This window comes from Nothobranchius furzeri, chromosome 19 (assembly GCF_043380555.1).
Source record: "Nothobranchius furzeri strain GRZ-AD chromosome 19, NfurGRZ-RIMD1, whole genome shotgun sequence".
Lineage (NCBI taxonomy): Eukaryota > Metazoa > Chordata > Actinopteri > Cyprinodontiformes > Nothobranchiidae > Nothobranchius > Nothobranchius furzeri.
This window is the reverse complement of record NC_091759.1, coordinates 12,455,889-12,744,246: the sequence shown is the minus strand read 5'-3', so window position 1 is coordinate 12,744,246 and position 288,358 is coordinate 12,455,889. Positions and strand designations below refer to the sequence as shown.

Genomic DNA, 288,358 nt, shown 5'->3' with positions numbered 1-288,358 from the left:
TTACTTTTCTTTTTTGTTGGAAACAAAACAGGGCCAGATTTAGCCAGCCCTACAGAGGGGTGCAGGTAGAATATCGGGGGGGGGGGGGGGGGGGGGGGGTCCTGATGCTGCTATCATCATTACAGTTCTTCCATCCATATATCTATCTTTTCCTTTCATCCATTCCTTACACTACCTGCATTTACCCGGGCTTGGGACCAGCACAAATGGGACACTAGCTTGTTCCCTATTGGGGATGCATTAATCTTTTATCTATCTATCTATCTATCTATCTATCTATCTATCTAGCTAGCTAGCTAGCTAGCTATCCATCCATCCATCCATCCATCCATCCATCCATCCATCAGCTGCCGGGAGCTGCTCCAGGTGAGGTGGTCTGCCGCTGATGAGAGCTGGTTTCTTCGGAGGCTCCTGGACAACTTATGTAATCCGCTCTGAAGCGCTGTTGGAGTCCGAAGTTAAGAAGGAGGAAGAGGCTGAAGCTGCATCAGAGGCTACTGAGCCAACGAGGCAGCGTTTATCTTAACGTCTAGAACCTTCAGCCGGAGCTCCGCTGCTCTCCCGGCGAGGCGGAGAAGGAGCGGGTTCCGAACCGATCCACGACCCGGGAGGGGAGCTGGGGTCCAGCAAGGCGGACAGATAAGCCGTACACTCAGTTTAAATGTTCGCTGACTGAGTCACAAAATCACAGATAGGCTCCAACATCAGCTAGCAGGCCCGCCAGCAGGCCACAACCAGGCTCCAACAAGAGCTAGTGAAGCTACAGGAAAAGGCAGAGGTACAAGTATTTAGAAGATGCCGCCTAAAAGAAGTAATATCAATGAGGAAGAACTGGAGGACATAAAGAAATCTTTGAATTTTATGTCAGAAGAAATTACAACCATTGCAAAACAACAAAAATTGATAATCAATTTAATTGAGGATATCAAAGAATTAAGAAGGCAAAGTGAGGAAAATGACAAGAAGATTGCTATGTTGGAAATACGAGTGGCAGAATTGGAACAATATTCGAGAATATCAGATGTAATAGTAACGGGTCTGGAAACCAAGCACCAGACATATGCAAGAGCAGCAGCGGAAGAGAGAGGGGAACCGCCTGAGCAAGAGTTGCGCTCCCTGGAAGAACAGGAAATAGCCTTTTTTCAATAGTAAAGGTATTGAAATGGATAGTAAGGATATTGAGGGGTGCTGTACTCTTCCGAGGAAAAACAAGAATCAAAAACCTGCCATTATTATAAGATTTGTTAATAGGAAGCAGAAAAAATAGCTGCTGAAGAAAGTTGAAAGGAACGAATGTGTATGTTAATGAACATCTAACCAAGAAAAATGCAGATATTGCAAGACAAGCAAGATTATTAAGAAAACAGAAGAAAATACAGTCAACCTGGACATCAGATTGTAAGGTGTTCATTAAGTTAAATGGAACACCGGAGCAGGCAAAGGTCTTAGTCATTAAAGAGCTGAAGGACCTGGAAAAATACGGCTGATAAAATCTAAGGCAAAGCATGGGGATGGTCGATGGTACTTTTAATGAATTGTCAAATAGGATGGTACTTGGCCTAGACGAAGTACTGTTAGAGGTGATGGCATGTGGATAAGATATATGATAAAGTCAGATGGCTGACAGATTTCAAGTAACAAATCAAATGGATGTTGAAACTGGGACATTGGGGTATGATAGCAATATAGATCCTGACTGTAATTTTTTTACTAAAATGTTAAAGGACTGTAATTATTATACAATGGAACAATTTAAAAGGCACATAGAGTGGGGTGAGAATATAACTATGGTTCATGTCTATGGTAGAAGTCTATATGTGTCATGTTCTGTGTCCCTTTGTTCCCTAGCCCTCCAGTTCCCACTCCAGGTTCTCCTTTTGTGTTTCATGGCGCCCTCATGTGTCCTTTGTCTGCGTCTTTCCCCATGTGTCTCCTAATGTTTCTCCATCCCTCTCTGGATTCCCTTTTGTGTTCTCTTAGCGCCCTCGTGTGTCCTTTGTCTGCATCTCTGTTGTGTGTCTTAAGTTATAGCCACAGCCTCTTGTTCCCCAGTTCATAGTTTGTGTGTCTCAGTATGTGTATGTGTTTGTGTGAGTTCTTCCCTTAGTCTTTAGGTTTAGTTTTGTGTTTTACATAGTGTTAGGTTTATCTGCCCTCCACTGGTTCTCTTCCCCATCCAGATAATTGTTGTCACCTGCCTTCCCTCCAGCCTCACTCCACACACCTGCTTCCTGTTTCCCTAATTGCTCCTCCCTGTCTATATAAGCCCTCCTTGTCTCTGTGTTCTGGTCGGTCCATTAATGTTTGCTTGTTGTTCTTGTCAGCCTCGTCTCGTTCCTGTTCCCAGCTTCTAGTGATTCCAGTGTTTTCCAGTGTTTCTAGTTCCTTGAAGGTTTTTGATTACTCAGTTTAGATTTTTGGATTTTTTGGTTTGGGCTCCCTGCTTCTTGGACTACTCCTAATAAAGGATTTTATTTTCATCATCCACCTCCTGCCTCGTTCATCTGGTTTTCTGCATCTTGGGTCCTAACCTCCTGCTCCTAAATCGTGACAGAATGGACTGACCCACACAGGACCCAGCGGGAACTCCAGGTACACAGGAGATCTATTACGATGGTGATCCAGACCTTTGTGTGGAGTTCATTCGGAACTGTGCCCGTTGTTTGGACTTGAAATCCTCAGAGTTCGACAAGGTGTCGTATATGGTGCTTTGGTTGAGGGGTAAGGCCTTGCAGTGGGTTGCTGACCACTTTGACATAGAGGATCTTAGGGCGGTGTCGTTTTGGGACTTTGCTGCATTGCTCCTCCGCACTTTTGGCCGAGATCCTCCTCCACTAGTCGCTCATGCCACCTCAGCATCTCAGATGAGTTACACCGCCACACCCTCACCAGGTCCTGACAGCGCCACCACTTACTCTCCGGTGGGCTGTCATTCCTCCTCAATTCCTGCCAGTGTCCTCTCCATACCTCAGCTGAGCCAAGGAAAACCACGCCGACGACGCCGCAACCCTCCTGCTCCGGCGGTGGTCCCGGTGGACGCATCGCCTCCTGCTCCAGCGGTGGTCCCGGTGGACGCATCGCCTCCTGCTCCGGCGGTGGTCCCGGTGGACGCATCGCCTCCTGCTCCGGCGGTGGTCCCGGTGGACGCATCGCCCCCTGCTCCGGCGGTGGTCCCGAGGGTCGCATCGCCTCCTGCTCCAGCGGTGGTCCCGAGGGTCGCATCGCGTCCTGCTCCAGCGGTGGTCCCGAGGGTCGCATCGCGTCCTGCTCCAGCGGTGGTCCCGAGGGTCGCATCGCGTCCTGCTTTGACTGATGAGGTCCAAGAGGTCCCGGCCCAGCCTGTCCAAGAGGCTCCGGTCCAGCCCATCCATCTGGACCCGAAGTCGATGGTGGTCAACGGCTCTTCCTGTTCCGAAGTCGACGCCCCTTCCTGTTCCGAAGTCGTCGCCTCTGATGACGTCCCCTCTGACGACGTCGCCGCCGCCTCTGATGACGACATGTCCAAAGTCGTCGCCTCTGATGACGACATGTCCAAAGTCATCGCCTCTGATGACGTCCCCTCTGACGACGTCGCCGCCGCCTCTGATGACGACATGTCCAAAGTCGTCGCCTCTGATGACGACATGTCCAAAGTCATCGCCTCTGATGACGTCCCCTCTGACGACGTCGCCGCCGCCTCTGATGACGACATGTCCAAAGTCGTCGCCTCTGATGACGACATGTCCAAAGTCGTCGCCTCTGATGACGACATGTCCAAAGTCGTCGCCTCTGATGACGACATGTCCAAAGTCGTCGCCTCTGATGACGACATGTCCAAAGTCGTCGCCTCTGATGACGACATGTCCAAAGTCGTCGCCTCTGATGACGACATGTCCAAAGTCGTCGCCTCTGATGACGACATGTCCAAAGTTGTCGCCTCTGATGACGACATGTCCAAAGTCATCGCCTCTGATGACGTCCCCTCTGACGACGTCGCCGCCGCCTCTGATGACGTCCCCTCTGACGACGTCGCCGCCGCCTCTGATGACGTCCCCTCTGACGACGTCGCCGCCGCCTCTGATGACGTCCCCTCTGGCGACGTCGCCGCCGCCTCTGATGACGTCCCCTCTGGCGACGTCGCCGCCGCCCCTGATGACGTCGCCGCCCCTGATGACGTCGCCGCCCCTGATGACGTCGCCTCCCTTGATGACGTCGCCTCCCCTGATGACGTCGCCTCCCCTGATGACGTCGCCTCCCCTGATGACGGCTCTCCTGATGTCGGCTCTCCTGACGACGTCGCCTCCCCTGATGTCGGCTCGCCTGACGACGTCGCCTCCCCTGATGTCGGCTCGTCTGACGATGTCGCCTCCCCTGATGTCGGCTCGTCTGACGACGTCGCCTCCCCTGATGTCGGCTCGTCTGACGACGTCGCCTCTGGTCTGATGTCTCTTCTGTCTCTAGTTCCAGTGGTGATTCTGAAGGTCGCACCGGTCCAGCCTGTCCACGAGCCCCCCGTCCAGCCTGTCCACGAGCCCCCCGTCCAGCCTGTCCACGAGCCCCCCGTCCAGCCTGTCCACGAGCCCCCCGTCCAGCCTGTCCACGAGCCCCCCGTCCAGCCTGTCCACGAGCCCCCCGTCCAGCCTGTCCACGAGCCCCCCGTCCAGCCTGTCCACGAGCCCCCCGTCCAGTCCGTCCACGAGCCCCCAGTCCAGACGTCAATGCCTCCAGGCCGGAGGTTGACGCCTCCCGTCTCGGGACCCTGCTCTGAAGTGGACGTCTCGGGGCCCTGCTCTGAAGTGGACGTCTCGGGGCCCTGCTCTGAAGTGGACGTCTCGGGGCCCTGCTCTGAAGTGGACGTCTCGGGGCCCTGCTCTGAAGTGGACGTCTCGGGGCCCCTGCTCTGAAGTGGACGTCTCGGGGCCCCTGCTCTGAAGTGGACGTCTCGGGGCCCCTGCTCTGAAGTGGACGTCTCGGGGCCCCTGCTCTGAAGTGGACGTCTCGAGCCCCTGCTCTGAAGTGGACGTCTCGAGCCCCTGCTCTGAAGTGGACGTCTCGAGCCCCTGCTCTGAAGTGGGCGTCTCGAGCCCCTGCTCTGAAGTGGGCGTCTCGAGCCCCTGCTCTGAAGTGGGCGTCTCGAGCCCCGGCTCTGAAGTGGGCGTCTCGAGCCCCTGCTCTGAAGTGGACATCTCCATGTCCCCGTCTCAAGTCTCCCAAGTCTCAAGTGTCCCACTCTCCCCAAGTCTCAAGTGTCCCACTCTCCCCTGTCACAAGTCTTCCAGTCTCCCCAGTCTCAAGTGTCCCACTCTCCCCTGTCACAAGTCTTCCAGTCTCCCAACTCTCAGGTCTCCTAGTTCCAGTCTCCCAGATGCAAGTGTTCCAGTCACAATCCCCGTCTCCAGAGATCCTTCGCCGGCCCCCTAGACTTCTCAGGTCCCGCCTCCTGGTTCCCCGTCGCCGGCCCCCACGACTCCTCTGGTCCCGTCTCCTGGTTCCCCGTCGCCGGCCCCCTAGACTTCTCCGGTCCCATCTCCTGGTTCCCCGTTGCCGGCCCCCCAGAGTCCCCTGGTCCCTGGACCCTCCTCGCCCACCCTTGTGGGTTGTTTTTTGGTCCGGGCCCTCCTCTCCCGCCCTGTGGTCTCTCGTGTCCTGTTTTGTCTTTGTCTTTTGTTTCTGTTTTTGTCTTGTTCTGGTTTTGTGCGTCTGGTATCCGCCCTTGAGGGGGGGGTACTGTCATGTTCTGTGTCCCTTTGTTCCCTAGCCCTCCAGTTCCCACTCCAGGTTCTCCTTTTGTGTTTCATGGCTCCCTCATGTGTCCTTTGTCTGCGTCTTTCCCCATGTGTCTCCTAATGTTTCTCCATCCCTCTCTGGATTCCCTTTTGTGTTCTCTTAGCGCCCTCATGTGTCCTTTGTCTGCATCTCTGTTGTGTGTCTTAAGTTATAGCCACAGCCTCTTGTTCCCCAGTTCATAGTTTGTGTGTCTCAGTATGTGTATGTGTTTGTGTGAGTTCTTCCCTTAGTCTTTAGGTTTAGTTTTGTGTTTTACATAGTGTTAGGTATATCTGCCCTCCACTGGTTCTCTTCCCCATCCAGATAATTGTTGTCACCTGCCTTCCCTCCAGCCTCACTCCACACACCTGCTTCCTGTTTCCCTAATTGCTCCTCCCTGTCTATATAAGCCCTCCTTGTCTCTGTGTTCTGGTTGGTCCATTAATGTTTGCTTGTTGTTCTTGTCAGCCTTGTCTCGTTCCTGTTCCTAGCTTCTAGTGATTACAGTGTTTTCCAGTGTTTCTAGTTCCTTGAAGGTTTTTGATTACTCAGTTTAGATTTTTGGATTTTTTGGTTTGGGCTCCCTGCTTCTTGGACTACTCCTAATAAAGGATTTTATTTTCATCATCCACCTCCTGCCTCGTTCATCTGGTTTTCTGCATCTTGGGTCCTAACCTCCTGCTCCTAAATCGTGAGAATATGCAAACTTTCAATTTATTAAAGCATATATAGCACAGTTTAATCAACCATTTGATGTGATAGCAATATCAGAGACTTGGATAAACACTGGAAAAGAAGAGGATTTTGAGATGGAGGGATATGAGTTCCTCCATCTAGATAGGACAAATAAAAAAGGAGGTGGGGTGGCACTCTATGTTGATAAAAATTTAAGGTTTGAAAAAATGAGTAAAATGACGAGGGTGGTAGATGGAGTGATAGAATGTATAACAGTGGAATTATATATGAAAAAAAAGAAAAATATCATTGTTAGTTGCATATATAGAACACCAGGATCAAAGATTGAGACTTTTAAGGACATTATGGAGGACTTGTACACAAATCTGAATCAGAAAAGAATGTTTATTTGTAGAGACTTTAATATTGATTTTTTGAACCTGAATCATAATAAGAGTACTGAAGAATTTATTGAGTCAATGTATTGTATGGGAGTATTTCCCCTGATAACAAGACAGACGAGAATAACCACTCATGGTGCAACTCTATTAGATAATGTTTTTACAAATGTAATGGAAGAAACTATAAAAGGCGGGATATTGATAAATGATATAAGTGACCACTTACCAGTTTTTGTAACTTATGACTGTTGCTATAAAGTTCATAGAAATGTATGCAAGATGATATATAAATCAATTAGAACAGAAAAGACAATACAGTGTCTCAAAAATGAGTTAATAAAACAAGATTGGACTATTGTATATAAACACAAGGATGTCAATAAAGCCTATGAGGCATTCTTATGTATATTCAAGGCCTTATTAGAGAAAAATAGCCTACTTATTGAAGTCAACAGGAAAGACAAGTATACAGGAAGGCCATGGATGACGAAGGGAATGCGAAATGCCTGTAAAAAAAGAACACTTTATATAGAGAATTCATTAAAAAGAGAACTACGGAATCTGAAAAGAAATATAAAATGTATAAAAATTAATTAATTAACTTAATGAGAACTTGTAAAAAAGAATACTTCATCAAAAAGTTAGAAGAAAATAAAGATAGCATGAAAGGGATATGGAATGTATTAAATAGTTGTGACAGCAGTGTCTGTCACCTCAGGGACATGGTCTGCTGGTAGTGTTTGTTTTCTGTGTTCTGTCCAGGATGACTGGTTGATGTGCACACAATCAGTCTTCTGTTTATGAATACGTGTGTTAATTTTGTACTTCTATTTGAGGTACCAGTGACTTGGAGTTTCCCATGGAGTCTCACACCTGCAGCTCATCTCCTCAGGAAGCCTAATCAGCACTCCGGGGATCTACCAACTCCCAAGGGAGGGGAGATTCATGTTTTTGCTTGTGTTTAATTTAATGTAGATATTTTTCTGTTATGGATAGGGAGTTTGTAATTATGATTTAGTTATTTCAGTTACCTGAATTGATTAGACTGGTTAGTTTGTGTGTGAGGATGTGTGTGTTAATTGTATGTTAATTGTTCCCCTCTTGTATGTAGAGTGGTCTGATCAGCCACTATTTAAGTTGAACCTGGTGTGTCTGAATGTCTTTAGTTTTTCTGGATAGAGTGTCTTGTGCTGTGATTAGGTCAAAATTCCTGTTAACTTTGAAGCTGCTCCAAAATAAAATGGAGTTTTGAGTCTCATGAGCAGTGCCTCTCTGGCTGGTTTGTGCAAGTCCCTGACAATAGTATAATAAGAAATGCACCAAGGACTAATGACTATCCTGGGTATTTTATGGAAGGGACAAATACTATTAGCAAAATGAACGAAGTAGTAGATGAATTTAATGATTTTTTGTACATATAGGGCCAAAACTAGCTGCGGAAATAAAGGTTGATGTGATAGAAAGGGAGACTGGAGGAAACATTGAAAGGAATGCAAGTTCAATGTTTTTAAGAGCAGTGGAAGAGAAGGAGATATATGATATTGTCAGTGGACTTAAGAACAAAACAATTACTGACTTCCATGATGTTGATATGGTAACAGTAAAGAGAGTAATTGATGGTATTGTAAAACCGCTACAATATATTTTTAATTTGTCTTTCCAGGAAGGGTTTTTTCCACAAAAAATGAAAGTAGCAACACTTATCCCCATTTATAAATCAGGTGAAAAGCATTGTTTTACAAATTATAGACCAGTGTCGGTACTCTGCCAGTTTTCTAAGATACTGAAAAAACTATTTCTAAAAAGACTTGATAACTTTGTGGATAAACATGATCTGTTGGCAAATTGCCAGTATGGGGTTAGAAATAACAGATCAACAGTTTTCCAATCCAATCCAATCCAATTTTATTTATAAAGCGCATTCACAAGGCATTACAACCAAACAAGGCGCTGTACACTAAAAATGTTGGTTAATTAAACAGGCGTTATATAAACATGTCGAACACAGATAAAAGATAAAAAGGAAATACAACAAAATTCCCAAAAATAACAGCTAAAAATCATTAAGACACAGGGTGAAGTAAAAATAGGAAGAAAAAAAAACATTTTACAAAGAACCTCAATAATACGGAAGTCGATAATTGTGGAGTCAGTTTATAAACAGTGCAAATGTCAGTGAGGTCCATAATTATGTTGTATAAGCTAGGTTGAAGTAGTGAGTTTTCAGGCGTGATTTAAAAATGCTAGCTGTTGGTGCTAGCCTCACTAGCAGTGGTAATGCGTTCCACAGCTTCGGTGCACAGACAGAGAAAGCCCTTTCTCCACGTCTTTTTAAACGCGCATTGGGAACAGCTAGGAGGAGCTTATCTTCAGACCTGAGAGCACGCGGCGGGTTGTCGTAATGGACCAGTTCACACAGATATGGAGGAGCTTGATGGTTCAAGGATTTGTAAGTGAGAAGCATAATTTTGAAGTTTATCCTGAAGTGCACGGGCAACCAGTGGAGAGATTTCAGAATTGGAGAAATGTGTTGTCTTCTGTCAGCTCCAGTCAGCAACCTAGCTGCTGAATTCTGGACCAGCTGAAGTCTAGAGAGAGCTGCTTTACTGATGCCATATAAGCAGGAGTTGGAGTAATCCAGCCTTGAGGTGATAAAAGTGTGGACCACCGATTTCAGAAGACGTACACTCAGGATGTGCTTTAGTTTTGAGATGCGTCTTAGTTGGTAAAAACATGATTTAACTGTGTTATTGACCTGGGCAACCATCTTCAGAGCCTGGTCCATTTTTACTCCAAGGTTGGAGATTACAGAGGATACATTAGGTGAGAGATAGTTGAGGTCAGGTTGTTGAGTTGCCGTGATACTGTTAGGACTGAAAACGATTAAGTCAGTTTTGGAGTCATTGAGATGGAGGAAGTTGTCAGCTAGCCATTGCTTGACCTCAAAGATACAATCAGACAGAACTTACGTTGACTGAGTTGGCTTAAATGAAAAGTAGATTTGACAGTCGTCAGCGTAAAGATGGTATGAGACAGCGTGCTTTCTGAAAATGGCTCCTAAGGGCAGTATATAGAGGTTGAACAGTAACGGGCCGAGTATTGAACCTTGTGGGACACCCCAACGTAGAGGCTGTGACTCTGATGAACAGCCGTCCAACATGACCCTAGCAGACCTGTTACAAAAGTATGACCTAAACCAATCCAGGGCAGTGCCTGAAATGCCAGCCCAAGTGTGAAGTCTTGTGATCAAAATGTCATGATCGATCGTGTCGAATGCTGCAGATAGATCCAAAAGTACCAGAACCACATGGAAACCTGAATCTAAAGCCAGAAAAATGTCATTAAACACCCGAACGTGAGCAGTTTCAGTGCTGTGCTGTTGTCTAAAACCAGACTGACAGGTGTCCATTACCTGATATTAATTTAGATGGTTCACCAACTGTGCATAGACTACTTTCTCAAGGACCTTAGATAAAAACGGTAATTTGGAAATTGGTCGTAGATTAGAGTAATCGGTGGGATCGAGGCCGGGTTTTTTCAAGATTGGTTGTAGAACAGCGTGTTTAAAGGCACGAGGAACTTCAGCCAATGTCAAGCTACAATTTATAATGCGTAGCACGTTATTGCTAATTAAAGAAAACACCTCTTTCAGGAGTCGAGGTGGGATAACATCATCTGGGGAGCCAGAGGGTTTCATGGCTGCAACAGTTTTTTCTAGACAGGCCAAAGAGATGAGCTGAAAGCTTTGAAGTTGCCCGTGAGAGGGGATAAATGAATCTGGAACATGGTTGGTTTGGTGAATCTGAGCTCTGATTACACTAATCTTATTTAAGAAAAACTGCAGGATTTGGCTACACAAGTCAGCGGACACAGAGTAAAATAGATTTTGAACTGGGGAAAGCACTGCATTTATGGTGTTATATAACACACCTTGATTGTTTGAATTAGCCGTGACAATGCTGGCAAAAAATCGATTTCTCGCTCCTCTGACTACTTTTTGATACTGAGACCAAGCCTCTCTCATGGCCTCAAAGGATACAGTAAGCCTGTCTTTTATCCATTTACGTTCCAGTCTCCTGCAATTTCGTCTCATGGAACGAGTTTGTTCGTTCAGCCATGGGTCTGACTTGGATTTCTTTCGACTTGATTTTAATGGAGCGACAATATCCATAGCAGCCAGGCAGGATGAATCAAGCACATGAAGTGATCCCTCAACTACAGAAGACGCAATAGTAGAATCATATGGAGCTGCGTTAAGAGGAAGAACAGCAGCAAAATCTGCAGCAGTATTGGGTGTGATTACACGAGAGAAGCTGGGACGGAAATATTCAATACGAGGGGCATAGTCCAATTTCAAGTTAAACAAAACTGGTGAGCGATCAGAAAAAGTTGCAGGTAAAATGCCAAGATCACAAATTTCCAGCTCATGACAGAAAACCAGGTCAAGTGTGTGTGTATGACCATGTGTGGGGCCATTAACACGTTGGGAGAAGCTAAAAGAGTCAATGAGATCTAGGAAATCCCTTACCAAAGGTTTGTCAAGACAACAGATATGAATATTAAAATCACCAAGCAAGAGTATTTTTCCATATCTACAGGAGGCTTCAGCCAGAAAAGCTGCAAATTCATTTAGAAAATCCATATTGTAAGGTGGTGGGCGGTAAATGAGAGCACATAATAATGTAGGAGAACGACCCAATTCAAATAAGCTCAATTCAAAGGATAATGGAGTTGATTGAGGGGTAATCGGTGTGCAGATAAGATCTGATTTGAATATAGTCAATAGGCCACCGCCCCTGCGATGTGCTCTTGGAATGTTAATGAAGGAGCATCCAGGAGGTAACAGTTCGACTATTGAGGCTGAATCCCCAGGGGTGATCCATGATTCAGTGGTGCATAAAACATCCAGGCTATTGTCCTGGAAGAATTCCTTTAAAATAAAAGTTTTATTTACAACCGATCTGGCGTTGATCAGCGCAAAGCGAGTCGACTGAGTATCCGATTGTAGAGAAAGTCCGTTTCCATCAGATCTTGCGACATACCGCAGGTTGGCGGGATTTCTTCCCCGCTGAGTGAGCCGGCCAGAACGAGAGCAGCCGAAACGCGCGTGGGCACCCGGCCGGCGAATCATCCTCACATCCCACGCGCTCATGCAGCTCCCCGCTCCGAGAGCTCCCAGCCGGCAGGACATCCTCGTTTCAGACGCAACCATGGAACATTCAGTTCCATGTGCTCCCGGTAGCAGCGAGATCGGCCCAACGCAGTTGAGATGACGCTGGATCCGGCACATCACAGTCACGGAGCAGCGCTCCGATATGGCCTCGCCGCGCTGGATCCTTCGGAGCTGAACGAAGAAGCCGCCTCGCTTCCCCCGTTTCCTTCTCCACGGTCTCCGAGGCAGCGGCAAACCAACAGGCATCACAAGCCTGAAGGCTTGGCTAATATCAGACTCCAGCGGCGGTGGGAACGCATGGGGCCCTAAAGTTAGGTTAGCGTCAGTCTCCAGCGGCGGTGGAAAAGCGGGTCCCGCAGTAGAATACTGGAGGTTGTCCATTCCAGACCGGATCGAGAGCAGGAAGTCCCGATCATACACCAGCAGAGAATGAACACTATATATCGAGGAAACCATAAAATAGAAAAGAAAAACCATAGAATAGAAAAGAAAAACAAAAAAGGTCGGGAGCCGAGCAGACACGCAGCCGATCAAGGGCGCCATCTTGAGATCTCTGGCACTGATGGATTTAATGGAAGAAATAAAGGAATGTATGGATAACAAGAAGTATGCACTTGGAGTTTTTCTAGATCTAAAAAAGCATTTGATACCGTTGACCACAAAATTTTAATAATCAAACTGGAGAAATATGGGTTTAGGGGTGTGGTATTGGATTGGATAAAAAGCTATGCGATGAATCGACAGCAATATGTACAAATAAATGAGTTTAAATCTGAATTGAGTGTGGAGCAAGGGCGTCAGTTTGTTTTCAGAATTGCTGGGGACAATAACCATACACTTGAGTGGGGTTTAAAAATTGCTGGGGACAATAAAGTAGGCTAGCACAGGGGTCGGCGGCTCTGGAGCCGCATGCGGCTCTTCCATCCATCTGATGCGGCTCTCTGTGATTGTAAAATAATGAATGGATATTTAAATGAAAAGCTTTATATTTTACTGCATTAATTTTACTGCATTAATTTTACATCTGTATGCCAATTCTAAATGTAAAGATTGTCAGCGTAAACCTGAACAGGTCCAACCCGGTCTTACTGTGAGACCGGGTTGACGCGTCACGCTTGTGCGTAATCATATGCACTTCCTGAGCTGGAGGATGTCAGATTCTGGGCTTCTCCTCAGACAGGTTCCTGGATGCGTCGCCACATTGGAGACAGGAACAAGCACTATTCAGCCAAAGTTTCATAATCAGGTGTGGCAGTGTGAGTGTCCTGTCACAGTGTCTCGATAGATAATGCACCCTGGCTACTTGGCCAAGGGGTATTCCCTTTGGCTGACTGGTTAGAGCGTATGACTCTCACCCGGGAGTCTGGGGATCGAATGCCGCCCGGGCCTTCGTTTCTCCACCTTGCCACATATTGACGGATAAACTCAAGGATGCTGGTTGTTTTGAAAGAATTACCCCGACTCACACTGATGCGCATGGATGAGCTGACATTTTAATGGTTGCGCACATCGCAGAGGTAACTTGATTCCCATCAGAACATCAGAGCTTTATACTGGACACTGTTCAGCGCGGCTCGGAGTGCCCACGGTGGACAGTGGGCTGAAGATCTGAGGGGTTCGCAGCGCAGCGCAGAACCACGGTGCATGCCATAAGATTTCCTCCCACTGAAGCGGTCTGGAAACCCGGTCTCTCTGAGGGATGTGTCACTTGGAAAAATGTTCTTTTTATGAAATGATGAAACTTTGGCTGAACAGCGCTTGTTCCCGTCTCTAATATGGAGACGTATTACGCATCCAGTCTGAGGCAGAATAGCGTCTTCAGCTCATAAAGCACCTGTAGAGACATTTGATCACGCACAAAGTTTATGTGGAGCAGAAGCGGTCGGGCCACGGCAGGTGAAATGTTCCTAGCCTACATGAAGTGTAACATTAATATGTTACTGGACACGCTGGTCTGGTTGGTTAGACCAGTGTTTGAAGTGGAAAACACACACACACACATACACCAATTAAAATAATGCTGATAGCGTGGACTAGAAGCCAGGTGATGGTTTACGTATTTAAATGATGATCAGGCTGATGTAAAATGTAATCTCCATCCACATCCAGACACAATTATCCTCTATTCTTTCTCTAGTTGCTCTGCTCTTGTCTGGGCTGATGTCGCTGATGGTGCGCGGCGCGCCTAACTAGCAGCTGATGCACATTTTACGCATTTGGAGAGGTGGGCTGGAAGCTTTGCTTTTACTCAACGCACAGGTGTAGACTACATATTAATGACAAATGAATGAAAATTAAACTGGGAGTTTTTACTTCATATTTTAGAAATTAAAATGACGGGGGAACACATTTATGACGTCTTTTTAAACGAAATTTTCTAGCGCGACCTGCCTGCTTCACTAAGTCACTGCTTATTAAGGTCCATCCAAAATTACCATAGCCCACCCAAAAATGAAAACCTGGCGCCGCGCCTGTTATAAACCTCTGCAAATTATTGTTCTTCACTTGATCAAACTCAGACTTTGTACAGCTAATGTCAAGATGTAAAATTATGAATTCAGTCGAGCTCTTCCGTCCCTCCATCTCCTGATCTCCTTGAACCCGACATTGGCTGTCAGAAGTGGAGGTGAAGAAGGAGATGAGGCAAACAGAGTGAGTACGACATAAAGAAACCAGACTGGTGTGGAGGTGAGCAAAACAGAAGGAAAAGTGTGGGTGTTGAATCCCCCACGGATGTGACGCCCATGCGAGCGACCGGTACCGGCTGCTGTCACCTGGTTGTGAGCAGCTCTCTGCTGTCTGAGGGTAGGCCCCGCCCACAACGCTGCGTCTGCTGTGGCTCCCAGTGTTTTCTTTACTGTGGGAAACGTGTAATAATGGCTCTTTGATGGGAACAGGTTGCCGACCCCTGGTATAAGATCTGAGCTGGTAAAACAAAAATCCTCATCAGCAGGCTTTTTTTAAAGTGGGGGGGGGCACAGCTGCCAATCACAAATTTTGCCGGGGACATGTCCCCGGCGTCCCGGTTAAAATGACGCCTATGGTGTGGAGTACCTCAAGGATCAGTATTGGGACCAAAAATGTTTATAATGTATATAAATGATATTTGTAAAGTATCGAAGATACTAAAGTTTGTAATTTTTGCAGATGATACCAATATACTTTGTTCAAGTGGGGAGTTTCAACAGGTTGTGGTGGTGATCACGCAGGAGTTAAAGATATTAAAGACGTGGTTTGATAGAAACAAATTGTCCTTAAATTTAAATAAAACAAAATTTATGTTATTCGGAAACAATAAGGAAAACATTAACATTGAAATTTGTGTTAATGTATATCTAGAAAGGGTTAATACCATAAAATGTCTTGGGGTGATCATTGATCTTAAGGCCTGCTGGAAATCACACATCACTTATGTGAGGGGAAAGTTAGCACGGGGCATTGCTGTCTTGGGGAAAGTAAAACATTTTCTGGATAGGAAAACATTATATATGTTATATTGTGCTTTACTATTACCATACATGAGTTATTGTGTAGAGGTTTGGGGAAACACATATAAAAGTAATATTCAGACCATAATCATAATGCAGAAAAGGGCTATTAGACTATAGGGCTCATAAGGTATAGGGCTCATAAAAACGCACTCTATATTAAGATGCAAGCTTTAAAATTCCAGGACCTGGTCAAGTTTAAAATAATACAATTAATATATAAGGCAAGGAAGGGGATGCTCCCAATTGAAATAAGTGAACGTTTCTTAGAAAGAGAAGGGAGGTATAATTTTAGAGGGAAGTGGAATTTAAAAGTGCAAAGAGTAAGAACAACATTGAAAACGATGTCTATCTCTATAGCGGGCGTTAAATTCTGGAATGAGTTAACAGAAGAAATAAAGGTCAGTAGTGATATAAACCAGTTCAAAATAAAACTCATACAAGAAATGTTAAATAAGTAGAAGAACGAAGAAAATGCAAGTAACCCAGGACGACATGCAAACTGATGTTTGATCTCTTCTACAAATTAGCAAATCTAAAAATAGTTCTAGTTGAACATGAAAATTATTGTTCTTTTTGTTTGAAGGCATTGTAAATGTTTTGTTGTTCAAATTGAGATGAGGATGTAAACCTGAGGGGGGTAGGGCTAAATAAGTATATACTTCTGTCTACTCCTTTTCAAACAACTGCTTGGAAGGATTTTATGAAATGTTGGTGAATGTTTATGTTTGAAATAAAATGAACTGAACTGAAGGCTTGGAAATCCTCCTGATCAAAACCATGACTTTGATCTGCGTCCTCATCTGGACTCTCCTCTGCTGCTGCTTCACAGGTAAAGTCCAGAGAATCCAACTCCTCTCCTCTATGAACATCTGTCCCTCTGGAATGAAGCCCACAAAAGCATCAAGCTGCTTTCTGCTTTTGTCTCCTCAGAGTCCAGAGGTCAGGTCACAGTGACTCAGTCTGCAGCAGTGAGCTCTGCTGTGGGACGCTCCGTCTCCATCTCATGTAGGACCAGTCAGGATGTCTATGTTGATAACAGCAACAAACTTTTATCCTGGTACCAACAGAAAGATGGACAACCTCCTAAACTTCTCATTTATGACGCCACCAGCCGACAATCAGGAATCTCAGATCGTTTTTCAGGCAGTGGATCTGGATCTGACTTCACTCTGACCATCAGTGGAGTTCAGGCTGAAGATGCTGCAGTTTATTACTGTCAGAGTTTTCATTATATAAACAGCCAGCGTCTGTTCACACAGTGAAAACCCGTCGTACAAAAACCTCCCTCAGTCAGGCTGAACAGAAACTAACAGCTGCTCTAAAAACTGATCATTTTCTCTCTCGTGTTAAACTTTTAAAACTAACTCATTCAAAACAAACACCACAACCTTTATTCTAAAAAAAAATAGGCTTTCAATGTTTTTTTAAAATTAACACAAACCAACTTGGTTTTTATTCATACTTTTATCAAATTGATGAAAATGTTTGAAACGTTTCTGCAAATCCAATCAAGTGCTTCTTATAAAACAATACAGATTGTATTCAAATGTCTTTGAAAACTCAGGATTTATTCTTTTTTCCTTGAACTAAACACAAAGGCAAAAGTCACAAACGGAGTCTGATGAGGACGTTTTTGAACCATTTAATATTTAAATAACAGTTTGACTTGATTTTTGCTTTATTTCTACCCTTTCATCCTCATTTCAAAAGATGGAACACACTGAACTACTGTCATGGCCTGCGTCCTGCGTCTCCCTCATGTGCCTCCTTGTGATCTCCATCCTTCTGTAGGTTTCCCTTATGTGTTTCCTTGTCTGCATCCCACCTCATGTGCCTCCTCATGTTCACCAGGCCATTCTAGGTTTTTCCCCTTGGGTGTTCCACCCAGGTTTCAGCATCCCTGTGTGTCCCTACCCTCCCCCCCGCCCCGCCCCCCAGGCTCTGTAGGTTTCCCTTACATTTTTTCTTAGACACCTTTTATCATTAGTCTTCTGTTAAGTGTTTTATCTAGTCTGTTTTCTCCCTCTAGTTAATTTTGCTTCCTTCCCCGTTTTTAGGTCTGGTTTCCTCCCCTGCTCCGTTGTGCTCCTCCTCTGTTTATTGGTGTCACCTGTGCACAATTCCCTAATCACCCAGCCCTTGAGTACATAGCCCTGTCTGCGTTTCAATGTGGTTGTCGGCCCATTGTTTGTGTGTTTGTGCTTCATTGGCTGCCAGTCAACTTCAGGGTTCATTTGATGATCCTGGTTCTGGTCTATAGGGCCTTACATGGACAAGCACCATCTTACATTGGTGATCTTCTCAGTCCCTACACCCCCAGCAGGTCCCTGAGGTCCAGTGATCAAAGCCACTAACCTCCTCTTTTCCACCTTGCTCCTGTCTGTGATCTTCTTCAGTAGTGTCCCTGCTACCATCTCCTATGTTCACCAGACTCTTTTGTCGTTCCATTCGTTCACGATCGCCCAAGATGCACCGAGGACGTACCATCCTGTTTGTTTACCTGAGCGGCACACCGGCCCGGAACCAAACAATGATCCAGAGCTGCGCACCTCTAGCGATGTTTGTCTGGTCCCGGAAAAACGTCGGAGGAAAAGAGGTAAACGAGCAGGAATCCAGGTGAGAATGAGACTTCTCTTAAAGCGTGGTTTATCTGGTAAACATCGGCGCGATCTTCTAGCTTCTTGTCCTTTGTTTGGTGACCTGAGCGCCACTTCCGCATTCCCGCCAGGCCACGTTGGGACGCGTTTCATCCGTCCAAGTTTAAGGTCGGTTTATCCTCATTGCTCAGTGGTTTTTCCTCCTGTTCCCTCCATAAGTGGTTTTTATAAACACCGTGGATCTAACCCTGCCAGTTTACGTCCACTAACTCCAGCTGTTTCTGTAGTTTCTGATTGCTCCTCCTCACTCAGCATGGCTCTATTAAACACCCGCTCTGTTAACAATAAGTCCTTCCTGCTCAATGATCTAATTCTGTCTAAAAACCTGGATTTTCTGTTTCTGACTGAAGTTTGGCAGCAAACATCTGATTATTCTGCTCTGATTGAACTCTGCCCGAGTGGTTATTCTTTTCTTAGCCAGCCCCGGGGTTCTGGTCGTCGTGGAGGCCTAGCTGTTGTTTTCAGAGACCATCTTCCATGTAGCTCTACAACCTCTGGTCACTTTGCTTCCTTTGAACTGTAGCTGATTAAAGTTGGGCGTAAGGACCCGTTCTACTGTGCTGTGGTCTATCGTCCACCTGGTCCAAATAGTTCTTTCCTTCAGGAGTTTAGTGACTTTCTATCCTCCACTGTGAAGCAGACTGGTGATTGTTGGTGACTTTAACATCCACGTTGATGATCCCTCCGATCTCTTTGCCATGAATTTCTCCAGCCTTATGGACACCTTTGGCTTTACCCAGCATGTTTCTGGCCCCACACACACCAGGGGGCACACTCTAGACCTTGTTTTTACCCTGGGTTTAAATGCTGACAGTGTTTGTCCTGAGGACGTTTATATTTCAGATCACCATTGCATTTTCTTTAACTTGTCAGTTTCTGCGTCTTCACCTCCTGCTCACCGTATGGTTAGTTCTCGTTTTCTTAATGAGAGCACAGCTAGCAATTTTTCTGCTGCTTTTGATCCACCCTGTTCTTCTGATAACGACCCAGATTCCTTAACTTCTCAGTTTAACGAGCACTGCCTCTCCATTCTGGACAACATCTGTCCTGTCAGAACCAGATCAGTTCCTGCAGTGAACCCTACTCCCTGGTTTAATGACAGCCTTCGCAGCCTGAAGCGCCAATGCAGAAAAATTGAGCGTTTGTGTAAGAAAACCCATCTCCACGTCCATCTGCTGCACCTAAAGGATCTTCTGACATCCTTTAACTCTGCAGTCAGAGACGCTAGGGTTTCCTATTTCTCCAACCTGGTGTCCCAGAGCAAAGGGAACCCCAAGGTGCTGTTTAACACCACCAGCAGCATCGTCTCTCCTGCATCTCCTACAGCCTCCATCCACTCTGTTACAGAATGTGAGAACTTTCTGTCTTTGTTTGTGGATAAAGTCAATAAGGTTAGATCTAGCATCTCTCCTTCAGCCTTATCGCTGCCTCTCCCGACTCCAACCAGGCCCATCATCCTAGATAGCTTTGCTCCTGTTTCTTTGCCTGAGTTAACCAAACTAGTTAACTCTATGAAGACCTCTGCATGCCCCCTCCACATCTTACCCTCATCTTTGTTTAAAAGTGCTTTTCAGTCCATCGGTCCCAGCGTGCTCTCTATAATTAATGCTTCTCTGGTTTCTGGTCAGGTCCCTGCTTACTTTAAGAACGCTGTAATCCACCCACTTCTTAAAAAACCGAGTCTCAGACCCCTCTCTCCATAGCAGCTTCAGACCCATCTCTAAACTTCCGTTCATCTCCAAGCTTTTGGAAAAGGTTGTGGCTAAACAGCTCACAGCTGCTCTTGATGAACATAACATCTATGATAGCTTCCAGTCAGGTTTTCGTAGAGCTCATTCTACTGAAACAGCTCTTCTTAGGGTGTCTAATGACCTTCTGACTCACATGCAGGGGACTGTTCTGTTCTGGTCCTGCTGGACCTGACTGCAGCCTTTGACACTGTTGACCATCACCTGCTACTGGAGAGGCTGAGAGACTGGGTAGGCCTATCAGGATCTGCTCTGGAGTGGTTCTCCTCTTATCTCTCTGAGCACTCCTTTTCTGTGGCCGTCTCCAAGTTTAGGTCCTCCACCACCTCTCTTACCCATGGTGTCCCACAAGGTTCTGTGCTGGGGCCTCTGCTCTTCCTCCTCTATCTGCTTCCTCTTCAGCACATCCTGAGCTCCTTCAAAGGAATCTCCTACCATCTTTATGCAGATGACATCCAACTGTACATCTCTATTAAGCCCCATGAGATGTCTAAGCTGCAGCTGTTACGCACCTGCTTAGACTCTATCAAAACCTGGATGGCTGGGAGCTTTCTTCAGCTGAATGAAGATAAGACTGAGATCCTCATCTGTGCCCCAGACAAGCTGGTTCCCAAAGTCAGAGACTCTCTTGGTCAGCTTGCTTCCCACACCAAACCTTCTGTCAGTAATCTTGGCGTGACCTTTGACCCAGTTCTCACCCTGGATTCTCATGTCAGTTCTCTTGTTTGCGCTTCCTTCTTCCATCTCAGGAACATTGCTAAGCTGAGTCCCATTCTGTCCCGCTCTGAAATTGAGACAGTTCTCCACACCTTCATCTCCTCATGCTTAGACTACTGTAACTCTCTTTTCACGTGTCTGAGCAGAACCTCCCTGAACCGTCTACAGGTGGTTCAGAATGCCTGTGCTCGGCTTCTGACCAAGTCCTCCAAACACACCCACATCACCCCGCTTCTCCTCCAGCTTCACTGGCTGCCAGTCAACTTCAGGGTTCATTTCAAGATCCTGGTTCTGGTCTATAGGGTCTTACATGGACAAGCACCATCTTACATTGGTGATCTTCTTAGTCCCTACACCCCCAGCAGGTCCCTGAGGTCCAGCGATCAAAGCCTACTGGTTGTGCAGCACCAGGCTAAAGACCAAAGGTGACAGATAATTTGCTACTGTGGCCCCCAGACTCTGGACCTCTCTCCCCCTGAGCCTGAGATCAGTGGACTCAGTGGTCTCCTTCAAAAAGCAGCTGAAGACTCACTTGTTCAAGCTGGCTTTTGTTTGACCTTCTTCAACCACTCTCTTTATTCTGCTCTCCCCACCTAATCCTTCTTCCTCAGGATCCAATTATTTCCCTCTTTCCTATTCACTCTCTCTCTTTCTTAACATTTTTTCTTTTAAATCACAATAGCTTATTTTTGCTCATTTTAAATATATTTTTAAACATTCTCTAATGCTTTTTTATATTTTTACAATTTTTTATATTTTTTGTTTTTGTTTTTGTGAAGCGCCTCGTGATTTTTATCTTGAGAGGTGCTATAGAAATTATATTTTCGTCTTCTTCTTCTTCTTCTGGTTGTGCAGCACCAGGCTAAAGACCAAAGGTGACAGATCATTTGCTGCTGTGGCCCCCAGACTCTGGAACTCTCTCCCCCGAAACTGAGATCAGTGGACTCAGTGGTCTCCTTTAAAAAGCAGCTGAAGACTCACTTGTTCAAGCTGGCTTTTGTATGACCTTCTTCACCACTCTCTCTTTATTCTGCTCTCCCCACCTATTCCACCTTCCTCAGGATCCACTGATTTCCCTCTTTCCCAGTCACTCTCTCTCTTTCTTAACAATCACAATTGTCTATTCTTTTTGCTCATTTTAAATATATTTTAACCATTTTCTACATTTTTTATTATTTTTTTGTTTTTTTGTTTTTGTGAAGCACCTCGTGATTTTTATCTTGAGAGACGCTGTAGAAAGGAAATTTTCTTCTTCTTCTTCTTCTTCTTCTAATGATAACTCTGACAGTAATAAATGGCAGCATCTTCAGCCTGAACTCCACTGATGGTCAGAGTGAAGTCAGTATTTCCAGACTTTGTTCCACTGAATCGATCAGAAACTCCAGACTGGCGTGTGCTACTGCAGGTAATCAGGAGTTTAGGAGCTTGTCCTGGTTTCTGAAGGTACCAGTTGAAGCAGTAATCTGTAGCTGGAATGACTTTACATCTGATAGAAACAGTTTGTCCTGCAGCAACAGACTGAGCTCCTGGAGTCTGAGTTACTGTAACCTGCCCTGATGAACCTGGAGAGGAGAAAATGGGATTGATGAGCGATGAAGCAAAATTATAAAGATCTGAACAACAGAAGATCTAATCGTTCATTTTTTCTCCCAAAGAGACATTTTCATCAGAGTCTCACAAGGAGCCCCAGGGTGGTCAGCAGTAGAGTCAGTGACATCATCATTGTGCTGCCGGTGTGTCGGTGTCTCTGAAAGACCTGGACAGCCACTGATCAACACTGACCTCTTAACAGCTGGGAGCAGAGAGGCAGGACACATATGCAAACACACACAGTCAGTCGGCTGATCATCAGCTCTACATGTCATATTTCTACGTCTGTGACCTGCTTTTTGTCTGAAGGAGGTAAAAGAAATGGGATCAAATGAATTTCTGAAGAAAATTCTCATTGGAAAATTATCAAACACAACATTTTAGTCAGTCAGCTGATCACCAGCTGTCTCCATGTTTCCTCCTCTATGATGAGAATCTAGACTTTGATACTTGTTTATGAAAATTAATCAGTTTCTTTTTAAATAGTTTGTTATGCAGAGTTTTATTTGCACAAAAGAGTGAAATGATGTAAAACAGAACGTTATTCATGTCTCATCTGATTAGGATCAGATTCAGGATAAATCTTCAAATCTTTGCAATAATTTGTGACATTTTTTGAAAAAGTGACTGGATTTTATTCATTTTCTTCTAGTCTTCCTGAAACACAAATGGTTGAGTTTTTTATTTATGTCCACCAATTTCATGCTCTTCAGTTATTTATTCATACATTAATTTTTTCTCTGATTTAACAAAAAATCATAAACTCTTTAAAATCTAAAAGGTTTATTAAATTCAGCACATTTAATTATTTTTATATTAAGATAAAATATCATATTTAGTATTTTGAAGGATGAAAGTGTTGCTACACGTGTTTATGTCATCAGTGAACTGCTGAAGCTTCCAGCGTTAGTTTCTGTTCAGCCTGACTGAGGGAGGTTTTTGTACGATGGGTTTTCACTGTGTGAACAGACGCTGGCTGTTTATATAATGAAAACTCTGACAGTAATAAACTGCAGCATCTTCAGCCTGAACTCCACTGATGGTCAGAGTGAAGTCAGATCCAGATCCACTGCCTGAAAAACGATCTGAGATTCCTGATTGTCGGCGGGAAGCGCCATAAATGAGGAGTTTAGGAGGTTGTCCGTCTTTCTGTTGGTACCAGGCTAAACGGTTGTTGCTGTTATCAATATAGACACCCTGACTGGTCCTACATGAGATGGAGACGGAGCGTCCCACAGCAGAGCTCACTGCTGCAGACTGAGTCACTGTGACCTGACCTCTGGTCTCTGAGGAGACAAAAGGAGAAAGCAGCTTGATGCTTTTGTGGGCTTCATTCCAGAGGGACAGATGTTCATAGAGGAGAGGAGTTGGATTCTCTGGACTTTACCTGTGAAGCAGCAGCAGAGGAGAGTCCAGATGAGGACGCAGATCAAAGTCATGGTTTTGATCAGGAGGATTTCCAAGTCTTCTGTTGTGATGAAGGACAGCTGTCAGTCATCCAGTCTTCAACTCTCAGGACTATAAACTCTCCCAGAGCACTGGAGCATGGTGCTGCTGATGCAAAGTCATGCTCTATGGAAATATGCTGACTCATTCCAGATAGCACTTGGATCAAAATGACGTTGTCATGTAATAAATCTGCTTTTGGTTATTTCATGTTTATATGTGTTTTTTATTGTATGCTAGGAGGTTTGCTGTAACATAATTTTTCAGTGATGAAAATAATCATCAGTCAGCAAATTATATGATTAGAATAATGAAAGATTTGACATTTTAACCCTCTCAGGCTCAAAATAAGTTTTGATAAAAGGACCAACAACTAAGTTCTTCAGCGATACTTCTGAGTTAAAAATGCTCATGAAACACATATGTGGAGTAACCAGGTAGGTTTTAATGGTGCAAATCTGCAACGCCTGCCTCAAGAGGGTTAAGGGATTGTTATGTCTTCATCCAGATCTACTTTTCACATCTGAACAATTTTTCCTGTTTTACAATATTTATATTGAAAGAATGTGAAACTTATATTGATTATGTTGGTGGCTGCTCTGTGCTTCCATTAGGATGGAGTCCAATTTAAATTGTTTAATTTAAAAAAACATTATTGTGAAGCAACAGCTCATGTTTTGTTGTTAAGGTTTACTTTAAAGAGTTTATACTTAAGCACCAACAATTGTGCTGCTTTACAAATTTTAAAAGCTAAAACTGGAGCGTTTGTTTGTGTCAGACTCACAGAGCCGTGTCTCTCTGAGGTTTTTGTACGACGACTCGACCAGTTTGTATCACTGTGGTGGACGTTTGGTGGAGGAACCAGACTGGATGTTGGAAGTAAGTTTAAATTAATCCTCTTCTGACTTTAAAATATTGCATTTTCATTCTTTTATTTCTTCTTATAAAGTAATTCTATAACAAAAATATATTTTTAATTGCTTTAGAAAAATTATGATCCAAAATTATCATCATGGTTCTACACATAAAATTGTGTTTGATGTAACATGAATCGACTGTCTGAAGAAAAATGAACATAATTTATGTTTCAGGTGAAGTTTTATTTTGAAGGTTTGTAGTTTTAGTTCAGTGTAACAAACTCAGAGAGCCGTGACTCTCTACAGTCAGAGGTTTTTGTACGACGGCTCAGTTTGTGTCACTAGAACCAGAACCAGATTTCATGTTGGAGGTAAATTAAAATGATATTAGAAACATAAATATTTGTGCTTTTAAATAGTTTTGGTCTCTGATGAGAAGCTAAAGATTTTAGGCTGATAGTTCAGTAGAGTTTTATTAATACTAGCAAGAGTCTGTTTGTGTCGTCTTCTATTAAAATTTACTTACCTCATTTAATATTTATTCAGTTATTCTTAATTAGGATTAATATTTAGTTTTTAAATGGTAAAACAAACTCTGTTAAAATTACAACAACCTGTAAAAATATTTTATCCACGTGATTAAAAACTGATGATTCTCTTCTAGCTGATAAACTGACAGGTTTCTATAAAGGAAGTGAAACAAGGTGTGAGAGTCAGACTGGTGGAGCAGAAAAACATCTGCTAGAAACTTCCTGATGAGAAAAAGTCAAACTTCTTCTGATCTCTAACCTGATTGGTGTTTCCTAGGTGATACCCGTCCCATCCTGACGGTGCTGCCTCCCTCCAGTGAGGAGCTGCAGCAGGGGAAGGCCACGCTCATGTGTCTGGCCAACAAGGGCTTCCCCTCAGACTGGAGTCTGTCCTGGAAGGTGGACGGCAGCAGCAGCAGCTGGGAGGAGGACAGGAGCCCCGTGGTGATGAAGGACGGCCTCTACAGCTGGAGCAGCACCCTGAGGCTCACTGCAGACCAGTGGAGGAAGGTGGGCTCTGTGACCTGTGAGGCCACCCAGGTCTCCCAGTCTCCAGTCTCAGAGTCACTCAGGAGAGACCAGTGTTCCCAGCACTGATGGGACTCACTGTGATGCTGGTTTTACTTTGCTAATTCTCTCAGTTTGATTCATGTGGTTTTTCATCTGCTTAAATAAAGCTTGTTTTATAAGAATTAAACTCAAAATAAAGTCAGTCTCATTTGTTTGCTTTTCACGTGTTTAGTTTATAACAGAAACATCTATTAAAGACATCTAGAAGGTTGTAAAATGTAAAAATCTTCCGTACCAAGTGTTGATGTTTGTGCAGGGCTTACCCAAGAATTCAAGATTGCCTCTGAAAAAAATAACTATTGATCCAAAATGAAAAATCAAATAAAAGGTATTGAATTTTCAGTTCATCAACAATCCTCTAAAAATCAGCTTTATCTGGTGTGACATGAGTTTAGTTAATATTTCAACTCAAAACACAAAATAATACATAAATCAAACAGGGTGTGCAAGTTTCCAGAGTCACTTTATAGGTAAAAGTTTAGATATATAAAATAAAATCTAGATTCCTTTAAAATGCTGATCTGTTGCTGCACATCAAACTTTTTTCATTACTTTTCTTTTTTGCTGGAAACAAAATAAACTCCAGAAACATTTATTCTACAGGTTTATCTTCCTACAGCTTGTTCTACAGTAAATAACTGAGATTGTCTGATTAACTAAAATAAGTCTTTGTTATTAGCTAAATACGTTCTGTTGTCAGAGTCTGAAGATGTTTAAGCTTTTATGTTTAAAATCAGCAGAAACATTTATGTTTCATTTGAATAAAATATAAACAAAGTCAGGATTAGTAAACATGTAGATATTTAATCTGGCCGATCTGTTTATAATATGGTAATAACTTTAACACACAGCTTCTGCTAGAGGCTTCAGAGTTTGATCTTTTATGGCAGGGGGTTGTCAGCTAAATGTGTTTAAGGGCCGAAGTTTTATGCAGCAGACACCGTGAGGGCCAGATGATCTTCTAATATAAAGAACGGTTCTCTTTCTTAACATTCGTTTTGATGTCTCACTATGGGATATGCCCCTCCGCGGATTCCTCAGAAGCACTTATTTCAATACGCCAATCCTGATTGGCCAGTGACCGTGACGTACGCGTCCCCCTGCTACTATAAGTAGCAAGCGTCCCAACGTACACACTATTCAATCACCTCTTCTCGCTTCGGTGGTCGCTTATCTCTGAGGTAAGTTAGCTCAACTGTTCACAGACGGAGCCTTCTAATATTCTCTCCGTCGCCGAACGTTAACTTACCGTCCTTCTGTCCTGACCTTCACCATAGGTTCGGGGCATAACGAGCAGCTTCACACTCCAGTGCACCTGTTCTTTCTATGCTAACACACCAGTTAGCCAACATGGAAGCCGCTCCTCCCACCAGAGGAGTCGACGGCGCAGGAGCTTGCCTCTGTACCTGTGGGAACAAAATCTCAAGCAAAGACCCGCACAGGGTCTGCTCGAGCTGCCTCGGGCTGGAACACGCCCAGCTGGCATTGGAAGTCCCCGGGTCATGTGAGAGCTGCGCTTGCTTCACCCTGAAGAGCCTTCGCCGGCGGCTAGCGTGCCAAGCTAGCCTGTCGGGGAAGGACCCTTGCCTGCCGGCCCCTGGGCCACCGCCTGGGGACGCCAGTGAACATGTCCTCCCGGAGCCGGAACCGGGTGCCGAACTCAGCTGGGGCTCACAGCTCGAACTGGCCGGTCCGAGCCACCCCGCCGAGGACGTGTTGGAGTTGGACTACGGAGACAACGAGGACACCTCGGAACTCCTCATTTCAGAGGAGGACGAGGAGGACGACGTCTTTCTCCCCATCGCTCAGGCCTCCATGCCTAGCTTTCCGTCCTCTCCCAGGGATGGAGCGGCTTCTCCGGCCGCCCACCTGGACATGCAGTCAGTCTGCCGACGCGCTGCAACCAGGCTCAACATCCTTTGGCCCACCGTGGTCACTGAGGCTGTCAGATCCCGCTACGAGGGAAAGAAGCTGCCTCAGGCCACGAGGGCGGCAAAGCCCCTCCTTCCCGCCTTCCCGGAGCTACTCCAAGAAGTGAGGTCCTCCTGGGACAAACACCCGTTCAGCTCCAGGTCTCCTGTCCAAGGAGCCTCCTCGCTGGACTTCGAAGGGATGGAGAAGGCTGGCATGCTTCGCATGCCGCCGATGGAACCGCTGGTTGCAGCCCACCTGCACCCACGGCTCTCGGCGACTTCCTCCAGGCCTCCCGCTCTCCCTGCGAAGGCGGACCGCTTCCAGTCGGCGCTGAACGAGAGGGCGTACAAGGCTGCCGCCATTTTGGTCTGAGCTTTGAATATCTCCTCCATGCTCTCGGCGTACCAAGCCGAGCTCTGTGAGGACATGAATACGAAGCTGGACCCGGAGGTGTGGGAGGAAATCACCGTACTGACCGACATCTGCCTGCGAGTGCAGCACTGCACGGTCCATGCTACGGCTAAAGCTTTGGGCATGATGGTGCTTCAAGAACGTGCACGATGGCTGAACCTCACCAACCTCTCTGAGAGAGAGAAGGAGGACATTTTGGACATGCCAATCGTGCCTGAAGGCAGTTTTGGCTCTGCCCTGGCATCAATGCAGCAACGGTGTACGGCCAAAAAGAAAGAGGATGAAGCCCTTCATCTCTGCCTTCCCCGTAAACCCTCACCGGCGCTGCCGGCTCGGCCGAACCTGCCTCAGGCAGCTGCCCGAGCCCAGCCTCAGTTCCGGATCCCAAAGCGCCCGAAGCCTCAAGCTGTCCAACCAGCTCCTTCGGGCTCAGAGCCTCGACCAGTTTGGCCTCAGGGATCCGGCAACCAAGCTGCTCCGCCACCGGGACAATCCACCAGACACGGCGGTCAGCAGGTGAGGAGGAAGAAGTGGGCAGCCTGTCGGAGTTCTTCCCTCCCGACGCTGCAGCTGGCGGTTCCCCGTTCGCCAGCTCCTCCTGTTCGATGTTGCCATGGTGCTTTCTCCCCCCCTCACGGAACCCCTCCGGCAGAGTTCCCGTGCGGTCCAGGGTGGGGCCAGGACGTGCAGCCGGCGGTGCCGGCTCAAAACACACGTCACAAGCACTCACATTGTTTTTCACAAACATGTCACGCTCAAGGAGCATTAAAAGGTTCGCTGTCGCATCCAGACAAGATGTCAAGGGCGCAGCAAAAATCAATAAAAATGTCACCCATGAGCGGTTCAAGGCGGGGGCTGCGCCACGGGTCGTCCCTGTAAGCCTGGGCCGTCAAAGCACAAAGCCCCCGCGCATGCGTAGTGGCTGCCACGAGCACTGCTGCCCCACAACCTCTGGAGGGAGCTGGCGCTCCGTGTGTCACGGCTGCGTCACCGCTCTCCACTCACATGGAGGAATGGACAGCGGTTTCTGCTTCACGTTGGGTGCTGAGAACTATTTCGAGGGGTTACAGGCTCCAATTCGCTTCTGTTCCTCCTCGATTCTCCGGCGTAGTGTTCTCCCCCGCCCAGGGGTCGTCATCTCACATCCTTCAGGGAGAAATCTCCTCCCTGCTGGAGAAGGGAGTGATATGCATTGTGCCTCCCGATCGGTCTCAGAGCGGTTTCTATTCCAGGTACTTCCTGGTCCCGAAGCGGGGAGGGACCGGGATTCGCCCGATCCTAGCTCTGAGGGCCCTGAACCGATGCCTCAGAAAGTACAGATTCAAAATGCTCATGCTCTCATCCCTTTTGCGTCTGATTCACCAGAGCAACTGGTTCACCTCAATCGACCTGAGGGACGCATACTTTCATGTTCCCGTGTACCCTCCACACAGGAAATTTCTGAGGTTTGCCTTTCAGGGAGTGTGTTACGAATACACCGTGCTCCCATTCGGCCTCTCGCTGAGCCCGAGGGTGTTTGTCATGTGTACGTAGGCGGCGATCGCCCCTCTGAGAGGGAGGGGCATTCGGCTGGCCACGTATTTAGACGACTGGCTCCTGCTGGCACGGTCCAGAGAGGAGACAGCGTCAAACACGCTGGTTGTGATCCCTCACTTGTGTGGTCTGGGTTTCAGAATAAACTGGCAGAAAAGCGCTTTACTCCCCTCCCAGAAAATAACCTTTCTAGGTCTGAATCTGGACTCAGGGGCGTTCACGGCCCGTCTCTCGGCACCGCGCGTGAACGCGCTCTCGTTCTGCCTGGCGCGCTTCCGCCTACACAGTTCGGTGCGGTTTGCGTTATGCCTCAGGCTTTTGGGTCTCATGGCGTCGGCTATTTAAGTGGTACCACTCGGCGGTCTACACATGAGAGATTCTCAACGCTGGGTGGCTTCACTGGGCCTCTCTCCAGTGCGCCACAGAGCGCGCAGGGTGACGGTCTCTGCAGCGTGCGTTGCGGCGCTCCGCTGTTGGCGTCACCCCTCCCTCTTGGCACAGGGGGTGCCTTTGGGGCTGGTTCTCGTGAGGAAAGTGGTCACGACAGATGTGAGCCTGTCAGGTTGGGGGGGGGCTCCTGGAGGGTCGCTCTGTCAGGGGTGTGTGGAGCAGAGAGCACTGGGGGACACACATAAATTATCTGGAACTCCTCGCGGTCTTTCTAGCCCTGAGGCGCTTCCTGCCTTTTCTCTCCGGCCATCATGTCCTAGTGAGAACAGTCAACACCATGACTGTGGCTTATATAAACCACCAGGGGGGGCTGCGCTCCATGCGGTTACACACGCTGGCACGCAGACTGATCCTATGGTGCAGCAGGCATCTCCTCTCAATCAGAGCCACCCATGTCCCGGGTGTTCTGAATCGGGGGGCGTATCTGTTGTCCAGTGGGACACCCCTGTACGGGGATTGGAGCCTGCATCCAGCAGTGTTGGAACAGATTTGGATCCGGTTCGGCACAGCCGTAGTGGATCTTTTTGCCTCCAAGGAGAATGCTCACTGTCCTCTGCGCGACCGAGACGCTCCACTCGGCGTGGACGTGCTGGCGCACGACTGGCCACGGGGACTGCTTTACGCTTTTCCCCCAGTGGCCCTGATACCACCCACCTTGCTGAGGGTACGAACCCAGCTCCACACTCTCATTCTGGTGGCCCCATACTGGCCAGCCATGCATTGGGTGGCGGACATTTTCCAGCTCCTGGAGGGCCAACCTTGGAAACTTCCGCTTCGCAGGGACCTGGTGTCCCAAGCGGGAGGCTCGATCTTCCACCCTCATCCAGAACGGCTGGCCCTGTGGGCCTGGTCCCTGAGGGGTGCGGGCTAGTGTCAGCAGAGCTGCCCCAGGCAGTCATGCGAACCATTCAGAATGCTAGGGCCCCCTCCACTAGGTCCCTATATGACTGTAAATGGAGGGTGTTTGAAGCCTGGTGTCAGGGCAGGGAGGTCTCACCCTTCCAATGCCCAGTGAACGTCATTCTGTCTTTCCTGCAAGACTTGTTGGATGGGAAGAAGGCTTTCTCCACCATTAAAGTGTACCGAGCAGCCATTTCCGCCCGACACTTGGGTTTTGGGAAGAAATTGGCAGGTCAACACCCCCTGGTGTGTAGCTTCATGAGGGGCGCGCGCAGGCTTCTCCCTGTGTCTCGACCCCTGGTGCCCTCATGGGATCTGTCCTTGGTGCTGTCAGCCCTCTCCGGGCCTCCATTTGAACCTATGGACGGCCTGGACCTTAAGATCCTGTCTCTTAAGGTGGTGCTACTCCTGGCTTTGGTATCTGCAAAGTGAGTTAGTGACTTACAGGCTCTCTCTGTGCACCCATCCTGCACCCAGTTTGCACCCGGTTACATGAATGTGTCCCTGAAGCCCAACCCTGCCTTTGTGCCTAAGGTGGTGGGCTCCTTTTCTCCTATTATCCTCACAGCTTTCTACCCGCCACCCTTCTCCTCTGCTGAGGAGGAGCGGTGGCACAAGCTGTGTCCGATTCGCGCGCTCAATGAGTATGTGAATCGGACGGAGAACTTTCGCAGGGGGGACCAGCTTTTTGTGTCATGGGGTGGGCCTCGTAAGGGGAAACCCGTCACAAAGCAGAGGCTTTCCCACTGGATTTTGGAGGCTATTTCTATGGCTTACTCCTGTCAGGGCATTCAGGCTCCTGTTGGGCTCAGGGCCCATTCTACTAGGGGCTTGTCTGCTTCTTGGGCCCTTTTTCGGGGGCTGTCAATCCAGGAGATTTGTGCTGCAGCAAGTTGGGCTTCTCCACTTGCATTTGCACGCTTCTATAAGCTTGATGTTTCGGTCCCTGCAATGACTCACACGATTCTGAGTGTGGGGTCTTTGGCGGGCCAAGACGTATCCCTGTAGGTTGGTGATCGCTGAATAAGCTGTCTGGCAATACGGGAGTCTCCATATCCCATAGTGAGACATCGAAACGAATGTTAAGAAAGAGAACTTTAGGTTACTGTCGTAACCCCGGTTCTCTGAGTAACATGAGTGAGATGTCTCACCAGACAACCCTTCTTGCTGGGCGAAGCGAGAAGAGGTGTTTATCTTGAATAGTGTGTACGATGGGACGCTTGCTACTTATAGTAGCAGGGGGACGCGTACGTCACGGTCACTGGCCAATCAGGATTGGCGTATTGAGATAAGTGCTTCTGAGGAATCCGCGGAGTGGCGTATCCCATAGTGAGACATCTCACTCATGTTACTCAGAGAACCGGGGTTACGACAGTAACCTAAAGTTTTTGAGTTCTGTCATTAGTATTGTTTCCCTGGATGGTACAGAACTACAACTTGTGTGTTCCTATACGTATCTGGGTATCTGGCTGGACAGCACACTTTCATTTGACATTCACATTAATTCATTACTTTCTAAAGTCGTCAAGAATTGGGTTTCTATACCACATCAGATCATCCTTTACTCCTTCTGCAAAGCAAACCTTGGTCAAAACTTCCCATCTTGGTTTACAATGACATCATTTATAGAACTGCTTTCAAAAAACTTCTTCATAAACTCGATGTCATTTTAAGTTAAAAAAGTTAAAGTCCCATCAGTTGTCACACACACTGATGTGTGTGCGAAATTTGTTCTTCGCATTTGACCCATCCCCTGGGGGAGCGGTGAGCTGCAGACACAGCCGCGCTCGGGAACCATTTGGTGGTTTAACCCCCCAATCCACCCCGTAATTCTGAGTGTCAAGCAGGGAGGCATTGGGTCCCATTTTTTTCTAAGTCTTTGGTATGACCCGACCAGGAATTGAACCCTGATCTCCCCGTCTCAGGGCAGACACTGTACCACTAGGCCACTGAGCTGGTTTATCACTCAACAATGCGTTTTGTCACTGGTGCCCCTTCACTGCTCATTATTGTGATCTGTAATTACTCGTTAATTGGCTGTCATTCCTGCAGGTTGTTACATTTAATCAATTTTTATACAAAACAATCATCAGTAGAACCTCGTCATATCTTCACTCATTACTCATCACTTCCAACAATCAGTGCAATTTACATTCCAGTAACAAAGTCTCTTTCCGGAGTATTTCTCTTATCCGATGGCACCATCTAGTGGCTGACAAGCATATCACACAAAAAGTCTGTTGCTCTGTTTTTTTAAGATGGTGACTTCACATTTCTTGTTTATAAATGTGTTTCGGTAGCCGACAAACCGAGCTGAAACGCTGTTTTACGAGTATTCTCATGTCATGCTGCGCTTGCATGTATTTATATTTTAAAGACTTTCTTGTCCGTGAAAAGTCCGTCCACTCTGCATCAGCCGAGGTATTCCTTAAATTTGGAGCGTCTAAGCGGTAGTCTAATGTTATTGGTTAGTTGTGGTCGGCCCTCAGTTTCCTATTGCACTGAGCTCTGCGGGGCCAACACATTCTCACACCCAAGGCATCAAATAATGATGCATGTGACCGAGTGTCAAAATATGACGATTAGGAAGCCCCAGCGCGTCGGGAGAGGACGTGCTGTCCCAGTGCGTCGGATACCGACGCTCGTGGTGAGACGGACATTTGACCGTCTTGTGAACTTCTTAACCTTCCCTTCATCCCCATTCTAACTTTAACTAGGGTGCACATGCAAAGCTTAATTGGAAATTACTGAGTTAAGGTTAGGATGGGGTTGAGGGGAAGGTTAGATCGTTAGAGGTTCGAGGAATAATGTCCATGCCACCGCGGGCGTTGGATACTGACGCCCCCGGTGACACGTGTCCCATTGCGTCCTCTCCCGACGCGCTTGGGCTCCCTAATCATCATCTTTTGACGCCTGGTCACACGCATCATTATTTGATGCTTTGGGTGTGAGAATGTGTTGGCGGGGCAGGGGGCCTGTGTCACCGCGTGCCGGTGAATGAAGCAGAGGTGAGGCGAGGATCCAGATGCGGGGAGGAAGGCAGGCAGACAGGTAGGAACTCTTAAATCTGATTTATTGGGAGACACGCTGACTTATTGGGAGACACGCTGACAAAGAAACAATGATCCGACACAAGACACAGAACAGAAGGGGTTTAAAAGAAGAGGGCCAGGAGCTAGGGTGATTGGGAAACGAGAGGCAGGCGGGAGCAAATAACAGAGACACAAGGCTGAACCAAACGGGGAGACAGGACAGAGTGTGACAGTACCCCCCACCCCCCACCCCACCTCTCAAAGGGCGGATTCCAGATGCCCACAGAAACACAGAGCAGGGCGAAAGGAGGGGGACCCGGAGGGAGGGCCAAGAGGTACCGAGGGCCCGATAAAGAGGAGGCAGGGACCAGTAGAGTCCGGGGGCCTGCATCTGGGGCAGAGGAGGTGACAACGGGCTCTTGGGGGCCTGCGTCTGTAGCCGAGGAGGCGGCGATGACGGGCTCTTGGGGGCCTGCGTCTGTAGCCGAGGAGGCGACGATGGGATCTTGGGGGCCTGCGTCTGTGGCAGAGGAGGCGACGACGGTATCTTGGGGGCCTGCGTCTGTGGCAGAGGAGGCAGTGACGACGGGCTCTTGGGGGCCTGCGTCTGTGGCAGAGGAGGCGGTGACGACGGGCTCTTGGGGGCCTGCATCTGTGGCAGAGGAGGCGATGACGGGCTCTTGGGGTTCTGTGTCCGGGGCAGAGGAGGAGGCGACAACGAGCTCCAGGAGGCCTGCGTCTGGGACAGAGGAGGAGACGAGGATGGACGCTTGGGGGCCCGCGCCTGATGAGGGCAGGACCGGCGGTAACCGGAGGCAGAGACGCCGGAGGAGACGCCCTAGACTTCTGGACTGGAGGCGGCGGCGGCCTCTGGGCTGGAGGCGGCGGCGGCAGCCTCTGGGCTGGAGGTGGCATCGACCACTGGACCGGAGACGGCTGAGACGTTGGACTAGAGGGGACGTCAACCTCTGGACATGAGGAAGCGTCGACCTCTGGACATGAGAGAGCATCGACCTCTGGACTGGAGAGAGCGTCGACCTCTGGACTGGAGAGAGCGTCACCCTCTGGACTGGAGAGAGCGTCGACCTCTGGACTGGAGAGAGTGTCGACCTCTGGACTGGATAGAGCGTCGACCAAGTGTCGACCTCTGGACTGGAGAGAGCGTCGACCTCTGGAATGGAAAGAGTGTCGACCTCTGGACTGGAGAGAGCGTTGTCCTCTGGCCTGGAGAGAGCGTCGACCTCTGGAGTGGATGAGGCGTCGACCTCTGGAGTGGATGAGGCGTCGACCTCTGGAGTGGATGAGGCGTCGACCTCCGGAGTGGACGAGGCGTCGACCTCCGGAGTGGATGAGGCGTCGACCTCCGGAGTGGACGAGGCGTCGACCTCTGGAGTGGACGAGGCATCGACCTCTGGAGTGGACGAGGCATCGACCTCTGGAGTGGAAGAGGCGTCGACCTCTGGAGTGGATGAGGCGTCGACTTCAGAACACGAGGAGGCGTCGACTTCAGAACACGAGGAGGCGTCGACTTCAGAACACGAGGAGGTGTCGACTTCAGAACACGAGGAGGCGTCGACCACAGGACTGGAGGGGGCGTCAACCACAGGACTGGAGGAGGCGTCAACCACAAGACTGGCGGTGGCGTCGGCCACAGGACTGGAAGGGGCGTCGGCCTCCATCGACTTCTGGTCCGGGGATGTCGATTCCTTGTCCGGAGGTGTCGACTTCTGGTCCATCGACTTCTGAACCGTCGACTTCTGCACCCTTAGTTAAGATTTGAAAAATGCTATGCAAATGGTCGTTGCCAGGAGGCACGGAGTGGCATGGCCAAGGGTGGAGAAATTCCATCCTGGGAAGGAATGGTAGGAGACTGTACCAATGACATGAAATTGTACTGGCCTCAGCCAATCACAAATTTAAAATGCTGTAGCCACAGTTCAACCCACAGGGGGCAGCAGTGAGACAATTTTAGGCCTAGAATCTAGATTTAATGTGAGGTTCGAGACATGGGTGGAGACGTATTTTATCCACACTTCCTGTTAGGAAAACGCTTCTAAAAGAGGCATCGTCTGGCGGACCGAGAAAGCGGTACTGAGGCAGTGATACACTGCACCCCCCTCAACCCCAAAAAATGCACAGAAACAGAAAGATTGCATTTGTAAAGACCCATTTATACAGTTTATAAGCAAAACAAGTTATTTTGGGGTTCAGTTACTTTTTAAACATCAGAAAAAACAAAATCTACATAGACTTAAAAAATTTTATGTTTATTTTGTCACCTTTTAAACACAATTTAAAGGTACAGAAGCTGGTGAAACAGCATCAGCAGTACAACAAACTAGTCTTTGAACCCCCTTGGGTCAGTGAGTTCAGCTTTTATTCTTAAAGGAACCATTGCTTGGTTGGTAAAATGCAACAGATTTTATCCAGGTTGTTGGTTCTCAGCTTAAAAAAGAAGTCCAAATGGCCGGTCTGATACTTCGCTTAGCGTGTGGTGAACTCCAGTGAGATCTTGAGAACTGAGCTTAAGATGTTGGCAGATTTATAAACACCACAGAGACTATGCCACGCTTCAGAAAGGAAGGTTGTGATTGGATCAGTGACAGCAATGAGTCATGCGTTTACATTATGTGTAATCAGCATATCTAGTGCACTAGATTAAAGTCATATTACTTATTTAAGCATATTAATCATAACATTGTCATTTCACAGATTGGTCAACACAGTGATACCTGTGAAATGTTGTTTTGTTTTCTTTTGTGAAACATAATCAATGGGGATCCTTTAGGTACAAACAAATAAAACTGGACTTTGTTTCTTATTTGAGAAAAGAGAAAAATGAAGAGTTCCAAGTTTTCAGGCCAAAAGTGACAGAAACGTTGTGGATTATCAGTAATGAGAAATAATCTGGACAATAGGAATGAGAAAACTGATTGCATTATGTGTAAAAAAAATTCCTGGTTACGAATAAACAATTAATGTTTTTAAATAGTTGAGGAGTGTTTTAATAATCTCACTACTTATGATTTAAGGGAATGTGGTTCTTAATCCTGGTCCTTATTCATCAGAATCAGAATCAGAATCAGAAAGAATTTTATGGCCAGCGCTCCAGCGAACCAGAGCATAGGAACTTGACTCCACAGAACAGCCTGACCAAGGTTACACACACACACATATAGACAAAACAGATACAGGCAGACCACGAGAGCAGCCATAACGGCGCTCATTTCAATAGATGAAGAGGGGATTACATGAGGAGAAGTGGGGGAGGGAAAAAAAGTCCGAGCAGAGTTGCACCCGGCAGGGAGCAGCTCTACTATGCAAAAAAACACCTCAACATGTAAGCACGAACGTCACAGTTCACAATATGAGACCCGGTAGGAGGGGGGGTGGGCTGGGACCCTGGTTTCCTCAGCGGGAGTAGCCCTTGTGGCGCTCATCCAACTGACTCCACAGGTTGGTGGGAGGTCATGGGAAAGTACAGAGCACATTGAATGCCTCCATTTTGATGACCTCGCTGTAGAGACCACAATCTGGAGGCGGGGGGGGGGGGGGGGGGGGGGGTGTCACAGCATCTGTCTGCATTCCTTCCATTGTGGGCATTGTTGCACGCAACTCCAAGGCTGCTTATGGCGTCAGATTGGATAACAGGACTTTGGGTCAGGAAGAGATAATTTTCCTCTCTGCCTTAAAGTCTGTATTGATCATTCAAGTCCTCCATTGAAGCCAATTCGGGTGATTAAACATCTCCACACCCTCCGGTGACCCTCTCCGAGATGACATCCATTTTGCGCACTAACACCGGTAACGCAGCTAAGACATTGTCCAGCTTGCGATTCACCTCGAGTAACGTCCCAGTCTGTGAGGTCTCCACCCAGACAGTGCCGTCCATGGGTGCGGGTCGCCCTGCAATCGCTCCCGTCATCCCAATTTTTCGGAAAACCAGATATCCTCCCACTCCAATCAGGAGAAATCCAGTGATCATCAGGCCAAATATCCACATATCTTCGACGTCCTCAATGGACAGCTGAGAGAGACAGATGACATTCCACACCTTCCAGGAATCGAGCATATATCCCGCTGCGTGTGTCCCATGAGGGCACGTGGGAGCCCCCTCCTCCTTTCTCATCGTAGAAAAAAAACGTATCAATCGCGTTGAATGACCAATTAATTAAATCCATTTCTGAAAGTAGTGATTTCCAGAGGAAATGCAGAGAAGTGCTCTGTAGGCAGACAGGACAAAAAGAGCCTTGGGAAAAAAAAGATAAGGGAGCAAAGCAGAAGTGACTGTGCTCTATGAGTGCCAGGAAGGAATTAGGAGGAATTCATGACTTGTCCTTTGGTTATTTTCTTCTTGCACATAAATGCAAGAAGTCTCTTATCAAAAATTTGGGTTGAGCGTTCAAATCCCAACTTTTTGTTAGTGCCTGAAACCTGGTTATAAGTCAATGACCTGCCCTGAGGGGCATCTACCTGCTTAAGACCTGTTTAGACAGGGCATGTCTTCTGACAGACATGAGAAACCAAACTAGATAAATAGCTGATGCATCATTTAGAGGTTTTTTCAGAAGAGATCCAACATTACTGTAACAGAGTAGAACCATCACTGTTTAATTATTACCTGGGATGTTTTATTAAATCTTTAATTTTGTTTTAGTGTAATCATGTGCCCAACTGCAGTAGGAACGATATACTAGAAATCTAGACAAACAGTAGCAGAAGCAAAAAGATTTAGCTCTGCAGGTCGGTCTAGCCATGCTCCATAAGAACCTCAGCAGACCCTAACAGCTTTGTGTCTTGCCAACCACATCGCTTTGGCATTAACTTTGGACTTTTCAGATTTAGTCTGGTACTTAAGTTCTTTATTTAGAAAAAGGATGTTTTTGTGTCTTCTTCGACAGCGTATGGTGGACCGTCCCGTTGACTGACATCAGTAGCAGTGAGTATGTCATATTGTTTGTTGTCCAGTAGGGATGAGCCGGATAGTCGTTTCAGACAGGTATCCGGTACGGATAAACAGTGTTGGGAACCTTACTTTAAAAAGTTAATTAGTTATAGTTACTGAATACATTGTCAAAAAAGTAACTCAGTTACTAACTGAGTTACAAGATCATTAAGGCATGCAAGAATTACTACAATAGTGAAATATAAATGACTAATGACTGGAACATAATAAAATGTATGTTTAAATGTTTTTTATAAACCTGAATAATTTAAATAAATAAGCACTTAACAGGAGGAACTACTAACAGGAACAGTACACTAATCTAGACTATTAAAAGGTCACTGTGTGATATTTAACAAGACTCCAATCAGCTAAAATTTAAAATTGCAAATAGAAACACCTGTAAAGGTTCCCGAGCCTTTAAATGGTCTCTCAGTCTAGTTAAATAACAGAAATGAATGTAATTTTGCATAGCATTTTAATTTTTCCAGCTTCACATAATTGTGTGTTTTTAGCAGCATTTCTGTTGCTGCTAATCTAGTAACGGTTAAATAAATAAATAAAATCCTTTAAAATGACACTAGAAGAGGCACAAGCCTGATGGAGGACTTAAATGTACTAACTTGGGTCAGACCCAACCACAGAAGAGCTGAAGCTGGGTGGTAAACACACACAGGTAGTTCTAATAACACCTGAGCTCCATGACGTTTGAGACTGATGCATCAGTGTTACAGCGGGACTAAAGACATGATCAGAAACAGGTTACACAGTGGTTCCCAACCTTTTTCCCAAGGGACCCGTTTTTTACCAGTAAAATTTTTGATGACCCCCTCCCATTCTCTCTTCTAGTACAAACAGTATTAAGAAATGATAAAATTGTTCAAACACATTTTAATGAACATTCAACACCTGAGATGGTTCCGTTTGACAGCTACAGAGTTTGGCATTTAATGTGAGCTTTGGGCTTGTAACTCTTGGGCCAGTGATTGGATATCAGGCATGATGTTGGTGACAGCCAAACGAAAGTCACTGTGCACATCAAGCCTGTTGCGTGCTTTTGACTTGATGGTGACAAGAGCACTGAAAGCTGTCTCTGAGAGGTATGCTGCTGCGAACGGCAGGATGAATCTGGTCGTTGCGTGAAGCACGAGTCTCGGAGCAACTCCATGTCCTTTCACAAGCTAAAGCTGCATGTATCCATACTCCTCATAGAATGTCTTCAAGAGAGAATTTGACTTGATATCCATGAGCTCATCCTCAGCCTGAAGATATTCCACATCCTCTTCTTTTGCAAGAAACGGGTCCATCACCCATGTGTCTTTTGTGACATGTTCATTCATGTCTGAAAATCGGGATTTCATCTCTTCTTGCAGCTGCTCCATGTGCTGGGGGAACTGGTGGATCAAAGCATCAGATAACCCCCCCCCCCCCCCCCCCTGCTTGTTTACTTAAAGAGGGAAAGGGCTGTAGATCCCTCTTCATCAGTTTGTTCTTTCTGTACTCCACTTTACGCACAAATGCATCCACTGCTTCTTTGCACACCATTATAGTGGTCTGTGCACCCTGCATGTGTTTGTTTCATTATAGAGACTGAATATGTCTGCCAGGTATGATGCATTAATTAAAAATTCATCTGTCATTTCTTCCACTAGTTTCTGGTTGTGAAGGGTCAAAAAATCTCTATCTCTAACGGCTCCTCCTTGAACCGTCACCTTATCGTGGTGGAGGAGTTTGAGTGCCCTAATGATCCTAGGAGCTATGTTGTCTGGGGCACTTAGTGCCCCTGGTAGGGTCTCCCATGACAAATTGGTCTTAGGTGAAGGGTGAGACAAAGAACGGTTCGAAGGATCTTTCATGGCGGTTAAAACGAACAGTCGGAGTACCCGGCCCGGAGGGTTACCGGGGTCCCACCCTGGAGCCAGGCCTGGGGTTGGGGCCCGTGAGCGAGCGCCTGGTGGCCGGGCTTTCGCCCATGGGGCCCGGCCGGGCCCAGCCCGAACCGGATACATGGGCTCGTCCAACTGTGGACCCACCACCCACAGGAGGAACATGAAGGGTCCGGTGCAATGTGAATCGGGTGGCAGACCAAGGCGGGAGCCTTGGCGGTCTAATCCCCGGACAAGAAAACTAGTTTTTGGGACGTGGAACGTCACCTCGCTGGCGGGGAAGGAGCCGGAGCTTGTGGCAGAGGTTGAGCGGTACCGGCTAGATATAGTCGGACTCACCTCGACACATTGCATTGGCTCTGGAACCCGAGACCTGGAGAGGGGTTGGACACTCTACTTTGCTGGAGTTGCTCCGGGTGAGAGGCGGAGGGCTGGGGTTGGCTTTTTGTTAGCCCCAAGACACTCTGCCTGTGTGTTGGGGTTTACCCCGGGGGACAAGAGGGTAGCTTCCTTGCGCCTTCGGGTCGGGGAAGGGGTCCTGACTGTTGTTTGTGCTTATGGGCCAAATATCAGTTCAGAGTACCCACCCTTTTTGGAGTCCCTGGGACGAGTGCTAGATAGTGCTCCATCAGGGGACTCCATTGTCCTGCTGGGGGACTTCAATGCTCACGTGGGCAATGACAGCTTGACCTGGAGGGGTGTGATTGGGAGGAACGGCCCACCTAATCTGAACTCGAGCGGTGTTTTGTTATTGGACTTCTGTGCAAGCCGCAGTTTGGCCATAACGAACACCATGTTCGAACATAAGGATGCCCACCGGTACACTTGGTACCAGGGCAGCCTAGGTCACAGGTCGATGATAGATTTTGTAGTCGTATCATCTGACCTGCGGCCGTATGTTTTGGACACCCGAGTGAAGAGAGGGGCGGAGCTGTCAACTGATCACCACCTGGTGGTGAGTTGGATCAGATGGCAAGGGAACATGCCGCGTAGACCTGGCAGACCCAAACGCATAGTGAGGGTCTGCTGGGAACGCCTGGCAGAAGAACCTGTCAAGGCGGTCTTCAACTCCCACCTCCGGCAGAGCTTTGACCACGTCCCGAGAGCAGTGGGGGACATTGAGTCCGAGTGGGCCTTGTTCCACTCTGCGATTGTCGAGGCGGCTGTTGCTAGCTGTGGTCGTAAGGTGGCCGGTGCCAGTCGTGGTGGCAACCCCCGTATCCGCTGGTGGACACCAGAGGTTCGGGGAGCCGTCAAGCTGAAGAAGGAGGCCTACAGGGCGTGGCTGGTCAGTGGGTCTCCGGAGGCAGCAGACAGGTACCGGAAAGCCAAGCGGGGTGCAGCAGTGGCAGTTGCCGAGGCAAAATCTCGGGCGTGGGAGGAGTTTGGTGAGGCCATGGAGAAAGACTATCGATCGGCTCCAAAGAGGTTCTGGCAAACTGTCCGGTGCCTCAGGAGAGGAAGGCAGCAACTCGCTCACAGGGATGGGGAGCTGCTGACGTCAACTGAGGCTATAGTCGGACGGTGGAAGGAATACTTTGAGGAGCTCCTCAATCCCACCAATGCGCATTCCGAGGAGGAACCAGAGCTGGGAGGCCTGGGGATGGACTGTCCGATCTCGGGGGCAGAAGTTGCTGAGGTAGTCAAACAACTACACAGCGGCGGAGCCCCGGGGGCGGATGAGGTTCGTCCTGGGTATCTCAAGGCTATGGATGTTGTAGGGCTGTCATGGTTGACACGTCTCTACAACATTGCGTGGTCATCGGGGGCAGTTCCTAGGGAGTGGCAGACCGGGGTGGTGGTCCCCATCTTTAAGAAGGGTGACCTGAGGCTGTGTTCCAACTATAGGGGGATCACACTCCTCAGCCTCCCTGGAAAGGTCTACTCCAAGGTACTGGAGAGGAGGGTCCGATCGATAGTTGAATCTCAGATAGAGGAGGAGCAATGTGGTTTTCGTCCTGGCCGTGGAACTGTGGACCAGCTCTATACCCTTGCAAGGGTGATGGAGGGGGCATGGGAGTTTGCCCGACCAATCCACATGTGCTTTGTGGATTTGGAGAAGGCTTATGACCGTGTCCCCAGGGGCACCCTGTGGGGGACGCTCCAGGAGTATGGGGTGGGTGGCTTTCTGTTAAGGGCCATTCAGTCCCTTTACCAGAGGAGCGTGAGTTTGGTCCGCATAGCGGGTAGTAAGTCGGACCTGTTCCCAGTGAGGGTTGGACTCCGCCAGGGCTGCCCTTTGTCACCGGTTCTGTTCATCACTTTTATGGACAGAATTTCTAGACGCAGCCGTGGTGTGGAGTGTGTCGAGTTTGGTGGCAGGAGAATCTCGTCTCTGCTTTTTGCGGATGATGTGGTCCTCCTAGCTTCATCCAGCTCTGACCTTCAGCTCTTGCTGGGTAGGTTCGCGGCCGAATGTGAAGCGGCTGGGATGAGGATCAGCACCTCCAAATCTGAGACCATGGTTCTCGACCGGAAAAGGGTGGCTTGCCACCTCCGGGTCGGGGGAGAGGTCCTACCTCAAGTGGAGGAGTTTAAGTATCTCGGGGTCTTGTTCACGAGTGAGGGTAGGAGGGATCGGGAGATCGACAGGCGGATTGGTTCGGCGTCTGCAGTGATGCGGACGCTGAGCCGATCTGTCGTGGGGAAGAGGGAGCTGAGCCAGAAAGCCAGGCTCTCGATTTACCGGTCGATCTACGTCCCAATCCTCACCTATGGTCATGAGCTTTGGGTAATAACCGAAAGAACGAGATCGCGGATACAAGCAGCCGAAATGAGTTTCCTCCGTAGGGTGGCCGGGCTCAGCCTTAGAGATAGGGTGAGGAGCTCGGACATTCGGGAGGGACTCGGAGTAGAACCGCTGCTCCTCCAGATCGAAAGGAGCCAGTTGAGGTGGTTTGGGCATCTGGTCAGGATGCCTCCTGGACGCCTCCCCGGGGAGGTGTTTCGGGCATGTCCTGCCGGCAGAAGGCCCCCGGGTCGACCCAGGACACGTTGGAGAGGTTACATCTCCAATCTGGTCCGGGAACGCCTTGGGGTCCTGCCGGAGGAGCTGGTGGACAAGGCCGGGGAGAGGACGGCCTGGAGCTCCCTAGTTGGGATGCTGCCCCCGCGACCCGGACCCGGATAAGCGGAGGAAGACGAGACGAGACGAGGCTTTTGAAGTTCCATGAAACGTTCCAGCACTTTGCCCCGTGACAACCAGCGCACCTCAGTATGGAGGAGGAGCGTCTGGTGTGTCTCGTCCTCACACATCTGTGCAAAGATTTGTTTATTTACTGGACAAGCTTTAATAAAGTTAACAATTTTCACAACAGTCTTTAACATTTCATTTAGTTTCTCACAGAGATGTTTGCTGGCCAGGGCTTGTCTGTGTATCATGCAGTGAAACACCAGGCAGTGGGGTGCTTTCTCTCTCAAGCGGCTGTTGAAGCCTGTATTCTTTCCCATCATAGAAGCAGCTCCATCTGTGCAGCATGCCACTAAATTATTATAGGAAAGATGGTGTCTTGTGAAATATGTGTCAACAACACAAAAACTATCTTCTCCTCTGGTGGTGGTTGTTAGATTGACAGACATCAGAATGTCTTGTTTCAGTTCATTTTTGTCTATGTACTGCACACATACGATCAGTACCGCATCCTCTCCTACAGTGGTGATTTCATCAAGCTGGATGGAAAACGGACTAGCTTTGAGACTTTTTATTAGAGTGTTCTCAACATTTCCAGCAATTCTGTCAATTCTGTCTTTTACCGTGTTGTTAGACAGTGGCACTGTCTTGAATTTACTGGCAACCTGAGATCCACACATTACTTCTGCCATTTTAATGCATGCCGGTTTAATAAGTGTCTCTGCTATATTATGAGGCTTTTTAGCTTGTGCAACAAGGAGAGAGCACTCAAACGATGCAATAGTTCCTTGCTTTTGGTCACTTCCAGCTCTGGCTAAACTTTCCTTGATGTTCTGGGGTCTGTTTGCCATCAGTTTCTTTTTTGCGAGGGAAAAAATCCCTGGGTTTACCCACCGTATCTGGGTGTCTGGTTGTCTGATGTTGCTTCAGTTTGCAGAGTTTCATACTTTCATTAGCTAGTTTCTCACCACAAATTACACACTCAATTTTGACTTTGTCCATTGACTCAATAAAACCAAACTCCAGATAGCTGTCCTGATAAGTCCTTTTTTTCTTTCTGAGACAATCCATATTCTCTTCTCTTTCACGCTTGGCCATTTTCCCAACCTCTTTGGATAGCTTCCAAGCTAGCTCTGTTGTGCGACCGTTTTGTTACGCTAGTAGCATCATTGTCAATAAAGTGATTTCAGTTTTTTTATTAACTCAAGAGGGCGTGTGATCACACGTAATTGCGCATAGCATTCTGGGATGTGCGCAGACAAGTTGGAAGCTTGACGAGTGTAAACAAACCGTGAAACAAACGGTACTGTCGCAGAGAAGAAGCGGATTTGGGTGAAAGAAAGTGTTAAACAACATTATAAAATCCCAAAAAGGATGCGGATTATACAGGGATGCATTATGTAAAGACGTCGGGGTCCAGTATGAGGACAAAATCAGCGTTGTAAATGGTTTTGATCCACATGAAAGACCAAGACCGGAGCACTGATGACATATTGTTGCCACAGCTGTTCTGCATAACGGACATTTTCAGCTTTCTTGTTTGTGGTGTGAGCAGATGTAAACGTCCAGATGAGAGGTAAAACTTTTATTTGCTGGTATTCATAGAAAAACAATCAAAATCGTCATCTCAGCAGGAGAAGTTGTGTTGTGTGTCAGCGCACCGCATTAGTTCACCGGTACATGCGTGTAGCCTGTGTGTGTGGGGGGGTGTTTGTGTGTGTGTGTGTGTGTCTGTGTGTGTGTGTTTGTGTGTTTGTGTGTGTGTCGCGATTAAAAGGAAAGAAATGATGTATAAAAACGTACACCATCTGTAACTTACCAGAGTGAAAATCATCAAGAAGGTGATGTTTGGTGGTTTTACAGCTGCAATCCAAGTGAGCCGACGAGACAGGAAAACGGTGAAAAGTTAGTTTGTTTTCCTCCTTTATTCTCATGGCGATCACGTGTCAGCCCACAACACAGCACCGACTTACTATAGTTGTGAAATATAACCAATCAGATGAATAATAGATTAATTTAAGCCGCAAGAACGAGTGCGCTGTTTACAGTAGTAACAAGTAACAAGGGCGGCTGCATTGGTGATGACGTCACGATCACAGGCCCTATAAATATTACAAAACTGTAAAGATTTAGTATGTTACACAAACATTAATTAAATGCTTAGAAATTTTATTTAAGCTCCAATTTATTTAGTAAACATTAAATGAAAAAATAAAATAAATGAAGTTTTAACCCCTTAAAGTGGAGAGGTCCTGGCGACCCACTGAGAGGCTTTGGCGCCCCCTTGTGGGGGTCGGGACCCCCAGGTTAGGAACCACTGGTGATACCCGTCCCATCCTGACGGTGCTGCCTCCCTCCAGTGAGGAGCTGCAGCAGGGGAAGGCCACGCTCATGTGTCTGGCCAACAAGGGCTTCCCCTCAGACTGGAGTCTGTCCTGGAAGGTGGACGGCAGCAGCAGCAGCTGGGAGGAGGACAGGAGCCCCATGGTGATGAAGGACGGCCTCTACAGCTGGAGCAGCACCCTGAGGCTCACTGCAGACCAGTGGAGGAAGGTGGGCTCTGTGACCTGTGAGGCCACCCAGGGCTCCCAGTCTCAGAGTCACTCAGGAGAGACCAGTGTTCCCAGTACTGATGGGACTCACTATGACTATGATGCTTGTTTACATGTTTTACATCTGCTTAAAGAAATCATGTTTTATATGCAATAAACTCAGTCTCCTTTGTTTTCTTTTCACATATTTAGTTTAAAGCAGATACATTTATTAATGACATTTAGAAGGCTGAAAGAAAATATAAAAATCTTCTGTACCAAGGACTAATGTTTGTTTGTTTGGATCAAACCCAGGAATTGAACAGGTCCATTTTCATGTATCATCTCTGAAAAGAATAACTTTAAAAAATCATCAACTCTTTAAACTCTAAATGAGTTATAAAGGTTTATTAAATTCAGCACATGTAATTATTTTATTTTAAGATAAAATATCATATTTAGTGTTTTGAAGGATGAAAGTGTTGCTACACGTGTTTATGTCATCAGTGAACTGCTGAAGCTTCCAGCTGTTAGTTTCTGTTCGGCCTGACTGAGGGAGGTTTTTGTACGACGGGTTTTCACTGTGTGAACAGATGCTGGCTGTTTATATAATGTCGACTCTGACAGTAATAAACTGCAGCATCTTCAGCCTGAACTCCACTGATGGTCAGAGTGAAGTCAGATCCAAATCCACTGCCTGAAAAACGATCTGAGATTCCTGATTGTCGGCTGGTAGCACCATAAATGAGAAGTTTAGGAGGTTGTCCATCTTTCTGTTGGTACCAGTATAAATAGTCGTTGTTATAAACATCCTGACTGGTCCTACATGAGATGGAGACGGAGCGTCCCACAGCAGAGCTCACTGCTGCAGACTGAGTCACTGTGACCTGACCTCTGGACTCTGAGGAGACAAAAGCAGAAAGCAGCTTGATGCTTTTGTGGGCTTCATTCCAGAGGGACAGATGTTCATAGAGGAGAGGAGTTGGATTCTCTGGACTTTACCTGTGAAGCAGCAGCAGAGGAGAGTCCAGATGAGGACGCAGATCAAAGTCATGGTTTTGATCAGGAGGATTTCCAAGTCTTCTGTTGTGATGAAGGACAGCTGTCAGTCATCCAGTCTTCAACTCTCAGGACTATAAACTCTCCCAGAGCACTGGAGCATGGTGCTGCTGATGCAAAGTCATGCTCTATGGAAATCTGCTGACTCATTCCAACAGGACCATGGCTCAGGCTGATGATGGTTTTAAATCACCTACATTTTAATCACGATTTTGAATCATAATTTAAGTCTGAGATCTTCATAAAAGTATCTTTAACATTATTACTTTTAATGTATAAAAAGCTCAAAATGAAACCAATAACTTCCATTAAAACCAGTAACAACACTTTTGAGACTCTGTACATTTTTACAAATGTTTCATCTTTTCTACAATATTTTCTAGTCAGCTTGTTATTTATTCATCAGAACTGAAACAAAAATTCTCTCTACTCAATATTTACTTTTACATGATTTCACGTTTGAACACCTTTACAACCTTTCATCATGTTTAATCATTCAGGATAAATAGTATTACTGTGTTGTTGGGAATTCAAAACTAGCACAGTTAATTAAATTTAAGCTGACAAAAGTCTCATTTAGTATAAACTGGTGAGTTTGTTTGTGTCAGACTCACAGAGCCGTGTCTCTCAGAGGTTTTTGTACGACGACTCGACCAGTTTGTATCACTGTGGTACACGTTTGGTGGAGGAACCAGACTGGAGTTTGGAAGTAAGTTAAAACCTTCAAATTTAACATTTAAGTTGTTGTTATTGTCATTATTTAAAGAGATTTGTTGTCTTTTGAAGTAATTTTGTTATTTTTTAAAGGTTTTACAATTAATATGAATAACTAAACTGCAAAGTTTGCTTTGAAATTAAAATTTACAACATTAAAAAATGTATTAGGATTTTAAAATGAGGCCAAAAAAGAGAAAACATTTATTTATAATGATTTATTTTCTAATCATGATGATTAAAAACAGAAAGTCGTGTCTCTACAGTCAAACGGCTCTAAACAGCAGCTGAGTTAGTTTGTATAACTGTGGGTCACGTCTGGAGGAACCAGACTGGAGGTTAGAAGTTAGTTTAATATTTTTGGGTCTATTATAAAAACACATATATTTAAATACATTCCTCATTTCAGAATGCCCTCTGTACAGAGACCTTTTTTAAATGTTTAATCTTATTTCCTTTGTGATTTATTTTTTACTGTAACTCTGAAATGATTCAGATGTAAAAAGTTAAACTGCTGGATGATTTTCTCTGAGCTGATCTGCATCAGAGGTTTCTGTTAGGAAGTGAAACAAAGTGAGTGACTGTTGGAGCAGAAACACATCTGGTAGAAACTTCTTCACATACAGCATCACTTCTAGGAAGAGTTTCTGCTGTTTGACTGAAAGCTGTTTAGTTCCTGTCCTCTAACCTGATTGGTGTCTCCTAGGTGATACCCGTCCCATCCTGACGGTGCTGCCTCCCTCCAGTGAGGAGCTGCAGCAGGGGAAGGCCACGCTCATGTGTCTGGCCAACAAGGGCTTCCCCTCAGACTGGAGTCTGTCCTGGAAGGTGGACGGCAGCAGCAGCAGCTGGGAGGAGGACAGGAGCCCCGTGGTGATGAAGGACGGCCTCTACAGCTGGAGCAGCACCCTGAGGCTCACTGCAGACCAGTGGAGGAAGGTGGGCTCTGTGACCTGTGAGGCCACCCAGGGCTCCCAGTCTCCAGTCTCAGAGTCACTCAGGAGAGACCAGTGTTCCCAGTACTGATGGGACTCACTGTGATGCTGGTTTTACTTTGCTAATTCTTTCAGTTTGATTCATGTGGTTTTTCACCTGCTTAAATAAAGCTTGTTTTATAAGCATTAAAATCAAAATAAAATCAGTCTCATTTGTTTGCTTTTCACTTAGTTTATAACAGAAACATCTATTAAAGACATCTAGAAGGTTGTAAAATGTAAAAGTCTTCTGTACCTGTCATGTTGCGGGTGGAGTGGAGATGAAGGACCATGTGTGGTGGAGAGTTCAGGAGGCAGGAGAGCAGTCACGGATGACAAATAAAAATGGTTTTAATGGTGGAATGGGAACGACAGGAACAAAACAACGATGACTACAAACAACAATGATCTGACAAAGACTGGCACAAGGAGGGAGGTATAAATACACAGGGAAATCAGGAACACATGGGCAGGTTAACGAGGGGCAGGTTAACGAGGGGCAGGTGAGAACAATAAGGGCTAATCAGGGCAGGAGAGAGACACAGTCAGGAAGGCAGGGGCAGAACGTGACAGTACACTTCCCCCCACCCCCCTTAAGGGGCGGATACCAGACGCCCACAAGGCCACACAACACAGGAGACTTGGAACACTTGACTCGGGAGGACTGGACAGGAACACTTGACTGGACTGGACAGGAACACTTGACTGGACTGGACAGGAACACTTGACTGGACTGGACAGGAACACTTGACTGGACTGGACAGGAACACTTGACTGGACTGGACAGGAGCACTTGACTGGACTGGACAGGAACACTTGACTGGACAGGAACACTTGACTGGACTGGACAGGAACACTTGACTGGACTGGACAGGAACACTTGACTGGACAGGAACACTTGACTGGACTGGACAGGAACACTTGACTGGACTGGACAGGAACACTTGACTGGACTGGACAGGAGCACTTGACTGGACAGGAACACTTGACTGGACAGGAACACTTGACTGGACTGGACAGGAACACTTGACTGGACTGGACAGGAACACTTGACTGGACAGGAACACTTGACTGGACTGGACAGGAACACTTGACTGGACAGGAACACTTGACTGGACTGGACAGGAACACTTGACTGGACTGGACAGGAACACTTGACTGGACAGGAACACTTGACTGGACTGGACAGGAACACTTGACTGGACTGGACAGGAACACTTGACTGGACTGGACAGGAGCACTTGACTGGACAGGAACACTTGACTGGACAGGAACACTTGACTGGACTGGACAGGAACACTTGACTGGACTGGACAGGAACACTTGACTGGACAGGAACACTTGACTGGACTGGACAGGAACACTTGACTGGACTGGACAGGAACACTTGACTGGACAGGAACACTTGACTGGACAGGAACACTTGACTCGGGAGGACTGGACAGGAACACTTGACTGGACTGGACAGGAACACTTGACTGGACTGGACAGGAACACTTGACTGGACTGGACAGGAACACTTGACTGGACTGGACAGGAACACTTGACTGGACTGGACAGGAACACTTGACTGGACTGGACAGGAGCACTTGACTGGACAGGAACACTTGACTGGACTGGACAGGAACACTTGACTGGACTGGACAGGAACACTTGACTGGACAGGAACACTTGACTGGACTGGACAGGAACACTTGACTGGACAGGAACACTTGAACTGCGTGGGACCCAGCAGAGAACTGCAGCAGCAGGCGTGGGACCCAGCAGAGACTGCAGCATGAAGGACCTGCAGGCATAGACCCTGCAGGCGTGGACCAGGAAGTGGGACGAAACAGCAGAAGTGACGCGAGGAAACCCAGCTCGGCGGCAGGTACTCGACATACGGTCTGAGCAGGTGCACATCCCGATTCGCTGGGTCACAGGCAGAGGCTCGGGTGAAGGGAAGCAGAACATGGAGCAGGAAGACCAGCCCTACCACCCCGGAGAATGTTGGCGTGCGTAGGGGGTTTTACCTCCATCAAAACTCCAGGAAAAGCAGCTTCCGTGAAAATACAGGACGGGGCAGAACAGCAGGAGAGGAGAATGGGTTTGACCACCCCGGGAACAAATAGGATGCGCCGAAACCCCCTCAATGGGTCCGACCACCCCGGAAACAGGTAGGATGCGCCGAAAAAAAAACCTCAAGTCAGAATCTCCCTCAGCTGAAAGGGATAAAAGAAAAAAGAATCCTCCAGAAACAGATGTTAAGCTCACCACAGGTCCAGGTTGGTCAGATCATTCTGTCATGTTGCGGGTGGAGTGGAGATGAAGGACCATGTGTGGTGGAGAGTTCAGGAGGCAGGAGAGCAGGCACGGATGACAAATAAAAATAGTTTTAATGGTGGAATGGGAATGACAGGAACAAAACAACGATGACTACAAACAACAATGATCTGACAAAGACTGGCACAAGGAGGGAGGTATAAATACACAGGGAAATCAGGAACACGTGGGCAGGTTAATGAGGGGCAGGTGAGAACAATAAGGGCTAATCAGGGCAGGAGAGACACAGTCAGGAAGGCAGGGGCAGAACGTGACAGTACCAAGTGCTGATAAAAATGCTGATCTGTTCCTACACATCAAACTTTTTTCATTACTTTTCTTTTTTGTTGGAAACAACATAAACTCCAGAAATATTCATTCTACAGGTTTACCTTTCTACAACTTGAAATATGCACGAAGGTCAATTTTGTTTTCTTCCTATGTCCTAATTATTACTGGAGCTGATATTTTTTTTATTAAAGAGGGACTGCACACCATCAGAAAATGTAACTCCACCCTTAGTTAAGATTTGAAAAATGCTATGCAAATGGTCGTTGCCAGAAGGCACGGAGTGGCATGGCCAAGTGTGGGGAAATTCCATCCTGGGAGGGAGTGGGAGGAGACTGTACCAATGACATGAAATTGTACCGGCCTCAGCCAATAACAAATTTAAAATGCTGTAGCCACAGTTCAACCCACAGGGGGCAGCAGTGAGACATTATTAGACCTAGAATCTAGATTTAATGTTGGGGTCGAGGCATGGGTGGAGATGTATTTCATCCACACTTCCTGTTAGGAAAACACTTCTAAAAGAGGCGTTGTCTGGCGGACCGAGAAAGCGGTACTGAGGAAGTGATACACGGCACGCCCCTCAACCCCAAAAAAAGCACAGAAACAGAAAGATTGCATTTATAAAGAGCCATTTATACAGTTTATAAGCAAAACAAGTTATTTTGGGGTTTAGTTACTCTTTAAACATCAGAAAAAAACAAAATCTACATAAACTTAAACATTTTTATGTTTATTTTGTCACTTTTTTAACACAATTTTAAAAATTGGATTGAAAGTTTCAAAAGAACCAGATCGATAAATCTATCAGTTTAAACTTGTAATGTTTGCTTTAGTGTTTGATTTAATTCTGATTTTATTTGCAGAAACTTGTGTAAGAGAAGAAAGCCCTTCTGCAACATTTTATGAGCTTTATTAATAACATGAGAAAATCGAGTTTTATCAATATTGTCATGTATTAGAATAAAATAAATGTTCGATTGATTTGATGATTAAACACAAATAAAAGCCACATAATTAACAACACTTGTTTTTTTTTTTGTTGTTGTTGTTTTTTCAGTAAATCCTAGCTAAGAAGTTTAGTGTGAGAGAGCAGCTGTTAGTTTCTGTTCAGCCTGACTGAGGGAGGTTTTTGTACGACGGGTTTTCACTGTGTGAACAGACGCTGGCTGTTTATCAAATGAAAACTCTGACAGTAATAAACTGCAGCATCTTCAGCCTGAACTCCACTGATGGTCAGAGTGAAGTCAGATCCAGATCCACTGCCTGAAAAACGATCTGAGATTCCTGATTGTCGGCTGGTAGCGAAATAAACGAGGAGTTTAGGAGGTTGTCCATCTTTCTGTTGGTACCAGGATAAACAGTTGCCATTTACTCCCTGACTGGTCCTACATAAGATGGAGACGGAGCGTCCCACAGCAGAGCTCACTGCTGCAGACTGAGTCACTGAAGAAGAAGAAGAAGAAGAAGAAGAAGAAGAAGAAGAAGAAGAAGATGTCATTTCTATAGCGCCTCTCAAGATAAAAATCACGAGGCGCTTCACAAAAACAAAAACAAAAAATAAAAATGTAAAAATATAAAAAAGCATTTAGAAAATGTTTAAATATATATGTAAAATGAGCAAAAATAAGCAATTGCGATTTAAAAGAAAAAATGTTAAGAAGGAGAGAGAGTGAATAGGAAAGAGGGAAATCAGTGGATCCTGAGGAAGGTGGAATAGGTGGGGAGAGCAGAATAAAGAGAGAGTGGTGAAGAAGGTCATACAAAAGCCAGCTTGAACAAGTGAGTCTTCAGCTGCTTTTTGAAGGAGACCACTGAGTCCACTGATCTCAGGCTCAAGGGGAGAGAGTTCCAGAGTCTGGGGGCCACAGCAGCAAATGATCTGTCACCTTTGGTCGTTAGCCTGGTGCTGCACAACCAGTAGGCTTTGGTCACTGGAACTCAGGGACCTGCTGGGGGTGTAGGGACTAAGAAGATCACCAATGTAAGATGGTGCTTGTCCATGTAAGGCCCTATAGACCAGAACCAGGATCTTGAAATGAACCCTGAAGTTGACTGGCAGCCAGTGAAGCTGGAGGAGAAGCGGGGTGATGTGGGTGTGTTTGGAGGACTTGGTCAGAAGCTGAGCACAGGCATTCTGAACCACCTGTAGACGGTTCAGGGAGGTTCTGCTCAGACACGTGAAAAGAGAGTTACAGTAGTCTAAGCGTGAGGAGATGAAGGTGTGGAGAACTGTCTCAAGTTCAGAGTGGGACAGAATGGGACTCAGCTTAGCAATGTTCCTGAGATGGAAGAAGGAAGAGCGAACAAGAGAACTGACATGAGAATCCAGGGTGAGAGCTGGGTCAAAGGTCCCACCAAGAGTCCTGATGGAGGGTTTGGTAAAAGAAGCAAGCTGACCAAGAGAGTCTCTGACTTTGGGAACCAGCTTGTCTGGGGCACAGATGAGGATCTCAGTCTTATCTTCATTCAGCTGTAGAAAGCTCCCAGCCATCCAGGTTTTAATAGAGTCTAAGCAGGTGTGTAACAGCTGCAGCTTAGACATCTCATGGGGCTTAAAGGAGATGCACAGTTGGATGTCATCTGCATAAAGATGGTATGATATTCCTTTGAAGGAGCTCAGGATGTGCTGAAGAGGAAGCAGATAGAGGAGGAAGAGCAGAGGCCCCAGCACAGAATCTTGTGGGACACCATGGGTAAGAGAGGTGGTGGAGGACTGTGACCTGACCTCTGGACTCTGAGGAGACAAAAGCAGAAAGCAGCTTGATGCTTTTGTGGGCTTCATTCCAGAGGGACAGATGTTCATAGAGGAGAGGAGTTGGATTCTCTGGACTTTACCTGTGAAGCAGCAGCAGAGGAGAGTCCAGATGAGGACGCAGATCAAAGTCATGGTTTTGATCAGGAGGATTTCCAAGTCTTCTGTTGTGATGAAGGACAGCTGTCAGTCATCCAGTCTTCAACTCTCAGGACTATAAACTCTCCCAGAGCACTGGAGCATGGTGCTGCTGATGCAAAGTCATGCTCTATGGAAATATGCTGACTCACTCCAGCAAGATCCTTGTTGTTGTCATGACAACAACACACAAAAAAGGAAGTAGCACATGTTCAATCCATCTGAGGAACAACATAATAAGTGTGTACCAGGGCTGCTGTCTTGTGTACATTTCAAAAGCTTTTTAACAGTTTTAAGACAAAGTACAACCTTCTTGTCTGGTTTTGAATTAATCCATACAGCAGAATGTTAGAGCTATTAATACGTACAAAGTCCAAGTAAGTAAAGTTTTACGAGCAGTCGGTTTGCATGCTTTTTTTTTCAAGTAAGCAGAACTAATCAAAATCTTTCTATTCAATTATGTAAAGGTGCAACACCGTCATCTGCTGGCATGTAGGCAAACAACTGCTTGAACAACCAGCAGTTGTCAGCTGTCCACCAGGTAACAGGGTCCTCTCTCTCTCTGCTACAAACAAAAAGCAGGTGTCCTCCAGGTACACACACACACACACACACACACACACACACACACACACAAGTAAAAATTATATTTGACTGAGTCCAGATGAGCCAAGCAAGGTAACGCAAGGAAACGCCATCAGAGGAGCCGTCTGCCCCGGCAGCATCAGCTCTTCCACACTAAGTCAGGGCACTCAGCGGAGGGGGAGCATAGACCCCCACCTATAGAGCGCCCAGGAAGCTACAGTCGACCACCGCTCCCGCGACAGAGCGCTCCTACAGAGGAAACACTGGATTAAAATGAGTAAAAATATAATAAAGAGCTAATATAAATGACAAAAGTTAGAAAATAAGTAATAAATAAAATCATATAGACAGTAAAATAATAATATTAAATAATAAAACTGCGCTAAAATATAATCATATAAAACATGCAAAGCAAGTAATAAAATATAATCATGTAAAACGAGGAATAAAACTGTAGTAAATATTTAGATAAAAGCTAACCTAAAAAGATGGGTCTTGAGCCTGGACTTAAAAACATGAACGTTCTCTGCAGCCCCGAGGTCCTCTGGCAGCTCGTTCCAATACAGAGTCCCAATCTGAGGGAGAAGAGAACAGACCCAAGTGGTCCTCATGCTTTTTATTATTATTTAGGTATATTGTAACTGCAACATAGTCTCACACTGTGTTCCATGTTGCTGTTGAAGTTCTATTATGTGTAGTCTAACATGCCACCTCTAGAGGGTGCTATTGGCTAACGGATGAATAGATAAGCCAACAGAAGTCGGTTGCAAGCTCTACTGAGACTAGCTTGTGAGAAGTGTGGGTTTGTCGGTTGAAGGAAGAGCTGGAGGAAACTGTTACGAGTTTCACTTCGGGATTAACGGCAGATAATCAGAGGTGGGAAGAGTACTAAAATTTCCTACTTAAGTACAAGTACCAGTACTTTGATCATTTTTTACTCAAGTACAAGTAAAAGTACTTGCCTAAATTTTTACTCAAGTAAAAGTAAAAAGTATCGTAAATAAAATATACTCAAAGTAAAAGTTACTTAGTTACATTCTTGTCAGCGTAAAGATGGTTACATCAGTGTAAAAACCACAACACCGGTTCACAACACGCTCCTGTGCGCACGCACACACACACGGACACACACACAGTTTGATGGAAGGATTTCTATCCAATTGGTGAGAGCAGGACGTGCACACTGATTGGACGAGGTTTTTCTAGGATTGTACGTTTCAATTGTGATTAAAATTATTCTTTATTTTGAAAAAAAATGTTAATTTTTAGATGCCATCAGTGTGTGAGGTATCTCAATGCTCTCATGACAAAACTCTAACATGAGACTGTGCTCTAACCTGTCACATAACAAGCTAAATGAAAGTCAAACATTTCAGATGGACTGTATGACAGCTGCTAACGTTGGCCCTGCCCTACTTTACCTCTACATTACAGTTCCTTTATCCATGTCCATCCTAGAGCTCCTCTCTGACCTTCATGCTTATTTAGAGCAGCTGATTTTTAAAGTTAGCAGAGTTCATCCTTGGTGGTGGGTTCACTCACTCATTTAAAGATATCGGCCAGAGGCAAAATTCGCTTGAACAGCATGTGTAAATGTGTATTAAAACCTTAGATGAAAAAGGATTTTGGATTTTGACGTGTGGAATTGTAAGAAAATCTGATGTTTGTGACCGGCGCGGGAAAAACAGAAACTAACACTTTAAATTCATGCATTAATCTCCTCTGTAACACTTTAACATGTTTTAAAAGGCTTGTATCATGATAAGTTACACCTCCCAGACCAAAGATAGGTCCAATATAAGATAAAACATCATCATGAACACTGCAGAGACGTCATTATTTATGAAATATATGTTATTTTCCTTTTCCTGAGCCATTAATTCAGCCAAGATACAGGATACATAGATTTGATGAAACCATGCTGTCTCATGCAGTCCTATATGTGTAACACACACACACACACACACACACACACACACACTGCAGCATGTTAGAATCTTTTGAATGACTAATATTGAACTGCTTTTGTAATAATTTAATCTCTTATTCTGGAGTAAAATAAAGAAACAAGCTAAATCATCACATATGTGTGGCATCAAGAAGCATCTTCTGAGTTCAAACACAGGGATGGAGCACAATGTTTACACCTGAACAGTATCAGGATGTTTTAACTCACAGAGGCCTGCAGGTCTTCTGTTTTATGAGCAAAGCGCTGAGAATCTGCTTGTTATGAGCGCTAAATGTTATTTTGCCGCTGCCGTGCAGAGCGGTAGAGAAACACAATTCAAACATGGAACCGAGTCTGGTTACCGAACCGAGTGGAATTGTGATGACGTCACACCGGTGCTTGAAGGTGCGGGTTCCAACCATGGACGTAATTTTTTTGGGGGGACATGTCCCCCCCACTTTTTCCAAAGTCAAGTTTTGACCGCAGCACTTTTTACCATCCAAAAACAACATTACGCTATATTAAATTGTCACTGGTTGAGCTCTAGGACCAAGCGGAAAACAACTGTTTGTGCTGAAGCCTGTTTCCCATTAGAGCATACTGTAAGGATTCAACCCCCCCCCCCCCCCCCCCCCACCCCACCCATACCCCATCCCACCCCCACTGACACACACACACACTTCTAAAGTGAAAATTACGTCAAGGAGAGGAGGGAGAGAGGAGGTAAACGGCGAGTGGATCACAGGGACTGAACTGATGTTTTCGAGCAAAACTGCGGTAAAAATGGCTGTTTGCCCCCCCACCCCACCACCCCCCACCCCACCCCCCACCCGTTTAGATGCTGTGCTCATGCAGGTGTCTCTTTCTGTCCCGATGCTGCTACACATAATATTTTTAATTTATTAAGCCTACAATTTATTTTTACTCAGTAACAGATATGATTTAAAATGTAGCGAATTACAATTCTTTTTTAAAAACGTACTCAAGTAAAAGTAAAAGTACAGATTTTAAAAACGACTTAAAACATATAAATATACAAAAAAGCTACTCAATCACAGTAATGTGAGTAAATGTAATTCGTTACTTTCCACCTCTGCAGATAAGCATGGACACTGGTCGGTAGACGAGCCGGAAGAAGCGGAAAAGAAGAACATTGGTTTAATTCCTTTCGGCAGCACACAGCCAATGAGGTATATTTGTATGTTTTCTGACTGCGTGTTATTCTATGGGAACCACTTGAGATTAAAGCCACAATTTGTATTTTATTTCTTTAAGAGCTAACGCCTGTTTTGTCCATGTTTTCTGTAGTTTTCATGGTGGATAAAGGTGTGTGGAAGTTCATTAAATTCACCAGTTGGAGGAAACCACTTATGTCCGAACGTGCTTCAGGGGAATTACATATTTCTTTATTTTTAATATATATGTCATTCCCTTATTTCATCTGCAGACAAAAGCATCACTACTTCAGGAAGTACACTGGTTAAACCCTTACACTGGTAATAGCTTATAGCTGGTGCACTTGGTTTCTATTCAGTGATGTCAAATATATTTTTAAATATTAATATTTACATATTTGTTTTTGGTCTAATTTATCCAGCTCCAGCTTGTGCTTGTCACAAAAAAAATCCACACCATGTCTGTGGTTGCAAATAAATGTATATTTGTGCTTCTTTTACAGTTTTTATGTACATATTGTGAAATATCATTTTTTTTCCAAAGCCTTTTTCTTTTTTCATAACAACTGAAGCAAAGATGGAAGCAGGAGCACATCAGAAGTTTGCACACAAAAAAACACAAACATTTTAGTGAATTGTACATTCAAATAGCTGAGTTTTGAATTGTCTTTGTCACCATTTTTATGTTTAAAAGCAAAACACTTTTTTATTTTTGCAAGAAGTAAAATCTGTGAAGTGAAAAACTTTCAAAACTATATATAAAAACATTAAGTTATTCTTTAATATCAGTGTGTTTATCAGAAATGCCAGTGACTTTAGAAATATTTGACCGCAAATATTATTTGTAGGTCAAATATTTGCTTTTAAATGAAACTCTGCAGAAGACAGAATGTTTTAAATGACATTAAATCAAAACATTTAAAAACGATTTAAAGTTTATGGTTATGATTTTTCCTTTTTCCGGCTAATCAACACATTTCTCACATTTGTTACATAAAAATTTCAAATGTGGTTTAGCTTCTTTAAAAAACATGCGCAACAAGCGCCCTCTTGTGGCTAGATGAGTTATAACGTGTGATTTGAAAAACAATGAATTAAAGCAACAACTGTAAAAAAATGTATTGGTTTGTGACAGAGTTAATAAAGTTTTAATTCAAAGCATGACCAACATTTCTGTCACCGTGACCAGTTGCAGTTTTAGCTGTTTCCTCATCCTCAGAGCCACAACTCAGAAGAACAATGAAAAATTCTGAAATATTTAATTGAACCAAATTTTTGACTTCTTTAAAACAATATTCATAAAATGACTTTTTTATGATGCCGTGCAAATCTCGTGGCAGTCCGATGATTATTAGGTAAATCTTAAATTAAATTAAATGATCAATATTTTCTGTCATGGAAAGAAAAAAGGTTTCTAGTAGAGCCAAATAAAATAGTGAAAGAACATGTCTGCCAGTAAAAATTCTCTTTCTGAACAAGTTTTCATTTCCTGCTCATCCTCCCTCACTCCTCACTGCTCCCTCTTCTCCTCCTGCACATCTTTGTTGATGACGTTTCTGAAGAGTGTGAGCAGGGGCCTCTGACTGTGCTCGTCCCAGCTCTTCATGAAGCCCCCGTAGCGTTTGCTCACCATGGGACCGCCCCAGCGGAAGTGCTTCATCTTGTACGGCGTGTCTTTTTTATCATGGAGGTCGTTTGAAAGCTGCTCCATCTCCTCTTTTGCTGCCTTCTCCTCATCTTCAGCAGCTGTCATTTCCCCGGAGAGCTCCCTCCTTGTGTTTTCTCCAGGGAAAAGTTCAGCCGACTCTTCCTCCACTCCATTCCCGGTGTAGATTTTGATCGGGCGGCGCTTTCTCCCAAGGGGCTTTCCCCAGCGGAAATGCTCCATTGAGTAGGAGCGTTTGGATTGAGGTAAGGAGGAAAAAGCTAAAAGAGAAAGGGGATCTGATGAAGGAAAAGGTCGAAGATGGAGATTGCCAGGTATGAAGGTCATGTCCTGTGAGTCAGACTGACAGAGCTGGATGCACTCCTGCAAGACAGAGGAAAGAGAAAACTGAGTCAAAGTCAAACATTTGGGGTTTTTACTCATCCTTAAGATGTTGCACCCTGCTTTGTGCATCCACTGATGAAAAAGCAAGCTGCCTACCTAGAGAAGAGGACGTAGCATCAAACTGATGCAAAGTAAGGTTGGAAAATGTGAAAATGCTATTGTTAAAGCTGAAATGTGGTGTTTTTTTCTCATATGGCACCTCCTAGAGGTGCAAAAATGTATTGCACCTTAAGCCCCTCTCCCTACTTCTGTGATTATGACTGGAAGCAACTCCTCTCATTTGTGAGCACACGCCTCTAGCCAGCCAAGAGAGCTAAAACACACCGTTTCACATTTGATATTCTCACTTTTTGCTGTTTATTCATATATTGTTACAGCCCCCATAATTTCTCCTGAGATCAGCACCCTGGACAGCGCTGATGCACGCTGCCTCTCTGCTCTTTTTCCTGCTCTCCCTCTCAGCACCTTGGAGAGAGGCACATTGCTGTGCAGCACCAGCTGAAGCAAATCAGCAGTCAAACAGCTTAGACTTTAATTTAATTTAATTTAATTTAATTTAATTGGATGTCTGACGCTATTGGCTAATGCAAAGTTGTGTAAGGTTATGAAGTTCATGGTTTTCAACTCCATACAGCTGGCCCCTGGGCACAATAACACCGTGTAGAAAACCAAGGTCGGGTTGTTCCTCAGACTGTTTACATTCCAGGAGAAGAGTCCGAAGGAGAAGAAGAAGCTTTACCTAATCAAAGTACTTTATTTGTGATTAAAATTATTAAGCAAAACAGATGTTGATCAACAATAATCAAGTGAATGATCTGTGAAATAAATATGTCATGAATTATGTTTAATGAAACCAGGACTACGGTGCAGACATACTGATCCTCATCTCCATAGAAATGCATGACACATTGTTCCAACCAATCAGAGCTTTCGGCTGCCGCAGGAGAATCTGGTGTTGACTTCAAGTGTCCAATCTACTTTACTGAAACTTATCAACAATTCAGAGATATAAAACAAGGCAACGCCATTTTAAGAGTTCCATTTTGACTTCAGTTCTATTCACCATCATCCTAAAGACAAGCGCAGCCTGGCCGGATGCGTTTTCTTTAAACTAAGAACTGTGAAACGGGAGATTTTCGTCGTTTAACAACCAGACGACGTCCTTTCAAAATAAGATCAACTGCTGACGCTGCTGAATCGTACCGGGCCGACCCTCCAGACGGGTTTTGAAACGTTGTGACCGCTGCACCGACAGCTCCATCGTACATCCGAGGTTTCCAGACCTGGCAATTCCTGATCTACTTGGGAGACCCCACTGGGTACGTACACGGCAAAATAGCGGCTCATGTCATCACTTTATAAGCCTCGTGATATCTAGTCATAACAAAGACGACCAGATTCGATTACATCATCCTAGAGAATCTGAACCAGACCCACACACACACACACACGCACCAACACAACATCCGAATCCATTCTCATCCATCACAGAGTAGTCCTGGTAGATTGTTTAGAATTTATAATTCAGAAATTAAAGATTCTCAAACGATCCCATCTCTCTCTCTTTTATTGTCTCAAAGTCAATACAGAGTGTTTAATTAAACTCCCTGATGATAAAAACAGCCTATTCTTCTGTTTATAAAAGTGAACTACTAACAGTGTATTAAAATACAACTTTGGTTAGTTACATCACTTTGATTCCGTTACAGTTGTTTTCAATTCAAATTGCATGGGGCTCTATTGGACAGAGGTGGGCCTACCAAAAATAATCGACATATTGCCTAAATTATATCACAGAACATGGCAAGTCTATCACTTTTAAAGATTGCTTAAAAAAATCCTACATAAATCCTGAAAGGGGGAAAACTCTGGAATGCAGCTTTAAATGTGAACTCTAGATTCTAATTTCCCTGTTCATTGAATTGTGTTAAATAGTAATAATCATGACTGAAATATAACATAGTATTAAATATATAAAACTAAGCTGTCCAAAATGTAAAACACTGAATTGTTGAAGCAGTAGTGATGCCTTTTAAAGGATTAGTAGGCAATGTTGGCTTGAATTTAGCACCACCTGGTGTTCTGTTAAATAAAAGTGAAACTTATCTCTTTGCTGTGCCTTTGTTTTTTTTTAAACACCTTAATCTAAATCTGAAATGTCTCCTCAGCCTTCATTATTTTCTACAGAAACGATTTGTCACTAAATCAAACAAATTAGCTGTGTTCACAATCTAAAACATGCAGAAGACATGCTGGAAGCAGACTGAAACACGCGGCGCGTTAGCTCCGCTTGTGTTTTCCAACAGGGGCCGGACCAGCACTCTTAAGTTGCAATTGCAATATCCTTGCCTCATAGGTCAGCAGGGGTCTAAGTGACATATTATTAATCCTGTAATGGGTCATTTTAGCACATACTGGCTCAAGAAAATAGTTTACAATATGAAAATGTTGCATGCATAAACCCATATACCCACTTTGGTTCAGTCAAATTAGTTTAAATTAAAATCAGGTCAGTTTTTTTTAACATAACAAACTCGACATAATAAAATAGATGTTTTATTGATAGAATACCACATATTTTCTTTGAGTCAGAAACCTGGATTCTTTCTTTGTTGCTGTTAAATTTTTCTACATATGGTCAGTAAAGACTTTTGTTCTTACTGTACAAGCCACAAAGAAGCTTTGACGTTCAGCTCTACTTCAACTTCTTTAGCTTACCCCATAGAAGCAAAGATAAAGAAATGACAGTTGCAGTTACCCTAAAACATGAATTTTCTGAGATTGTTTGAGTGTCATGACCTATAAAAGACATATTATAATGATGTTACCACATCTGTATAGTGTCCCAGCTGGATCTGTGCCCAAATAAAAGAGGTGCAAATATAGTTGTCACATGAAAATTGCAACAATTTAACTCGGTGTGTGTGTGTGTGTGTGTGTGTGTGTGTGTGTGTGTGTGTGTGTGTGTGTGTGTGTGTGTGTGTGTGTGTGTGTGTGTGTGTGTGTGTGTGTGTGTGTGTGTGTGCGCAGGTTTACCATCATGCTGCTCTCAGAGTTGAGCTCCTGACAACTGGGAAGATCCCAGCAGTGGCCATGTGCTCCTCTGACCACGCCCACCACGGCTGAAGCCACCAATAGCAACACAGGATGCATCCTCCTGTGTTCTGCTGCATATTTAGAGAATAAAAGGCTATTGTTGCACAAACTTCAAGGATACATTTGTTGTTGGGTTTTTTTGGGGGGGGGGGGGGTATTTATAACTCTTAATTATGACCGTCTGATCAGTGATCACCTACTTTATATCATATTAGATTTAAGTGTGTACTGAGCTTAAGAAAAAGTCTAAACTAAAATCAATCTAAAAAAAATATGTTTGCATAAAAAATTATTATTATTATTGTTATTACCAAAAAATGCCAAATAATGAAATAAAAGTTTTCATTACTTTTTGCATAGTGTGTAAATTAAAGGGTTAGTTTATAGCATTGTTCCTATGGCAGAAAGACATTTCATAAAAACTGACAGTAAGATGACCCAATGGTGACGAAATACTTGTAATTTCAATTTTAAGCTATTTTAAAGCTTTAAAATCCTGATTAAAATAACAACCAATCCCATTAATTCCTGAAAGAAAGAAATATACATTTTCATATTTGAGCAAAATAGTTCATTAGCAGTGAAAAGAACCAAGATCATGAAAAAAGTTACTGTCAGCTGTTTTGATTTTTAAAATCATTTCTATCACAAATATCCTTAGAATGTTGTTTTTAAGCTTAAAGCATGACAATAATAATAATAATAATAATAATAACTCTAAATAAAAGAATTATGGCAATATTCACCTTCTGTTTTGCGTCCTTTTGTCCTCTTTTTCTTTTCGTTTTTTCTTCCAACAGATTCCTGTCGTCTCTCCTTCTGTCCCTCCAATCGATCTTCGACTTTATACCCTTTCAGCCAAGGACACACAAACCTTTGATGACATCACGGCCTCTCCCCGTCTTCTTCATTCATACCAATAAACATGAATGAGTTTCTTCTTAATGGACAATCAATTAAATGCTTCTGTTTGCTTTTTCCACCCATCGTCATCATCATCATCACCATGATCATTACCATCATCATCATCATCGTCATCATCATCACCAGTCATTCTAAACAAAAATAAACTTTCAGGGCCGGACATAATTCAGTTATGTAAAATAAATAAATCCTAGTGGTAAAACTTGCGCAAACTAGAACTTTTCATGTTAACGATGCTGTGACTTATTAAGAAGCTCAATTTAAGGTACAATTATTAATTAAATTAGTATTCAAGACCCACATAAAGGTACCAGTTATGACTTTTAACAAAATAATCACCTGTGCATCAGCAGTACTTATGTATGTTTTATTATGTTTTTGACTTTGGATTCATTGAGTCCAATGTTGACATATTTTAATTCATTTAATATAATTAGAACTAATTATGTTTATGTATTTAGCAGATGTTTTCTCCAAAACGACTTACGGGCGATGATAATCCAGCCTGCAGGTTGGCCTTGAGGCCAGGGGCACAGATAGGATTTTCAAACCGGGGGGACAAAGTTCCAATGTATCCTCCCCCAAACACACACACACACACACACACACACACACACACACACACACACACACACACACACACACACACACACACACTCACACACGTTAGAGCTGAGGAAAATAATCAAATAATCGATGCATCGGGATGCGGACATAAACGATTCTGCATCGTAGAAGAGTACGCCATAATCGATTAGAGTGGAATGTAGTTTTGTTTTTTAATGGCGGCACCGGCGCAGCATCCAAATCTGTCAGAGTGAGCGTCCTCCACATTTACCAAGTGGTTCTGCCTTAATGTGGTACTACAGGGCCGAGCGCTAGAGTTGTAACCTGAGACCGAACCGGAACCGAATAAGTCCGACCGCTTCTGTTGGATTTGGGCCGTGAATGAAGTTAATTGAGCGGGTTGTCGTGTGGCTCGCTCTCACAGTAACTGAGAGAGAGAGAAACATTGTCTGTTCACACACGAGAGAGGATCTGTGGACGCTCCTCCAAACATGCATTATTATTTTCTTTATTATTATTTCAACTCGAAGCGCTCAGTCAGACCGAGTGTTGTGATGTTGGGAGATCGGGTCTTGGGGAGGTGGCAGGGGAGAGTGACGGCGGCTGCAGCGTAATCATCTTTTATTTAGGGACACGGAGAAGTTAAAAGGAGAGAGAAATAGAAGATATAAGTTCTTGTTCCACGTTATTCTTTTGTTTCATGATGATAAACTGATGTTAAATTCAGCTTAAAGAAAAACTGGGAGGAAGCTTTGGTTCATTTTAAGTTACAGGAGACTTGTCTCCTATCTGCTCCTCCAGAGACAGCATGGACATGAGGGTCCCACAGGACAGGTTAGTGGAAAGGTTTGTAGTTAGCTGGTTAGTGAAGGAGATCCATCAGCTGGGTAATTTAATCCTAATCCAGCCCACAGCCTTCTGCTGGTGTTATTATCAGGAAGAATAAAACACACGTCTTAAATATTATTGGAAGTGTAGAATTTGGTTTATGTTATTTTATTTTCTGCATCAAACAGAACTTGATTCATTCTCCAACATTTCAGAAATGAACCACTGGGTTCAAATAAAATAACAAACTAAATCAAACATTTCATTTGGTGTTATTTCTGACACCCTTCAACTGTGGCATAAATATTTGACTCTAATGCTGCTCAGAGACATTAAACACTCCTATATGAACCCATTATATATTTTATTATTACATTATGTGTCCTGTAGGTTTTCAGTACTTTTTTAGATTTTGTGAGTTTTTGCAAAGCGTGTTTTTCTCAGCCTGAGGCGTGGTGTTGAACGAGGAAACAGATGTTTTACTTTGTTAAATCTTCTTAAAGTTTAAAATGTTTCATCCTTAACTGTTGTGGATGGAGAGATTTTGAGGGACGGCAGGTTGTGTCACTTACGGTTTTTGATCCAAATTAAAAATAAAAATAAAAAGCAATTATCTGACATCTTCTATTTATCGATGAAAACAAATCAATATGAAATAATCGGGATGCATCGGGATATCGAATCGAATTGAATTGTTTACCCAATAATCGTAATCGAATCGAATCGGGAGACAAATGAAGATTCACACCTCTATGTACACATTCACAAACCATTGCAAGAGCCTTAACTAGAGCACAGTGAGTTTGTGTAATTTCCTCCAATGGTTTATGAAAAAACTAACACTTTTATATACGTGTTTGAAGCCATTGTGCAATGGAACGCTGGCAACAAAGCTCTGCCTGATCAACAATATCCAAATCAGTCATTTGTTGTTCTCCCAATCGATTACTAACCAAAACCTCATGCTTTATGCATAACATTAAAGGATTTTCAGCATACCAATCTTTACAGAAAACATAAAAGCCCTAAAAAACTGCACATAAAATATATTTAATAAACAATATTCACTTATCACTTAGAGCAGTGGTTCCTAAACTTTTCAGCCTGACCAACAGATGTTCCTTCTTATTGTTACGTTAGTTAGAATTTTTCATTATATTTGGAAATTTTTTATTTATATTTAAATATATAAATCTCTTTTTAAATTTAATATTTTACTTTTTTTATGATTATGTGGCACACTTGACTTCAATACTTAACGCATCATCTGCCTCGTTTTTACGGCTTTTTTTTTTTACATTGTCTGTCACGTTAGCGGTGTTTTTACCATCATTTCTACATACATCACGTCCCAGAGAAGGTTAAACCAACACCAAACCCAACGTTTGGAGCTTGTAAACTCCACACACCTCTCGTGCAGCACCAGCTGTCTGATGCTGCAGCAGCGTCAATCTTCCCGGCTGGATGAGTGAATTTCTTCATCAGAGTCAATATTCTGCTTCATAATCAGAGTCAGTCATTACCAGACAAAGTGTTCAGTCAACAAAGACCAGACCTGCCGGCTATTATACGTTTTATCTAATATTTGCGTTCTTCATGCTGCGCGCATCTCCTCCTCTCCCCGACTGGGAGCCTCTCGGCGGGAGGCGATTTTCAAACTCTAAAAACTCCCAAACTTTGCTCAGCCTGAAGGTTACACATCTCCACTATCTTCTGGTGTAAAGTAGTAACTTCATGAGGGATCATATTTGTAGATGAGTACTTGTTAAAGTCAGCAATGAGGCGTTGGTGCTTATAACGAGTAAGTCCCAACACTGACAACAATGTACTGAATCTAGAACCAACATGCATAAACAGACAGATCGGTCCCGCCTACTTACACTATTGGTCTTTTTTAAATACGCAGTAATCGTTGCCTTTTTCGCTTCACCCTGCACCCTAGCAGCAACCACTTTGGCGCCTCTGGAGTCGGTGTTTGTTTATGTCATGCTGCATTCAGTGTAATTGGAAAAAGGAGCTTCAAGCGCTAAACCTCCGATTTTGTTTTCTTTCTGGCCTTAGTGCGGGGGCCGGATCGGGGTCGATCTGAATCTGGGGGGGACAGATCCCCCCCGTCCCCCACCCTATCTGCGCACCTGCTTGAGGCTAACAACACTATCCAGTCAATCCTATGTGGCAGTTAGGCAGCTTAATGAATAATTATAATAATAAATGAAAGAGGGAAGCAAACATGGAGTGTGCAGTAGAGTGTGTGTGTGTGTGTGGGGGGGGGGGGGTGCAGGGAGGGTCCTAGTTTATTTATTACTGGAAAAGGTTGTTACAGATCAGCTTACTACATTGAAGGCTGTATGTACAGTAGAAAAAACAGTGGATCCAGAACAGAGTCTTGGGGTACCCCACAAAACAGATCGGTAGAATCTGACATGATTTGGTTCAGACAGACACTAACTTCTGTTAAAAAGGTACAATCTAAACCAGTCTAGAACAGTTCCAGCGATCCCGACTGAGTCGCAACGTCTGTCAATTAAGGTGCTGTAATCAACAGTGTCAAAAGCTGCAGAAAGATCTAACGATACTAACAGTATGAATTCCTTATAGTCTGCAGCCATCATGATGTCACTGGAAACTTTAAGCAAAGCTGTTTCTGTTGAATGCTTCCTCCAAAAACCAGATTGGAATTTGTCAAAACTCTTTACAGTAAATACTTTTTAAAAACACTTAATCAGTAATATTTGTGAATTTTAATCCGTAAACCTTTGGCCATGGTCATATTTCAAATTTCCATTTGATGTTTTCTAAAGTTTCTAAAGTCAGTGCTGTCATTTATTTCAGTGGTAATTGAAAAGTTGGAGTTTTTCCTTTCTCTAATGGAACAACAAGAGCTGGTCCAGGTAAATATAAACCCATTAGTGAGCAGAGGGAAACCTTGAACTTCCATTCAGACCATTACTGAGACACAGCTCTTTAGTATAGCCAGGGAGGAAATAAGGAGATAATGGGGATCTGAAATAAAATGTTTGTTTGACTCAGATGAACTAATCAGGTGCAGTTTAAAAATATATAACAATAAATGTTTCATTCTGCTCAGATTTTTAATGATTTATTTCACTACAATGTTCAATATGCTCATTTGTACAAAATAAAATGAAATGTTTTTACTTTTAATGTAAGATGAAACACAGTAGTTTATGTCACAATTGCAATGACAATTACAGCTAATTATATATATTAACTAATCACATAAAAATATATTTTTACTAATAAGATAGATGAAAAAAAAGTAAAGCAACAAAAGAAATCTGCTCCAAAAAGTGATTTTTACATAATCACAGACAGTGTGTGTGTGTGTGTGAGTGTGTGTGTGTGTGTGTGTGTGTGTGTGTGTGTGTGTGTGTGTGTGTGTGTGTGTGTGTGTGTGTGTGTGTGTGTGTGTGTGTGTGTGTGTGTGTGTGTGTGTGTGTGTGTGTACATGCTGTTTTTATTGGCTTGTTTTTGGTAATGCAGTTCCTGTAACTAGTAATCAGATTACTGTGATGGTCATTGTGATTCACTACCTGCCAAGGCTGCCAATCTCTTTAGCAGATTATCTGGATAAGATGTCATACCCTGTGTTGAACCCACACACCCACACATCCACACCCACACCCACACTCACAGGTGGACAGACTTTTCCACTGAGGTGAGTTCATATCTGGAACATGGACACAGGTAGGATTTTGCTAATTTAATAGAGAAAATAATTAAGAAACAAATTAAACATCAAAATTCTTGCTTATTTCTAGTTTTAGGTTTCTGTTTTGCTCTGTAAAATCAGGATTAATATTATTTATTTTTGTCATTAACTTTTCTTTTCTTTTCTTTTTTATTTTTGATCATTTAAAACTGGATATCATGACCAAGTGGTGGATTTGACTGCGGAAGCTACAACTGCTTTTGGTGAAGGGTCAGCTCCAAAACACAACCTGCTTTGTTGTATATTTGACTGTAATTTGTAAAATTAATGACATGATCTGTGAAAGAAGACTTTAAAATAATCATTATTCCCACATTGTTATGACTGAAGAACCAAGACAAAAGCAGGCTGATACATGCCTTTGGATAGAAGACCACTCTGAAGCACGTGATTTGACAGATCATGTTGCTATGATGTTGCCCTCTAATGCTGATCCAGTTAAATCTGACTTGAATTTGTTGTGGATCATTACCAGCATCAGCACTGACCAGGGAGATAAACCTTCTACACTTTTAAGATGAAGTTGGAAACAGCGTTGCTAACATTTGCTTTACTCACTGGCTGGTCTTTCCAATTTGTCAGTGCCAATGTTCTGGGTTCAGGCAAAAACCATGACGTCCAGCAGGATGGTCGCACTGACACTCTTACAGAAAAACAAGAAGATGAACAAGACATGAAAACCCGTTCACGCAGGGATGCAGCAGATATGCAAATGGAATCCAACTGGAATGTGCCTGACATCGCCATGGGAACCTACGAGGATGCTGATTGGCATCCCTCTTCCTCAGTAATAGAGTCTTACTCGGACCTGACCCCTGACGCTCCAGTGGTGATTCGCAGTGACACCATTGGTATTGGTGATGTCACCAACCAGACTTTGAACCAAACCAGTGGCAATTCAGCACAATGTGGCGAGTACCGCAGCAAACTCATGCCCAATGGTCAGTGCCAACTGATGGCGAAGCTGCCTCCTGTAGGAACAACAGAACATCGTTGCCCGGATATGTTTCGCTGCAATGATGAGATCTCCTTTTGGCTTCACGAGAACCAGAACAGGAAAGATCAGCTGGAGGAGCTGAGGGAGACAATGTCCGAGCTGCAGGAGGAGCTACGGAATCATCGGCATCGGGTCAAGGTCTTGGAGATGCAGGTAGACTGGATGCAACATGGTGGTTTGTTTGTTTCATTCATTCATTCATCATTTTAAACTGCTTAATTCCTAGTAGCATTGCAGTGAATTGGGTCCTGTCTCCTGAAGTTATCTGACAAGAGGCAGGGGACATCATAGACAGTGTCACTAGTCCAAAACAAGACATTTCTTGGCAATAGTCCTTTGTTACCAAAGTCATCAGTGCACCAGCCTTTACACCTACATGAACTGTAATTGTGTTCTTTTCTTAAAGTGACAGTGTGTATTTTCCTTGGCGATAGGGGGCAGTAGATACCTAAATCATTGCAAGCAAGCATTATTTTTGTGTTCAAGTACAACCTTACCAACAGATGGCCATTAGGGTCAAAAATCCCTGGGAGTGCAACCTCCAGCTGAATAACAAGAACATCAGATTCTCTTTCATCACCGGCAACGAGTGAAGAGGTAAATGTGTAACAGAACAACGTTTATAAATACTGAAAGTTTTGTAACCATTTGTTACAAATCGGTAAATGCGTTCTGTCCACACGGGCTTCCGTAGAAGGAAACATGGCATCCAACATGGCGTTACCCAGAAACTTAGATCCGCTCCCATGTATTTTAGACCCAATTTTTATCATTACATATTATGAAACCACCAATATTTTTCAACAACTGGGTATATTTTAATTTATTTACAACAAAATTTCAGTGGATATTTCTAGAGATTAATTGTAAAAACTACACATTGTCACTTTAAGTCATAGGGTTTAACCCTTTGATGCATAATGGTCACTACAGTGGACAGGTACTCAAAATTGTTATTTCTTTATTTTTGCTATTAAGCACAGCTGTTGAAGACTTTATTGCATGTGAGCCCCTCCATTTGGATTTCAGTAAGTCAAGCCACCATATTTCATGTTCAGAATGCACGCTGCCCACTGAGATGGACATGTAATAAAGTATTTGTAAATTAACAAAATGGTACAAAAAATATTTGTTGAAATTTGTTTCATTCACACCTAAAGATGAATGAAAAAAATTGTTTAAAAAATCATGGTTCAAGATTTCATAATTCATGCATCAGAGGGTTAATATGGAGTTGGTTGACCATTTGCAGTTATACAGATTTAAATCTTCTAAGAAGGCTCTTCACGAGGTCTGTGTGTTCAGGGGACTCTTTGATCATTCTTCCAGGGGCACATTTTAACCCTCTCAGGCTCAAAATAAGTTTTGATAAAAGGACGAACAACTACGTCCTTCAGGGGTACTTCTGAGTTAAAAAATGCTCATGAAATACATATGTGGAGTAATCAGGTAGGTAGGTTTTAACTGTTGCAAATCTGCAACGCCTGCCTCCAGAGGGTTAAAGGTCAGCATAGACAAAGAGACCTGGTTCACATTCTCCACTCTAATTCATCCATAAGGTATTCTATAACAGCGATACCCAATCATGGTCCTAAGGGCCACTATCATGAGTGTTTTGGTTGTCTCCCTCTTTCAACACACCTGATGCAATGGTCCAATTACCTCTATACCATGATCTAATGCAAAAAGCTGGGAATTCTGCCATTGATTTAAATCAGGTGTGTTGGAGAAATGTTTAAAACATAGAGGGTAATGGAGGCATGGAGACTGGTGTTCTATCATGTTGAAGTCAGCAGGTCAGCCAAGTTTCTCCACATCAAACTTGCCCATGTATTAAACATGTTGATTAAGTGAGGAGTGTCCTGATTTTAGTGAGATAGTACATATTCAGATGTGATGGAGCTTCTTTTAATCAATGACACAGCTGACAACAACGATGGTGAAATGCTGGATGACAGCGATCTGTTAAGTGAGAGTAGTTCTATGGCCGTATTGTCCCATAATGTCTCATCTGATAGCTGGTAAACACACACCAGAGATATCACGGCACCTGACTGCTAACCAGAATGTAACTGTACAAAATAACTCAACTCAACATGAAAATAGCCTAAACTGCACAATGACCATGCTTTCAGAACTAATTCCCTCACTATGAACAAGTTGCCTCATGGCAAGAGATTTTAGGTTCGTTTCCCAGCTAGGACCTTTTATATTTGAGTTTGCATGTTCTCCTTGTGCTGGTGGTGGTTTCCTCTGGGTACTCTGGTTTCCTCCCCCAGTCTAAAAACATCCGTTATTGGTTAGATGACCCTAAATTGACCTGGTGTGAGCATAAATGATTAGTTGCTAGTATGCAACCCCTTTGATAGACTGGCAACCAGTCTAGGGTGTACCTAATGAGAGCCTGAGATAGAAACTAACTCCCCAAGGGTGATGAAAAATAAAGGTGTTCTCTAATTAAAAGCAGCAAATGTGTCAATAAGGGACAACTTTTATACTTGATGGGTTTTCAAATTCATTAAGTTGACATGTATTGTCTTTGTAGATGAGTCAAAAGGGTGTATTGATTTGTTTAAGGTTAAAAAAGACTTCTGGGCAAATCATCCACACCCTAACAATGAATTCTCATTATTTACTATGAGACATTTGCCTATAAATGCGTAGAATGAAATTTCAAGGGCCTATAATTCATATTTTGGATCTGTATGCAAAGTAAGAGGTTAAGTTGGCTCGCACACGTGCGCAAATACACACACAAACATCGTATCGTGTTTAGGACTTTAGGATTTTTCATTTAAGAAGAAATCAGAAACACAGAATTTTGTTCATTCTTCTTCGTTGCATTCATTCAAACGTGAGAAAAAAGACATCACAGAATTGCTCCTTTTGTTTGTCTCTCTTTGTTTACCTGCCTGTGTGTTTGCAAAGCTCTGTCTAACTTTATCTCCCCGTCTTGACACCCTTTAAGCCCTCCTTAACCCTGAATTTTAACAGGATTAGTTGAGGACCTTTTAGTCAGGGTACTTACATCCTTAAGTCTGCCTGACGCATGGAGGATACTTCCGGGCTTGTCTTGACTAAAATAAGTTAGAAGACTTCAATTGTTTTGTTTCATTAAATGTCTAACAATGTTAGATTTAATTAGAACAATCTAATTATGATTTTATTAGCATAAATTAGCCTATTTTGTGTTTATTACCTTACAATTGACACATAACAGCCCTTTTTGTCGCTGTATCATTGTGCAACATCAGTAGACCAGAACCACCTTACTGCTGCTTATGTTCCACAGGCTGAAGACAGTTTCAGATTAAACTCAACCCTCAGCCAGCGCTTGCATTTTCTGGAGCTGCGTCATGCTGAGGTGGACACGCTGCTCCACGTGCACGTAGCAGTGCTGTACGAACTGCAGTCGCAGCTCCGCAACCTGTCAGCTTCCATGCAGCACACGAACCGAAACACCGGCTGCACGATCAGTGTGATTGGAGCAGCACCCCCACTCAGCATGAGAGACACCTTGCCACCAGGTACACATGCACCAACCATCGTGGTGAGTTGTGGGTTTCATGGTGTGTGTTCATTTTAAGGGTTTCACAGACATGCTTTTTTAGAGTTTTGTTGGTAAAAGTCAGGCTGAGCAAAAGCAGCCAGTCAGCTAAAGGATTCAGATGAATTATGTTAAGAGTTTTTCTTTCTCTCTATGTACCGGTGTCCCTCAGGCGGACAGTACGTGTCTCACTGTCCATCAGATTGTGCGTCTTTGTATCACAACGGTGTCCGTCGCTCTGGGGTTTACACCATCGTCATGTCACCAAGCAACACTTTCCCAGTGTACTGTGACATGGAAACAGATGGTAAGAAGCACACAGTTCAGAATCACGGGAATGGGTTTAAATACTTTTCAGTTTTCAAGAAGATCTGATGAAGACTGGTTTTCGTTGCTTAAAGATTTATTTTTCTCTGCACATTAATGCAAAAGGGAACCTTTTAAAGTTTAGGCCCAGTTCACAAGGCAAAAACATGTTTTTTTTTACCCGATTCCCACTTTCAACAGTCTTAATGATGCGTCTGATTCTCCTCATGCTATAAAGAATAATTATATCAGATTTTCCTACTGTGTGTGGTGCAGTACGAGTGCTCTGGTCTGCTGAGATGGATGTCAGGACCACTCGAATTCTAAATATGGGCTATGAAGTGTGTTGCCTGCTGAGTATGGTGTGTGGCCAGTCTGAAAGCATGGTACCTTCTCCATGTTTGTTTACTTCATTATGTTTGATCTCGAGAGGTTTTGCCAGACTTCTTGCCTGACTGAGGAATGTTTGGGTTTGTGAAATTAGCATATGTGTGGTTTGTAAAAAGGTTGCTGTGTAACTAGGAAGTGTGCTGCCCCCTTGTGGTCTGGGGGACCCCAAATACACATACATGCACAAAAACAGTCAGAGCTTTAGCCCTTCTGCTCCATGGGAGGTTCCTGTCTGCCGTAGAGCTTGAAGTAGAACAGAAGAAAACAGATGAATGAATGGATTGTATTTTCCCAAAACACCGGACCAACCAACACTCACATGAGCCTGAATAAGTCCACTTTGATATGTTTAATCAAAGTAAAAACCTGATGAAATATATCCATTACGTGTTTGCACCAGGCGGAGGCTGGACGGTATTTCAGCGACGGCGAGACGGGTCGGTGAGCTTTAACCGCGCCTGGTTAGAATATCGGGATGGCTTCGGTGAACAACGAGGAGAACACTGGCTGGGTAACCAAAAGCTTCACCAGCTGTCCAACCAGGGTCACTACAGCCTTCGTGTAGATATGCAGGACTGGAGCCACGCCCACAGACACGCCCTGTATCAGTCCTTCAGGTAGAAACATCAACATGCTTAATAACTAATGACAATAACAAGACTGAGATAAGGATGTTGTCAAACCCTAACAAATCTGAAATGCCTCCTAGTGGCTGGCTGCAGAACAGATTTTAAGTTTTACATTGTACTTGAATTTAATTAAATAGAAATAGGAATGAAGCTATTGATTAGGATATCTTTGTCTCTACTCCAGGATAGACGGTGAAGAGAACCAGTATCGGCTCCATGTGGCTGGTTTTAGTGGGACAGTGGAGGATTCCTTCGGCTGGTATCATGACCAACACCGTTTCAGCACACCTGACACGGGAAACATCTGTGCTGAGATCAGCCACTCGGGCTGGTGGTTCCACCAGTGTTTCTATGCCAACCTTAATGGAGTCTACTACAAGGTAAACCTGACTGATCACCTGTGGGAGAATACTCTGTAAAGCTGTGTGGTGTTGATTGCACATTTTAATCAAGTTTTGCTATTTTAAATTAAAACATACCACAAGAAATGAAAGTGTGGAGAAGAAATATTGGAATAATGTACTAATTTCTTATTTTTATTGTATTTTGTTCAAGTAGTTACTTTGTTTTGTTCTAATTTTCTTTAAGATGTAAATAATTTAGATATAGCAACTTGTTTTAATGTACTGTAAGCAGGCTCAGGTGGATTAGATCATTCTAATTATGAACACAGAAACAATTAGAAAACAAAACATGAAATAATACTGAAATTGTGTCTCCATTAGGGTGGCCGCTACTCCCTGAAGGCTAACAACCTGCTGGGGCCAGATGGAATCGTCTGGTTTTCTTGGAAGGATTCTGACTTCTACTCTCTGAAGGCTGTTACCATGATGATTCGGCCACGCAACTTCAGACCACATCTGTCGCCATAGCGATGGAGCATTCGTCTAAAGCAAATTAGAAAATAACCTGCAGCTTTGAGAGCTGCAACTAAAACTGTACCATTTTCTAAAATTTTCCTAAAATTATGGACTTTCTCTACAACATGCACCAACCTTTTATTTAGAAAATTCTGCACCAATTGTTGGAAAGGACATCATCTGTGTTGCCTTAAGCAGGGTTGGTTTGGAAAGAAAGCTATGCAAAACACACACACACACACACACGTACAGTGGTGTGCAAAACTATTTGCCCCTTCCTCATTTATTCTTTTGCATGTTTGTTTTAAGATCGAAGCATTTTGTGTGACAAACATTTAACCATTAGTCAAAGATAACACAAGTAAACACAAAATGCAGTTTTGAAATGACGGTTTTTATTATTTAGGGAGAGAACAAAATCCAAGCCTACATTGCCCTGTGTGAAAAAGTAATTGCCCCCTGAACCTAATAACAGGTTGGGCCTCCCTTAGCAGCAATAACTGCAATCAAGCATTTGTGATAACTTGCTACGAGTCTTTTACAGCGCTCTGGAGGAATTTTGGCCCACTCATCTTTGCAGAATTGTTGTAATTCAGCTTTATTTGAGGGTTTTCCAGCATGAACCGCCTTTTTAAGGTCATGCCATTGCATCTCAATAGGATTCAGGTCAGGACGTTGACTAGGCCACTCCAAAGTCTTCATTTTGTTGTTCTTCAGCCATTCAGAGGTGGATTTGCTGGTGTGTTTTGGGTCACTGTCCTGCTGCAGCACCCAAGATGGCTTCAGCTTTAGTTGACGAACAGATGGCCGGACATTCTCCTTCAGGATGTTTGGGTAGACAGTGGAATTCATGGTTCCATTTATCACAGCAAGCCTTCCAGTTCCTGAAGCAGCAAAACAACCCCAGACCATCACACTACCACCACCATATTTTACTGTTGGTATGATGTTCTTTGTCTGAAATACTGTGGTACTTCTACGCCAGATGGAACGGGACATTTGCCTTCCAAAAAGTTCCACTTTTGTCTCATCAGTCCACAAGGTATTTTCCCAAAAGTCTTGGCAATCATTGAAATGTTTCTTAGCAAAATTGAGTCGAGCCCTAATGTTCTTTTTGCTTAAAAGTGGTTTGTGTCTTGGAAATCTGCCATGCAGGCCATTTTTGCCCAGTCTCTTTCTTACGGTGGAGTCGTGAACACTGACCTTAATTGAGGCAAGTGAGGCCTGCAGTTCTTTAGAAGTTGTCCTGGGGTCTTGTGTGACCTCTCGGATGAGCTGTCTCTGCGCTCTTGGGGTAATTTTGGTCGGCCACCCACTCCTGGGAAGGTTTCCCACTCTTCCATGTTGTTGCCATTTGTGGATAATGGCTCTCACTGTGGTTCGCTGGAGTCCCAAAGCTTTAGAAATGGCTTTATAACCTTTACCAGACTGATTTATAAATAAAGCTTTGATTGATTGATAGATCTCAATTACTTTTGTTCTCATTTGTTCTTGAATTTCTTTGGATCTTGGCATGATGTCTAGCTTTTGAGGTGCTTTTGGTCTACTTCTTCTTCTTTATCTTCTTCGTGTTTATTGGCGGGTGGCATCTAACTGCTAGGTGCATTTCCGCCACCTACTGTGCTGGAGTGTGAGTCAGAGTAAGAAAAACAAACAAACAAAAAAAAAACTAAATTCTATTCAACAAACCACTGTGTTTTAGATACTCAATAACCAACTTATATTTCCTTTCCTCACCATTTAACAAATTCTTTACATTTATCACTCCACCTCCTATGTTTTTTAATTCCTCCCTGAGTTGTCCTCTACTTTCCTCATATTTTACGCAGTCACATAAAACATGTTCCACTGTTTCTCCCCACATCCACACAAACCAGTGGGATGTTTCCCCATCAGGTGCATCGTATTATTAAGCCCAGTACGTCCCAATCTTAATCTTGATATTATCCTTTGATCTCTACTATTCATCCTTACATTTTCCTACTTTCCCTTGTATCTGAAATAAATGTCTTCCTTTCTCTCCCCTTTCCCACACACTTTGCCACTCGTCCATTATATGTGCTTTAATGATAGATTTAATTTCAGCGGCACTATATGCAATATTTATTATTTCTCTCTTTCTTATTGCCTTTTTTTGCAAGATAATCTGCCATTTCATTTCCGTCTACTCCTCTATGTGCCAGTACCCATAAAAATTTAACTTCCATACCCAATTTCCTTCATCTAAATATGGTCTCATACATTTCATATAATACATGTATTCGACTCTTGGTAGACATTAATTTAACTGACACTAATACAGATAACGAAATGGCTTTATAACCTTTACCAGACTGATTTATAAATAAAGCTTTGACTGACTGATAGATCTCAATTACTTTTGTTCTCATTTGTTCTTGAATATCTTTGGATCTTGGCGTGATGTCTAGCTTTTGAGGTGCTTTTGGTCTACTTCTCTGTGTCAGGCAGCTCATATTTAAGTGATTTCTTGACTGAAACAGGTGTGGCAGTAATCAGGCTTGGGGGTGGCTACAGAAATTGAACTCAGGTGTGAAACACCACAGTTGGGTTATTTTTTTTAACAAGGGGGGCAATTACTTTTTCACACAGGGCAATGTAGGTTTGGATTTTGTTCTCTCCCTAAATAATAAAAACCATCATTTCAAAACTGCATTTTGTGTTTACTTGTGTTAACTTTGACTAATGGTTAAATGTGTTTGATGTTCAGAAACATTTTATGTGACAAACGTGCAAAAGAATAAGAAATCAGGAAGGGGGCAAATAGTTTTTCACACCACTGTAGGTCTGAAGGATCTCATACACAAATGTTTATCTGGAATAAGTTAGACTTTATAACTAAAACAATGCTAACATTTAACCAGACAAACCTGTTTCCTGAAAACTGTTCCTTTTTAACAGCAGCCTGCAGATGAATAAACTAGACTGCACACCAGACTCATCTAAGATCCCGAAACCATTGTTTTCTATCACTGAACACTTCATATTTATTCATATTTAGCTGTAGTTTAGTATTCAACCTGTATTTTTCTTGATTTAACAGAATATTGTTAATCTCAAGCTTAATCAGTTCAATAAATGTATATTTTTATTCTTCCAGTAGTCATTTTGTCTTGCTTCACCTTTCAGTGACATCAATCACTTTTAAGGGAACGAGTCATTGAACTGAACACACACATCACTCATCATAAATGTATTTGTTAGAACAATTACAGGTATTTCTACAGAGTTTTCCAGAGTCATTAACCAACCTAAACCTTTTAACTTACTAGTCACTGAATTCAGGATTGCTGTGAAACGACAGACAGAAAAAAGCTCAGCCAGCCTCGATTTTGTTGGGTTTGGTGGTTCGTGTACCCGCCCACAATTAAAGACAGCGGGACTGATCCCAGGAGAGACGAGGTGTTTATGTTGGACGTTCCCTGGGACGGGTGACAAACTGCCACCACAGAGGGGGGAGGTCGCCCTCCTTACGAGCAGGAGGGAGGGCTTCGGTTCTGGGGCCTCCAGCTGAAGTCTCCGCCTCCAACTGAGCAACCTGGAAGCAGTCAGAAAATATACGAGCATTAATAATGACATCATACAAGTTTGAATGAACGATTTAAAAAGAATTTCACATTTCTAAACTTTTATTAAAAAAAAAAAGTTGTCGTCTTCCTCCGCTTATCCGGGTCCGGGTCGCGGGGGCAGCATCCCAACTAGGGAGCTCCAGGCCGTCCTCTCCCCGGCCTTGTCCACCAGCTCCTCCGGCAGGACCCCAAGGCGTTCCCGGACCAGATTGGAGATGTAACCTCTCCAACGTGTCCTGGGTCGACCTGGGGGCCTCCTGCCGGCAGGACATGCCCGAAACACCTCCCCAGGGAGGCGTCCAGGAGGCATTCTGACCAGATGCCCAAACCACCTCAACTGACTCATTTCGATCCGGAGGAGCAGCGGTTCTACTCCGAGTCCCTCCCGAATGTCCGAGTTCCTCACCCTATCTCTAAGGCTGAGCCCGGCCACCCTACGGAGGAAACTCATTTCGGCCGCTTGTATCCGCGATTTTGTTCTTTCGGTCATTACCCAAAGCTCATGACCATAGGTGAGGATTGGAACGTAGATCGACCGGTAAATCGAGAGCCTGGCTTTCTGGCTCAGCTCCCTCTTCCCCACGACAGATCGGCTCAGCGTCCGCATCACTGCAGACCCCGAACCAATCCACCTGTCGATCTCCCGATCCCTCCTACCCTCACTCGTGAACAAGACCCCGAGATACTTAAACTCCTCCACTTGAGGTAGGACCTCTCTCCCGACCCGGAGGGGGCAAGCCACCCTTTTCCGGTCGAGAACCATGGTCTCAGATTTGGAGGTGCTGATCCTCATCCCAGCCGCTTCACATTCGGCCGCGAACCTACCCAGCAAGAGCTGAAGGTCAGAGCTGGATGAAGCTAGGAGGACCACATCATCCGCAAAAAGCAGAGACGAGATTCTCCTGCCACCAAACTCGACACACTCCACACCACGGCTGTGCCTAGAAATTCTGTCCATAAAAGTGATGAACAGAACCGGTGACAAAGGGCAGCCCTGGCGGAGTCCAACCCTCACTGGGAACAGGTCCGACTTACTACCGGCTATGCGGACCAAACTCACGCTCCTCTGGTAAAGGGACTGAATGGCCCTTAACAGAAAGCCACCCACCCCATACTCCTGGAGCGTCCCCCACAGGGTGCCCCTGGGGACACGGTCATAAGCCTTCTCCAAATCCACAAAGCACATGTGGATTGGTTGGGCAAACTCCCATGCCCCCTCCATCACCCTTGCAAGGGTATAGAGCTGGTCCACAGTTCCACGGCCAGGACGAAAACCACATTGCTCCTCCTCTATCTGAGATTCAACTATCGATCGGACCCTCCTCTCCAGTACCTTGGAGTAGACCTTTCCAGGGAGGCTGAGGAGTGCAATCCCCCTATAGTTGGAACACACCCTCAGGTCACCCTTCTTAAAGATGGGGACCACCACCCCGGTCTGCCACTCCCTAGGAACTGCCCCCGATGACCACGCAATGTTGCAGAGACGTGTCAGCCATGACAGCGCTACAACATCCATAGCCTTGAGATACCCAGGACGAACCTCATCCGCCCCCGGGGGAAAAAATTCATAAACCTACAGCTTCAGAATAACACACAATCGCAGTAAAACTCATTTCAAAGTTCCCTTCTAATACAACTATAAAATAAATCATTCACGTTGTTGTAAAAACACAATAATATTCATCATTTATCAGTGAAGAACATTCTCTGAAGTGGCACGCCAACTCTAAAGATAAAACAAGGGTCGTGTGGCTCTAAACGTTAAACGCTGGCGCCATCTGCTGGATAATGTTGCCAAGTTCAGAAAAATTAAATTGTACACATTAGGCTGAGGGACTCAAGCATTTATTTCAAATATATTTAGTTAATTATAAACACAATAATCGTCTTACTTGGCAATTATCAAATCTCTGACCCTGTATTTTTATTTGTTTAGGTCTGCTCACCTCCTTTGCCCAGCTCTCCATTCTTAGTTTCTTCCACTGCTCCCTCTTAGAGAAGTAGTCAGGGTACATGGCCTTCTCTGAGGGATGCCAGCAGTCCAGCACCCACTCTGGGACCTACAAGGACAAAACAGAGCTCACATAATTCATCAGGGTTAAATAAGTTCTGTGGCGACATTTTAATGGATCTGATTTTCACAATCATGTGTAGCTCAGCCTCACCTTGTAGCACTCGTATCTTTCGTAGGAGGTCCCTCCGGGAGAGTCGGGGAAGATGTAGGGCTGAGGATGCTGGTTGGCCCAGAACTCCTCCTCTCCTGCCTTCAGCATCATCGTGGCCTTCACCAGATCTTTTTCATTCTTGTTCTCATCAAAACGAGCACGCAGCATGCAGGCGTAGAAACGGTATTTGTCTCTGCGATTCAAAAGGAAGTTTGAAACCTTATCAGCAATGTCACGTAAAACCAGAATGTTTCCTGGAAGTTTATGAAAAGAAAACAAGAAATCCATTAACCTTGACTATTTTACATAAACAGAAAACTATGAATGAATACAAATGTATCTGCACCTAGATAAATCAGAAAATAATAAAACATGCATCTGTATTTTCTTAGAACCGAGACAAATTAAAGAAACTAAACTAAATCTTAAACAATTAACAATAATGACAACATATAACTTATTTCACTAGGAAGCTCAGCCAATTCAAATTCAAACAGCTCATATTAAATATACTTATTTTATTTTCTTTCGCATGCAAAATGTGTATGCAACACTCCTGAGTAAAATCAAATCAGATCCAAATATCCTGAAGTTTTTTTATTTGCGACAATATTTCAGATTTGCTGCAAAACTGTAAATAAACTGCTTGTTAAAAAACAAATGCCCTATCTCACATTGAAGTATTTACTTCACCGGAAAGCTAAATTATGATCAAAAGGTGTCATCTGAGACTGTAGCAAAAATAATTGTTAATGGTTAATTTATTTTCTCACTCAGCAGTTTCATTCATCATTCATGCAAAATACAATCATCAACCGTCTCCTAAGTGAAAAAAAGGGGGAGGAAGAAGAAGTCTTGTATGACCTACCCCTTTCTACTTCATACAATATAATTTACAGAATGGCCTTATACACAAACCAAGTATAGAACTTCCTCATCTTTGTAAACAAAATCACAATAAAACTTATCAATATACTTATTCAATATTTACTTATCAATCATAGGATTCTATGATTTTTTTCTTTATATAGTCTGTTAAATTGATCGCTGGTTAAACATTTTTTTCAGGTCATAATCCAGATTATTCCATACTTTTACTCCATATACTGAAATACACATTTGCTTTAATGTTGTTCGTGCAAAAACTCTTTTAAACACAGGCTTCTTTCTAAGTTCTCCATCATTTAAAATACAACTGTAACTTCACTGGCAGTAACCTCTTTTAAGCCCTGAACATACCGTAAATCCTCTAATACAGGCCGGTATTCAATTAAAGGCCGGGTCTCCAATTCTGGCCGGTGTCGGAGTCAGCGGAGGAAAATAATGGCCGGTCTCTTATTGTGGCCGGATGGCATGTGGTAACAAGCAAGTACGAGCGTCCCAGCGGCAGGGTTATAGTCCCCAAATCAACCAGCAGGAGGAAGTAGAGGTTCACGCAGACCTTTATTAGGCCTTTTCTTCAACGCTTTGTAACGCTACAGACACGATCCTCTATCACGCTCCTACCACACAGAGTCACGGTGTCAGTTAACCATGCTAATTCAACCCGCTCCACAGAACACACATCACCTTCCCTGTGGCTTACATAACACTCACACAACACGCAAATCAGCACATAGGAACTAGCAGAACGATAGGAAACACATATAACACAATACCCAGAATGCACCTGGCTTACAACCCCAGCCAGGTCATTACACTATCAAGTTCAAAGAGAACGTGCTGATTATGCTGCAGAACACTCTGGAGAGCAGCAGTAGGGGGTGTATGAACTACAGTAATCCCTCGTTTATCGCGGTAGATGCGTTCCAGACCTGGCCGCGATAGGTGAAAATCCGCGAAGTAGGGACTCCCAGCATGCCCCTCGCGGGGATTCCCTTCACGTCGCACCTACGTCACAAACCGCGGCTATAAACGGAAGTCGCCTTTCCAGCTCAACACTCAGTCATCGTTTCTTCAGATTCACGATCAGAGTTTCCAACCTACCGATCAATCCAACGAACTATCAGCTCATAGTAAGTTATCTTACTTACTTCTGGAAAGCCCGGCATTTCCGTGTCACTTCGTTGACGCTCGAACGCTCGGGGGTTTCCTAGAGCACCGACGCTATCACTTCCGCGTCTGTGAAACCACGCTCCCTATTGAATTATCGTATGATCACATTCTCTTTTTGGGGGTAAAACTCAAGTGCCAGACTGTAGGTACTGACACGCGATCGTTCATGTCGGTTCATTTCCTTTAATGTTTTCTGTCTTTTATTTGCGCCTGATGTGTATTGCTGCTGTGGAGCGGGGCGCATCAACTTGTCCTCCGACGCACAGATCACAGCAGGGAGCGCTCAGCTGTTTTCGCAGTCGGTAGATCTGCCTCCTGAGCACGGCCACAGTAACAATCAGGTGTCGCCACCTCAAAAACTAATTTAACACGCGATCGTTCATGTCAGTTCATTTCCTTTAATGTTTTCTGTCTTTTATTTGCACCTGATGCGTTTCGCTGCATGCTGTGGAGCGGGACGCTGCGCGCATCACCTTGTCCTCCGACGCACTGATCACTGATACGGCCGCCAAACAGCAAGCGCTCCGCTGTTTTTGTGGTCGGTAGATCTTTTAGAACTGCAGTTCAAAGGTAACTCATGAGGTGAATATATATGAACCCAGGTAGCAGTTTTTCTTTAGGATTGAGAGGAGATGCAGGAAGATAATAAACAGGCAGGACAGAAAAATAGTCAAATAAAAACAAGTTAGTTTTTGTACCTGGTGGTTGCAACAAACAGACACCATTGAAGGTAATCAGAAGTGAGGAACAGAAAATGAAATAATTATTTTAATGTTTAGAGCAGCAGGAACTCCGAGAGGCTGCAGGCGCATCAGTGAGTTTGCGGCCGCTGCGCAGGGGGAGGGGGGAGAGGGCTGAAGCAGAAACTACCGTTGTTAAAAGAAATGTGTTTAACTTTGAAAATGTGGGCGCAATTTTAATTGTCAAAAACTCCAGCGAACCATTAGTTCATTTTGCTCAAATAGAAATAGAGGCCTGCCTCTAATACTGGCCCTCCTTCCAATAAAGGCCCGGAGCTTGATGAGCTTGAGTCAAATACAGGCCCGGGCCTGTATTAGAGGATTTACGGTAATTAGTAAAGTTTTCAAATTAACCAAATGCCTGAATTTCATAATTTTTGATTCAATAAAAAGTCTATTAGTATGTTCTCTAGCATCTACTTTATATATAATTCTCATAGCTTTCTTCTGTAATAAAAACAAAGGATTAGTGTTTGTTTTATATGTGTTGCCCCAAACCTCTATAAATAAGTGAAGTATGGAACAATAAATTAATAATATAATATATGAAGTGTTGATGACTCCAAAATATTTTTACTTTATTTAAAAGTCTAATACTTTTACACAGTTTCTGTTGTATATATTTTATTTGGGGTTTCCAATTAAGTTTATGATCCAAGATGACCCCAAAAAATCTTACTTCATTTACTCTTTCGAATGAAGTACCATCTATGGACTATTCTTCCTGTTACCAAAAATCATGAATTTCGTTTTATTCCAATTTATAAATAATTTATTGTCCATAAACCACTTCTTAAGTTTAGTCATCTCACAATCCATATTTTCCAAAATAATTTGTAAGTCATTCCCTGAACAAAATATATTTGTATCATCAGCAAACAAAATGAACTGTAATATTTTGGACACATTATTATATCAACCCATGAAATAGCATAAATAACGCAAATAAAGCTCGTAATGTGATGGTTTGGACAACATTTAACAAGAATTTAACAAGCTATTTTCATTTGTTGAACTTCAATTATGCTAAATTTAGTCATTTTCAATAACTAGCTTGTATCGTGCACATATCTCACATTTCCCAGTAAACTTTTAAAAACGGTCTTATTGCAACTTTACAAACTCATAGTTATAATACAGTTGAACTGATGTTGGAACAAACAGACCATTTTTATCGACACGGATTGACCTGCCACCGGCAGCTAGCAGTTTGCTTCACTGTTAGCTTAGCAACGGTGAATGTAAATCGCGTCGCAGATTATTCTGACTAGTAAACGAAGCTTTTGAACAAAAAACGCTTCTCTTACCTAAATATGCACCATGACTCGATGTGCCTCAGTGATTTTTTGTAAAGCCTCAACACTTTCTGCTGGTGAGTAAGATAAGCAGAGGCCATTATTGCCGTCCTCTGTCACCTTCTCACAGCGCGGAGGTTTCTGGGAGTTTGTGTTCTTTCACGGCAACACCGTAATTAATGCGCACAAACATTTGATATCTTGTTGGCCAAATTCTAATTTCAAGTTTAAGAACTGTAGAATTAAGGCAAAAGGCTGTATTACTCATATGCCTGTCTATATCGTATAAGTAGTTTGAAATAGCTTGTCAAAAACGTTTTTAGATATTGTAGTTTATTGTTTTACTGTTATTACGGTAAAGTAAAGCATCATGGGATTGATGAAAACTACATGTGTGATTTTCTTCAGAAGTATAAAAACCATGGCACAACTTAAATTCATTGGTGAGGCATTTGGTTTTAATGGATAAATTGAATATATTTGAATATTCAAATACATTTAGTCCTATATGTGTGAGCTGTAGAAGGCGTGGAAGTGGTTTGTTGGTGTTTTAGAGCAGGTACAGTATGGCTAGCATACTAAAGGAGTACACAACAATCCATGCAGCAATAAGAATATTTGTAATAGTTAGTTGCCACATTAAATCACAGTTTATTATTAAATTGCCTGTTAATCACTGACAACACATTTGTTAGATTCTGGTATATGCTTTTAATAGCTATATATGAATTATGAGTAATACTAAATTTGTAAATTATTTCAGTAGAAATCCAAATTCATAACAATTACGCCTCAAGTGTCTCTTGTTGACATATTTTTCATTTTTACAAATCTAAGTGTTGGTCCTTCTCAGATATCGGTGTGAACCTGACAGATCCCATGTTCAGAGGAGTCTACAGAGGGAAGCAGAAACATGATGGTGAGCCATTCAGTGTCAATATTCACATGTTCAAATTAGATGCAGCTGATTTCGGTGTTTTATTGTATTTTTAAATTTTGACAGATGATTTTGACCAGATCATTGACAGAGCTCTTAAAGCTGGAGTTGAAAAGGTACGTTTTACATCCCGCAGGTTGGTGTAAGTGAATGTGTTCTAGTTTTAGCTTTTTTGTCTGCTGGAGTATTTTTTTCATATATCACCTAGCATTTATTATAGCAGACTGAACTGCTTCTTTGTTTTTTAAATAATGGATGTTTTTATGCGCAAACATATTATCAGACTATTGTGTAAACTTTTGATCGATAATTCAGGCTAAAGGTTTTGTTGGATCTGAAGTTGCAAGGTGAAAAAAAACACCTATACTCTTAATGTTTTAAATCCACAAATGTATGTATAAAAATGACAGAATAAATAATAGTTTACTCTCTAAACAACATACAATTAGATCTATTGACTTACATAATTGCAGTTCAGTTCAATTCAATTCAGTTCAATTCAATTTTATTTATATAGCGCTAAATCACGACAAGAGTCATCTCAAGGCTTCGTCGTCGTCTTGCTCCGCTTATCCGGGTCCGGGTTGCGGGGGCAGCATCCCAACTAGGGAGCTCCAGACCGTCCTCTCCCCGGCCTTCTCCACCAGCTCCTCCGGCAGGACCCCAAGGCGTTCCCGGACCAGATTGGAGATGTAACCTTTCCAATGTGTCTTGGGTCGACCCGGGGGCCTTCTGCCGGCAGGACATGCCCGAAACACCTCCCCAGGGAGGCGTCCAAGAGGCATCCTGACCAGATGCCCAAACCACCTCAACTGACTCCTTTCGATCCGGAGGAGCAGCGGTTCTACTCCGAGTCCCTCCCGAATGTCCGAGCTCCTCACCCTATCTCTAAGGCTGAGCCCGGCCACACTACAGAGGAAACTCATTTCGGCCGCTTGTATCCGCGATCTCGTTCTTTCGGTCATTACCCTAAGCTTGTGACCATAGGTGAGGATTGGGACGTAGATCGACCGGTAAATCGAGAGCCTGGCTTTCTGGCTCAGCTCCCTCTTCACCACGACAGATCGGCTCAGCGTCCGCATCACTGCAGACGCCGAACCAATCCGCCTGTCGATCTCCCGATCCCTCCTACCCTCACTCGTGAACAAGACCCCAAGATATTTGAACTCCTCCACTTTAGGTAGGACCTCTCTCCCGACCCGGAGGTGGCAAGCCACCCTTTTCCGGTCGAGAACCATGGTCTCAGATTTGGAGGTGATGATCCTCATCCCAGCCGCTTCACATTCGGCCGCAAACCTACCCAGCAAGAGCTGACGGTCAGAGCTGGATGACGCTAGGAGGACCACATCATCCACAATTCAGAGACGAGATTCTCCTGCCACCAAACTCGACACATTCCACACCACGGCTGTGCCTAGAAATTCTGTCCATAAAGGTAATGAACAGAACCGGTGACAAAGGGCAGCCCTGGCGGAGTCCAACCCTCACCGGGAACCGGTCCGGCTTACTACCGGCTATGCGGACCAAACTCACGCTCCTCTGGTAAAGGGACTGAATGGCCCTTAACAAAAGGCCACCCACCCTATTCTCCTGGAGCGTGACACGGTCATAAGCCTTCTCCAAATCCACAAAACACATGTAGATTGGTTGGGCAAACTCCCATGCCCCCTCCATCACCCTTGCAAGGGTATAGAGCTGGTCCACAGTTCCACGGCCAGGACGAAAACCACATTGCTCCTCCTCAATCTGAGATTCAACTATCGATCGGACCCTCCTCTCCAGTACCTTGGAGTAGACCTTTCCAGGGAGGCTGAGGAGTGTGATCCCCCTATAGTTGGAACACACCCTCAGGTCACCCTTCTTAAAGATGGGGACCACCACCCCGGTCTGCCACTCCACAGGAACTGCCCCTGATGACCACGCAATGTTGCAGAGACGTGTCAACCATGACAGCGCTACAACATCCATAGCCTTGAGATACCCAGGACGAATCTCATCCGTCTCTGGTGCTAGTTGTTTGACTACCTCAGCAACTTCTGCCCCCGAGATTGGACAGTCCATCCCCAGGTCTCCCTGCTCTGGTTCCTCCTCGGAATGCGCGTAGGTGGGATTGGTGGTAGTATTCCTTCCACCGTCCGACTATAGCCCCAGTAGATGTCAGCAGCTCCCCATCCCCACTGTAAACAGTGTGAGCGAGTTGCTGTCTCCCTCTCCTGAGGCGCCGAACAGTTTGCCAGAACCTCTTTGGAGCCGATCGATAGTCTTTCTCCATGGCCTCACCAAACTCCTCCCACGCCTGAGATTTTGCTTCGGCAACTGCCACTGCTGCACCCCGCTTGGCTATCCGGTACCTGTCTGCTGCCTCCGGAGACCCACAGACCAGCCACGCCCTGTAGACCTCCTTCTTCAGCCTGACGGCTCCCCGAACCTCTGGTGTCCACCAGCGGGTATGGGGGTTGCCACCATGACTGGAACTGGCCGCCTCAACAATCGCAGAGTGGAACAAGGCCCACTCGGAGTCAATGTCCCCCACTGCTCTCGGGACGCGGTCAAAGCTCTGCCGGAGGTGGGAGTTGAAGACCGTCTTGACAGGTTCTTCTTCCAGGTGTTCCCAGCAGACCCTCACTATGCGTTTGGGTCTGCCAGGTCTACGCGGCATGTTCCCTTGCCATCTGATCCAACTCACCACCAGGTGGTGATCAGTTGACAGCTCCGCTCCTCTCTTCACTCGGGTGTCCAAAACATAAGGCCGCAGGTCAGGTGATACGACTACAAAATCTATCATCGACCTGTGACCTAGGCTGCCCTGGTACCAAGTGTACCGATGGGCATCCCTATGTTCGAACATGGTGTTCGTTATGGCCAAACTGCGGCTTGCACAGAAGTCCAATAACGAAACACCACTCGAGTTCAGATCAGGCGGGCCGTTCCTCCCAATCACACCCCTCCAGGTCATGCTGTCATTGCCCACGTGAGCATTGAAGTCCCCCAGCAGGACAATGGAGTCCCCTGATGGAGCGCTGATCTAGCACTCGTCCCAGGGACTCCAAAAAGGGTGGGTACTCTGAACTGATATTTGGCCCATAAGCACAAACAACAGTCAGGACCCATTCCCCGACCCGAAGGTGCAGGGAAGCTACCCTCTCGTCCCCCGAGGTAAACCCCCAACACACAGGCACAGAGTTTTGGGGCTAACAAAAAGCCTACCCCAGCCCTCCGCCTCTCACCCGGGGCAACTCCAGCAAAGGAGAGTGTCCACCCCCTCTCAAGGACTTGGGTTCCAGAGCCAATGCTATGTGTCGAGGTGAGTCCGACTATTTCTAGCTGGTACCGCTCAACCTCTGCCACAAGCTCCTGCTCCTTTCCCGCCAGCGATGTTACGTTCTATGTCCCAAAAATTCCAGTTTCCTTGTCCGGGGATCGGACCGCCAAGGCTCCCGCCTCGGTCTGCCACCCGATCCACACTGCACCGGACCCTTCATGTTCCTCCTGCGGGTGGTGGGTCCACAGTTGGATGAGCCCATGTATCCGGTTCAGGTTGGGCCCTGCCGGGCCCCATGGGCGAAAGCCCGGCCACCAGGCGCTCGCTCACGGGCCCCAACTCCAGGGCTGGCTCCAGGGTGGGACCCCGGTAACCCTCTGGGCCGGGTACTCCGACTCCTTGATAGTTCATCCACGAAAGATCCTCTGAACCGTTCTTTGTCTCACCCTTCACCTAAGACCAATTTGTCATGGGAGACCCTACCGGGGGCACAAAGTGCCCCAGACAACATAGCTCCTAGGATCATTAGGGCACTCAAACTCCTCCAGTGACAGTAAGGTGACGGTTCAAGGAGGAGTCATCTCAAGGCACTTCACATAATAAACATTCCAATCCAGGTCAGTTCATTAAGCCAATCAGAAATAATGTTTCCTATATAAGGAACCCAGCAATTTGCATCAAGTCACTGACTAGTGTCAGTGACTTTACAGCAATCCTCATACTAAGCAAGCATTTAGCGATAGTGGAGAGGAAAACTCCTGGCTCAGTATAAGCAGCCATCCTCCACGACTCACTGGGGATCGAGAAGACAGAACACACACACACACACACACACACACACACACACACACACACACACACACACACACACACACGAACACAAAGCAATGTGTCTATGGTTACATTGTGATTTCTTAGTAAATATTCTATTTGGCGAGAGACAAACTTTATTGTATTCATCCTAGTGGATCTATAATTAAACAGATAAACTAGTAGTAGCACATCCAACGTCAAGGAAAGCAAAAAGTTATTATCAGGAGAGGGAGAATGTTTAAGTGGTTAGCAGCAGTGTGCTAGACGATGGCCCCCTCCATGAGGCCACCACAGCTCAGCAGAACATCGTTGTTGCTTCTTCTGGGGAGAAAAACACTTAGAGAGAAAATAAAGTTAACAGCTGAAATTGCAGAACATAATACAGTTAAAGAGCAGATTGTAGAAGAAAGCAGTAGAGTGTGAAAAGTGGTCAGTGTGTCCTCCAGCAGTCTAAGCCTATAGCAGCATACCTACAGCGTTAACTCTGGATAATCTATCCTATTTAGATGGAGGCATGTTGGAGGCAGGGCAAGGGAGAGCCGTCTTTACCGACTGTATACTCCACCTCCCTCTACTCCCCCACTTGTCCAGATTTAGGCTAACATCAGATTTTAACCATAGGCCCTATCAAATACTGTAGGTGTTCTTGTTTGGAGTAATTTTCATTCTAGCTTGTGATATCATGAAAAAACAAAGAAACAAGAAAAGATTTGATTTAATCTTCTATCTGTTGGTTTGTTTCAGTTCATGATCACAGGAGGAAACCTTGAAGATAGCAAGGAAGCCGTCAAACTATCTGAGACCAGAGGTAATAATCAGTGCATGTGTGACATCTTTATATTAACACAGTTGTAAATAACTGATACTAAACATTTTTATGAGACAGAATAAGACACATTTTAGAGCTGAGGAAAATAATCAAATAATCAATGCATCAGGATGCAGACATAAACGATTCTGCATCGTAGAAGAGTACGCCATAATCGATTAGAGTGGAATGTAGTTTGGTTTTCTTAATGGCGGCACCGGCGCAGCATCCAAATCTGTCAGAGTGAGCGTCCTCCACATTTACCTCCGCCTTAATGTGGTACTGCAGGGCTGAGCGCTAGAGTTGTAACCTGAGAACGAACCGGAACCGAATCAGCCTGACCGGTTCTGTTGGATTTGGGCCGTGAATGAAGTTAATTGAGCGGGTTGTCGCGTTGCGCGCTCCGCTCGCTTGATCAGCGACTGAGAGAGAGAGACACTGTCTGCTCACACAAGAGAGGATCGGAGGACGCTCCTGCAAACACGCGTTATTATTTTCATAATTTAATTAATATTTCTCCTGGAAGCGCTCAGTCAGACTGCTTGTTGTAATGTAGGGAGATCCGGTCTTGGGGAGGGGGCGGGGTCGATGACGGCGGCTGCAGCGTGATCGTCTGTCTCTTTTATTTAGGGACACGGAGAAGTTAAAAGGAGAGAGAAATAGAAGATAGAAGTTCTTGTTCCACTTTATGCTTTTGTGTCATGATGATAAACTGATGTTAAATTCAGCTTAAAGAGAAACTGGGAGGAAGCTTTTGTTCATTTTAAGTTACAGGAGGTCTTGTTTCCTATCTGCTCCTCCAGAGACAGCATGGACATGAGGGTGACACAGGTCAGGTTAGTGGAAAGGTTTGTAGTTAGCTGGTTAGTGAAAGAGATCCATCAGCTGGGTAATTTAATCCTAATCCAGCCCACAGCCTTCTGCTGGTGTTATTATCAGGAAGAATAAAACACACGTCTTAAATATTAATGGAGTGTAGAATTTGTTTGATGTTATTTTATTTTCTGCATCAAACAGAACTTGATTCATTCTCCAACACTTAAGAAACGAACCACTGGGTTCAAATAAAATAACAAACTAAATCAAACATTTCATTTGGTGTTATTTCTGACACCCTTCAACTGTGGCATAAATATTTGACTCTAGAGCTGCTCAGAGACATTAAACACTCATATATGAACCCATTATGGATTTATTATTACATTATGTGTCCTGTAGGTTTTCAGTACTTTTTCAGATGTTGTGAGTTTTAGCAAAGCGTGTTTTTCTCAGCCTGAGGCGTGGTGTTGAACGAGGAAACAGATGTTTTACTTTGTTAAATCTTCTTAAATGTTTAAATGTTTTGTCCTAACCTGTCGTGAATGGAGAGCTTTTGAACGATGGCAGGTTGTGTCACTTACGGTTTTTGATAAAAAAATAAAAAGCAATTATCTGACATCTTCTATTTATCGATGAAAACAAATCAATATGAAATAATTGTGATGCATCGGGATATCGAATCGAATTGAATCGTTGACCCAATAATCGTAATCGAATCGAATCGGGAGACAAATGAAGATTCACACCTCTAACGCATTTGTGGAGAGAGTCCCTTATTTTCCTTAAACACACATCATTGTTTATTACAGAGGGATTTTACTGCACCGTCGGCTGCCACCCAACCCGCTGCAGTGAGTTTGAGCAGAAGGGAGAATCGGAGTACCTCTCAGGGCTGAAGGAGCTGGCGTTAGCTCACAGAGGAAAGGTGGTGGCTATTGGAGAGTGTGGACTTGGTGGGTTTAAATGTAACAAGTCATTTATAACAGACCCAGTTTAGTTTTTTTCTTTCACAAGTGCTGTTTTTCAAAATTAGGTTTTATTTTATTTTATTTTTTCGTTCCAGATTTTGACAGATTGGAGTTTTGCCCCAAAGAGACTCAGCTGAAGTAAGCCATCGTGTCTCTCCTGAGTGTTCCAACTTATTAATGAATGATTACTTCTATAGTAGCAGCTGACCGCGCCATTAAGATTAAGATTAAGCCACGTAGAATTTAGAACAACTGTTTTGCAAAATCTTCAGGATTAAATTTCAGAGAAATAAACTTACAGTAGCGCCATGTTGAAATCTCAGTTCTGCAAAAGCTTTCATTTGACGTTTCTATCCCCTGCCCTCCCTCCGCTCACCCCCTGTAGATACTTTGAGAAGCAGTTTGATCTGGCTGAGGAAACCAAGCTGCCCATGTTCCTGCACTGCAGAAACTCCCATCAGGAATTCATCGGTAGTTTCAGACCACAAGCATCTGCACGAAGAGGAGTTCTTAACAAAGCTCTTTACTGTTTTCATCCTTATTTCAACAGACATCATGAAGAGAAATCGAGACCGATGTGTTGGAGGAGTGGTGAGAATTTTTCTTTTATATTTTACTTTTTTTTAGAACCGGATCGAAAGGAGTCAGTTGAGGTGGTTTGGGCATCTGGTCAGGATGTCTCCTGGACGCCTCCCTGGGGAGGTGTTTCGGGCATGTCCTGCCAGCAGGAGGCCCCCGGGTCGACCCAGGACACGTTGGAGAGGTTACATCTCCAATCTGGTCTGGGAACGCCTTGGGGTCCTGCCGGAGGAGCTGGTGGAGGTGGCCGGGGAGAGGACGGTCTGGAGCTCCCTAGTTGGGATGCTGCCCCCGCGACCCGGACCCGGATAAGCGGAGCAAGACGACGACGACTTTTTTAAAGATTTAACTGAAAACTACTCTAAAAGTGTGTTTTCCTAGATTTGGAAAGCTTTAAAAATGATGGAAATGCTTTAAAAGTTAGGTGGCTGATGAGAAAATACTAGATCCCAATTCATCTGATTTACTGTCTCCGTCAGGTCCACTCATTCGATGGGACGGTAGAAGATGCTGCTGCACTCACTGACCTGGATCTGTACATTGGCATTAATGGATGGTAAGATGTTATTTTAACAAGATAATAAATTATGTTTAAACATTGAACTGTCCCCGCGACTCGACCCAGATAAACAGCCGAAAATGGATGGATGGGCAATAAATAGAAAAATGTAATAATCCCAGAGGGACATTATAATAATTAAAGCTATACTTCAGAGTTTTAACACTTTAAGCTATTGCTTTCAAACTGGTTTCAGTGGTTGTTGAGCCATGGACTTGAGCAAATTCACATGGAACAGCACTCTGCTGAACAGAAGTTGCACTAAACAACTTTGTGGCTTGGTTAGCTACAAGTGAGTGGTGGAGGAACGGTCGGGGTGAACGTTACTGTGCCAGTAACTCATATAAATTTAGCTTTTTCAGTTTGTGTACAATGTCTCTAATAATCAAGTGCAACTTTTCAGCTCCTTGAAGACAACAGCCAATATTGAAGCTATGAAGTCAATCCCCACAGAGAGACTCTTGATAGAAACTGGTGAGTTATGGGTTATTGATTTATTTGGTTTTTTTATTTATTTAGCCATTTGACAAAATGGACCAATGTCTTTGATGTGCTCTGATCTCCAAAACCTCCAAACTTTCTGTTGGTATAAGAAGTTTTTCTTCCATTTGTATTACTTGACCTTGTTGGGTAATGGAATTTCCACCCCGTGAGTACAAACTAGTGCGTTTTTTTGCATTTTGCCTTTTTCTCTTTCTCCAGATGCCCCATGGTGTGGTGTGAAGAACACTCATGTGGGCTCCAAATATGTTAAAACCACATTTCCAACAAAGAAGAAATGGGAGGCAGGGCATTGTTTGAAGGATAGAAATGAGCCCTGTCACATCGTGTGAGTACTGCTAGGGATTAGCAAAATTAAAAATAAAAATAAATCATTGTTCATGCATTTTAATTCCATCGTTCTCTTATTTTGTTTTTAATAGACAAGTTCTTGAGGTGATGGCAGGTACAAGAGATGAAGACCCACTTGAGCTGGCCAACACTATCTACAACAACACCATCAAAGTTTTCTTTAGCTCCAGCTGAAAACAGTTGATATTGTTATGGCATTATATTGTCTTATGAATGCTTGTTTGTTTGCACGTGCCTAAAGAAAAGGTTTATAGATTCAGTATGGTCATTTGCAAATATAAAGTATCTTCCAATGTATCCTATTTGTAATTTTTAAAGTTAATAGTAAAGAAAGTAAGATTTTTCCAGGAAATTTATCTAATTTTTTTCAGTTTTTCTCCTTTTTAAAAGGCCCAAAGAAGGATGCAGTCTGTTTACAATCCGTCCTGCCTCTATCCTTCCTGGTTCCAGATCCAATCATATGTGAGCTAGCAAAGTTGCCAAGTCTTCAAACAGTGAGCCCACATTTGTAGTTGCAGCACCAACTGGCAAAAAGCAGCAGTGTTGTGGAAATCATGTTAGCCAGTAAAAGGAGTGCCCCAGTAATTAGTTATAACCCTAAGAAGCCACAGCAACCTTTTTGTTTTACTCTAATATCGGGTAAAAAAAATAAATAAAAAAGGCTGGAGGCTAATGTTGAGCTAACTGCTAATGGTGCATTAGAAAATTATTATCTGTTCTGACCATCGACATATACATATAGGTCCTGACAATATCTTAAGCTGATTTTCAATTACTAACAACTCTGTATGACAGTGAAATGTATTTATAAGCTAATCATCTTACTGTGCATGACTTGCCATCTAGAATATTCCGTTGCTGATCAATAACTGGCAACCATCGTCCCTTTTTTTTTAGCTTTTTTGTGTTTTGTAAAAAAAAATACACTGAAACACATAAAAACATCTTTAATTTATTCATAGTAAGAGTTATTATTATACATTCATCCTGTTGTTCAGTAAAAAAAAAAAGAGGAAGCACGTGGGTCTCGTTGCGTCAGCCGTCACACCCACCGACGACGAGTTGTACGTCACGTTACGTCACATCTGAATCACCCAACAACTTTGTGTTCTTCGTAAAGCCAGAGCTATAGGAAATGAGTGTGTTGTCGTTGTTTCCATGTTTTTGGTGACATTAACCAGCGCAGGATCGGATGGAGCGTTTTGAATTTTAATGGCGAAATGACTCCGGATGTGAGCTGGAGCGTCACATTTAACAAACTGAAGAAGCAACAGGAGGGTTGAGCTGGAAGAATATGGCGAGCCGCGACAGGTCGCTAGCTGTTAAATAACCGTCAGGACCAAACAAAATAACACGACACTTGGTGGACTTGAACATGTGTTAAAGTGGCACGGATATCCGGGACTGACCAGGACTGTAAAACCTCAGCTGAAGCCGTATGGCGACCACCCAAGCCCGCATAGGCCAGCAGGCCTTAGCGCTGCTGGATGTGGCGCTGCGAGTTCCCTGTATCTTCATTATCGACGCTATGTTTAACTCTTACTACGACCCTGGATCGGGATGGGCAGGGGTGATGGGAAAGGTGTTGGTCAGAGTTATAGGTAAGTTGTTTTAGGCGCAGATTTCAAACCAAGAGCTTTCGGTTTGTCAACAAGCAAGTTGTTAAAGCTAAGCTAATGCTATCAGAGCTTTCCACCTGTCGGGAACTAAAGCCGATTTAATTATCAGCACGAACATACATTCAAGACACATTTTTCAAACAATTGTTACTGAGTTTGTTTTGCACTTTTTCTTGAGCTTTTTACACTTCAAACCCCCCGTTCAGGTTGTTTATCGCTAACGTTCATTAGCCGGTCACCGGTGTTGTGTCATGTTTTGCGTACCTGCTTGAAACTGGCGGAAAGTTCAAAAATGCCTGAAGGAAAATAGTTTTACTCTAGCTTTATTCAGACGTGTTTTGTAATATTAAAACTTAATGTGGGCGTTGTGAGTATGCATTAGTACAACATTTGTCTTTACGCTCTTTTTTTGGCGTTAGGAGGCAGATTATATAACTTTAGTAGTTTGTGGACTTTTGAACGGTTCATGACTTCTGCAGAGATCAAAGAGCTCTAGGTAAGAGATGCAAGCGATTATATATATATATATATATATATATATATATATATATATATATATATATATATATATAAACAAACTTAGCACCAAGTCAGATTAATCTAAATTGGAATTACAAACCTGCTTCAATGTGAAACTATAGATAATTGAAAAAAGTTTCAACAAGGTTTGACCCCTTTTAGTCACTGAAGTCGTTTTATCAGATTGTTGAATGACGCCATTGTTCTCGAATCTTATTGATTAAAACCAAACATGAAAGGACAAAGTTCAAAGATTAATGTAAGGGGAATCTGAAAGGAGTGGTGATTACATACATTAAATGTGGATATTTAGGTCAGAGTCATTTACTTCAAATGTAAAATCTACATAAAGCCCAATCAATTAAACATTTAACCAAATCAGTAAACTATTCAAACTTCGGCAACAGCACCAGACTGCCTGCAGATGTGCCTGACTTTAAATTGGTTTTACTAAAGAATTACCGTAAATCCTCTAATACAGGCCCGGGTCTGTATTTGACTCAAGCTCATCAAGCTCCAGGCCTTTATTGGAAGGAGGACCAGAATTAGAGGCAGGCCTCAATTTCTATTTGAGCAAAATGAACTAATGGTTCGCTGGAGTTTTTGACAATTAAAATTGCGCCCACATTTTCAAAGTTAAACACATTTCTTTTAACAACGGTAGTTTCTGCTTCAGCCCCCCCCCCCCCTGCACAGCTGCCGCAAACTCACTGATGCGCCTGCAGCCTCTCGGAGTTCCTGCTGCTCTAAACATTAAAATAATTATTTCATTTTCTGTTCCTCACTTCTGATTACCTTCAATGGTGTCTGTTTGTTGCAACCACCAGGTACAAAAACTAACTTGTTTTTATTTGACTATTTTTCTGTCCTGTCTGTTTATTATCTTCCTGCATCTCCTCTCAATCCTAAAGAGAAACTGCTACCTGGGTTCATATATATTCACCTTATGAGTTACCTTTGAACTGCAGTTCTAAAAGATCTACCGACCGCAAAAACAGCGGAGTGCTCGCTGGCCACATCAGTGAGGTGCGTCACCGAGGACAAAACAGGTGATGCGCCCCGATCCACAGCAGCGAAAGGCATCAGGCACAAATAAAAGCATAAAAGACAGAAAACATAAAAGGAAATGAGCCGACATGAACGATCGCGTGTTAAATTAGTTTTTGAGGTGGCGACACCTGATTTGATAATGTTACTGTGGCCGTGCTCAGGACGCAGATGTCTGGAGCGCGTCAACAATCAGAGCTTTGCATGCGCAAGCTGGTTAAGGTTAGGATGGGGGTGAGGGGAAGGTTAAATTGCAAGAGGGTAAAGGTCACAACTTGGTTAAATGTCCATTTTATGGCGGGTGTCAGTACCGACGCTCTGGCACAGCGCGTTGCCTCCCGATGCGCAGGAGCTTGTCACCTGCTGACAGCAGGCTGCTGTCTTTTCCGTGGACTGCATCTTGCCGGTCATTATCACGTGACAGCGACTAGTCGATGACAGGCATAAAAAGTCACTATAGAGCGGTGAAGTCGACTAGTGACTAGTTCATACAACCCCTGCTACTGCTCCCCAGAGTGTTCTGCAGCATAATCAGCACGTTCTCTTTGAACTTGATATCAAATTTTCGCCTCCTCTTCGTCTCCGCATGGTTAAATTTACCCTCGCAGTCTATCACTGGCAAATCAAAAGTGAGACGGATGACACAACCGCCTCCCGTACTTGCTTGTTACCACATTCCACCTGGCCACAATAAAAAACCGGCCATTATTCACCTCCGCTGACACCGGCCAAAATATGATAATTAAATACAGGCTAATATTAGAGGATTTACGGTATATTGGTTGACGACTAAATTTAAATAAAAAATGATAAATTTCAGCCTGAGTCATTGGTCTATTCCTAATTTTAGTTGTTTACTTAAACCAGAATTGACCTAAAACTGTATCAGCTAGCCAGATTCGTACAATGAAAGGAAATCCATGTCAGATCTCCAAATCAGAAAGTTTAACGTGCCACAAAATTTTGGAGCATTGCGTTTGTGCTACTTGTTCATTTGAGAGAATCAGACATTTTCTTGTACCAACCAGTAAATAAACATCTTCTTTTCACAAATACTGATTAATGCCAAATATATGGAGCATAATTTACATTTTTAATCATTTCTAATTGTGTGTTTGCTCTGTTCTGTGCTCCAGGTGTTCTCATCTCCACTGTGGTGCTGCTGCTTTCCCAGAAAGCCCTGTTCAAGTTCTACACCCTCCTGTTGGCCGTGCTCCTCGGCGTGGCGGCAGCCCTCATTAACTACCATGCCGCCTCACACATAGACTTCTACAGCGCGTACTACAAAGCGGCGCTGGGGTTCAGATTGTTGCCTAGAAACGGAATGACGTTGTGGCTTGGCATGGCTGCGGTGCAGCTCTCCTTTGGCATCGGCTACGTGTTCCTGCTCAACCTGCAGTCCGTGTTCGCCGCGCTGGTTGTCCTGGACATCATGATCCCTCTGTGGGGGATGATGATCGAGCTTCCCGCTGATGTCCGGCATCTGGTGGCCGTGTTCTCGGGCCTGGTGCTTGTGCTCAACACAGCCGTTTGCTTGGCCATGAGGCTCAAATGGTTCTACTACTCATGTCGGTATGTCTACCTGCTCGTGCGGCACATGTACAGGATCTATGGACTCCAGCTGCTGCTAGAGGACACGTGGAAGAGAATCCGGTTTCCGGACGTGCTGCGAGTATTCTGGCTGACCAGGATCACCGCTCAGGCACTCATACTGGTCTATGTGGTGCGGGCGGTGAGGAAGGAGAGCGGGGATGCCACAGGAGGCGCAACAGATGTGAGCTTTGATGCACAGGTTAGCTACATATGAGGATTTAAAATGCTTTTTATCTCTTTTTTAAGGTAATTTACACTAAAACTATGTGTTTTAGAGATAATGTCTCATTTTTGTGCGGTTGTTTCATTCTTAGGGCTACCTGTTGAGCTGGGACGTGTTCTGGGACTTGACGAGTAACCTGATCATTTCCGGCTGTGATTCCACGCTGACTGTGCTAGGCATGAGCGCCGTCATCTCCTCTGTGGCACACTACCTCGGCCTCAGCATCCTGGCTTTCATAGGTATTAGACACTTTCTTTTTTATTCACAGAGGTTTGCATATAGACTCTAGGGGTCAAATCTGAGCATTTTGCTTTGACATTTCAGGTTCGACAGAGGAAGAGGATAAGCGTTTGGGTTTTGTGGCTCCTGTTCTGTTCTTCATTCTGGCTCTGCAGACCGGCCTCAGCAGCCTGGATCCAGAGGAACGTTTGGTAAGCCTCTGCAGCTTGTTGCAGCCAACCTGGCTCTCCACCAGACAAGTCAGCGCCACGTAAAGTAAAAAAAACGCATCTTACTCGCAAGTTCGGCTCCACCGGGAGGATTTTGGTCGCGAAGCAGCAATGAAAGAATTTGCCGAAGTTGGTAATGCAAGGTCACGAAACCACAGGAGAATCGCAAGGTCACGCATTATTTTGGCAGTTTGTCTGATAAAAAGCGAGGAGGAAGACAGCCGTGTGTATCCAGAAAGGTCTGTGGTTTATTTTTAGCTCAGCTACGGAGGTTTCACAGGTATTGACACTCTTTTATTTACTAGTTACGCAACAGGAAATGTGCAACTGACTTTTATTTAGAACGTTTCTGGATTTTTTTTAGATTGTGTTCTGGAAACGGCGTGTAAAAAAATAAACTCGGAGTGTAATTTTAGAGGCGTGACACTTCGCGGCCAACGGAAATGCATCGACCCGCTATAACGGCGGCTAATTTCTGCGTATGTTGCGTCCCGTGGAAAGCAGAGGTCCTTCTGATTTGATGTATTTCACGTTAGCTGGGTAAACCTTGTGTCACTTTTATGACATTTGTGACTGAGAGGTCTCTGACCTGCAGGTGCGGCTGAGCCGAAACATGTGCCTTCTGCTGACGGCCATCTTGCACTTTATTCACGGCATGACGGACCCCGTTCTAATGTCTCTCAGCGCCTCCCACGTCTCCTCGTTTCGACGCCACTTCCCCGTCCTGCTGGTGTCTGTGGGGCTCTTTGTTCTCCCCGTGGTCCTCAGCCACGCCCTCTGGCATCACTACGAACTCAACACCTGGCTCTTCGCTGTCACTGCTTTCTGCGTGGAGCTCTGCCTCAAGGTGAGCGTGGAAGTAGATAAATCTTTGTGTGTGCATTTTGTAAATGTATATTTATACCATATTTGTTAAGTGTATATTAAAAAGTGCAAAACCAATGGGAGATGGTAATGAGTAGCACAAGAAACATGCATATTTGCAGATTTGGAAAGTTTTGCAGCTTTTTATGTTTGTGACAATCTTACACTTTCATTAACCAGGGTATCTGCAGGTCCTTAAAAAGTCTTAAAGAGTCTTAAAAAGTCTTAAATTAGCTTTTCCAAATTTAAGGCCTTAAAAATCCTTAAAAATGACTAATAATCCTTAAATACAGTTTTCAAAGGTCTTAAATTACCAGAGACCCAATAAACAAGATTCTTTTGTTTTTCTGAATGTCTAGTTAGTGTTCAGCATTTTTTTGTGTACGATGTTGCCGTGAGTGGAACCGTACACCTTCAGTTGGTTGTGAAAGGGGGCTATTTTTAGATGAGCACATTAGCTGGTTAAGCTAGTGGGAGCATGCGCCATGGGGAAGTGCAAGTTTGATGGTAGCTGGATGGTTAATCCCACGTTCACGACGTGGTTAGCACCAGTTCCAGGCAATAGCTGGAAATTATAGCTTAAATTAAATTTTAAAAATAGCTTAAATTTGGTCAAAGTGGCCTTAAAAAGGTCTTAAAAAGTCTTAAATTTGGCTCCCTTAAACCTGCAGATACCCTGATAACATCAGCTCAATTGCAGCTTTAAGAATTTCTCTCACTCAGCACAACAACTATGTTACACCGAGGTGAGCCTCAAAACCACCTCCTAAAAAGGAAAAGCCCTACTGGTGTCGGCACACGTTGTTATGTTTAGCAAATGTCTTTGTGTAATAAAACTACATTTTGTGGGAAATGTTTAAGAAGCCTACAATAAATGAATCAAATATAAAGAAATGTCAGATATTGAATACTTTATTAACATTTTTGAGTGCTATTGCACTCTGATTCATCAGGAAATCCAAACAACTTTAAGATTGGATTTCCATGGAATTAAAGACAACACAAGTGAAGCCTAAATTTTAACTGTGAAAGGTCCAAAAGATGTGATTAATAAAATATGAATGTTAAAGGCTTTTGCACCATTCCTCATAAATGAAGACCAAATCTAACTAGTGACGGGGTATCCGCGGGTCCTTAAAAAGTCTTAAATTTGCTTTTCCAAATTTAAGGCCTTAAAAATGACTAATAATCCTTAAATAGAGTTTCCGAAGGTCTTAAATTACCAGAGACCCAATAAACAAGATTCTTTTATGTCTATAAAAATTTCGTGAATGTCTAGTTAGTGTTCAGCATTTTTTGTGTGATATTGGCGTGAGCGGAACCGTACACCTTCAGTTGGTTGTGAAAGGGGGCTATTTTTAGATGAGCACATTAGCTGGTTAAGCTAGCGGGAGCTTGCGCCATGGGGAAGTGCAAGTTTAATGGTAGCTGGATGGCTAATCCCATGTTCGTGACGTGGTTGGCACCGGTTCCAGGCAATAGCTGGAAATTATAGCTTAGATTTAATTTAAAAAACTGCTTAAATTTGGTCAAAGTGGCCTTAAAAAAACATCTTAAAAGTCTTAAATTTGGCTCCCTTAAACCTGCAGATACCCTGAATGATAACCGGTCATTTATTCATGCACTGTAAAAATAATAACCTCACTTAAAAAAATTATGCCCCATTTTCACATCCAAACTATTTGAACCAACCTAAAGTATTTACATTTAACCAAATGAACATGACTTTAGGGATAGGCAATACATCAAAAATGTATCGTTTTCGAAATTTCTGACTCTTATCGAGATAATTTTTCCCATGTCAATAAATTTTATAATATAAAAGAAAAGATGTGTGTAGGTTGGCAACATTTATGCCCCTTTAAGAAGCCGTACCACCGTGAGTCATGTAAAAACGTTACTCAGTGTAATACATGCGACAGCCCCATCTAGTGGACAGCTTTTGTTTCTGCGCATACCCGTAGTTACCGTCCATTATCGTTAATGAGGTGAAACCCTCAGTATATCGTCATATTGATTTTAGGCTGTATCACCCAGCCCTACGTGACTTAATATGGTTGTGTTGACACTATTTACATATAATCAAACTATGTTTTCATAGCAGCAACGTTGACCAGTTCCAGCTAACTCGTGCCTCATACAGCTGCAAACTGCATGTGAGAGCGAAACACAACAAGCTGATTCCCGAGGTTTTAGTCCGACCTATCACTTTATACTGAACAGCAGAATTGGCACAGCCACCTCATTCCTCTGACTGACCTCCTCACTTACGGTGCTTCATGTCACTGATAGGACAGCCATCTTGAACAAAACAGTCTTTTTACATTTACGGTCCAATTGATGTGTTGGTCCTACGAGTCTTACGTCCACATTCTAACATAATGCACCGCTGAAAACGTTCAAAATATCCTTCGCATGCCTCTCTTTCTCTTCCTAATCTCTTTCAGCATTAGCTTCAAACGTCTGATCGACATCCCTCCTGATCCAAGAGCACCAGCCCCTGTCCTCAGCTGTGTGACTTGTACCAATTGCAACACATATTGTTGATTGACTCATCAAATAGCAAATGGAATTCTGAAAACCAAGAAATCTCACGTGGATCCTTTGTGATCTGCTTCCACAAACTGATGAATGATTGTGACTGATGGGTCGCTCCATGCCGTGTGCGTAGGGATGGGTACCTTTGACATTTGAATCGATCCGGTACTAATTCCCGGTACCTAGGAATCGACACCGGTACTTAACGGTACCAATTTTAGATACTTTTGAGTGTTTAATATTTTAATTCTCTTTTATAATTAAATATATATTTTTCTCAATTTATAACCATATTTGATAAATATCACGATAAATAACATACAACTGTTTGTATTTTAACATCGTCCTTGTAGTTTTATAAGCTGATAATTAAACTGAAGCAAACATCTTTACTGTGAACTAAATTTACTGTGTATCTTCATTCCTTTTGCCGTCCTTTTTCATTTGATTTTTCCTACTGGGAAGTTAGAATTTCCGAGGAGAAAGCGAACGCACCATTAGCTGATAACAATGGTGGCAATGGAAGCTAACATATCAAGCTAACGTTATCTTAAACGTGGGGCGACGGTGGCACAGGAGTTAAGTGCTCGCCCCGCAATCGGAAGGTTGCAGGTTCGAGCCCCGCTCAGTCTGTCGCTGTCGTTGTGTCCTTGGGCAAGACACTTAACCCACGTCTTCTGCTGGTGGTGGTCGGAGGGACCGGTGGCGCCAGTGCTCGGCAGCCTCGCCTCTGTCAGTGCGCCCCAGGGCAGCTGTGGCTACATTGTAGCTCATCCCCACCAGTGTGTGAATGTGTGTGTGAATGGGTGAATGACTGATTGTGTTGTAAAGTGCCTTGGGGGGTTCCAGGACTCTAGAAGGCGCTATATCGAATACAGGCCATTTAAACAGTTTATTTAGCTGCTGGAGCAGATTAAAACGATGATGCCTCCCACTTAGATCATTGTCGCTGGTTTCATCTTCACCCAATCACCCGTCGCATTTAGTAAAGTGAAGCCAAACTTTAGAGCGCGTTCATGTTCTTCTAGTCGAAATTTCAGAGTTCCGAGGAGAAAGCGAATGCACCATTAGCCAAACGGAAGCTAACAAATCAAGCTAACGTTATCTTAAACATTTTATTTACCTATCGGAGCAGATTAAGATGAGGATGTCTCACTTAGATCGTTGTCGCTGGTTTCATCATCACCCAGTTACCCATCACATTTAGTGAAGTGGACCCAAGCTTTAGCGTGCGTTCTTTCTACGATGCTGCTCTGTTTACAACTGGCTCGCAGTGACCGACGACATAACGCTCTTGTGCATGCGCAGCTGTCTAGGCAAGTTCTCGTTATGATGGACGGGTACCGAAACGAGGCACCGTTTGAAACGACGTGAATCGATGCTCGGTCGGTACCTTAAAAAGTACCGAATTCGGTACCCATCCCTACGTGTGCGTCAGACCCATAAAAAGTCCAAAAATCACCCATCATAAAAGATTTTTCTACATTGCCCAACTTTGGTGCTCATATCCTTTATTTCTGCAGACGTGCCATCGAATCTTAGTGACATCACGATGAGACGAGTGTTCAGCTTCGTGTGGAGGTTCCTGAGTTTGGTTCATTAATGCTTATTAGTTGTGCTCGTCTCTTTGTCCCCCCAGGTGGTGGTGTCCCTGACTGTCTACGGCCTCTTCATGGCTGATGGATTCTCCAACGTCCTGTGGGAAAAACTGGACGACTATGTCTACTACGTTCGCTCCACAGGCAACATCATTGAGTTCCTGTTTGGCGTCATCATGTTCGGCAACGGCGCCTACACGATGATGTTCGAGTCGGGCAGTAAGATCCGCGCCTGCATGATGTGCCTGCACGCGTACTTCAACATCTATCTGCAGGCCAAGAACGGTTGGAAGACCTTCATCAACCGCAGGACCGCGGTCAAGAAGATCAACTCTTTGCCAGAGTTGCGAGGGGACCAGCTGAGGGACATCGAGGACGTGTGCGCCATCTGTTACCAGGAGTTCTCCACCTCAGCTCGCCTCACGCCGTGCCACCATTACTTCCACGCCCTGTGCCTGAGGAAGTGGCTCTACATACAGGACACATGTCCCATGTGTCACCAGAGAGTCTACGTTGAGGACGAGGGTCAAGACAGGGACGCCTTTTCAAACAACAACGGGGGCTACGCAGCGCCGCCAGCTGCTGCGGGCCAACCTGCGGCAGGAGAAAACCAGCACGAACAGCCTGGCGCCGAGCTCATGGCGAATGGGGCGGCAGCCGGGGCGCACGCTGCAGCAGAAGCAGCCGGCCTCGACGAGCTGCTGGGGGACAACGACAGCATAGAGTATGACGAAGACGAGTGGGGGACACAGAACGGCAACACGCCAATAGAAGAAGACTATATCAATGATGACACAGACTCCACTGAGGACTGATTAGAAAATAATACACATATATGTTTATTATATTTAAGTTAAAGAAAAAAATGAAACTTTGAAACAACTCCAGCATCTTAATTTGTTCTTGGAAAAACAGTCAGGGATGTCATTCTCTCGTTTTCTTGAGTTTTACTCTAAAAGGGCTTCTGAGACGAGTAAAAGCTGCTCTCGTTCGGTGTGTGTGTGTGTGTGTGTGTGTGTGTGTGTGTGTGTGTGTGTGTGTGTGTGTGTGTGTGTGTGTGTGTGTGTGTGTGTGTGTGTGTGTGTGTGTGTGTGTGTGTGTGTGTGTGTGTGTGTGTGTGTGTGTGTGTGTGTGTGTCATGATTCTTTTTTAAAGTTTCATCATAACTAGACAAAAGTCCAGATGAAAGTCCTCATACATGGCCACGGCTGTCTCCGAACAAATGTACATTTCCAGATTGACTCAAACTTGATACACAAACCAGATGATCCAAACTGAGTTGGAAGTTGAGGAAGTTTTCCGTTCTCCTCTCTCAGGCCCAACATTAAAACGGTGTGTGTGCATGAGGATGCGTGTTTTTGTGTTTAGTGTCTTAATCATCGCAGTCGTGCTGGACTCAAATTAGTTCCTATTCAAATGAAAGTTATTACACTGGTTTTGAGTTCCTACTTTTATGTTTTTAAAAGATTATTCGTTTAATTAAAGAAGCCGAGGTAACAGTTAGCCAAGAAATTATCGGTCTTCAAGATTTGTTCATGAAACTGAGGTTTACAGTGACATTTTTAGCACTAAAACCATTTTGTGGACTCCAACCTTCACAACTGCATCACCGATCAGCCCTGATTTCTGTCACCTTCCAACTTTTTGATTGATTATGGCTCAGAAGTCAGTATTTGTTCCACTACTGCGTGGGTCTGATTGAAGATTGACTTGCTACTGTAATTGCAGATGTACCTCTCACTACTGGTCTGTTATGGGACCTCACTTATGCTTGTGTACGTTATTGTACATGTAAAGGCACACTTTCTCCTTCAGATTAGACGTGCAATTATATATTTATAAAAGTCTCTCATCCGTTCTCTTAAAAGAAATGATTTAATTAGATATGATGCTTAGAAAAAGCTGCTTTTGGAGATGCTCCAGACGCCACATTGGAGGATTTATTTCCCCTGATGAATAAAATATAAGTGAAAATTTTTTCTCAGTGCGGTTAGTATAAAATGAAGTGAAAAGTGCCAGCTGATGACAACAAAAGTATTATTTGATTTACATGTCAGGTAATTTAAAGAGATGATATTTTTGTTTGCAGATAGTCTCTCATGTTTTTACTTACTGTTACCAAAAAGTTTCTCATGCACCCCAAAAAAATAATGATAAATTCTGGCCTCAAAGAAACTTTTCTAATGCAAACACATTTCTATGATGTGACGTGTTGAAATTTTGAGCTACATGGAGGATTTTGCACACTTTCCCAGAATTACCTGTCCTACTGATCTAAAGTTTCGAGCTGCTGGTACAATAATTTTTTTCTCGGTTTTGACGGAAGAGTGCAGCCCGTCATTAGCATCTAGAATATCTCATTTTGAATTTCTAGATTTTTATTTGAATGTTTGCTGGCTCCACTCTGAATGTTGTTAAACTAACACAGTGGTAACGTTTTCAGGGTTTGACTACCTGCATATTCTCGTTGCTGTTATGATTACTGGTTGTTGGTGATTCGGAGAAAGCATTGGGGGAAAAGCTGTGCTTTTTTTTTTTTTAAATGGCTCAGAGCTATGAAGGATTTTGACTTTGTTTCTCAGAAAGTTGTTTGTTTTAGGGAAAAGCTGTTCCTTTTGCCTTTTTTGTTTGTTTAAAAGAGATTTATGTAAATAAAAGCATATTTGATATTGCATGCTGGCCTTTCTGTAACACCACCAACACTTTAATTACAATCTCAAGCACAAATAATCTAATAATTTATTATAAAATGTATTAAAGAACATAATTTTTATTTGTTAACGAATTTTACTCTTGACCAGCAGATGGAGGTGTTCTGTCATTTTTCTGAAGGACACATTCTTAGTTTGGCCACTTTCCATACTTTGGTCAAACTTTTGAATACAGTAATTGTAATTTACAGTCTACTTGGATAATTATATAGAAAATATATTTCTTAATTAAAAATATTCACAGAAATCAATATTCTTTTATTTTTTTCATGTTTACATATAAATTCTTTAAGGAATCCGATTGTTGTGAATGCTTTATTCCTTAGCAGTATAGATTTCTCACTTTTAATTTTTTATTAATAGTTTTTAATATCAATATTATGGAAGCCCATAACTGCCACTTTTATAAAAAAAAAATGTTATCTCATACGATTCTATTTCATCATTATGAGATAGCCACGTCAGCAATGAGATACAAGAATTTTTGTATCAGTGGCAGGAATGGGCTTCCATTTGTATTAAATTAAAGGGGCATTATGGAAGTTTGACAGCCAAAACATGTATAGAAATAATAAGTTTCTTCTTCATACATTCTCCTGCAATGCCCTGGTCCTGTAGAATGAGCCCTGGCATTTTTACTGTGATTGCCTGTTTTTCTGTAAAATCACAGAAAAAGAGAGATGCTCGGGTCGAGCAGGCTGCTTCACGCACGTTCACGCTCAGGCATAGCCCTCCGAACCGTTCTTTGAACGTTGTTTCAGCTGTCATCAACAATATAAATGTTACAGATACAGAAGATGTCACTGGTGGTTTAGCTCGTCTAATAAGACTGCGGGCTTTCGTGCAGAAGACCCAGGTTTGATTCTGGATGTGAACATAGTTTATTTAGAGATTATTTTTTACATTAATGATATGTTTTTTTACAGTAAGATGCCCACATTTTTATTTGAGACTCGCCGTACGGCATTGAATTCACAGGTAAAAAAGATGTGGGTTCAACTTTCATTTTGGAACAATTTTTCAACCAAGGGAAGGGAATGATCTGAGCATGCAGGAGGACTGACCCATCATAAACCTTTGTCGGCTGTGCTGAAGAGAAAGGTACAGAACCACATTATTTAATTATTTAGCTGTGTGTTCTCCTGTCCTCTGTCCTCTGGGCCACACACACACACACACACACACACACACACACACACACACAAGGGACTGTCTCAGCTGTTATTTTCGTTAAGGAGTGTGCATGTACAGCATGCACGCCTCGTGCACAAGCCTCCTCTTGAAGCTGCTGTTACGCATTTGGCCTGAGGGGGCAATCACGAGCATAAAAATTCAAAATTCCGTAAAGTCCATCGACATATATACAAAGTAAAGTCCCTTTAAAACGTTTGTTTAAAGGTTGATTGTGGAGCACAAACACCATAGCGACATCTAGTATGTGGAGGTTGTAGTTGCACCAATATGGTTTCCAGAAGGCCAAGATTGCTGCACATATGTGAAGTGACCAGCCAGCACCATGTCCAGTGACAAATCATACAGGGTAAGGGCTAATTTCTACTAATAAGTCTATTTTTACTACAGTATTTAATGTTTATTGACCGAAAGAACGAGGTCACGGATACAAGTGGCCGAAATGAGTTTTACTCCACAGGGTGGCTAGGCTCTCTCTTAGAGATAGGGTGAGAAGCTCGGTCATCCGGGAGGGGCTCGGAGTAGACCCGCTGCTGCTCCACGTCGAGAGGAGCCAGTTGTGGTGGCTCGAGCATCTGGTCAGGATGCCTTATGGACGCCTCCCCGGTGAGGTTTTCTGGGCACGTCCAATTGGGAGGACACCCAAGGGAAGACCCAGGACACGCTGGAGGGACTATGTCTCTCGGCTGGCCATGGAACGACTTGGGATTCCCTCGGAAGAGCTGGCCCAAGTAGCTGGGGAGAGAGAAGTCTGGGCGTCTCGGCTTAGGCTGCTGCCCCCACGAACCGACTCTGAATAAGAAGATGGATGGAGTATTTAATGTTAGAACATCTATTGGGCTCCGAATCAGCTGCTTGACTTACTGAATCTGCCATTTTCCAAAGTGCTAGCCTTGATGTGCCAAGCGGACTGTGTACTGTATTTGGCAACCCACACTGGTGCCCTCAATTGGCTGGTAGATGCTAACATAAACTCAATTTCATGCCTGTCAAAATAGGGCTTGTGTCATCATCACCCACGCGGCCGCCCTGTTGGCAGCCTATGGACCCTTGTTGCATTTTACTACTGTGAACAGTGCGCTTAATATCGTTCTTGCTGCTTAACTGAATCTATTATTCATATGATTGGCAATATTACGCAACCATGGTAAATAGTTGCTGTGTTGTGTAGTGCAACACATGATCGCGAGGGAAAACGGGCTAATTTTCCTGCTTGGAGGCTTGCTTGGATCACAGCTGTAAGGTGACCAAACATCACCTTCAGAGTATTTTCATTCTTGTAAGTTACAGATGGTGTACGTCGTTTTTTAAATACATCATTTCTTTCCTTCAACTGCGACACGCACACACAACACACGTAGGCTACACACACATACCGGTAAGCTAATTCGGGCGCACTGACACACAACACAACTTCTCCCGCTTCACTTCTATGGAATGACGATTTTGATTGTTTTACTAGAAAAACCAGCAAATGAAAAGTTTACCTCTCATCCAGACATTTACATCCGCTTGCACCAACAAAATAGCTGAAAATGTCCGTTATGCAGAACTGCGGTGGCAACAAGTTGTCGTCGGTGCTCCAGTCTTGGGTCTTTCATCTGGATCCAAACTTTTTATAGTGCTGATTCTGTTCATAAACTGGTCCCTGACGTATTTATTTAATGTATCCCTGTATATTCTGCATCCTTTTTGGGTTTTTAACATGTTGTTTAACACTTCCTTTCTCCCAATTTGGTTTCTTCTCGGCAACATATGGTTTCGTCTCTGCAACATTGTTTGTTTTCATGGTTTGTTTACACCAGTAAGACCATCAACATGTCTGTGCACATCCCAGAATGCAACACATAATCACGTGTGATTCTGATCCCAATAAAAATTTGATTTTTTATTTAAATGGAAATATAACTTTTAAATGAAATACTGTACCATCCTTCTACACACCTCTAAACGTCCCGTGGGGGTATATATATATATATATATAATGGAGCATTTTATGACATCATATTCAACCTTTAATACGAAAAGCGTGACCGGAAACAGCTAGGTTTATTTTGAAAGATGGGACCGACAGTTTCCGGTTTCTCTCGGCGGACTTGGTTGTTCAGCTGTGTTTGGTTGTAGCTTCAACTTCATGTGCCCAACTCCGGAGCGTCGAGTGTCAGAAGATCATGAGACCGTTTCGGACAGCACGAGAAGATAAGATGTTCGACTGCGTGGAGTTCGAGCCACGTTTTACATAGAGAGGCTTAGAAAGTCGTCAACTCATGCTTCATTGACGTCGAATTATAGTACTAGGACCGACCAGCGACCAACTTTCAGCCCGAGTGCCAGCCTCGTTGGAGCAGAGAGGCGGCGGCGCACCTCCGTTCGAAGGAGACTCAAGTAAACCAGGTTTTACATGTTATAAACGGACTTTATTATTTATTACGGCACGATGCTTAGGGCTTGCCTACAAAGAGCTCTCCGAGCCGGTGCGCAGAAGTTACCGTCGGGACCAAGGGAATCTCCGGTAACAACCCAGAGGCAGCCGGGGACAGGGCGACACGCGCCGGGTTGCTGGATGGGAACACATGCGAGGAACGAGCCCCTGGAGCCGCTAAACTCACCCACAAGGGCCAAAGAGTTTATTTATCGCCTTCACCCGAAGGAGAGGAAATGTTTACTCACGGAGCTGCAGAGTTTCGAGTCCAGAGCCATCGCTCAAGGTAAAAGAAACGAACAAGCACAGGTCAAAGGTGACGGCTCCTAACGAGCCTTGAAGTCGGTGTTCCAACATGCACTGTAAAATGCTCGCTGTATTATTAAACTACCTCAGATATTATATGGTAAGTGTTAAGGATTTAGCTAAAGTATTCATAAAGCCTAATGGCTCCAACTGAAGACAAAGAAGCCTAATTTTATTGTGGGACTCTCATGTACACGTGATTAACCTCATGTGTTTACATTTGGTGGTTGCTGTAGGAACCAAAGCAACATTGGAAAATGGTTTGTCACAATTTAAAATACTCACTGGTGTTTTGCTTCTGAACATAAGTGCAAACGGCGCCTCTTCCAGTTGATAAAAATGTTAAAATTCCAAGTTTTTTTGTTTTTATGCAAGCTGTAAGAAAAAAAAAGCTACAAGTCTCACATGTGATTCATGTACATGTTTAAAATGTCACTTCTGAATAAGTTTAGGGTTTCTAGTCTATTTAGGTTTTTCTTTATGAAGGATTTCAGCCAATCTGCTTCGCATCTTATTTGGAATCCGTGTGCAAATTACACAACATATTGGTGAAAGTAGCTGGTTGTGATCTCTGTGATTGGTTTTGGAACAAGAATGTGTTCATCAGGGTTAGGGGTTAGTGTGTGAGTGTGTACTCGGTCATTATATTTAAAGAGTGGTCAATAGAAATACAGAGAAGGTAGGTGGTTTGAGAGGGGAGTAAAGAAGCCATCCATGTCAAATGGTAGGTATTCCTGCTGTTGCTGGTCTCGGTTCAGTTTGCTGCACCATGTTCAGCCAGGCTCAGCGCCTTGATGTGAGGCTTATTGTGTTCTAACAACGAAATAACTAAGAATAAACACCTCCCAAGAAGTGCTCTTTGTTTACCACTTCATGTTTGAGCACCTTTCTTCTTCTGCGGTTGCCCACTAAACACAGTTTGATAGCAGTGCCCTCTAGTGGCACAAAAAAATTCCAAGCATGGCAGAAGGACTTGAAGCAGTTAACCGGGCAAAACTATTTTACCTGGTTACATTAACAACAATTACCTGGTTAACTATGTAGAGTGATAAATGTTGTTGCTTTTAAGCTTAATATATTACCTTTACTTATGACCAGTAAGCTGTGATAGTCTATATAAATGTAGAATATCAACCTGCTTGGTCTTTGGATGTTTAATCAGAAGATTCTAGGATTCTTTGCTTTTTCAGGGACCTACACACATCGTCTCAATTCAGACAGAGTCAGGTTTGTAAAAGATAAGAAATTTATTTTCTAAATAAATTAAAACAAGACAAGTTAATTAAGATGACTGCGCTGGATGAATCTTAAGAGGATGTGATGTGTGGTGATTTAATGGTGTGTGTTCATCAGAACCTTGTATCTAGAAGAACTGAGTTCTGGGTGAAAATCATTTGGTTTGCATTAAGCTATGAATTTGGTTCTTATCAAAACGGCATCAGACACAATCTGTGTGTCTACCTCACCCTTTCTTTGGAGACCCTCTTCACGGATCAGGAGGTCAGGGAGGTCGGATGACTGCTGGGCACCGAGGTTTGGCAGATTAATCGCAGCACCGACTCTCCAGTCCAGAGATGTTTCTGAGTCTCAACAGATAGATGAAATCGTTTGCGTCCAGAACAGCTGTTTCTGAGTAGCTGAAGGAATCGTTTTGCTGTGTTAGCTGTAGGCAGCTTTTAGCTTGTCGAAACTTTGGGTTAAAGAGGGTTTGCTACGGATGGCCTGTCCGTAGCTTTCTCTAGAACTGACTCACCGTCTAGTGAGCTCTTTTTTAATATTCTCATATTATGAATTCTTGGCCAACCGGGACATGCCATGTTAAGGGGTGTTCACAGGCAAACTTCAGAACGTCACGCCTTTTTCAGATACAGGATGTTCTGATTTGTGGCTAAGAAAATATCTACGTGTCATGATATTAGCTTAACCTTGTCATTGTCACATGTCTGTGTGTGAGCTGTCGGAAAATAGTGATTCACTTGTCATTTCAAACTTCAGTAATTCAAGCACAGATTAATCAACCTTATTAATTTAAACACTGATTAATCAAAACATTATTATTAATTCTTATAACATTTGTTAATTCATTTCACGATTGATTAACACATATGAGCTGAAAATAGTCACTTTATTCAGAGGCATGAGGAATCCTGCGGTGTTATCCGAAGACTGCTTTCTTTGGGAACACAGGCTGACATCGTGTTCCTCCTGAAATGTCAACAAGGTTTGCAGAACCTTGTTGCATGTTGGAAGGTAGAATGTGAAATCCACCTCAGAAAATGGAATTTATGTCTTCCGGTGACCGGTGGCATGCAGGTCAGTTTTTAGGTGATAACTGACCATTGCTGGACGTTACAACTACATACATCCCTAATCATGACCAAAACGTTGATTAAAAATCATGATTGTGGTTTAAACATACAAAGCTGAGCAGCCCTAAATCTACAACACTGACTAGTTCAAACACCGTCGTGATGCAATATAAAACACGCCTGCAGTGGTTCAGTCACAATAGTTGAAACAAGTTTTAAATTGAAACCAGGTCAAAGTCTTAAGGCATGCCCAATTTTTTTATTTAACTTTCAAAGGAAAATAAAACCCATGAAATCGTAGCTACAAGAATTTTCCAGGCTTCCTGAAATAACTGGTAATTTCTCTTTCTTCAGACAAAAGAATAATATTCTATTCAAACCAGAATCAAAATGACTCTTAAAACTACTTAAAAATCAGTTTCTACTTCAAGAATATAATCATAGAAAATAGGAGAATCATTTGTTCTTTGGTTGTAAACTTCAATAATCACATAAGTAAGTATATGTACTTGGTATTTATATGTGGTGTTTCAGATTATTAGTGTTGAGGAGAACCTTGACTGGCTCCTAGTAATCTGTTAGAGGTGAGGTGTAGCAGTGACTGTCTCTCTCATCTTTGCTAAGCCTGCCACCTGGCTGTTTCATAGAACTTTAAGATTATCTTAAAATTATGAAGCTTTGAAAAAAAAAAATTCAGTTTTGCCCACCAACTGAATATTTGCTCTTTGTTGTGCAAAATACTTCTCATTAGTACCGTGCACCCAAACTACATGTTATGCAAGGTAATGTAAGGTGGTTTTTATCCATGTGTCATTCGTGCAATGTAATGAATTCATTTCTACATGAAGCATGCATATATTGAAAATGAACGTCTGAGTCTTGTTTTATAAGGTTTTAGAGATTATTTTTAAGTACATGACCTAGTGTTTTGGCCAAATCTCAATATCCTGTTCAGAGTTATGTCACAGATGAACCTGGCTTACATGTCTGAGTTTGAGAAGAAACGGCAAGATACTGACAAAAAGTAATTTTCACTAGAACATGCTAAATCATATGCAAAGACCCCAGCTGAGGTTCACCACTACTCCAACTGGTCACTCATGTTCACACCCAGTTTTGTGCTAAATCGTCGTTGGAGAAATTGTAAATTTCAAAGAAAAAAAAAATTGTTTAACAGCTGGGACAGGAAAATAATCTAACAATCATATAGAGCAGGGGTGGACCTTTAAAGCGCCCGAGCGCCAATGGCGCTAAATTTTCTCGTCGGGCGGTAAATACTTGACGACTTACCGCCCGGGTGGCGCCCAAGCCTTATTTGTCATTTACACACCGGCTTTCACCTACATCATGGCCCCGCCCTGTAGGAAGCCGCAGTTTTTGTTTCGCGCGCGTGAACCTGCGCGCCTCTAGCCACGTACTGCACTTGTACGATTCGTGCACGTACTGCACGATTAGTTATAGTCACGTGAACTATAAGTTCACTATTAAAGACGAAGTGGAACCACGCTAGAAACACACAAGCACGCAGGAAGATCGCGCCACCACAGGGATGGGATTTCTTGATGAAATCTCTGGCAAAACGCTTTAAAACTGGTGAGGAGAAGCGAGACATTTAGAAACGGTAGGAAGCAGAGAAGCGTGTGCGTAGGTGGAATGATTCTTGGCGGTTTAAAGAAGACTGGAGGCGCAGAGAATGGCCGTTTTTGAGTTGAGCAGCGCCTCGCCTGGGAAGCAGACGAGAGCAGCAGGGGGAGTGGCTGAAAGCCGGCGTTTAACGCCGGGGACACACCGGCCGCGGAAGCGCCGAGAAGCGAATCGCTCACGGAATTCGGCCGCTGCTCGCCGCTCATCAGTTCAGATCAGACGCTCCCTATTCGAGGCGCGCCTCGGCTCAGCTGTAGTTTTTCTTTTAACTACTTGGTGTCCTCCACTTCCTCTGCCTTTTCTCAGCTCTTTTCCTCTACGTGTGTGTGTGTGTGTGAGAGAGAGAGAGAGAGAGAGAGAGAGAGAGAGAGAGAGAGAGAGAGAGAGAGAGAGAGAGAGAGAGAGAGAGAGAGAGAGAGAGAGAGAGAGAGAGAGAGAGAGAGAGAGAGAGAGAGAGAGAGAGAGAGAGAGAGAGAGAGAGAGAGAGAGAGAGAGAGAGAGAGAGAGAGAGAGAGAGAGAGAGAGAGAGAGAGAGAGAGAGAGAGAGAGAGAGAGAGAGAGAGAGAGAGAGAGAGAGAATAAATACATGTGACCGACTAACATTTCATGTTCTACCACCCGATGTTTGGATCAAAATATGAACCAATCAGATCTTAGATCAGGTGAGAGCCAGGCGTTTCCCATCATCCTCTAGGTTTTGCAGCCGGTGGAGAGCAACTGCAGCGCCTTGCTCCAAAATCTGCGGCCGCCTTGATCTCACAAGGTTATCGTTGCCTACGTATGCATGACGTCAGAGCAAGTCGGCGTCAAGTCGGACACGAATCTAACCGCATGCACTGCTCGCCGATCACCGCTGGTCTAATCTGCGCAGAACTGGCTCATCTCCAACACGGCCTATGGCTCGAGTACAGCAAAGCGGAGTTGGTGATGGGTAGTATGCCGGAAGTATGTGACGACAAAATCGAGTTTTGTTGAGGGAACAAACAAATTCAAACTTGAATACGTTATTATGTTTGTGAATGTGTACAAAATAAAGGTTATTACATTTAAAACTGTTCAGTTATTTTGACTCGTTTTGGCAGCTGACCAGCGGGGCCGGTAGATTCTTGGCGGGGCCGGTAAATATTCAGAGTTACCGGCCCGGCTGGCCGGTTGGTTTTGAAGTTAATGTCCACCCCTGATGAGTTAAAAATATATATCTTAAATTTTAAGTTTTACCTCAAACTGGAATACAGGTCCTTCTCAAAAACCAAGCATATTGTGATAAAGTTCATTGTTGTCTGTAATGTACTGATAAACATTAGACTTTCATATATATTGGATTCATTGCACACAACTGAAGTAGTTCAAGCCTTTTATTGTTTCTAATATTGATGATTTTGGCATACAGCTCATGAAAACCCCAAATTCCTATCTCAAAAAATTTGCATTTTTCATCCGACTAGGGCTGCACAATATATCGAAAAATTATCGGGGGGGGCTTGGGGAGAAATTATGACACGTCTCTAAATAAAGTCACATTTTCTAGCGCAGAGTGGAGCCAACCCATAGAAGCACTGATTTGATCTCATTTCAGAGAGATACACGTCATACACCGCTTCAGGTGTATGACCTCATCAACGACTAGTCGAAGTCGACTCGATTTTCATTACTTGACTGTCGACTTAAAAAAAAATTAAGTCATGCAACCCCTACTACAAATATGGCTAAAAAAAACATTATGCAGGATTTTCATCCATCCATCTAATTCAGTGTATTTGTATAGTGCCAAATCGCAACAGGTGTCATCTCACGGCACTTTACAAAGGAAACATTCCACTTGAGCGTACTTATCAGTGCCCTGAATTAAAGTCATTATTCCAATTAGTTAAAAGTTTCCTATGTAAGAACACCCAGCCGATTGCATTGAGTCACTGACTCGTTGTGTTAGACTTTACAGCAATCCCTCATACTAAGCAAGCATGTAGCGGCAGTGGAGAGGAAAACTCCCTATTAACAGGAAGAAACCTCCAACAGAACCTGACTGAGCAGCCACTTTTTTTACGACTCAAGCCTAATTTCTATTTCTCTGTCAGCTCCGTGAGGGTGAGGCGCACATGCATTGACGCAGATGTTTTGCCTTCAGACTTCGTCTGTTGGGGATTGTTGTAAAACAATTCTTTGCCAAGACAATAGAGGGTGTAGCGCTATTCTAAGGTGTCCTGCCACTATTATGCCACTTACACACTGTCATCGGGTCCACTCTACTCTGCCCCGCGCGTGCGTGTGTGTGTTCACAGCATCCAGAATGATAATGCATTGCACATGCGGGAAGCCCCACCAGCTGATTCTATCCACCAATCGGAGGCTCCCCTTTGTGGTAGGCTTGCTTTTGAGCCAACCAATCAGTCTGCAGTGTGTGTGTCGACCCTGTTCAGCTCCAGGCAGAGCTCCTTGAGAAGAGGGCTGGAAAGACGTCCGGTTGTGCTTGGGAGAATTCAAAGCTACCTACATGCGAAAACTCCCAACCCGGTCCAGGCGAAGTGGAGCTGATGCTAGTGTGTAAGAGTCATTACAGTCACACGATAGTGTATTTACTATTATGTTTACATTAGGGCCCGACCGATATGCTTTTTTGGGGGCCGATACCGATATAAAACTTTTAACAAAGGCCGATAGCCGATATAATGGCCGATAAATCTCCCTCACAAAAAAATAAATACAAATGTTCTTAAGATTAAACCCTTCATTGTCTGCCTTTTTGATGCTAACTTATTTCTCTATTACACACCAAAGAACTGTCTCAATAACTCAGTAGGGTTTCCAAGTAATGCAAAGATTTATTTTGCAATCTCAAAAACAACAGAACACACAAACTACTACTGAAGATGAGCAGATGCTGCAGATGACATCACCAGATGGATCTTTAGTGAAGTAGGCCCACACCTTACTACGACCCTCTTTTTCCATCTGTAATAAAATAATCAGCATAAAAGTACAGTTATGTATCTGTTGATACTAAGACAAAGTAAAATACATTAAATGTGGCATTTTTATACCTAAAGGTTTAAAAATTATCATGTAAATAAATGATATCAGACGTTGTGGCTCAAAACCAATGGCTCTGTTTTTGTTTGGTTCCCCAGCTGTTAAGGTTTTCTCATTTAGTATTCGTCTTCCGTTTGTTGTCAGGTTTTTTTTTCTAGTTATTCTTCTTTCCCTTTTAGAATTCTTTCTTCTTTAAAATTATTTTCATTTATAGTTGCTCCTATGTTCCCCTGCTGTCCTCTGCTCCCACTCATAGCTCCTCCTCATAACTAGTCCTCTGTCATCTCTCACTCCTCAGTGCATACGGTTCAGTTTCGGTCATACTCTGCTGGTTTCAGCATCCTAGCTACCTGATTTTTGGCAATAAAATACTTTTGCGTTTTACACTTTTGTGTTTTGATCCTTTCCAAAGCCGACAGTATTAGGAAAATAAAAATAAGGTACGTTAAATTAGTATGTGGCAATGTATAAGCCTTATGTAAAATATAAGGCTGAAAAATACAATAGATGTATTCTATTGCAGAGAGGAATGTTTATTTTCTCGTATTACCGCCCCTACTCCTCTCCCAGCTAGGGAGAGGAGGGGGACTCCCTGCTCAGCGTTTCATTGCTTTGTTGCCAACCCCCCCCTCGCCCGTCCTCAGCTGCGAGAACGGTCGTGTGCCGCCGAAGCGCCGCTAAACGGGGACTCCTTCATTCGTCGCCCTTGTTATCCTATTCTATAGGCCACATGGGCCGCCGAAGCGCTGCATGCTCCGCCCGCACCGTGCAGCGATAGTTTCGGCGTCTGCACTACTTTTTTTCGCAAGCCGCGGGTGAACCGCGTGAGTTTGAAAAGACTGCTGAAGAAGAGCGGAGGAAATTGTCTGAGAATATTCCAGAATGTCTACCAGAAAAAGGCCAATGTTACTTACTTACTGCCCTGCATGACTAAAGGGGAAGCAGCGTGAGCTCTGCATAGAGCTTAATGCTGCGGCAGTATTTATTTTATTTTTTCAGGTAACTTTTCAATACGAGGCCACGAGGCACACAATAAACTTAGGAGGCATGTTGAGGGGAAACATACTTTTGTCATTGCTTATTTTACCGTTCAACTTACCACTGACACAACAAATATGCTTAAAACTGAAGACTTACCTCCTACTTCCTCATTACCGTCGTCTCTGCTTATCCGCTGCTCCGCTGCATGTGTGCTGTGACGGTGGCTCCACCCCCCCGAGGAGTGGAGCCCACAACATGAGTTCATAAAGCTGGTGCCATCTGCTGGATAGGTAGCGCTATATCGGCCATATCGGCCGTCTTTTTGGCCGATAGCCGATAGAGTTAATGACCCCTATATCGGCCGATAATATCGGCCGGCCGATATATCGGTCGGGCCCTAGTTTACATTGTTCTAATGTGTCTCAGAGAACTTTTAACGCAAACACATTTGTCCCTCATTCCTCTCCAATTCTTCATGTGATCGGCACCTCTAAACTCACATTTCTCGTCTTTTCCATCTACTAATAAAATGCTTGTTGCATATTTTTCAGTCTTTTTGCACAATCATGCGTTCTTCAATCTGTTTTGTATCTGCTGCTAAATATATTTTTTTACTTTTTGAGGAGACAAAAACGGTGCCTTTGACAAATTTACAGGAAGCAGCGTCCTGACCAATCACAAGCTGGCATTCTCCGTCTCTTTTGACGGATAGTCAGGGGTGGACATTAACTTCAAAACCAACCGGCCAGCCGGGCCGGTAACTCTGAATATTTACCGGCCCCGCCAAGAAACTACCGGCCCCGCAGGTCAGCTGCCAAAACGAGTCAAAATAACAACTGAACCGTTTTAAATGTAATAAACCTTTATTTTGTACACATTCACAAACATAATAACGTATTCAAGTTTGAATTTGTTTGTTCCCTCAACAAAATTCGATTTTATCGTCGCATACTTCCGGCATACAACGCAGTACATCACCAACTCCGCTTTGCTGTATTCGAGCCATAGGCCGTGTTCGAGATGAGCCAGTTCTGTGCAGATTAGACCAGCGGTGATCGGCTAGCGGTGCATGCCGGTTAGATTCGTGTCTGAATTGACGCCGACTTGCTCTGACGTCATGCATACGTAGGCAACGATAACCTCGTGAGATCAAGGCGGCCGCAGATTTTGGAGCAAGGCGCTGCAGTTGCTCTCCCTCGGCTGCAAAACCTAGATGATGACGGGAAACGCCTGGCTCTCACCTGATCTAAGATCTGATTGGTTCATATTTTGATCCAAACATCCGGTGGTTGAACATGAAATGTTAGTTGGTCACATGTATTCTGTAAATCATGTTACGTTGATGATGACAACTATATAGGCCATAAAGAGAAATGTGTTTTGTTTTCTTTTGTCACGTTTCCTATGAGCACACTGAAGCTACAGCTGATAACCTTTACTTATTATTACAGTCATGTTTTCATATACAATATATGATATCCACAAGCACGTGAGGATGTGTTTCTGCTGCTAACAGGCACCAGAATTAAAATTGAAAATTGAACAAGTGTGAACGCTAACACAATATCTTCAGCCATCGTCACCCCCGAGCTACACATGCAGGAAAATCCAAGAGATTCAACTGGCAGAAACAACTGGTTCTCTCTCTCTCTCTCTCTCTCTCTCGCTCTCGCTCTCGCGCTCTCGCTCTCGCTCTCTCTCTCTCACACACACACGTAGAGGAAAAGAGCTGAGAAAACTACAGCTGAGCCGAGGCGCGCCTCGAATGGGGCGCGTCTGATCTGAACTGAGGAGCGGCCGGATTTCGTGAGCAATTCGCTTCTCGGCGCTTTGGGTGCTTCCGCGGCTGGTGTGTCCCGGGCGAAACGCCGGCTTTCAGCCACTCCCCCCGCTGCTTTGTCTTCTCTCGCCTGTTTTCCAGGCGAGGCGCTGCTCAACTCGAACACGGCCATTCTCTGCGCCTCCAGTCTTCTTTAAACCGCCAAGAATCATTCCACCTACGCACACGCTTCTCTGCTTCATACCGTTTCGAACTGTCTCGCTTCTCCTCACCAGTTTTAAAGCGTTTTGCCGGAGATTTCATCAAGAAATCCCATCCCTGTGGTGGCGCGATCTCCCTGCGTGCTTGTGTGTTTCTAGCGTGGTTCCACTTCGTCTTTAATAGTGAACTTATAGTTCACGTGACTATAACTAGAATGTGCAGTACGTGCACGAATCGTACAAGTGCAGTACGTGGCTAGAGGCGCGCAGGTTCACGCGCGCGAAACAAAAACGGCAGCTTCCTACAGGGCGGGGCCATGATGTAGGCGAAAGCCGGTGTGTAAATGACAAATAAGGCTTGGGCGCCACCCGGGCGGTAAGTCGTCAAGTATTTACCGTCCAACGAGAAAATTTAGCGCCATTGGCGCTCAGGCGCTTTAAAGGTCCACCCCTGATAGTTAAAAATTGGGGCATGTCTCCGTCTTCCTCTGAGGGCATGTTGGAGAACCCTTGCTTCGACACATAATGGCATTGCGTGTCTTCATCCTGATGCAGACAAAGATGTATAAATTAGGCTTCACTGGGCCTTTAAGAAGACCAAATACACACACCAGATGATCCATCCCCCCACCTGTCCTCCCTCTCAAACATTCTTCCTGTAGGGGAACTGGTGCTGATGTCCAACAGTCATTGGTCAAGAGATGGACTTACACCCTGGACAGGACCATCACACGGTCTGTACATATAGTCACACCTATACTCGTGCTTAGTGGCAGTTTAAACGTGCAAATTAACCCAAAATGCCTGGTTTGAATGCTAGGAGTAAATTGGAGTACCAGGAGAAAACCTATGTGTGAGGAGATCATGCTAACTATGCAAAGAAAGGCCACAGTTGGATGTTAACCTGCAACCTTTTTGCATGTGGTCAGAGTGCTACCAACTACTCCTACCCTGCAGCCCACAGTTTTCAACTTGAGAGAAATTTAAAACAATAAAATGTGTTAAATAATAACCAGGGAGGTTTATATTTGAGTAAATTGTTATGGAAGTATATTACATTTTCTATTGTTTTATGTATTTGAAGTTATTTCAGAAACTGTTATCTCCCAGGCTGTCGGCTCTGTATTGTGCAGATTTAGTCACTAATGCAATGCTTCTTCTGCACTCCTCTCTGTTAATTTAATTGGCTATTGCAGTAGACTATGTTTTGCTTTGGAAGTCCATGCTAATAGGCAACTACAAGCAACATCTCTTGTTAACTTTTAAAACTAATAAGCTAAATTCCATCAAGGAGCAATGAGAGGGTCAGACATCTGGCAAATTCCTGAACTCTGTAAACTTGTGTAACATAAAAAAGAGTAATCATAAACTTGTGTCACAGGAGATGTATTCAGATGGCAAACACAAAATAGCTTCAGATGGATGGGAATCTAACTAAATATGTCTGTTAAAATTAAATGCTAATTCACAGTTAGACATGATTTTCCTACATTAATACGACTCTGCAGCAAACCTTGAAGTATTCAGATGTTTTCTAAGTAATAATGGGTCTTCGACGAGGACTTTCAGTTACCTATTGTTGAAAATGATGCAACGTGATTCATATAAAGATCTCCTGTCACATTTTATACATGCATTATATGGATTATAGTACTGAAATAGATAGTTAAAATAATACCATATTCGAAAGTCACATTTTGCAATTCCTTTTACACTTAGATTAATTACACAAAATAAATCTGAGCTTGTGTTATTTAGAGTTGGATCAATGTAATTCCCTGAAGAAATGGTCCAAATAGCTAATATTTCTACTTGGCTGAATAAAGTTCCTTAAAAACGAGAAAGGAAAAATGTCATTAACTAAAAGTAAGTGCTAGTAGACCACTGGGACCTTTAAACAGCTCTCGTCTTTAAAACCAATTCCACTTGATTTTGATTTTCTCACGGTTGGAAAAGTGGTCGGTGATAATTCTAATAACAGCATTTGTTAGCGGGTTTGTTAAACTCGGCCTTGGATTTGGAACAAATTCACTACTGGTGCAAGGAGATGCGATTTGTCAGGTCATACGCTTGTTTCGATTCTCTGAGCAAGGTTAAAACCCAATCAGTATCTACTCCATTTAAAATTGTATATTTTGCAAGATGCATGATCTTTGAGTGTCACATAAGAGCAATTATGTTGCTATTGCAATGGCAAAATCTAGACTATCCTCTCTTATTACTCACTTTCTGTTTCGGTGATCGAAAATTGGACAACACAACTTTTGTGCCAAAGCATTTTGGACACGAGTTGTCTCTTCAAGAAAAACTATTGGAATACATAGCTTGAATAGCCTAGAAATCTAAACAAACCATAGCGGTAGCAAACAGTATCACTCTGCAGTTTGGCTTAGCTACGCTCCACTCCAGCCTCAACATCTCTACCATTGGACTTAATAATTCTGTAAAAGGGAATCGCAGCAGTCTATGTTTGTATAGAGATTTTGAACGTGCTTGGCTTCAGCGCTGTAATGGAGAAAAACTGCAAAGATGGCATTGGCTCAAAAACAGCGCCCATTTGAAACAGATTTAGCATCAACTTTGGACTATTTAGACGTGGGCATTTCTTTGACACATGAGCAGATAGAAGTACTTAAAGGTATTGTGGAGGATGTTTCTGAATTTCAGGAAAGAACCGCCCCGACCACGTTTGGAGAAAAATGCACGCTCTGTTTACAAGTAGCTGCCAGCCTTGCAGCAGTTCTAGCAGTAATTTGAATTTCTCCAAATAGCATGCCAAACTTTAGCTTACCTGTCGAGCAGAAAACTGGCAACACAAGCATATGTGGGGAGCCCAACCATTGCTTTCAGCGCATGCCATATTTGAAAAGAGTCTCCTAAAATAAACTCTGGTCTTATTTCTCACTTCAAAGGTCTTTCTAATGCAAGGAGATGTGATTGGTTAGGACTGGGAGATTGGAGTTCAGTCCTGGTCGGGTCATACCAAAAACTTTAAAAATGGGACCCAATGCCTCCCTGCTTAGCACTCAGCTTTAAGGGGTTGGATTGGGGGCTTAAACCACCAAATAGTTCCTGAGCGCAGCCACTGCTGCAGCTAATCGCTCCCCACAGGTATGGGTCAAATGTGGAGATGAATTTCACCAGTGTTTGATGACCGATCGGACTTTTACTTTCTCTTCTCATCGTAGACTTCGAAGACACCTTTCTGTTGCAACTCTCAGCCATTGTCAAAAAAACCCGGTGAGAACGGCGAGGAATGAAGGCGTATAGCTCTACATATAAACAGAATGCACAGGAAATTATAACTAATCCATGAATGAGCACGTACGACAACGGTCTTGAGTGAAAGCTACACCTGAACGATTGACAGTTATGCAGACCAGTGGTTCAGATGATCTATCCGGAGGAAAAAGATCCTCTGCTACACCTAAGTTATTTGTTTTCAAAAAGGATGTATTTCCATCTTATTTTTCTTCAAAGGTGCCGCCAGGCTTAACTCATTTTCTGGGGGAAACCCTGACGTTTGCTGGGCTAAAGGGTCTTAGCACTGTCTCAATTGGATACGGACAGTTGAAAAGACAACTGTAGATTCCGCCCCACAACTAGGTTCCTTCGGTCGTGACCAGACCACTGTATAAATATATATATATATATATATATATATATATATATATATATATATATATATATATATATATATATATGTATGTGTGTGTGTGTGTGTGTGTGTGTGTGTGTGTGTGTGTGTATACCGTAAAACCTCCAATACAGGCCGGTATTCAATTAAAGGCCGGGTCTCCATTTCTGGCCGGTGTCTGAGTCAGCGGAGGTAAATAATGGCCGGTCTCTTATTGTGGCCGGATGGAATGTGGTAACAAGCAAGTACGAGCGTCCTAGCGGCAGGGTTATAGTCCCCAAATCAACCAGCAGGAGGCAGTAGAAGTTCACGCAGGCCTTTTTTAGGCTTTTTCTTCAACGTTTAAAACGCTACAGACACGATCCTCTATCACGCTCCTACCACACAGAGTCACGGTGTCAGTTAACCATGCTAATTCAACCCGCTCCACAGAACACACATCACCTTCCCTGTGGCTTACATAACACTCACACAACACGCAAATCAGCACATAGGAACTAGCAGAACAATAGGAAACACATATAACACAATACCCAGAATGCACCTGGCTTACAACCCCAGCCAGGTCATTACACTATCAAGTTCAAAGAGAACGTGCTGATTATGCTGCAGAACACTCTGGAGAGCAGCAGTAGGGGGTGTATGAACTGCAGTAATCCCTCGTTTATCGCGGTAGATGCGTTCCAGACCTGGCCGCGATAGGTGATAATCCGCGAAGTAGGGACTCCCAGCATGCCCCTCGCGGGGATTCCCTTCACGTCGCACCTACGTCACAAACCGCGGCTATAAACGGAAGTCGCCTTTCCAGCTCAACACTCAGTCATCGTTTCTTCAGATTCACGATCAGAGTTTCCAACCTACCAATCAATCCAACGAACTATCAGCTCATAGTAAGTTATCTTACTTACTTCTGGAAAGCCCGGCATTTCCGTGTCACTTCGTTGACGCTCGAACGCTCGGGGGTTTCCTAGAGCAGCCGGCGTTTCACCGATGCTCTCACTTCCGCGTCTGTGAAACCACGCTCCCTATTGAATTATCGTATGATCACATTCTCTTTTTGGGGGTAAAACTCAAGTGCCAGACCGTAGGTACTGACACGCGATCGTTCATGTCGGTTCATTTCCTTTAATGTTTTCTGTCTTTTATTTGCGCCTGATGTGTATCGCTGCTGTGGAGCGGGGCACATCACCTTGTCCTCCGACGCACTGATCACTGATACAGCCGCCAAACAGCAAGCGCTCCGCTGTTTTTGCGGTCGGTAGATCTTTTAGAACTGCAGTTCAAAGGTAACTCATGAGGTGAATATATATGAACCCAGGTAGCAGTTTTTCTTTAGGATTGAGAGGAGATGCAGGAAGATAATAAACAGGCAGGACAGAAAAATAGTCAAATAAAAACAAGTTAGTTTTTGTACCTGGTGGTTGCAACAAACAGACACCATTGAAGGTAATCAGAAGTGAGGAACAGAAAATGAAATAATTATTTTAATGTTTAGAGCAGCAGGAACTCCGAGAGGCTGCAGGCGCATCAGTGAGTTTGCGGCGCTGCGCAGGGGGAGGGGGGAGAGGGCTGAAGCAGGAACTACCGTTGTTAAAAGAAATGTGTTTAACTTTGAAAATGTGGGCGCACTTTTAATTGTCAAAAACTCCAGCGAACCATTACTTCATTTTGCTCAAATAGAAATAGAGGCCTGTCTCTAATTCTGGTCCTTCTTCCAATAAAGGCCTGGAGCTTGATGAGCTTGAGTCAAATACAGGCCCGGGCCTGTATTAGAGGATTTACGGTATATATATATTACATGTGATGGCTTGGCAGACTAAAGCTGAATGGGCTGCACAAGAAACATAGTAGCCTTTGATTTTTTGCAATCCTAGCACATCTTTGCTAGTTTGACATCGCACGATTCTATACTGTCTGCAGCCCTCATTCCTGCTGTAAACATCAGCTTCTTCTGGTAAGGTTTAACATATTTACCAAAGTAAAACACCACACAGGGAATTGGACAGATGGTGAATTCCAGGTTTTATTGAACTTTGGGCTTTTACTGACACAGGATTATTTAGACTCATTCCAGGAACAACAAACTCCAAAAATAGTACTAAATGCTAAAACGAAGTAACTTGCATGTTATGTTCTCTCAGCTCTTTTATTTGTTGTGGGCGTTTTAGCCTCAAAGTGTACAGCTTCTTCTGGCCGTTTTAAGCTCGTGTTCTGAGGAGGGGAAAAAAAAACATCTTCCTTCCAAGTCTGCTGTAACAGTTGCAGCTTAAACAATTGAAAACATCTATTCTTGATTCCTACATGCTTTTATTCATGATTGGAATGTAACTGTGTTTCATGATTAGATGTTGAAAATGAGTAATAGTTTGTTATTTTCCAGAATTTAACGTCACTCATGTAAATGTTTTTGCAGCATTACAATATGATAAACCATAATAACAGTTAAAGTGACCCTCTACTTCCCACACATGGAAATAAATATCAAGTAAACCGTTCAAAGGCACTATCAGTGTTGTTTACCATTAGGTGCCTTTCCCTTTTCTTTTCCAGCTTGACGAGATTTCCCTCTGAGTCCAATTAAAAAGCCCCATGTCTGTGTGGTGGTACTTTTGCTCATGTGCTGCTTTGACATATGTGCAGCGACCGAAGTACAGAGCTGTAATGTAGATGATAATGATGAGTTCGAAAACTGCGGTGGGTGTCTTATAAACTGCTTTTAGATTAAGACACCTCAGACACTTTTCCCCAAAGGATATTCAGTTTGCAGTTAGGAGTGGTCCTCAATGGCAGTATACGTTCATATAGAAGGCCCATTTACAGTTTTCTGTTAAATAACTGCTTGCACAGCTCTTCATCCATGTTGTGATGGTAGGAATTCATCGAGTTCAGAGGCAGTGGAGACACATTTATGTCTTGTGTATTAGGGCTGTAAAAATATGTGAAATATCTATTTTATGTTATGATGCCGGATGTTAAAACACACACACACACACACACACACACACACATGTTAAAAGCAACGAATATGTAACACACGGAATGATGAAAACGTTTATTCCGGTTCCATAAGGGTTTATTTTCATCTGTAACACAGAACAGAGCTTTAAGTGAGCAGCAGTTCACTGTTGTGCATCTCCTGGCTGAGCTTCTCACCGGTAGCCTACTGGCGGCGCGTGCACACGCAGCGGCTTCTCTCTCTCTCCCAAACTTTTTTTTCCTTTTCCTCGTTTTTTTTTTTTTTCCGGTATGTCCATGTCACGCCTATCTGTCTGCAAGTGTGTATACGACCGAACATCTTTGCTCGACATCGGCAGGAACAATGTTTTTAAGTTAAACTCTGCGGACGCCGTAAAGCTGAGAAATCTGGGTCTTAGGGTTGTCACGGTATGAAAATTTAACCTCACGGTTATTGTGACCAAAATGATCACGGTTTTCGGTATTATCGCGGTATTTTTTAAACGGTGTTGCATATGTTCAGAAAGCATTGATAGTCCTGTTCTACACAAACTGAAAAGGTTTAACAGTGTTTATTAAACCTAAAATAACACAAAGTCTTAGCAAAAGTGCAACTTTTCACAAGTAAAGGAACAAATAGCTTCTTTTTCTGGAACATGTTACAGTAGTCAGTGCAGGTTTAAATTATACAAATCCAAACATTCAAAACATAAACAATATGTAAACAAATCAAAGAAACACCACTTGTTTTCTCATATACTTGTTTTCTTCATTATCAAAATGAAAATCTAAAACTCCAGTCCACACTTGACTTGAGCACTGTACAAGTCAACCTTAAAAAATATGTATTTAAAATAAATAGCCACTTTAAACAAATTACTAAAATAACTACTACACTGTGTAATCCAATCCAAATGTTCAAGTATAAATGGCATTGAGTAAGTAAACAAATCAATGACAAGGAACTAATTGTATATTTCTCTTCATCATCAACAAATAAGATGCTTCATCCAGCAACAGGGTGTCCGTGACACGGTTTAAATGCTGGCAGAGGGCGCTGCGGCTGCAGTATATAGTGACTCGTTGCATTCTCCCTCAGCCAAAAGTCCTCGCGTCATGCATTTAAGCTAAAATGCTAATGTTAACTTACCTTGCACTGGCTGTAGAGACGTGGGTGATGGTCACGCAGATGTGCCATTAGATTCGAAGTGTTGCTGCCTTTTGCAGACACTTGTTTCCTGCACGTTCTGCAAACGGGATAGCAGTCTTCTATTAACTGTCCCTCAGCATTTTTCAGAAATCCAAAATATGCCCATACTTCCGATTTAGTCTTCTTTGAGGGCTGATGGATGTCCTGGGCGCTGCCGTCTCCTCCTTCGGCCATTATTTCAGCTTCAAAGTTTTGGTGCCGTTGCAAACTAAAAAGTGCGTGTGCGCGCCGCGGGAACTTCAGCTGAAGCGACGGTGGCTGGTAAGGGTCACCGCGGCCACGGTAAACCCACCGAGATAATTTAGTTTTTTAAAAACTGGACGGTTATTTTTATTGTCAACTTTTTTACCGGGGTTTACCGCTATACCGGTTACCGTGACAACCCTACTGGGTCTGCTCCGGAGGACTATTCAATCACCGACTGCCACTCCTGCTCCTCGCCCACAAAGGAGGCGCCTCAAGCGACGTGAGAGGAAGCAGAAGAGGGGAAAGCGCGGCAGCATCCGAGCTAGGCTAGTAGCTAGCCCACATAAACCTGCTATCCCCTCCATCGTCCTGGCCAACGTACGCTCGCTAGGAAATAAACTGGACGACATTCGCTTACTACGTTCATCTCAGAGGAATGTAAAGGACTGTTGTGTTTTTATATTGACGGAAACATGGCTCAGTGACAGTGTCCCGGACCGTGCCATTCAGCTCGACCAGCTAACCTACTACCGTGCTGACCAAGATATTGTCGGGGGATGTAAGGCCCGCGGGGGTGGACTCTGTGTTTACATCAATGATGCCTGGTGTTACGATGCTGTCGCGGTCTGCAGACACTGCTCGCCTGTACTGGAGCTTATGGTTATTAAGTGTCGGCCATTCTATATACCGAGGGAATACTCAGCCATACTACTGTGTGCTGTGTACATCCCTCCCTCCTCTAATGACAACAGGAGTGAGGCACTGAATGGACTGTACCAGCACATCAGCGAGCAGCAGACAGCCCATCCTGATGCCTTTCTCATCTTGGCTGGGGATTTCACCCATGCAGACCTAAAGTGCATGTTTCCAAAAATACAGCAACACATTGACTTTCCAACAAGAGGAAATAACACACTGGACTGTGTTTACACCACCCAGAGAGGAGCTTACAACGCTTTCCCCCTCCCCCACCTTAGTGCCTCAGACCACATTACTGTCATGCTAATGCCTGCGTACAGACCGCTCGTTAAAGTCACCAAACTGGTTTGTAAGCAAATACAAGTGTCGCCAGAAGGGTCTTCAGAGGCTTTATGGGACTGTTTTAGCTCCATGGACTGGAACACGTTTAAGCAGGCTGCCACCTACAATAACACCACTGATCTCCAGGAGTATGCAGAGACTGTTACAACCTACATCAAGAAATGCATTGAGGATGTAACAATAACTAAAACCATAACTGTCCATGCAAATCAAAAACCATGGATGACAGGAGAGGTCCACAGGCTGCTGAAGGAGCGGGATATTGCGTTCAGGAAAGGAGACGAGATGAGACTGAGGACAGCTTGGGCCAACCTTTCCCGTGGTATCAGAGAGGCTAAGAGACAGTACTCCAGGAAAATATCCCGACACTTCAAAGACAGCAGAGACACACGAAGCTTGTGGCGGGGCATTCAGACCATCATAGATTACAAGCCCCCTCCACAGACCTGTGATAGCACGATCTCCCTGCTGAACGAGCTGAACACCTTTTTTGCTCGCTTTGAAGTACAAAACGGTACCACAGCACAGAAGATTCCACCGCCTCCTGGTGACCTGTTGGCGACTCTGTCCCCAGACAGCGTAAGGAGATCCCTTAGCAGGATCAATGCACATAAAGCTCCGGGTCCTGATAATATTCCTGGCCGGGCACTGAGAGACTGTGCAGTGGAACTAACTGATGTCTTCACAGACATCTTCAACACATCACTTATCCAGGCTGCCGTCCCCACGTGCTTTAAAGTCACATCAATTATTCCGGTCCCAAAAACATCATCTCCCTCCTGCTTTAATGACTACCGTCCTGTTGCACTTACTCCCATCCTTATGAAGTGCTTCGAACGGTTAGTCATGCAACACATCAAGTCTGTTCCGCCGCCCTGCCTGGACCCCTTCCAGTTTGCATACCGGCCAAACCGCTCGACCAATGACGCCATCTCCACTGCACTCCACTCAGCACTCACACATCTGGACACAAAAGACTCATATGTCCGAATGCTGTTCATAGACTTTAGTTCAGCATTCAACACCATCATCCCCCAACAGCTTACTCAAAAACTGGTCCAGCTGGGTCTTAACACCTCACTGTGTAACTGGCTGTTGGACTTCCTCACTGGAAGACCACAAGCAGTACGGGTCGGCAGAAACACATCCAGCACCATCAGTTTAAACACGGGGGCCCCCCAGGGATGTGTGCTGAGCCCCCTCCTCTTCACTCTGCTGACCCACAACTGTACACCATTACACAGCTCGAACCTATTCATCAAGTTTGCAGATGACACAACAGTGGTGGGTCTCATAAACCACGGGGATGAGACCGACTATAGGAACGAGGTGAGCCGCCTTACCACATGGTGTGCTGACAACAACCTCTCTCTAAATGTGGAGAAGACCAAGGAGATTGTTGTGGACTTCAGGAGAGCACACACTCAGCACGCTCCTCTGACCATCAACGGTGTGTCTGTGGAGAGAGTGAGCAGCACCAAGTTCCTGGGTGTGCACATTACAGAGGATCTCTCCTGGATGAACAACACCATAGCACTGGTGAGGAAATCACAGCAGCGTCTCTTCTTCCTCCGCAAACTAAGAAGAGCAAGAGCACCAGCCCCCATCCTGTACACTTTCTACAGAGGCACCATCGAGAGCATCCTGTCGTGCGGCATCACTGTGTGGTTCGGAGCCTGCAACGTTTCCTGCATTAAAACCCTCCAACATATAGTGAGAGCAGAGAGAAGGTCATTGGGGTCTCTCTCCCCTCCCTACCAGACATTTACAGCACCCGCCTCACAAAAAAGGCCCTTCGCATTGCGGCTGATCCCACTCACCCAATGCAAAGCCTCTTCGAGCTGCTGCCGTCAGGGAGGAGACTGCGGAGTCTCAAGGCCAGGACCAACAGACTGAAGGACAGCTTTATCCATCAGGCAGTTAGGAAGCTAAACTCCCTCCCGGCTCTCCCACCTCTCCTCTCTTTTCCCCCACAGTCTCTGTGAACTTGGTTACTGTTTTTATACTAAATGTTTATTTTCTATCTAGCGAGAGTTTGAGAGTAACGTAATTTCATTTCTCTGTATGTCCTGTACATGTGGCAGAAGTGACAATCAAACTGACTTTGACTTTGACTTTCTTCTGCTACAAGTTCCTTGAACTAAAGCTAAACTAACAATGTACATTTATACATACAACAGTTTGGAAACCACATACAAAGTGAGCAATGAGAAACTCAGTCATTTTGGTACCAAACATCATATTCTGTCCTTAACAATAAACGATATCGATCATAGAACCACGCCGTAACATACGGAAGGGACGTCACCGTCCTACTACCCCGAGTGGCAGCCACTTAGCTTCAGATGCTAACAGAGCTTCGCTAAGAAACTCCAACGATATGGCCACTTAGTTCCATCTATACACACTGAAACATGGCACCATGAAACCCTCTTGAACATATTACAGGGGTCTGTGTGTTTAACCTCACCTTTAGCATTAGCATAATAACCATATTTCATCCGACCAATAAAAGAAAAATGTTTTTAATACAAAAAAGTCAACCTTCAAATAATTATGTTCAGTTATGCACTCAATACTTGGTCGGGAATCCTTTTGCAGAAATGATTGCTTCAATGCGGTGTGGCATGGAAGCAACCAGCCTGTGGCACTGCTGAGGTGTTATGGAGGCCCAAGATGCTTCGATAGTGGCCTTAAGCTCATCCATCCATCATCCATCATGGTCTTGCGTCTCTCAACTTTCTCTTCACAATATCCCACATATTCTTTATGGGGTTTAGGTCAGGAGAGTTGGCAGGCCAATGGAGCACAGTAATACCATGGTCAGTACACCATTTTCCAGTGGTTTTGGCACTGAGAAAGTGCCAGGTCGTGCTGAAAAATGAAATCTTCATCTCCATAAAGCTTTTCAGCAGATGGAAGCACGATGTGCTCCAAAATCTCCTGATGGCTAGCTGCATTGACCCTGCCCTTGATAGAACACAGTGGACCAACACCAGCAGCTGACATGGCACCCCAGACCACTGACTGTGGGTACTTTACACTGGACTTCAGGCATTTTGGCATTTCCCTCTGCCCAGTCTTCCTCCAGACTCTGGCACCTTGATTTCTGAATAACATGCAAAATTTGTTTTCATCCGAAAAAAGTACTTTGGACCACTGAGCAACAGTCCAGTGCTGCTTCTCTGTAACCCAGGTCAGGCGCTTCTGCCACTGTTTCTGGTTCAAAAGTGGCTTGACCTGGGGATTTCGGCACCTGTAGCCCATTTCCTTTACACGCCTGTACACTGTGGCTCCGGATGTTTCTACTCCAGACTCAGTCCACTGCTTCCGCAGGTCCCCCATAGTCTGGAATCGGTCCATCTCCACAATCTTCCACAGGGTCTGGTCACCTCTTCTCGTTGTGCAGCGTTTTCTGCCACACTTTTTCCTTCCCACAGACTTCCCAATGAGGTGCCTTGATACAGCACTCTGGGAACAGCCTATTCGTTCAGAAATTTCTTTCTGTGTCTTACCCTCTTGCTTGAGGGTGCCAATGATGGCCTTATGGACAGCAGTCAAGTCGGCAGTCTTAGCCGTGATTGCAGTTTTGAGTAATGAACCAGGCTGGGAGTTTTTAAAGCCTCAGGAATCTTTTGCAGGTGTTTAGAGTTAATTAGTTGATAGGGTTGCAACAACGAATCGATAAAGTCGATGAAAATCGATTTTTAAAAACGTTGGCAATTTTTTTTGTGTTGCACAACTCTTCCAAAAGCCCCACCCCCACCCCCGCCCGCCTTTGCGTGAAGACCGGAGCAAGTCAGATCAGCGCGAGGGAGAGCCGTCAGGTGTTTGGAAGAGGAACATGGCAGAAGCAGCGAGACCCAAAAAAGTAAAAACTTCTGAAATTTGGGAGCATTTTCAGTTAAATCAGGCAAAGACATTCGTTACCTGCAACGTTTGTAGGCCAGACTTAGCATGGCACGGGAATACTACGGTGATGATGCAGCATCTTAAACACAAGCATGTCGGAATCATCAGTGAGGAGTGAGAGAGCTCAGTGTCCGGGTAAGTTAAAAACTTTTCAAAAGTGATTCACCCAAGCCCTGGATTATTACACAGGCTAGACATGCCCTAAGCTAGTAAAAAAAAAAGTCGATAAAATCGTAAGTGCGATTATTAGATAAACCGGGGGGGGGGGGGGGGGGGGCTTCCCGTAGACTCGCGCTGCTGCGAACCGGTTCCGCCATCGCATTCCCGCAGAAACTGGTTGATCACACCGGGGCAAGACTACTAACATGTCGCTTTACAACCACAGTGTCCTCGGAAGCTAAAACACTTTTGAAAGGGAGGGGGGTGTCCTAACTGTTGCTGTAGGCGTGTTGTTTGAGAGTGCAGTTATATACTGGTTAATGTATTTTTGGGTTCAGTTGCTTTCATGTGGCCTAATGTGAGTCCATTTAAAATTTTAAGTTGTTTGGTGATGTTTTGGAAATGGAATTTGGCATCATTGGAACGATCAGCAGCATTTCTTGATGTGACTTTATGGCGGTTTCCCAGGGCATCATCACAAGGAGGGCGGCATCCATTTTTTTTTGTTTGGTATTTTTTCAGTCATTTTTGGAAATAGTGATTAATTTTGATTAATTCACAGCCTATGTTTAATTACATTTAAAAATTAGTCGTTTGACATCCCCAATTATAATAAATGTACAGATGAGATCAAACAAGACAGATGGGAATTGCCTGAAGCTGTTTAACTTGGACCAAGCATTTTAGGTCACAGATAGGTGTATCTTAGGGTCTCTGTCTATACACCTTATCCTCCCTTGCTCATCCCCTTCCAAAGTATTCTGAAGGCTTAATTTCTGGTTATTCATTTTTTGAAAAATGAGGCAGAAAGGGGTGTTGTCTGGCGAACTGCATGGTACACATGGAAGGGGCTGGGTGGAGTCAACACTTTCTTACTTGCTATGCTAAAAGTTCATATTGTGTCATAATAGGCTGACTTTATTTTTTATGATCTCCAGGGCAAAACAACAAACACTGAGCAGCTTATTATTGTCAAGCAAATCATGCATACCTCAACAAGCAGCAGTCATCACAAAAAGCAGCTGTAAGACATTTTAGGTGATGGCATGTTGTTTTTCTGCTATTGAACTATTTTCTAATAACGTGTTTAGTAAAATGAAGGAAGGAGAGAAAAAATGTTTCCCTAGCAGTTTTTAAAAATTTCCCCATGTAATCCGATTAATCGATAAATCGTGTCGAGAACCCATCCGATTCATCGATTATCCAAATAATCGTTTGCTGCAGCCCTATTAGTTGATTCAGATGATTAGGTTAATAGCTCGTTTAGAGAACCTTTTCATGATATGTTAATTTTTTGGGATAGGAATTTTGGGTTTTCATGAGCTGCATGCCAAAATCATCAATATTAGAAACAATAAAAGGCTTGAACTACTTCAGTTGTGTGTAATGAATCTAATCAGGGTCCGAAATTAACACTCGCCACTCGCCAAATGCGAGTAAATTGCTCCATTTGGCGAGTAAATTTTTGAGCTCTACCTGCCACCTGGCGAGTAATTGTTTGCACCAAATTAGTTATGTTTATCAGTCATCTTCCACGGATTTCTGATACTCCTCCGGCCTGCATGCAACTTACACAAACGTACGCGAAACGTGAACGCCGCATCCAACGTCATTTCCCCCTATCCCATTCAATCAGTTTATCAAGTTAGCTGTTAGCTTCGTGTTAAAACTAGCGGTGAAATGTGGCGGTTTTTAACTGGAGTCAGTCAGCCTTCCAAAAGAAAACTCGTCGAACTGGAAGAAAAACCACCAGGACCAGTGGCAACCAGAAGATTTTGTGAAAAGTGGCGAACTGGAGACGGCGGAGTCGTGAGACAATGGCTACATTATGATGGCCACGTAGCGTTGCTGCCTTTCACAGACAACTGTCCCTCGGCATTCTTCAAATATCCAAAAAATGCCCATACTTCCGACTTTGTCTTCTTTGAGGGATAATAAATGTCCCAAGTGCTGCCGTCTCCTCCTGCCATTATTTCAGCTTTAGCTTAAAGAGCAAGTAACGTCTAAATTAACATTTTTTTGCTGATGAACTGTATAAATGAGTGTCTAATAGTGTTTTAAATGTGTGCATTCTTTATTTTAGCATTTTGGTGCATTTTCTTTAAAAATTAAAAATTCTGTCTAAAAACCACAGTAATGCGCCACCTTCAGCTGAAAACATAGAATTTGAGTCATTTTGAATACATTTTAGCCAATGGTTGAAGAGTAAAGTACTACGTAAACCAGTAGAGTACTACGTAGCAGCTCTGTGCCAAAGTTATAAAAGCAACGAGCGTCTCGGCCACGCCCTGTGGCGAGTTGGGAGTTGGATTTGCAAGCGAGCGTAGGAGGTCAGCGGTAGTTCAGCATTAGCATATAGCATTAGCATATCCTAGTCTTTAGCATATCTTTTAGTGTTATAAATACTTATTTAGTGTTAGCTTGGCTGTTGTATATTGTAGTTTAGTTAGTGTTTGGCTGTTAGTGTAATTGGGAAAGTATTTCGGGTTTAGTGTTCCATATCGTCTTAGTATTGGTGAGTAGGTGTAGTGTAGTATGGTTGCGGTGACTCTGTGGGCATTTTACCCGCGATTCTGCACGCCTCCGTTTGAAGAGGGAGGCTGTGCCCACCGTGGCTCTTCCGCGATTTAGATGCAGCCCACCGACTCTGCTCCCCCACCACGGCGGGCTCCAGTCTGAGGTGAGTAAGCTAAATAAACGTTTTAACATCTTCTAAAGACAATTCCCTACCTAAATGCAAAGTCTGAGAGACGTGGTTCACTTCCTTTAGCTAGTCAGTCGACAATTCTGCAACAGTGTCTCTAACTAACGCTGCACTAGTTGACTGCATTACAGCGTGAAATCCAGCTTGTGACCCGGTTCTGTGAGGAATTCTGTTCAGGAGGTCGCATTTCAGGCTCTCCACATCATATGTGACTGACTTTTACGTTATAACAACGATCACACACTAGGAATGTTATAAAGCGCCTATATAGGAGATTCTTTTGTATATTATCTGACTTTATAAACTCCCAACAACAATGTGCTTCTATTTTTTTTCAGGCGAAATCTACCCAAGACACTGGCTGTCATACTGATTTAGCTGCAAGAATGCACTTGTCCAGGCTGACGTGAAACCTTCCCTGTAGCAAAGGTGAATTATTTTTAATAATCTTCTATGTATAAATTTTATTATCACCTTCTAGTTTTAATTTGTTTTACAGATTATTTTTACACGTGATTTTATGCTCTTTTAAACATTTATAAATGTGCTGCTTCTTTGTTTTTACATAGCCAGCCAGAATGGAGTTCACAGCCGCAGTGTGTCTGGTGACCCACGGGGACCATGATGAAAATTCATCTTCCTGAAGGTCCCAGAGCGTCCTGCTCACCTGAAAAGACCAAGATGTAAGGTGTCTGCTGTTGATTCCAGCTTCCACCTCAGTGACAGTGCAAGCTCAGTGACCTGTTCAAGGTAAAAAAAAAAATTAAAACATTTCAGAATTTTTAAGATATTAACAATTAAATAAGTATGTGATTACATCAGGACGGAGGCTACTGATTCTGCCCCCGTGACACTTGGTGGTGACGTGTGAGCTGATTCTCCTGGAAAATAACTTTTACATTAAATATTTTGTTTTTGCTATCAAAAGTAAATTAACTAATAACCTGCATTATTGCAGGACACTCAGCAAAATATGGACTCTACACCATGAGGCATGCACACATTAATATTCTATAAGAGCACATAAGGTGAGCAACACCACATATTATTTTTATTACTGTACACTGTCCTGGATTTGTTTTCTTTCTGCATCTCATTAGCCTGGCTGATCACCTGATAACCCCTGTCATCTGGTTATGACAGCATGATGATGTCCTCACACACCTGTAACCTATCAGCTCATCTGGCAGAATAGAGAGAAGAGACAACACCACATCTCCTGTTCCTGGAAAGCCTTCAGCCATCCTTCGATGACTGAGAACCTCCATCAGCTCTGTCTCCTGTCTGCCTACAATTATTATAATAAATATTGTGTTTGACAAGTTTTTTGTGCTGCCAAATATCTCATTTAGATTCCAGTTTTGATATTTTAATGGATATTTATAAATTACATTGAATATCACATTTTTGTTGCGTGTTTAACTAGCTATTGTGATTAATTAAACTAGCACCTCACTGTTAAAAGCTCGTTCTAATTTCAAGCATGTTTAAGTATTTATGGACATGAACAAAAACAGGAAATATATAAATTGAGATGTATTTAATTAATATAACAAATAAGGGGGAAAGAGTCATTGAAAGGCACATTCTTCTGGAAGTTCCTGATCCTGAGGACACCAGCAGAGACCAGCTGCAGACACCAGAGGACCTAGAACCGAGAGAGCAGCTGTTATTAGTAAATAAATAAAAAAATCAGGGCAGTTTTAGTGAGCTGAACACATTACAGAATAATTTTCTCATGGGGTATTTTCATAACTTTATATGCAGCAGACTGTAACTTGAGCCCAGGGCTACCGGAGAGCTATCCAGCATGTTTCAGTGGATTTTCCTGCTTTAACAGGTTAGATTAGCTGTTAAGCAGCTCAGCTATTTGTTGCTGATTAAAACCAGGTGTGCTGAAGCAGATAAACCTCTAAAACATGCCGAATACTAGCTTTTTAGGGCCGTGGAGACAAACCCTGCAGCTAATCCAATGCTATGGCTAACGGCTACTTACCTTTCAGAGGTGATTCTGTTGGGTTGGTTCTGGGAGTTTCAGGCAACTCACAAGCTCAGAACAATAAGACTCAGGTCCGCTTGTCTCCTCCAAATAGACTTGGTCCCTTTCTTCTCGAGTGTCTGTGTAAGGAGGGGGAGAAACGTCCTCCACTTCTAATGACTGCTCAGAGTGAAGGGAGCTAGCTTCGTCTAGTTAGCCATCGTCTTCGTCACTGCCGCGGCTCCGCCCCCTCGGTTCTCCAGGCAACGCCTACTAATGTTGCATTTTTTAAAATTGATACGTGGGTGGAGAAGGACTCCGAGGCTCAATTGACCCGCTCTTTAAAGAAAGTTTTGGTCGTAAACAAAGTGCGCATGTGCCGCCGGCAACTTCAGATGATACGGTGGCTGGTAAGGGTCACCGCGCCTACACTGCAGCCACGGTAATCCACCGAGATAATATATATATATATATATATATATTTTAAACAAGACTGTTATTATTTATTGTCAACTTTTTTACCGGGGTTTACCGCTACACCGGTTACCGTGACAACCCTAGCCCTGACACACTTTCAGATATTCTCATGGTGCAGCTGTGTTCTCCAGAGATCAAGGACTAGGACCCAAATGATGCTGTAATGCTTTGGCACAAAGACGGTGTCAGAAGCAGGAGGCCAGACTTCATGGACAGAGAAAACAAGGAGTCTGACTAGATTTCAATGAAAGAGTTCATAAAAACATCTCTAAAAATAAATAAATAAATAGTAAAAATGACAAAAGAGTTGTTTTCCTTATTAATTGATGTTTTAATTATTTTGTCACTCTGTTTGGAATCAACATAATATAGAATTACATGCTTTAGGTGGATCTAAATCATTTAGAATTTTGGCCGGTAAAAAATATGCTTGGCCGGTAGATTTTCATCATCTACCGGCCAACTTGGCCGGTGAGTAAAAAATTTAATTTCGGGCCCTGAATCAAATATATATATATATGAAAGTCTAATATTTATCAGTACATTACAGACAATAAGGAACTTTATCACAATATGCTAATTTTTTGAGAAGGACCTGTATGTCTCACCTGGCCAGGGAACGCCTTGGGATTCACCCAGAGGAGCTGGCCCAAGTGGCTGGGAGAGGGATTTCTGGGCCTCTCGACTTTGGCTACTGCCCCCGTGACCCGACTCCAGATAAGCGGATGAAAATGGATGGATGGGTTTTCACTCACTTGATGGTTTTTACAAGCTCAATTGCTGCTCAATGTAGAACATCACATTAAGGACAATTATTGCCCACCACCTAGTTATTAAGGAATATTTTTTTGGCACAAACAACTTGGAACTACGGCCGCCTACTAGCTTGGCATGCTCTTAATGTGCTTCACAACACAATGGATTTGTTAGCTGAAAAACAAGGTTGCGTGGACCCAAGTTTTTATCCTAGATGGCCAGGGGAGGGGTATTCCTTTTACCAAAGACTCAGGTACATGTATACTTGGTCGCACACTGATAGCTGGCAGCAGATTTTAAAGTAACAATAAATAGTTTTTTTTAACTTTAAGCTAGAGCTTTAGCATTGATCTCAATAACTGTGGGGTGTAAAACTTGACCAGTTTCATATTTGATTCCACGTTGGATCCCTCTACTGGCCAAAAACCTCACTTTATAGTTTTGTGGAGTGGGTGGGTGTCCTGGGGCGCTCTTGACCTTCTTTAACGCTGTTAGCTGTAATGCTCGTGGTTAACATTTTCATTTCGCTGAATGTCATTACCAAGCACAAGAACAAGAAAAAGACGTTGAATGTGTGTGTGATCGGGGATGAACCGATTTTGTTGAGAAGCACCTTGGGCAGATGTAGAACCACACGGCCTACACTAGTTTGAGGGAGCTAGCAGTTAGCCTTTTCAGTTCACCGATCATTAAAAAACACAAGAAAAAAAAAGAAGAAATCAAATTTCCTTGCGGGACTTGTGATATTTTTTGACTAACAGTGTGGATCTTTTTAATTCATGGCTTTAGTATTAGTTGGCTCATGTTAGTATTAGATAGATAGATAGATGATAGATAGATAGATAGATAGATAGATAGATAGATAGATAGATAGATAGATAGATAAACTTTTATTGTCCACCTCTAACTGAGGCAGAAATTCGCCTTTGACATGGCTCACCTTACAATACAATCCATATCGCATTCACACAAATATATAAAAGACAATTAAAAGGTATTAAAATGTTATCATCGTTAAAAAAACACTTTAAGAATTTGAAATTGTAATTGCGGTGGGAACAAATGATTTCTTATAGACACCTTTCTTGGCCAATGGAACCCTGAACCTCCTTCCTGATGGAAGTAGCTGAAAATGTGCGTTTAGTGGATGGATTGAGTCTGCACTGATCAGGGTAGCCTTCCTGTGCACTGCTCGCTCATGAAGAACAGAAAGTGGGATCTGAGGTGAGCCTGTAATTTTGCTGCCAAATGTAACAATGTGAGAGAGTTGTGTTTTGTTTTTAACTGTTAAGAAAGTTATACCAAGCTGTAATATTGAAAGTTAGAATGGATTCAATCAGTGATTTATATACAATTGTTAGGATGTCCTTGTTCACATTGAGTGCTCTTAGCTTCCTTAGCAGGTGGAGTCTTTGCAGCGCTTTCTTGTAGACACCATTGCTGTGATTTGCAAAGGACAGGTGGTCATCAATTTCTGTTCCCAGATACCGGAATGACTGAACCTGCTCCACAGGCTGACCCTGTATGCTGAGGGGTTTGAACAGGGATGTGTCTGCCTCACTGACTGCCCCACAGCACATTTCTTTAGTTTTTGAGATATTCAGCCCCAGGTGAAAGTCTTCAAATGTCTGGACCAGATTGCTGACTGCCTGCTGATATTTAGACAGGTCCTCCGATGTCTTTACTGATGCCACCAGTGCCATGTCGTCTGCATACTTATACAGGGCCATTCTCTCACTATGGCACCGGATCTTGTTCGTGGTGACTGAGAAAAGCACTGGAGACAAAACACAGCCTTGTGGCAGTCCAATGCTAATGACACTTTTCGTGGATTTAAATCCTCTTTAAAACACTTGTTGTGGCCTGTCTTTCAAAAAGTTGTGGATCCATAAAAGCAGCATTGTGCGGAGATGGAGATCTGAAAGCTGTTCCAACAAAATGCTGGTGTCTACTGTATTAAATGCAGAAGAAAAATCCATGAATAAGATTCTTGTGTTTGGTTGTGTAGAGTCCATGTGTTTAGTGACAGCATTTAGAAGTGTGACTTGCATCCTCTACACCACGTCTTGCCTTGTAAGCAAATTGTAGGGGATCCAGCTGGTCCGAGATGAATTTTGTCAAATGTCCTCCTACTACCCTTTCCATGCACTTGCACAGAACTGATGTAAGGGCCACAGGTCTAAAATCCCCCAGTTCTTTTGCATGAGCTTTCTTGGGGATCGGAATTATCACAGATTCTTTCCATTGCTCTGGAACACAGCCAAAGTCCAGAAGGAGCTGGATGAGTCTGGTGAGTACCCCATCTAGCTGGGTGGAGCATTCTTTCAGAACCCTGCCACGGAGCCCATCAGGGCCAGAGCTCTGGTATGGGTTGATGCAGCGCAGGATGGTGGTGACCTCCTCCTCGCTGATTGTTAGCGCTGGTTCAGTGAGGCCCCTGGGGGGGGGGGGGGGGGGGGGGGGGGGGCTCGTAACTTGTAATCAGGAGCCAAGAAATGGCCACATACAGCGCGTTAGTTCCAAGCATCCTGTTAAGCGTACGTGGTCTAAAACAGGTGTACAAAAACATCAAACATCTTATCAAACAGAGGCAAACAAAGTCATTCACACCGAGCCGTGTCAGGAGTCGCTCACAGGGTAGCGCCTCCTCCCGCTCGTTATTAGCACTATCAACAGCGGGCTGCAGGAAAGTTGTTTACGACAGTTGTAATTCCACTTTCAAACAGTTTGTAGAGGAGCAAGAATGTGCTCTGCGTTAGTTTAATGCCTTTGTTCTGATTGAACAACGCAATTTCGCAATAACACTTGTCTTAGGAGTGTCTGGCCTGAGCCTGGGTTTTATTATTGCAATATATCTTATCATCTTTGGTGTGTTCTTGCTGTGTTTAGTTTCAAATTCCATCTTTCAGTTATTTTTAAAACACAGAAAAGGTTTAATTACCTGCAACGTTTTGTTTGCGGCTGCAAACATCATCAGGCTGACGCCGACGGTGGCGTCACTTCCTTCGTTTGCGGTCAGCAGAGGGCGACAACGTCCTCTGCTGACCGCGGATAAACGAAACTTCTGATCAGACTTAAAATAACGTATTGATGTAAACCACACCCACTTCCGGTTAAACTACACCCACTTCCGGGTTAGCCCACGCCCACTCCGAGTACAGATACAGATAATTTAGATGGTTGAACAGATACAGATACACTTAGTGGTGTACTCGCTCATCCCTATTATCGTCTCCCATGTATTTTGATCTATTGCCAGATTCTTACCAGCGCACACCTCTATTATGCATCAACCAACCAATCAACAGCTGTTGATAACGTTGCTTGTGACTTCTGTACAGATATTATCTTTTCTTCCTGAAGTAGTGAGAGCAATGGTAGTCATAAAGAAATGCAAGATGCTTGTGCTCGTAAGTCTTTTTGTTGTTGTTCATAAAACAAATTAAATGTGTTGCTTAGTATTTCTGGGTGGTCTTTCCAAACATTTATGTGGGAATGACTGGAATTGTTTGTGCACTGGGATCCTTGAGCTTGATTGCAGTTTGAACAGCATAAATATAAACAGGCATATTTCTGGTTGTCCCGGATATTTGATACATCACTAGTAGCAGCAGATAAGCTGACATAGTTATAATAGGCTGGTGGCATGCTTCTGCATGTTACATCAACTCTGTATCATGCTGGAACCTTAGTTTTGGAAATGTTCAAAAGTTGATTAAACCTCAAATGATTATTCTTCTGAAAATATTTGGATGCAATCTACATTTCCTCGTAAAATTCAGTAACCTGCTGTTGTTGTCACTTGTTATACAAACACTATTACTGATAATCAAGGTAAAGACCTTGGCTGCACTCTCAGAGGTGGTAAGAATATTTTTATACATTTTAAAAATCACAAACCTGATTGGTTTTGGTCTTTGCCACCTGAAATGTTTTACATTTTTAATTTAGCAGTGTGGGAAAAATAAGCCGGATTTGATTAGACGATCTGTCACAATTATATGTAATCACCAAGCTGAACTATAAGTAATGGGTTTGCAAATAGAAAAAGAAGCTTTCCAAAAGTAAGTTTTTATCTAAACTCAGGCACGGCCCCTCCACATCAATGGATCTGTGTGCAGCAGTTTGATGGATGGATGCAGCTCCAGTGTTGGACTGTTATTAAAGTCAGTAGTGTGTGCCACTGAACGTTGGCCAGGGATACTTTCAGAAAAAATGCTGGGTTACTGAAATTTAATATGAAGCCAAAGCTTTGAGATTAGGGCTAAAAGGATATTTTCAGCTCACAAAATGATACACGATATCTGGTTCATGAGAATGAGACAATTTTTTTTGCAACAGAATCCTTCAAAGGTAAAATTAATGTTCTGAAAAAGTATTTTAATAAAAGTCGGGGGTTTAACCACAAACTGATGCTTCTCTATTTTGTTGCATGACGATAAGTCAAATCAAACCGTAGAACAGTCCCAACTTCTCATTCAAGTTTTTTTTTCTTTCAGAAAACCAGTGGGATTAAAAAATACTTTTATTTAAATAAACACAACTGGTTTAATTAAAACAAATCAAAGTTATTTAATGTTTGGTTATTTAGTCGGTCTGGCTCAGATGAACATTTTTCTCACTGCGCATTTATATCTGTCCAGATGCTGTGGTTTAGATGGGAGAGAGAGCAGATTGAAACAAAAATCCAAATTCACACCACTTAGTGCCTCTTTAGTTCACAATCCTGGTCTCTTTAAATCTGGGAAAAGAAGTTATGTTAGCTAAACTGATCTCAGATCGCACTGTGAGGGCACTTCTAATTAAAGCATGCGGTAATTAACTTTTGCACTGGCACTGTGGATTAAATGAGCGTGTTTTTAAACCTGTCAGTGATAAACCCACACATGACACCTTACTGCTGAATATAATTTTGCATTTTTCAGCCTATTGTTGAGGTGTTTTTGGCCTGTTGGTGTCCTCTCATCATTATTGTTTCTGGAGCCTCAGGCTGTTTTTCCCACCTGTCAGAAAAGGCTGGAGGACTTACTGAAAAAAAAAAAACCCACTGAAAATCCTGACATTAATGTTCGAATATGCTCAAGAAAACCTGACATTATTTGGAGTAAAACTGATATTTATTTATTAAACACTGTACTACCGTGATTAATCTTAGTTCAGAAAGTCTTGTTTTACATTGTGTTGCCTCATTGTGAGTCTTTTGATGTAATTTGTAATTTTTACTACAGATTTTGTTGAAGGTTTTTCTATATATTAATATCCACGTGAAACACTTCAAACATATTTGCAACATCCCTTCTGCTTCGTGGTTGTAGTTATTTAAAATGATCCATGTAGACGTTACACCCAAGCCTGCTGTCGCTGCGGTACGCTTCCAGCCTTCCGCTCTCGACAGGCTGTGCCGAATGCCAACACTCCCTAACAAACTTGTCAATCTCGTCTCAAGCTGTGGAAGTGATTCTGACTAGTGGAACAATTTCCTCAGAGATTTGAGACGGCGGTTGGGAGTAGCACCTGGGTAGCTGGAGTAAGATGGAAGTAAAAGGTGGTGGTGATTGGCAGATAAATTAGGTCTCCACTTCAAAACTTTAGCTACTTTATGAAATCGTTTCCTCCAGCCTGCCAGGCCGACCGACTGTGATATCTCTTTGAAATGAGTGGAAAGTGCTGCCTCATGATGGATTTTTAAGAGATGCTCCACAAAGGTGACAAGTGCACAAACGTTCACAGAGAGAGAGGATAACAGGTGGAGCAATGTGGACCTTAAGGGAGAGGGTGCTGACTTAAAACAGAAAGTAAAAACTTTGATTAGATTTCAGTTTTCTTAGATTTCCAGATTAAGATTTTTTTCTAAGCATCAGTTTAAATTGTCTTGGATTCACCTGAACAGCACCAAATAGCTGCTTTGTTACGATCTCTAAACAAATTCTATGAAATAAAATGAAACACTGTACTACCGTGATTAATCTTAGTTCAGAAAGTCTTGTTTTACAACGTTTTGCCTCATTGTGTGTCTTTTGATTCACATAAATTACATAAGCAAAGTCTATTCACTTAAGGATCTGCAGAGCATTTTTGTTAGGGGTCTTTAATATAACTAATGACTTGTTACTTGTAACTTGTTTGAGAACAAATTTCTCTTCAGAATTTAGATCAACCTTTGTTCCCTTAAAAACCCTTTGAATAGTAACATAATAGATGTTCCTTGTAGATTTGTCTTCATGGGTTCTTCATAAGCTTGTTTTACATCGAGCCAGGAGTCAGGATGCACGATTGTATTTTAACAGTCTAGGACAGGGATTCCCAAAGTGTGGTGCTGCCGCTAGGCAGTGCGCGAGGTGAAAAGTGTAATGGCTGCGGAGCTCAGAGAAGTCTGTCATGTGTCACCATTAGCGTAGAAACTCATTTGTGGGTGGGCCTAAGAAAAAGTAAGTGGGCCCAATAAATGTAATTGAAAACAAGTATATTTTGCTTGTGTGTGTGTGTCCTCCACATGTGCCCTAGCTTCATAATAACAATGCGCCGAGCTTCAGCACTCTGGCCTGCGCACGCCGATATGTTCCGTATTTGATCATTTTTAACGATGTTGGAGAAATCTGAAGGTGGTGAGTCATTCTGGCAGATTGTAATTAACACCTGTCTCATGCAGGTGTTCTGACATTGCAAACCTCACACGCGCTGAAGATCTGAAGTTCAGAGTGCGTCTGTCAGAGGTCAGACGCGTTCCAGCGGAACCACGGCTCACGGGTGCACAAGTGAGCACATCTGGGCTGGACAGAAGTCATTTTACAACATTGGTTTAAATAGCGCCAAGAACGAGACGCGGTGACTTAGACGCTGCAAGTTGTGAAGCACGTACCATCCGCGAGCCGCATCACCAAGCGGAAAGTGAATGCGTCAAGCATACACCAAGCTTCATGGAGCTGTGCTGCGCGCGTGCACACACACACACACACACACACACACACACACACACACACACACACACACAGATTCAATAAGCGCGCACGCTGCGCAAACTGCGCTGTGCCGTCAGACTGAAGGCAGAAATGAGCTCTGCCTCCTCTGTGATAAAAACTTTTAAGAGGTTTTATGACAACATTTTTCATTCCAGGTCAAATTAAGATATTAGCTTCTATTTTGGGATGACGTATTAAAGTCGGGTCCGCTCCAGCCAGTGACTCCGAACCTGACCACAACTCATGTTACTGCAGCATTTGTTATTCCTGTCTGCATGGCAACGGATCGCAGATTCAGCCACACCATAAAACGGCAATAAGTCGGTCTGAGGCAAAAGTGAACCTCATGACTATAGCTTTTTCCTGATTACGGTGACCAGCTCAGGTTTACGCAGGAAGGAGAGCGCTCTGGCCGCACAGGTTAAACGTTCCTACTTAAGAAAACCGTTAAATTGCATTGTTTATGTGCTACCTGGGCACTCTAAATATTTATTTAAAATTAAATCAAAGGAAATTGTAATGGTATCGAATGTTTATTAATTACTATTTAAAAATGAAAGTGATGGGGAAAAAGGTCGATCATATTTTTTTAACCCTGTCTGTTTAGCTTGACGTCTGAATTATATATAGCCAGGGCATGGCTATATATATATATATATATATATATATATATATATATATAGCCATGCCCTGATGTGGGGGCTGGGGGGGGGGGGGGGGTGTCGACATGGTCGGGACATAGAAGGGGGTGCGCGGCTAAATAGGTTTGGGAACCACTGGTCTAGGATCGTGTGCACTGTCGGAAGTAATTTTACTGGACTTTTACGGCACACGCTTGTCTATTGTACCGGGCCATCCTGAAAAGACCTGTTTTTGGGCCATTTCAGGGGCCAACAAAGTACCTGAACTGGGGTTTGTATTCTGAATTGCCCCGCTAAAGACACTGGATGTGACTTGTGATTGGTTGTAACTCAATATCATCGCCAAACAATCAGCGTTTGTAAGATTGGAAAAGTTGCTGACAAAGCAGAATATAAGGAAAAGAAAATAATTAGCATTTAAGCTGCTTTAAAATAGCTGTTTTTAAGCTCCAAACACAGAAAAAGGCAGCAGAAATCCCTCCACAACGCCTAGAGCCTTCTGGTCATTAAACACCACTTCACAAAACCACTCTCCTGGTCTCATGAATGGATTAAAGCAGGGCTGTCGAACTCAAATTCACACTTGGCCAAAATGAACAACTGGGACGAAGTCGGGGGCCAAACTCAATATTTTTAAAAAAGTTATGGCAAATGTGCACATTTTCTTTTATCTACAGATATGAAAGGTTGAACCGTTGTGTCAGGGAGGGGGATACAAGCTGCAGCAACCGACATCGCCTCTCCTCCATTGATTTTCAATGAGACATGCGCGACAAAGCGATAATCGCGGGTCTACCTCCTACCAAGCGAAACGCGAAAAATGTGCGTGTGAAATTTTGTGCTCGTGCACATGTCGTGCACAGGCGACCCAGCGACGCGATCCCAGAAAGTTGAAACATTTTCAACTTTTCATCGCTGTCGCTCGGACGAGGACCAATCAACGGAGGTTTCATTCACTGACCAATGAGCGGACAGGATGCTCCGCACATCTCCGAGCAAACATGGAGGAGAAGTTGATTATTATTATGTTTTATAGTAAAATCAGAAGTAAGATTTCACATAACTCTAGCAGCACCTTGTGAAACATCATATCTACCGCTTTATTAACTCTGAACCGCTTAAATATCCTTAATTCCCTCCAACCTGACACGGCCAAACAAAACAACGGAAGTTTCGATTTCGCCATGGAACAGAACGCGTAGACGGCTTTGCCGCTGGCCGCGGGTCGCCTCCCGTGTGACAGGTAGTAAAAGCGACGGCGACAAATTTCGCTGATCGCGGTCGTTTGTCGCCTCCCGTGTGTCGAGCCCATCATACTGACTTGAGCGTGTCGCTAAACTGGAGTTAAATCATCTCGGTCTGGAAGTTGGTCGGTGCACTTTCTATGTCAGCAGTAAGATTACTGAGCTGTTAAAATCCATTTGTGGGCTCCAAAGTCAGCTAATTGCTGAGTAAACATGGCGCTGTGTGTGTGAGGTGTGTTTTCAGTTTGGCCGAGGCAGAGGAGGTAACGCTGCAGACGCTGATGCTAGTAGCATGGACGCTAATGTAGACATACCAGTTTTTCTCCTTGAAGCATCAACATGTTCCATCTTTGTTGAAACACCTTTCATCTACCAATCTTTCTCTTCCGGGACATTTTGGGATGATGTGCAGACAGTTATTTTCACTTGTTGCATTAACTAAACATGGAAGTGGATACACTGCGACCTAGTGGCGAGTCACTGACCTGAGAACACAATCGCCATGCATTATGGGAAATGTAGTTTATAGTCGATGTGCGCTTTGAAGCGGCATAGATTTATTTTAAGACACTAATCTCTCGTGTGTCTGACACATGTGGATTAAAGCATGGCGTACTTTGACAAAAAAAAACTTAATGTTTTTAATGTCTGTGGACGCTTGGTGCTGATCAGTGTGAAATCACTCACTGCCAAAATTGTCACGATATGGTGACATCTTTTGAAAGGGACGACTTTGTATGGAGAAAAAACACCAGAGAGGACCAAGCCGTCCTATTTTCCCTGTTACCTTTCCCCCTCCCAGAAATTTCTCAGTACTCCTAAAGCAAAAATGCGACTTTTGATTCTGTGTAGGAGCCTCTTAGTTTCTTTGATTCTATGGGAACCCTTGTAGCTGTGTCCGTTAGGTGTCTACTTTGTGTTTGAAGCTAAAGAAATAATAAAAAAAATACTTCAGCAATGGCTCAAATGCTGGCAGGAGCTCAACTCTGTCTCTTGTTGTCTTAGCAGACATCTGGTCCTCTTCCTGCACAGCCAAAACACACTTTACTCTCTGTTTTCTGGGCAGTGGAGTCATTCTCCCAGCAGAGCCTCCTGTTCTCCCAGCCTTTTATTTCTCATCAAACTGGACGCTTGGTGCTACTTTATGGACTAAATGAAACTACTTTTGGCATTCTCTGTTGTAGAGCACTAATGAGCGTTAGCTACTGTCATCCTGCCATGCTTTTAAAATATTTACTTTATTTTTACATAAATGAGCTAAATACCAACTCACTTTACATACAATATTTAAAGGTAAACAAATTAAACAAGAATTTATAAAGATTGAATACAATTTTTGTTTTTGCTCTGTTGCATCCAAAATAAGACAGTTTCTATATTTTGTAGAAACGTGCGTCTGAAAGGGACTGCTGGCAATCCACGAACCCAAATGTTTGTATATTTTTCTTTAATGCAAACGTATAAATGTTTCTCCTCACAGTCGAGTTGATTTAATAATTGCTGAATGCCTTCGGCTTGTACTTTTCAATGAGAAACTTTGCATCAGTGATTACAAAAACAAGGCCTATTTTAGTCTTTAGCATCGGCTTGTGTCTGAAAGCATCTCGGGTTGTAATCGCTGAATGCTTGTTGGCATCAGAAATCGCAGTGAACACAAGAAGCTTGTATTAAATCTGATTATTTGTTTAAATACTCTCTTTTTAAATGGCTTCAAAGTCTGATTGTTGATGCATGCTCATCAGGTTTGCAGTATGTTGCAGAAAGCTGTTCTACCCCCGTTAATCAGCAGTGTGAAATCAGACAGCATCTGCAGTAGTTTAAATATGTACACACACAGCCAGCTCATGTATAAATTGATTACACACTGTCATTTAAATGCTGTTGTCTTTATGTGCATTTCAAGTTATTTTGCATTAAGAGCAATGTTGTTCCTCTGATTCCAGATATGCAGCAGTTGGCGTTTTGTACAGAGATGTTTATTCTTGTCCGTCAGGCCTATTTCTGGGTTTTTCTCCCAGGAGTCACAATGTTTGTATTCACGCTGCAGTCATTAGGAAGGGTGAAAATGGGTTATTCCCACTAGGTGGCTTGGCATTTTCAGTGCCGCATTTAAAATTCATATTATTCTTTTTATTTAAACAAAGGGTTAGAGCCATTTCTGCCTCTTATAATTAACTTTTATATAGATGTCAAGTATTTATTGATGCATTTTCTATCTTCTATGTCATATGACCAATATTTATATGAAAATATATTTAGTAAACTATGCTGTTCCCAGAAAGCAAGCAGGAGATGCTGCAGTTTAAGGTAGTAAAACAGATGTTTTCTACAGCAGATTACGATGCTCTGGCATCTCTGATTTAGGTATTTATTAAAAACAATTATAGAATAAAACATGATCCAGTGTAGAGCCCTGCACTGAAGCCCTAGGCCCTCGGGTCGGCTCGGCCCGGCCCGGGCTTCGGGCCAACGACTGTGTAATTACCTCGGACACGGGCCGGGCGCCTTTATTTTTAATCAAATTCATTAAAAAAAATTGAAACACTTAAACCAGGGGTCGGCAACCTGTTCCCATCAAAGAGCCATTATTACCTGTTTCCCACAGTAAAGAAAACACTGGGAGCCACAGCAGATGCGGCGTTGTGGGCGGGGCCTACCCTCAGACAGCAGAGAGCTGCTCACAACAGGTGACAGCAGCCGGTACCGGTCGCTCGTGTACGTCAAAGTTATCTTTCATAAGAAGATAATCAATAAAACGATTTATATAAAGTGGATCCAGAAGTTGTAGCCCGTCTCTGCCTACAATATTTTGATATTTTTCACCCTGTTGATGGTTTTACTGAGCAGGTGCCACTTTTGTCATACGTTTCTTTTTAAAACATGTTTAGACTGTTCAGAATACAAATCCAGGCTCTGTCACATTTGATTGTTGTAATTAAACTTTGTAGGTGGGGAAGGCCAGAAAAGGATCCGATCATTTTGTTTTCCCCTCATTTACAGTGACGGAGACAACGGCACAGTGCGCCTGGCTCTGGTGTTAATCAAGTAAAATTTGATCTATATTCACAAGAAAACAGTTAAAAGCAGGGCTTGTGTTGACCTGACAGTTCCTGTATTTGACCGTTTATTTTGACGGAGAAAGAATAGAAAATAATTACCCCGATGCATGCAGACGAACTGACATTTTATTCTACGCACATCGCAGATGTAGCTAAATCACCCAAGAAAAGATTCCCATCTAAACATCTGAGCTGGACACTGCTCAGCGTAGCTCACTGTCAGCATGTACTACATAAGGTACACAGCGAGCTGAAGATGTGGTTGAGGGGCTTGGAGCACGTCGCAGAACCAGAGCGCATGCGGGAAGATTCCTCCGACTGAATTCAGAATCTGATGCGGCTCTCTGTGCTTGTAAAATAATGAATGGATATTTAAATAAAATGCTTTATATTTTACTGAATTAATTTTACATCTGTAAGTCAATTCTATGTAAAGATTGTCTGCGTAAACCTGAACAGGCCCAACCCGGTCTTACTGTGAGACCGGGTTGACGGGTCACGCTTGTGCGTAATCATAGGCGCTTTCTGAGCTGAAGAGATTCTGGGCTTCTCCTCAGATGGCTCCTGGATGTGTCGCCACATTGGAGACAGGAACAAGCACTATTCAGCCAAAGTTTCATAATCAGGAACATTTTCTAAGTGACAAGTCTCTCTGAGAGACAGGGTTTGGAAAACACTCGCTTCAGTGGGAGGAATCTTCCCGCATGCGCTCTGGTTCTCCGACGCACTCCAAGCCAATCTCCACATCTTCAGCTCGCTGTGCACATATGCGCTGACAGTGAGCTGCGCTGAGCAGCTCAGATGTTCAGATGGGAATCTTTTCTTGAGTGATTTAGCTACATCTGCGATGTGCATAGAATAAAATGTCAGTTCGTCTGCATGCATCGGGGTAATTCTTTCTATTCTTTCTCCGTCAAAATAAACGGTCAAATACGGGAACTATCCAGTCAACACAAGCCCTGCTTTTAACTGTTTTGTTTTCTTGTGAAAATTGTTGGAAAGAGATATAATTTAACTTGATTACCACCAGAGCCAGTGCGCCGTCATCTCCGTGACGGTAAACGAGGGAAAAACAAATTGATGGATCCTGCACGTCTTTTAACACATTGGTCAGGATTGACGCACTTTGTTTTCATTTAGTTGGTTAAAAAAAAGTTGGGCTTGGGTCGGGCCAGAGAATCCTGAAAACCTTTTCGGGCCGGGTCGGGCTGGGGCTCCACCCCCTCGGGCCGGGCCGGACACGGGCTCAGATTTTAGGCCCGTGCAGGGCTCTATACCAGTGCTTCAAAAAGACCATTTCATGAGTGAATATTATTGGCACCAGTCCCTAATTCAGTTGCTGTTGAGCCCCAAAAATACTAGTTATGTTTCTTTCACCTACTTGGTCTCCTTTTTAAATTCCATCTGATATTTAACAGTGAAGGCTGGTAGCTGCCTGTGTCTTGCCAGCTGGAGAATCAACTGTTGTTTTGCTCTAAAATAGAGAAATTGAAATTAAAAAGCAGGTGGTAGACTTGAGCTGAGAACCTAATTAGTAGTGAAATACTGCAGAGACATCTGAAGTTGTTCTTTCAAAACTCAGATGAGCTAGATGGGAGATTAAAACGGTCCAGGGCAATGGTCCATAAAGTTGGAGTCAAAACCAAACGATCCAGGCTCCTGAAAATCAAAAGTAGTGTAGCTTGAGCATCCTCAGAGACGAACCTTCAACTGTTGAGCAAAAATCCTCTTTACTCTGCATAATGGCTCAGGTTCCCTTTTGGGGACATTCTGCAATATGGTTGCGTGTCCGTATTTTTGCAGGTGCTGCTGTCAACCAGAATGGTGCAAAAGCATGCACGTTAGGCTAATTGGTGAGACTGGGTGGTTGTGTGTATGCACCCCACCTGAAGATAGTCACCCTCCAACGATTCAAATGGGTCTAGAAAATGGATAAATGTATGTTGGTGGGGATTTTCCTCCTTGTTGCTAAGCAGCAACAACTGGACAATGAAGGGAAGGGAATTTGTTGCCTAGCAACGTGAGGGTGCTGATCAGATCTTTGTAGAAGTCTGAGTATACCATTCCCTAAAGGAATAGATGTGGGAATATGTAGGAACCATGGGTGGAGCAGGCATTTATGTAGCTGGTAGAAGTTAAACATTCTCAGCTTCGGGAGGATGTGGACCAAACACCTAATCATTAACATAAAATGTGAAGTAAATTTAATAAAGATTAATAATAAACAAGTACTCTTGTTTCATCTGTAGGTTTTCTGACATTTTCATTTCTGAAGGTCTGAACTGCAGTCATTAAGAATAATCTTATTAAATGGGTGTCAATACCTCTTCCTCATGACTTGGTTTTGCTGATTGCTAGCTTTTCATTACCCCACCCCAACAAACACCCCCCCCCCCACCCTAACACACACAGTTTTCATTATGAATTTCCAATCACAGAGAGATCTGAACTATTTACTGGTGGTGTGGTTGATTTGCAATTTCTGATGAGCACTTTGGTTTCCTGACAAGATACATTATTACCTCCGAAAACAAATATATTAACCTCTTTTACACTGATGGAGATGTGAAGAGTGGTCAGAATTTTAATATCCGCCTGAGAATTTACCACAGCGGTAATGACTTTCTTCCCCTGGTTTACCTGAGCTGCAGCCTCATGGCTTGAAGAATCTGGGAACGTGCTTCTAATCTTCACTCAAGCACCATTATGGACTCTTATTTGACCCTTAAACTTAAAGCTTTACAGACGTGTTGAGGACGGTTCATGGTTAGCCTTTCCTGTATAAAAACACAAGTACTGAGTCATTTCTTTTTAGACACTATATTGATTTCTAGTTTCTAGATTCTTTTTTTGGGTTTATGCTTTATTTGTCTCCTAAGCTGACTGGAAACAACCAACATCTTTAATCACAATAAATGATCAAATTAACAAAGTTTTAAATACCTGTTCAATCCCCGATATACACACTTGTTTGCGTATTTAAACTGCAGGTATTTTTAGAGTTTTCTGTATATTCAGAAAGTTTATCTCGTCTTTTGAATCAAAAAGAAAAGAAACACCATCATTATTTCCTGGAGGTGTAAGTCCTGAACTTAGAGATTCATTCGTGTAAGACTCACTGACAGAAGTGCTTCATATTTATAATAATTTGTTATATTTTGTCATTTATTAATTTTGAATGACCTTCCAAAGGCTGCTGACAAACACCAGCAAATAGAGAAATAGTAAAACGTGAGCCGTCTCATTGTTTTGGATCTTGTGTTTTGGTTTTATCAACTTTCCATTATCCAGATAGCAAAAGTTAAATAGCAAGTCATCTAATGCAAGCAGAACTATTTTACTCCATGTTTTTGTCAGTGAGAGACGGAGATGCTTCTAGCTGCTTTAAAATAAGTAAGATTTCTTATTTCTAAAAACTAGGGCTGCACAATATATCGTAAATATATCGTTATCGCGATATCTGCAAATGCATATCACAAAGAACAGATAAATATCGCATTGAATGTTCAGCTCAAATGTTTGCTACACATTAGGGCTGTCGCGGTTGAGGAATTCCCCCTGCGGTGATTCAGGGTGGCTTAATATTGCGGTATGCGATATTATTGCAGCCCTTTTTTTATTGCAGTACTATCTAAACATAATGTTTACACATTTAAAAAAGGTTAAAAATTGCCGTGCCTTCTTTTATAACACTTTACTGAATGCAGATCAAAGGGCAGTAACAACACAGATCGCAGTAACGTTTGTTTCTCCGACAGTCGGAGTTCGACTGAACTTAAAAACAACAAAATTCAGGAGAAGGTTAAACTTTTAAATGCAAATTTGGCTGCAGCATCTAACAAATAAGAAACAAGTCCCCATTTTGTTTAGTTGTTTAAAATCAAGCATAAAAAATTACATGTACCGTGCGCGCGCGCGCCGGGGGGCGGGCGCACTATCATTTCACTTTCACACACGAATGACGGTGCTTTATAGCTCGGTCACGTCCTTGTTACCTACAAGGAAAACCAGCATGTTAACCGTATACGGTTTGAGAGAGGATCTGAGAGGGGTGGCAACATTTCCAGCCACACTGAAAACCCTCTCGGATGGTGCGCTCGTTGCACTAACACACACGTACTTGCGTGCGACTCTGGCGAGCAAAGGGAATCTCTCCCGGTTGTTGCTCCACCATGTCAGGGGGGTTTCTTTAGGGTGGATGCATTCCTCCTGCAGGTAGCGAGTGAGCTCCAGCTCGGCTCAAACTCTCTTCAGGACGGTTGCAGAAGCAGTGCTTGTCCGGGACTTCAGCAGGTCTCCGAGCGTTTATTATTATTTTTTTGCCGCTGGTGGCAGCTCTGTCTCGGCCAAGGACTCTGGCTGCGCAGCAGCTGACGTACTGAAAACCAAAGTGCTCCCACAGGAGCGAAGTAACGTTTCGTTTTGATACCAGTGCAGCCATCCTTCTCAACATGCATCATTGAGTTGAACCAAGTTCAGTAATCGCGGTGGCGCATGATGCAGCGCGGTGGGCTTCTTCATAATGCGATATTTCATTTTTGCGGTTACTGCGACAGCCCTACTACACATAATGCATTCTGTCAATCAAATGAAAGCATTATGTTTTTTTAACAAATGAAATAGAGCTCTTCACCCATTTGGCCAATTGGGTGGGTTCTCATAGGTCAGATGCCCACCCCCAAGGCGGGCGGCACTTCATTTTGATGGTTAGCATGCACCTGAGTTAGCTTTGGTCTGCTCTTTTCGCTGATTTTGCTTTTCCCGGGAGCCACTGATTGCTTTTTCTTGTTTATTTCCTTTTTCCCTTTCTTCACATCTTTAGCTTTTCTCATTTTTAGAATTTTTTTATTTCTTTGTTTTTGATTAATTTTGTTCCTGAGTTAAGTTTTCATTTATCGTAAGTAATATCGTCATCGCAATATTAATCATAATTATCGAATATCACAGGTTTTCCTAATATCGTGCAGCCCTACTAAAAACAGACTTTAACCTTTGCTTACCAGCGGACCTTTTGGAAGAGCGTTGTAACGGTCCCAGTAGAGCGCGTTAAATCTGACACAAGTGCCCTCATCCTGCACTGTTGGCCTCCTGCTTTCTCTTTTTCACCTAGTTATGTCAGTAAGTGATTAACTTAGCAGTCATGAGAGATTTTAGCTGGTGTCGTTAATTCTCAGTGGCTTCCTCATAATCTTCAAATTTAAGTGTATACATTGTTTGTTGACTGAAGGATGTCTCGGATCAGAGACGAGGAATTAAAGCTGGAAAATGAAGATGGATCCATTGTTTTCAGCATGTAGAGGTTAGGGACGGCACACTGTCTTGAAATCTTGCCTGAATATATTCAGTTCCATAAGAAACAACAGCAAACTGTGACAAAACCAACACATTTGATTGACACGTGTTTAAAAAAGGCTTCAAAGCAAGTATGTCTCATTTAAATAAATCCTTGTCTCATTTTCTGCTCTATTTGTGTCTCCTGAGGGGAAAACCAAAATATGATGAGAGGAGTAGAGGAAAGAGAAAGTAGAACATGAAAATTAGGCAAGACACTCGCTAGGATGTACTCACTGCTGGAGTCGAACACGCTTCAGTTCGTGTGTTGTCTTCTAACCTTTACAAACACTAATTGGCTTCATGAGCATGTGATGCACAAGCAAGCATGTCTGTGTGTTTCAGCTAATTATTTAAGTAAGTAAGTAAGTAAAAGTTTATTTATATAGCGCCTTTCACAGATATAAATCACAAAGCGCTGTACAACATGATAAAGATCAGGGCAAATACCTCTAACCAATAAAAACATCAGAAAAACAATAGCAGTGATAAAGTAGAAAATTAAATCATGAGTATAAACAAAGTGAAGGTGTGAACCCGAACAAAGCCATCTTTTTGAAATATTTAGGGAGGGAACGCCTGGATGAAAAGGTGAGTTTTTAGATGATTTTTAAAGACCTCTACAGTGTTAGAGAGACGGAGATTTGAAGGTAGACTGTTCCAAAGTCTGGGGAAGTGTGGAATGTAAGAAAACAGAAATCATAAATGATCTGAAGCAGAGTTTTTACGGTGGGGGTCTTTCTGTAATCAGCGTGGAGCATGGACTCAAGAGTGGGAAAGATAGAGCGCCAGCGTAGACTTTGATGAGCAGCCTGTGTTGCTGTAGCTCCCTAAGGTCAAACCTCAGCAGTTAATGAGTAAAACTCTGATGCTTTCTTTTTTCCTCAGAGACGCTGGAGCCAACCCCACCCACTGCAGCCCAGATCAGATATGGTGAGAGCTTCACTTTGGCATATTTAATAAATCCACACACACACACACACACACACACACACACACACACACACACACACACACACACACACACACCACACACACACACACACACCATATGTGCTTGGTATTTTTGGAAGAAAGTCTCACACTGAGATGTTCCGATGTACGCAGACCTTCTTTGGGGTGGTGTTTTTTGTTTATTTTAGTGTAGATTTAATCAGTAAACTTAAATGGAAGTTTTGATTGGTCATCAAATGGTTTGTTTGCTTCATTTGGTGACACAGCAATTTAATTGGTTAAATGGTGTGAAATGATGCAAGGGAAACATTTACAATAGTCTTGTTTTCAACACAAGCTTTCCCAGATTAAATTATATTTGTAAAAATTGAAAGGGGAAATAAAAATGTATTTTCCATGTGGTTTGATCATTTTAAAATATGCAGGCAGATAGATGTTTCATAAAAAACATACATTAATACAGGGAATTTACAAACTTTAGAATTTTACCAAAAGAAACGCAAACGTATACAGCTAGCACTTTGGTGTAGGAACGTTATTTTTTCTGTTAACACCAACTGAACCTGTTGGACCAGAGATTATCTAGAGATTATCCAATCTGCTGAGAGAAAATGTAAGTCTCAGTCATCACATCCAGAGTCTGAAAAGTTGAGTGAGAATATTTAGAAATGGTTGAGCACACACTCATTTCTTTATTCTGTGAACAGTGCAGGTGAAAGCCTTGAAAATGTGCTTCACATGCATCTTTTTCTATGTAAACTCTGTTTAAATCTTCGTATTGGCTTCTAACATTTAATTAGCATTGTACCGGATCCACCAAATCAAGGGTTACCCTCTCAGCCGATGCTAAATCTTCTATTGGCTGATGGGTCAAAAGTGCCGCCCCATGTACTGTAATTGTAGCTCAAACCAATTGTGGCCCAGAATCTTTTTATTGCATCAAATATAAAAAGTTAAGTATTTTACTGAAATTGGGCCAAATTTGGCAAAGGATATAGCAAATACTAATTTAGATGCTGATGCTGTAAGTAAAATAACAAATTTAGATAAAACTGTATTTATTCAAGGTATAAATGAAAATGAAGTTATAACACTTGTTAAAAAGATAAAAAGTAAAAAGTCTGCAGATTTGCATGGATTTGATATGTCTGTTGTAAAATAAATTATTAGCCAAACCACTTACACATATTTGTAATCAGTCTCTCTAATCAGGAAGATTTCCTGAAAGGATGAAGGTTGCAGAAGTCATCCCTATCTTTAAGGCTGGAGACAAACATGACATTTCTAATTACAGACCGATTTCTATTTGATCTCAATTCTCCAAAATACTAGAAACAATATTTCATAAAAGATTGTATGACTTTATTGTGCATCATGATATTCTTTCTGAACAGCAATATGGTTTTAGACGTGATCGGACAACTTCTCTGGCAATTGTTGATCTAGTGGAGAAAATATCTGATGCAATTGACAACAAACAGTATGCTGTTGGGGTGTTCTTAGACATGACCAAAGCTTTTGATACCGTCAGTCATGACTTATTAATCAAAAAATTGTGTAGATATGGCATCAGGGGTGTGGCCTTTTACTGGATTAAGAGTTATTTAGAGAACAGACTCCAAAACGTCCACATTAACAACACTGATTCACAACTACTGACAGTGACCACCGGTATCCCACAGGGGTCAGTGTTAGGTCCTTTGTTATTTATTCTTTATATTAATGACTTATGTTTAGTTTCAAAAACACTACAATTTGTATTATTTGCAGATGATACAAATGTTCTAAGTTTCCAGGACTAGAAGGTGCTGTTTCAAATACAGCCCATTTACCATTTGTATTTCTTGTGTTGGGGTTGATGTATGGAATAAATTAGATCAGGAGCAAAAATATTGTTCAACAATGTTAAAGTTCATGGGTATGTTTCAATCAAATCAGGTTAAATATTATGAATCAAGTCAATGAAAAAACTGCATAAAATATTAAAGGTTATTTTTGTTTATAAAGCCAGAATGGGGATTTGAATGCATTCTCATACATTTCAATAATGGTGTATAAATTATGGTATTGGTATGCTATTCTAAAATTTTAGTTTACGTTTAAAATGGTTTGGGGGTTTGGGTTATAAGCTTATGCTTCTGCCTGCACCCATTTTTTAATTGTATAAGTTGTGTTTACTTGTAATAATTCAAGAATTAAAACAAGAAAAAAAAATCCAGTTCATTTGGGAAAACAACAATCTCAAACTTTAGGACCTCTAAAGGTCTGCTTCTGCAAGCTGATCAGGAACTATTGTGATTGGTGGATTGCTCCAGGGCTGCGCAGTGGTTAGAGCTGTTGCCTTGCTGCAAGAAGGTCCTGGGTTCGCTTCCCATCCTGGGATCTTTCTGCATGGAGTTTGCGTGTTCTCCCTGTGCATGCGTGGGTTCTCTCCGGGTACTCCGGCTTCCTCCCACCATCCAAAAACATGACTGTTGGGTTGATTGGTCTGTCTAAATTGTCCTTAGGTGTGTGTGTGTGTGTGCGCATGATCGTTTGTCCTGTGTGTCTCTGTGTTGCCCTGCGAGGGACTGGCACTCTGTCCAGGGTGTACCCCGCCTGATTGCCCATTGAACGCTGGAGATAGACACCAACCCCCCCACGACCATATGTGGACAAGCGGGTTCAGACGATGGATGGATGGATGGATTGCTCCATGCCGTGTGTGTCAGACCCACAAATGTCTAAATATATCACCCATCATAATTTTTTGGACTGACTAATATCGCATGGACAGTATTGTCTACGTCACTCAACCTTCCTCAGTATTGTCATTCAGAAAACAACTACACAGATTGTTTGTTATATTTGTTCTTTTATTTGTTTCCAGTGCTATTCCACAATGCTATTCCTTTTGTTGGATTTGGTTTTCTGGACAACGCCATCATGATCGCAGCAGTGAGCGCACTTTAATTATTCTTTATAGAAAATAGTTCCTGGACTCCAATGAAAGTCTAATTTCCTCCCGTAGTCAGGAGTAACGTCAGACCTGATTCTCTTTTCTTCTCCAGGGAACACAGATTGAGCTCTCCATTGGAGTCACTCTGGGAATCTCCACCATGGCTGGTAAGAACAGATCAAACAGCCCGCAGCAAAGTCACATCACTATTTAAATGTACTTCCTTACTGAATATGTCCTAAAGTCCCGATAACCGAGTAGTCAACCAAGACCGTTTGAATTTGATGATATATTTTGCTTTCTGGGACAAATATAAAGATGTGTTTTGAGACCAGATCTGATTTAGGACATGTAATTCATTTATTTATAGTAAGTCATTTTTTTAATATATATTTCTGACCTGTAGGAAAACAAGCAAACCTTATCCATCAGCACATATTGTATTCAGGAAAAATTAAAGTCAGCAAATGCAAAAAGAAAATTTATTTAGTTCAAATTAAGAGTTTTAAGAGTCCACCAGTGGTGTGGAACAAAAAAATAAATAATAAAAGGGTGAATTAATTAGCTGGTATTAAAATGTGCCCGAGGCTGTAGCTGTCCTCCTCCTGGTCCTCAGCAAGTCTGATTTGGTTTAATGACTCTGGCTGGAGGAGACACTTGTAAGACAGTAATGACTCAGCTTCTAGAAATTGCACCAAAGGTTTGAGGATTCTTTGTTTTAGTGGAAAAATAACAACTTCCTTAAATTATCGATATTTCTTTATCCTCCTGTAACTAAATGGGTTAAGGTTGGTGCTGAAGATTATACGAGTAGTTTAAAGGCATTTTATAAAGACAGTGTGTATTTTTCCTGGCGATGGGGGCAGTAGATACCTGCCTGTTTCAGAGGGTGGGGTGGGTGTGTGTGGGGGGGGGGGGTGATTGTTTAGTCATGTGAACAGTGAATGAAATCATCTCAGAACCGTAAATGTGTGTGTTGCGTGTACATAATGCAAATTCAACTTTAATCATTTTCATTCTATACAAAATCTGCAGATTTTGGACGCATTAATGTCAGTATATCGGTATTGGCAAATATCTGTTATCGACCATAACAGTGATCTTAACTCATTCGCTGCTAGCGTTTCTCACCGTTTTTACAGGTTTTTTTAAGAGTTACAGAACATTGCGCGCTAGGATGATGTCGACACCAAAACAACCAAAACAAAGCGGAGACTCACCTCTTAAATCAGGAAGAATCCGCGTGTTTCGAGCATTATCCGTTCTTTCATAATCCGTTGTCGAATTGTGATCAGCAGTAGCTTTTCCGGTTCGTGCATCACTTTTTTTACAGGAACGGCCCAAAACGATCTCCTAACACATGGATTTTCTGCTTCCTGATCACGTCACGTGTGACGTATGCGGATGAAGATCAGCTTTAGAGCTGAGATGTTTGTTCTCACGGTGCGGGGGCTCGAGCCGATGCCCACACAGTAAAAAAATGCAAATGATGACTTTAGTCGTCATTGGCAGTGAACGGTTGGATTTAAAATGACAACTTTAGTCGTCAATGGCAGTGAATGAGTTAATATCGGTATCGGCCCAAAAATTTCATATCAGTGCATCACTAGTTGCAACAGCAGGTTTGACGCCCTGCAGATAAAATGCATTTCACTTTTCAATGCAACAAAGCGACTCACAATCCCAACATGAACACAGTCGACTTGTGTCGATTTGATCTTTAAACCAGATTTTATTAACAGCTGAAAATAAAACAATAACATTACTTTCTACTGTCTTAGATTCAACTGGTGCACCTGTAACAGCTTCTTCAGCATCTCTGTGTAACCGATTCTCAAAAGTTGTGACTTAAGAGTTTAATCAAAGTCAGAAATACATTTGTGTTTCGGTATTGCTTATTCAGTATTGCAATATTGAGTCTTCAATGATGAATCAATCAGATTTTATTTATAAAGCACTTTTCCAAACAAAAAGTAGCTCAAAGTGCTATACAAAAATAAACAAAAATCCCATTGAAATTGGAACTCCCTACACACACGCACACACACACGCACGCACACACACACACACACACACGCACACGCACACACACACTAAAATACAATAATATCAATAAATGAAAGGGTTTTGTGCTTATGAACTCTACATGCTGAGGACAGAGGAGTTGGGTGAGGAGATGCAGCTAAAAAGATCGGTCTTGGGCTTACTCTTAAAAAACATCAACATTCTCAGCGATCCTCAGGTGATGAAGCAGAATGGTTCCAAATAGATAATAAGATATGGTCTTTCTAATAAACTAGTGATAATAGTGGTGATCAGTTAGTTTCACAAAAAAATCCAATAGTTTTGTGTTTGGTTAACAATGTTAGAATCAGTGTTTCTTCAATTGAAATTTAAAGAGCAAGTCAACCCCTGCCAGATTCTTACTCAACTCCCTCTTCATGTTTGAAAAATGCAACAAATGCTGTTGCCTTGCAGACCGAGAGGGCGGAGCCGCAAACCAATACACACACACAGGCTCACAACGACATTGTGACATCATAATGTACCAGTTTACATCATAGCATACCTCTTAGCCAATAGCAGTGGCAGATTTAAATTCAAATGCAGTGCAGAGTTTTTACCTGACGACGGCACAACACTGTCAGTTTTAGGCAGAATATTTAAATTTTAACTAAGATGCACTGAAGTGCCAAATTATTGACTACACATGTCTGCAGCACGATTAGACACTCGTTTATGTAGTTTATCAGCAAAAAAAAGTTGATTTAGGGGTGACTTGCTCTTTAAATATTTAAATATTTTGAATAATTTATATTTAAAAAGATGTTAAATCACTTCAAATATGGTAAATAAACAGTCTTCAACAGCACCATTTGAAGAAATGTAGCTTCTAAATGTAAATTCTTTGAGATTTTGATGCAGACTTATGAACTGCTTTAAAACTTTTGATTTAAAAAGTTTTCTTGGAGGACATAACCCAATCTCACAAGATCTCCTGTACAAAATGTGCCTTCTGAATTCTTCATGAAAAAATAACTTTCATTTGAGCCATCATCTGAGAAAAATCACATCCTTTCATGTCTTAGTGCTTTTATTTCGACTGAAAGGTCACAATATTTGTCTGTAAACGTCACCATTTCTCCCATCAGTAAATTCACCAAATATTTTTCTTAAAACTAAAGCTCAGATAATGAAACCAGCAGTATAAATTTAGCCTGAAACTGAATTTAATACACTTTTACTAGATTTTAGTAAAGGTTTATTGCAATTCAGTCTGCTGTCATGATGGGTCCTGTTCTGGGTCTCAGCTCGGGTCTTTATTACACTGTGAATGCCATAAAAGCAGTAGAGCTTGTCTTCTCCCTCTCTTCAGTACTAGATTATCCCGTTTCCATGGATGCTTGGCTCCCATTTCCCCTGCATCGTGCAAATCAGAGGCTGAAGGCAGGCTCTGGATCAATTGCTTTCTACGGATGCCTTTATCCACCAGGCACTGCTTTCGATTTGTTTTGTCATAGTCCAACCAGTTAACAGGTCCAATTTAATTTCCTGTTTTAATGGAGGAGATGCTTTCCTGGGTTTTACTGTGTCACTGACTCCCATTCCTTCACTGTCGTCCACTATCTGTGTCCACGGTGCAGGTGATGAGGCAAAACTGCATTTCCGTCTCACCTCATCACCGTCACCAGTTCCTCATTGAAGGGAATTCAAACTGAAGACATCTATCAGGAGTTCTAGACCCTTGTGGATTTTACTTGAAGCGTTATTTTTCTCCATTTTATGCCTCCAGAGATTCCGTTAGAAATAAGCTTAGCTATATTCCAGTAAGTTGTCTCCTGCATTTGGGAAAATTCAGTTCAGTGTTAATTATTTATAGAAGCTGCACATTGTTTATGTTGCGTATTAAATGGAATTGTTTGAAAGCTGACTTTGCTGAAAATAGAGCCTCAGAGGTAGAGGACAAAGGAGCTGACTGGTGATTTGGTAACTCTCCAAAGGTACACTTTGATCTGTAAAATGTTCACACCTTTAGTTTTACTCCCGCTTGCTCGCATTGTTTATTTTGAAACTTTGATCTGTTGTCAGTGTAAACATGCTGATGTGTATGTGGGCAATATGGCACTGATGGTCTAGATAAACCACTTCATCCCGTGGGATAGCATTGGTGGTAGTAAAGTCTGTCACGGTATCCAAAAGTGGCAGTCCTAGTCCTTTAGATTCCATCATTACAATCTATTGACCCTTTGCTCCTGTGTCACCTAATTATGTTTCCGCCATGTTGGCAGAAGATTGTTGCAAAAGACTGAACAGACAAAAGTGGTGACTGACACAAGGGGGCTTGGGGAGAGATTATGACACGTCTCTAAATAAAGTAAAATTTTCTAGTGCAGAGAGGAGACAACCCATAGAAGCACTGATTTGATCTCATTTCAGAGAAAAATAGAACAGGTCAGATGCACCTAATAAATAAAATTACTAACAAACTCAGGAATCTGTTTCTTTGCTTCACTGTTCTGGTGCTGAGAATATCACTAATGCAGATCGAAGGAGATACACAGATGAATGCACCTCTTATTTATTATTTGGAGACTACATTTACTGCAGAGGCAGAGATTTTTTCTATTGATACACGGACTTAACAGAATCATTTTAAATTTGAATAGGGGAAGACTACAGGAGGGAGCGGTAAAATACAGGGGGTCCCCAGCAAAAACAAGAAACTTTACGAGTCTGATGAAGCCCGCTGGTTTTCCATCAGGCAGTCACGGGGCAGCTCCAACGACCCAGTGGCTGTGCTAGGTTATTCGAGCTCAGTCGGGTGAACGAGCCGAGGCGACGTCGTGCTCTGCTTAAGAAGAGGTTATATTTTCCTGCTTCAGAAGAAGCGTCCAACGTGTTTTTACGCTGTCTCTCGAGACATGTCACGTCGCTAAGTTGTTAGCGCCGCGCGCTAACACGTCAATAGTGCAGCATAGCCTGCTGGAGGTTTTAAGGGTTCAGATGAAAACACCCGACCTCTCAGGCTGCTCACACATCGATCTTAAGTTGTCGCTGCTGCGCTCACATCGTAATACAGTATTAGATGCTGTTAAAGTCAGACATGAAAAAATAAATAAATTTTACATGAATAAGTGATGCTTATCCTGGTGGGGGGAGGAAAACCTGGCAAGATCGTCAACACTCGTTTATCTTAATGCTATTGAAACATGTAAACCAAAAGGCATTATATCCACTGCTACCTTTCTAATTTTAAACTCAGTAACTTCTGCTGTAACTTCACCTTGCCCTGCCTGCTCCTCCACCTGTTGTGATCACAAGCGACAACATAGTAGTTCCCGCTGCTTCTTCGGGAAACAGCGCCCGAAAAAAAAAAAACTTGGGATCTTGTAGGCGTGGCGTTGGGATTTCAGCCGTGGCGGGCCGCCACGGCTACGCCTATGTAAGGGAAACCCTGTCATTGGGTAACTGACTGCCTTCATGCTCTGTGATTGGCCAGTCACATGAAGCGCCCGCCCCTCCCTACACACAAATCTCTGCTCCGGCTCATCCACACACACAGACAGTAACAGATCTCGCTGTGCTTGCTTCACTGTTGCTCATGTTTCTTCAGTACTCCCTAGGTCTTCTTCAGCTCGCCTCTTTTTCGGTTGAATATTTAAAGTAACTTTTTTTGTAACGTACGTGGTGCATTTGACAAGACAGAGCTGAAAACGGCTCGTGCTGTCGGTCACTGCCTCCTGCAGATTAAATTAGCCAAATAGCTAATCCCCATCCAGACTACATCAACTTTAATTAGCCTTGAAAACCAGACACATGAACTTGAAAAGAGACCAAATTACTTAAACCAGCATATCTTCTATTGAATTCATAACATCTGTTAGGATGGTGTCAGAAGTGTGTAATGAGAAATACTCGGCCTTTTTGAATACCTTACCTTTTACCTGTTTGCACAAAAATGACAAAAATAAGTGGCATCATTAAAAAGTTTGTAACTATCTTATAGTCCTGTAATACGCTAAGTAACTCCCAAGTAGACATTACAAGCACTGCACTATATTTTTCTAAAGGCTGTAGCTGAATAAATAAAGAAAACTGTCCAACTTTTACCACATCTACAGTCCCTAACTCTTAATTCATCCTCTGAGCTAACTTTTATTCCCCACATTAAGAACATTACAAAAATAGGTTTTTATCACTTGAAAAACATCACCACAGTCTGCCTCTTTCTCTCTCTGGCCGATACAGAGACGCTGATGGACGCTTTTATCACCAGTAGAATTGATTACTGTAATGCCCTGCTTTCTGGTTTTCCCAGAAAGAGTACCTCAGGCTTACAACTCCTACAAAATTTGGCAGCTTGTGTCCCGGCGAAGACCAGGAGGCAGGAGCACATTACACCTATCTTATACAAGCTGCATTGGCTTCCTGTACGTTTCAGGATCGATTTTAAGGTTCTTTTAATGGTTTTTAAATGTCTTAATGGTCTTGGGCCTTCTTATCTCTCAGAACTGCTTCATAGATACGAGACTTTGCGGTCCCTGCGCCCCTCTGGCAGCCATCTTCTCATCATTCCAAAAGTCAGGACACGCTCCCAAGGCGAGGCATCCTTCCAGTTTTTTGGCCCTCACCTCTGGAACAGTCTGCCAGAGGACCTCAGAGACGTAGAGAGTGTTCTTGTTTTTAAGGCCAGGCTCAAGACTCACCTTTTTAGTATAGCTTTTAATTGATTTAGATCTATTTTAGCCAGTTTTACCGTCTTTTGTATATGTTATCAGTGTTTTATTACCTTCTCTTTTAATTAAATGACATTTTATTATATATTAATTTTAACTTTTAATAATTATTAGTTTTAACCAGTATTAATAATATGTTGTACAATATTTAAAAAATGTAATTATATGTTTCTATTTCTTAGGTGTGTTCTTGCTGTGTCGCGTTTCCAATTCCATGCTGTAGTTCTTTTTTTTAAAACACAGAACAGTTTCGTTCTGACTCGTCAGCCTGAGAAAGTTTGCAGCCGCAAACGAAACGTAGCAGGAAAACGGGTAACAAAACTGTTCTGTGTTTTAAAAAAAGAACTACAGCATGAAATGTTTCCACTTGGTTATCTTTTATCAGTGTGTCGGTGAAGGTTCTCAGTCATCCAGGTCATTGTAGTCTAAAGCCGAGCGTACACTGTGCGACTTTTTCACTTTTTTGAGCCGATTTTCCACTCGTGCGAGAATCCACGAGATCGGGGCGAGTTTTGCGCTGAGCGTCGTGTAGTGTACAGGGGGTTACGAGAGGCGATTAACACCACGTGACCAGCTACCGATCAGCAATCGTGAGCTCGCACAAACTTCTGGCGTGTTTAATATTTCGCTCGTCCCTCGTGAGGGTATCGCACTGTTGAAGCGGCGCTGCAAGCAGCTGCGACCCAAAAAGTATCAGAACCGCTCACGGCGCATGCGCAATCCTGCATCAACACCGCTCGCCCGCTGTTTCCCTAACAACACACGTTGTTCATTTTTATTTCTACACGTTTTTTTCCTCACAAAGATTGTCAAGAAAGCGTGTTTGTCGTGTTCATGTCAAATTAAACTGATCACTAAACACAGACTTACTTTCTTTATTTCGTTTTCCTCATCCAACCCCCATAAATCCCTGTGTGTCCTCCTGCAGCACTCCCGAAGGACAACAGGCAAAACAAGACCAAAAAGTCTGACGTGTTGAGTAAAAACTGCTATTTTTAGCATATTTTTAGGTCCGACGTGTTGCTACCAGACGTACAGTGTGAGCAGTCAGGTCGCATCCGAGAACTGGGTCGTACAGTGTGAGCGCATGACTCGTGAGATCTGCCCTGCGAGGAAGTCGTACAGTTTGAGCTGAAGCTGAGTGCTACGAGTGAAAAAGTCGCACAGTGTACGCCCAGCTTAAGGGGCTTTGAAAGAAAAGCGTCTGGACTTCTTTGAGTTGCTTGAAGACGTTTCACCTCTCATCCGAGAGGCTTCTTCAGTTCTAAGGTCAAATGGTGGAGAGTCCCAGATTTAAACCCAGTGGGAGTTTCCCGAAGAAGGAACAAAAGACCCCCTGATGATCTTCTACATAAACACATGAGCCAAGGTGTGAGGGTGGGTGTGGGTCCTATTCAGCCAGAGTTTCGGGTGAGCTCATTGTGAAGCCTGGCCCCACCCTATCACGTGAATTCCTGAGGTCAGGTGGCCCAGGATATGCGTGGGCGTTGAGGCATCTGGGAAGGGATCTCAAAACTGGATTATAGATGCAGACAGCTGGTGTCGTAAACCACCGCCTCTGTTCAAAGATGGTTGCTCACAGTGGACATAAATGGCTTCCTTTACTCCTCTTTCAAAAGAGGTTTTCTTTCAAAAGGTTTACGACATTATTCTGTTAACTGAAGACAATTGTGTACCTGAGGACATTTTCTTATCTGTGAAGTCAACACACCAGAGAGCAGATGTTTGTTATATGATTCTAGTTGCTACTGCTTCAGGATAATGATGTAGAATAAAACCTGATTATTATCTGGATTTCAGTCGTGGCTCCCATCAATGCCCAACTTGCCACCGTGGGATCAATGTAATCAGATTCACCAGAGAGAGTAAAACCAACACTTTTACCAAGGAAAACTGAAAGATCAGAGCGGAGAGATTAATTGGATCCCTCAGCCAGGGAAAAAACCGGAAGCATTTCATTTTTGACATTAATGATGTCCTTCACCACCTCTTCTGACTTTAAAAGGACTAGCATGTTCTGCATGTTGGTTTTTTCTTGTTGGTTGCTTTGAATTGAAATGTAAATGTTAAAGTGACATTATTTATTCACCATGTTGGCGAGAAGAACGGTGAATCTCACATAAAAATGAAGTGTTCTTTGTTCCATGAGGAAGCAGCAGGAATCGACGTGTTTTCCTCTCTGTGTTTCTGCAGCTGCGGCTCTGGGGAATTTGGTTTCAGATCTGGCGGGTCTCGGGTAAGCAGCACGTTAAACCGGCTCACAGGAATGACTATTGAGTGGCGTGTGTCAAGTCTCATGAAGTTCAAAAGTTTCATCTAGTGCTTTTATAAATTAATCAGTCTGTGGGGGTTTTCCCCTCTTCCTATATACAATTCTAATTATTTGTTACCTAAAAATCACATTTAATGGCTGTTTTGTTGCTTTTTGAAGCATCTTCTATTATTTTGTTCAGCTATATTTACCTTAAATAATATTTTATTATTAATCACAATAGTTACATTAAGATTCATTAAGGTCACAGAACCTTATTAAAAGGCAACACACGAGTTTTAAATAAAACATAGTTCCTCTTATAAAAATGTTTTTGCACCTTAAAAAAAGTGACTTTTTTTTGTCAGCCTTAGTTGCCTAAAAATGACCAGAGTGACCTGCTAGTCCTCAGTAGCTCAGACATTTGGAGACACAACTGGATTGATTTGTTTGACAGAAAAATAAAAAAAGAAATGTCATTTAATATAAAATGTACAACATTAATGGCTGTAATTAGGGAATAAAGTGACAATATGCATTTCCCCTGGCAATGGGGGGGTTACATACCTAAATTATTGCAAGCAAGCGTTATTTTTGTGTTTGAGTAAGACTTTACCAACGGATGCCCATTAGGGTCAAAAATCCCTGGGAGTGCAACCTCCAGCTAAACAACAAGCACATCAGACTCCCTTTCCTCACGGGCAACGAGTGAAGAGGTAAATGTGTAAAACATTTATGAACGGTGAAAGTTTTATAATCGTTTGTTACAAATCAGTAAATGTGTTTTGTCCTCATGGGCTCCCGTAGAAGGAAGCTAAAGCATCTAACATGGCGTTGCCCAGAGAATTGGACCCACTCATGTTTTTACACCCAATTTTTATGGTTATGTTACAAAGCCGCCAACCGTCATTTAATTCATTTTCAACAACAGTTCAATGGATATTTCCAGAGATTAACAGTAAAAACTACACATTGTCTCTTTAAGCAGTCGAGTGGGAAGAGCTTAAACATCATGAGAATTTTTTTTAGAACTTGTGGAAATAAAGCTGGTTAAAATGGACAAATATGCAATCGTGTGTGTGTGTGTGTGTGTGTGTGTGCGTGTGCGTGTGTAGTCTTGCAGGTTACGTAGAAGTTCTGGCTACCAAACTAGGGATGCAGGTTCCAGATCTGACACCTAAACAAGTGGACATGTGGCAGACCAGGCTCAGCTCTCACATGGTGAGGTTTGCTACTCCGGTTTAAAAACTTGTTCTTCTGTCAGCATGAAGAGTAACTTCAGCAGAAGAAGTACGATTTTTGTTCGGTTCAACGTGTGTTCTATATTATAAATCCAAAGACGGTGAAGGTCACCTCTGAGAGTCAGCAGATTCACTGCTGACTTGGTTTCTTGTGAAGCGAAAGGATCCTAAATGCATCTAATGAGAAAAGGAAAACGTTTGCCGGCAGCTGAGTTAACATGTTAGTGTGACTGTTTTAAAACTTCACTGTTTTGTTGCATTTAAATGCTAAGTTCACTCGCTTATTTTTAAAATATGATTGTTCACTCTGAGTTTGACGTGCAGGCTAAACATGCTAATTGTCTTCTACCCCTGCTTCCTGTGCCAGAAGTTACACATAGAAACGCTCAGATAAGAAAAGCCAGACATTTGTACATCATGATGTCACAGTAGCATTCACGGACTCACCCGCCTAATGGGCTCGACACACGGGAGGCGACATCGCCTCTCCTCCATTCATTTTCAATGAGACATGCGCGACAAAGCGATAATCGCGGGTCTCCCTCCTACCAAGCGAAACAAGAAAAACGTGCGTGTGAAATTTTGCGCCCGTGCACGTGTCGTGCACAGGCGACCCAGCGACGCGATCCCAGAAAGTCGAAACATTTTCAACTTTTCATCGCTGTCGCTCGGACGAGGACCAATCAACGGAGGTTTCATTCACTGACCAATGAGCGGACAGGATGCTCCGTACATCTCTGAGCAAACATGGAGAAGTTGATTATTATTATGTTTTATAGTAAAATCAGAAGTAAGATTTCACATAACTCTAGCAGCACCTTGTGAAACATCATATCTACCACTTTATTAACTCTGAACCGCTTAAATAACCTTAATTCCCTCCAACCTGACACAGCCAAACAAAACAACAGAAGATTCGATTTCGCCATGGAACAGAACGCGTAGACGGCTTTGCCGCTGGCCGCGGGTCGCCTCCCGTGTGACAGGTAGTAAAAGCGACGGCGACAAATTTCGCTGATCTCGGTCGTTTGTCGCCTCCCGTGTGTCGAACCCATTAGTTTGTGATGAGGAAGGCTGTTGTCATCCAAGAAAGAGCACAGCGCATCTTAGCTAGTAGAAGCTAACCCATTAGCATTAGCAACTCCACCACATGGCAGAACTCCTTCAGGCTTGTGTTATTTGTGGAGATAAAACATCAATGGAGTTTGTGGTAGATGTGTTTTTTCACTGGCTCACCTCTGCTACCTGAAACAGGAGCACCAGAGCGTTTTTCAGGCATTCATTTATACGAGAGACCACTGCAGATGTGTTGGAAAAAATAAGTGAATTTGTTTTTTCGCATTAAACCTGAACTCTTACCTAGTCTTTCCATCAGACGTCTAAACGGTGGATAGCATCTGCGAAACATAAAACACAGCTAATGGCCTCTGCTCTGATCATTGGGTTTGTTATAAATGGGAACAGATTTGGCATACCCAATCAATCAAAGCTTTATTTATAAAGCGCCTTCCGCAACCCTGGCAGGAAGCCCAAAGCGCTGAACATGGTTCAGTTGTAGATAAATATATTGAATAAATCAACAATAAAAGCAATTGAAATTACAAATTACAAAATGGATGAAACATTCTGGTACAGGACAAATGTGTAAAACACTGGATTGAGTGAACCAATGAAAACTGTAAAATAAATTCAACATAAGAGGGCCAAAATCAAGCTTGTTCTGGAAACGCCAAGCGGAGGAGGTGTTTTTTAGGTGACTAGACAAAGTGTTGCGGTGCTGCCCCAAATGTACACCCTGGGTTTATATTTTAAGCGCTACGCTTACAGAACTCAGCAAAAAAGGGTTTGCAACAGAAGTGGGCCCAGCAGAAACCACTTAGGAACCACTGGCTTAACTAAAACATATATTACCTGTGACAGCTCATGGATGGAGGTAAAGAAAGACCTTTAGGATGCATGTTGCCATCTTTCTCCTTTGTTATCGTGTGACCTGGCAAAATCACACGTGGTCTTGCAATTCTCCTGTGATTTTGTGATCTTGGGGAGGCTGACGCTCTTGTTCTGCTGCAGGGTAAGGCGATTGGCGTGTCCATCGGCTGCATCCTGGGGATGTTTCCTCTGCTTTTCCTCAACAGTGACGATGAGGATGAGGAAGCACAGCCCGGCAGTGACACGGCATCCTAACAAGCCACTACATCCCTCTCATCTCAAACTGCTCAAGTCAACATTACAGAAAAGTATTCACCCATGGCAGCTCCTCTGTCACCCCGCTCAGGCGGCTTCCACACCTAGACCTTTCTAAGCCTTTAACACAGCTTTGGTTTCAACACAAAGGACTTGAATCTATCGATTCTCTCCAGTTGCAAAGGTTGTACTTTTATTTTTATCCAAGAAAAATGGCTGTTTAATCTCGTCACTCCTGCTGTTTATTGATTTCTCCGTCGAGTCCTGAGTGAGCGATGCTGACAGTTCTTGGTCGAGTTTGTTTTTCTGTAGTTGTTAGATGAAAAACTCTTGTTATTTTTTTGCTTGAATATTAAAAGCAAAGCACTAAAATGTAGTTAGGAGTCACCTGGACTTAGCAGCTAAACTCTTCAGCAAACCCCTGAACCAAGTTAGATTTGTCACTACTGTTATCTTTCGGTTTTAGTACCAAGTGTAGACCTGGGACGAGACGAGTTAGCAGTCTAGGTCTAACTTTAACGTTTTAGGATTTTCCTCTTTCTTTCTTTCAGACATGGCAGCCTGTATTTGTTACCAGAGCTAGCAAGCGCGCCCCTATAAACACTTAATAGATATCTATGCAGCTGCTGAACTTTTCTCCTTTGCACTTTAGTGGTTGGTTAAAAAAAACTGGTGTTTCCTGAAGAACCAGGTCTTTGGTGAAGGAGACTGATTTACATAATGTCATTAACAAAACTAAAATACTCTTTATTTAAATAAAAACGGCTAAATGTACAGGTGGGAACGGAAGGGCAGCTTCTGTGATGTTCATCTAGTCCCAGAACGACAGAAAGGAGGAGAAATCTCATAAGTACCTGTGGAAGAAGACAGGATCTCCTGCTAAAATCAGACATTTTAGTGGTGGACTGTTGCCCTTAGTTCCTCTTCACTCTGGTGTTATTTGCAAAACAAGTCCAAGTAAGTTATTCCACACGGATCTGTTGTTCCAGACAGAAACCGTGTTATAACACTTCCTTATTTAATGCTAAAGAGATACGATCAGTCTCCAGTTTAATGGAACGTCCGACCTTCGTGAAGCACACGCGTCTCGTGGAAGCCGCCTGAGTAGCTTTAAAGATAGAAAACGCTCACCTGTACCTGATTCCATTCTCTACTGATCCTTCTGGCTGCAGGAACTGAGCGCTTCCAACAGCATCTGGTGTGTTTTCTAACGCAGCGTCAGAAGCAGAAGGTGCACTTTTTACTTCTGTTGATCAGATGGGTCGACTCGTGATGCTTTCTACTCTTATTTAAAGGAAAAGCACATTAGATGATGAATTATCCTTTAGCACTAACTTTATATATTTAACGACTTCATCTCAAACACTATTTACTCACGGGACACCTGTGATGTCATCACTTTAAAAGTGAATCAGAGCATCCTTAAACTTCCTAGAAATGAAACGGGAAAAGCCTCGTCTGCTACCTCCAGGATTATTGTTGCTGTTTTAATGCATGAAGGCCTGATGTAGCTATAAAGTCAGTGAATCTTTATCAGTTTGGTTTTTAAATTGGATGCTTAAGCATCCTTTGATGTTTTGCGTGGCTTGAAATAAGGAAGGAGGCGTTCAGTGGCCGTGCACACAATTTACAAACTGAAGTTGTTTCCAGTTTAGGCTTTTTAATTTTCATGGTTCTAAATCTGCTTGTTTCACACTTTCGTCCCACCATCTGTGTTCATTGTTATTACTGTTTTTGTTTGTGTTATCACACATGAAGCTCCAGATGGTTGCGATGATGTAGTCAGAAACATTTATGCAAAGAAGAGAAGCGTGTCTGTCTTGGTGTCTCACACATCAGCACACCTGTGAGGGGTCTATTAGCACTCAAATTCATCAGCAGAAGGAAATAGGACATCTCCCAGAATGCAACTTTCTGGCAATGAATAAAAAGCATTTTTCCCACGACTTCTTTATCCATAAACCAGTTAAATGTGAAGGATTACCAGTAGAACAGATTTATGCAAATATATGAAAGTGGTGAAAAATGGGAATAAGATGGTTTGATGTCTAAGGATCCTGAGCTGTGTGTTTAGTCTGAATGAGACGAAACCAACAAGTATTATTACAAATCTTTATCTTATAAAATACCAAGAATCATGCCTCTGTGCTAAACTATAGCAGAACAATGTCATTTCAAAAGCAGAAAGCAGGATTTTAATGTGCGGTTAAACAAATAACCATTATTAATGTTTTAGATCATAAATGAGTCCAACAGGAACTACTGCTGGTTGTCTGATCATGTGATCTGATCTGTAGCGGTGATGAATTCTGTCGACTGCTCAGGCCAAAAGCTGACGCAAGAACCGTGGCATTGATTATGTCAACCAGGGCGTTTCTGCTGTACTTGCACATCAGAGGTTTGAGGGAAATGATGAATCTAGGATTAAACTACAGGATCACACATCGCTCTGCTTTCCATAATCCAAGCTGTTGGTCTCAGAATATTTTAACCTCACACTTGATGTTGGAAGTAGAGCAGACATCCACAGGAATGATGCTGCTTTTATTGAACAGGTTGTATCTTTGTGGTGGTCGGCGCTCATCTTTTAAAACTGAAAGACTCGAAGGGCTGAAAGGAAAGTTTGAGTGTGAACGTAACTCCCGAAGGAATTAAAATGTTTGGATTAACTGGAAACCTGGAGGAAAATCAGCTGTTTTCTTCCCTGAAGGAGAATGAACAATGTACTTTCGGTTTGGATCATGTGGTTATTTGGCAATAAGTAGTTAATAAAGTAGTTTTCTGTTTGTCAGCATGAACAACCTGATCTGTTTTCTTTGAGGATGAATAAAATTTAGTTTAAAGCAAGAAAAAACTTTTTAAGCAAATGAAATGGAATTTGTCAGCCTTCTCCTCGTGGCGTTGTGCTGCCACCTTGTGGACAGTCAGATCCAGCACTTGTATGTTTGAACAAAGATCCTGTCTGTTTGCATTTTGCTGAATTGTGACATGAAGTGATATAATAAATATGGAACGTTTACTTCTGTCTTTTCTTTATAAAGTTTATTTTTATCTTATTTGTGCACAACTGTAAACATATGTGGACATTGACTTTTTACACAAAGTTTTATTCTCAACTTAATTTTTTATTATTTAGAGATGCTTCATATTAACTTTAGGTTTAAATTTAAACTTTTTAGGGGGAAGTTTGGCAAAATCTTGGTAAATTTTTATTTTGTTCATGTTTGAGAGTCTACTACTCTTTAATAGCCAAACGTATTTTTTTTTTTCCTTTAAGAGGTTATGATTATGGTCTTGCCAGTGCTCAGCCTAGCTATTAGCTCATCAGTTCTGTTTAACATAGGGGCTAATTGTCCATTAACAGGAAATCAGGAAGCATTTTGCAATAGGTAAAATTGTAAATGTTATCACAAACACTAATTGGAGATTAAACATCCTCTGTCTTTCAGGGTTGACGGTATTCCTACAAGCTGCATCAAACAGTCTCACTCCTGGAGGGTCGGATGCTGCAATTTGAACACATTTCGTCGTTAAGTGCTTCTCAAACATTTCTGCTTCTGACCTTTAAGGCTTGATTGCTCAAAAATGGCTTATTCTAGTTATATGAATGTATGGCTATTATTTTTTTAGCTTTTACATCAAATGTAGCATAAATATTGTATTAGGAATATTTTTAACTTTTACCTGATTCTGGAGATCATCTCAAGTCCCAATTCCTACTTTGTGAACCACTGATTTAAACCGCTGCTGGTGCATGGTCACAAACCGAAACCAAACGCAGATGTTTCTTTTCCTCTTTGAGTTTAAAGGCCTGTGGGGACTTTAATCATCTGAATTAACAGTAGAAATGTTTACATCCGTATGATTAGATGAAATCACGTGGAAATGCATCAGTTAAATCTGGCGAAGAAGTCATTTCTCACGGGACATGTGAGCATCATTCTCGTGGTTACACCAAATCAAGAACAAAAAACTACAAATGCTAATTGGCAGCTACTTTTTCATGTTTTCCTCCGAGTTTAATTCTAGATTTTTGCATATTAAAGGTACATGAATGACATCCTGTGGTCAAATTTGGGTACTGCAGTCCATGTTTCTAAACAAATTCTATTCCCCCTCCCATTAGTGAGCTTCATGGCTGCCACCATAACACTGATTCTTGATGACGTGTTAAGTCGATAGATGCACTTCACTGTTATATGCCTTTGTTGGTAATTGTTAAATTAGCTTGTGATTTATTAGAACAGAGTGATTAATATTCACTGTTAGCATTGTTAGCTCAATGTTACCTAGCTTTCACCCGATATTAGAGTAAAACAAAAAGATACCATGGGTTCTTGAACGTACTAGAAATTAGTCCAGATGGATATTTAACATAATAAAAGCAACTTGTGTCAAAGACGAACTTTAAAGGTAAAGAGATGCTCACAGCTGTCCGAAACGGCCTCTAAATACACAGTAATGTGGACAAGTGTTTGATCCAATTGAGTAAATATCTTTAATTACACATCATTTCTGGTCAGATACAAGATGTCAAGCAGAATAACTGGATGTAATTCATCTAATCCTCACTATGATTTCTCCCAAAGTTAGTCATCACAGGCTCATTCAGCTTCACACGCTTGTTATCGCATCAGCTGCTCATGTTGGGTTGTTTTATTTTAACCTGCACTGGACTACAGAAGTGCAACAGGATGACAGACTGCAGTCACAAAAAGACACATCTAAGATCGACGTAGAAAGTGTCATGGGATGGACATCCTTTGGAGTAAGATCCACTAAGCAGGTGTGTGTCCCAATAAAAAAAAAAGTGGACCATTACAGATTTAAACTAGAAAGAAGAAAAAAACACATGCATATTTTATATTTGAATGGTGGTTTTTTGCTGTAAAAAGTTTTAGAGGAAAATAGAAACTGGTATAACGTACAAATATGAAAAAAATTCAAACCTTCTGGTGTTTGGGCTGGATGGATAATGGCTACATGACTAAAACAACTAAAAGTCAAATTAATTCATGCAAACACTAATTTATAAACCTTTGCAAAAGCTACAGACTGCAAACTTGACCCAGAGTTTCCCTACAGATGAGATTGTATCTAAATTAATTGTAAAGTAGCTCACCAAAACTGGTCTAACGTTTAGATGCTTCGACTCAAAACAGCAGAGTTTAGAGTAAATGTGTGATATTTGTATATGATGGACTGCAGAATCAGGTGCCGCTGCTCATTTATGGGATATTTATCCGAGTGAACAACCAGAACATTACATCCATCACATATTCACGTCAGAAAGATGAATTTTTCATATTCTAATTTAAACTTTGACATCCAGCTATTGCTGCTACTTTAAACCAGATATACATCAAGACATTAATAAGCGGGCTAAACTGGCTTAGCGTCAGAACTTGAATATGAATTCTTGTCTGTCTTTAAATAATCGTGATTTTCATTTTCCCGTATATATCGTAATACAACTGGTAACTGCAGCACGTTTTCCCCACTAAAACCAGACTCACCAGTGCCAGCTACCTCAGCACAAAGGCTTCACTAGAACAGCAAGACATGAATCCACTTCTATTACCACAGAGCAATAGCAACAGGCTCTATGAGTGCTATGGACTTCAACCGTATGTTAACACATACAGACATTTGGCACATTATAGGTTCACCGTTTGAAATAAATGACCTCGTTGCAATATTTGTGACTTTGTTTTTAGGGTTGGAATTGCTCAAAGTGCTTTTATAGAAAAACAAATGAAAAATTAAAGAATTTAAGCTAAATTACAAAATCAGAAATAAATACAAGCAGCACCTAAGGATATTTTTAATTTAAAGTTTACACACTCGTTGGTATGAATTGTACAGCATCTATCATTTTGACCTGCTGCTACCATTTCCAACCACAGGTGGGGTATTGTAAGTTTTATTTGCTCGTGTTTAATTTTAAAAGGCTAAATAAACAAAAACATGCATAAACATGTTAAGTGTAACATGAAAAAAAATCAACTATACAAGATTACTCTCTTCAATCTGCTATCCTACAAATTTCTGTAGCTGTGTGTTTTTGTGGCAAACACTCCTATGCTAGGACATAAAAGGAAAAATGTTTTAAATAGATTGTAATCTGGCACAGAGGCTTTTGGCACATTTCGTGGTTATGGGAGACAGCAGGGATATAAGACGGTCGTATGGCTAACGAAACGTACAAACACGTCAATCTAAATATATACAAACACGTTTGATCATTTGAAAATACGACATAACTCCTAGCTCATAATCTAAGGTACCTCTTTCCATTTCTTTTACACTTATCCACCAAACCACTGATGTACAGGTGGTATCCTGTCACGTCTTCTACCTGCTGAAGTTGCCTTGGGGGAAGAATCTTGGACCAGCGTTGGTCAGCTTAAACAGTATCGATACGTTGCACGTTAGCACAAGCAACACGCTTGAAACGATTTGCATACAGCTACTTTTTGGCACTGCAAACATTTACTTCAGACACTTCTGAGCTGATCCCAAATTAGTCCCGAAGCAACTTTCGCTCATTTTTGCACTTATTTCAGTTTGTAGCTTTTGTTCCCTAAAGCTTAGCTGTCATAGCTTGTGTCCATGAAACTGGATCAAGTCAAACTGGCCCTGGTGGTCTCAGTGACTGATCAGTGGTGCCGATCGGTCATTGGTTGTTGCCTTCTTGAGCTTGACGCCACGACGGATAGCCACCAGGAAGTCTTCCACCTCACAATATTCTGCCTCCTCCAGGAGTTCAGGGAGACGTTGACGCTCCCAGTCACACAAACGAATGTTCGGCTGTGGCGGTGGGGTGGGAGGGTCTGATCCCTCGTCCAGCCGCTGGATCTCCAAAGTGACGGACTTTGGTGACAATGAAGTTGAAGGGCTTAGTGGGGTCCTTGGTGGTGTACAATCTTCTGACGCTGACCTGAAAGGGAAACCTGGATGTTCAGGCACAGTGGGGGTCTTGACTGGGATCATGGGTGGTTTGATGGGAATGGGGCCCAGGCTGAGGCCTCCAGTGGGCCGTCGCAAGTTTGGTTTGGAGGAAGGAGTTCGTCGAATTGTAGCAACCCCCGGGGTGACGATAGCTGGAGGGTTGGAGGGCAGACCAGCTGTGGAAGCGGGGCGTTTGGATTGGAACATGCGGCGGTAAGACTGGCAGATGTCGCTGTTCCTCGGGATAGTCGACGACTTATCAAAATCAGACTGCTGGTGCTGCTGCTCAGACTCGTGATCCACACTGATGTAGTAGTCACAGTCGGACACTGAAGTATAAAGAAAAATGTTTTGGGACATCTCATCTAACATTTACAAACTACATTAGTTTCATCAGCTGCCACTGCAATCAAAACTGGATTTATTTATTTTCCTGCTGTTTCACTAACCGTACTATTTTAAATACTATCGGTGCCTCAATTTTCAAGCAAATTCAGGACCTACCATTTTTTCTTAGACCACCGCCTCCTGCCTATCCTGGAAAGCCTATACATGTAAATATAAGGTCTAGCCACGACCCATAGACAGCTCAGTTTTAGAGCAGAATCCTCAGTTCTCTTTAAAACTGACTCGACACACAATTGAAAAGTGCTAGGACCAATCACAACAAACTTGACGTATTCATTTCTGAGGTAATCAGACAACGGGGTAGTCTGCCACACACAGTCGAAGAAGGAGATGCAAATACATCCTTTTTTCAAATAAACGACTAAAGTACATCTTTTCATATCTCAAAGAAAATCTACCAAATCATTCGAAGTTGATTCCACGGCCATGTCAAATGAACGCGGTTCCTGAGCCGACTTCATCTTTGTTGTTTTTCTCCGTCACAGCTCTGGCGCTAAGCTCGACCCACAAACGTAGAGTGCTGTGATTGGCTAGACACAAAATTGTTCAGACAAATGCTAGACCTGCTGAGGCTACGATGGAGTGTGGCTAGACTGACCGGCAGAATAAGATCTTTTGCTACTGTTGTGGTTTGTCTAGATTTCAAGGCTAGCTCCCACCCAATGCAACCTCAAAACCACCTGCTACCACCAGATATGTGATGGGATCCTAATCCCACTGCAGTGCTCAAGGCTGGACTAACAACTTGCATTGGGAGCAGACACTGGGGAGCCATCATTTGTCCAACTCCTTGGATTTGGTTTGATATACAAAAAATTGTTTGCACGCAATACAAAGTAAGTCCCTGCTCTCACGTTCCTTTGATGTCAAAATTATAAAATTGACACCAGCTTGGAGCCACAACTTCCTGCCTGCCTCAGACCGGACTGATATGAATCAACAACCTTCAGGAGCAAATGATCCAAGACTATTAAAGGCGCACTTGGCATTTTTTCTTGTGTTTGACATCCCCTAGTGTCAGTTTAGTAGAACGAAAAGCAAAACTTATCCCCTTGCTCTGCGTTCCTCTTTTGAAAACATTAACTACAGAAATGTCTCCGCAGCCTACAATAGTTTCTACAGGAGCGATTCACAAGTCAATCAAACTAATCAGCTGTATTCATGATCTAAAACATGCAGGAAATTTACTGGAACCAGACTGCAGCACCAGGTATGTCAGCTTCAACAGACCTGACCAGCACTCTGAAGTTGTAAATGTGGCATTCTGGTCACAGAGGGGGGTTAGGGTCTGGGTGATATTTCATTAACTCTGTAAAAGGTCATTTTAGCGCATACTGGCTCAAGAAAATCATTTAAAAATATAAAAGTTGCATAGTATGAGTTTAGCTAGCAACATCCTTTAGATCCATGCATGTGTTACCTTGTGAGGAGATGGTGTCCTCTGAGCAACAGGGTGTGTTGGTCTGGCTACTGTAGCCACTGGAGCCCTGCAGCGAGTCCCTGCTAGAGCCGTGGATGTCCAGCTGGAGGCCTCGGGCCAGTGCTCGGGCCAACTCCTCGTGGGCCTCTTTGTCCCCCTGTAAGTGGTAATTCAAAAGCATGTTGACACAAACACACAAATAGAAATAACCTTACCCAGAGCTGCACCCACTATCCCATTTTCCTTTTAATATTTGGACTTATTTCTTTCAGTGAGTGTCCGGACCTTTGGGGAAGCCAGAGAGTGGCCTCCTTTGACCCCAAGTGATTCCTCCCCTGCTGTGGTAACATCAACACCATGGTGGTTGATGGGATCTGTAGTTTCTCTCCTGTCCTTGCTCCTCCTTAGAGTATTGACCGTCGGCTGGTCATAAGGACCCGGTCTGGCCCAGTCCTACACAGGAACACATAATCCAAAGTAATGTAAAAATGTGTTTTACAATTTTACAAGCCGAGACGTGCTCTGCTCTCTCCTGGACACTAAACCAACAACAGCCTTCCCCGTTGTGAGCCAAGATGAGTCCATGAATGCTAATTTACAGGGTGATGTAGATCTGTCATGCTTTCCTAATCAGAACGTTTCCCCATTTATTTTCTCTTGGTGGCTAATGCTAGCCTGGCAAGCCAGACTAAATAAATGTATTATTTACTCTGTCCACGCTCCATTGACGGCTCTCGGTTGTGGGGCGGGTTCTACCGTTGTCTTTCAAATGATCTCCGCATTCCACTGGACAATGAATGGGACATACTCTTGTTTCACTCTGTTGCATCATCCCACCCACCAGGCATATAGAGTGCCCTGATTGGCCCACAAAGCGGATAAAGCTCTGTGATTTGTTCACTAAGCAGATAGAGCACTATGATTGGCCCACCATTATGGACCAATCACAGCTCTTTATGTGTTTGAAACCCCTCTAGAGAGCTGTGATTGGCCAGCCAGAGTCCTGGTAGGAGCTGCGGAGGTTCCAATGGAGCATGCCTAGACCATTCTTTGCAAAGCAAGAATTTGGTCTAGTTAACTAGGCTAGGCTAATGCAGGAAATGGGGACATAAGACTATTTTCACGTTTAGCTTGCATGTTAAAGCTACAATCTGGAGTTTACCTCCTGTTTTTTTTTTTTTTTGCCAAGTCCGTTCCCCGTCCCGTAGAGCCTCATACAATTTGAACAATTGTTCAGCATTACCCAAAGCCTCTAGATGGTGCTGTCTGATTTTAAAAAAATTCTGGATTGTAGCTTTAAACTCAGAGGAACCAATCGCTTTAAAAAAATGGTAAACTAGGTCTTTAAAGAAAGATATGTCAAACTTAAGCAGATAAACAGATCTTTGTTCACTTTGTAGTGCAGCTTTTGGGGACACATCCACAAAAATTAGCTGTAAAATGTGTATAGTTGGAATTTAATTATTTAAGTGCATGACTTGATTAACCAAACGTGAGGAAAAAATAAATAAATAAATAAAAGACTGACACATGAAGAGTTGAGAGAACACGAAAGGAGAAACTGGAGGTAAAAGGAGAAAACATCGTGGAAGAATGAGAGTCAAACCTTCCAGGATGGGATTCTGGATGAGGGGATCACTCCGACCCCTGATGGGCTGAGAGGCGGGAACTCTCCTGATTGGCCGAGGCCTGATTGAGGCTGCGGCCACGTGGGAGAGACGGACTGATAAGAGGGCGAGGATATGGGAGAGGTGGTGGTGGAGGAAGAGGAGTAGGTGAAGTATGAGGGGTGGAGGTGAGTATCCTGGGCCTGTAACACCACTCCGTGCAGACAGAGGGCAGCGTGATGATCAAAGCCATTTGACAACTGAAGGTGAGCGGGTGAAGAAGAGGCAGAAACAAGGGAACATTAAAGATGGCTTATGACTTGATATAAAACAAGACATGAATGAAAAAATACTTTTTTGTTTGTGAAAATCTGGTAAAAACAATCAAACATCATTTAATGCAACGTACAAGATATCAGCAAACATCTGTGTGTGTTTTCACACGACTCTGTTCACCTGTTGCTGCCCGGAGCTGGGCTCGGTGTGTGAGGGGGATGAGGAAGAAGAAGAGGAAGAGGATGCCTCCTCATTGACAGACTGAGAGAACAAAGCAGAGACACACAACTGCAGCAGAGCAAAGCACACAACACAAACACAGAAAATGAGACGACAGCTTGCAGAACGCACGGACAAGGTGTGTAAAAAAAACAGGAAGCATGAAAAAAACTACTGAAGGTCACGGATTACAAAAAGACATTTAGTAAGAACAGGTAGCAAATGGTGGAGCGAAAACCCAAATGATACCTGGACGTATGTCAACTTTTACCAAGGATTTCATCATAAAATACTGATTTATCAAACTCATTTTAGATCATGTAGTGGAAACATGCTTTGGTTTAGTATTTCTCAGACTTTAAAGGGTCTTTAAATCATACAAATCAAAGATCATCCCAGTTTCTCCACGCTGACCCAAAGCACTAAACACATATGCAGGGGCCAATAAAAATACTGTAGCCAGGCAGTTTAGGCATGAACACACACCTCATTACACACACCACATAGTAAGACAGATGGAGGGATGACGATGTGAGCAATAACTCAATGTAACCACCGAGTGGTACCTGCAAGTTTTCTGGAGGCATCGGTGATGGGGATTTGGACTGGAAGGCATCCTGGGACATGAAGCCAGAGTCGTGGGAGGAGACCGAGGACAGGCGGGCCGGCGTCTGCTGTGGAAGCACCGAGGAAGAAGAGGAGGAGGAGGCGCGGTAACGGAAATGGGAGGTGGGGGAGTGGGAGTGGGAGCCGCTGGAGCGAGAGTCGCTGCTGTTCACGCTGTTGAGACTGCTGCGTGACGGAGGAGAAAAATAAACGTTACAATAACGGCGCAGCCACGTCAGAGCAACTGTTTGTTTTTATTAATCTAAACCTGAAAACGAAGCACCAGCTTTTCTGTGCTGCCCTTAACCCTCGCACTGTCCTAATGGGTGAGCCCACCAGGAAAGTTGACCTCCTCACCCCTGCCACGTGGACCCATGGGATAAACCATCAACCCTGCTCAACTTTCCTGGCGGGGTCACCCATTAGGAGAGTGCGAGGGTTAAGAGAACGTTAGAGAGATTTACTCAGGAGCTACTTTAGTCTAAAAACAGCCAACGAGTCATCCAAGTCTGAAACCAGAGCAGAATCAACGACTCGTGCCAGATCAACATCAGCTCTACTAAACCCCTCCCCGAGATCTAAAACTCAGCTCTGAACTGATTTCATTTCCTGCATGATGTTTATCTAACAGAAACACAAAGAAGGGTTCTGCTACATTACAAAACATTCGAATAACTCATTTTTAAGGAACCCATGCTTTCCAGGTGATTACAACAAAAGCGTGCAGTTCCACTTATGCACCACAAGGAGGCAGGAGAAAACAAATGATCAGTTGATTTGCTCAGATGACACATTTTCCTGCTGCCAACAAATCCAAATCTGATTGTAGCAAAGCAAAAAGTACAGGATGAAACTAAAAATCAAAGATTTGTAAAAACAAATAAAAACCCAAACGCCTGATGGAAAAATGATTTGAAACAATTGAAACTTTGTGAAGCGCCTCGGGATTTTTATCTTGAGAGGCGCTATAGAAAATATCTTTTCTTTTTCTTCTACAAATCAGGCTGAATGCAAGTCAGTCACAGTAACAAACCTGCACATGCTAGACTTCCTGGATACGGTGGTGCTCGGTGAAGAGGGCGGAGTCTGGTAAGACCAGGTGCACTCTGAGCCCTTCAGGTCTACAATGACCTAAAAAGAGATAAAACAAAGGTGGACTATAGGAAAATGTGCTCTTCTGTGCGATAACGTCTAGTTATTAAACAAATACAACTCAGAAGATGGAGAAAAATCACCAAAAGATAATGAAACCGTTTTTAAAGTTTTTCCGCACTGTTCACCATGAGCTGTAGACCGTACAATTATTTTATATCTTTTAAAGTATAATTAAGCACATATGCCCTTATAATTTTTTTATTAAATCAAACATGTAATCATTTTATTAATCCCATCAAGTAAGCATGACTTTATAATTAAATGATATGATTTAAAGGTTGTAAAAGAAGTATTTTTGATTATTAAAGGCTTTCCTTTTAAAAAAGCTGCTTACAGAGATTCATCATTTCTTTACCCAACCATCACACAGGTTTGGCCAACCCATTTATCCACAGTAGGCAGAAACTGTGTCAGAGTAAGTGTAGGATAACCATCTGTTAGTTGGCTTGAAGCTCCGTCAAACAGACTGACTCTGGAGAATGAGAAATGGGAATATCTGCATCCACAAACTGTGGAGCTCCAGTTGGATCCATTCTTCAACTGACTGTAAATTTAAACATCTCACACGAATAGACCTCTCACCAAATTCTTACACTCGGTTACTCCGGTCATTTTGAATTTTCAACAGAAAGCAGTTTGTACAGAAAAAAAAACGCTGATTAAAATAAAATATTAATAAAACAATAATACAAAGAAATTGCAAAAATCCAAAACAATTTTATTAAAAAATCCAACAGTCGATTATGAAATGTAACAAAGTACAATTACTTCATTTTGTACTTGAGTACAATTGTTCTGTATCTGTACTTAACTTAAAGAGCAAGCCACCCCCCATCAGGCATACTCCTCTCCCGCTTCCTTTTTGAAAAATGCAACAAATGATGTTGCCTGGCAGACCGAGAGGGCAGAGCCACTAACAAATACACACACAGGCTCATAACGACATTGTGACATCATAATGTACCAGCTAACGTCATAGTGTACCTCATAGCCCGATGGCAGATTTAAATTCAAATGCAGCGCTGAGTTTTTACCCGAGGACGGCGCAACACCGACAGTTTTAGTATCAGTCGGCTCATGTTAGCGTTAGATCGTTGTTAGCGCTAGCTGCAGCAGACGACGGCAGGGTTGTTTACGACAGTTGTAATTCTGCTTTCAAAGCAGTAGCTTGTGGCAGCAGCAGCTCAACAGGTTGAGCGGGTTGTTCAGTAACCGGAAGGTTGCAGGTTCAATCCCAGCTCCGGACAGAGAATTCTGCTGTTGTGTCCTTGGGCAAGACACTTAACCCACCTTGCCTGCTGGTGGTGGTCAGAGGGACCGGTGGCGCCTGTGCTCGGCAGCCTCGCCTCTGTCAGTGCGCCCCAGGGCAGCTGTGGCTACATCGTAGCTCATCACCATCAATGTGTGAATGTGTGTGTGAATGGATGAATGATGCACTGTAGTGTAAAGCGCTTTGGAGTCCTTACTCTGAGAGGCGCTATACAAGTGCAGGTCATTTATCATTCAACCAACAGGACGGAGAAACATGAAACTTAAGTGTTGCTTTAAGAAGTTTTCCTGAGGCCTAATTTTTACTTTTACTTTGCTGTGCTTTAAAACAATTAGCTGTACTTTCTATTAAACTACATATTCTGAAAAAGTTTCAAAAACAAAAGTACTTTCATTTGTGTTTTGTCTGACCCCTACCCAGTCTGACAGCACACTTCTACACACACAACTCCAATTTAAATGTACGTTTGACACTTTTACTTTGAAAAAGCATACTAAGTGTATTACTTTTTTAACCCCTTCATCTGTGCTTTTACTTAAGTAAAAAATAAAAAAATAAAAAGTACTTCTTTCACCACTGCCGGCAGTAGTAGGAGATCAGCTCTGACGGAACGGGACCGTTTCGTTGTCGGAATGCCGTACCTGCTCACTGGAAGCTGGAAGCTTGTGTGGGTCCATGGTCAGAGCTTTCAGGTCATCTGTCAGAGTCTGGAGGTGGGTGATCTCCCCCAGCATTGACATCTCCTCATCCTGACAGACATCAACATATCATCATTTCAGAGGCACTTCAAGGCTTTCAGCTGAAATAGCGTTCTTAGGCAACGTTTTATGCTTGATTTGATGTTTTCAGTAATTCTGCCGCCTGTAACGTCTAATCATTTACCTCAGAAACTACAAACTACATAAAATATCAGTGCATGTTAATGCATCACTGACCACGACGGGCCGCAACATGGAGACAAAGCAGCAGAAACGACTTCGTTCCTCGACCAGCGCCTTCCGTACAGCCTGCTTCTCTGTCTCCTCCAGCAGCAGGTATTTATCGCTGATGTCCTGCATGGCGCTGTCCAGCTGAGGCTGGAGGTCTCCACGGCCTTGAAACAAAAATGCATACGCAAAATTAGACCCTCGGAGGTGGGATGCAACAGATTTAAATGGAAAATGTTAAAATCTGTCAAATTTATTGGTGAAAAGTCACAAAGATGATTTAATTTAAGTAAAATATGACATGTCAGGACCTAAAACCACCTATATTTGTCAGTTTAACAGAAAATAAAAAGTATGTGTGTTTAACTAAAAAAACACTCTTGTGCAAAGAACAAATGTTTTCACAAAAACTGAGAAAAAAAAAAGCTTTAAAATGACCCAAAAAATCCAGAGAAGTTTTTAAAAGATCAAACTCAGTGTTTTTCTTTAAAGACATTCATTTTGAAATGTAATAACATTTGTGTTTTTATGATTAGAATCAAATTTTATTCAGGGTGAGAAACATGAGACAAACAATCTCAGACTCGGAACAACCAGATTATCATCCAGCAGTAAGATCCAGTGTCACCAAGCAGAACCTCAGAGCGCTCCATTCTCAGACCGTAAAACAACAAAGTTTCCCTCAAACCACATTAAAGAATAACAGCAACAGTCCATTTTTTTGAAAAAAAAAAACTGCTGGCATCAAATGAACACACATTATTAAATAGTTATTGATCATTTTTGTTATTTTGATTATAAAAAATAGAAAATGACACAATTGCTTTTGTAAAACTAAACATTTCATAACTCGTCGTTGTATTTAGACCTTGATCAGCATGGATCCTCTTGTCCCATTAAAACTGCTGTCCAGAATGTCTATAATAAGTTTGGAATATAAATATTTACACCGAGTCTGATCTGAATTCTAATAATTGTTGACAATTTACAAAGAAAGGAGCTCTCATAAATCAATAAAATGCCTTATAATACAAGAGACATGTTTGTATTGTGCTGAATGAAGATGCAGCTACAAATTGACACGGGTATACACACTAAGCCGTGACACAAAACTTCAAAAATGTCAAATTCTCACATGCACCAAATTTTCCCTCATCCGGTTGGAATCTTGGTTGATCGAAAATCCAAATTTCTGTTTACATAGACACTAACTGAAATGAAGCAATCATGCCGCGGGTTTTCGTACACCAAGCATTCAATCAGAATAAATCGGTTGAGCATGGGCAGAGTTGTCTTTCCCGGAACAGAAAATTGTAAACAAACGCCATCTTGTCTGCACGTCTTTTCCCTCTCATTTTATTTTCTTATTCTCTTGCTTTGCCCCATTGACTTATATATATTTTTTCCCCATTATGGACTTTCTTTGCATTTATACCTGAGCTTTTTGAGCTCCCGATGTGTTTCCAGTAAAAAAACATCGTGTCTGCAACAGATTACTTCCGTTTACCAACCGCCATGTTTTCCACTTGTCCTGAGCATCAGCAAAGGCGGAAAGACGTCACGCTAAAGTTGCAGACAGGCGCAGTGGGCACTGTTTTAATACAACAATCAGGATGGGTGTGTACATGGACGTCAATCGGAATGACGATCAGACAAAACCACCTCTTGAAATGCTATTCCATTTGAGAGAGGCTGTATCGGATCAGAATATTCCGATTGACATGTTTACAGGAAGAATTTTATCTGATAGGGCGTTTATTCCGATTACTTGTGCACATATAAACGTAGTTAATGTTACACCGCCAATGATTTTCAATAAGGTTTTTAGGCATTTATGTTATTTTGTCAAAGAAAAAAGAAATGTTCTTATCTGCTAAAACATGACTTATTAGACTAAAAACTTAATTTACTTACTTTTTTACTTTGCAGTATATGTTTATTTATCAGATACACTCATCCAAAGCGACTTACAAGTACCTTCAAGTACCTAAATGAGTGTTTTCTTGGTTTGTGGGAGGAAACCGGACATGCATGCATGGGAAGAACATGCTAACCTGATCTGAACCTGTAACCTTCTTGCTGTGAGGCAACAGTGCTGCAAACTGCAAAATCACTGCTCATCTATAGTGAACAAACTACACCATTAATGCCTTGGTTGTGTAAATTTTCTCAATAAATTTTAAAAAGTGTTTTAAAAACAGAACTACGTATTGTATAATGTTGATAAAGCAACTATATAATAATCAGTTTTATTTTATTGTCATTTCACAACAACATAAAAGTGTTGGACAAATAAAATTGGCCCTTGCCAACTGTAGATCCAACCACTAGGGGGCAGTAGACATGTATAGGACTGGCTATGGGTTTTGATGAGTCTTTAACTCATTCACTGCCAATGACGACTGAAGTCGTCATTTGCATTTTTTTACTGTTTGAGCATCGGAACGAGTCCCCGCGCTGAGAGAACAAACATCTCAGCCCTGAAGCCGATCTTCATCCGCATACGTCACAGATCACATGATCAGGAAGCAACACATCCATGTGTTAGGAGATCGTTTTGGGCCGTTCCTGTAAAAAAAGTGAGGCGCGAACCGGAAAAGTGTCTGCCGATCACAATTCGACAACGGATTATGAAAGAACGGATAACGCTCGAAACACGCAGCTTCTTCCTTATGTAAGAGGTGTCTCCTCTTTGTTTTGGTTGTTTTGGTATCGACATCATGCAAGTGCGCAACGTCCTGTGACTCTTAAAAAAAACTGTAAAAACTGTGAGAAACGCAGGCAGTGAAGGCCGTTAGTGATCAGGAAACGGCTGGCAGTGAATGAGTTAAGCGGTTCATTTACATGAAATCTATTGGAAGCCTCCTTGTGTAAACTAACTGTGTTGCTCTCAGTCTTTTTACGGCTTTGTTGACTACAAGTTTCCTTCAGGCCAAAAAGACAAAGTTGTTTGCAACCACATCACATTCAAGCCACTAATTTAATTTCTCACAACCAATTACACCCCCCCCCCCCCAAAAAAAAAACCCAATAAATGCTCTGATGTTTCAGGTTTTTTTCTTTTTCTTCACCCCAATCGTTTATCAATCCCACCATCATTACTTGAGATGTAAACATGCAATTAAAAGTTTCTCCAGCGAGGATCCCAGGCCAGATTCTGTGGACAGTTTGAGAAGGGAGGGAGGGAGAGGGAGAGAAACTTTGCAGATGTTTCAGGGATAAAGAGAGGGAGACGTGAAAATCAGATGGAGAATGTGGAGCCTAAAGCAGATTATTTACCTTTTCTCCTTCTTATTTATTTATTTTTTTTTACTTTTTTACAAAATTCAGAAGATCAAAATGCTATTTTAGCTTTTTGCTATAGTGCAATTTTTCTTCATAGGTTTTGACTACTGGAAATGCAGCAATAGGTCCAAGTCCTTCCAGTTTAATGGGATTTCACCTTATTTCCGCTTACATGAAATAAGTTTATCTAGATTTTTAACAAGTGTCCCGCTCCTAATACGTTTATTTCCTTCCATCTAAGTTCTGTAAAGGGTTAGTTCTTGTAATCAAATGTACTTAGCTTTACTTGGAACCAGCTGCACAAACAATTCCTTTGCAGTTCACATGTAGGACAGACAGACTACACTTCAGTTCAATACCAATGTTACAGGTGGCCTCTTGACCTTTAAAACTACTACAGTTCCTCATTCTACGTTCCTGGCTTGAAACTATGCTCTCTCTCTCTCCTCTAGTGACATTCAAAACCAGTGCAAAGGGAGTTTCCTCATGTGTACTAATAACAGGCTAGGAGGGATAAAGCAACGTGACCACATCTGAGGTTCCTCAGGGGTCAATCAAAGGTCCAGTTTCTTCTGTTGTAAGAGTTGAGTTCAAAGCTTGAAGCCAACAAATCTTTTGTTAGTAGCAACAAAAAGCTTTTTTTTCTCAGTCATAATACATCTCACTTTAGTGTCACAATTCAGTCTAGTTGTTTGAAAAGCAACTTTAAAATTTTTTTCTTCAATCTGGCAACTCACCAGGTGTCGTCTGATAACTGGGTCAAAATGAGAAAGTAAGTATTCAAGGGTTTTGTAATAATCTGGATCGACAGAAAATAAATAAATTGGCAGGCACTATTTCACAATGTGGGACAAATCTAAAAAGCCCAAAAGTCGTGTAAAGTAATGACAAGTTAAGTGTCCTGGGAGTGTTTTTCAAAATTAAACTTCAAATAACCTGACAGGAAACAATCTTAACGGAGTTCTAGTCAAGTGAATGATAAAACCACAAGATTTTCTAAAACTAAAATAATTTATAATCGTTGTTCTTGGCATAGCCTTACCCCGGCTTTCCACAGGAGCCGTCAGCAGCACGTCATAGCTGCTGATAGGAACCGCTGTGGTCAACAGAACCTTTTCCACCGGAGCCGTCAGCAGCGCGAGTCGGCCGCGTCTCAGGAGCAGCATGTCGCGGCCTTTACGCGCCGGTTCTATTTTCTACGCGCGACGCCTCTGAAACGGGTCAAGTTTGACATTTTGGGGGAAGGAAAGACAGGAAATCAGACGCGGAAATGGAGAGAACCTCCCGAGATTTTCAGAATAAAGAAACGTACTGCCTTCCGGTTGCTTTACTTTAAAAAAAGTTACTAACTGTGCGGCCCCGTGAGAAGTTATCACCTAGCTAGCGGTCTCCTTTGTTTTTCAGGTCCGTATTGGCGATTATAAAACGGACAGAACATAAAACACAAACCATGTTGTAATTTTCTCCTGCTTGTTCTTGTTGTGTTTACTGACGAAGTCACTCGTGTGACTTCGTGCTCTGTCGGTGACCGCTGCTCCCCTGCTGCTTCGCGTCTCGAGGGAAGGGCCAAGCAGCAGTTTACGCGAGCCAGACGTGCTGCTGCAGTAACGTGCTGCTGACGGCTCCGGTGGAAACCCGGGGTTAGACTGAACATACGCAAGTATATTTTTTATTTAAACCAAAAAAGAAAAAAGAAGTCCCGAACAAACACCCATGTGGAACTCCTGTATGACTTTGACACCTTGTTTGAACTACCTTTAGGATTTAATTTAAAAAGGTGTTTTCCTGTCTTTGAAATTTCCATCTCACAAATTACAGCTGATAAGATGCTAAAGCTAAACGTAATAAAGGTTGCACAGATGTCCGAACAAAAGTTTTATTGCACACTCTCAACTTCACCAGGATTAAGAGAAGAAAAATTGTTTTTGACTTCAGCTATAAGACAGTGTGTTTCAATGCAGGTAAAAGGGCATAAGAAATGTCCTGACAGAGGCTTTAATTAGTCATTTACTGAAAAAATAACTTTCATTATGCTTTCATACCCACATTACATTCCCTCTGACGCATCAACTCTATGCAGCTGCAGAGGCGCTGAACTTTTGGTAAATCCAATGTTTTCTGAAATAGCTTGAATTTTCCAGTAGGATCTGATGCCATTAGTTTTGTTGTGTTTGTGTCACACAGTTACAACATTGTGTGATATCTAATTGAGAAAATGTATTTTTTTCTCCCTAAAATTCTTTAGTGTGTGACTGGTCTTTGTTGTGTTCAGGTGTTTGGTTTTGTGAGTCATACAATCTTCTGAACAGCATGGAAACAAATGTTTCCTGAACAAAGTGGGATGGATGCCATTTATAGCAGCTATAGTTGGGCTCTGGAGATGTTGGTGACAGCATTTGGGCATGGAATGTCTGATTCAAATTCGTTGTTGCTTTATTTGAATCTCTTCACCTGCTCCTACTGTAATATTGTTAAAGTGAGTTAAAAGCCCATTCACAGAATAAACGACACGTGAAGACACTGAATACTGCGTCTGCAACTGGCATTAAGGAGAGTGAAGGTTTGTTGGTGCAAACTTACCAAATACATCAGCTGAGCAAAGTTTAGCATGATGGGAAAATACAAGAGGGGAGGATTTTGCAAGAAAAAAAAACAACAACAAAAAAACATTGTTATTGTTTTTATTTATTATGCGAATAGAAAATTAAGCTAACAGGACCGAGAACACAAACCTTTCTTTGCTTTTTTCTGCAGCTTCAGTGTGTCGGATGATCTCTTTTTGATCTCCTGACGAGCTTTCTTATACTCTGCAGAGCAGCACACGTGTGCAATTACATAGAACATGCAATAAATCTAATAACTTCAAATAGAAACCTACACATAGGGTTTATTTATTTGTAAATGCTTTGTGTGTGTGTGTGTGTGTGTGTGTGTGTGTGTGTGTGTACCTTTGGCGTGGTCTTTGTCCAGAGTGTTGGCCGCTCTCTTCCACTCCTCCATCTGCTCCTGGAGAGGGTTGATCAGGCAGTCCAGAAACACCCTGGAGAACACAAACACTCTCAAGTTATTTTAGGAGGGAAAAGGCAAAAACAACATTTAGTTCAGGGGTGTCTGAGAATGTGATGTATGGACACCCATTCCCGCCACTCTGGAAAAAAAATCTCATAATTGTGACTTGCCTATCTCATAATAATGAGATACTATGTCATTATAAAGCAATAGCTAAGGCATAATTAGAATATAATTATTTTTTATCGGAGTGTCGGGAATGGGCTTCCATACGTTACAAAGCTGCATTGTTAGTTTTGCAAACGCAGACCTACCCTTTTTTTAATCTTTGTTTTTTGACGAAGCTGTTTTTTCTCTTATTATAAAGCTGAGTCCTTTCCAATAACTGCCAACTCTGCTGTAAACTTTACAATTTTATCTATAAAATATGTGTATCAAACTTTGTTTTATGGCTAAAAATGAGAATAAATGATTATCCAATCAAAATCTGAGGCTCGAAAAATTGCAAGTAAGCAGAGAAAACCGCAAACAGACCCAAAAACCTTGGATTCACACTTAAAAAGAAAAATTTCCTAGGGCATTTATAGAAGATGAAAGGAAATGAAGCTGCATGTTGCCATGGCAACAAGCAAAGGGAGAAGAAAAACAAAAGAAAACAAAGACGGAAGAGGAAAAGTACAAAAACTGTTTTAAGACTGATTCAAACACCAAGGAGGAAACCTCTAAAATAAGTTAAAGGCGGGGAAGCTAGACATGTGCCACACGCGGGTCTACTCACAAAGAGAACTGTCGGAGTTTGGCCTCGATGCTACGATGCCTCATGCACATCCTGGTGAGAGCCGAGCCGATGTCCCTGGTCCCTCCTGACATAAAAGCACACACCAAAAAAGAAATAAACAATCATTTACAAATCTGTACAAGTGAGTCACAGGAAAATATTGGATGTTATTACCAAAGTTATAAAAATTACACTGACTCTCCAGAAAAAACTAAAGCAATAACCTAGAAATTCACAGTAAATGTGCTTCAGCTGATGTTTTATCAGTCATGACAGATGATGCTGAACAGGAAACTTTTATAAACCGTATGCATGCAAACTCCTACAAAATATGTGAACGAACCCTGAAAACACACATCAGTAACAAACTTCTCTTAATTTCCCAGTTTGCGTGACAGGTTAGTGGAATGAATTCATCTCTCTGTGTTGTCTCGCTTTATGCAATCCCAATCCGACTCCATGGTCCCGAGTTTGGGCCAAACCATCTGTTGCAGAACTCTGTTCTTCCTGTAGCCAAAGGAAGTCCTTTTAGAGGTTTCTGTTAACAGATTACCTGGTTTTGCAGTTTTGCAGCACTCTTTTGTCTTATTAGGAAAAAACATGAGTGATCATCTGCAAAAAGTAGTCAGAAAAACCTGCATTTATGACAAAATAAAACCTGTAGATGGGAGTTAAACATCCGCAGCAGCTCAGGCTCTCTGTGCTGTGTGAACGTTTTGCTAAAGGGCACTCCTGCAGAGTGGAGATGAACTGTTTCACAACTGATTTTCAGTGCAGCAGAAGCTCCACAGGCACCAGAAGGGCCCAGATGGTCGTGTGGTCTCTCCCCCAGACAGGACACTCCCCCCTGGGGGAAAAGGTATCTCCGTCTCAGCCTGTCAGCCTGGAGATCCAACAACAACACCATCAGAATTCACAAACATGCTGCTTGTATTTCCACACGGGAGGAATGTAAATAACCACATTAATTCACACACTTTGACCCCAACTTCATCCATCTTCAGTAATTAACTATTGATCCTGAATATACAACATTTTACAATTGATGTTAAAAAAAACGTCAGGCTTCTTTCTTAGAAATAAAATTAATGCTTTTAAAAAAATTACTATGTAGTGCAAAAATGTGTTGTCTAGGGTGAGGTGATGAACACTGCAATGCACCACTGACTCCTATTTTCCTTCCTCTGCTCTTCTCCCTCTATCCTTTCTCACGTCTTCCCTCCATCCTCCCCGTCTCCTCCCTCTAGACATGTCACACTCACAGAGTTTCTCCATCACTCCTCTGGACCTGTCCCAGAGCACCGAATGACCATCAGAGGGTTACAGTTTATAGAGATAAAAGTTCACTCACATTTAATGTCAGGAAACTTTTCTAGTGTGAATGAAATGTGAAGATAAAACGAGTTCTGGCTGGTTGGAAGGTTTTTGTCTGACTAATAAATTACTTACATTATAAGAAAATAGAAAATCACTTTATATTAATTCTAATTCCAATGGTTTGTTTAATTTGATATCCAACATACTTCTTTAATAAGAAAAAAATCGATACACTGAAAAATTGCGATATTTCATATTATTATACTGAACTGATATATGTGTATCAGTTTAGCGCCATTTTAATGCAAAAAACTGCTGTATTTTTTGTGTGGTGCAATTCAAACTCCAACTGCTAGGTGGCAGCAGTTTTTACTCTCTTCATTCTGACGCAGGGGTGTCAAACTCAAACTCACACGGGGCCGAAATGAAACTGTGGGACGGAGTCGAGGGCCAAACTTAATATTTTTTGAAAAAGTGACGGCAAATTTTCTTTATTAACATATATGCAATTTTGAACCTTTAAATTAGGAAACAAACTTATTTCTGCATTAACACTGAATGTGGAATAACCAAATTACACACGAGCAAGTCAGTTTTAAATAAAAGGCATCAGTGGTATTCATTACTTGTGGTATAATCAGCATTTTATAAATCTATTCAGGATTTATGTTTTCTTGTTTATTCATTTTTCTTATGTTTTATTCTTTTTTTCTCCTGTAATAAGTGTCATCGCTGCTGTGACGTCTAGCTTTCCCCACTGAGGAACAATAAAGGGATTTTCAATTCTATTCATCTATCTGCAGCCTTTCCACTTCCTGTTTACTGTAGGTTAAATCTTTTCTCACGGGCCAACAACAAAATAAAAATATCATTTTATCTTAAATGAAAATGCAACATCTCACCTGTTAACTTTCATGTTTTGGAGCAGAAAAAGAGCATAAAACCAACATATTTAAAGCTCAGTTTGCTCCACTGGTTCACTGTGATGCTCACCTGTTCCAGCCAGATACCTGCATCATGGGGTTGATCTGAGCTGAGGAGGAGACTCCTGTTGTTTTGTTCATCTTCATCATAATAATGACAACATTAGATGACAACAGGTGCTCACATAGGTTTGTGCTGCTGAACATGTCTGAGCAGCTTGACCACGTTGTTGTGTGTCGGGGAGGAAACACAACGACAGCAGCCACAGAGTCGTGCTGGTTTGAGCGTGTTGCTGTTCACTGGAGTTATACAGAGCTGGACAGGTGCTCTGTCTGGATGTTAGTTGGAAAACTTTCAGTCGTGAACACATTACTAAGTGGCTAGAATCTCCGTTTCTGGGCTTCAACGTGAAAAAATAGCTGAGTGAACTCGCCGCTGAGTAGTGTTGTCAAAAAAATCGATACCTAGATATAAATCGATGCTAAAAGTGGTATCTAAATTAGATATTCCATCCCTGTGGTATCGATATCATGGACTATTATACACAGCCTTCTTCAAGTACACCGACACGCACGACAGCCAGATGCCGTAAAGCAACCTCCGCCTCCCAGACAAACAAAGAAGACGCCGCATGGCTACATTGCAATTTCCCATGCGAGTTGTCTCTGATCAAACTTTTGTCTGCCAAATAAATAAACAAAAACATAAACTGCGAATTTGGGAGGCGCTTCACAGCCCAACTTAATTAGCATACCAAGTCCGTTAGCATGCAGTACGTTTGTTTACTCACGCGGACAACTTTGGTGCTACTTGGATTCCCCGGGGTATTTAGATCCATCGGCGAATCGCCGTCAGTGTACATCCATATAACGGGTGCGGACGGGCACCCATGGTGCAGCCTCGAAATAAGACATTATCTGCACCAAAACATCTTCATGTCGAAAGGTTTTGTTAGGAATCATTAACGTGATTCCCCTGTTCGTTTGGAGCGGGTCTGGGATTTCTAGGCGAAAACAGACTAGCCGCGGCTAATTAACCGGTGCTTTTAATGACGTCACTGCCGTGCGCCAATCTGTTTTTATTAAGATTACCGGTAGATGTACCTTTGTCAACCTGTGGAGAAATTTGTTTTCTCCCTTTATTGACCAACAGAGTTGTTCAAAAGTACAGAACAAAACATATGGCATTACATCTTATGACAAAAATGCACCTTAAACAGAGTTTAAGCAGCAAAACATCACTCTGCAAATAGTGTATATATAGTGAGACATGATTTAAAGTGTTAACTTTCGCCAGTTTTTGTATGCACGTTTTAAAAAATGCTGATACTTGAAAGGTTTAAGCACTTTATACACTTAATTCTTAACATTTTTTTGCAATATAAATTGAGGAATGTTATTTTTTGAATAAACTTGTTCAATAAATTGGAGTTTTAAATAGTATCGAAATCGAGTATCAAGTTTTTTTTTCAAGTATCGAATCGAGTTTGAAATTTTAGTATCGTGACAACCCTAGCGCTGAGTGAGAGGAGTGTTTAGATTGTCCGAAACAGCGGAGCTGCAGACACCGGCAGCAGGCGCTGGAAAAAACACAAAGAAGGGGGTGTTTCGGCTCTGCGCTGATGCCGCAAAGCATCATGGGAGTTTAAGTCTTTGCGGTAAAATCGGCCAGCGGGCCAGTTTAAATATATTTTTGATATTTATCTTGTGGGCCACATAAAAATGCTCCACGGGCCGCATCTGGCCCGCGGGCCTTGTGTCTGACATATGTGTTCTAACGCAACAACAAAACCTCGCAGCAACTCTAGATGTGTCTTGGAAGCGCTTGATCTGAATTTTCCATTTAAATTCGGTCTTAAAAGTTGCAAATATGTTTGGCGTTAATTATTGCAATACGTATCGTCTCACCTGTATTGTGATAAATATATCGCCAGATCGTTGCCAATACACACCCCTAATGAGAAGTCATCTCCATTTCACCAGCTAAGGTTGTTCAATACGTCATCAACAACAGGAAATAGGAGCACTTCTGAATAAACAAACCAATCTTTTGACTTGCAAAAATGTTGTATTATATTCATGTCCTCTCCCCTCCTGACTAGCCTTCTTCACACGGTCTCTTTTTCCATCCACAGAGCTTCTCCCCTCTCTGCCAACCCTCCTCTCACCTCTAAAACCAGGTGCTACTTCCTCTTTTCTCACATCATCTTATCCTCTCAAAACAAATTCCTATGGGAATATAGAGAAAAAAAATTGTCATCCATCTTTAAATTTCTTAGTTAAAACAGTTTTAAGACCAAATATTCAATTCTGTCAAAGGTCTGCATGAACATAACCCCGGCTTTCCACCGGCCGTGAAAGTGGTCTCATATAATAACGGCATTCTACCCACAAGCTCATTCCCAACCTGAAGCATTCTGAAGAGAAACTGGGGTGAAAGGGTTCCACACAGCTGATCTCGTGAAGTCACAAAACCACGCGAGAATTGCAACACCACGTGAGATTTCAGAAGTCCACACACAAGAAGACATCTTTTGGGCATTCATTGTGCGTTTCTTCTAACTGAATGACTTGGTTCTTTTTTAACACACAGAAGAGGTTTTTCACCTCCTTTTTTATTGACGTTTCGACTACCCCTACAGTTTTCTTCAGAGCTTGCCGTTGTTAGCAGCGTCACTTCCTTCTCCGTTTATCCACGGGCAGCAAAACATGGTGTCGCCCTCTGCTGCCCGCGCTCTCCGCGCTGATGACACAATCCCATGCGTGATCCAAAGTGTTGACCCCATCGTCTCTGTTATGGATCCGTGTCCACTTCTCCTTATTTCTATGGCTTCCTTAATCTATCTTTTGTATTTTTGTTGTTCGATGTTTTTGATCTTTGTGTTGTCCCAGTCCATTTTAAGGTTTTCCCTTGTGTCTGTTACGGCTGATTTCTTAATTGTACTTTCTACTTCTTGTTTCGCAGCTCTTGTGTGTCTTTGACTTGTTTCTTTCTCACACTCTTTTCTGTGTTCTAGTGTTCGTGTGTTGAGTTGGCGTCCGGTTTCTCCTATGTATGTTTTATTGCAGAGTTTGCATGGGATTTCGTATGACTCCACACTTATGTCCTGCTGATATCTTGTCTTTTGGATGTACTAGCCTTTTCCCAACTGTTGTGTATATTTTTGTTGGTGTGTTTATGTTGTGTTTTTTTTTCATTGTTGCCATTATTTTTTCTGTTATGCCTTTGATGTATGGAAGTGTTATCACTGGTTTTGGTTCGTGGTTTTCAGGATTTTTGGTTCTTTGTTTTGGTTGTTCTTTTCTTTCTGTTGTTTGTTGGTTTCCTTTGTTTAATGCCCATGTGAGGTATCTGTAGGTTTTTAAGGCATTTTGTATTTGTTGGTCATGACAAAATATGACAACGGGGCAGCGCCCTACTAATTTAGAAGTACTGCTATAGGCCAACTAGAATAATGACGACACAAAAGTAGCAGAATTCACTTCATTCAATAATTCAGTTTTCTAATTTAAATGTAAACTAGGACAATGAAATCTTCGATTTTACCTTGATTATTACCAAAGATCAACTTAAATGAGCATGTAAACACACTGCGGGATAAAAACACATCTGAGTTTCTCTCCTGAATTTTGTTACTTTGGCAACCAGTCTTTGGAAACAGAGAAAATGGATGGATATAACTGCGTAATGTGAAATCAATAGTGCTGTAAAGGCTTATGCTGTGAAATATTTGATTTTGGAGCAGTTTCAAGATGAAACAATGCATTTTGGTCTAAACTGGGCATGGACTAGCCAGCTAGCTGGTGGTCAGCCATTTTTCCTCCATCTCTGATCAAAGGGTTAGTGTTTCAGGAAGACATCTGCAACTGTTAAGGCAGTGATCATTTAGTTCATAAGAGGTTTATTATCTTCAAACATTAATACACATCAAAATGGACAAACTTTAAAGACTGCACTTTATTTCCCTTCTGTATAAATGATGCTTCTAGTGAGTGTTTACAAAAGTGATTAATAAGTATTTAAAGAGATGTTAAATGGTACCAATGGCATCTGCTGCATAAATCTTAGCTCCATCTTTGGAAACAGGAGGTTTTTTTATTTCCTCAGTGGGAATGCAATATGGAGACAAAGAAAATGCAACTTTACGCCATAATGGCTCTGTACATGTGACATGATCCAATTCAGGATTGCACCAAGAAGCTGTCTGGACAAGTCTTCACCAAACACTAAATTCCACTGTTTTAGTGTTTTAACAGTCTAAGTGAAAGCTGAGATGATCCAAGTCATGTAAACTTCTGATCTGCAACCAGTAAATTAGTTTTTGGTCTTTTGCAACTGTTTGACCTAAGGTGGATCTCTCCAGCTTCTCCTGTTAACCCCATTCAGAGGGACAGAGCTGCACGCATGGATTGGCCTCGAGGCTCCTTGGCCACTCGTCTGCACAGGACAACAAACTGCTTCAGATGTTCTGAGGGAGTCCTGGTCCCATCAGGGCACGGGAAATGGGTGGTTTAAAACCAACATGATGGAAAATAAAGACTTAGTTTGCAGCTGAGGTGGATTCCCAATTTTACTCACTACAAATGTCTTTGGAAACCTGGAAAATCCCAGACACTAGAAGGTTTCTGGACGAAACGAGGGTCCAGACACTTAAAACTTCCTGTGTAGTTTCCCCGTCATCGAACGCTGTCTTGCAGACCGAGAATAAATGTAACCTTAATTTAAAACGAGATTTCTGACCGACTTTTCAAACACGGCAGCCTCGCTCGTGGGGTGAACTCTCTCGGCTCTGGAGAGCGTACGCTGAGTGGTGTGTCAGCACGGCGTTGCTGTGAACAGTAGGTGACCTGGAATCTAAGACGAGAAATCATACCCATGTCTGTGCTTCTGAGACGTGAACTCAGCCATCACATTCCCACAGGAGCTGCGCCTCAGGAGCGCTGGTGGAACTGGGCTGAGGAACTGGAGCAGCTGAAGCTGCATGCATACCGCGGCCCAGCAGGAAGGGCACTAAATCACTGTCCCGTACTATCGGACTATATTTCTTGTCTCGAGGTTTTGGCTGGAGAGCTATTTTTGAGAACTGGAGCATGAGGAAGGAGGGGGAAAATGTGACTAGAGACAGGAGGAATCTTGAAGCTAAAAGAAATAGAATAAAAATGGATAAACTTAATGAAACATCTGAAATAAAAAAGGTTGAGGAACTTGGAATTGTTTTAATGCAGATTTATGTCAAAAGTAACGTGTGACTGTAGCTATAATGCTAGTGAAAGAGAACCCGTTTAGCTAGTAACTCATACAGCAGAGACCTAAAAATGCATTTTTCATTTTTGAAATCAGTAAAAACTATTTTAGGACTAAAACAGGGAGATTCATCCAAACTTTTCCTGCAGAGAAACTTTCCAAACAGCCACCCCAAGAAGGCAATGAGGTGGCATCCATCCATCAAACACACACGTGGGGTTGCCTGCTGGTTGCATCAGTCAGCATCTCCCTCCCTAAATGTGGCAAAGGTCACTTTAGAAAAAATGTCCCGCTTGTCACGAAGCATCCCGAGTGTCACTGCACCACTGTTGCCATTCTTTTGAATGCTGATGCGTGAAATACCAACATGCACCGGTTAACTGTGAGTTAGAGGCGGGCTGGATAAGACTGCTAACCTTAAGGAGCTGAAACGTGTAAAAGGGCCACTCTTCAATTAAAAATCATCTGGAACTATTTTGCGGAGTAAAACAGAATTCCTCTTGACTCATCCGAGGGTAGCAGAGTTTCTGAAATACCGCGACTTGAACTAGGGAGGGGGGTGCAGGCCAAGGATACCGGCCAGCGAGGCTGCGGGTTTAAAATCCCTTTGTGTGTGTGTAAGCATGGCTGCAGAGGGGTACAGTAGAGGCTTGGGATTCTTTAAATATTCGTCTTCTCTGATTACGTGCTGGAATATCAGCTTCCTGCAGTTGGGAATTTTGCCATTGTAGTGGGTGTGGCTCCTTCTTAAAACCAAGAACACCACTCTGGGATTTCTTGTCTTAGAAGTCTTTACTGCAAGTTTCTGTAAAATCACTTCCTAATATTTTTTTTATTAGGAGTTTGATGTCCTTTATTAGTTTTTAACATTTTCTGTTTGCCCTCATTTCTCCTGATTGGCTCCCAGTTTCAGATGGCCTTCTCGGGTCAGGACAGGGTTGCAGTGGACGGCGTCCATCATCAGCAGTGAAGCAGCCGCTGTTCTGTTGGCCACGAAAACGTCAGAGTGATGAGCTGCTGAAATAATGTCAGTAGTAGAAGAAAATCTTCCGCCAAGGTGAAAATCAATCAACAGGAACTTTAAAAACTGATTTTCTTCTACTTGAGAACACGATTTTCCAAGGACGGCTGTTCACTGAAGACCATTTCTTTTTGTTTTGCAACTGAGTGACTCGTTTGTGTTTTTAGACAACTTGACTATCGGTACTTAAGTTTCAAGACCTGAATCACTCGTGGAAAGTTGTGGCGACAGATGTACGTTTTAAACAACAAAGGTACATAGTTCAAACCATGTTTAGGGTGTAGCACAGAAACCTCTAGAGATGTTTAAGAGCTCCTGGATAGCGTCAGGCTGTTGGAGAAAATGTACTCATGTTCTACATAAATATACTGAATTAATAACTCTTATTTGATCATTAACCCATTTACATGTTTATTAGTCCGTCCAAATAAATTTCCATCACAAAAATCACTCAAAATATACAACAGCTGTTTTGTGCGAACCAAGCCAACTTGTCCTCCCCTCCATATTCTATGGTGTAAGAAAGCTACCAAAAGGAAGTGTACAGTCTTCACTGCTCTGAATACAGTTTCAGATTTTTGGGCATGAGTGGATACATGTTGAAGTAATGCTAATACTAGCATAGCATCATTGGCATGTGTTCGTGTAAGCTCAAGCAGTGAAGCCTAATTTATACTTCTCAGTCAGCCCCGCAAAGGGAGAGACACGCACGCACAGACAGAGATGTTTTGCCTTCAGACTTCTCCGTCTCCTGGGGAGTGTTGCAAAGCAATTTCCCACCAGAACAACAGAGGGCGTAGCGCTGTTCTGCAGTATCCTGTCATGCATCCGGTTCAAGATGGTGTGTTTATATTGTTTTCTTGTATTTAAAAGACTTTTTAACACAGACAAATTTGTCACCCATCCTCCTCCACCTCTTCATGCGCTCGCTACCTCTAAACCGACGTTTCCAGCTATTTCCGTTCACTGATAAAATGCTTGCTACGTATCTTTTCACTCCTCCAGTCACGAGGGGGTAAACGCTCATATTTTTAGAGTTTGTCCACGAGGTCTTCTTCAAGCTGCTCCGTGTCTGCCGCTAGTTATCCTCGGCTCTCCTTATGTTTATGATGGAGCAATGGTGGCGCTATAGACGACAGCGGCATCCTGACCAATCACAAGCTTGCGTTCTCTGTCTCGATGAATGGGTGCTTAGAAAAGACTCCGTCCGACCTTGCGAGCCTGTCGAAAGGACTAATTATGGCATTGCGTACGTCTGTCCTGACGCAGACGGACAAGTATGAATTAGGCTCAAGTCCAACAGCTGTGTTATTTGAGACAGTACAGTTAATTTTTCTAAATAAATACTGGACACTGGGTGATACGACCTCAAATCAATATCACATATTTAGTAATTAACCTCGATAACAGCCAACAATAACAACTCATAAAGCGGCAGTTAGAGGGAGCGGTGGCAGATTTGGTTAAAGGGACATTATGGAAGTTTGACAGTCAGAACATGTATAGAAATAATACATTTCTTCTTCATACATTCTCCTGCAATGCCCTGGTCCTATAGAATGAGCCCAGGCATGTTTACTGTGATTGCCTGTTTTTCTGTAAAATCACAGAAAAAGAGAGATGCTCGGGTCGAGCAGGCTGCTTCATGCGCGTTCACGCTCAGGCATCACCCGTAGCATTTGCTATCCGTAGCTTCAGCAGCAGAGAGAGAGAGAGGCAGTGCCACTTTGTCGCTGTTCCTAACGCCTAGTGATGAACCTAGCTACATTTCTGAGGACCCTTAGCTACTTTCTGTAGAACTTTCTTCTAGATATTTCCTGCATATTAGCAACAAAATAGCCATTTTCACTCCGAACCGTTCTTTGGATTGACGTTGTTTCAGCTGTTATCAAGGATATAAATGCTACAGATACAATGAACATCACTGGTGCTTTAGCTGGCCTAGTAAGATGTCTGACTCTCATGCAGAAGACCTGGGTTTGATTCCGGGTGTGAACATAGTTTGTTATTTGGAGTATTTTTTTACATTAATGATAATTTTTTTACAGTAATAAGACACCCAAATTTTTATTTGAGACTCGCCGAACGGCATTGAATTCACGGATAAAAACGATGTGGATTCAACTTTCATTTTGGAACAAAGAGAAGGGAATGATCTGAGCATGCAGGAGGACTGACCCATCATAAACCTTTGTCGGCTGTGCTGAAGAGAAAGGTACAGAACCAAATTATTTAATTAATTAGCTGCATGTTCTCCTGTCCTCTGTCCTCCGGACATGGATCGGTAATAGACGTAAATGTCGGTATTGGTAAATTTTTGGTATATTGCCCACCTCTACTGGTCCATCCGGACCAGAACCTCCCGCCATAAGAACAGCTTCTTTCCATCTGCTGTTAGACTTGTGAATAGCTTATAAACACACAACCATTCTCGTCTTCTGTACTTGACACATTGTCACGTTATCGGCCATGTTACCATTACCTGCCATTTTTTATAGCTGAAAGTTTTATTCTATTTTATTCTATTTATAATCTTATTATTTATGTTATATGTAGCACATTAGTACCATAGCAAGTTCCTAGTTTGTGAATTGTTTGTTCACTGACAATAGCAATAAACCTTTTCTGATTCTGATACACACATTTACTTTAACTACATTTACTTAACTGACTTTACCTGTGACCCTTCACCTGAGCTGGTAGCTTAATCCGGTTCACTGAGATTTTCTAAAGATCTTTTAAAGTTTTTCTTTGGATTTTTGCTGCTAAACCACCAGTAACCGGGCTCATGCTTTCTGTTTGTTTCACCGTTTCTGGATCCTGAGCATTGATTGTGAGAAATGATTAATAACTCAGAGGAAATTGTTAATGGTATCAAATATGAAAATCTAATTTGGAGTGTATTTTCAGTCAGGCTAAATGTTTTTCTCTTTATATTTTCAGATGTACCAAATGTGGGTGTTCTGAACACCTAGTGGCTTAGTGTGGGTACTGCAGTTTTTTGTTAGAATAATGTGTCAGGATAAAGCTTTAGAAACAGCGAAACACATATTAGTTTTAAGATTTTGCATGAATGCCAGGAAAATAAAAATTTCAATAAAACGATTTTATTACTTGGAAAACTAGAACTCGTACAAATACACCAGCAGCTTTTATGAGTCTATTTTTTTAAAGCACAAAAAAAGAAAACTTCACAAACCTGAATTTTTCTTTTGCTCTAAATGATGTGAACAGTAAACATCCTCAGGCTCATACCTCAAAGACATCCAGTCACCAAATGGATAAAGTAAATATTGATGTTGACTGGTCAGGGAATCGTGTTTAAGGACAACAATACCAAACTTCAGGGTAAATGTCAAGAAAGACGTTTGATCTCGACTACAAACGTCTTCCTATAAACTTTAATCTTTTATAATATGCAAATCTCCAACAGAGCCTTTGGTTTTGCTTTTTGTTCCATACCTCGATGAACATTTACAAGCACCACAGCAGATTTATTAGTCTTGTAGGAGCTTAGGATGGATATTTAGGGAGATATTCGTGGACCAAGTCAGCAGTTCAGCTATTTCTCCAACTCCTACCTGACAGCTGAGAAAACAGAGTGGACGACTTAGCAGCTCAGGAGGAGGACAAGGAGAAAATCCAACCTCCCAGCCATCAGCTCTTTCACACACATGAGGCCCATAATTATTTAGTACTTCACACACTAAACTTGCAGCACTGACCACACACACGTGAGATGAGAGTAAACACAGAAATAAGATCCTGCTGATATCAGCCGTCCCTTAATACCAAGATTTCTGAACAACACCCAATGCTATTCACTCAGCCTTGCAAATTTTAGCATCTACACTTTTTGAACTGAGACAAAAGCAAAGTAAAGCGAGCGTTTTATTTTCTTGACCCAAGCTGCTGCCAATCCCTCGAGCGAAACCAGGGCTCCAATTTCACAGCTAATCTGCTGAAAGGGTTGGCAGGCCGACGGTGTACAGCCAGTGGCCTGTGAGTGCGTTTGAGCGGGAGAGTTGTATATGAATGCTAAAAGCTTGTGTCAGTGCAGATTTTCATTTCGCCTGTGAAGGCGGTAACGCGGAGCCCCGGGGGTGGATGAGGTTCGTCCTGGGTATCTCAAGGCTATGGATGTTGTAGGGCTGTCATGGTTGACACGTCTCTACAACATTGCGTGGTCATCGGGGGCAGTCCCTAGGGAGTGGCAGACCGGGGTGGTGGTCCCCATCTTTAAGAAGGGTGACCTGAGGGTGTGTTCCAACTATAGGGGGATCACACTCCTCAGCCTCCCTGGAAAGGTCTACGCCAAGGTACTGGAGAGGAGGGTCCGATCGATAGTTGAATCTCAGATAGAGGAGGAGCAATGTGGTTTTCGTCCTGGCCGTGGAACTGTGGACCAGCTCTATACCCTTGCAAGGGTGATGGAGGGGGCATGGGAGTTTGCCCAACCAATCCACATGTGCTTTGTGGATTTGGAGAAGGCTTATGACCGTGTCCCCAGGGGCACCCTGTGGGGGACGCTCCAGGAGTATGGGGTGGGTGGCTTTCTGTTAAGGGCCATTCAGTCCCTTTACCAGAGGAGCGTGAGTTTGGTCCGCATAGCCGGTAGTAAGTCGGACCTGTTCCCAGTGAGGGTTGGACTCCGCCAGGGCTGCCCTTTGTCACCGGTTCTGTTCATCACTTTTATGGACAGAATTTCTAGACGCAGCCGTGGTGTGGAGTGTGTCGAGTTTGGTGGCAGGAGAATCTCGTCTCTGCTTTTTGCGGATGATGTGGTCCTCCTAGCTTCATCCAGCTCTGACCTTCAGCTCTTGCTGGGTAGGTTCGCGGCCGAATGTGAAGCGGCTGGGATGAGGATCAGCACCTCCAAATCTGAGACCATGGTTCTCGACCGGAAAAGGGTGGCTTGCCACCTCCGGGTCGGGGGAGAGGTCCTACCTCAAGTGGAGGAGTTTAAGTATCTCGGGGTCTTGTTCACGAGTGAGGGTAGGAGGGATCGGGAGATCGACAGGCGGATTGGTTCGGCGTCTGCAGTGATGCGGACGCTGAGCCGATCTGTCGTGGGGAAGAGGGAGCTGAGCCAGAAAGCCAGGCTCTCGATTTACCGGTCGATCTACGTCCCAATCCTCACCTATGGTCATGAGCTTTGGGTAATGACCGAAAGAACGAGATCGCGGATACAAGCGGCCGAAATGAGTTTCCTCCGTAGGGTGGCCGGGCTCAGCCTTAGAGATAGGGTGAGGAGCTCGGACATTCGGGAGGGACTCGGAGTAGAACCGCTGCTCCTCCGGATCGAAAGGAGCCAGTTGAGGTGGTTTGGGCATCTGGTCAGGATGCCTCCTGGACGCCTCCCCGGGGAGGTGTTTCGGGCATGTCCTGCCGGCAGAAGGCCCCCGGGTCGACCCAGGACACGTTGGAGAGGTTACATCTCCAATCTGGTCCGGGAACGCCTTGGGGTCCTGCCGGAGGAGCTGGTGGACAAGGCCGGGGAGAGGACAGCCTGGAGCTCCCTAATTGGGATGCTGCCCCCGCGACCCGGACCCGGATAAGCGGAGGAAGACGACGACGACGAAGGCGGTAACGCAGCTCAGGTTGCTGCAAGCCGCCTCTGTGCAGATATGTTACCCACATTCCAGAAAGTGTGGAAGAAGCACGCTAGTGGGTTAGGTTTGCAAGGACCTGTGAAGACCGTCTTGTTAGAACACAGAGGAGAAATTCAGCCTGAAGGTGACCGATCAGATTCATAGAACAGGATCTATGGAGAGTCACCAGGGATCTACAACCTTCATACTAAAGACTAATTTTACAAAATTTGTTTAAATAGGCAAATTACCCATACCACCTAAAGTTTTAAATACATAGGGGGTCCTAAGACACCTTTTTATTTATTTATTTTTTTTACAACTGAAAAATGTTTTTTGAGCCTCTATGTAGTAAACTAAACATTGTTGGGGCCTATAATGGCCCAGGAGCCCTGGTAAATGACCCAAAACTGCTCCATAATAAAGCCTTACAATGGAAAGACTGGTTTAGTCCACAAAGTGGCCAGAACATAAATATTATATGAGCTGCTTGCTAATTGGCTCGTATTATTCTTAGCTGTTTTTTTTTCATCCAATAAGGATGTTAGCAGTAGCTTGGGGCTATCGTTAGCAATAGCTTTGCCGAGCGCTGTTTTGCGGTTAACATCACCATGACCAATTTTTATAAATAGCCAATGTCGAAGTGGGTTGTGACATTTAAAAACAATGGCATGTGTAAGCTTATGAGGCAATACACCAGCTTTTCTCCAAACAAAACATTTCTCTGACCATTACAAAATTATTATTGTGCATGGAAAGCAGACTTTTTGGTGTACTCTATCAGACATCCCAGGTTGCATATATTCAACAACAAGGTAAAAGCGGTTTTGAATTTTAGGATCCATTTAATCCAATGTAGCTAGCTTCAGGTGGGAGCGCTAATAGTTAGTCCAAGTGCAGATTGTAGCTGCTGCCATCTCCAAACAGCTCCGATCTTCACAATCTCAGAGATTCATGCAACACAATTTAGAAAAATCATTACACAGATATGAGGTTTGCATTACATTTTATACTCGTGGGATTCTATGTAAATATCTCCAACAGCAACTCGGGAGACTAGACCCTCTGAGACAGAGGTGCCAAATCCTGGTCCTGGATGGCCAGCACGCTTTTCTCAGATTGGGCACCCCTCTAAGATGTTGGCAAACTGCTTTGGATGTTTATCCAAACATAAAACTGATCTTTATTAACCAAACTTCAATGGCTACTGCGGCAGCCAGGAAACAAGTCCATTATTCCACATTTCACTTTCAACAACGGTAGTTTTTGCACCTTTACCGTTCCCCTGCCTAGTGGCGCAAACTCCCTGATGCGCCGGCAGCCTCTTAGAGTTCCTGCTGATCTAAACACTGAAACAGTAATTTCATTTTCTGTTCCTCATTTCTGATTATTTTCAATGGTGTCTGTTTGTTGCAACCACCAGGTACAAAAACTAACTTATTTTTCTTTGACTATTTTTCTGTCCTGTCTGTTTATTATCTTCCTGCATCTCCTCTCAATCCTAAAGAGAAACTGCTACCTGGTTTCATATATATTCACCTTATGAGTTACCTTTGAACTGCAGTTCTAAAAGATCTACAGACCGCAAATATAGCAAAGTGCGCCCTGCGCGCCGGATGCACCGGTAAGGTGAAGTCACTGGAGGACAAAACAGGTGATGCGCTCCGCTCCGCAGCAGCAAAACACATCAGGCACAAATAAAAGACAGAAAGCATGAAATGATACGAGCCGACATGAACGATCGCGTGTTAAATTTGTTTTTGAGGTGGCGACACTTTGAGAATGTTACAGTGGCCGTGCTCAGGATGCATCTGTCTGGAGCGCCTAAGAGCTCTGCGCCTCTCAGCTCTAAATAATCCCCGGATAGTCCACATAGATAATGTAATATAAGTAGAACCAGAATTGTTTACGGGCTCCGCCTGGGTGTGTAAACTGAGGGCTTCCAGGGGAGCCTGTCATCCTTTGGGGTGAGCTGGGATCCCTTTAGCTCACCCGTAATTCGAACCCTGCGTATAGCACAAGTTGGTTGCATGAGTTGCCGGATCCTAGCAGACAGTCGCCGGAACGATCCTTTCAAAATAAGACAGTTCCCGGATCTTGTTCCAGCAAGATCCGGCTCAAATTAAGCACTGCTTCCTGTCCTGTTGGATGTAAACTATTTTTCCAAACAGAGGCCACTCAGGAAGCTATTTTCAATTGGTGAAATAATTTTGACTTCTAAGAAAACCCATTTCAGAATAATTAAATAACATTTTCTAATATGAAAACATGACATCTAACAACGAAGACAGCTCATTGTGATGGCTGTGTGTGTTGTATCAGTAGTGATGTGGGAGGTCTGTGTAAACAGTCATGTTTTAGTAAACAGAGGTGTGTGAAGGACTGTGTGTGCATGTGTATCACTGCCACTCAAAACACGCACGGGCAGGTTTAACTCAAATCTGATTGGCTGTTGCCTGTTGAACCAGATGCACTTTGATCCTCCCAGCCTTCCCTGGAGATGGGAGAAACACACTCACACACTTATTTTCTGCCAGCATGTAAACCATCAGAACCCAACCACAAATTAACCAACGGCGTGTCCTCCTGTCAGACGTCCCTGAGCGCACGGGCTGCCTGAGGGCTCCTCACCTCTGCATGACACTCTGTTGGGGAGGCGGGGCAGTACAGGTGTCACGTTTATGTTGCCACAGCTCACAGAACAACCTCTGACGACTTATCAAAACCGGTCCGTGTTTTCACAGAAATGATGGAACCGTGAATCGATCGTCCACACAAAAGGCAGTTTACAGTAAATTAAAACAATGTGGGAGAACAGCGTGTTGCATCCCAAACAACAAACCAGCAGTCGGTACAGTTTCAACTTCCTGCTTCTAAATGATTTAGCGTGAACATGACAAGATATCAGAGCAGGTAGAAGGTGTGCACATGTAAGCGCAGCGTCATGTATTCGCTTAGGGACGATGAAGGGAGGTTATCTGAAGAGTGAGGCAGAGTTCATCTCTGCAGCGCGACAGTGTAGCTGTGAATTATTGAACAACCCATCAACCTTTACACAGCTCCCAGACAGTCACCTTCACCTCCACAAACACACCGCCTGTGATAAAATCTCCTGTTTCTTAAACTATTTATTAATTTAATCAAATAAAGTGGATGAAAATTACAAATATCTATTTTTTTTTAGTTCCTCCACATGCAAAACCCAAGTGCAGACCTGCAGAGGGAGCACTTAAGAATTCTCTCAGATGCTCCTTCTTATGGGTGGGGCACTTTGCTAATTAGAGGGAGTTTGTGCAGGAGATGAAAAGAACAAGCTCAGACTCACCTGCTGGGCACTCTGGATTAATAATTCAAACACACCCTCTGGTTGACTCACATGTATCAGGTAAATCCCTGTATTCCCGTAGATGTTTTTTCATTTTTATTTTACTATTTAGTGGGTTTTAGATTCCATTTCTTACTGACGCATCCATAAAACTAAAATTATTAGTTAATTATCTTAAAGCTCAAGCTTACTCATATTTTAATACATTTGCAGTGGTCTCTAGTAAAACTGATTGCCTTGTAAGTCGTACTCTTTTGGAAAAAAAGCTCAGGTGATCCTGTCTGAGGACGCAGAAATCAGCTGGAGGACCAAATGGCAGCTGGCAGCAGGATTTGGAGCCTTATTTCCTGATATTTGGGCATCTTGACTCTGACTAGCTAACAGCAAAGCAATTCTACCACCGACTCCGTTTGCTCTGCAAAGTTGATGTTTTACCTCCACAAATAACACAAGCCTGAAGCAGTTTTGTTGCGGTGGTGTGGCTAATGCTAACTGTTAGCTTCTACAAGCTGAGACGTGCTCTGCTCTCTCCTGGATGCTAAACCAACTAAAGCCTTTCCTGTCGTTAGTCAAGATGGGTGAGTCCATGAAGTTTAAGTTACAGTGCTCAGCATCAATGAGTACACCCCACTAAATTTGTCAGAAAACCTTTAGTTTCCTTTCATAATCAACATTTTCTTTGAGATACCATTCTACAGAATACTCCCACAAATGTGGGCCATCGATTGCAAATAAGATTTGTTCATTTGCACAAACAAAAGGGGATGTTCCTAACATCCATTCAAGCCCATGTTACAAAAATTAGTTCACCCCATAGTTTCGGGAGAAAAGCCGCACTTAAGACTACAAAATTTGAATGAACAGGCATGCAACCACAGGTAAGTCTAATGAGTCATTTAAGAGGTGTCCAGCAGACAGGTGACTATAAAAGAGCATTACTGAACAAAAAAAAGCTCTTCCCATTTCATGCCGTCAGCAATGGCTCCGCATGGAAGAGAAATGTCCTAAAATCTGAGAAAGGACATCCTTTCTTTACACATAAAAAGGTGAGGGCTACAAGAAGATCAGCAGAGCTTTACAAATCAGTCAGAATACCGTAGCAAAAGTGATCCAAAAATGTAAGAAAGATGGAAGTGCAACCATCTTACAGAGGCCGTCCACGGAAGTTAACATCTTGACAAGAGCGTCTTCTGATGAGATGGGTTGAAGAAAATCATCATGCAAGTTCAGTGCAGTTAACTAAAGCAGTGGAAAGCCAAACTGGAGTGACCATTTCCCGTGACACCATAAGGCACACTGCAAAGGAATTGCATGTGTGCATCATCCATGAAGGAAGCTTCGCCTAAAGCCCATGCACAAGAAAAGCACGCCTAGGATTAGCTAGGACTCATGGTGAAAGAGATGAAGACTACTGAAACTCTTTCCAAAACACACATCTAAATTTCTGAAGAACAGAGTGAAGGTGATTAAATGGCCAACTATGTCTCCTGATCTGAACCCAATCGAACACCTGTGGGGAATTCTGAAGCAGCGAGTTGAGCATCACTCTCCATCCAGCATCCAGGCTCTAAAAGAGGTTATTCTAGAAGAATGGAAAAAGATAGATGTTGCAACATGTTGCCAACCTTTTCATGTCCTTGAAAATCACAGTGGTCATACAAAATACAAGATGTAGTAGTTCTTGTTATGGGGTGAATTCATTTTTGCTTCAACCAATTTTAGTAAAACTGAAGATTTTGTGATCTAAGTTATATTCTTAACTTTAATTTCATGTTATGGAGTTAAACACGTGTTCAGTAATTAGCCTTGGGTGTACTCATTTATGATGAGCACTGTAGATCTGTCAGGCTTTTCTGAACTGAACGTTTTTCTGTCTGTTATCTATTAAAAGCTAATACAGGAAATAGGGTGGGAGGCTATTTTCTCATTCAATCTGCATGCTGAACTCAGGCCCTGTCCACACGTAGCCAGGGATCTGCCAAAACGTAGATATTTTTCTACGTTTTGGCCTGTCATCCACACGAAAACTGAGTTTTTTCACACGAAAACGGATCTTTTTAAAAACTCCGGCCAAAGTGAAGATCTGCGTTTTCTCCGTTTTGGGTGTCTGCGTGTGGACAGACAAAACCGGAGTTTTAAGGTCCGCAACGTCACTTTCCGCGACAAAAAAATGCTGACATCACGTGTGCGACCTGTGTTTACACTAGCCGACAGCATGGATGCCCTCAGAGCTGCGCTCGCTTTATCAATTGTCCAAGCGCTTTCTGCTTGTTTGTGTTTGCAAGCGGAATTACTGCTCCTTGCTGAAGACCACAGACGAAGGACGAGGTTAAGAACGGGGGAAGTACTGCCGCCTACAGGTCTGGCATGTCCTTAACAACGTATTTATCCGGGTACGTGTGGACAGAGTTTTTTTTTTTAAATGAGGTGGTGTGGATGCAAGTTTTTGGAGGGGCGGATATTCGTTTAAAAAAAAATGGCTACGTGTGGACTAGGCCTCAGACTGATCAATTTAAAACATTATTAGTAAAATATGTATTTTTTGTGTAAAATAATAACCTTCATGATACAAAATCAATTAAAAAGCAAATGTGGACTTTGTAAGGGATTCAAGCTAAAACAATTTTCTTTCGTTGGCCAAACTTTCAAACTATTTTTATAAAAAATAAGAAAATATTCAAACCACCTCATTAGCTTCAATTAAATTCAAATTTTATACAAACTTAAATTTGTTGAACAAATGCAATTGCAAGATACCTACAAAACAGATGTCAGAATGTTTAAATTAGTATGATAAACTCAAGATTCCTAAAACTTACATGCGGAGTACCACAGGGTTCTGTCCTTGATCCATTGTTGTTTTCTTCCAAGTGTCTAGTCTAGTAGTGTTTTTTTATTTTTATTTTTTCAAAGTCACAAAAATTAATTTAGTGATGATAAAATTGTGTTTTGCACTGTGGGTCATTTGGAACAAGTTCTGGACACGGTGGAGAAGGAATTAAATACATTAAAACTGGTTCACTTTAAGTTGGTACAAATAAGTGCATTATATATGCAAAAAAGCCCAGAAAAGGTAGTAAAAACCAACAATAAATGTTGGAATAGAAATTGTAGCTGAAATTAAATTGCTATTATTGATGACACATTACATTTTTAGTTTAATCTTCGAAGGTAAAAGGGATAGGTGCACATTATGAGCTTTTGCTTCTAACTACAACTTTGTAACTAAAGTACAAACCAGGAATTAATAATATGAGTGATGGTAAAAAGTAACATGCATAAAGAGAATTGTAATAACTAAATGAATAAACAGGAGTAAACTTGTCAGGCTTGATTAAGAACGATAGCATAACTGTATAAAACCAGCCAAAAAAATAAAAAGCCTAAAATGGAGATGCTCGTTCAACAAAACAACACAGGAGTTTGGTTTTGTGCCTATGTGTTTCTCATAGAGGGTCACATTACGTCCAACCAGGCAGCTGCTGCTGTTGCCGTGGCGATGCCACATGATAATGAAGCCCTTCAAGACAGCACACTGCTTTTCCTGCAGCTGGCAGTCACTCCAGCTCTCCTCTCACATTGAATAATAAGAGACGAGCAACACCTGGGGCCTTGTGTGAATAATTCCAGATTCAACAAGACATTTTTTCTGTTGAATCTAAAAGATTTTATTGCTAAAGCTGATGTTTCTCAGAGCTATCTAGAGTTTATGATGGTGGGAAATGACTAGCTGGGTTTTTGTAAAACAGAATATCCTCCCCAGCCCTAGGGTATGAAAAAAAAAACGTGTCCACACCACCTCGTTTTTAGAAAAAAATCCAATGCATTACGAAGAACATTCATAGGCATGCCAAGCCTGTAGATGGCAATAGTTCCCCAAATTTTGGCTGTCTTTGTGAAATAGCTAGATGGTGGATAAAAAACACCCTTAACATCATCCTTCTCCTGTGGTCTTCTACATAGAGCAATAATTAGGTCTGTAAAAGCAAACAAGCGAGTGTAAACTCGGGTTGCACATGTGACGCTGGAGCATGTTTTGACGTGGGAAGTTTCTTAAAACCCTGGATATTTATGTCCACGAGCAAATACCGACATCAGAGACTTCACAAACCTCAAATATGGTCAAAGGGTTGAAAGGATCTTTCTTGGTGCCGTGCAGCGTCACTATCGTGTAGATGACAGCCCAAACCGTAAGATCTTTGTTTTGTGGGCTACGTGCGTATAGGGTCTTAGTCTCATAGCAAACATAGACATCAGTGGCTGTTGCACATGGACGTAATTTTCACTTTAGAAGTAGAGGGGACATGGGGGGTGGGGTGGGGTGGGGTGGGGGGTGGGGGGTCAGTATCTTTACAGTATGTTCTAATGGGAAACAGGCTTCAACACAAACGGTTGTTTTCTGCTTGGTCCTAGAGCTCAACCAGTGTCAATTGAATATAGCGTAATACTGTTTTTGGATGGTAAAAAGTGCAGGGCTCAAAACTTGACTTTGGAAAAGGTGGGGGGGGACATGTCCCCCCCCACCTCCCCCCCAAATTACGTTCATGCTGTTGCACATTTCAAGCACAAATGTGACAAAATAAAGGTAAAAAAAAAACTAAACTAGGCATGGTATTTTGTTATTTATAAGTGCATTTCATTGCATGTAACTTAAAAATCAAACAACTGACTTTAAAATTCTTACTATAGATAAAAATAAATTAAAAAGACAAGTTTAGGGGATTAAAAGGGATCTTTTTAGTGTTCTGTATGGATTAAGGATGCAGGGATTCTGTTTAATAAAAAATTCCATCTGCTTCAGGATCTTTTAGTGATGCAAGATCACAGACTGGAAAGAATATAGGATTTTTGCCATTGCTTCTTTGCATTCACAGACCAAAAAAATAATAATAAAAGAGAGAACTTTACATTATGTGTAGTTCAAAAATTCTCCATCGATGAAAAATAAAGTAGCAAAATATTTTAATAGGCCTAATTGATTTATTATTGAATGCTTCATGATCCAGGTATAATCCCTATTATTTATGACATTTTATTTCTTTACCGTCAGAAACCGTCTGTTATTAAGCTATCAGGTGGCATATTGTTTCCACTTAGAAGCAAAATGATGAGTCGACAAGTTCAAGCATTTGGAAAGAGGATTTTCTCCATCTAATAACCTCTCAGTCAGCACGCAGACTTGTAGCAACAGGGTCACAGGCTCATGGTTTTATGAGCTGCTACATGTCACGGTCTAGATTTCTGAACGTTTGACCTCCATGGTGCAGAAACCTCTGAGCAGAGGAAACACGAGACTGTTGGCTGATGGGATGAGGAGTTTGGAGCCAGAACAGAGAAACTGCCAGTTTGGTTTTACAGAACCTCCCGACTCCAGTTCAGTTTAAACTTCTGACATCATCAGTCTCATGTAATATGAGATTTCTTTAGTGGTTTGGTCATTAAACAGCTTTTCTTCCTGAGTGTTTTGTTGCCATTTGAGGTTGGTGTTAGCTAATAACAGAATAAATCACTTAAATAACAATTCAGTCCATTAATACTCGTTTTAACCTTCTGAGATTTAGCTGAATGAAAATGTACATTCATTCCAATATGTGTATTAATTTTCAGATCCACACATTTGGGGTTTTAACTTAGGTCTTTACTCATCTAAGTGGGTTTAAAGGCACAATATGCAAGTCATGTTGGAAAAACAAATTTGTCGTTTTTTCTTGTTTCAAAAAAGCTAAAGGGGGCGTAGTCTTTGTTTACTGTGAGCATGCAGGGTTGCCAAGTCTGCACCGAGCCGGCACTTCAGCACCTGCATTTGTAGCGACACCAGCCGGCAAAACACAGCAGTGTTTTGTAAAGATCCTGAGCCAGTAACAGGAGCGACCCAGAAGTTATTTATTTAAACCCTAAGAAGCCCCACCATCATTTTTTTACTCTAATATCAGGTGAAGAAGGCTAGAGGCTACCGTTGAGCTACCGTTAAGCTAACAATGCTAATGTGAATTAGAAACACATAGTCAACCCAAAAAAAAATCTCGTTATTTTTTTAATAACCAAAACTATGAAATTTTATTTATCTACATATCTACCGACTGCCTATGATCGTTTTTGCTCAGAATCTTCTGGTGCTGTTCTTACATGTTGCACCTTTAACTCACTAACTTATAAAACAAAAAAAAAATAGCAGCTCTCCTATAATTTCTAAAATCCTTGTCGTGTTCTTTGGTGCAACTTTTGTGTATTTTGAGTGTCATATTACAATGTAATGTAAAATCGGTTCCTTCGTAGCACAGTAGACAAACAGAAGTTGGCTCTATATATTGATCTTTGTCTGACCCGATCAGCATCAGCCACTAAAAACCCGATATCAGCTGACCTCATTCTGGGTAAATAACTCATGTCCATTTAGGCTGAAACCAGGAAGGAGAACCGTGTTTTTGCATTTAGATTCTGTTTTTTTCTGGATTATTTTTTATTTGAATCCAAGCATAAGTTTGATGTAACCTGGAGGCTACAGAGCTCGGTTTTTGGTTCTCTACTCGTTCTGCGGGGTTTTGTTATTCTGTATCTGGCTGCCAACTACCACAGGAGACCAACTTCCACACACTTTCACAGATGCAGCAGCGCTCCGATCAAACCATAAAACCAACTGTCGAGGGAAACCGGTGGAGTTTCCTTTTGAATGTAAAAACTGCTGCACAAGTATTTCTCTCAGAGTTCAAACACTGAATAACTTTGTCCTTGGAGGAGTTTTCATAAACTGTACACGTGGACATTGCAGATATGACATCACTCACCTGAGCCTTAGATATCGTTAACTAACAAGCTGCCAAAAGAGGCCATCTGTGAGCTGTTGAGGACTCGCCTGCACACCCACACACTAAATACTGACTGCTGTGGCCTGCGCATTCATTTTACTACACTCTAAAACCAAAACACACCAATTCAAACCAGAATCAACACACACCTACGTTAAGTGATTTGGTATTTCTCCACTGTTTTGCCCTTTAAATCCAGAGTTCCTCTGAGAAAAATCTCAAATAAAAGAGGCCAATGAGACGGCTTACTAGCTGCTGTATTATTTCTGTATAGTGAGAAAAAATGTCTAGATTTAGATCACATCTACAGTACTAGCAAATGTGAAAGAATATGGAATTTCCAGACTCAGTAGTTACATATCTGATACATGGAGTATGAATATGAAGCTACGTAGAATGTGTGATGTTATAAATTGTGGCAGTTGTTCAAAGTTTTTGTTTCAAATTGGTCACAAATGACGCTTTGACATCTGAACCAGAATGGGTAGCTTTTTAAGTGTTCACATCTAGGTAGCCTTGTATTTTCCCGTGACTGACTGGTAGGTTTGCGGCCCACATACCGAGGCGGTCTGCTTCGGGCTGAACACGTCCAACACACCCACTGCCAACGGACTGATGGGCTCAAATACATGCCTACTGTTAGGGGGAGCTCCTGACTGGCAGATAGAATCAACCAGCGGGAGATTCCCACAAACGCGATTCATCCTCATTCTGGACACGGAGAAGTAAGGCGCCTCTGACTGAAGCAGCTTTCTGTCTCTCCTCACTGCTGGGAAGAGAAAACACAAACACAAACACACACACACACACACACACACACACACACACACACACACACACACACACACACACACACACACACACACACGCACGCACGCACACACACACACTAGAGGTTGTATCAACTAGTCGACTTCACTGCTCTATAGTGACTTTTTATGCCTGTTATCGACTAGTCGCTGTCACGTGACAATGACAAACAAGATGCAGTCCTCGGAAAAGACAGCAGGTGATGAGCCCCTGCGGGTCGGGAGCCGACGCGTTGTGCCAGAGCGACGCCAGCCGTAAAATGGACATTTTACCGAATCGTGACGTTTACCCTCTTGCAATTTAACCTTCCCCTCACCCCCATCCTAACCTTAACCAGCTTGCACATGCAAAGCTCTGATTGTTGACGCGCTCCAGACATCTGCGTCCTGAGCACGGCCACAGTAACATTATCAAATCAGGTGTCGCCACCTCAGAAACTAATTTAACACGCGATCGTTCATGTCGGCTCATTTCCTTTGATGTTTTCTGTCTTTTATTTGTGCCTGATGCGTTTCGCTGCTGTGGATCAGGGTGCATCACCTGTTTTGTCCTCCGGTGACGCACCCCACTGGTGCGGCCGGCGCGCAGCATGAACTCCGCTGTTTTTGCGGTCGGTAGATCTTTTAGAACTGCAGTTCAAAGGTAACTCATAAAGTGAATATAAATTAACCCAGGAAGCAGTTTCTCTTTAGGATTGAGAGAAGATGCAGGAAGATAATAAACAGACAGGACAGAAAAATAGTCAAATAAAAACAAGTTAGTTTTTGTACCTGGTGGTTGCAACAAACAGACACCATTGAAGGTAATCAGAAGTGAGGAACAGAAAATGAAATAATTATTTTAATGTTTAGAGCAGCAGGAACTCCGAGAGGCTGCAGGCGCATCAGTGAGTTTGCGGCCGCTGTGCAGGGGGAGGGGGGAGAGGGCTGAAGCAGGAACTACCGTTGTTAAAAGAAATGTGTTTAACTTTGAAAATGTGGACGCAATTTTAATTGTCAAAAACCCCAGCGAACCAACCGACCCAAGCAGCTCACGGTTAGCCACTAGCCTGCTTCACCTGATTAGAGAGTAAAACAAGATGGCGTGGCTTCTTAGTGTTACTTGAAATAACTTATAGGTTGGTCCTATTTACTGGTTTAGGACCTTCACAAAGCGCTGCTGCTTTTTGCCAGCTGGTGTCCACTTACAAATGCCACCTCGACACAGACTAATAAATCAATCCATCATTCAATCAGGTTTATTTATATAGCACCTACCACCACCTTATCGGAGGCCCGAGGTGCTGAACATCACATAAAAACAAGGGTAAAAACAACATCATATATAAAAGAGTAAAATGACCACGTTCCTCTTTGGCCATTTTGAAAGACAAAAAACCGACATGCCCCCAGCCAGCTGTGACATTAATCTGTTTCAATGTAACCTTCCTTCCCCCACCATTAGACTGTTTTGTGACAATTTCACTATAGAATTGTTAAAAACTGTACCCTTAACTCTAAGTTAAATTTCCTTCCTGTGTAGTTTTCCTTCTACTTCTAACATGTTGCTTTTTACAGGCTATTCTGTCTCTTTTCCTCCCAACGTCACATATTTGATTCTATATTTTAGATTTCTTACTTGTGTCTTTTTTAAATCCATCTTCTACCACCTTTAGTTCTTTGGTCTGACCCAGTTTCTAGGTTTTGACATACTGACATGCCTTGTGTCAAAAGGACTCAGACGAAAAACTCCCAAGACAGAAATTTGTTGCAAAAGCAGAAATTCTTCATCCCCCTACAGTCTGCAGTTTCATTTCTTATATTTTTGTACCATAAATCAAACACCATTTAATCCATCCTTACAAACATCTGATTATATTTCAGCAAGAAACCATGAGAATAAATAGATATGCACCAATTAATGTAACAACAAATAGGCTAATTAGCAGAACAAGCACCTTTGATGGCCAAATGAAAATGCAGATACTGCTGCTGAGATTGAGTTCTGCAGTGATTTCCATCTTGTTGCCATGAGCACCAGCAGCAGGACGGACATGACAGCCAACAGTCTCACACCCCTCTGTCTACATGCATCTCTCCTTTCTTATCACCATCCCTCACTCTCCCTCCCTTTCACCATCTTACCTCCATTTGCATCGTCTACCTAGTCCTCAGGCTAATCATTACAGCTTTAGATAATTTAGCCAAATCTAAATTTTCCTAGATTTTACATCACCATTGCTCTTAGGAACCACTATTACCCTTTCACCCATCCTCCAACATCACGTCTCTATACCCCTAATAATGTAATGTATAAGGGTGACATTGAGCAGATAGGGTCCAACATCTTCAATTCAATAATTCAACACCTCAGTCAGAGCTAGCCAACATGTCCTCGGGTGAACAAGAAAACAGACATCTACTCTATGCTCCTTCCTCCACTGCAGAAGCAGTATATGAGGTTTTATGAAAAACACCAATGGCAATGTGCTTTTTCACGTTGGATCTGGTATAGAACATGCAACAATTGTAAGGTTTTACTCTGAACTTTAAGGTTTTTAGGTCTTTTTTCTTCTTACACTGTTTATACAACTATAACAGTAATCGGAAGGTTGCAGGTTCGATCCCGGCTCCGGACAAAGAATTCTGCTATTGTGTCATTGAGTAAGACACTTAACCCAACTTGCCTGCTGGTGGTGGTCGGAGGGACCGGTGGCACCAGTGCTCAGCAGCCTCGCCTCTATCAGTGTGCCCCAAGGCAGCTGTGGCTACATCGTAGCTCATCCCCACCAGTGTGTGAATGAATGGATGAATGATACACTGTAGTGTAAAGCGCTTTGGAGTCTTTACTCTGAGAGGCGCTATTCAAGTGCGGGTCATTTATCATTACCATAACTGAAAAGCAAAGATACAAGAAAAGTCTTAAAGCCTGAAGCACACCGGAGGCAGACGCGCCACGCCCGCGGTTTTGAGAAGTCAAATGGTCACACAGGATGCGCCGCTGAGCGCTTCTTGGGAAGCCGCGCGATAACATCACGCGGGACTTGAGACGTGATCAAACTTGCCGTCGTGTTTTGTGAGACTCAAATTCATTAAAAATGGGTAAGCACGCTATTTATTAGAATATTTTAAGATCAATAGTACTTTAAAGTCATCAAAACTGCGGCTGGGTTTGTGCCGTAAAGCCATTCCGCGCCGTGATGTCTGTTGTAAAGTAGTGCACAATGTCGTAAACAGCCGCAACGCGGTTGAAATCGAACTGGCATCAAAACAAAGGTTTGGTTTTAGCTTGGAGAATCAGGGCGAAGCTCTAACAATTAAATCATGCTAGTCAATACTCATTTAATTAAAACCTTTCATGTAAGGGTAATTAACACCCGGTCAATATCTATGAAAACATAATGATAGATTTAAGTGATAGAAATACTGGCTTTTAAAAAGTACGTAACATTTTAATTCTTCTTCAAAATTGGTAAATTGTCAATTATTTGATTTGTTTGCTTTAAGTTTGACTCTTGACTCCTACTTTACTAGCCTGGTTAGCAATCCTAGCTATGTAGGTTCTGGCTATGACCCAAAGACAGAGGCTAAAGCTACGGTTATCTTTCAAACTGCCTCTGCACACAACTGGACAGCGCTAGGACCAATCAGTGGCACATTTATAGCAATGGAAATCACTCAATGGGGTAGTCTGCCATACACCATCTAAGAAGAATATAAAGGACTTAAGTACCTCTATCTGCATTTTTTAAAGAAAAGCCCAGGTCTAAATAGTCCAAAGTTTTTACCAAAACTATTTCAAACGAGCGATGTTCCTGAGCCGAAGCCATCTTTGTAGTTTTGCTAAGCCCACCCAATGGCTCTCTTCAAAAGTAGAGCACTGTGATTAGCCTAGCCTCAATACAACAGAGCCAATGATAGACTTGCCGAGGCTCTAATGGAGTATGGCTAGACCGACCTGCAGAGCTAAATCGTTTTTCCACTGGTAGGGTTTGCCTACATTTCAAGACAACTACTTTCCATCATCGATGGAAGAAGCTAAGCTGCGAAGACGGCAACTGTGAAAGAAAGGAAGGCGTTAGCATAATACAGTCAAATCCTGTTCTAAGATGGATATTTCCATTAGAACTCCAAATGATGGGCTCGTCAGCAACAGGAACCTGAAAATACATCGTTCCACATTTCTTTACAGATTTCTTTTGAATGCTTATATGTGTATCCTAACACAATTATCTATTTCCAGCTAGTAACTGAATCAGATCACTCAACACTTAGTGCCATTATTATTATTATTCGGACAACTGTTAGAGAAACCTGGAAAAGGGGGAATTCCAAGACTTGAGATATGGTTCGCGAAACCTCTAATGGTGCCCAACAGTTGTTAAAAGAAGCCAATAATTAGCATACTGCTCCAGGTGTGACAAACACCATAAACACACACGTGCACACACACACAGTCAATTACAGAGCGGCTGTGACCCAGAGGCTTACGAACATCCTGACAGTGACTGATTGTTTCCTTGGCTACTGTTGTCATTGTGATAGCGATGTGCCGCGACAGGAAGCTGGCCTACATCCAGCAGTGTGAACACACACACACACACACACACACACACACACACACACACACACACACACACACACACACACACACACACACACACACACACACACACACACACACACACACACACACACACACACACACACACACACACACACACACACACACACACACACACACACACACACACACACGAAGACAAAACTCAATCTGACTAAACGTATAAATTTCACCAGAAACAGGACTCTGGTGTGTCACGGTAAAAACACACACGCACAGCCGAACCGGGCTGCTCATCGAAGCCTTCTGCCTCCTCTAATCAATCCCGGAAGCATCTAATATCGACTGGTCACAGTTTAGTGATAGGAAGGAAAGCTGTGGCAGATTATTGATCAATAGCAGAAAAGTACAGATCAATGTGCTGGATGCGAGAACTGCTTCACAGCAGCTGCAAACACCAACATATTTCATTGTTTGTGCGACTGAACAACAGACACACAGAACAAAGGTCATCTCGGGCTGCGTTGGTTTTTCTATTCCCATAATTTAGATTTTATTGGCTGAGCTACTTTTCTTAGCCTGCTCGCTCTCTGACCTCATTGGAGCGGCAGATAATGACACAATAATGGCGTAATTCCCTATCAGGGCACTTTCAATGAATATTATGCTCCAGTGACACTTGGGGCTCATTTAACCTTTGAAAAATCCAAATAAAGATCAGGATTTAGTATCATTTTAGTGTTATTTAATGCAAGAGCGCAGATTGTACGCTAACAGAAACACCCTGTGGTGATCAAACGACACTACGGTAGATAAATAATGGAGTATTTGTGTTTTCATCCCACATGTCTGCACCACATCGACTAACATACTTTGGTGAAGAGTCTTCAATTGTTATTCAGTCCTACAAAAAGGAACATCACTGCCTTAAGCCGTTTGTGCAAGTTTGCCCTCAACGATTCGTGTTTATGTGCTGAAAGCTGACAGTACGCCAAGTGTGCATTAGCCGTATGCAAGCTGAAAACTAAAACACAGGCTCCGTGGGTGTGTGTGTGCATGTACGTGTAAATGCAGGTCAGCAGAAACTGTTAATTGACTTCTCTTTAAGCTTTTTTCTCCACGCCTGGTGCTGTATGTGCAGGAAGCAGGTTTTCTTCTGCTCGTCTTTGAGGCTCTTTTAGCAGACATCTGGCTCGCCTCCAACCTCAGAGCTCGAACGCTCTCTCAGGTCCTCTTTTCGTTATTGCTGGACAAAACCTTTTATCTAAGCAGTTTTTTCAGCTTCCATGCGCTGTGGGAGCGTTTAGGAACTGCTCAAATTTCCTTTTACTCATTTTTGGTTCCACCTTACAATAAGACAGACCTCATAAATTATTGATTATTAGTTAACACTAGGGATGCACCGATGGATCGGCATTTGATCCCAATCGGCCGATAGCGCCCCTATCGGTTTTGATCGGAGTTTTCAAATTAGATCAAAGCAGACCAATCAGGTAGGGTTGTCACGGCAACTGGTGTAGCGGTAAACCCCGGTAAAAAAGTTGACAATAATAATAACCGTCTTGTTTTTAAAAAAAACTATATTATCTCGGTGGGTTTACCGTGGCTGCGGTGTAGGCGCGGTGACCTTTACCAGCCACCGTATCATCTGCTGAAGTTGCCGGCGGCACATGCGCACTTTGTTGTTTACAACCAAAACTTTCTTGAAGCTAAAGCTGAAATAATGGCCAAAGGAGGAGACGGCAGTGCTCAGGACATTTTTTATCCCTCAAAGAAGACAAAGTCAGAAGTACGGGCATCTTTTGGACATTTGAAAAATGCCGAGGGACGGTTTATAGAAGACGGCTATCCTGTTTGCAGCACATGCAGAAAAAGTGTCTGTGAAAGGCAGCAACGCTTCATATCTCATAACACATCTGCGTGACCATCACCCACAACTCTACAGTCAACGCAAGGCAAGCTAACGTTAGCGTTTTAGCTAAAATGCGTGATCCGAGGATTTGGGTTGAGGGAGAATGCAACGAGTCGCTATATAAAGCAGCCGCAGCGCCGCTACCTGCATATAAACCGTGTCGCGGACACCGCCACGTTGAAATGACGCTATGCATTACGGGGCTCCCAGGGGCAGAGAAGAGTTGGTCTCTCTCCGAGAATAATTATGAATTTAACAACGATTACTGCCTGATGACATTTTCCCACATCTGCAAAGCTCACTGGAAGGACACAAACCGAGGACAATATTTTCCTGATATAGGGTTTATTACTCAAGTAAGGGTAAAAAAGTATCTGATTAGAAGGCTACTTGAGTACTGAGTATCATCTGGTCTAATATTTTTAAAATGATGACATCAAACAGACATAAAATAAGAAGTTATGGGCAAATATTGGTATTTTAAAGACTAAAGGGAAAAATTGTAAACAAATAAACAACATAATTACAAAATAACTCATTTTAGGCTAAATTTAGACAAACTGAGGACAATATTTCCTGACATACAGGGTTTATTCGTGTGAAAATGTAGCACATTTAAAAAAAATACCGCGATAATACCGAAAACCGTGGTAATTTTGGTCACAATAACCGTGAGGTTAAATTTTCACACCGTGACAACCCTAATACAGACCATTTTAGATTAGGTTACATTTCCTTTATTCCCAGATTATGTAGTTTGTAGCACTCATTATAATGTTGTAGAAAATTTCTGGCCAATCCACGTGATCGGTATCGGTGATCGGCAGCAAAAAACCTGATCGGTGCATCCCTAGTTAACACAGCTGATAATTAGGCTGTAGCCGGTTGCATTTGGATAAAAATTACAATAGTCACGTGCTTTTGCCAATAGTGAGCTAGTTTTAGTGTACAGACTTATTCCTCTCAAACACCTAATGATTTAGAATAATTCTTTACAGTTTCATGCTGTTATGGACAAATTTATGTTTATTAATTCTTGATCATGGACTCAAACTGAATGTAAATATATTTCTCTATGCCTCTCTGCAGGCCACTTATTCAGACACACACACACAAGGACACACACACACACACACACTCCCACTACTCCCACCTCTCTATAAATAAACCCTGTGAACAGATGTCCGGGACGTTTTGCCTCGTGCATTATGCCACAGTTATAACTGCTTGAGTTGTCTGCTCATTGTCTCCTTCTCCCTTCACTATAGGAAATGGGTTATTGATAAATATATTGATAAAACGCATGACACATGTAGACAGCAGCAACCTTTTACAACCAAAACTAAAAGGTTTTATTAACGAGTGACTAACTGCTCCAAAACTCTAAAGAAACACTTTGACTCGTGTGAGCCCAGCCCGGATTCAGATCAGTGCTAGCAGCTTTAATTCCTGTCCAAAGGTCGACATTCTGTCCAGTTACTCTGAGAGCATCTCATGCAAATACAGAAATGTGTGCCATCTCATCAAACTAAAACCTGGCTCTCGTTTTGTTGCGTTAGCCTCTCTGAATGGTTTGTTCCCATTGTCTCGTCAGGGAAGATGCATCAAAACTGTTACCAACAAGCAAGCAGACATTTTTAGTCTTTGTCCAACCTCTGCTGCTGGTCGCCAGATCAGCCACCTTCTGAAAGGCATCCAGGAAGGCTGCCACTGCCACCACCGTTGTCCTGGAAACACAACAGACACAGAATTAGTTCATTCACAACTTCTGTATTGGTAGAAAATATAAACACGTTCAATAGCACGTATTAATAATGTTGATTGGGTGAGTACATTTTTGAATGCCAAATGTGAAATGTCATCATTCTGCAAGACAGGTAAACCAGCTCAGAACATCTCGTCTCGTCTCGTCTCTCGTCTTCCTCCGCTTATCCGGGTCCGGGTCGCGGGGGCAGCATCCCAACTAGGGAGCTCCAGGCCGTCCTCTCCCCGGCCTTGTCCACCAGCTCCTCCGGCAGGACCCCAAGGCGTTCCCGGACCAGATTGGAGATGTAACCTCTCCAACGTGTCCTGGGTCGACCCGGGGGCCTTCTGCCGGCAGGACATGCCCGAAACACCTCCCCGGGGAGGCGTCCAGGAGGCATCCTGACCAGATGCCCAAACCACCTCAACTGGCTCCTTTCGATCCGGAGGAGCAGCGGTTCTACTCCGAGTCCCTCCCGAATGTCCGAGCTCCTCACCCTATCTCTAAGGCTGAGCCCAGCCACCCTACGGAGGAAACTCATTTCGGCCGCTTGCATCCGCGATCTCGTTCTTTCGGTCATTACCCAAAGCTCATGACCATAGGTGAGGATTGGGACGTAGATCGACCGGTAAATCGAGAGCTCCTTGAACCGTCACCTTATCGTGGTGGAGGAGTTTGAGTGCCCTAATGATCCTAGGAGCTATGTTGTCTGGGGCACTTGGTGCCCCTGGTAGGGTCTCCCATGACAAATTGGTCTTAGGTGAAGGGTGAGACAAAGAACGGTTCGAAGGATCTTTCATGGCGGTTAAAATGAAGAGTCGGAGTACCCGGCCCGGAGGGTTACCGGGGTTCCACCCTGGAGCCAGGCCTGGGGTTGGGGCCCGTGAGCGAGCGCCTGGTGGCCGGGCTTTCGCCCATGGGGCCCGGCCGGGCCCAGCCCGAACCGGATACATGGGCTCGTCCAACTGTGGACCCACCACCCGCAGGAGGAACATGAAGGGTCCGGTGCAATGCGAATCGGGTGGCAGACCAAGGCGGGAGCCTTGGCGGTCCAATCCCCGGACAAGAAAACTAGTTTTTTTGGGACAGCTCAGAACATTCCCTTTATAATGAAAAGTGGTCATCAGGAAGCAAAGAAGCGTCATAAGTAACCTTCTCAGGTTTCCATACGAGGGCTGGCTAAAAATGCTGAAAAGAAACCAGAATGAAAAAGAACAAGATATGCTCTGCAGTCCTCTGATCCAGAGTTAAACAGCCATCTTCCTGATAATGACTTTATGCTGCCGTCATTCATTCATCTCTGCCAGCCACAGAAGGTTAATTAACTTGTGCATGTGTGTGTGTGCATGTGTGTGCACATAGCTACGCTGCAGGGCAGGTGTCGCTGGGTGGTTAATAGTGGAAAGTCGTGACGGTAAATGTGTGTGTTGGGTTGATTTTCCATGACAAAGTGGGGTTTAACTGCAGGCTTTTGCAGCTTGGGTAGCATGCAGACGTCAGTTGTTTGGTTCCATGCAAGTAAGTGTGTGTGTATGCACGAGTGTGTGAGTGCATGTCTTTAATCGATTATGAGGACAAATTGGGAGGACATTAGGATGGTCTTCACAATGAAAAATCCCCAAATACTTGGTGTGTGTGTGTGTGTGTGTGTGTGTGTGTGTGTGTGTGTGTGTGTGTGTGTGTGTGTATTTCAGGGTTGTGACGAAAGAACAGAGGGTGAGCCTGACATTTAAACACCTACTGAAGCAGAACAATCAGGTTCTAAACACCTGCACCAGGAAATGATCTGAGCCCAATGTGTGTGTGACCCAAAAGCTCTGACATATTAGAAGTAACAATGAGTGTTTTATTTAAAAAAACACAACCTGCACCTTAAAGTTTAATTCGATTATGAAACATAATAAAAAATAATAATTGTTTTTATTTTTGGCATTATAATATGGCCAATGACAAAAGACTACTTATGATGAACAAAAGTAGCTGAATGATCCTAGCAAGAGGGAAATCCTGGATGAAGAAAGTTCAAGGAGAGGTTAGCCTTCGTTTTCTTCCACTTCGTCCATAAACACCCTCACTAAAAAACCACCAGACAAAAAAGTCGTTGATTCAAAAGTTAGTCAGGGTCAGGTGCAATGCCCATTGCCCTGAAAAGACTCGGCTGGATGAAAGTTACGAAGTAATTTGTTTTTATTTTTCACACAACTTTCATCACTTCAAAAATACTACAAAATAATAAATTTAAAATTATATATGAAAAGTATAAAATGCTACTAAATTGTTTATTATAGCTTTATTTTAAGCCACTTAGTACAAATTTTATGACAAACTGTTTCAAGCAGAATCAAACAATTACAGATGAAGGTCCAGCATTTACTCCTCATTACCGGAGGTTTTAGTTCATTTGAATATCTTAATAAAGATCCAACATGTCTGCTTTGGAAAAATGTTCTACGTGGTTTAAAAAAAAGACCATAAATGATTCTGAAGTGAGGTGGTGGGGTTGGGGATGAGGATGGGATGTGTGGGCAGAGCCAGAGATGTACAGGAAATAAGATGATGAATGTATGTATGTGGATTCGAGCCTGTGCCACACCTCCTGCAATAATCACCCAGGTCCAGCTCCCATCCTCATTTTAAAACGGCCAAACTGGTCCCATGGTGTGAGCGGAGCCTGGTGCAAAGCTAACTTTCTTAGTAGATGTCCGACAATCTAAGATCTCATCAAGAGGAGTCTGAGGCGGGGACAGCGGAAAAACATCCAGAGTTCGACTTGAAGTGTCCCCGCTGTAATACGAAACCTGACCTTCGGTTGTTCAGTGGAGGCAGATGTACCACCAACATATAAATCACATAGAATCAGAAGATCAGAAGGGTTTTTTTGCCACACGTATGAGAATCACAACATTAGGAAATTGCTACGGCACTTGGTACAAAAAAAATGAAGAATTAGGAAGTAAGAATCTAATCACGATAAAATAATAATATAAAGTGGCAATGCTTAGAGAAACGGCTGCTAGAAACAAGAGCATGTATGCCTCTAGTAAGGCCTTTCCCGTCTGGCACGGCCCTGGTCGGTTAAATGTGTTCACATCTGTGCAATTTCTGTGCTCAGCTGTTTGTTTTTTTGGACACGCTCTCCAGCGATCAGCTTCGTGCAAATCCGAACCAAGACACCCACGACCGACTGATCGGCCGGCTGACGTTCCCGTCTACCTGTAGTGGGAGCCTCTGATGGGTAATCAGCCAGCAGTAGCTTCTCACATGCATGATTCCTAATCAGACTGGATGCAGTTAGGTAAACATCTTCTCTGACTGCAGCTCTGAACCCCCGCTCCAGCCACAGGAGGGTGACGACCGACTGCTGTGAGGAGCACACAGCACTCTCAGAGACAGAGGAGGAAGCTGTGTGCTTCATATGAGAGTCTCCAAAAGCAACACTGCTCACAGGCAGGGGCGCCGTAAAGCGGTGAAAGATTAGGAAGATTCTAAGGGCCCACAGCTGTCAGGGGCCCAAAAAAGTTTCAAAGTTGAATAAAAAATAAAGTTTAAAAATCACAAGTACTTTACAGTATTTTTTTTCTCATTTAAGACATTAAACAATCTTTTAGTCTTTATGAAATGTGTATTTATTCAGAGGTCCCTACTTTATTTTGACTAATTAATTCACCCCCCCCCCCCCCCAGCATGTTAGCTAGCAGCCTCATTTAAGGGGGTCTGTGGGAATCACTTAAGGCTCTCTTCTCTATCAGTACTACTACAAAGGAATATAAAACGGCTATTTTGGGTGATAAACACATTGATATATATAATTATCATTATGTGGAAAAACAATCAGTAAAAATGTATAGATTGTTTTGGATGCTGGGCAGGTTGAAGCATTGTTATTTAGTCCGTCACCAAGTATGTCTCTCAGGAGCATTATTAATTATATCACTGTAAATAATAAATCTTGCTGTGTACAATCAAGGCTGAATAAATTTTTAGCTGTTTTGTTGTTGAGAACAATTGGTTACTAGAGACTTATATACATATTCATGCAAAGTTGTCCAACTTTAAAATTTTATGTAGCCCTAACTGACTCCGGTTTGAACTGTGTGCTTAGTCATTTTGTGTCTATGATGAAGCCATGGAGACTTAATAAAGAAGTCACCTTGTGAGCAGTGAATCCTTAATTTTTGTCAGTCATACAGAAATACTTGATTTCAAGAGGAAAGACAGCTGAAAATGTAGTTATGTAAAGCTTTGACACAACATGGAAATTTAATTAGATATCCAAATTTGAATTTTATCATCAAATAAAATTTTAGAATAAATAAACACATTTTAAGGGAGTAAAAGGGAAAAGGAGATTAACACCTTTCAGCATGTGCATTTCCTGCTTTTTCCAGCAGTGATATTGCTAATTCTGTTCAAGGAAATTCACTGTTTAATGAGAGACAGCTGGTGAAAATGATATGTAAATAAGTAAGAATGCATGTAGACCTAAATAATTAAGCAAAACTGAAACACTAATATAAAGTATATATACTATATATTTTTCTCCCTTCGAATCTGGGAGGGTGGAACTCCAGCTCCAGCTATGGATGACCCCCAGGGGGCCCAACTTGATATTTTTTCATGGGGCCCAAAATCTCTGGCAGCCCCCCTGCTTACAGTTGCCCTTGTTCACCAAATTAAAGAGAACACCACAGTTTCTTCCATGCATCTTTTGCCCCGCCCACATGCTCAGAGACATCTATGTTCCTGAGAAGACTGTGTGAACAAAGCCTGGCCATGCGGCGGTGGGTTGACACTACAAAGACCAGATCGGACCAATGTACAAAGAAGAGTCAACAGTTTGAAGATACCAGCAAGAGGATTCAAAATAAATAAAGGCAAATCATCAGCATAAAGAGATACTTTATGAATAGATCCCAGACAGGAGGTGTTTTACATCACTCCTGTATTGATTTCCTGTCTGGCTCAATCTGAACTGTTGAGCTCGACAGGTTCTGGAAGTGTAGTGCGTAAAAATACAGGTGCTGGCCAGTAAATTAGAATATCATCAAAAGGTTGAAAATATTTCAGTAATTCCATTCAAAACGTGAAACTTGTACATTATATTCATGCAATGCACACAGACCAATGTATTTCCAATGTTTATTACATTTAATTTTGATATTTATAGGTGACAACCAATGAAAACATCAAATCTGGTATCTCAGAAAATTAGAATATTCTAAAGGCCAATGAAAAAATGTTTGTTTCTCTAATGTTGGCCAACTGAAAAGAATGAACATGAAAAGAATGTGCATGTATAGCACTCAATACTTAGTCGGGGCTCCTTTTGCCTCAATAACTGCAGTAATGCGGCGTGGCATGGACTCGATCAGTCTGTGGCACTGCTCAGGTGTTATGAGAGCCCAGGTTGCTCTGATAGTCGTCTTCAGCTCCTCTGCATTGTTGGGTCTAGCGTATTGCATCCTCCGCTTCACAATACCCCATAGATTTTCTATGGGGTTAAGGTCAGGCGAGTTTGCTGGCCAATCAAGGACAGGGATACCATGGTCCTTGAACCAGGTGCTGGTGGTTTTGGCACTGTGTGCAGGTGCCAAGTCCTGTTGAAAGGTGAAGTCTGCATCCCCATAAAGTTGGTCAGCAGCAGGAAGCATGAAGTGCTCTAAAACTTCCTGGTAGACGGCTGCATTGACCCTGGACCTCAGGAAACAGAGTGGGCCAACACCGGCAGATGACATGGCACCCCACACCATCACTGACGGTGGAAACTTTACACTGGACCTCATGCAACGTGGATTCTGTGCTTCTCCGCTCTTCCTCCAGACTCTGGGTCCTTGATTTCCAAAGGAAATGCAGAACTTGCTTTCATCAGAAAACATAACTTTGGACCACTCAGCATCAGTCCAGTCCTTTTTGTCCTTGGCCCAGGCGAGACGCTTCTTGCGCTGTTTCTTGTTCAAGAGTGGCTTGACACACGGAATGCGACACCTGAATCCCATGTCTTTCATGAGTCTCCTCGTGGTGGTTCTTGAAGCGCTGACTCCAGCTGCAGTCCACTCTTTGTGGATCTCCCCCACATTTTTGAATGGGTTTGTCGTCACAATTCTCTGCAGGGTGCGGTTATCCCTAGAGCTTGTACACTTTTTTCTACCACATTTTTTCCGTCCCTTCGCCTGTCTGTTAATGTGCTTGGACACAGAGCTCTGCGAACAGCCAGCTTCTTTAGCAATCACCTTTTGTGTCTTGCCCTCCTTGTGCAAGGTGTCAATGATTGTCTTTTGGACAGCTGTTAAGTCAGAAGTCTTCCCCATGATTGTGGTGCCTTCAAAACAAGACTGAGGGACCTTTTAAAGGCCTTTGCAGGTGTTTTGAGTAAATCAGCTGATTAGAGTGGCAGCAGGTGTCTTCTATATTCAGCCTTTTCAGAATATTCTAATTTTTTGAGATACCAAATTTGGAGTTTTCATTAGTTGTCACTTATGAATATCAAATTTAAATGTAATGAACATTGGAAATACATTGGTCTGTGTGCATTGCATGAATATAATGTACAAGTTTCACGTTTTGAATGGAATTACTGAAATATTTTCAACCTTTTGATGATATTCTAATTTACTGGCCAGCACCTGTATACCCAAAGCGTTAATTTGGCAGAGCCACCCAACACTACACTTCTGGGGTGCGTCCAAAATGTTCGGGGGAAACACTTCCATCGACTTGCAGATCTGGAAAGCCTAAGTATGACTGAACTTCTGTTAATGACTTTTGATGATATTTTATTTGAGAAAACACAAGAAATTTTTGTTTATTTTTTTTTTTTTTGTTTAAATAAACTGAGGGAGTCCTTTTGATGAGAAGCCCAACAGTTAAAAAATATCCCTATCAACATTTTGTCCCAAAGGAATCTGAGCTGAAAATCTAAACTATCGAAAAAACTACATTTGCGCTCAGTAAAATGCACAGTAATACATGAAAGTAAGTGTTACCTTAGCTGTGACTGTAGTTTGGTGGCCTTACTGATGAAGTCGTCCCAGACTGGGTAACCACCCTGAAAAGAGAAAAAACAAAATATAAATAAGTTACCATTCATTCCATCCATCAGCACATTACATAGATTGAGGTGTGGTAACTGAATTTTGTTTTAAACTCAAATCAAAACTACCTTATGTGCAAAAAAGTCTAATAGGAATGAGCAAACATGTTTATACATTTTAAGTTTCATTTACTCTTCAGGATAGCAGGAATAATTCTGTCAAGCTTCAAATACCTTATTAAAGAGAGCCTCGGCCCTGACAGCGGGCAATCGAGTTCCAAAATAAAAGGAATGTAAACAGACATCCTACTACTAGTTTGCAAACTTAAGCTCTTTTTAAATCCTGCCCACATACAGGTATCGTGGCCCAAATGCAACATTTCAAACCACAGATTACACAGCTATCAACTACACAGCAAACCAACAAGTCAATGAGGTCGATCCTTTTGCCCCGCCCACCACAACCCATCCAGAGGACTAACAAGCACCTGCAGGCATGCAAATACAGCATCTGACTGGGTTTAATATGAGACAAACGTAAGGACCAATCGCTGCAATGCACTGCAACTAAGTATGTTGGGAGACTCCGTGACTACGATGCTGAAAACACAGAGAAGAACTAGGGTTCCCTTCCAATGCCAGCGGGAGTCTCCTGATGCAATCGGGGTGGGTGGGGTGGGGTTTTCTTCTCTCACTGCAGCAAAAGATCTGGGGCATCTTTATTCTAAAAGGAATATACACTGATCCATTTTATGAGATATAATGATGAGGAACAGAAGTTTTTTTATTACTTTACTCACCAGTAATTTAGCACTTTTTTTATGTGTATCAATAAAATGTTTTTGAGTCGTGTAACGACCTGTTGTCAGACACTTTATTTGTTAGTGTGCCGATTTATAAAGACTACTGTTTAAACTGGAACACAAAGAGAATTGAAACGCCAAAACACTGACTTTTAGAACGTCATTTCATCATCCCTGAAAAAAGTAGAAGTAAAAAATCTAAATATGCAGGAAATATTTGTTTCCGTAAACACGAAGCTTTGTCTCTCCCACTGCACTCCACGGCCATCGCTGCTTTTCTCGGTGTCATCATTAGTGCAGTTCTCCGTCCAACGAGAGCAGCTGAGCTGGGTGTGTTCAGCCTCCTGCTTGTGATGCCCAGCGTCACCGCCTGGCTACCGTTACCTTGGTAACGCTGCTGCAGCAGCAAAGGGGATTCAGACAAGAGAGGGATGTTTGAGGAGGGGGGTGGGAGTCTCACATGTGAGCATCCTCATTCAAACGTACACACACACACACACACACACACACACTCTCTCTCTCTCTCTCACCTTCTGTGCCATGCATTTGCCTTTTCTTGTTTGTCTCACTTTCCATTTCGATGTTTTTCATTTACATAATTTTCTCCTCCTTTCAAACTCAACATTTTTCCATTTTTCCCAGCACTGACATGTCTTCTGTCAGCTGTTTTTAACTCATTAATCAAACCCGCTCCATTACTCAGAATATATATTATATTTATAAATTTAGCCACATCTCATTACACACTCTCTTATCTCCTCTCTTACACACACTCTGATACAGATACACACACACACACACACACTCTGAGGCAAGGGCAGGGTCGCCGCATCCATCAGTCACTGAGGACATAAATTGTCACCGTGGCAACAACCAGAGGCAAAAGAAGCAACCTGCTGGTCCTACAGGAATCCGCCAATCTGTTTGGCTCTGAGCAGCCACACAAGTTGAATAAATCCAAATAATTTATTTCTTACAAATTAAATGTTTTGTGTTTCCTTTATGCATCAAAATGATGAAAGACTTGGTGAAAATGTAATGCTACCTTCTGTGTTTAATTGTTTCGTCTCACCTAAATGTTTCATAGCAGCAAAGTGATTTCAGTATTAGACAAAGGAAAAGTAAATTCATGCAAAACAAATGTAAATAAAGGCAAAATGCAGCTTTTAAATGATTTATTAAGGTACCCTAATTTATTGGGGGGGGGGGGGGGGGACCAAACCAAACCATCCTAACTCTAGTTGAAAGTTATCATTCATTTGCATGTATTAATACTGTATTTTTAAATCAATTACAAATAAGCTGTAATTAATGAGCTAGTTTGGAAAACCAAGTCTGGTTCATCCCGCCACATGCAGGCCTGATTACCAACATGTTGTTGAACCTGAACACATAAAGTAGGCTAAAAGATCTCAAAAGCAACATCATGCATTCCAAGAAAATTAACAAAACCACAGAATAATGAATTCTGCTCTCTGCCAGATAATTCTAAAAGTAGAGTTTCTGAATTTTGACCTTTAAATAGGTCATTTATGCTGGTGAACCCCTTCATTTCAGCTGAGAGAAGAAGACCGGAACTAAATCCCTCCACAAATATGTGAGAAACCCATTCAGGCCACGCAGACGTGTAGCCAGATTTTTGTAAAAGCGAATATCCACCCTCCGCCCATCCATGAAAAAACTTTGGTTCCCACCACCTTATATCCAGCAAAAAAACAAACAAACAAACAAACTGTGCATTGTAAAGCACGATCATAGGAATGCCAAGCCTGTAGGTTGCAGTGGTTCCCAAAATGTTCTGTAGCTTTGCATAAAAACATCGCTTGGGCATGGAGTAAGTAGGTGTCGAGCAATAATGGTCCCCAACATCGTCCTTGGCCTGTAGTCTTCTACATAGAGCAGTATTTGAGCTTGTAAAAACAAACAAGTGTTTGTAAATACATGGTTGCACAGTGATGTGGCAGCATTTTGTCGCGGTCAGTGATGTTGAAAAATCTAAAACCCAGGTTATTTACATCCACAAGCAAATGCTGACAATGGAGATTTCGCAAATCTTCACTTCGGTGGAAATTTTTGAAAGAATCATTGGTACCATTCATCTTCACTTCTGTATGGATGACAGGCCAAATCGTTAAAAAATATTTTCTTGGATATCTGACAACGTGTGTGCAGGCTCTAAAAGTTGTCACAAATGATTGTTACAGTGTTAAAGATGTGGATTACACGTTTAAGCAACACATTTGCAGTGTTCTCTAGAAGGAATGAATGCCTTGCAGACAGAAATCAGGGCACAAAAAAGTCTGCAACCCCCCCCCCCCCCCCAACCGCACTTAGACACTGATGGCTGAGGGTGTGAGTGGGGTGGTGCGGTGGCATCAGCTGGCATATGCCGGATGATGCCCGCACTGCCCGCTCACCACAGCCATGGAATACACCTCATGATCACACAACACTATATTGGAGCAGGCGGAGGGAGACTAGGGGTCTTAGCCACCTCTGTTGTTGCTAGGCTTCCTGGGGCTGGAGGCTAGGAGGGAGATCTGGCCGTCTGGTTGGGGTCTGGGGTGGTGGGTTGCTTTGCTCAGCGTTAGGCAGGGGGAGCCTGCTCATCAGCACCCCAGCAGAAAGGGTCGAACTCTGGGAACTGGAAATAGTTGTACCCTTTGTGCAGCAGTACCGGGACCAGAGTGAATAGGGTGTGTATGGGGAGCATGAGTGGGTGTCCGGCGTGCATTTTTGTAAGTCTTTGGTTGTATGTGCATGTGTGAGCATGAGGGAGGGAGTGTGTGACTGTGTTTGTGTATGACTGTATATGTCAGGTGGGGCTCTTGACTCCTCCCTTCTCCTGGGACTTCTTTTGGTGATATAGATCTTCGTCTCCCCTCTCCCTGCCACATTTGGTGTGGAGTGTGATGCCTTGGTCTGCCTGAGTATTCGTGGCTCCCAGGTTAGGGGGTTTAAAATTTTTGGAGTCTTCCTGATCAATCCCAGTGGCTGCCTGGTGGGATCTGGGTCCCTGGGCTCTGCTGGGTCCCCGGCGGGGGTGGTCGCCCCTGGGTCCCGGGTCGATGGGTCCCAGGGTCGGCCGGCTAGGGGGTGGGAGGCTGCGGGCGGGCCTGTGGGCTTGCCGCCGATATCTCCCGGGACTCTGCCGGCTGCTGGTTGTGGCCCCCAGGGGCAATCCTCTGTGCCTCTCGAGGGGGGAAGGGGCCTTTCTGGTCGCAGTCTCCCTGGGGTCCCTGTGCTCTGGGGCAGCTCCTGGATCTCTGGGACTTGGAGCCCCCTCCATCTCCTACACATCTTTGGGGGGCAGATCTGTGGTCCCTCACACTCTCTGTTGGACGCTCCTATAGAGAAACCTTACATAAACAAGCACGGGTACACACACAGGTGCTCACATGGTGCTCTCATAAGTATGTATACTTGGGCATGTTCAACACAAGCCTGTGGTTGCCATTAAATGCACTGTGATTTATTATCGTGTGATTGTTTAGTAAAACAACGTTGATTTTATATTTCTTCATCAAGTTGACGCAGTGATAGCTTGCTCCTGTTGTATTGTTGTGTGTCCCTTTTTGTTGTTTGTTTTTCTCTTTCTACAGGTCTAGAAGCAGGCTCTTGTTCATCAATGATTGTTTATTTTTGTTGTTTTAAGTATCAGGCGTGACATTAAAAGCAGACGCTTTGATGCTCCACCTGAGAGTAAATCTGTAAGGCTTGTCACCAGCATTCAGACATTATTTCTGTTTGCTTCACAGCCAGACAGGACACGGGGAAAAAAAGGAAAGAAAACATGTTTACACATGCAGACAATAAAACATATGAAGAATTTTAATTTATCGAAACTCAGAAAGCCATCATGTTTACTAGCATTTAGCATCTTTTTGGCCAATTTAGGCTCAAAATTTAGGTTTCAATGCATATCTTTCTGCCTCTTCGGTGGCCTCGTATACAATCACAGACATGGAGAGAAAACGGCTGGTTTAAAGACAGAAACGAGGCTCGGAGTAAAAGAGAATTCCGTTTCTCCTCTGGGGACCAACGTGGCATTCAAATCCACTTAAAAAAGCTCAACAGTGACGTGTCAGCTTTCATTTAACCAGCACAGTGGAGTGCAGATGATTAAGTGCTCTCTGATGGATCCAAACACACAATTTAAACCCAAACCATAAAAGACAAACGCATCACACAGCCATGATGTGCATCCAGCCTGTAGAAACTGAGAACAAATGAGAAAAAATATATTTTAGAGCACTCTAAAACAAGACGCATAGGTCAAAGAATTTCTGTTAATTGCAATTCAAAAAATAGACTTTGAGTGACTTGCAGCTTATTCAGGCATTTGTTAAACTGCTTTTATGCTTAAAAGACCAGATGAATAAAGACACATTGGAGAAAACGTGTTTTATGCTGAAAGGCAAATAACACATTTATTCTTGTTCACGTAGTAATCTTTAATTATGTTTTTTAAAATATATGATAGCCACAACAGACTTCTATTTTTTGGTTCCCTTTACCAATATTGTAAATTTACCAAGTTACACTTACAGGAATCCACAAGAGTTTGTAAGAATTACACTCTTAAAAATTGACATTCTTCAAATAAAATGAAAATGCATTAAAAACACAAGGATAAAAACCTGCATTCTTCTTTACAGATGCCGTCATGAAATGTGTCATTTTCAGAAAATAAGTCACAAATTTCACTTTTGTTTTCACGAGGTGTCAACTGTAGCAACTAGAGGAGGAAATCACAAAACTGACACCGAAACTAGATGTTAGCACTGATTCTTTGCCAAGCCAAATCTGAAGACACGTTTCCCCTCCTTTCTCCTCACAAATGACTTAATTACCAAACTGACTACAAAATCATCATTTTTTAAACAAGGTAAAATTTGTAGGCAGAAAAAGATTAAGATTAAGATTAGCCATATTAACTCATTCACTGCCAGCCGTTTCCTGATCACTAACGGCCTTCACTGCCAGCGTTTCTCCCCGTTTTTACTGTTTCTTTTAAGAGTCACAGAACGTTGCGCGCTAGCATGATGTTGATGCCAAAACAACCTAAACAAAGAGGAGACTCACCTCTTGCATCAGGAAGAAGCCACGTGTTCCGAGCGTTATCCGTTCTTTCATAATCCGTTGTCGAATTGTGATCGGCCAACGCTTTTCCGGTTCGCGCCTCACTTTTTTTTACAGGAACGGCCCAAAACGATCTACAGGGATTCCCAAAGTGTGGTGCGCGCACCCCTGGGGGTGCACGAGCTGCCGCTAGGGGGTGCGCGAGGTGAAAAGTGTAATGGCTGCGGAGCTCAGAGAAGTCTGTCATGTGTCACCATTAGCGTAGAAACTCATTTGTGGGTGGGCCAAAGAAAAAGTAAGTGGGCACAATAAATGTAATTGAAAACAAGTATATTTTTGCGCGCGTCCTCCACGTGTGCCCTAGCTTCATAATAACAATGCGCCGAGCTTCAGCACTCTGGCCTGCGCACGCCGATATGTTCCGTATTTGATCATTTTTAACGATGTTGGAGAAATCTGAAGGTGGTGAGTCATTCTGGCAGATTGTAATTAACACCTGTCTCATGCAGGTGTTCTGACATTGTAAACCTCACACACAGAACATTGTGGATGAAACTAAATAACAAGAAATGATTCCCATTCAGGCTATTAACAGCGCGCTGAAGATCTGAAGTTCAGAGTGCGTCTGTCAGAGGTCAGACGCGTTCCGGCTGAACCTCGGCTCACGGGTGCACAAGTGAGCACATCTGGGCTGGGCAGAAGTCATTTTACAACATTGGTTTAAATAGCGCGAGACGCGGTGACTTGAGTGGCTGTGCCGCGCGCGCACACACACACACACACACACAGATTCAATAAGCGCACACGCTGCTTTAACTCCGGCCCGCTGTCAGACTGAAGGCAGAAATAAACGCTGCCTCCACCGTGATAAAAACTTTTAAGAGGTTATTTTTCATTCAAGGTCAAATTAAGATATTAGCTTCTGGGATGAGTCGGGTCCGCTCCAGCCAGTGACTCCTCATGAACCTGACCACAACTTCTGTTACTGCAGCATTTGTTGTTCCAGTCCGCGTGGCAGCGGATCGCAGATTCAGCCACACCATAAAACAGCAATAAGTCTGTCTGAGGTAAAAGCGAACATCATGGCTATAGCTTTTCCATCTTTTCCCCTATAGACATTTGATTACGCACAAGTAGGTGATCAGTTCAGGTTTACGCAGAACAGAAGGAAGGAGAGCGCTCTGGCCGCACAGGTTAAACGTTCCTACTTTAAGAAAACCGTTAAATTGCATTCTTTATGTGCTACCTGGGCACTCTAAATATTTATTTAAAATTAAATCAAAGGAAATTGTAATGGTATCGAATGTTTATTAATTACTATTTAAAAAATGAAAGTGATGGGGAATTTTTTTAACCTGTCTGTTTAGCTTGACATCTGACATATATATATATATATACATACATATACATATATATATACATACATATACATATATATATATATATATATATATATATATATATGTATATATATATATATATATATATAGAGCCATGCCCCGATGTGGGGGCTGGGGGGGGGGGGGGGGGGTCGACATGGTCGGGACATAGAAGGGGGTGCGCGGCTACATAAGTTTGGGAACCACTGTCCTAACACATGGATGGTCTGCTTCCTGATCATGTGATCTGTGACGTATGCGGATGAAGATCGGCTTCAGGGGTGAGATGTTTGTTCTCTCAGCGCGGGGGCTCGTTCCGATGCTCAAACAGTAAAAACATGCAAATGACGACTTTAGTCGTCATTGGCAGTGAATGAGTTAATAATGTAAAAAAACAGCAAAGTCAGCTTTATAATGGGGCTCAAGCATCAAGCTGCAATTCCTTTGAAATTAATCAGTAATTCATAATTAAAATAATAGTTATTTCATTTGCACCATCCAGACCTGATAATAACACTGACATGTACACCAGGAATTTAATTGAAGTCCATGCGTATGAGACCATATGAACTCAGCCTCACAACAATAAACTACGGGCAGAAAAACTTTATGAAAAAAAGGCTGAATAACGGAAGTGGTAGTTATTTGTTAGCAAAGCCGCAGCTAACGCTGTTAAGTTATTGCTACTAGTTTTATAACTCTGTCATAGGGCTGGGCGATGTTGCCTAAAATCAACATAAATAATAAATGGACGGTAACTACAGGTATGCGCATAAACAAAAGTTGACCACTAGATGGGGCTGTCACGTGTATCACGTTTAGTCACATTTTTACGTGACTCAAGTTGGTACGACTTCTTAAAGAAACATGAACGTTGCCAACCTACACACATCTTTTCTTTAATTATAAAATGTATTAATATGGGAGAAATTATCTCTTTAAGAGTCAGAAATTTTGATAAGGATACATTTTCAATTCATTGCCCAGCCCTACTCTATCGTCATAAATTATACTTCAACTATTCAGATTAGTGACCTCTTTTAGTTTAAAAAAGGAAGACTACCATTCAATGATTACACCATCTTCTCTACCCCATCAGCAAAAAATAAAACTTTAAATCTAAATGGAACCAAGGAGATGATGGTAAAACAAGGTAAGCGCCCCCTTGTGGCTGGTTCCAGCTCAAATATTAAAAGGTATAGCAAAAGATGGCCTTGTTCCAAATGAGCAATGCCTCACCTGGAAAAAAAGACAAGAGCAGAAGGACGCGGCAGGGGGAGTGGCTAAAAGCCGGCACTAAGGTCGGACAGATTTTCCTACGTGAAGCTCGTGGGTGATGATGGATGAAGATAATGCGTTAGCGTTCATACTTGTTAAATTTTTCATTTTATTTCTGGTGCCTGTTAGCAACTGAATAACATATTGTAGACGTGCACATGAAGATATGACTGTAATCATAAGTAAAGGTTAGCAGCTGTAGATTTTTTGTGTGACAAAAGAACACAAATCCTCTGTATGGCCTATATAGCTGTCATCATCAACGTAACATGATTTACAGAATACATATGAACAACTAACATTTTGCATTCTACCACCAGGTGTTTGGATCAAAATGTGAACCAATCAGATCTTAGATCAGGTGAGAGCCAGGGGTTTCCCGCTATGCCCTAGGGTTTGCAGCCGGTGGAGAGCAACTGCAGCGCCTTGCTCCAAAATCTGCGGCCGCCTTGATCTCACGAGGTTATTGTTGCTTACATAGGCATGGCGTCAGAGCATGCCGGGGTCAAGTCGGACACAAATCTAACGGGCATGCACTGCGTGCCAATCACCGGTGATTTCATCTGCGCAGAACTGGCTCATCTCGAACACGGCCTATGTTTCTGAATTTCAGGAAAGAACCGCCAGCTCCTCATTTTGGAAAGAAAAATGCGCATGGGAAGAACACCCAGTTATCCTTGTTACAAGTAGCTGCCAGCCTCAGCAAAAGATGAAGATCACGATCTGATGAGACCAACAGGACCACATCATCTGCAAAAAGCAGAAGCCTGATCCTTAAGCCACCAACACGGATCCCCTCAACGCCTGAGCTGTTCTGAACTTCTGGGCCAACTGCCTTTTGTTTTTAGAGTGATGACGAGTACAATCCTTCAAAATGCATTAAAAATAACACGGACAACTTCACTCAATACTAAATTCAACACTCCACCCAACAAAACCCTGGCTCAGCTTCAGTCTGCTCATGAGGCTTTTAAACCTTTTCACTTTAATCACAAGCCTCTTTTAGAGGCAGAAAAGCCTTTGACTGCTGGCTGCAGTCAGAAACATCTGGCATGTACCTTCACAGTGACGTTCAAACACAACACCGTGCCGTTTTATTGATTTAGGCAGAGTTAAGATCCAGATCACAGGCATGTTTCATGTTTCAAGACAGCTGGAGCGACTGAAGTCGATTCTACATATGAGGGAGGGAATTCAAATGAAAACAGGAGGAAAAAAAACACTAACCAAAGGAAAATGTGAGGAGTTTAGAATGAAAAGAGGAGGGCGATAAATCAACATGAAGGGAAACAGCAAGACAAGGCGAAAGGGTTGATGGAACAATTAAACCAAATGCAGAAAAGATAAAACGAAACAGGTGTGGCAGACGTCCCAGTCCACACCACCCATCTGGTTGTGTCACCGTGGAAACTGACTTGTTGTCTTTTATTGTTGATCATCCAACTCAGAATGAAAGGAGGGAACCTGAATCTGTCCGGGATGTTCTTTTATTAGATTGTTAGAGGACCAAATCCATCCATCCATCCATTTTCAGCTGCTTATCCTGAGTCGGGTCGCAGGGGCAGCAACCTAAGCGGGGAGGCCCAGACTTCCCTCTCCCCAGCCACCTGGGCCAGCTCCTCCAGGGGAATCCCACTGCGTTTCCTGGCCAGCTGATAGACATAGTCCCTCCAGCGTGTCCTGGGTCTTCCTTTAGGTCTCCTCCCTGTCGGACGAGTCCTTATTTAGCGTTTGATCTACCTTCCTACTCTCACCTGTGGTCACAAGCTTTGGGTAGTAGCTTTGGATACAAGCAGCCAAAATTAGTTTTCCCCGCAGAGTGGCTGGACTCTCCCTTAGAGACAGGGTGAGGAGCTCTGTCATCCGGGAGGGGCTCAGAGCAGATTTGCTGCTCCTCCACATCGAGAGGAGCCAGTTGAGGTGGCTCGGGCATCTAGTTAGGATGCCTCCTGGTCACCTGCCTGGTGAGGTTTTTTGGAACTTCGCCTTCCGGCCCAGCTTTCTCGTCACCACGACAGATCGGTATAACACCTGCATCGCTTTAGACGCAGCACCAATCCTCCAACCGATCTCATACTCCATCATTCCCTAACTGGTGAACAAGACCCCGAGATACTTAAACTTCTCCACTTGAAGCAGGACTTCGTACCTGACCTGAAGAAGACAATCTACCCTTTTCTGACTGAAGACCATGGTCTCGAGGACCAAACCACTACATAATAATCAATTCTGTCTCATTTTGCTTTTTAAAGAAATTGTCTCAAGATTATTATATTTTTCTCTAACTTTCTTAAAACATTTATCATAAAAAATTAAGAGCAGATTAGAGTCTAATCTAGACAGAAACCCCTGATGTAATCCAAACGAGCAATTTCTGTATACCTTGTATTGTACAAGGTTTATGGACAGATGAGAGGAATAATTGGTCGCAACCTGCAGAATCATAATATAAATGACTTTATTTGCTAGTTTTTATTATAACAGCTCGACATTATCAGATAAACAGCAAGCTTGCTCGTTTTAAAACCTGCAAGATTTAGAATTAAAACAAATAGTCAAAGTTTTAAAATAGCTGCTGATTATTTTTTCATGAACTCACTTCCTAATTAGTACTTTATGAGTTTCCTGTTCCTGGATGAAAAATCCAACGTAGCTTAATTTTAAGGTTTTAATTATTATTTGAGTGAATGTGAGCATAACTTTGAACAAAACAATGAAATGAATCTATATTTTGGAAAGCCGGATTGTTGCAGCTGTTCGTCCTGTGTTATTGATCTGATGAGACATGAACCATACAGAGTCAAAGCAACGGTGGCTCATGCAGCACGCTGATAGGCTGCTCTAGTGTTTGGTTACCTGGGTTAAAATGAAACGCTTTTTCATTTATTTATTTAATTTTTGCAAGACCATGGCCTTGCAAAAACACTGCAGCGTTTCACTCCCCCTCCCCCTCCTAGATAATTACCAGACTAATGATGTCACCTGTAAATTAGAGTAACAGGGAGGTTTGTTTTTGTGCAACAGGATCTCGACAATCCAGTCATTAAGTTCTGCTCATCGTAATTAGATATCAGAAGGTTTTTGTTCTTACCTTCATGTCTCCAATGACAGTCTGGAAGAGCCCCCCCAGCGCGCTGCACTCCCTCTCCATCACCGTCTCCATCTTCAGCTGTGTGAACGGAAATTACCAACACGCTTCACTGGCAACTCCTGAAGTCCATACGCAACGCGTAACAAACACAGCCACGGGAAAGGTGAAGGTCGGTGCCAATCAGAGCGCTCAGCGTCGCGCAGCGGGGTTTCCCCGGCTGATGGAGCCCGAAACACGGACGGAAGGTGCAGAGGAGCCGGTGGATGTCCGCTCGGAGCCGGTTGGTCCCATGTCCACTGGAGGAGGAGGGGAGACCGGTGGAGAGCAGCAACTTCACACCGAGCTGCGCCTCCGGTGTCTGGGGGGTGGGGGTGGGGGGGGTGGGGGGGGGGGAATCTGGGTGTTGTCTTTTGACTCATTCTGAGCCAATCACAGCAGCTTAGTGAAACCTTAAAAAAAAGCTTTGAATGACAAATAAAATAAATAAGCCTAATGCCATAATCACACTCTCCTTATTGCATTCTATAATTAAGTTTCACACAATAAATAAATTTCACGTTCATGTTTAACTTTGAACAGTGAATTAAAATGGTTTAAGTCTCGTTACCAATAAAGCTTTGGTTTGCCATAATGTTTCAACTACATTTTATTTTATTTTAAATTAAATATTTGATCAGAAAGTTTGTGGTTCTTTTGGATGAAAGTTAAAAGTAAAGATCTTTTTTTTAATCACACTGTATTTAATACCTTTTAATTCTTGAAATGTGTACATTTTCAGCATTTTCAATGCTTTAGTTTTCTTGTTCACTCTTTTTTTAATCTTTTTGCTCCAATAGGGAATGAAATTTCTGCTGCGACACCAAATTTTCTCCACAGACTGACGATAAAGTTTTTCTACCAGCACAACAGATACGTGCTTTTTTTGTCACGTAGATGTTGCCATCTAGTGGAAATACGAATGAACTGCAGCTAATTGATTACTTTATTTTTAAGGAAAGAAAAACTGGCTGAATGTATTTTTCATTAAATGTGTGAAATTATTGAAATACTCTCCTTGATATTCTAGCAATAATCATTGGATTCACTCCTTTTTTCTGTCTGAAGAGCTGTTAAGGACTAAAATAGGCTGCTCTCAAGACTATCCATTAGTGATTGATTAGTTAGGGATCCAATCCACCTTTATTTGTATAGCACTCTATACACAACACTGTCGACCAAAGTGCTTCACACACAGATAAAAACATACCGACATAATTAAAAACAGCATGGGTAATATATTAAAACATAAAAAAACATTGTAAAATAAATAAAACACAACACTGCTTAAAGACAAGAATGGATAAGAATTATCAGTCAGTGTTAAAAGCCAGTGAGATGGACCATAGGTCTACAGGATGTGAGGAGAGATTCTGCAACAATTTATGAAAAAAATCCATAAAGGGGAGCAAAAGTGATAAATAAGTTAACTGCACAAACAGCTGCTTCAATGAAAAGTTTGATCTTAACAAAAAAAAAACATTTTTTTAAAGATGACTACACACACATGAGAACAGGAACAAGTACAGATTAAATTAAATGTCCTAAACCAAAGAGCCCGAATCAGTGGTAAACAGGTTTCAACCATCGTGCCAGAGGTGAGGCTCAAATACTCGTCCGAATGTTCTCAAGCGTTATATTTATTATTTTTATTAAAATCTTTTCCTGTCAGCTGCTTTTTATAATTTTCCCTCCTTTAGTTTGTCCTTAATGTTGAATTTTTGCTCAAAGATTTCAGGCGGGCACAAAGAAAAGCCAAATTCCAAGAAACTGAACAGAACTGGAGAATTTCAGGGCTGCAGGAAGAGCTCCAGCTGGTGAGTTGTTTTTTCTTTTGGGAGAAAGATCGATGATCAGATGGAGTTGGCAGTGCTCTCATTTTAACCCAAAACCCACCACTTAATGACAGGGAACAAAACACACATGGTGACACGTCTGTGCCTATAAGCAGGGTTCTCTTTCATTATCCTCCCTAAAAAAGGAGAACAATGACCTAATAATAAGCTATCAGAGTGGCAGAGGGGCAACGATGGGCCAAACCGTTACAGCCGGAGATTTGGAGACAAGGTTAGAGATGGGCTTTACTGTACCAACAAGGGTCTTTAGGCTTTAGACCTGAAAGTGTCAAAACCATAAAATTCCAACCTTCAGAGACGACTCAAAACCCTGCTTGGATGTCATGTCTAAATTTATTTCACATTCTTTAAAAAAAACATTTTTTATGCATCATTTTAGAATAATTTGAATTACTAATTTAACTACATTGAACTCAGTTGGAATTTAATTTGTATTTTTTCCCTTCTCGTTCAACAAATCAGTTTGTTTTGATTACTTTTGTAATAACTGGATCTGTTGTTGTAAAGAAGAAGAAATGGGCCAAATCTTCAGATCTTTGGCATCAACGAGCAACCTCTGAGGGATGGAGCACATGCCTTAACCACCGAATTGTCTCCAGTACAAAGAAATTATTTGAACAAAAACCGTGTTTTGACTCAGAAGCTGCAGGTGTGCTGCTGGAGAATCGCATTTTACAGACGGAACCGGCTCCCGAACCAAGCCGAATAGTAACGCACCGGTGCGAGGGGGTAAACAGCGCGTGCATCGGAGGAACCGGACTGATGCCTTTAAACAACTGCGGTAAAAGTGCAGCTGTTTAAAGAGCAAGTCACCCCCTACAAGAAACTTACTTCACTCCCACTTCATGTTTGAAAAATGCAACAAATGTTGTTGCTTGGCAGACCGAGAGGGCGGAGCCGCTAACAAATACACACACACACAAACACAGGCTCACAATGGCATTGTGACATCATAATGTACCAGATAACATCATAGCATACCTCTTAGCCAGTAGCGGTGGCAGATTTAAATTCAAATACAGTGCAGAATTTTTCCCTGACGATGGCGCAACACTGACAGTTTTAGGCAGAATATTTGAATTTTAACCAAGATGCACTGAACTGCCAAATTATTGATGACACGTGTCTGCAGCACGATTAGACACTCCTTTATATAGTTTATCAGCAAAAAAAATGTGATTTGGGGGTGACTTGCTCTTTAACCTCCTCATTATAAAGTGCACACACACGCTCGCGCTGCAAAGCGCAATATTTTTAATTTATCTGGAGTATAAATATATTTTTTACTCTAGAACGGACACGATTGAAACTGTAGCGAAGTACAATACTTAAAAAAACGCTTAAGGTAAAATAAAAATCACGAAAACGTCAGAGAGACCTACACGGGTTCTTGAGGTTCAAATAGAAGAGGGAACTCTTCAATTTGGACTAAATCCTGAGGTTTGCCTGACTGCAGCCTTTTCCCTGGCATTTTCCACTGAGTGGAGTTGCTGAGGGCAAACCAAGCCCCCACAATGGAGCTCCAAAATTGAGTCAAACCCAGAAGTACCAAAAGTTGCAGTTCCACCCTCATCCACTAGGGGCTGGTGTCAGAAGCGAGCAAATCCTCATTGACTCCCATGTTAAAAATACCAATTTCACAGCAGAAATAAACAGGTTTACAGCCTGGTACCAAAACATGTTTTTGGTTTAAATGATCTAGTTTACACTCATGACAACTCTGAGGGGGGTGAATTTTTTTCTCACTCTTCTGTTTAAGTGTATTAAAAGCCTAAAATTCTGTATAATTAATGAGAATCAGACCCACGTGACCACAGAGCTAGCTATCATTTTAACATGTAGCATGTACTGTTTAACCATGAAATTTAAATGTAAAATACGGTAAAATAATTAATAGGGCATATGTCAATGGGTAAAACCCAGTGCATTTAACATAAAAATGGGTTGAAATTGTTGAAATATGACGGAGCGCTTGGAGGGACACTTCTGTGTTCCATTCTTCCATCCGGTTCTCCCCAGCGGTCAGGCCGGTGCATGTCTGACCGATGCGGTGCCTAGCTGCTGCACGGGCTGACCGCTCGTGGAGCTCTCGGATTCAGAGAGAGACCTGACCGCAGAAATACTGCAGCTCGGTGAGTTGTTTGATAGTGCTTGATGTTAGTCTCCAGAAGTCTATAGGGCATACAGGGTTTCCCCTAAATCCCACCGCCACGCCGACAAGATCCCAAATTTTTTTTGTTTTTTTGTTGGCGCTGTTTCCCGAAGAAGCAGCGGGAACTACTATGTTGTCGTTTGTGATCACAGCCGGCGGGCAGCAAGGAGGAGCAGGCCGGGCAAGGTGCAGTTACAGCATAAGTTACTGAGTTTAAAATTAGAAAGGTAGCAGTGGATATAATGCTTTTTGGTTTACATGTTTCAGCAGCATTAAGATAAACGAGTGTTGACGATCTAGACAGGGTTTCCTCCAGTGCTTACTAGGCCAGATTTTCCTCCCCCCACCAGGCTAAGCATCACTTATTCATGTAAAATGTATTTATTTTTTCATGTCTGACTTTAACCGCATCTAATACTGTATTACGATGTGAGCGCAGCAGCGACAACTTAAGATCGATGTGTGAGCAGCCTGAGAGGTCGGGTGTTTTCATCTGAACCTTTAAAACCTCCAGCAGGCTACGCTGCACTATTGACGTGTTAGCGCGCGGCGCTAACAACTTAGCAACGTGTGTCTCGGAGAAAGCGTGAAAACTCGTTGGACGCTTCTTCTGAAGTGGGAAAATAACACCTCTTCTTAAGCAGAGCACGACATCGCCTCGGCTCGATCACGGCCGTGCCGGACGGAGCTCGACAACATTGATCCAGCACAGCCACTGGGTCGTTGGAGCTGCCACCGGGCCTGCCTGAAGGAACACCAGCAGGTTTCATCAGACTCGTAAAGTTTGTTGTTTTTGCTGGGGACCCCCTGTATTTTACCGCTCCCTCCTGCAGTCTTCCCCTATTAGCATTTCTGTAAATTCCGTGTATCAATAGAAAAAATCTCTGCCTCTGCCTGCTGCAGTAAATGTAGTCTCCAAATAATAAGAGGTGCATTCATCTGTGTATCTCCTTTGATCCGCATTAGTGATATTTTCAGCACCAGAACAGTGAAGCAACAGATTCCTGAGTTTGTTAGTGATTTTATTTATTAGGTGCATCTAACCTGTTATTTTTCTCTCGCTCTTTTTGCTTTTTGTTTTCGTGAGGCTTATATTGAGGTATGCTCGAGTCCATAAATTACGGTAAGTATTTTAAACCCATATGCTTAATTACTTCTTTGTATGAAGTTTTCTTCTAGGTGATCCAGAGAGGTTTGACCTTTGGGTGAGCAACCAAAGAAGAGAGTGCTGGACTCCCAATTCACACTCCCGCTTGTGCAGTGAACACTTTGAGAGTCATCACTTCACCACGGACTCCAGGGTACAAACACATTACTTCATATTTTGGTTGAGATTAAAAAAATTGAAGCACTAGCTGTTTATATTGTGTTTTTTGTACATAAGACTTTTTAACAGACAAATTTGTCTCTCATTCTCCACCTCTTCATGCGCTCGCCACCTCTAAACACTTGCTGTGCATCGTTTCACTCCTCCAGTCACGGGGAATAAAAACGTTCATGTTTTTAGAGTTGTTTTGCTAGGTGTTCTTCAAGTTTCTCCGTGTCTGCCGCTAGTTATCCTCGGCTCTTTGTTTTTGAGTGCGCAATGGCGGTGGTGTAGACGACAGCAGCGTCCTGACCAATCACAAGCTTGCGCTGTCCGTCTCGTTAAACGGATGTTTAAAAAAGTGGGCTCGACTCCGTGCGTACTTGCGTGCCTGCTGGGGCCCTACGCAAGGACGGATAATGGAGTTGCGTGTCTCCGCACTGACGCAGGAGAAGCATGAATCAGGCTTAAGATCAACCCTCCTATATTCATGAAACCAAAGAAGTCCAATTGCCTTCTTTAAAAATCCTTTTGATGCCATACTGAACAACTGTTTTATTTGATTCTAATTTTAATGATTCTGTTTCAGGTGGAAATGCTGTGTGATTCCTGTGTCCTGTGGCCCATGACCTGTGTCAGCCCGGTTCTGGATGTGGCCTTGCTGAGTTCTCTGTAGCAAGGTTTTCTGGCACTTGGGGCCGTTCCAGAGTGCACCTGATCCTTGGAGGTCTAACACTTCACATCCCAGCACACGCACGAACACATGCTTATCGATGTTTGTTGTTCATGATGTTTGTGGTTCATGGTTTACATGTTTATAGTTGTTCATCCCACCTTTTCTTGATGACTCTTAGAAATGTTTCTTCACAGGTGCAGCTGCTGGTTGCTGTTTTTTATGTTGGTTTCCTAATTGTATTAATTTTTCTCTTATTTACTTGTTTATCCTCTATCAACAGTCTTTATTCCAGATTGGTTCAGCATTTACATGCTGATGTGGCGATACATAACCCAAACCAATATTACTCAAGGGGAACCTCGTACACATTAAGGCTCCTCTTGATAGAGCAAATCTGACGGACAGACCACCTTTCTTCTGTCATGTTGCTGTACAGGACATTTTTAGAGTTTTTCTTTTTAAAGATAAATAGTATTACATTTAAAGAGCAATACATTCACATTATCATTTTTCCACACTTTCTGTATACCTGTATTTTGTTGTTTTTCAATAAAGAATGACAAATTATTTAGGTTTATGGTTTTTTAGCACACAAATATCTATCTGTAAAAAATATCTACAAAGCTAATGTTTACATAACAAGTATGATTGGGTTTTGAAATACAGCACTCTGATTATTTTAGTAAGATTTTTAAACCAAGTAAAGTTAGTAAAGAACACATTTCTATTGGCTGCTAAGAAACTGTTGGACTTAAAACAGGCCTGTTGTAGAAACAACTTGGCATAAATGATTCTTTTTTTTTTTTTGTCTTAACCAAAGAAATTCCAGTAATTGAGCAAAAACCTTTTTTTTTTACGTCACATTTTATAAAATAACAGGACACAAAGTGTCGGGACATTTAAAAAATACTTAAAATAATAAAAGGGGCCCAGAGAGCTGCAGAGTGAGTCCAACATCGGGTTGTGAAGGAAGAACAGTTCTCAACAGTGTGATATGAGGGTGTAGAAGGTGAAGCCGGTGCAGGTCCTCCTTCATGTTCACCAGCTTCACACTGCTGACCACCCCCATGTCATTGCCGCCACAGTGGATGAGATCAGGAGCTGCTCTTCCATGCATGGAGTTGAAAAAGAAGGGGAGAAGGTCTTTCCACCTCAACCGAATCAGGAGACACGGACAACAGGGAAGCCAAGGTTGTGTCAAAGGGTCTCTGCAGCTCTCTGGGCACCACGCCTCACTCAGCTGTCACCGATACACTTAAGAGAACAGGAAGTAAATAAAACAGGTATATTACCATAAATAAACACAACTTAAGCAAAAGGCTCTGGTAACGGCACTCGATTCCCTGCAGGGCCCTGCTGGTTATACTTAGACACTAAAGCATTTATTAGGAACCTAAAACCTGTTTAGTTTAGCCGACATCCTGATTCTAACTCACCTTGATTAGAAATGAAATTATAAGCTAGAAAATTCCTACAGAAACCTTGATGAAGCCCCTTAGATCACACGCTCATGCAGAAACATCCAAAAGAGGGTGGAGACTGTTGTAGCCAATCAGAGCGCAAGATTTTATCACCTTGTGCATCGCAGATAGGATGAGAGAACATGTTTAACATGAACAGCTAGAACCATAAATGGCGTATGCCTTTAGACAGAATTTTTATTTTATGTATAGAATTCATTTTGCTTAAAAAAAAAAAGCAAAAATTTAATCCTTAAGTTAACGGCACAATTTCTTCAAAAATTGTAAGCTGCAGAAATTCAGCAACTGAGGTGACTGAAGCTGAAGTTATGACTCGAACGAGTGCTTTTGTCCGTGGGACAGTGAGGCGTTGACTATCGCATTTGCTTTTTCTATTCAACACCTCGCATAGATAATTTTGCTCAAGGTCACCTTTGATAATCAAAATCCCCAATAGATAAATTGTGATTGTGTGTTGGTTAGTTTAGTTACATTTCAATTTTCTAGTAAGAGACTGCTCTTTTAAAAATACAGGTTGTACAAGACAGTATGCATTAAGTTCATTTTCCACTGGTTGATTTTAAGTGTGTAAGAAAGCTGCATTAGAAACCCTTTACATTTGAAAATTATTCCACACAAATACAGTAAAGTTTTTCCATCTTTTAACTTTTGTACCTTTAAGCTCCGTTTGTGGATGAATTCAGAGCTATGGAGTCTAATGGGCCTAATTATTGATTTAAATCAGGGTGTCAGATATTCAGTAATGTAACCTACATGCACAATTAGTAAAGGTTTACAAGATTATCCAATAAATCCCAAGCAGGATCAACATTTAGGCTTTAATGACCCTTACCCTGGATAGCTAGTTAAAATAGTCACTGGATTTAACACCACATGCTCCATCATGTAGGTCAATTAGTTCTGAACGTCTGTGGCAAGTTCGTCAAGCTCAACGATTAAGCACAGTTTCATAAGCATAAACACAATTGGTTTAAAGCCATTTATTGAAGTCAAGTCCAGACCAACCATCCATTAGAGAACCAGAACCTGAAAACAGAACCCATTTAGTGATTTGAAGTAAGTTTAAATGTGAATTAACCATCTACTCACAATTAAGGCTATGCTTGACGATTTCTCCGAGCAGATGCTGGTTGTGGTTGACGGCCTTCATACCCGAAATGGGATCCTAGTACTGGTCTAGAAAGCCTCAGGGTCTGTTTTGCTGCTGCACTTGAGCCAACATCATCCAACACACCAGCTCTGCCCTGGAACGATTTTGCGGCTGGAGGGAGTTGTTCCACTACGCCCCTTAGCTGCTGCCCCCTGGGATAGTTCTTAACAGCTGCAGGCCTAGAGCTTCTGGGACCGTCGTGTTTTACGGGTTCAAGGGACTTTCCAGTTTCAGCAAATACACTGCCCCACATACCTTCTTTAGATTGTAGTACGGCAGGGGTTGAGAAGGCTGGGTGTGTCAAGGGCAGCCGTCCACCATATTGCTTCTCTTGGGACCTTGTATTAGGAGCATAACGCCTATCCCACATGCCAGGATTGCTTTGTAGCAGAGGTGATACAGCTGGGTGTTTGTAGGGTGGTGAGGTCATGGAATACATCCCAGGAGACTGGGAGTTCGAGGATGGGACAGTTTTCCATTCCGCCTTCTTTTTTGGACTTGGTGGTTGTGGAGCAATTGGCATCTGAAGTGGTTTGTATGCAGGATACATCCCTGGGGACTGTCCACTGGAGGCAAAGACACGGTCCCACATACCTTCTTTGCCCTGAACACGAGGACCTGGTTCTTTGCCCTGAACACGAGGACCTGGTACTGGATGCCTCTGAGGTGGCTGGGCAGCAGAATGCATCCCTTTAGATGGCATTTCCAAGGATGTACCCTCCCATTTCTCTGTTTTGCTCTGGAACACACCAGAGTTCGGAGAGCCCAGCTGCTGCTGCTGAGGGGATTTTTCTGGAGCATGCATCAGAATTGCACCACTAGAAACAATGTTTGACCCCGTTCTTCCACCTTTGGGCAGTTCTGGGTGCCACACAGGTTCTCTTGGATAGAAGCCACTCGGAGACCCTTTGACAGCATGTGAGGCAGGCCTGTAACTAGGAACACTTCCTCTTTGACTGTAACCATCTACTTGCCCACCTTTAGTTGGTTCAAAAGGTTTAAAACCTTCAGGGAACTTTGAACCAGCAGCAAAAGCTCTTTGCTGTACCAAGTCATCATATCTGAGGAGAGGGGGATTGTAGCTGCGTGGAGAAGGCTCAGCTTGTTCAGAGTAAGATCTTAATCTGTAAACATCTCCTGAAACACAAACACAATGTTTTATAAACATTCAGAAGGTGGCATGAATGATGAGATAGGAGTACAGAGTTAAAACTTACCAAGCGTAAGCTGACCGATGTTTATCAGAGAGAGCAACAGCACCCTGAAAATAGAAAAGGGAAATAAATACCTTCAAAAACATTTAGTTAAAACAATCCAACATAGTAAAGAAACTTCATAGTACCTCAAAAAGAGTCCAGAAGCCATCTATTAGATTTAATGATAACCAGACAGCTTGGGAACACTTGCTGTTTGCAGTCAACCAAACAAAACCAGCTCCCACTTCATGCCTACTGCTGCCATGACAGCCCTTTTAAAGTGTAGATTCAACCAATCAGCACTCACTTCTGATGGTAATTAGGACCAGCTTGGACTGGTTTCCAGAATCCTCTTGACTTTAGCTCATCAGGTATATTTCCCTCAGCTGTGAACTTCTCCATCTTAAAGCGTCTATTCCTCCAAATGATGAGACATTTATTATGATAGCCTAGTTACATGACATCTTATCATGATTTTTTGTTATTAAGTCATACGTTCTTTGCCTAATCTACAAAAATGAGTTAAGGTAATTTTTTTTAAATTGGCAGTGAAGTCAAATGGCATGAACACATCCTCATTAGAACTCAAAATGAAGACATTTGGACAGGTTTAATGTACTTAGAGACATTTTACTTCTCATTCTTAGATGTTTACAACATTATTCTGGCCTAAGTGTGACATTTTTAGCACTTTTCACTGATTTCAGCCATTGTGTCAAAGAAGAAAAGCACAGGTGACAAGGCTTGGTTAATGAGCATTCTTTTTTTAATTATACAACATTATCATGCAAATACTTTTTATTCCATGATGTACATTACACAAAAGCAGCATGCAGTCATTAAAAACACCATCAGTCCCTTAAATAATTCAAATCTCTGGTTAAATCTACAGGATCAGGAGTTTACAAAATTTAAAAGCAGTTTTTTAAATAAAAAATGTTTATTACCTTGACCAGCTCCATCAAATCTTTGACAAATCCGTCCACCTCAGGACCTTCTAAGGCTCCGGTCTTACTCTCAACACACACACACACACACACACACACACACACACACACACACACACACACACACACACACACACACACACACACACACACACACACACACACACACACACACACACACACACACACACACAGAGCCAAGAAAAATCATAAAAATGTTCTCCTTTAAAAAAATAACCACTTTTAAAACCCAATAATTTATAACAGTAAAGAAAACAGGCTTTAAAATGTCTCACAAATAAAAATTAACAAAATAAGAGCTGATCAGAGCAAGAATGAAGGGAAAACATCACTTACAACATCATAGTGAGCAAAAATCTTCTCAAAGTCCCTCTTCCTGTCCTCCTGACTGCAAGCCTGGAAAATGAGAACTTTGTTTATTAAGGACATCTTCTAAAGCTCTATTGATTATAAAACAAACAAACAAAACATAAAACCTGATTCTGAACTTACATCCATCTTGAATTTCAATAAGAAGTTTTCTTTCAAGGCCAAAATTCTGAATAAGGAAGAAAAAAGAACCAGTTAAAGGTCACAATCCAAAAATACAATTTGTTCAAGAAAATAAATGAGTTAATGAAATCAAGTTAAAGAAAATGCCTAAAAAAGAAAATTGAATATTAAAATTCAATGAAAACATGCAAAATATAAAACTCATAATTAAATTGAATAAACAAAATAAAAAAATAAAGAACTTTTTTTTTGTTATGACCTGTATTTAATCTGAAACTCTCCTTTTACCTGGCCAGGTCATTTAAATCCAGTCTGCCATCTTTGTTTTTATCAAACATTTTCATCTACAAAGAGAAAAAGTCAGACTAATGTCAGCAGTCAGTGAGAAGCATCTCAGAGCAGCTCAGCCTGTCTGTTACCATGGTATCAGCATACTCCTCCAGCCTCTCAGGGGTAATGGACTTCCTGTGCTGGAGGAACAGATCTTGAAGGAAGCCCTGAAGGTACAAAAATGCCTCAAAACTTCTGGAAAACACTCTTCCATCCATCCATCCATTTTCTGAATTTGCTTTGTCCACGCAGGGTGGGGTGGGGGGTGCCTATCTCCAGCGGTCAATGGGCAATCAGGCGGGGTACACCCTGGACAGAGAGCCAGTCCATCACAGGGCAACACAGAGACACACAGGGCAAACAACCACGCACACACACACACACACACACACACACACACAAACCTAAGGACAATTTAGACAGACCAATCAACCTAACAGTCATGTTTTTGGACTGTGGGAGGAAGTCAGAGTACTCGGAGAGAACCCACGCATGCACAGGGAGAACATGCAAACTCCATGCAGAAAGATCCCAGGCCGGGAAGCGAACCCAGGACCTTCTAGCAGCAAGGCAACAGCTCTAACCACTGCGCCACTGCGCAGCCTTGGAAAAAACAGAGCAGTTTTACCTTGAGCTCATTGGCTGAGATGTAGCCACTGCTGTCGGTATCATAGTTTCTCCAGATCTAAAACAAAAGAGGCAAATTTAAATATAGCATTTACGTTAGACAAATGTTTTATGCAGGTCCTGAAGGTGATGCCAAAAATGCTTGTGCAACATCCAAACTGTTAAATGCAACAGATATTTTATTGCACGTTTTTTAGTTTTCATTATATACAGTATAAAGAAATCAAAACAAAGATAAATATTTCTATAAAGGGAATGAATATTTACATCTGAAGCTGCCATTTAGCTTGAAAATATATTTATTTATTAGTATTTTGTGCACTGTTGTGTTTCCTTGTGCATGCAGTTAATAAAAGTCAAAGGACATTCAAATATGGAGGAAATACAGTTTCATCAGACTTTTAACATAAATATTTCATCAGCAAAAATTCAACAACACGATTCTGGTAACCTACTGGTGACTCAAACCAAAGCAATTGTCACTCAATTGAGTCAAGTGGCTATTAGCCAATCAAACAATGCTTTAATGATCACTCTGAAGCCTCGCTTCCGGCCAATGTAAAAGTGGAGTGTAACGTAATAATGGCGTTTTACCTGTGAGCTCCCTTCTCACTGACAGCAACTCTGACATGAAACAGGAGCGAAAGCGTTCACACAGCTGATCCACAAAATCACAGGAGAATTGTATCACCAGGCGTGATTTCAGAAGTCCACACAATAACAAGCAAGAAGAAATGCAGCTGCGTGTATTCAAAAGGGCTGGGTTTATTTTCTCTTCTGTTTACCTCAGCTACAGGGGGTTTAACAGGAAATGACATAAGTTTAACTGCATGTGGCTTTCATTTTGAAAGTTCCCAGATGTTCTACACTACCTTCTTGATGAAACAAGGTCACACAGGTAATCGCTTATGCAAGTCGTGGTTTAAGCTCTAGTGAAACTAGGTATCCTGCACATTAGTTGGAATTTCTAGCCTTAAAATGGGCCATAACAGAGAAGTTTCATGACTATTTGTATGGCAACATTCACCGTCATTACTGATAATAATCTGTTAACCTACCTCTTAACAATGGCAAAACTTGATGCAACGAGCTGTCGTTGGCTAGCTGCGTTGTCCACCTATAATTTCAACATCAAATACCGTGCGGGTACACAAAACGTTGACGCGGACAGCCTGTCTAGGAGGCTGCACGATAAACCTGTGTCATGGTCTGCGGAAGGCGCTTAACCCAGGACATGTAGAATCACAACACAATTCACGGGTTTTTAAACAAAATGATAAAAGTTTATTTATATAACGAGAACAGAAGGCACACTGGAAATTCCAGCAGAGGTTGGGAGAATGGAGCGCAGGGTCTTGAGGAGGGGGAGAGCAGATAAAGGTGAGTCCTGAGAGGCAAGTCTTAACTGGTAAGGTGCAGAGAAAAGACTTACAGGGAAATCGGTAGGAGGAGGTATAGGGAAGGGCAGATCTAGAGTCGGTATGTGTCCAGGTGAGTAGGTCCAGGAGAGGGAGCGTGTGGAGAGCAGGTGAGTGGAGCGGATGGAGGAGAACACCAGAGCGCTGAGTCCGGAAGGTTTATGTAGAAGGTGAGTATCCAGGTGAGTAACAGAATCCAGAGATGTTTCTGCACCAGTGATGATCCAAAATCCTGAGGCAGTCGAGAGCAACACAAAATTACAAAAATAAATAAATCCCAAAAGTCACAAGAGTCACAAAAACACTAGATCACTGGAAGGCTGGAAAACTACCAAGTTGTAGTAATCATCCCGCATCGAGGTGTGTTCTCCCACTCCTTAAGTAGCTGGTACCGCTGACTGTTAATCTGCCACAGCTGGAAGCCTCCCTATCCTGAAACACAACTCAAAACTGGAATGTTTGAGAGGAGTACTCACCCCGACTCATGACAGTACCCCCCTCAACGGATGCCTCCTGGCGTCCCGGCAGATGCCCCCTCGAATTCCCGGATAAGGGACAGATCCTCAATAAAGGAACGTAGAACCCAGGAACGTTCCTCAGGACCGTAGCCCTCCCAGTCAACGAGATACTGGGTGCCCCGGCCACAAAGTCGGGAGTCCAAAATCCTGCGGACAGAATAAACAAGACCCCCCTTGTAGAACCTTGCCGGCGGAGGAGGAGCAGGTGTGGGGCAGAGATGACTCGTGGTTACTGGCTTCACCAAGGACACGTGGAACACTGGGTGGACCTTGAGTGAGCGAGGAAGGTCCAGCCGGACCGTGGAGGGAGTGGGGATGTTCAGGACCGTGTGCGGTTGGTTGCTTTCAGGGGGATATCCTTGGAGGAAAGCCAGACCTCCTGCCCAGGAGCATAATCGGGAGCTGGACGTCGCCGGCAATCAGCCAACCGCTTGTTGTTTTCAGCAGTTCTGTCCAAAGCCGCCCGGGTGGAGGCCCAAGCCCGTTTGGCCCCTCGGAGGAACTGTGAAAAGGGCTGGAGACTGTGGATGGAACAGGGAAGGTTGATAACCCAAGGAAGGCTCAATAGGGGACTGACCTGTTGCAGTAGAGATGTGAGAATTATGTGCGAGGTGTGAACTCCAAGACAATGGATGAGCAGAACATACACAGCGCAACATCGCCCCGAGTTCTTGATTCATCCGCTCGCATTGGCCATTTGTCTGAGGATGGTGTCCAGATGTTAGAGTGACTCGAGCCCCCAGAACCTCTGCAAACTCTCTCCAGACTCTGGAAATAAACTGGGGTCCTCAATCTGACAAAATCTCCTCCGGGATACCGTGCAAACGGAAAACATGTTTGATCAGTAGTTTGGCCGTGACTGTAGATGAAGGGAGATATTTTAAGGGAATGAGATGGCAGGCTTTAGAGAATCTGTCCCCAATGGTAAGTATGGTGTCAAACCCCTGAGAATTTGGCAGACCGCATACAAAATCCAGAACCACATGAGACCAAGGTCGAGAGGGAATCGGTAGTGGGTTCAGAAGTCCTGCCGGAGACCGGTGGTCTCCCTTCTGCTGAGCACAAATGTGACAACCAAATATATAGTCCTTGACATCCCTGTACATGGCAGGCCACCAGAACGTACGTCTGATGAGTGCTATTGTTCGTCCAACTCTAGTATGGAGGGAAAATCTGCCATCATGTGCCCAATGAATTACCTTGCCTCTCACCACCTGCGGAACCCAAAGTCTGCCAGGGGGTCTCCTACCTGGACCTGGATCGGTTGGTTCTCTGGGACTCCAACACCTGGCCTCGGATTTCCCACGTAACTCCTCCCACCACACACGCAGGGGGTAGGATCTTGGAGAGTTCAGTCTCTTGATCAGGAGTGTATTGCCTCGAGAGAGCATCTGACTTGGTGTTCTTGGATCCGGGTCAGTATGATTTCTGAAAATTAAAGTGAGAAAAGAAAAGGGACCACCGGTATTGTCGCGGGTTGAATCTCTTAGCCTCTCTTAGGTAGACCAGATTTTTATGATCAGTCCAGATGATGAAGGGGATCCCTGCACCCTCAAGCCAGTGTCTCCATTCCTTAATGGCTAGTTTTACTGCCAAGAGCTCTCTGTCGCCTACATCGTAACAGCTCTCTGTTGGGGAAAGACGACGAGAAAAGAAGGCACAAGGGTGAATGCGATGATCAGACAGAGATACCTGCGACAGCACGGCGCCTACTCCGGTGTCTGAGGCATCCACCTCGAGTGTGAACTGGCGTTGGGGGTCTGGTCGGTGGAGTACCGGAGCGTTGGTGAACCTTCTTTTCAGAGTCTGGAAAGCAGCTGTGGCCACTAGGGACCAGACAAAAGGTCGGTTAGTAGAAGTGAGGTTAGTTGGAGGAGCGGCGGTCTGACTGAAGTTTCGGATGAATCTCCTGTAGAAGCTGGCGAGACCCAGGAATCTCTGAAGTTGTTAACGGGAGGAAGGAGAAGGCCATTCCGTGGCCGCCTGGATCTTCTCGGGGTCTGCCCGCAGCCTCCCACTCTCAATGACAAATCCTAAAAACTTGACTGTGGAGACATGAAACAAACTCTTTTCGGCCTTTACATAGAGCCGGTTTTCCAGAATTCGCTGTAACACAGAGCGAACATGCTGAACATGTTGTTCTTGAGTCCTGAAAAAAATTAAAATGTCATCCAGATAAACAGTCACATACTCATTCAACATATCTCCTAAGACAGAGTTCACCAGTGCCTGAAACACAGCAGGAGCATTGGTCAGGCCGAAGGGCATTACCGGATACTCGAAATGTCTTAATGGCTTTTTAAATGCCATCTTCCACTCATTACCCTGACGGACTCGTACTAAATGGTAGGCGTTCCTGAGATCCAAATGGCAAAAAATAGTGGCGCCCTGAATGGGCTCAAAAGTGGAGGTTAACAGAGGTAGAGGATACTTGTTCTTCACTGTTATATGGTTTAACTCCCTGTAGTCAATACACGGCCTGAGAGTTCCCTTCTTCTTCGGAACGAAGAAAAACCCTGCTCCCAAAGATGAGCTGGATGGTCTGATAAGACCGGCTGCCAAACTCTCCTGAATGTAACTCTCCATACTATCCCTCTCAGGCTTGGAAAGGTGATAAAGTCTACTGGAGGGAAGTGGAGCTCCGGGTAACAGTTCAATGCTACAGTCAAATGGTCTGTGGGGGAAGAGAAGAAGCACGGTCCTTGCTAAATACCTGACGGAGGTCATGGTAGGCCGGCGGTACATTAGAGAGATCTATCTTCTCTGCAGGAGAGGTTGTGGTGTTATTTAGGATTGGCGAGGCAGAACGCAAGAGAACACTCTGGGCTCCATCCCTCTATCTGGCTGGTTCACCAGTTCAGCTGGGGTTTGTGTCGCTTCAACCATGAATGGCTCAGGACCAACGGAGACTGGGGAGAGGGAAAATCAAAAAATGCCAGACTCTCTGTGTGGTTACCTGACACTTAACTGCAGGGGAATAGTTTGGTGAGTGATGGTGGATAAAGCTCTGTCATCCAAAGATGACACGGTGAGAGGAGACGGCAAATGAGTGGTAGGGATATTCCACCTCTTTACTTATTCTGGATCCAACACCGACTGCTCACAGCCAGAATCCACCAGAGCCTCAAGCTGAAATAGTTCAGAGTTAAAAAACACAGTACATTGGATAGGACAGCGGGAGCTGGAAGAGTCTGAGTTCCTGCCTACCAGTAGCCCTGGTTTTACTGGTGGGCTCTGCCTTTTATCAGCGCTGGGCAGGCTCTGGCGAAGTGTCCGGGACCCCACAGTACAAACACAAACCTGACCTCCTTCGATGTTCCCGTTCCTCAGGAGTAAGACGAGTCCTACCCATCTGCATGAGTTCCTCTATTGTGTTGTTCTCAGAAGAGGAACGGTGTTGAGGGTCTGCCCTCATGAGAAATTGCTACTCAGTATTTTCTCCAAAAGACTGTGCCAAAAACGCCCTGAAGCGTAAAGAAATAAGGCATATTAAACATCAGCGCCAGCTATAACTTCATTTCCCATGAGCCTTTGCATCCGGGAGCAACGTGATGACATCACCAAAGTGATGTGGAACCCCGGAAAACAAGTTCTGCGCATGTGCTGGAACCACACAGAGTCCTCCCGCCGGACAGCAGAGTCTATAAAGGAGAGACAAAAACGAAACCTATTGCTCTTTGTGTTCAGCTTCAGCTGATGTTTGAGAGATCGCTCGCTGCTACGACTCCAAACGTGTGAGAACGCCGAGCCGTGGAAAAGCAGCGGAAAACCATCAAATCAACCGAGAACGCCAATTGAACACTGAGGGACGCCTCGCTGATCGGGTTCGATAAACAAGAGTTTTTTTTTCCTCTCCCTTCTCTAACTTCTTCTTCCGTTTCTCCTATAGTTCAGAAGAAGCGATCAAACCATGCGATCTGCTTCAAAATAGAACAACGGCTTTCCTATCTTCCGTACCAAAAACGCCATCGGACAACTGAAGTAAGCTCTGTTTCTTTTATTTGTTGATATCTAGGTATGTTCATGTTGTGGCCACGGCATAAACAGATTATTAGATATTTTATCTGCCTTTGATTCATTGATTTGTTTTGTTTCTTGATTTTTGTGAAGAAAGTTGAAGTGCTTTTGATTGAGTTTGTGAAGAGTTAAGCCATTGACTGGTTTTCAGGATTTAGAAAGAAGTTGCTCATACACATCACTGAGGGTCTGCGCTAAAACACACCCCTCCCCACACAGGCTGGTCTGATTTGTTTCAGCCACGGACATTTTGGGTCAAAGCCTCCATCTCAGCTTACACACACACACACACACACACACACACACACACACACACACACACACACACACACACACACACACACACACACACACACACACACACACACATTTTGGTTTTCAGTGTTTGGGAGGACACACACATCCCGCATAACCGGTCGAGTCCTTGCCCCCTCAGACAAAAAGAACCAGCCATTTTGGGTTTCAAATCTCATTCCACCTTGGATTAGATTGTTTTACATTATCATTTCATTGTTTAATTACTTGTTGTTTGTTTGATAAAATAAGTTGGTTAATATTGATTGGCTAAATGCTTCAGAAGGAGCTGAAGTGATTATATTAGTTAATAAATGTATTGCCAAATAAGATTTTGTCTCAGGTGATTTGTTTGTGTTGATATAAATTAACTGCAGCTCGTTACGATTTCACTGCTGAATAATCAATTTCCCTCTGGGATTAATAAAGTATTTTTGAATTGAATTTGAATTGAATTGAGTAGAATTAAAGTCTTTTTGTAGCGAAAAATGTATCTCAGTGAGCGTTGGCTTACTACAATAAATAACTGTGCCATCAGCATAAAGATGAATATTACAGTCTGTACAGCACAGGGGCATATCATTAACATAATTAGAAAACAATAAAGGTCCCAAGGAAGAACCTTGAGGGATACCTTTAGATATTCCAATAAAATTTGACTGACAGCCCCTGTACAACACACACTGGCTACGACGATGTAGGTAAGAGTTAAACCTGTCACTACCGTGCTGGTGAGCGAAGCGGAGATGAGGCGAGGATCCAAACGGGGTGAGGAAGACAGGCAGACAGATAGGAACGTTTTAAGAACTTTAACATGGAGCACGCAGGACATAGAAACAATGATCCAACACGAGACACAACACAGAAGGGGTTTAAATACAGGAGGGCTGGGAGCTTGGGTGATTGGGAAACGAGAGGCAGGTGGGAGCAATTAACAGAGACAAGACTAAACCATAAGGGGAGACAGGACAGGGTGTGACGGTACCCCCCCCCCCCCCCCCAAAAGGGCGGATTCCAGATGCCCACAGGAACACAAAGCAGGGCGGGAGGAGGGAGACCCGGGGGGAGGGCTGAGAGGGACCGAGGGCCCGATGAAGAGGAGGCAGGGACCAGTAGAGTCCGGGGGCCTGCGCCTGGGGCAGAGGAGGCGACAACGGGCTCTTGGGGGCCTGCGTCTGTGGCCGAGGAGGCGGTGATGACGGGCTCTTGGGGGCCTGCGTCTGTGGCAGAGGAGGTGACGATGGGCTCTTGGGGGCCTGCGTCTGGGGCAGAGGAGGCGACAACGGGCTCTTGGGGGCCTGCGTCTGTGGCAGAGGAGGCAAAGACGGGCTCTTGGGGGCCTGCGTCTGTGGCAGAGGAGGTGACGATGGGCTCTTGGGGGCCTGCGTCTGTGGCAGAGGAGGCGGTAACGACGGGCTCTTGGGGGCCTGCGTCTGTGGCAGAGGAGGCGGTGACGACGGGCTCTTGGGGGCCTGCTTCTGTGGCAGAGGAGGCGATGACGGGCTCTTGGGGGCCTGCGTCTTTGGCAGAGGAGGCGGTGACGACGGGCTCTTGGGGGCCTGCGTCTGTGGCAGAGGAGGCGATGACGGGCTCCTGGGGGCCTGTGTCTGGGGCAGAGGAGGAGGCGACGACGAGCTCTAGGAGGCCTGTGTCTGGGACAGAGGAGGAGACGAGGATGGACTCTTGGGGGCCCGCGCCTGATGAGGGCAGGACCGGCGGTAACCGGAGACAGAGACGCCGGAGGAGACGTCCTAGACTTCTAGACTGGAGGCGGCGGCGGCGGCCTCTGGGCTGGAGGCGGCGGCGACCACTGGACCGGAGACGGCGGATACGTTGGACTGGAGGGAGTGTCGACCTCTGGACACGAGCAAGCGTTGACCTCTGGACTGGAGAGGGCGTCGACCTCTGGACTGGAGAGGGCGTAGACCTCTGGACACGACGGAGCGTCAACCTCTACTGGAGAGAGCGTCGACATCTGGACTGGAGAGAGCATCGACCTCTGGACTGGAGAGAGCGTCAACCTCTAGACACAAGGGAGCGTCGACCTCTGGACACGAGTGAGAGTCGACCTCTGGACACGAGGGAGAGTAGACCTCTGGACATGAGGGAGCGTTGACCTCCGGACTGGAGAGGGCGTCGACCTCTGGACACGAGGGAGCGTCGACCTCTGGACTGGAGAGAGCGTCGATCTCTGGACTGGAGAGAGCGTCGACCTCTGGACTGGAGAGAGCGTCAACCTCTGGACTGGAGAGAGCGTCAACCTCTGGACACGAGGGAGCGTCGACCTCTGGACACGAGGGAGAGTCGACCTCTGGACACGAGGGAGCATTGACCTCTGGACTGGAGAGGGCGTGGACCTCTGGACTGGAGAGAGCGTCGACCTCTGGACTGGAGAGAGCGTCGACCTCTGGACTGGAGAGAGCGTTGACCTCTGGACTGGAGAGAGCGTCGACCTCTGGACATGACGGAGCGTCGACCTCTGGACTGGAGAGGGCGTCGACCTCTGGACTGGAGAGAGCGTCGACCTCTGGACTGGAGAGGGCGTCGACCTCTGGACTGGAGAGCGCATCGACCTCTGGACTGGAGAGGGCGTGGACCTCTGGACTGGAGAGAGCGTGGACCTCTGGACTGGAGAAAGCGTGGACCTCTGGACTGGAGAGAGCGTGGACCTCTGGACTGGAGAGAGCGTCGACCTCTGGACTGGAGAGAGCGTCGACCTCTGGACTGGAGAGAGCGTCGACCTCTGGACTGGAGAGAGCGTCGACCTCTGGAGTGGATGAGGCGTCGAACTCTGGTGTGGATGAGGCGTTGACCTCTGGAGTGGATGAGGCGTCGACCTCTGGAGTGGATGAGGCATCGACCTCTGGAGTGGATGAGGCGTCGACCTCTGGAGTGGATGAGGCGTCAACCTCTGGAGTGGATGAGGCGTCAACCTCTGGAGTGGATGAGGCATCGACCTCTGGAGTGGATGAGGCGTCGACTTCAGAACACGAGGAGGCGTTGACTTCAGAACACGAGGAGGAGTCGACTTCAGAACACGAGGAGGCGTCGACTTCAGAGCACGAGGAGGCGTCCACTTCAGAACACGAGGAGGCGTCGACTTCAGAATACGACGAGGCGTCGACTTCAGAACACAACGAGGCGTCGACTTCAGAACACGAGGAGGCGTCGACTTTAGAACACATTCAGGCGTCGACTACAGGACTGGAGGAGGCATCGACTACAGGACTGGAGGAGGCGTCGACCACAAGACTGGAGGAGGCGTTGACCAGAGGACTGGAAGAGGCGTCGACCACAGGATCGGAAGAGGCGTCGACCACACGACTGGAAGAGGCGTCGACCACACGACTGGAAGAGGCATCGACCACAGGACTGGAAGAGGCGTCGATCACAGGACTTTAAGAGGCGTCGACCACAGGACTGGAAGTGGCGTTGACCACAGGACTGGAAGTGGCGTCGACCACAGGACTGGAAGAAGCGTCAGCCACAGGACTGGACGAGGCGTCGACCACAGGACAGGAAGGGGCGTCGACCTCCATCGACTTCTGGTCCGGGGGCGTCGATTCCTGGTCCGGAGGTGTCGACTTCTGGTCCATCGACTTCTGAACCGTCGACTTCTGGACCGTTGACTTCTGAACCGTTGACTTCTGGACCGTCGACTTCTGGTCTGGGGACGTCGACTTCTGGTCCGGGGGCGTCGATTCCTGGTCCGGAGGCGTCGACTTCTGGTCCGTCGACTTCTGGACCCTCGACTTCTGGACCCTCGAATTCTAGTACGGGAGCGTCGACTTCTGGACCGTCGACTTCTGGACCGTCGGCCTCTGGACCGCCGGCTTCTGGACCGCCGGCTTCTGGAGTGGAGGAGGAGTTGCTGCAGACGGGACCATTTGGACAGGCTGGACCGGATGCTGTGCGACCTCCGGGACCACCGCTGGATCTGGATGTGATTGAACTGGTGGTGCTGGAAACTGGGAGAGGAGGGAGGATAGAGTGTCCAGTTGGACCTCCTGGAGACTGAGGCTCTGATGGAGTTGGGCCAGTTCAGCTCGGAGACCGGCGAGCTCTGCTGGGTGGACTGCAGGCTTGCTCCTCTGGCTCTGAGATGAGGGAGCTGCTGGCTGGACTGAAACCCTCTCCTGGTGATTCGGGGAAGACAGGTTGTCCAGGTGAGACTCCTTGAGGCTGACGAGCAGACAGATCCGGCCAAGCTCCGCCTGTAGATCTGCAAGCTCTGTCAGCTGGGCTGTGGGCGTGGTTCCTCCACCTGCCGATGACGGAGGCACGGATTGGACCGGAGACGGGACTGTTGGTCTGACTGGGGCGGGTCCAAGCAGGTGCGCAGAGCCGGGGCAGCAGCGAGGTCGCGGCTCCGTCCTGGGACACAGGATTGCGGTGGAGCCCGGCTTCCTTCCCCACACTGTTGGCCAGCTCCTGGGGTGCACACAGCCAGTCTAGTGCCCATGAAGCTGGAGCAATCCGGAAGCGTCTCCCGGTCCAACCTCTCATCTGGCTCCGGAAGGGTGGAGAGGAACACTGCGGCTGAAGCCCGGTGACGGCGTCTGCGGTGAGGCGAAGCCGGAGGAGGAGAAGAAGCCGGCCGGTGTTCCGAAGAGAGGAACTGGAGCAGGCATTCCCAGGGTAGAATCTCCCCGCAGGATCCTTTTACGGGTTGGATCATTCTGTCACTACCGTGCCGGTGAGCAAAGCGGAGATGAGGCGAGGATCCAAACGGGGTGAGGAGGACAGGCAAACAGGTAGGAACGTTTTAAGAACTTTAATATGGAGCACGCAGGACATAGAAACAATGATCCAACACGAGACACAACACAGAAGGAGTTTAAATACAGGAGGGCTGGGAGCTTGGGTGATTGGGAAATGAGAGGCAGGTGGGAGCAATTAACACAGACAAGACTAAACCATAAGGGGAGACAGGACAGGGTGTGACAAAACCAAAGCAAGGATGATCTTGAAAGGCCAATAGCATGCAATTTATCCAGTAAAAGATAATGGTCAACTAAATCAAGTGCTTTGGAGAGATCTAAGAAAATGGCACCAGTGCACAAATTATTATCAAAGCTAGAGAATACATCATTGGTACATTTCAAGAGAGCAGTGGTAGTAGAGAAATATTTTCTGAAGCCAGACTGGCACTGAGTGAATAAACTATTATCGGAGCGATAGTCATAAAGTTGATTGAAGATTATTTTCTCAAAGACGTTAACAACACAGTTGATTATTGATATAGGCCTGTAGTTATTCAGAATTTTTGAGTCACCGCCTTTATGCAAATGAATGACTTTAGTACATTTCCAGGCGATGGGCACTTCACAGGCGACAAACAAAATATTAAACAGCCAATGGGGGTGAGAGGATGTGAGATGCAAGTTTAATAAACTTACTCTCTACGCCATCAGGACCGCGACCACTGTTGGAGGTGAGCTTATCAATGGTCTTTTGAACTTCTGTTGATGTGAGTAGCTGGAATTTGAAAGAGCTGTTGCAGGGTTGGCTGTACATCAAGGAATCTACACAATGATCAGGAGAATCAGGAGAATGAACAGGCAGTATAGATATATATATTATGTATATTACAATGGCTGTTGGCAGGAAGGATCTCCAGTAGCGGTCAGTGTTGCTGCGAAACTGAAGAAGCCTCTGACTGAAGACACTCTTCCGTTGTCGGACAGTCTTGTGAAGAGAATGCTCAGGGTTGTCCATCATTTTCTTGATTCTCTGGAGAATCCTTCTTTGCATTATCTCCTCCAGTGGTTCCACAGTCGTCCCCAGAACAGAACAAGCCTTTTTTATTAGGCTGCTGAGCCTTTTCAGGTCCCTGCTTCTGATGCTACTACCCCAACAGACGATGGCTGAAGAGATTACACTCTCAACAACAGACTTGTAGAAGATCTGCAGCATCTTGAAACAGACATTGAAGGACCTAAGCGTCCTCAAGAAGTGCAGTCTGCTGTGTCCCTTCTTGTAAACAGCTTCACTGTTCTTTCTCCAGTCCAGTCTGTTGTCCAGGTGAACTCCAAGGTATTTGTATTCCTCAACCACCTCCACTTCTTCTCCCGTGATGGAAAAAGTGTTTGACTCCACCCTGTTTCTTCTGAAGTCTAAAATCATCTCCTTTGTTTTGTTCATGTTCAAGGTCAGATTATTGTTTCCACACCATGCCACAAAGCGCTCCACCAGCTCTCTGCACTCAGCTTCCTGTCCATCGCTAATACACCCGACAACTGCAGAGTCATCTGAGTATTTCTGTAGATGACAGGTCTCTGATTTGTACTGGAAGTCTGAGGTGTGCAGGGTGAAAAGGAATGGTGAGAGTACAGTCCCCTGTGGTGCTCCAATGTTACTGATCGCCTGGTTTTATGTACAGTTCTTCAGCCACACAAACCGTGGTCTGTTTGTCAGGTAGTCTTTAATCCAGGTGATAGTTGAGGGCCCCACCTGTGTCTTCTGGAGTTTCTGGCAAAGTACATCAGGCTGAATTGTGTTAAATGCACTGGAGAAATCAAAGAACATGACCCTCACAGTGCTGCGTGCTTTGTCCAGATGACAGTGGGTTGGTTGAAGCAGCTGGATGATGGCATATTCAACCCCAACTCCATGGCAATAAGCAAACTGCATCGGGTCCTGATATGTCCTAGTTTGTTTATTCAAGTGGACCAACAGGAGTCTCTCCAGGACCTTCATGATGTGGGATGTCAGGGCAACTGGTCTGTAGTTGTCATTGACTGATGAGCGAGTTTTCCTTGGAACTGGAACAAGGCAGGATGTCTTCCACATGACTGGAGCCTTCTCTTGGGCCAGGCTGAGGTTGAAGAGGTGCTACAGAATCCCACAGAGCTGCTCTGCACAGGCCTTCAGTACTCTGGGGCTGACACCATCTGGACTTGCAGCCTTGTTCCTGTTCAGTCTCTCCAGCTGCCTCTTCACCTGACTTCTAGAGACAGATAGGTGGGAGGGGGAGGTAAATGGGGCAGCAGCATCCCCTGACGATTGAGGACAGATTTATAGAGTCCATGACTGCGTTAGAGGACAAAAGAGCTAGCATGTGACAGGAAAATGTTGGATCAGAGGAGGATGGGATGTCTGATTGGCTGGGGACATGCGAGGAGGATGCTGGGTTTGTTCCTGAACTGTACCTATTGAAGAACTTGTTCAGTTCATTGGCTGTGTCCAGTCTGCCATCTGTGCAATCCTTCCTCTGCTTGATGCCTGTGATCTTCTTCATCCCTGACCAGACATCTCTGATATTGTTCCTCTGTAGTTTGTTCTCCAGCTTCTTCCTGTATGCCTCCTTGCTGTCTCTGATCTTGATCTTCAGTTGCTTCTATATACTCCTCAATAATTCCATGTCTCCCTCATTGATGGCACTTTTTTTTCTCATTTAAAAAATTCTTCAGTTCACTGGTGATCCAGGGTTTGTTATTAGCAAAGCATCTCACTGTTCTGGTGGGTAAGATGTTGTCCCCACAGAAGTTTATATAGTCAGTGACACATCCAGTCATGGCATTGATGTCCTCTTCATATCCTTGGCAGAGAGCCATCCAATCTGTGATCTCAAAATAACCCTGCAGGTCTTTTTCAGCATCCCGTGACCATTTTCTCCCGGTTCTTCTTGTCACAGGTTGCCTCTGAACAAGTGGTTTGTATTCTGAGAAGAAAAAAACAAGATTGTGATCTGATTGTCCCAGAGGAGGTCTTGTTTTGGACATGTATGCATTCTTTACATTTGTGTAGCGTCCAGCAATGGTCCGTTTAGGTACAGCCTGACCTTCCACCATCTATTCAACATCTGGTTAGAGAGGAGACACAACATTGCATGTGTTCCCTTTAAACAAGTCTGCCTTCACACACGCTGGGATTTAGACTCCACAAGTTTAAATCATAACATTAACTTACTTTCCTCAAGGTCTCAGCTGCAGAAGACAGAAGATCCAGCTCAAATCAGTGCTAATGTCAAGAATGATATTAATAAATCAATATGAACTCCTTCTATGACTTATAATCTAGATAATCATTAAATAATCATTTGTTTATGACTACTCATGATAATTTTAGTATTATGAAATGAAATGCTTCATTAATCTAACTCATTGAATGGATGTTGTTCATCTACTAGACTGCAATGTGTTCCCCATGTTTTGACAAGGTCCACACACCTGCACATCCACCATAACAAGTACAGCTAAGTTAAAGTCCAATACACATAGCTAAAATCTTTTACCCAGATCAGGACTTCCTATTAAAGAAGGCATGTTTCTGAGGTTGCCTTGGTAACATCTTCCTTTCTGTCAGCCTCTGACTGGCTGTGAAAACCATAATAAATAAACTTTAAAACTAAAGCCAGACAGAGAGATTGTTCAGTACTGGAGAGTTCTGGAGAATAGCTCAGATCGGCCATCTGTTGCAAGACTCTATAACCTTTTATGCACCTGCAAAGCTGACGAAAAACACTTCCTGCAGAACAAAGCTGAATTGTTCACTCCTTAAGAGGTATCTCCGAGACGCAAGCTGATTCCATCCTGTGATGCCTGGTGACATCTCTTGAGACTGGAGAAAGTCAGTGCTTACGGTCAATCTACTGGACCTGGGCGCTCTGAAGTCATCCGACCTCTTCTGACCTCCGGATCCAGACGAGGGTCATCCAAAGGGTGAGAGTAGAAGACAGAGAGATTGCATCTGAATGTGCTTTGATAACAATCAACCTCATAGTTTATATCAAACCAAATTCTTTTTCATCCGGAGACGCCGCTCTCTGAGTTTCGGAAGTTCTGACCAACACCTCATTTACACATAGCCTACATCTCATTAAGAACCCATCCATTCACGGAAAATGCTTAGTTCACTTGTTGTATTTTATTGTAATAAAAATCATTTTACTATAAAACTGACTCTTTCATGAATCGAAACGAAGTGTGTATAATTGCTTAATAAAGCAAAGAATCTTGAATCTTCTGATTAAGCCTTATAATTTTCTGATATTTACAATAAAGATTAGGGATGAGTGAGTACACCACTATCTGTATCTGTATCTGTATCTGTTCAACAAACTAAATGATCTGTATCTGTATCTGTACTCGGAATGGGCGTGGCATAACCCGGAAGTGGGCGTGGTTTACATCAATATATTATTTTTAGTCTGAAATTGATATGGAATGATCAGAAGTTGATATGTGTATTGTTTATTTGAAAACTATTTACAGAGCAGCCTCAGAATTGAGATTAAATATTTTTTTATCACAATAGTAAAGAAACTATTACAGAACAAGTATTTCAATAAAATCAGAACATTAATATTTAAGTGCATGGATTAATACATCTGAACTCATGCAGTAGGAACTAGGAAATATGAAATGCTAGAACCAGACACAATTTTATGTATATTTTTTTATTTTAATTTGATTTAACTGATTTTTTTCTCAACGTTCTTGGAATTTTGCCACACACAAAGTTAAACAAAACAATGTTGATTAAGGTGTGTGTGTCTGAGAGAGATAGAGAGGGTGAGAGGGAGAGAGATGGAGTTAAAAAAATAAAAAACCCGACTGGAGCGGAGGTAGAGAGTGACTGATGCAGCACGTCAGCTCTGTCTTGTCAAATGCACCATGTAAGTTACGAAAAAAGTAACTTTAAATATTCAACCGAAAAAGAGGCGAGCTGAAGAAAACCTAGGGAAAACTGAAGAAACGTGAGCAACAGTGAAGCAATCACAGCACCCCACTCCGATCATTGAGGTGGCTTTTTGGGAGGTGTACAGGTCACAACAGTGCACGTACAGTTCCACATCTTGTCTGTTCCCCGGCCAGTAGAATCGACCTCTGAGGCGACGCAGGGTCTTTGAGACTCCAAAGTGACCAGATCCCACCGAGCCGTGCACACTCTGGAGAACCTGCGCACTAAGAACTGGTGGCACAGTAGCTGCAAAAGGTCATTGCTGCTGCCAGGAGCCTGCCATCTTCAGTACAACAGACCATCTCGAACCTCGAGGTTGTCCCACTGTTGGTGGTAGGCTTTCATTTCAGGGCCCTGGGCTGACAAAGCGGGCCACTCAGAGCGTCGCCCTGTTTCGAACCATTCTCTGATCAATGCCAGGGCTGGATCTGCTTCCTGAAGTCACTTCAGCTGGTCCTGTCTCCAAGGAAGATTTCCTTCGTCAGGGTTCACCTGGGTTTTGTCACCCAGTACATGCTAATCTTAGCTAAATGTTTTCAAGAATCAGAAAAGAAGACCATTTGCATTTGACTTGAAATTTCTTGGCTTTTGGAGCCTGGAGAGTGACAGCGGCCATTTAAGTGGAAACAAAAAGTGGAGAGACCCGGTCTGACTGGAAAACACATGGCAGCTGAAGATTGCTGGTTGCTAAGGTGCAACAAGGAGCGCCGAACTTGGTGTGGTATCATCGGCCCGACCCAGCTGCACCAGGCCCGGCATGGCTCTATCGGCCCGGCCCGGCAGCGCCGAACCCGGTGTGGTTATGTCAGCCACCCCGGTGGCACTGGACCCGGCGTGGTTCCATTGGCCCGACCCAGTGGCACCGGGCCCAGCATAGTTCCATCCGCCTGGCCCGTCAGCGCCGAACCCAGAGTGGTTACGCCGGCCCAGCCCAGTGGCACCGAGCCTGACGTGGTTCTATCGGCCCAGTGGTACCGAGCCCGGCGCGGTTCCATCGGCCCGGCCCAGCAGCGCCGAACCTGGCACAGTTCTGCCGACGAGGCCTAGCAACACCGATTCCGGAGGGGTCCTGCTGAGCCAGTTCCAGCAACATTCATCGCGTCGCGGTGAGCACGAGACCAGAGGACGACGGTTGCAGATGAGTGGAAGAGATACCAGGAGGAAGAGCTGGTGAACGAGGTAAAGAAATGGCCACAGAAGACCTGGAGGAGATCAAACAATCTCTGAACTTTATGTCAGGTGAACTGTCAAAAGTAACATCACAGCAGGATCTATTATTGAGACTGATGGAGGAGGTGAAAGAGCTTAAAATACTGTTAACTGAAAAAGATAAGAAGATTTTGGCCTTAGAGCAAAGAGTTGATGAACTTGAACAATATACAAGACGAGAGGATTTGGTGATAATGGGACTAGAAACCCGACACACAAGCTATGCAAATGCAGTAGCAAATCACGACGCAACAAAAGAGGCTTCAGACAAATAACTTGAGACACTAGAACAGCAAGTTGTTACTTTTCTGCACAGCAAGAACATAACTATTCAAAGAGATGCTATATCAATATGTCATGCACTGCCTAAAAAATTTGAGAAAGCTAAACCAACTATTATTGTAAGGTTCACCAGCAGAAAACAAAGAAACCAATTCCACAAAAATAAACAATAATGAACAAGAGTCTGCTTCTAGACCTGCAGAAAGAGAGAAGAAAAAAAGGGACACACAACAATACAACAAGATCAAGCTATCACTGTGTCAACTTAATGAAGAAATATATAATCAACATTGTTTTACTGAACAGTCACACGATAATAAATCAGTGCATTAAGTGCCCACCATAGCCTTAAGACATGTGTTGAACGTGCTCAAGTCCATACTTATGAGAGCACCATGTGAGCACCTGTGTGTGTACACACGCTTGTTTTTGTAAGGTTTCTTTATAGGAGCATCCAATAGAGAGTGTGGGGGGCCACAGATCTGCCCCCTAAAGATGTGCAGGAGATGGAGGGAGCTCCAAGTCCCAGAGATCCAGGAGTTGCCCCAGAGCACAGGTACCCCAGGGAGACTGCACCAGAAAAGCCCCCGCCCCCCTTGAGAGGCGCAGAGGATCGCCTTGGGGGGCAGCACCCAGCAGCCGGCAGAGTCCCGGGAGATATCGGCATCAAGCCCACAGGCCCGCCCGCAGTCTCCCACACCCTAGCCGGCCAAGCCCGGGACCCAGCGACCCGGGACCCAGGGGTGCCCACCCCCGCCAGCGACCCACCAGAGCCCAGGGATCCAGACCCCACCAGGCAGCCACCGGGATTGGTCAGGCAGATGCCAAAAACCTCTCCATGATTGATGTCAAGTTGTTGTTATTGTTGTTGTTAGCCTCAAGGGCAACATGCCGAATATCACTTGTAAGTCACTTTGGACAAAAGGTCTGCTAAATACATAAACATAAACAAAAAATCTTAAACTCCCTGACCCGGGAGCCACGACCCAGGCAGACCAAGGCACCACACTCCCACCAGGTGTGGCGGGGAGAGAGGAGACGAAGATCTATATCACCAAAAGAAGTCCCAGGAGAAGAGAGGAGTCAAAGGCCCCACCTGACATATACAGTCATACACAAACACAGTCACACACTCCCTCCCTCATGCTCACACATGCACATACAACCAAAGACTTACAAAAATGCATGCCGGACACCCACTCATGCTCCCCATACACACCCTATTCACTCTGGTCCCGGTACTGCTGCACATTGGGGTACAACCATCACCGGTTCCCAGAGTTTGACCCTTTCTGCTGGGGAATATATATATATATATATATATATATATATATATATATATATATATATATATATATATATATATATATATATATATATATATATATATATTTATATATATTTATATATATTGGATTATTTAATACAAAATAAAAAACCTTTTCAAATCATTGCTATAACAGAAACATGGTTAAAAGAAGGAGATGAGGAGGAGGTACAAATGGAGGGGTATGAAACTTACTTTATGAATCGGAATAATAAAAGAAGTGGTGGTGTTGCACTGTATGTATGTCACAATTTCAGTCATTCATAACATGTCAACAGCCATCCAAGATGCCATGGAAATGATCACTATTGAAATAATCTCTGAAAAGACAAAAAAACATAATAATTAGTTGTATCTATAGAGCACCTGGATCTTGTGTAGAATCATGTACAAGTACAATTACTGAGATGTTGAGTGGAATCTGTAACAAGGATATATTTCTCTGTGGGGACTTTAATGTTGATCTGGAAAATGTAAAATATTCAAAGACAGCAAACGACTTCATAAATTCAATGTATCTACTGGGTCTGTTTCCACTGATTACCAAACCACCAAGAATTGACGCGCATAGCTCAACAGTTATAGATAACATATTTACTAATGCTTCAGAGGGGATAGAGAGAAGTGGAATAGTGATGACTGATATCAGTGATCATCTGCCAATTTTCACAGTCTATAAAAATCACCAGATCAAAAATCAACAAAAAATGGAAAAACTTATAAGGGACAGGTCACAAAACGCTATAGATGCACTAAAAAGAGTTCTGGAACAACGAAACTGGGATGAAGTATATGTGGATGATGTAAACTTGGCTTACAATTCTTTTATAGGAATATTATGTAGTCAATATGACAAAAACTGTAAAACAAAAACTCAAACAAAAAGAGGGAGGATGAACAAACCATGGATGACAAAAGGGCTGCTGTTAGAAAAAAATACATTATATAGATTTTTTTTAAACTAAGAACAAGTGAAGCAGAAAGGAAATACAAAAAATATAAGAATAAATTAATGTCTATAATCAAAAGACAAAAAAAGGATTGTTAAAGCAATTTATTAAAAAAATAATATTAGAGCAACTTGGGGAATAATAAATAATTTCATAAAAAGAAATAAAACAGCTTCAACTGTTCCAAATTATTTTGAATACGGACAGTCTGAAATTAGTGAAACCAGTAAAATAATAAATGAATGTAACAATTTTTTTTTTTACTAATGTGGGACCTGACTTGGCAAAAAAACATTCCAAAAAGAACTAATTATAGTATAGGCGAGAATATCAAAAGCAGTAAAAACAGTATATATTTAAGTCCAGTAACTTGTGATGAAATAAGAAATATTATCAATAAATGCACCAACAAAAGAAGTACTGACTGTGATGGTTTAGACATAACATTAATAAAAATATAATAGAAAGTATTATTCATCCATTGACTTACATATGTAATTTATCTTTTGCAACAGGGACATTTCCTAACAAGAAGAAAATTGCAAAAGTCATACCACTTCAAAAAAGTGGAGACAAACATATCTTTTCCAACTACAGACCAATATCTTTATTGTCACAATTCTCAAAAATACTAGAAAAATTATATATTGCTAGGCTGGACCGATTCCTGATCAAAGAAGAGATATTAAATGACAGTCAGTATGGTTTTAGAACAAATCATTCAACTTCAATGGCATTAATGCAATTAACAGAAGAAATATCGCAAGCCATTGATGAAAAACTCATCTCATAAGTATCTATATTGATTTTTAAAAAGCATTCGATACAGTGGATCATACAATTCTTATTAAAAAACTTTGTAAATATGGCATCACAGGGATGGCCCTAAAATGGATAACTAGTTATCTTACCGATAGGCAGCAATATGTTCAAATAAACAACACAAAATCACATATAAATAACATTACTTGTGGTGTACCACAAGGGTCGGTATTGGGCCCTAAAATATTTATCATTTATATAAATGACATTGTTTAGGCATCCAATATATTAAAATGTACCTTATTTGCAGATGATACAACTTTATATTGTTCAGGAGATAATGTTGAGCAGATGATAGAAGTGATACAAACAGAGATGAAAAAAATTAAACTATGGTTTGACGGGAACAAACTATCATTAAACAGTGATAAATCATGTTTTATGATATTTAGTAATACATATTCAAATGATGAAATTTCATCAAATATAGATGAGATTAATATTAAAAGAGTTAAAGTAGTCAGGTATCTGGGAGTCATCATTGATGAAAAATATCTTGAAAACTGCATATAAACAGTGTCAAAACTAAAATATCTAAAACTGTTGCACTGTTACATAGAGCAAAATGGTTACTTGATAATAATTCCCTATATTTGTTATATAACTCACTAATCATAACGTACCTGAACTACTGCATTGAAATCTGGGGAACAACATAAAACTTACACAAATTCCATTTACATCTTACAGAAAAAAGCAATAAGAATAATCACAAGGAGCAACTACAGAGATCCGTCCAATCCATTATTTATAAAATTAAAAACACTAAAATTCTATGATCTGGTGGACAACAATATTTTAAAATTTATGTATAATGCAAACAAAGGGTATGCACCTGCATGTTTAATCAAAAGATTTACAAAAAGACATAGTAAATATGATTTAAAAGGACATGAATTATTTAATATACCTGGACATAGGATACTCATAAAGGAAAATTGTGTGTCCATATATGGAGTTAAAATGTGGAATAAATTAAATACTGAAATCAAGAATGCAAAAACAATATTGACTTTCAAAAAAGAGATAAAAAAAAGAAATGATTAACTTTTATAGGTCTGTTACATAAATGCAAGAGGGGAGGGGGTTGGGGGGGTGAAAGAAAAAAAATAAAAAAGGGGGGGAGGGGGGCAACAGGTGTGTGTGTGCATGTGTGTGTATATGTATGTATATAGGTATGTAATTTTGTGCTTCTTTCTGTGTAACTTGTTTTTTCTCTTTTTTTCAATTCATGGGTTGCGGTTGCGTCTGCCAACCAGTCCAGAAACTACATTGTTCAAATTTTTTAAGAATTGTATGATTGTTTTATTTGTATTAATGTTATTTTGTTAAAAGGGGCAGATAACATACGTTTTTGTTCTTTCAATCAATCAATCAATCAACCAATCAATCAATCAATCAATACTTTATTAACCCCAGAGGGAAATTAGAATTTCTGTCCCCTTTTTTGGCTTTTAGCAATTTAGGTTTGTATTTTTATTTTAATGTCAATGAATGAAAAGACAGTTGAAAAAAGAAAAAAAGAAAGCAGTAGCAACGACTGGGCTTGCTTGATCTTCCCGCTCCTCTTGTCGCTGGCAGTAACGACACTCTGCCACCGTCTTTGGGAAAGAGCATCAGCATCGCTATGTTGTTGACCAGGGCGATGCCGGATCTCAAAGACATAGGTCTGAAGGATCTCTAACGATCGAGCCACCTGGCCTTCTGGTTGTTTGAAATTCAAGAGCCAGGTCAGCGCGGGGTGATCAGTGCGCAGCAGGAATCGGCTACCCTGGAGGTATGGTCGGAAGTGTCGGACTGCCACCACCACTGCCAACAGCTCTCGTCGAGTCACACAGTAGTTCTTTTCTTCCCGGCTCAGGGCCCGGCTGAAGTAAGCCACCACTCTTTCTCCCCCAGTTCCGGCTTGGGAAAGGACTGCTCCCATTCCCACATTGCTGGCATCTTTGTCCACTACAAAGGGAACCTGTGCTTGAGGGTAGGCTAGGACAGGGGCTGCTGTGAGGGAGGTCTTAAGTTGGTCAAAAGCAGCAGCACAGGCAATGTCCCAGTGAAAGGGCTGCCCTTTGTTGGTAAGCCGGTGGAGGGGGCTGGCGATTGAAGCAAAGTCCTTGGCGAACTGGCGGTAGTAGGACAACAACCCCAGGAAGCTGCGTAACTCCCGGACGTTAGCTGGGGTGGGCCAATCCTGCACAGCAGTCACCTTTGCTGGATCTGTCGCAACTCCCTGAGCACTGACCACATGACCCAGGAATGCAGTTTTCCTCTGCAGCAGGTGACACTTAGCAGGGTTCAACTGTAACCCAACTCCTCGGATGGTGTCAAAGACCTCCTGGAGAGGGCTTGGTTCAGCGCTTAGGTCTTGGTCAAAGTCCACCGCGTGTACCAGCAGATCGTCAAGATATGCCACACAGCAGGATTTGGGTATGTCAGTTAGCACCCTCTCCATGAGTCATTCAAACATTGCGGGAGCATTGCACAGTCCAAAAGGCATCACCCAGAACTGCCACAGCCCTTGTCCAAAGGTGAATGCCGTCTTGGGCCTTGCATCAGGGTGCAGCTCCACCTGCCGGTATCCGCTGCGTAGGTTGAGGGAGCTAAACCAGCTGGAGCCGCAGATGTAATCCAATGCATCGTCGATGCGGGGAAGTGGGTAAGAGTCCTTCTTTGTGACTGCATTAAGGCGACGATAGTCCACACAAACCTCCATCCACCCAACTTCTTTTGGACCAGGACAACCGGCGCCGCCCCGGGGCTGTCGCATGGCTCGATGATTCCTGTGCTCAACATCTGCAGAACCATCTCTGCTACCACCTGTCTCTTAGCCATTGTAAGCCGGTGAGGTCGCAGGCGGATAGGAGATGATGAGCCAGTGTCAATCGGGTGTTGCACCAGATCCGTCTGGGTACAGTCCTCATCTTTGGCAGCAAATATGTCCACATATTTGCCTAGCAGGGACTTTACTTGGTCACTTTGGACTTGATCGAGGCCATCGCAGCTTCGCCACCAAAGCTCTTGAATGGCTTCTGCTGTCTCCGTTGATGGGGCCACTGGCAAAAATGAACTCTGCCTATTGCTGTTTTTAATAAAGTGCATTTCATTGTATCTACTTAATAAACTTGATTTTGGAAAGATTGGTAATGTGCTTGAGCAATTGTAATGTAATACTGTTCATTTCTGTTTCTACACAAAACTATTGAGCTATGTCAACATAACATTGTTGAATAAATTCAAAGACTTTTGTCCCTCTGCTGATACCGTATTGCCCAACTTGATAGTCACATGAGCTGCCTGCCCAACCACAGGCCAATGCACATGTTCACTATGATGGGCGAGGTGCATTGTGGGTAGCCAGTTTTCAGTAGATTATTTCTTTTTTTGTGTGTTTTCATGTGTTTTGTTGGGGGTTTTACTGCTAGGGTTGGGTTTTGTTGGATGTTGTAGTTAGTTGTTGGGTGTTATTTTTGGTTGGTGTTAATTTAACTCCATGAGTAAGGGTTGCATTCCGAGTAATGGGACCATAGTGCCATTCAGCTGTTTCATAAAGTAGTCAGTGACTTCCTCAGATGTGACATTGCGCTACGACTGAAATTCCAGCACCACACCTACAACATCCATCCCCCCCCCCCCACACCCCCACCCCCCAGAGGAAACACTGTAATCTCTGGTCTCAGTGTTGTTGCTCTTGCTGGCTGCCAGTTGTTAGTATTCTGCTCCATCCATTGCATTGGCGTGGCAGTTGCCATAATATGTAATAGTATTGAGTAGCAAGTACTTAACATTTTTGAGTAATTTTAAAGCAACAAAGTCATGTACCAACTAACAGTGTTACAGAGAAATTACCTAACCACAATGTGTAGTTCTAAAGCAAAGAAGTACCAGCTAAGTAATGCAATGAAGTTCTCTGGGTGCTCCAGTTCACCCCCCACCCATCATCGTCACCATTTTCATCATCTTCACTTTGAAATTTTGCCAAACTGAACCTCAAACCTTTGTCCCCATTAAAATTATTAGAATAGAATAGAATAGAACAGACGTAGACAAGCAGCATATACACTTAAGAGAACAGGAAGTAAATAAAACAGGTATATTACCATAAATAAACACAACCTAAGCAAAAGGCTCTGGTAACAGTACTCTCAGTAATGAGACGGGGTTCGATTCCCTGCAGGCCCTGCTGGTTATACCTACAGACACTAAAGCATTAATTAGAAACCTAAAACCTGTTTAGTTTAGCCGACATCCTGATTGTAACTCCCCTTGATGATTAGAAATGAGGAAGATAAAATTATAACCTAGAAAATTCCTACAGAAACCTTGATGAAGCCACTTAGATCACTCGCTCTTGCAGAAACATCCATCGGAGGGTGGAGACTTGTAGCCAAACAGAGAGCTGGATTTTATCGCCTTGTGGGGAGCAGACCATAGGGAGCCTAAGTCACGCCCATCTACTTCTGGACCATGAGTCCCAGGAAAAACGAAAAAATGAACGCAAGTCAACGGGGCTAAAAACGCTATTTTTAATCCACTTTGCCTTACGTCCTGGATCACACATATGTTGTACTGCAATTTTAATGAAAACTAATGATGATTACTATGTGAAGTGCCTTGAGACGACTCATCGTTATATAAACTTGAATTGAATTGAATGATGGGTGTTTCGACCACGCCAGTCACGTACTTTGAGATTTATCAGCTTGTAAAAGTTCGTAATTAGCATGACTACACACCAGAAATTGCACGTCGCATATGTAACGTCACCACATAATCTCCTCTCCCCTAACGTAGCTTCTACTTACCAGATAACCAGATTTATGGTAGTTCTTTCCTTCTGTGGGAACTTTGCTGAACTTACAGCCCTTTTCAGTCAGTTTTCTCCGTGTCTGGTTCGATGACGTCACTTTGTGAAGTGCATTTGTAGTCCTGGACTTTTCACACAAAACCTAAAGTAGTGTTTACCCCTGTTTGAAAGCACATTCTTTGTATCAAAATGCGTCTAGTTTAGCCGAAATCCTGAATGTAACTTACCTGCATGATTAGAAATGAAAAAAATAAAATTATAACCTAGAAAATTCCTACAGAAACCTTGATGAAGCCCCTTAGATCACATGCTCCTGCAGAAACATCCAAAAGAGGGTGGAACCTGTTGTAGCCAATCAGAGAGCTGGATTTTATCATCTTGTGCATCGCAGACAGGATGAGAGAAAATGTTTAACATGAACAGCTAGAACCATAAATAGCGTATGTCTTTAGACAGAATTTTTATTCAGCAAAATTATGTATAGCATTCTTTTTGCTTAAAATACAACAGCAGAAATGTAATACATTTTGAGTTCTGGAATACAGTTAAGTTTTTCTTGATTTAACTTTTTTGTTTTTAAGTGCCACTCTGTTCGCGAATGAATTCAGAGCTGTGGAGTCTAATGGGTCTAATTGTGTGTTTAAATTGCGGTGTCAGATATTCAGTAATGCAACTTGCATGCACAATAGTAAAGGTTTACAAGTATAACTAGATAAATTGCATTTCTTGCAGAAATGCTGTTTGAATCAGCTTAATAGCTGAACTGAAGCTAAAACAAAACAAAATTGTCAAAATGAGCTGAATGTATTGACAGATGTAGAAGCAAAAAGCACCAACCAAGTAAAGCACAAAAAGTAAGTGTATAATAGAGAAAAATAATCCTAAACAGCAGAAAACTGAAATCTGTGAACATTGTATAAAAATCTGGACAGCTAAAATGTCTAAACACCTGTTATTTCAGTAGGACAAGTTTAACAGTTTAATATTTACATTTAGCTGAACTGTGAAATTAGCATCATATGCTAAATTTGGAAACGGATTGCTGAAGCTACTGAATAGCTGAAAAGAAGCTGAAACTAAGCTAAACTGTCAAAATGAGCTGATTGTATTTAAAGATTTAGAAGCAAAAATCACCAACAAGTGTAATGAAGCTCAGACTATAGGTGAAGAATGGACAAAAAAAAATGCTTAACAGCAGAAAACTTAAATCTTTGAACATTGATTAAAAACTCAAAAGTTGAAATGTTTAAACAGCTGACATTTGAATGAGAATAGTTTAATAGGTAAATTTTTACAATTGGCTGAATTGTGAATTTAGAAACATTTACTGATATCTGAAACTGAGATTAACACATGTTCAGACTTAGTATGGAACTGATGAGTGGTTGGATGAATAAAATGATAAATGGACTGTTGGATGGATGTTAGATGGTTTATTGGATGGATGGATGGATTCCTTAGGCCAAGCCGATCGATTTGATGTCTCACATGTGTGGGTGTGTAAGTCCATTTAGCCAGAAGATAATTAACCTCTCTCAACCAGTCAGGGAGCTAGGAGGGAGCGGGGCAATTTCACACCTTCTGACAGTCAATCAAATTTAACTTATTTCTAGTTTTAAGTACAGATAGTTCAAAAAGATCAAAAACAGAAGTCTGTTATTGGCTCAATATTCAGCTCTTTATATTCATTCCTATGAGACTTGGTTAAAGTGATTTGTAGTTCCTTGTGTTGCCATGGTAACAGATG

The 288,358-nt window shown here is 43.1% G+C and overlaps 9 protein-coding genes, 1 long non-coding RNA gene and 6 gene segments (V, D, J or C); 9 read left to right on the top strand and 7 right to left on the bottom strand.

Annotated features, from left to right (window-relative positions):
• LOC129157197 (Ig kappa-b4 chain C region-like) overlaps positions 1 to 74 on the top strand; it is a 5,697-nt gene extending 5,623 nt beyond the window's left edge. Inside the window, exon 4 of the C gene segment in view lies at positions 1 to 74. This exon is cut by the window's left edge and continues 578 nt beyond it.
• Positions 75 to 16,209: 16,135 nt separating this feature from the next.
• Positions 16,210 to 25,729, top strand: LOC129157200 (Ig kappa chain V-III region MOPC 63-like). The segment is given in 4 exon segments: positions 16,210 to 16,314; positions 16,416 to 16,734; positions 24,485 to 24,522; positions 25,308 to 25,729. Coding segments are annotated over 4 exon segments (729 nt in total).
• On the bottom strand, positions 22,279 to 23,860 carry LOC129157179 (immunoglobulin kappa variable 4-1-like). The segment is given in 2 exon segments: positions 22,279 to 23,483; positions 23,585 to 23,860. Coding segments are annotated over 2 exon segments (384 nt in total).
• A 19,463-nt stretch (positions 25,730 to 45,192) lies between the features above and the next one.
• LOC107394403 (Ig lambda-2 chain C region-like) lies at positions 45,193 to 46,434 on the top strand. The segment is given in 3 exon segments: positions 45,193 to 45,242; positions 45,357 to 45,377; positions 46,108 to 46,434. Coding segments are annotated over 3 exon segments (398 nt in total).
• Positions 46,435 to 46,810: 376 nt separating this feature from the next.
• LOC129157180 (Ig kappa chain V region K-25-like) lies at positions 46,811 to 47,497 on the bottom strand. The segment is given in 2 exon segments: positions 46,811 to 47,233; positions 47,335 to 47,497. Coding segments are annotated over 2 exon segments (375 nt in total).
• On the top strand, positions 47,385 to 49,550 carry LOC129157176 (Ig kappa-b4 chain C region-like). The segment is given in 3 exon segments: positions 47,385 to 47,420; positions 47,986 to 48,100; positions 48,812 to 49,550. Coding segments are annotated over 3 exon segments (471 nt in total).
• A 9,091-nt stretch (positions 49,551 to 58,641) lies between these two features.
• LOC107394404 (pro-opiomelanocortin) lies at positions 58,642 to 64,732 on the bottom strand. The gene is made up of 3 exons (XM_015973326.3): positions 64,162 to 64,732; positions 63,356 to 63,486; positions 58,642 to 60,298 (listed from the first exon to the last, which is right to left on the bottom strand). The coding sequence occupies exons 2-3, from the start codon at positions 63,470 to 63,472 to the stop codon at positions 59,780 to 59,782; spliced, it is 636 nt and encodes a 211-aa protein (XP_015828812.1). The 5' UTR covers positions 63,473 to 63,486; positions 64,162 to 64,732; the 3' UTR covers positions 58,642 to 59,779.
• Positions 64,733 to 69,984: 5,252 nt separating this feature from the next.
• Positions 69,985 to 76,208, top strand: LOC129164549 (angiopoietin-related protein 7). The gene is made up of 6 exons (XM_054744986.2): positions 69,985 to 70,617; positions 73,757 to 73,991; positions 74,184 to 74,318; positions 75,108 to 75,324; positions 75,521 to 75,716; positions 76,062 to 76,208. The coding sequence occupies exons 1-6, from the start codon at positions 69,985 to 69,987 to the stop codon at positions 76,206 to 76,208; spliced, it is 1,563 nt and encodes a 520-aa protein (XP_054600961.1).
• A 3,184-nt stretch (positions 76,209 to 79,392) lies between these two features.
• Positions 79,393 to 86,203, bottom strand: ndufb9 (NADH:ubiquinone oxidoreductase subunit B9). The gene is made up of 4 exons (XM_015973328.3): positions 86,051 to 86,203; positions 81,949 to 82,141; positions 81,730 to 81,843; positions 79,393 to 79,752 (listed from the first exon to the last, which is right to left on the bottom strand). Exons 1-4 carry the CDS (start codon positions 86,137 to 86,139, stop codon positions 79,621 to 79,623), a joined length of 528 nt encoding a protein of 175 aa, XP_015828814.1. The 5' UTR covers positions 86,140 to 86,203; the 3' UTR covers positions 79,393 to 79,620.
• Positions 86,204 to 86,393: 190 nt separating this feature from the next.
• tatdn1 (TatD DNase domain containing 1) lies at positions 86,394 to 96,590 on the top strand. 2 transcript variants are annotated; one of them, XM_015973329.3, is made up of 12 exons: positions 86,394 to 86,481; positions 86,892 to 86,957; positions 87,042 to 87,091; positions 91,795 to 91,858; positions 93,487 to 93,630; positions 93,741 to 93,783; positions 94,031 to 94,116; positions 94,196 to 94,236; positions 94,704 to 94,780; positions 95,187 to 95,257; positions 95,486 to 95,612; positions 95,707 to 96,590. In XM_015973329.3, the coding sequence occupies exons 1-12, from the start codon at positions 86,409 to 86,411 to the stop codon at positions 95,807 to 95,809; spliced, it is 945 nt and encodes a 314-aa protein (XP_015828815.3). In that variant the 5' UTR covers positions 86,394 to 86,408; the 3' UTR covers positions 95,810 to 96,590. The 2 variants fall into 2 exon arrangements, with proteins under 2 accessions (XP_015828815.3, XP_054600962.2); XM_054744987.2 differs by having other exon boundaries at positions 86,480 to 86,597.
• Positions 96,591 to 96,660: 70 nt separating this feature from the next.
• Positions 96,661 to 108,757, top strand: rnf139 (ring finger protein 139). The gene is made up of 6 exons (XM_015973330.3): positions 96,661 to 97,236; positions 99,957 to 100,612; positions 100,728 to 100,875; positions 100,961 to 101,067; positions 101,681 to 101,932; positions 106,127 to 108,757. Exons 1-6 carry the CDS (start codon positions 97,074 to 97,076, stop codon positions 106,898 to 106,900), a joined length of 2,100 nt encoding a protein of 699 aa, XP_015828816.3. The 5' UTR covers positions 96,661 to 97,073; the 3' UTR covers positions 106,901 to 108,757.
• A 3,304-nt stretch (positions 108,758 to 112,061) lies between these two features.
• On the top strand, positions 112,062 to 178,229 carry tmem65 (transmembrane protein 65). The gene is made up of 7 exons (XM_015973336.3): positions 112,062 to 112,695; positions 159,794 to 159,838; positions 162,729 to 162,796; positions 162,910 to 162,964; positions 171,728 to 171,770; positions 172,901 to 173,006; positions 175,097 to 178,229. Exons 1-7 carry the CDS (start codon positions 112,425 to 112,427, stop codon positions 175,208 to 175,210), a joined length of 702 nt encoding a protein of 233 aa, XP_015828822.3. The 5' UTR covers positions 112,062 to 112,424; the 3' UTR covers positions 175,211 to 178,229.
• Positions 135,871 to 144,100, top strand: LOC139064299 (uncharacterized). Its single transcript, XR_011517372.1, has 3 exons — positions 135,871 to 138,889; positions 139,030 to 139,488; positions 139,604 to 144,100. It is a non-coding gene; the product is annotated as an uncharacterized lncRNA (long non-coding RNA).
• A 1,455-nt stretch (positions 178,230 to 179,684) lies between the features above and the next one.
• LOC107394409 (MTSS I-BAR domain containing 1) lies at positions 179,685 to 249,393 on the bottom strand. Of its 4 annotated transcripts, XM_015973331.3 has the most exons (16): positions 249,020 to 249,393; positions 237,340 to 237,401; positions 230,266 to 230,339; positions 197,121 to 197,205; positions 196,282 to 196,373; positions 196,066 to 196,140; positions 195,914 to 195,925; positions 190,058 to 190,215; positions 189,764 to 189,871; positions 187,731 to 187,828; positions 186,658 to 186,883; positions 186,053 to 186,133; positions 185,596 to 185,856; positions 184,275 to 184,442; positions 183,990 to 184,146; positions 179,685 to 182,490 (listed from the first exon to the last, which is right to left on the bottom strand). In XM_015973331.3, the coding sequence occupies exons 1-16, from the start codon at positions 249,089 to 249,091 to the stop codon at positions 181,859 to 181,861; spliced, it is 2,361 nt and encodes a 786-aa protein (XP_015828817.3). In that variant the 5' UTR covers positions 249,092 to 249,393; the 3' UTR covers positions 179,685 to 181,858. The 4 variants fall into 4 exon arrangements, with proteins under 4 accessions (XP_015828817.3, XP_015828819.3, XP_015828818.3 ...); XM_015973333.3 differs by lacking the exon at positions 185,596 to 185,856; XM_015973332.3 differs by lacking the exon at positions 186,053 to 186,133.
• An 8,098-nt stretch (positions 249,394 to 257,491) lies between these two features.
• Positions 257,492 to 259,173, bottom strand: LOC107394411 (uncharacterized). Its single transcript, XM_015973337.3, has 4 exons — positions 259,019 to 259,173; positions 258,894 to 258,937; positions 257,616 to 258,813; positions 257,492 to 257,552 (listed from the first exon to the last, which is right to left on the bottom strand). Exons 1-3 carry the CDS (start codon positions 259,039 to 259,041, stop codon positions 257,624 to 257,626), a joined length of 1,257 nt encoding a protein of 418 aa, XP_015828823.3. The 5' UTR covers positions 259,042 to 259,173; the 3' UTR covers positions 257,492 to 257,552; positions 257,616 to 257,623.
• An 875-nt stretch (positions 259,174 to 260,048) lies between these two features.
• LOC139064203 (secretagogin-like) lies at positions 260,049 to 261,479 on the bottom strand. Of its 2 annotated transcripts, XR_011517297.1 has the most exons (5): positions 261,291 to 261,479; positions 260,752 to 260,829; positions 260,621 to 260,676; positions 260,333 to 260,378; positions 260,050 to 260,236 (listed from the first exon to the last, which is right to left on the bottom strand). XR_011517297.1 is itself a non-coding variant. In XM_070547258.1 (4 exons), the coding sequence occupies exons 1-4, from the start codon at positions 260,878 to 260,880 to the stop codon at positions 260,144 to 260,146; spliced, it is 324 nt and encodes a 107-aa protein (XP_070403359.1). In that variant the 5' UTR covers positions 260,881 to 261,054; the 3' UTR covers positions 260,049 to 260,143. The 2 variants fall into 2 exon arrangements, 1 of the variants encoding a protein (XP_070403359.1); XM_070547258.1 differs by lacking the exon at positions 261,291 to 261,479 and having other exon boundaries at positions 260,049 to 260,236; positions 260,752 to 261,054.
• Positions 261,480 to 288,358: the final 26,879 nt, after the last annotated feature.

Coding starts and splice junctions, on each gene's coding strand:
- LOC107394404 (XM_015973326.3), bottom strand. CDS start 63,472: ATGCATCCTGTGTTGCTATTGGTGGCTTCAGCCGTGGTGGGCGTGGTC. Junction 60,299..63,355: donor ACTCTGAGAGCAGCATGATG/GTAAACCTGCGC, acceptor TCTGTCTTGCAG/GAGTGCATCCAGCTCTGTCA.
- LOC129164549 (XM_054744986.2), top strand. CDS start 69,985: ATGAAGTTGGAAACAGCGTTGCTAACATTTGCTTTACTCACTGGCTGG. Junction 70,618..73,756: donor TCAAGGTCTTGGAGATGCAG/GTAGACTGGATG, acceptor TATGTTCCACAG/GCTGAAGACAGTTTCAGATT. Junction 73,992..74,183: donor GAGAGACACCTTGCCACCAG/GTACACATGCAC, acceptor GGTGTCCCTCAG/GCGGACAGTACGTGTCTCAC.
- ndufb9 (XM_015973328.3), bottom strand. CDS start 86,139: ATGGCCTCTGCTTATCTTACTCACCAGCAGAAAGTGTTGAGGCTTTAC. Junction 81,844..81,948: donor AAAGATACGAGTGCTACAAG/GTGAGGCTGAGC, acceptor TTGTCCTTGTAG/GTCCCAGAGTGGGTGCTGGA. Junction 79,753..81,729: donor TGGAGAGCTGGGCAAAGGAG/GTGAGCAGACCT, acceptor GACTGCTTCCAG/GTTGCTCAGTTGGAGGCGGA.
- tatdn1 (XM_015973329.3), top strand. CDS start 86,409: ATGGGATTGATGAAAACTACATGTGTGATTTTCTTCAGAAGTATAAAA. Junction 86,482..86,891: donor GGCACAACTTAAATTCATTG/GTGAGGCATTTG, acceptor GGTCCTTCTCAG/ATATCGGTGTGAACCTGACA. Junction 91,859..93,486: donor CAAACTATCTGAGACCAGAG/GTAATAATCAGT, acceptor TGTTTATTACAG/AGGGATTTTACTGCACCGTC.
- rnf139 (XM_015973330.3), top strand. CDS start 97,074: ATGGCGACCACCCAAGCCCGCATAGGCCAGCAGGCCTTAGCGCTGCTG. Junction 97,237..99,956: donor GGTGTTGGTCAGAGTTATAG/GTAAGTTGTTTT, acceptor TCTGTGCTCCAG/GTGTTCTCATCTCCACTGTG. Junction 100,613..100,727: donor ATGTGAGCTTTGATGCACAG/GTTAGCTACATA, acceptor TTTCATTCTTAG/GGCTACCTGTTGAGCTGGGA.
- tmem65 (XM_015973336.3), top strand. CDS start 112,425: ATGCTTAGGGCTTGCCTACAAAGAGCTCTCCGAGCCGGTGCGCAGAAG. Junction 162,965..171,727: donor GGGAATCTCCACCATGGCTG/GTAAGAACAGAT, acceptor GTGTTTCTGCAG/CTGCGGCTCTGGGGAATTTG. Junction 171,771..172,900: donor TCAGATCTGGCGGGTCTCGG/GTAAGCAGCACG, acceptor GTGCGTGTGTAG/TCTTGCAGGTTACGTAGAAG.
- LOC107394409 (XM_015973331.3), bottom strand. CDS start 249,091: ATGGAGACGGTGATGGAGAGGGAGTGCAGCGCGCTGGGGGGGCTCTTC. Junction 186,134..186,657: donor TGCCTCCAGAAAACTTGCAG/GTACCACTCGGT, acceptor TTGTTCTCTCAG/TCTGTCAATGAGGAGGCATC. Junction 185,857..186,052: donor CCAGCTCCGGGCAGCAACAG/GTGAACAGAGTC, acceptor GCTCACCTTCAG/TTGTCAAATGGCTTTGATCA.
- LOC107394411 (XM_015973337.3), bottom strand. CDS start 259,041: ATGGCTTCTGGACTCTTTTTGAG. Junction 258,938..259,018: donor GCTTCTGGACTCTTTTTGAG/GTACTATGAAGT, acceptor TTCTATTTTCAG/GGTGCTGTTGCTCTCTCTGA. Junction 258,814..258,893: donor CATCGGTCAGCTTACGCTTG/GTAAGTTTTAAC, acceptor TTTGTGTTTCAG/GAGATGTTTACAGATTAAGA.
- LOC139064203 (XM_070547258.1), bottom strand. CDS start 260,880: ATGGATGGAAGAGTGTTTTCCAGAAGTTTTGAGGCATTTTTGTACCTT. Junction 260,677..260,751: donor AGGAGTATGCTGATACCATG/GTAACAGACAGG, acceptor TTCTCTTTGTAG/ATGAAAATGTTTGATAAAAA. Junction 260,237..260,332: donor TATTGAAATTCAAGATGGAT/GTAAGTTCAGAA, acceptor CTCATTTTCCAG/GCTTGCAGTCAGGAGGACAG.